Here is a 288,358-nt window from a genome sequence, read left to right as displayed (position 1 = left end):
CAAACTGAAACCCCCCGAGTGTCCATCCATTTTACAAACACAATGGGGCCATCTCGGATCCACCTGATTGTCCCCCTTGGATCCTTCTTGGAGAGGGCATTTTGCTGTGTGTTGGGGCATCCCTTTCTGTTTTCTCTATAGGTGCCACATGCTCCATTATTGATATTCAGCAAGTCTTTGAATAAACATGGGCTGGTATAAAAGTTGTCCATATATAAATGGTAGCCTCCTCCCTGGTAAATTGGATCTATCAGTGACATCACAGGGTCATATGACAGTCCACATCCCTTGGTGAATTTACACTTCCCTGTATAGATTTTGAAGTTGACTGTATAGCCATTACTGCTGCTAGCACAAATAGCTTGAATCCCCATTTCACAGGTTTTTCTTTCATGTACTGAGTCATTCCAGTGTGGGCTTTGGTGGCCACCATTTGCTCGTTGATGGAGAGGTTCTGCTTGGGATGGTATTGGGATTTCCACGCTGTCGTGAGAGTGTCCAAGAGGGGAGTGAGGTGAAAGAGCTTGTCGTGTTCTTTTCCACGTTTGCGATCATTTTCATTCAAATTTCAGAAACGTGTGTGATATCACTTCTTGTTGTGGTTCATCCTGGTGCCATATTTATGCCTTTACACTAACCATACAAATACAATTTCCGTTCCAATCTGCCGCTTACGGCCACACCACCCTGAAAACGCCCGATCTCGTCTGATCTCGGAAGCCTAGCAGAGTTGGGCCTGGTCAGTACTTGAATGGGGAATACCGCCTGGGAATACCAGGTGCTGTAAGCTTTTTGCACTTCCATTTCAGTGTGGGATATTTGGAGAAGAATTCCATTATGATGTCATAGTACTCTTTGATATGTCATTGTTTGATCTTTGTATTACCAATGTCAAGTGTCAGGAGCCACTTTTGTTTGTTGGGGAGAGTGTGGTAACCTTAAAAATGGGGGTATTGCCCTCTTGTGTTTGTGCTTATGTTTTAATTTCTTTATTTTCATTACCTTACACCTGTCACTGAGGATAATTCCCCTCCGATTATGGAGTGCGAAATGTGGAATAGTTATAATCCATGAGGAACTGACGAGCGGAACCAATAACGCATAATAACGTTGCATCCCCAGCTCCTTGAGGTGTGGGACTTTACCCCCCTCCCCTCAGGTAAAATTGGGAAGAGAAAAGCATGGTTCGTGTCTTTATTCCTCCGCACACTTCACTTGTGTTTTCCAGATTGAAGAGCGTGGACCAAGAATCTATTGCTACTGTGGTTCAGCCTGTTTGGGGGACCAGTCCGGGGGCTCGTCCGGGATCCCTCCTCTTCACTGTGATTGGGGAGCAGATCCAGTGACTCAAGAACCACGAGACCAAGGTGGTGAGAAGTGACTGCAGTCCAGTCTGTGGGTGTCCTTGAAGCAAGAACAGGAAGGACAAGGATCTGTGCTTCATGGAGGAGCCGCGCTGCGCCTGTTGACTGATAGTGCAACTACATCACCACATCAACTTCAAGCACCATGTCAAAAACCCGTAAAGAACTGGTATGGAGCATCAAGAAGAGCCTGTTTTGACTCTCCAATAATGACGTTTATGAGATTGCAAGGAGCATTGCAGCTTACAGAGAAGACACAGTTCAGTTAAGTCTGAGTGATGAAGAAGAGTGCATCGATTACATATTGTCTCACCTGCAGCCTCAGACTTTAGTAGATCTGGAAGATGAAGGTATGAGTGAGTTGTTGGTGTTAAATGATCTAATAAGTAAGGTTAGCAATACTTCTGCTTCTTTTATGTCAGATGTTCACGTATCAGGGGTTGAAAAGGCACATGTTTCTCCACATCCATCCACCACAGTTGTAAGCAACATCCCATCCCCACTCCAGCCTAATCCCAGTAACCCACCACATTCTAGCACTCACGCTAACACATTCACAGACTCAGTAGAGCAGTTGAGAAAAATGTATGAGGAGCTGGGAGAGAGACTGAGGCGGTGTGAAGCCATAACTATCCCACAACCCGCAACATACACCTCTCTAGGTGAGTCCCGGCCACACGTCACAGCAATGGCGCCAGAGAGAATGGTAGCCTTAAAAGACCTTTCATACCTCCCACGCAGAGAGTTTAAGGTACATGGGGGACAAATTGGAGACCAGAGTTCTGACATAAGTTACAACAGCATCTGTAAGCAAATCGATGAGGGAGTCAAAGAAGGGTTTGCTGAAGTGGAGATTGTCCGGGGCACTCTGAGGATTGTCAAACCAGGCACCTTTAAGGAGATGCTTATCAACAAAGATGAAATGACCATTCTCGAACTCAAGGGTTTCCTCCTGTCTCACCTTGGCGAGAAAGCAACAACTGAGGTGTTTCAGGAGCTCACAAGGCAGACAGAGCAAGAGTCACCACAGCAGTTCCTGTATCGTATGTTTGGTCTGAAACAAAAACTAATTTTTCAGTCCAAACAAACCAATACTGACATCTCTTATGACCCCCAAACCATCCAACAAGTGTTTCTCCACACAGTCTATCAGGGCCTTGGGACAAAACACACTGACCTTAGACAGCGACTTAGACCCCTTATTTCAGATAGCCAAGTCACTGATGAAGCAATTCTTGGTGAGGTAATGAAAATCATTAATGACGAAAATGAGCGCAAACGCAGGCTTGGGCAACCCTCACGTCTAAAAATGACACATGTACATAGCACCAAGGTAGAAACAGGGGACTTGCAGGGTAAGTCCCCTGTTTCTACAAAGACAAACCAAGAGATAAAGACAATGACAGCAAAAACCACCAGACTATACGACAGCTTAGTGCACAAATGGAAACACTGACGCAGATTGTTACTACTTTGATTGACCAACAGTCAGCTAACTCCAAGGTGACACTTGCTCAGCCGCCACCATCCCGAGCTCCACCCCTTACCCATTTGCCACCGGCAGCCTCTCCAACAATCCCTGGCCAATACTCTCAACCTTTCCTAAATCGACCCCCTGCCCATACAAGAGGAAGAACAGCTTGTTGTCTTAAGTGCACTGAACAAAACCTACAGGAGTGCCGCCACTGCTTTATTTGTGGAGAGGATGGACATCGAGCAGTGGGATGTCTAAAGCGGACCCAGTTCCAGGGAAACGGGCCCCGGTCTCTGCCAAGGGACAGTCAGAGACCGGTGCACAGTATCAGTCCCCACCAGTGAATGGCTCCCAAAATAAACTAACCACAAAACACTGGGTCGACAAACAATCACACACAGTCAGCTGCCAGAGTAGCACCAAATGTCAAATACCTTTAGTGGGAAAGAAGAGCTTGTTGAAGTGTCTAATCTGTGGTTTTCCGGCAACACTGCTGTTTGACACTGGGTCCCAGGTTAGCATTATTGACAAAGAATAGGCTGACACACACATTCCCAATTATGCAGTCAGACCTCTGCAAGAACTTCTAGAAGAAAATCTTGATATTTATGCTGTAAATGGTCAGGCCATCCCCTACCATGGGTGGGTTGAGCTTACTGTCAACCTCACAGGGAATGATGATCCCACGCTCACCATCCAAGCCCCATTCCTGGTTAGTCAGCTCTCACTACCTCAGCCACTGCTTGGAGCAAATGTGCTTGAAGAGATTATTAAGCGACAAGAACTCACTGGTGATGCAATAACAACAGTGGTCAGCCTCCTGCGCCGTGCGTTTGAAGTGGAGGAGGACCAAGTTACCGCCATGATCAATTTCATACAGAGTTCCCCAAGGGCACACAGTGATCCAGCTACAGTAAGAGTGGGCAGAGAAAATTTTGTCATCCCACCAGGGAAAGCAGTACATGTGTGGTGCAGGATACCCCCAAATTTTGATCCGTCTGATACCCTTGTCCTCTATGAACCTCTATGAGGAAAGTACTGTTCTAAGGGAGCTTAGTGTAGGGAATGTCCTCCTAGAAATAAATGGAGCCCGACAACCCCATGTGAAGGTACCCATCTCCAACCATTCACAACACGAGGTCATTTCACCAAGGAGAACACCGCTGGGTACTATTCAGCATGTGGACAAAGTCCTTGAGACAAACGTACCAGGACAATCACTCCCAGACCAACCACTGGCTATAACAAAAACTGCAGACACCAACAGTAAGTTGTCTCAAATCGAATCTCTTACTGAGCCTTGGCTACCTCCAGTGGACATCAGCCACTTGACTCCTGAACAGCAGCAAGCGGTGAAAGAAGTCCTTTATGAGGAATCAGGGGCATTCTCTCGTGGCAGTAGTGATATCGGCTGCATCCCCTCCTTGAAGATGGAGATTAGACTCAAAGATGATACCCCGGTATAGAGGGCTTATGCGTCAATCCCAAAACCCCTTTATAGGGAGGTGAAAGAGTACATTCAGGAGCTGCTCGTGAAAGGATGGATTGTTAAGTCCAAGTCACCCTATGCTGCCCCTGTCATCTGTGTGAGGAAAAGGGATGGTACATTTTGCCTCTGCATCGACTACCGTCTCCTTAATCAGAAAACTGTACCTGATAGACACCCACTACCCAGAATCCAGGACCTCACCGACTCACTGTGTGGATTCAGCTGGTTTTCAGTTCTTGATCAGGGTAAGGCCTACCAACAGGGCTTTATTGCTAAAGGATCAAGGTACCTGACCGTGTTCACAACCCCCTGGGGTCTGTACGAGTGGGTCAGGATACCGTTTGGGTTATCCAATGCGCCAACAGCCTTTCAAAGGAGCATGGAGGAGATGTTAGACACCCTCAGAGATGAATGCTGCATGTACAGGTACTACGCAGAGTCCTCCAGGCCCTGCAGCACGGCGTAAAACTGAAACCTGAAAAGTGCGAGCTGTTCCGCAAGGAGGTTCGTTATGTTGGTAGATTGGTATCAGCAGAAGGGGTAAAAGTTGATCCAAAAGACATTGAAGCAGTGCAGGCTTTGAAACAAAAAAAAAAACAACCCACAAACAGTTGGAGATGTCAGACAACTGCTGGGATTCCTTGGTTACTACCGATCCTATATACAGGATTTCTCGCACATAGCCAAGCCCCTGTATGACTTGCTTCAAGCAAATCCTAACTCGCAGCCGAAAGCAGCCCAGAGAAAAGGGAAAGGTCACCAACAGTCCTCCCGATCCCCAATAGACAGCATTTCTACTGGGCCTTCATGAAAAAAGAGATTGAGGAGTACATAACCAGAAAGTGTCCTTGCATTAAGTAGAAGAAGCCGGCAACCCACGAGAGAGCACCAATGGGCAACATAAAATCTAATTCGCCCCTGGAACTCGTGTGCATAGACTTCCTCCATTTAGAACCCTGCCGGGGTGGAAGTGAATACATTATGGTTGTGATAGACCATTTCACCAGGTTTGCGCAAGCCTACCCCACCAAGAATAAGGCTGGTAAGACAGCTGCTGACCGGCTTTTCAATGACTTTATCCCCCGGTTTGGGTACCCCACAAAACTCCACCATGATCAGGGTAGGGAATTCGAAAATGAGCTTTTCAAAACACTCAGACAACTATCTGGTGTGGGTCATTCCAGAACTTCCCCTTATCACCCTCAAGGAAACCCTGCATAGAGACTAAATCGTACCTTGCTGCAAATGCTTCGGACTCTAGGGGAGAAGGAGAAGGAAAACTGGAAAGACCACCTACCCCATGTCATTCACACTTATAATTGCACTAAACATGAGGCCACAGGATTCTCCCCCTATTATTTGCTGTATGGGCGTCACCCACGTCTCCCCATCGACCTACTTTTTGGCCTCATAACAGAAGAAGAGGAAGAAACCCCAAGGGGATACGCAGGAAAATGGGCAGGAAAATGGGCAGGAAAAATGATGGAAGCATATCAAATAGCAAATGAAAACAGTCAGCAGTCGAGTGCGAAGGGAAAGGGACACTATGAGAAGAGATGCAGGGGCGTGACCCTTCAGCCGGGAGACAGAATGCTGGTGCGTAACCTCAGCGAAAGGGAGGGTCCCGGTAAGCTCATATCATATTGGGAACAGATAATCTATGTGGTCAAAGAACAGGTTGGGGAAAACCCAGTATACAAAGTAACCCCAGAAGCTGGAGGTCGCCCAGATCGTATTCTGCACCGTAACCTTCTTCTGTAAGTGAATGACTTGCCAATAGAGAACCACCCCAGTCAAACCCCCCTAGTACCAGGCACAAAGAAGTTATCAAGTTCCCCTAATGCTCCTGGTGAAAAATGGAGACCCGATTCAAGCGATTCAGAAGATGAGGAAAGAGTAGGGACTTACTGGCTACGGCTACCAAAAGAAAGATCTGAAGCTAAGAATGCTGCCCCAAGTCAGACTATTTCTTGTGAGCCACAAAGTGAACCTAGACACAGTGGGATCCACCTGAGAGAGGGAACTCCAGTTGGAGTAAGAGGAGAGAGGGGGTATGTTATAGATGAAGAATGTGAGGCGCTAAATCAAAGTCAGCAGGGTATGGAGAGCATTCTCAGCCCGATGAAGATCATGAAGTGGATGAAGCAGTTTCTCTTGAAGCCACTGTCCCCGAACCTCTTCCCCCGCACAGAGTCTCCCTGAGGCAGTCATCCAGACAAAGACGGCCAGGCTATGTCTTCACATATCCCTCACTTGGTCAGCCTGCCTATCAGACACGAACCAGAAAAGCATGGTTCGTGTCTTCATTCCTCCGCACACTTCACTTGTGTTTTCCAGATTGAAGAGCGCGGACCAAGAATCTATTGCTACTGTGGTTCAGCCTGTTTGGGGGACCGGTAACAATGTCATAGTACTCTTTGATATGTCACTGTTTTATCTTTGTATGTAATAGTTGGAGCACAATTCAAATGTCATAAACGTGTCTGATGTCAATTCTTTTTGTGGTTCATCCTCGTGCCATATTTATGCCTTTACAGTAGCAATAAAAATACAATTTCCGTTCCAGTCTGATGCTTACGGCCACACCACCCTGAAAACGCCCGATCTTGTCTGATCTCGGAAGCTTAGCAGAGTTGGGCCTGGTCAGTACTTGAATGGGAGACCGCCTGGGAATACCAGGTGCTGTAAGCTTTTGCAATTCCACTTCAGTGTGGGATATTTGAAGAATAATTCCATTATGATTTCATAGTACTCTTTGATATGTCACTGTTTGATCTTTGTATGTAATATTTGGAGCACAATTCATATGTCATAAACATGTCTGATGTCGCTTCTTGTTGTGGTTCATCCTGGTGCCATCTTTATGCCTTTACAGTAGCAATAAAATTATGATTTCCGTTCCAGACTGACGCTTACAGCCATACCACCCTGAAAACGCCCGATCTCGTCTGATCTCGGAAGCAAGTCAGAGTTGGGCCTGGTCACACTGCGCGAAAACCCCCAGAATCCAGAGATATCTTTGCCTGGATACCCTCAGATATGGCTCAAGCATGGTGAAAACTGTCCTGGATACTCTCCGACCATGACAGTTTCAGATGTCATGTCAGGAGCATATCAACTCCCCGTATGGGACCACTTTGATACTAGCAGAATCTGTAGTCCAGATTTTCTCCGGATATGGGATATGGGTCAAGGCCCATATTCGGAGAGTATCCCTACACTAGAGATATCCGGACAGGATATTTCAAGATTCTAATAAAGTAAAATCTAGTGATTTCTGATGTTGATATATCCATCATATGTTCAGTCAGGATTCTGTATATGTAGCCTGTAGCCATATTTGCAGACCAAACACCAGTAATATCCATAGTCTGGATATCTCCAGGTTCTACTCAAGTCAATTCTGGTGATTTCTGATGCCAGGATACCAGTCACGTCAGAGGTCAGAATTCTGACATATTCCAAATCAACAATATTCAGGTAAAAATGACAGCAAACCATTTTACTCCAAACATTTTGATTAAAGAAAATGAATTCACAATAAATATTTCAAAATAAACACTATACTTCACCACCAAACAATATCAACAGAAGAATACAAAATACAGCAGAGAAAGGAAGTCTCCTAAGAGTCTTTATTACTTTCTTCCTCCACAGCATAGCCATAGCAGCTTTTTGCAGGACATGGACTGCAGTTTGTGAAGCCAGCACAGTATCTTGCAAGTTTTGACCTCGGTGCGATTCCCTTCCTCTTCTCATACAAGGCCTTTAGGCATCTGCTGATGACCGCAATGAGCTAGATAGAGTCCCACTTTGGTGAGGGTTCATTATAACATGGTGTTTCCTCCTTGCTTTCCTGAAGTTTTTTTTGCTCCTTTTAAATATGAGAGGTCATCTTCATCCGGATATCCTTGTCAATTTTCACCCGCTTCTTGAATAACTGTGGAAAAACAAGAAAAACAAATTAATTTCAGCTTTCTCCAAACTAAATCTATTTAAAAATAATCAAAAGACAAACGCTTTTAATTTTTTTTGTCAGTGGAAAAACTAAATATGAAGGTGAAATGTATAACTTTCAGTTATATTCATAGCCAAGACATCAGTTTAGATATCACAGATGAGAAGTGAGTACTGGGCTTTGTCAGAGGGTCTGTAGACATCAGGTATCTTCAAAACATGGGACAGACAGATGGAAAACAAGAATAAAGCTCTTTAAAGCACGCAGACACAGGTGAAATTTTTTTTTAGGTGCACCCACACACAAGCTACACAACAGTTTATCATTATATGGGTTCCTTGTTGACTGAGGATGAGGTATTCACACCAAGCTATGACAGACCATATACTCAAAGTATTAAGTTAGGTTAACGAATTCATTAACCACAGGCCATGTCTGGATATATTGTACATATTAACAGACTCAGTATAATGCACCTAAACTTTCCTAAAACTTTTGTATAACTAAACCTTTATATATATATATATATATATATATATATATATATATATATATATATATATATATATATATATATATATATATATATATATATTTATACATATATGTGTATACTTATATGTGTATGCATATCTATCTATATTTATATTATCTAGATATATCTAGATATAGATATGTTAGATATGTAGATATATATACATATACCAGACATTAACAATTCAGAGTTGCATCTTCACCAAGGTTTTTTTTAAAATTATTATTATGTGTGTGTGTGCAGTGAAACATCATGTGCTGAATGCTGTTTATAATATGGTATGTGATATGTATGATATATATATATATATATATATATATATATATATATATATATATATATATATATGTATATATATATATATATATATATATATATATATATATATATATATATATATGTATATATATATATATATGTACACACACACACACACACACACACACACACACATTATTAATAGCATTCAGGCACAAAAAAAAGTTGTCTGTAGCTACCATTTTATTTGGTACATGCCTTGTTCTATCTAGTAATTTTATAGGTATACATGGGAAACAAATGTCTCAACTGTAATTAATTGGTCATGAAATATATTCTATCTGTAAAACCCTCCTTTTCATGACGTCCGAGTCATCACATGTAATTTACATGTTCCTAGAATGCAAGCAGATTCACCGCAGGCGAATCTGCTTGCATTCAGTTATTGCCCTGCTTCTCTGTAAAACTGTTTGCTTTTTGTATTTCAGACGTTGGACGTTTTGTTTACAGCAAAAACAGAGGAGACAAGAGTCTGTCCTTTTTCAAACAACGACCCATGAAACAAAATCATGGGGAAAAAAAAAAGAGTTTTGTCTAAAAGTTGGAAAGAAGAAAACTTATTTACTCCCATTTTGCATCCAAATTACGAGCAATAACTTCATCAATACATACAACTAAAATTGTTTTACTGCAACTTTAGACTAAATTTATACTGATCAGATCTATATGGAGAACTGTTGTTTTGTTTTTTTCCCTCCATCTGATGAGACGACCACCAACTCGCGACATTGTGGAGTCATCAGAAGATGAACATGTAATTTAGCTTCTTTGTAAAAACATACTCTAGAGGAAAACATAAGTTCACTCTGTGAACTTCAGCAAAACATTTGCAATTCAGAATTTCTGACTTGGAAGATTTACAGAGATTAATCTGCCCTGGAAGACACCCAAAATGGCTGATTTGCATGTCATTGTCTGGCATTGTGGCCAAGCCCAGAGCAATTTGCCATTGAAGTGGTCGTTGTGAGGACAATCCCTGTTACAAAAGAGAGAGCCCAAGAAGGTGTAAACTTATCTACAATTTAACATGCCTCTTCTCATGGTTTCCCTTTGACTGCAGCCACAACACATTCACAATGTCTGATTTCCCCATGACACATTTGCTATGTTCAAATGCCTCTTTCATTCCACTGAAGACAGCTGCAATACGTCTAAAGTAGTCTTTTTTACAAGAAGGCAAGAAACTATGTTATATGTTTGTGATAGAACTATTAGCAAAATGTATTGAGTCATGTGCTTCACCCAGCAATAAATTATCCATTGACATATAACATCATATTGGTCAAATTTGTATCGTAAGACTAATATTTAAGTATTTTTTCTTTGCTGTCAAATGAACTTTTCTGCTCACTTGCGTGTGTTTGTAAAAAGAATATACAATAAATAACACAAAAATGTGTTTTTAGTCATTATTGCGACACTGGCCTTCTGTCTGGTATCCTGACACAATATCTGCACAAGTATCCTGAACCCGCATATCAAGAAAGAAAAATGTCAACATTTTGTGACTTTACTAGAAATGGCCCAGATTTTTATAAGGCACAGAGAAATATTCCCTACAGATAAATCAGAATTCCGATTCTTTTTAGTATCTTGACCACAGATACTTCCGGACATGACTGCAGATCATATTCGGAGCTCATATATGACAAATGTCAGACACACCTTGTATCTAGACACAGTATATTACCTCATGCAATATCTTATGTCCATATATCACCAGATATGGTACATGTTGGCCACTGAGGATATTTACCAGAAATGGTCCAGATTATTCTGAGACGTAGTAAAAATATCCCTGACAGATATGTCAGGATTCTGGCCCTTTTCACCCAGTGGAATGGAACTGTGTCATTTGAACCTTGGTAACATGTAATGTAATGGAACTGTGTCGTTTGAACCTTGGCAACATGTAATGTAATGGAACTGTGTCGTTTGAACCTTGGTAACATGTAATGGAATGGAACTGTGTCGTTTGAACCTTGGCAACATGTAATGTAATGGAACTGTGTCATTTGAACCTTGGCAACATGTAATGTAATGGAACTGTGTCGTTTGAACCTTGGCAACATGTAATGTAATGGAACTGTGTCGTTTGAACCTTGGCAACATGTAATGTAATGGAACTGTGTCGTTTGAACCTTGGCAACATGTAATGTAATGGAACTGTGTCGTTTGAACCTTGGCAACATGTAATGTAATGGAACTGTGTCGTTTGAACCTTGGCAACATGTAATGTAATGGAACTGTGTCATTTGAACCTTGGCAACATGTAATGTAATGGAACTGTGTCGTTTGAACCTTGGCAACATGTAATGTAATGGAACTGTGTCGTTTGAACCTTGGCAACATGTAATGTAATGGAACTGTGTCGTTTGAACCTTGGCAACATGTAATGTAATGGAACTGTGTCGTTTGAACCTTGGCAACATGTAATGTAATGGAACTGTGTCGTTTGAACCTTGGCAACATGTAATGTAATGGAACTGTGTCGTTTGAACCTTGGCAACATGTAATGTAATGGAACTGTGTCGTTTGAACCTTGGCAACATGTAATGTAATGGAACTGTGTCGTTTGAACCTTGGCAACATGTAATGTAATGGAACTGTGTCGTTTGAACCTTGGCAACATGTAATGTAATGGAACTGTGTCGTTTGAACCTTGGCAACATGTAATGTAATGGAACTGTGTCGTTTGAACCTTGGCAACATGTAATGTAATGGAACTGTGTCGTTTGAACCTTGGCAACATGTAATGTAATGGAACTGTGTCGTTTGAACCTTGGCAACATGTAATGTAATGGAACTGTGTCGTTTGAACCTTGGCAACATGTAATGTAATGGAACTGTGTCGTTTGAACCTTGGCAACATGTAATGTAATGGAACTGTGTCGTTTGAACCTTGGCAACATGTAATGTAATGGAACTGTGTCGTTTGAACCTTGGCAACATGTAATGTAATGGAACTGTGTCGTTTGAACCTTGGCAACATGTAATGTAATGGAACTGTGTCGTTTGAACCTTGGCAACATGTAATGTAATGGAACTGTGTCGTTTGAACCTTGGCAACATGTAATGTAATGGAACTGTGTCGTTTGAACCTTGGCAACATGTAATGTAATGGAACTGTGTCGTTTGAACCTTGGCAACATGTAATGTAATGGAACTGTGTCGTTTGAACCTTGGCAACATGTAATGTAATGGAACTGTGTCGTTTGAACCTTGGCAACATGTAATGTAATGGAACTGTGTCGTTTGAACCTTGGCAAAATGTAATGGAACTGTGTCGTTTGAACCTTGGCAAAATGTAATGGAACTGTGTCGTTTGAACCTTGGCAACATGTAATGTAATGGAACTGTGTCGTTTGAACCTTGGCAACATGTAATGTAATGGAACTGTGTCGTTTGAACCTTGGCAACATGTAATGTAATGGAACTGTGTCGTTTGAACCTTGGCAACATGTAATGTAATGGAACTGTGTCGTTTGAACCTTGGCAACATGTAATGTAATGGAACTGTGTCGTTTGAACCTTGGCAACATGTAATGTAATGGAACTGTGTCGTTTGAACCTTGGCAACATGTAATGTAATGGAACTGTGTCGTTTGAACCTTGGCAACATGTAATGTAATGGAACTGTGTCGTTTGAACCTTGGCAACATGTAATGTAATGGAACTGTGTCGTTTGAACCTTGGCAACATGTAATGTAATGGAACTGTGTCGTTTGAACCTTGGCAACATGTAATGTAATGGAACTGTGTCGTTTGAACCTTGGCAACATGTAATGTAATGGAACTGTGTCGTTTGAACCTTGGCAACATGTAATGTAATGGAACTGTGTCGTTTGAACCTTGGCAACATGTAATGTAATGGAACTGTGTCGTTTGAACCTTGGCAACATGTAATGTAATGGAACTGTGTCGTTTGAACCTTGGCAACATGTAATGTAATGGAACTGTGTCGTTTGAACCTTGGCAACATGTAATGTAATGGAACTGTGTCGTTTGAACCTTGGCAACATGTAATGTAATGGAACTGTGTCGTTTGAACCTTGGCAACATGTAATGTAATGGAACTGTGTCGTTTGAACCTTGGCAACATGTAATGTAATGGAACTGTGTCGTTTGAACCTTGGCAACATGTATTGTAATGGAACTGTGTCGTTTGAACCTTGGCAACATGTAATGTAATGGAACTGTGTCGTTTGAACCTTGGCAACATGTAATGTAATGGAACTGTGTCGTTTGAACCTTGGCAACATGTAATGTAATGGAACTGTGTCGTTTGAACCTTGGCAACATGTAATGTAATGGAACTGTGTCGTTTGAACCTTGGCAACATGTAATGTAATGGAACTGTGTCGTTTGAACCTTGGCAACATGTAATGTAATGGAACTGTGTCGTTTGAACCTTGGCAACATGTAATGTAATGGAACTGTGTCGTTTGAACCTTGGCAACATGTAATGTAATGGAACTGTGTCGTTTGAACCTTGGCAACATGTAATGTAATGGAACTGTGTCGTTTGAACCTTGGCAACATGTAATGTAATGGAACTGTGTCGTTTGAACCTTGGCAACATGTAATGTAATGGAACTGTGTCGTTTGAACCTTGGCAACATGTAATGTAATGGAACTGTGTCGTTTGAACCTTGGCAACATGTAATGTAATGGAACTGTGTCGTTTGAACCTTGGCAACATGTAATGTAATGGAACTGTGTCGTTTGAACCTTGGCAACATGTAATGTAATGGAACTGTGTCGTTTGAACCTTGGCAACATGTAATGTAATGGAACTGTGTCGTTTGAACCTTGGCAACATGTAATGTAATGGAACTGTGTCGTTTGAACCTTGGCAACATGTAATGTAATGGAACTGTGTCGTTTGAACCTTGGCAACATGTAATGTAATGGAACTGTGTCGTTTGAACCTTGGCAACATGTAATGTAATGGAACTGTGTCGTTTGAACCTTGGCAACATGTAATGTAATGGAACTGTGTCGTTTGAACCTTGGCAACATGTAATGTAATGGAACTGTGTCGTTTGAACCTTGGCAACATGTAATGTAATGGAACTGTGTCGTTTGAACCTTGGCAACATGTAATGTAATGGAACTGTGTCGTTTGAACCTTGGCAACATGTAATGTAATGGAACTGTGTCGTTTGAACCTTGGCAACATGTAATGTAATGGAACTGTGTCGTTTGAACCTTGGCAACATGTAATGTAATGGAACTGTGTCGTTTGAACCTTGGCAACATGTAATGTAATGGAACTGTGTCGTTTGAACCTTGGCAACATGTAATGTAATGGAACTGTGTCGTTTGAACCTTGGCAAATGTAATGGAACTGTGTCGTTTGAACCTTGGCAAAATGTAATGGAACTGTGTCGTTTGAACCTTGGCAACATGTAATGTAATGGAACTGTGTCGTTTGAACCTTGGCAACATGTAATGTAATGGAACTGTGTCGTTTGAACCTTGGCAACATGTAATGTAATGGAACTGTGTCGTTTGAACCTTGGCAACATGTAATGTAATGGAACTGTGTCGTTTGAACCTTGGCAACATGTAATGTAATGGAACTGTGTCGTTTGAACCTTGGCAACATGTAATGTAATGGAACTGTGTCGTTTGAACCTTGGCAACATGTAATGTAATGGAACTGTGTCGTTTGAACCTTGGCAACATGTAATGTAATGGAACTGTGTCGTTTGAACCTTGGCAACATGTAATGTAATGGAACTGTGTCGTTTGAACCTTGGCAACATGTAATGTAATGGAACTGTGTCGTTTGAACCTTGGCAACATGTAATGTAATGGAACTGTGTCGTTTTGAACCTTGGCAACATGTAATGTAATGGAACTGTGTCGTTTGAACCTTGGCAACATGTAATGTAATGGAACTGTGTCGTTTGAACCTTGGCAACATGTAATGTAATGGAACTGTGTCGTTTGAACCTTGGCAACATGTAATGTAATGGAACTGTGTCGTTTGAACCTTGGCAACATGTAATGTAATGGAACTGTGTCGTTTGAACCTTGGCAACATGTAATGTAATGGAACTGTGTCGTTTGAACCTTGGCAACATGTAATGTAATGGAACTGTGTCGTTTGAACCTTGGCAACATGTAATGTAATGGAACTGTGTCGTTTGAACCTTGGCAACATGTATTGTAATGGAACTGTGTCGTTTGAACCTTGGCAACATGTAATGTAATGGAACTGTGTCGTTTGAACCTTGGCAACATGTAATGTAATGGAACTGTGTCGTTTGAACCTTGGCAACATGTAATGTAATGGAACTGTGTCGTTTGAACCTTGGCAACATGTAATGTAATGGAACTGTGTCGTTTGAACCTTGGCAACATGTAATGTAATGGAACTGTGTCGTTTGAACCTTGGCAACATGTAATGTAATGGAACTGTGTCGTTTGAACCTTGGCAACATGTAATGTAATGGAACTGTGTCGTTTGAACCTTGGCAACATGTAATGTAATGGAACTGTGTCGTTTGAACCTTGGCAACATGTAATGTAATGGAACTGTGTCGTTTGAACCTTGGCAACATGTAATGTAATGGAACTGTGTCGTTTGAACCTTGGCAACATGTAATGTAATGGAACTGTGTCGTTTGAACCTTGGCAACATGTAATGTAATGGAACTGTGTCGTTTGAACCTTGGCAACATGTAATGTAATGGAACTGTGTCGTTTGAACCTTGGCAACATGTAATGTAATGGAACTGTGTCGTTTGAACCTTGGCAACATGTAATGTAATGGAACTGTGTCATTTGAACCTTGGCAACATGTAATGTAATGGAACTGTGTCATTTGAACCTTGGCAACATGTAATGTAATGGAACTGTGTCGTTTGAACCTTGGCAACATGTAATGTAATGGAACTGTGTCATTTGAACCTTTGCAACATGTAATGTAATGGAACTGTGTCATTTGAACCTTGGCAACATGTAATGTAATGGAACTGTGTCGTTTGAACCTTGGCAACATGTAATGTAATGGAACTGTGTCGTTTGAACCTTGGCAACATGTAATGTAATGGAACTGTGTCGTTTGAACCTTGGCAACATGTAATGTAATGGAACTGTGTCGTTTGAACCTTGGCAACATGTAATGTAATGGAACTGTGTCGTTTGAACCTTGGCAACATGTAATGTAATGGAACTGTGTCGTTTGAACCTTGGCAACATGTAATGTAATGGAACTGTGTCGTTTGAACCTTGGCAACATGTAATGTAATGGAACTGTGTCGTTTGAACCTTGGCAACATGTAATGGAACTGTGTCGTTTGAACCTTGGCAAAATGTAATGGAACTGTGTCGTTTGAACCTTGGCAACATGTAATGTAATGGAACTGTGTCGTTTGAACCTTGGCAACATGTAATGTAATGGAACTGTGTCGTTTGAACCTTGGCAACATGTAATGTAATGGAACTGTGTCGTTTGAACCTTGGCAACATGTAATGTAATGGAACTGTGTCGTTTGAACCTTGGCAACATGTAATGTAATGGAACTGTGTCGTTTGAACCTTGGCAACATGTAATGTAATGGAACTGTGTCGTTTGAACCTTGGCAACATGTAATGTAATGGAACTGTGTCGTTTGAACCTTGGCAACATGTAATGTAATGGAACTGTGTCGTTTGAACCTTGGCAACATGTAATGTAATGGAACTGTGTCGTTTGAACCTTGGCAACATGTAATGTAATGGAACTGTGTCGTTTGAACCTTGGCAACATGTAATGTAATGGAACTGTGTCGTTTGAACCTTGGCAACATGTAATGTAATGGAACTGTGTCGTTTGAACCTTGGCAACATGTAATGTAATGGAACTGTGTCGTTTGAACCTTGGCAACATGTAATGTAATGGAACTGTGTCGTTTGAACCTTGGCAACATGTAATGTAATGGAACTGTGTCGTTTGAACCTTGGCAACATGTAATGTAATGGAACTGTGTCGTTTGAACCTTGGCAAAATGTAATGTAATGGAACTGTGTCGTTTGAACCTTGGCAACATGTAATGTAATGGAACTGTGTCGTTTGAACCTTGGCAAAATGTAATGGAACTGTGTCGTTTGAACCTTGGCAAAATGTAATGGAACTGTGTCGTTTGAACCTTGGCAAAATGTAATGGAACTGTGTCGTTTGAACCTTGGCAACATGTAATGTAATGGAACTGTGTCGTTTGAACCTTGGCAACATGTAATGTAATGGAACTGTGTCGTTTGAACCTTGGCAACATGTAATGTAATGGAACTGTGTCGTTTGAACCTTGGCAACATGTAATGTAATGGAACTGTGTCATTTGAACCTTGGCAACATGTAATGTAATGGAACTGTGTCATTTGAACCTTGGCAACATGTAATGTAATGGAACTGTGTCGTTTGAACCTTGGCAACATGTAATGTAATGGAACTGTGTCGTTTGAACCTTGGCAACATGTAATGTAATGGAACTGTGTCGTTTGAACCTTGGCAACATGTAATGTAATGGAACTGTGTCATTTGAACCTTTGCAACATGTAATGTAATGGAACTGTGTCATTTGAACCTTGGCAACATGTAATGTAATGGAACTGTGTCGTTTGAACCTTGGCAACATGTAATGTAATGGAACTGTGTCGTTTGAACCTTGGCAACATGTAATGTAATGGAACTGTGTCGTTTGAACCTTGGCAACATGTAATGTAATGGAACTGTGTCGTTTGAACCTTGGCAACATGTAATGTAATGGAACTGTGTCGTTTGAACCTTGGCAACATGTAATGTAATGGAACTGTGTCGTTTGAACCTTGGCAACATGTAATGTAATGGAACTGTGTCGTTTGAACCTTGGCAACATGTAATGTAATGGAACTGTGTCGTTTGAACCTTGGCAACATGTAATGTAATGGAACTGTGTCGTTTGAACCTTGGCAAAATGTAATGGAACTGTGTCGTTTGAACCTTGGCAAAATGTAATGGAACTGTGTCGTTTGAACCTTGGCAACATGTAATGTAATGGAACTGTGTCGTTTGAACCTTGGCAACATGTAATGTAATGGAACTGTGTCGTTTGAACCTTGGCAACATGTAATGTAATGGAACTGTGTCGTTTGAACCTTGGCAACATGTAATGTAATGGAACTGTGTCGTTTGAACCTTGGCAACATGTAATGTAATGGAACTGTGTCGTTTGAACCTTGGCAACATGTAATGTAATGGAACTGTGTCGTTTGAACCTTGGCAACATGTAATGTAATGGAACTGTGTCATTTGAACCTTGGCAACATGTAATGTAATGGAACTGTGTCGTTTGAACCTTGGCAACATGTAATGTAATGGAACTGTGTCGTTTGAACCTTGGCAACATGTAATGTAATGGAACTGTGTCGTTTGAACCTTGGCAACATGTAATGTAATGGAACTGTGTCATTTGAACCTTTGCAACATGTAATGTAATGGAACTGTGTCATTTGAACCTTGGCAACATGTAATGTAATGGAACTGTGTCGTTTGAACCTTGGCAACATGTAATGTAATGGAACTGTGTCGTTTGAACCTTGGCAACATGTAATGTAATGGAACTGTGTCGTTTGAACCTTGGCAACATGTAATGTAATGGAACTGTGTCGTTTGAACCTTGGCAACATGTAATGTAATGGAACTGTGTCGTTTGAACCTTGGCAACATGTAATGTAATGGAACTGTGTCGTTTGAACCTTGGCAACATGTAATGTAATGGAACTGTGTCGTTTGAACCTTGGCAACATGTAATGTAATGGAACTGTGTCGTTTGAACCTTGGCAACATGTAATGTAATGGAACTGTGTCGTTTGAACCTTGGCAACATGTAATGTAATGGAACTGTGTCGTTTGAACCTTGGCAACATGTAATGTAATGGAACTGTGTCGTTTGAACCTTGGCAACATGTAATGTAATGGAACTGTGTCGTTTGAACCTTGGCAACATGTAATGTAATGGAACTGTGTCGTTTGAACCTTGGCAACATGTAATGTAATGGAACTGTGTCGTTTGAACCTTGGCAACATGTAATGTAATGGAACTGTGTCGTTTGAACCTTGGCAACATGTAATGTAATGGAACTGTGTCGTTTGAACCTTGGCAACATGTAATGTAATGGAACTGTGTCGTTTGAACCTTGGCAACATGTAATGTAATGGAACTGTGTCGTTTGAACCTTGGCAACATGTAATGTAATGGAACTGTGTCGTTTGAACCTTGGCAACATGTAATGTAATGGAACTGTGTCGTTTGAACCTTGGCAACATGTAATGTAATGGAACTGTGTCGTTTGAACCTTGGCAACATGTAATGTAATGGAACTGTGTCGTTTGAACCTTGGCAACATGTAATGTAATGGAACTGTGTCGTTTGAAGCATAAAAACATCAAACAGAATAGAACTGTGTTGATTGAACCATGGCAATATTAAACAGAATGGAACTGTATCATATTACACAAAAACGTCAAACACAATGGAACTGTGTCCAAATATCACACAAAAAGATCAAACACTGACATATCAAAGAGTACTATGACATCATTACGGAATTATTCTCCAAATATCCCACACTGAAATGGAAGTGCAAAAGCTTACAGCACCTGGTATTGAAACACTGGTATACAAACACACATGCACATCTTCGGAACCCTGCTGTTGAGAAAAGTGATACTTGAGTGAAAGGCTACTCCAATAATGGATTTATTTCCAGCACATGGGCTGAGACTCAGAGACAGGACACACAAACACACCCACAGGTTCTCCAGGGTTGTGATTTGAGAATATGGATAAAAAGCCTGCAGCCCATCCAGAAGATGAGAGGTTACGACTACTACAGCTTAAGTACTCCACTCCAAATTTAGCTTCCAAGCGCTATTAAACCAATATGCATCTGTGTATAGATCCTCTGGTTTACGATGAAAACACACCCACTCATTCACCCTGAATCCAGCTTTCATGCTCACAGTGCGTCCCGTCCATGCACTGGCTTAATTCTGCACAGATCCAAGTAAAAGCAAACATTACACATGAAATTTGGGATGCTACAGTAATAATTGGAAGTTTGTAAATGCAAATAAAACATGAGTCTGTCGCTTTTGGAGTTGGCTTTTGTGAGACGAAAGTGCACCGTAGTGAAGTAAAGGAGGATAGAGAGTGTTTTTGAAGTTCTGGAAACAGATGGGTGCACAGTATGTGATAGAAGACGAAACAAGGAGTGTGAAGACAGACGGAGACAAAGAGATGGAGTGAAGCAGGGAGGGTGCTGGACAGACAGCTGGTCGGCTGCAGCCAAATAACCGACAGCAGGACTACAATATAACGTCACAACGCCATACTGGATGTTTGTCCCTGCAGGCGACCTGCGCTCCTTAATCCAAACACAAGGTCCCCTCACAAGGTTTCACTGTTTTGTGATGATCAAGTGTGAGCTAAATGCAAAAAATTGGAAAAATTTATAAATAAATGAGATGAGAACAGATTTGAATAATAACAAGCTGAATTTAATAGAAGATTAGAGGGCAGTGTGTTGCTGCGTTAATAATTCATTGTGAGTTGGGTAGATTGACTCTTCATGCATTTATCTTCTATAAGAGATAATGATTTAATAAAAACAGCCTGTTGAAGAGAGAAGGCAGAGTCCTGCTGCAGATCCTGGGGTGTAGGGAGCTGCGCGGGGCTCTCCCTTTGCAAAGGCGAAATATACCGAAGGTACCGTCGGATTTTCTTTGTCCAGCATCCAGCGAGCCCTGAACCCTGGAGAAGGCTGAGGATTGATTTCAGCGCCTCAACATGGTCCAGATCACCATCAAAATTTAATCAGTTCTTCCTTTTCACATTTCCAACAACTCCTGAAACAGTCATGAATTTCTGTCCATAACTTTTTGAGATATGTTGAACATAAACAAACAGATAAACAAACAAACAAATAAAACAAATAAAAAATAAATGCTGGTAAAAGCACAACCACCTCGGCAGAGATAATTATTGCTGCTTAAATAAGAAATTAATAAAAAATTGTAAGATGTTTGTAAAATTCATTCATTCATTTTCCAAACCGCTTATTCCAATACACCCTGGACAGCTCGCCAGTCCATCGCAGGGCCACACAGAGAGATGAACAACCACTCACACTCATTCCTAGGGGCAATTTAGAGTAACCAATTAACCTATCATGCATGTCTTTGGATGGTGGGAGGAAGCCGGAGAACCCAGAGAGAACCCATGCATACACGGGGAGAACATGCAAACTCCACACAGAAAGGCCACTGACCAAACCAGCCAAGGATTGAACCAGTGACCTTCTTGCTGTGCAGCCCGTTTTTAAAATTCTTTTTTTTTTGTTTTTTTATTTTTAACCTGTCCTGTCCAGCATCTCAGCATACAGAACAACAATCTACCTGCCATATTTTTGCCAGACAGATTTGCTCTGTCATATCTCATGTAAATAGCTGCCCTTGGTAATCTGAATATTTTTATTATTATGATAATTATTTGATTTTATTTATTTATTTTTTTTCCTTTTATCATTTTGCAATCATCGTCAGTCTTGATATGGCCGAGCTGGACCTGGCAGGGAAAAAAAAAGAGGAAATGAAAGGAGGAAAAAGAGAGAGAGAAAAGAAAGGCGTGTCTAAGCTGCTAAAGTTACAGTATTTGCAAAGCAATATAAAATACTGAAAAAATACAACAAGACATAAGTAGGATAGTGACAATATTCAAAAACAGACAAAAATGAAAAATAAAAGTAAAAAAAGTAAATGAATGAATAAAATAACAATGACAATACCAACCGTTATTAAACATACCTACAGAGAGTCATCAGCAACATTTAGTAGGAAGCAGATGGGAAGATGAGCGCATGTGGGCGTGCACGTGTGACTGTTCAACCTGTGATCATGCAATCAAAGATCAGCTGAGTGCTTGTAGGGGAGCACGACCACGACCCGAGGTGTAGGGGAGGAAGCCAAGGCCCCCAGGGCCCGGCAAGCCCACCGCGCACAGAGCCCGGGCAGGCAAAGCAGAGAGAGCCTCCGTCCCCCGAGCCCAGAGCAGTGGAAGCCTCCAGGCAGGCGCCACCCGGCGCCACGAGGCAGGGGCACCGGGTAGCACAGGGCGACGGCACGCCGGCACAGAGAGCCGGCAGCCCACAGGCCCCAGGACCACCCGTCCCCCCGGCAGAGCCCCGGCCAAGACCCAGCTGGCCCCGCCCACCCAGAGCAAAACCATCGCGGGCCGGCGCCACCACGATACCAGGGGCGGGATCCCCAAGGACAAGGACACGTCCGTAGACCCTCCCCCCAACAACCCTCCCCACAACCCTCCCGCTGCTTCCTATCCCCCCTCTCCAGCACCCTCCCCATCCCTCTCCCTCCCAATCCCCCCCCCCCCCAGCAACAGTCGGAGCCGGAGGACTGCAGGCCCCAGACCTGAACTCTCCACATTCACACACACACACACTTATGCAGCCAACCAGAGACCCTGCCGCCCCCCCCCCCCCCCATGCGCCCCAGGCATCGCCCAGGACAGAGGGCCCCCCGCAGCGCCCCGCCCCCAACCCCCAGGCCAGCTCCAAGCCCGCCCCCCGCATCCCGAGTGCTCCCCATGAAGAGGGGACATAGGAAGACCCCTGCCCCCCCCCCCCCATCCGCCTGCATCTGTGGTGTGTGCATGGGTGGGTCGTCGTTGTAGTGCAAGTAAAAAAAAAGAGGTGGCCGTGGGGGGGTGGGACCAGCTGCTGCCAGACAGCCAGACCCCCCCTCCCCAGCATTCCCTTGTTTAAGTGTGTGTGTGTGTGTGTTAAGTGTGTGTGCTGCTTGTGTAAATGTAATAGTGTCTAAGTTGTGAGTAAAATCGGGGGGAGAAAGACCCCAATGGGAGGGGATGGGCAAGAGCCCCCGCTGTAGCTCCTGTCCCCCCCCCATGGCCAAGGCGCCTGTCCCCTCCAAACCCTAAATGTATATTGGTGTCTATGTTGCAATTAAAATTTAGTGGGGCAGGTGGTCGCCGGGGTCCATCGGGTTCCCGGGACCACCGACTTCACCCCCCCACCGTGCCCTATATGCTGTATGTATGATGTCGGAGGGGGGCATGGGGAGGGGCACAACCAGGGGAGAAGGACTCCTCCCCTGGGCGACCAACTCCTCAGCTGGCTGCAGTAGGTGCCCCCACCTCACCGGGACAGCCCCAGGGCAGAAGGGCAAGCTCCGGCCCGCCAGGTGCAGCAAGAGGCAGCACCCCGGTTGTCCCCCCATCCCCGGCAGCCCAGCGCCAACACTCCAGGGGCCGGAGAGTCCCCGGCCCCCACCCAGACATCCATCCAGGTCCGGGGCCCGGCGCCACCAGCAACGCCAAGACTGCCACCGACGGGAGGAGACATGGACCCTATTCCTACCCCCCCCCATTCCCAACCGCCCCCCCCCCCCCCCCCCCCCCTCCTATAAATCTGCTACTATTAATTCCATATTGTGATGATAGAGTGTCAAAAGATAAAATTCTTCTGTTATGGATAATATGCTCTAAATAATTAATTCCTTTATTAATCCATTGTTTAAAGTTGATCATATTTTTGTTTAGAAGAATGTCAGGGTTGTTCCAGATAGGTGTGAGTTTACATGGGATTATTGATGAATTGTTTTTGTTTTTGTTTTTTTTACAAACAAAAGATGTTTGTAAAATTCTACCTGTATGATACAGTTGATGATCCTGGTGAAGCTGGGATGTTGCATTAAATGTGAATAACAGCAGAAACTTGCTAAAGAAATTTTAACAGATATTTAGCTAAATGGACAAGATATCTGTTTATCTAAAAACTGATTAATTTTATTTAATTCTTTTGCTAATATTCACTCATTTTACATTGATGCCTGTAACACGTTCCACAAAAAGCAGATACAAGTGACAAAAGGCTGGGAAAGTAAAGAAACACCCAAAAAACACACCTGTGAACAGGTTTGTTGTAAAGAAGTGGATGCCATGATTTGCATATTTCATAAATTACACAATTAATTAAGATTGACTGAAATTCTCATTTAAATATAACATTCACACACAAATTAAATATAATATGGATAAAAATAAAATACACAACATGGAGCCTAACCGTCAAATTGTAAAGAAAAATACTCAAAACTGAATCAAAGTTTTTAATCAGAGATTTTTAAACAGACTGAGAGATAGCGTATTTCTCTGAAGGGGGTACCTTATCCCTTCTATGTGTAGTTTATCAATAATATTTCACTCTGCAGAGATGTCTAGTAAGGAAAACAGGTTAAAACTACAGCAAAAAGAACTGTGTGAGGCGGTTCATAAATATAAGATTCATAATAACACCTAATATTTATCTTCTTCAGCCATTTATATGAACATTGTTCTGAAAATGACCCTGCACACATGCAGTGATAAAGGATGGAATATACTGATTTTAACTGAACTCTGTAAGACACCGGATTACATTCATTTTTGTGTAAAAAGAGTTGGACTTTAGTAAAAATAAAAACCTGTGAATGAAGCTTGCTTTATACCTTCTTGTGTAACTCATTTATTTGGGAAAAAAGAACAATAAACTTAAAAAATGAACAAAATAAAAATGTAGAACACAAGTGTCCTGTTATTGCAAATTATTTTGAAAATAATTCTGAGTTGAAAATGTTGCCATCACCTAGTAACAGCATCGTTGCGATGGGGTGGGGCTAATAGAATGGAATTCCTCTGATAGCCTACGTCTCCTAGCAGCAGAGGGACCATCCTTTCAGTCCTTTGATCTCAGTGATGTCATAAAAACAGGTTATAAGAGTCACAACGTTCTGTCATTTTACAGATAGAAGCAGAAGAATCAGCGCATATGTTTGTTATAATTGAACCACGTATTGAAAACGCAACTTTTATTTAACACGTCTTTACGCAGTGAAAATGAACAACACCATGGATAGAACAAGCAGTTTACCAACCAAACACACGCCTAAGGCCGATTTAATGGATTTGATTCAACCGGTGGTTGAATCCTGTTTTGGTCTGCTGAACCGGACTCAATGCGTCAAACTGGTATCAGGAAACCCAGATGAGGAGAGCAACATTATTTTTAAAGGTCTGATGTTTGAAATCGTGACAATTGTCACAAATTTAGTCAAAGGGAAGATTCACGCACAATGTCAAATATCCAAGGAGGATGTTTTGGCCACAGTAGGTGACGCTGTTCCCAAGACTTTTGCAAAAGTTTTGAAAATCAAAGAAGACATCAAACTGGAGAAATCTGACTCTGACAAGTTTAATTGTGGAAGAGGTGACAGAGTGAATTCTGACAGTGAAAAGCCCAACTCTCCCATCAAAAATGTTGATGGAATGGTCTCAAACACATGCATAATGCTGAGAAAGTTGTTTCAAGCCATTGGCAAACTGAAAAGAAATCCAAACTCCCTGAACTGAAACGGTGGACGACATGGAGGCAAAGTCCACAGAAACCGAAGCTCACGTTAAAAGTTCAGACGTGGACAGATCATCTGAATCTGGACAGATTCAAGACCTTTCAGATGTCAATCTGGGAGAGACACGTGCTTCCCTCCCAAAATCTACACGAAAGCCAAAAAGAGATGTTAAAAAACAAGCTGAGGAGGGCTCATCACTCAGATCTGTGGAGTCCAGAGAAATCCCACAGAGTCCTCTAAAACAGGACTGTGTTCCAAAAGCCGATTTCATCCAGGAAGATCAGGCGCCACAAGAAACAGTCCCCAAAAAGGCTCATGTTTTAAAGATGAAGAATCTTCCTTGCCTGGAATATCCAAAACAATTCCCGATGTGGAGTCTCTACGTCTTCTGAAGAAGAAGCCTGAAGCTGTAACCAAGCGAGAACAGGCAATGCAGTACCCTTCTCCAGACTTAAGGCCATTTTTCAAGTTGTTAGCAGCTCCTGACAAATCTGAAGAGAGACATCAGGACCAACAACACAAAGAATGGGCCAAAATGTTGGTGAAAACACTCGTGGAAATTTTAATTTCTGTGCCTTTCTGAAGATGGCATGTTCCCAGTATGACTGCTTTCAAAGGGCGTCTCTGCAAGAAAATGTGGGTGGAAGTTAAGCGATTAAACGTCAACATTCCCCTTGTAAATCTTACAAAACTGGAAAGGGACATCTACAAGGACCTCTGTAAATATTTTTCCATTCCACAATTAATTGCTGAGAAATGTCTTCTGAACAGAGACTGATTTACAGATGAGGTTATTGTCAGCTCATTTAAAAAACACATCTTAAAGAGTAACTGGAAGACCAGGAAAGCAGCAAAAGTTTGCTTCATCTGTGTGGCGTTGCATCACAAAACTGTTTAGATGTCACAAGAAGGTTCATGTTGTTTGAAAACTAATCTAAAGTGAAATATACATAAGTATTAGAAGGAAATGCAATGTCAATAACAAGTCAATCATTAATACAACAACAACATATCAGCACATAAAACTTAAAAAATACACAAACAAAAAAGACACAATATAAAAACACAACAATTAAAAACCAAAAAACATGTTTCCCTTCTGGCGTGTCCCTCTGAAGGCATCGCCACAGAAAATAATCACAGCCGAATTAGCACAGTTTCCAAAACAAATCAATCATTAATACATGAACAACATACAACAACAAATAAACACATAAAATGTAAAAATCAACAAACAACATAAAAATGTGACAACAACCAAAATGCATGTTTCCCTTTTGGCGTGTCCCTCTGAAGGGGCCGCCACAGCAAATCATTGCAACCTAATTGGCACACGTTTCACACCAGATGCCCTTCCTGACTCAAACCTCTGCATTTAGCAGTACCGTAGGGAAGCCGGACTTAAACCACCGGCCGTCATGTCAAAAGACAAGCGGCTCTACCACCTGAACCACTGCCACAACTAGCAATCAAAATACACATAAACAAAAACAAAATAATAAAACAAAAGCAAAAAAAGTTTTAAAAAAAATATACAAACAAAAAAATATAAATACACAAAACAAACATTAAAATCAATAAACACAACATATACACATGAAACCCTAAAAATCAACAAACAAAATGTACAAATAAATTTAAAAAATCTAAAAACAAAATACACAAAGACACAAAAAACATGTAAATAAATAAAATATAAAAATACAAATGGTGAAGACTCAATTTAAAAAATGTATACAATTAAATAGAAAGTTTGCGATTAATCTCAAAAAACTAAATTTTAATTGTGACAAAATATGCCAAAAAAAAGCTTTTTTTTTTTCTTTTTAATTGCACAACTGAATCAAAACACAGACATTAATTATGAGTACAAATACTGATAGCATTGAGGCACACATTACCACTGTTTTGGGTTTACTCCGCTTTTGTTCTACTCTTTCTGTCACGAATTCCGATGTCTGACTACATCTTCGATTCCACCCCCACGACATATAAAAGTTATATCAACATACAAATAAGAACATTTTTACACTTAAAAACACATGCACGTTACCCACACACGCACATATCTCAACCCTTCCCCTGACCAGTTATGTGTAAATAAAAACTAATAACTTCAGGATTTTGTCATCTGTAAGTGGCTTGCGTCTTTATGGGGACTAGTGTAGTTTGACTTTTGCTGTACAAAAGTCTGACGCCGTTTGTGTACTTCATAAAGAAATGCAACTTTTCGTCCTATTGAAATAAATAAGACTCAGTTGACATGAGCCATAAACCAGCTCAGTCTTTCACCTTCAAAGTTTAAACGGATCACAAAATATTAAACTTTTACTTTATGAAAGAAAATTCTCATATTTTTTATGTCATCGACACAATCACAGATTACGTTTTCAGAAATTGGTCCAAAATCCTCTCCACTTCCTCTAAAGTCCTCTGAAACATATGTTAAGTTATATATCAAAACTTAGGAAATCAAGTGTGCTACAAAACTAGCCAACTTGAAAATCCGATTTGCTGCAGTGCTCCACATGGGAGACTCAGCATCCAGCCTAATTCATAGCTTAGTTCCCCAGGACTAGTCCAGGGACAGGCACACTCCAGACCAGGGTCCAGAACTCCAGGCCTGGGTGCTAGATCCCAGACTTGTTTCCAGACCTAGGCATATGTGCCGATGTCGATACACATGTCAAGACCTCCAGGACCGTGTCCAGACCTCCATTCATAGGTCCAGACCTCCAGGCCTGGGGACAGACCTCCAAGCAAAGATCCATACCACCTGGGTAATAATACCCAGACCCAGGTCCAACTGTCCAGACCTATGTGTAGACCTCTAGACCTGAAGGTGCTCCAGGTATCGATGCCTGGGGGCTCAGGCATGGATGCAAATCATCGCAACCTAATTGGCACATGTTTTACGCCAAATACCTAAAACATGTGCCAATTAGTTTGCGATGATTTGCTGTGGCGGCCCCTTCAGAGGGACACGCCAAAAGGGAAACATGTATTTTGGTTGTTAATTGTCGCATTTTTATGTTGTTTGTGTACAGTTTTCCAACAATGGATCCTGACCTCCATACCCATGTTCAGACCTTCAAGCCTGTGTCAAGACCCCCATGTCAAGGTCCAGATCTCTTGGCCTGGTTCAAGACTTCCATGACGAGATACAGACATTCAGGTCTAAAGTAGGACTGGGCGATATATCAAATATACTCGAAATATCGTGGTTAGTCATATAGAAAATGTCTATGTTTGTCATATTCGAGTTGCCCTGTTGTCACGTAGTTGATTTTTGCTGTGGGTGGGGTTTTTCCCACTCCTCCTTCACTGTCAGCACCGCTTTGCACAGAGAGTTAAAGCAAGCGCACCGAGTTATGTACATAACGTGAGCTATGTGCTACATCATGACAGGCAGCGTGGTGTAGCAGCTTTTCTAGCAGAGAACTCCAGTAGCAGTAGCAGCGCGAGTTACAGAAAATGGAGGGAGAATTTGTTCCAAAGAAAAATAGTACAGGATCCATCATTTGGCAATGGTTTGGATACCGGAGAGAGGATGTTGGCCAAACAACTGTTGTATGCAAAGTATGTCGCAAAAATGTCACCACAAATTTAAAATGACATGTTTGTGCCACTGCTTTAACTGTTAAATAAATACGGTTTTGATCAATTTGCTTGGTTACAATTTCATCCTTTTTGGCATGAATATTTAAAATCAGCATACCTTCATGCAGTATGAACAATTATGTTTTAATGTAGACACAAAATCATCTCACTGATGTGATTGTATGCACCAAAGCATGGCCGTAAGAAACAGATGTGGATGAAAAATGCCTTTTTGAGGTTGCTCCAAATGCATAAAGCTGTTGCCAACATGATATAGATCAAGCAGTGACATCACACATGTTTATGACATTTGAAATATGTTCCAAATATTACACTGAAAGATCAAAGAGTGACATCATAAATTAAATGTTCTCCAAATGTCCTACATTCACATAAGTGGAAAAGCTTAGAGCACCTGATATTCCCAGGCGGTTACTCCAGATTTTGTGCGTACGCCAGAGTCAGAGTGGCTGTGGAGGTAAGAACTTTTTACTGTCAAGTTGTGTTTTGCAAGATCAGAAGAGATCGGGCGTGTTAACGTTGGTATGGCTGTTAGCAGCATATATGACCGGAAATTGCTTCTTTTGTTGTTGCTCTAAATGCAAGAAGTTGGTGCCAACATGACACAGATCAAGCAGTGACATCCCACACGTTTATGACATTTGAAATGTGCTCCAAATCTTACACAGAAAGATCAGAGAGTGACATGTCAAAGATCAAAGAGTGACATCATAAATGGAATGTTCATCATGTGTTTTCATAAATCCAAAAAGTTGACTATAATTGGTTTGGGCTGGTTTTTTGCATGCGACAGTTTGCAAATGAGACCCAAGGTCCGACCCTTCTTAGCTTGCAAGATCAGAAGAAATGGGACGTGTTCAGATTAGTATAGCCGTAAGCAGCATATATGACCACAAACTGCCTATTTGTTGTTGCTCCAAATGCAAGAAGCTGGCGCCAAGATGACATAGATCAAGCTGTGACATCACACACATTTATGACATTTGAAATGTGCTCCAAATTTTACACAGAAAGATCAAGTCACTTATCTCTGATGTCGGAAGAGAAAGGGTTGATTTCTGTCCACTTCTAATACCTATACACTGGGGGCCAAGGAAGCGTTGTGGACAGTGGCTAAGTCCTCAGAAGGGTCAAATTTTCAAAGTTCTCCAAAATGGACCAAACTCATACAGGAAGACAGAGACCCATAGCAGAGTCCAAGTGCCAAGGTTAGGGCCTGTAGAACAAACAGGAACCAGATGGGAGTGAGGTAAGAGAAAGGGTTGATTTCTGTCCACTTCTATTCCCTATACACTGGGGGCCAAGGAAGCCTTGTGGACAGTGGCTATTTCTCTGTCATGGATTGTCCTAGGATGCTGATACTCACAGGACAGACTCAGTGGAGCTTTGTGGGGTTGCCCTGTGAATCCCAGCAACGTAGGACCTACCCTGACTGAGAAAAAGTCTCTGTCCACAAGGCATCCCCAGGCTCCAATGCTCAGGGATTGGAAGTGGATGGAAATGGACTATTACCCTTCCCCTTCTCCCACCGTGTCCCCCTTTGTTCTAGAAGGCTTAAACTTTCAATTTCAAACTATTTTAGGACCCAGGACACATTGGTAAAGTGTGGCAAAATTTGAAGAAAATTTCAATTTTAGGGGACATCCTCCACGTCCCATGCCCAGGAACAGTGCACCTTTCCTGGGAAAGTGTGAGGGGTTGGTCCTGGAGCCTTCCAGGACCTTCTGACAACATTTTTACCCAAAAATGAGGCCTCCAATGGGGGGGTTATGCATAGCTCCAGGGGGGTTTCAGACCTGTAGCTAGCCCATCTGAGAGCACTTTTCTTGGGGCATCTGACTTCCACAGATGGCCCTGGAGGTCCATAGTTTTTTTTAAAGAACTTTTTCTGATTTTGCCTAAACTTTAGCCATGTCATACCTGTCCCAAATGAAGCACCCTGTCCCATTTTAGGGCCTGAGGGACAAACAGGGACAAAAGTAAGGGTATGTGTCTAAAAGCGTCCACTAGCAATCCCTTACCATTATGGTCCAGGGACACTTTGTGGACAGTGGCCATTTCTCTGTCATACATTGTCCAAGCAGGCTGAAACTCACAGGGCAGACTCAGTGGAGCTCTAGAAACTGGCCCTGTGAATCCCAGCATCATATGACTAACTGTGACCCAGAAAGAGCCACTGTCCACAAGGCATCCCCGGGGCCCCATTCATAGGGATTGGAACTGGACACCAATGGACAATTACGCATACCATTGTCCCATTTTGTCTCCCTTGGTCCAGGAAGGCTGAAATTCACACAGGACACTCCATGTAGGATGCAGACAGTTTGGCCAAAGTTACAAGGAAATCAGAAAAACTTGAAAATTTGGCCAGAAGTTGACTACGTAGTCCTCAGAAGGGTCAACCCCACAAAGCTCCACTGAGTCTGCCCTGTGAGTTTCAGCATCCATGACTGAGAAATAATCACTGTCCACAAGGCTTCCTTGGCCCCCAGTGTATAGGGATTAGAAGTGGACAGAAATCAACCCTTTCTCTTACCTCACTCCCATCTGGTTCCTGTTTGTGCTACAGACCCTAAACTTGCCACTTGGACTCTGCTATGGGTCTCTGTCTTCCTGTATGAGTTTGGTCCATTTTGGAGAACTTTGAAAATGTGACCCTTCTGAGGATCACTAAGTCAACTTTTGGCCAAATTTTCAAGTTTGTCTGATTTCCTTGTAACTTTGGCCACACTGTCTGCATCCTACATGACGAGACCCAACTCTGCTTATCTTCTGACATCAGAGATCAGTGACATATCACTCTTTGATCTTTCTGTATAACAGTCCAATGCAAAAAAAACAAAAAACAAAACGGCCTACACCAATTATAGTCAGCTTTTTGGATTGATAAAAACACAACCTGACGGTAAAATGTTCCTGCCTCCACGCCAACTCTGACCCTGATGTACACACAAAATCTGGAAAAACCGCCTGGTAATACTAGGTTCTGTAATCTTTTCCACTTCCATATGTGTGTGGGATATTTGGACATTTCCTTTAAGATGTCACTCTTTGATCTTTGATATGTCACTCTTTCATCTTTCTGTGTAATATTTGGAGCCCATTTCCAATGTCATAAACATGTGTGGGATGTCACTGCTTGATCTGTGTCATCTTGGCACCAGCTTCTTGCATTTGGAGCAACAACAAAGAGGCAATTTGTGTTCATGTATGCTGCTTACGGCCATACCAACCTTAACACGCCCGATCTCTTCTGATCTCACAAGCTAAGAAGGGTCGGACCTTGGGTCTCATTTTCAAACTGTCACATGCAAAAAACCGTCCTGCACCAATTATAGTCAACTTTTTGGATTGATAAAAACACAACTTGACGGTAAAAAGTTCCTACCTCCACAACAACTCTGACTCTGGCGTACGCACACAATCTGGAGAAAACCGCCTGGGAATGCCAGGTGCTCTAAGCTTTTCCACTTATATTTGAATGTGTCCATTTATGATGTCACTCTTTGATCTTTGACATGTAACTCTTTCATCTTTTTTTTTTTTTTTTTGTCTTGTCCAGCATTTAGGCAAGCAGAATGATGGTCTGGATGCTGTGTTCTGCTGAGCAAATTTTCTCTGCCAAGGGAAGCTTTATAGATATAATGATCCCCTTGACTTTCTGAATTTTTATTTTATTTCTATGTTTATTTTGTATTGTTGTTTGAATTGTAGAGTTTGTACTGCTGGACCAGAGAGGACAGACAAAAGACAGAAAGAGAAAGGAGAAGAAACACCTCATAAGAAAAGGGAAAGAGATAAAGGGAGAGAAAAGGGAGAGAAAAAAAACAACAACTAAAAAATAACCCAAAAACAAAAAGAAAGAAAACAACCTACAGATGTATACATACACACATACAGGCACACACATACATATACACACACATACACACGCATACATACACATACATATACACACACGTATACACACATAATATATATATATACACAAATATATACATATGTACACATATACATATACACATACATACATTTACACACACACCTCTATGCACACACATACACACACATACATATGTACAAACATATATGCACTTGCCAGTATTAACACATATACATACACATACAAGCCAACTTTAGATCATAGTAACTAAACTATGAATGCAAGAAGTTAAATATAAATGAGAAACAAAGAGAAATGAGAAAACCAGCTGCTGTTAGTGAATAAACCTGCAGACGACTCGGTGACTGTGTCACATGCAGAACATGCAGAGTGGAACGTGTTCAGAGAAGATCATGCCAGTGTGACCCCTCCCACACAAAGGCAAGAGGCACGCCAGGAGGACCCCCGAGACCCGGGCCATCGGCAGCCATCCCCAGGCGCAGACCCCAACCGCCCCACCCCGGAGCCAGCCATGCACCGACCCAGGAGGAGGCAGAGGGGGGGGTCCCAGCCAGAGTCCCCCGCAGTCAGGGGGAACAGGCCCCAGCAGGCCCGGACCAGCGAGGACCGGCCCCGCCGGGCACCGGCCACCCAGGGCAGACAGAGCGCGGGCCCCACGGCCCCAAGAGCCCAGAAGCAACCCCCCCACCCCCGCAGGCAGAGGGCCCAGCCCACACCGACGGAGGGCCGGGATCCCCAGACCGCCACCGAGCGGCAGCCAGGCCGCACCGCAGTGCACCAGCAGCGCTCCCCGAGCACCAAGACCCTCCACGCACGCACCCACGCACACAAACACACACACACACACACACACACACACACACATACGCACACACGCACACACATGTGCACACACACACACACACACACATGCACCCACCCACCTACCCCCACCCACACCCACACGGATCCACACTTCCTCCTTAAACACACCCTATACACCCATTCTCTTACACACGCTCAAACTCACACTCTCCTACCCCCGTTCTTTATACACACACACCCCCTCACACACACATCCCTGCTCCCTCTATAAACACCCATTCTTCCATACACACACACCCCACTCTACACACACACACACACCTCCCTACACCCCTCTATCCACATTCACACTCCTCATTGTACACCCACCCCATCACTTCCCTGTACCACCAACATAACCCCACATACACACCCCCACCCATCTGCATACACCCCCCCTTCCTCCTATCCCAGCGGCCATCCACTTTCCTAAATTCTTTCACCCTGATCCCCCCCCCCCCTACCCTAACATTCAGTCACCACTTCATCCATTGGCTCATGCACGCCCTCACCTTTCTTTCCCAACGTGTCCCCTGTGAGATACCCCCGGGGGTGCAGGGGATAGGAGGGCCACGATCAGGGCCCCACAACTACCCCCCACCCCTGTCAACGCCCCCCCACCACTCCACACATGCAGCCGATCCAGCACCACCCAGGGCCAGCAGCAGTCCCACCCCCGCCAGGCCAGCCCAGACCCAGGCCCCCTGAACAGCACCACTCCCCCGCCCAAACCCCCCCGGCACAGCCCCAGAAAGAGGGGCGTGGCAGGACCCCATTGTCACCCCCTCCCTCCCAGCTTATGAATGATTGTGAAGTGTGTGTTGTTTGCAATTAAAATTGGGAAGAAGTAACCACATCATGTTGGGAGCGGGACCACCAAAGCAGCCCCGCCCACCGCACACTGCATGGCCCGCCCCCAAAACATGTCCATGTGTTGTCAGTGTGTGTTTTTTTGTGTTATGTTGACTAAGTGTAATTAAAACTGGGAGGTGAACCGATGCTGGGTGCAGCGATGGAGACCACCTTGATGGCCTCTCTCACCATCCAGATCAACGTGTCCACCTCCCAACGCCCTGCCTGTGTGGGGGAAGAAGGGAAGGAGGGGGGTCCGGGGATTTAGGTCCCGAGGGAAGCGCGCCTCCCTCAAGAAGATGAGCCACCTGCGGCACGAGGCACGTCCCCCATTCCCGGGGCCCCCGAAGGCCAGGACAGGCCAAGGGCAGCTGCCCCAACAACCAGGGCCCTCAGCAACCCCAATAAAGGAGCCGCCACCGGCCCCAGAAGGCACCAACGAACCACATGCAGAAGTGGGGGGGGGGGCAAAGAAGAGGAGGGGCGGGAGAAGGAGAGACAGACCAAGGGCCCACCGCCCCCACACCCCTAGGAGACGCCCCCACCCAGAGACACGTTGCATTCCCTCCTCCTTTACACACCAACACATTCACACCCCCTCACCATCAGCCTGGTGTACACACACATCTACACACACACACACCTACAGACCCACACATCTACACACACACACACACCTACAGACCCATACATCTACACACACACACACCTACACACACATCTACACACACACACACACCTACAGACCCACACATCTACACACACACACACACCTACAGACCCATACATCTACACACACACACACCTACAGACCCACACATCTACACACACACACACACACCTACAGACCCACACATCTACACACACACACACACCTACAGACCCACACATCTACACACACACACACACCTACAGACCCATACATCTACACACACACACACACTACAGACCCACACACACATCTACACACACACACACCTACAGACCTACACATCTACACACACACACACACACCTACAGACCTACACATCTACACACACACACACCCATTCTAACAGATACACGGCCAAAAGATTAGTCCACCTCCAAAACCCTACATCCCACTCCCCCCCCCGCCCATCACAAAACACCCCTTCCCATTCTACCTACCCTAGAACAAACCACCACAACTCCCCACTTCTCTCACTGAAGTCCTCCCCCCTTCATAATCATGCGACCTCGCCCCCCCGCCGCAAGGCAACTCCAACCATTGATCAACCCAAGGCCTCCCGCCAGGTCTGGAAACCTAGCCCCCCCAGTAATGAAGCAGCCAAGATCCCCGTCCAGGGGTCCACCCCAGACCCACAGCCACCTGAGCCACCCAGCCACTCCCCAGCCCCGAGCGGGATGAGGTCACCCCCCCCCCCCCCCTACACTAAGTGATGGAGCTGATCACAGGAGACCAGAGAGAGTGAAATCCAACTGACTGATCCTTTGAGGAGGCAGACATCATTTCCATGCTGATGTAATCTAATAACAGATTTCTAAACTGCTGGATACACAGATTCTGTTTGCTTTTCCAGTTCACAAGGATAGTTTTCTTTGCAATGCACAGGCTGCTGAGGATTGGTTTTGCTAAATTAAACCCTGTTATTTTCACCTAAGTGACTCAAGAGGCCCAGTTTGGGGTTTGCAGGGATATTACATTTAAACCAGTCTGACAGATCTTTACATACCTGGAGCCAGAATCTCTGGACAGGTGGACAAGACCATAAGGCATGGTAGTAGCTGTCAATCATGTTGTCAGTACAGTGTGAACAGATATGTGAGTGTAACAGACCCATCTTGAACATCCTGTGTCCCGTATAATGAGTTCTGTGTAGAATTTTGAATTGTATTAATTGCATGCTTAAATTCTTAGTCATTCTGAATGTGTTTAAGCAGATTTGTGACCATTCATTTTGATTGAAGTTACTGGATAAGTCTGCTTCCCATTTAGAAGTTGGGAGAGAGATGGAATCTTCTAGCTTCAATAGTAATCTGTATATTTTGGATAGTAGCTTCGGGGCCTTAAGATTCAGGAATTCTGCAACCCTTATAGGTAACTGTAAGTTTAGTTGATCAGTGGTGTATTTCTTACTTATGATAGATTTAAGTTGGTGGTATTCTAAGAATTTGGTGCTGCTGAATTCATACCGTGAAGAAATTGCATTAAACTGCAGAAAGTTTCCATTTTCTACTATATGTTCTAACTGCTTTACTCCTTTATTCTTCCACCGAGGGAAGTTTATCATCTTTCTGTTTTGCAGGAAGTCAGGATTGTTCCAGATGGGTGTGAGCTTACATGGAATAAGTGCAGACTTGGTTACTTTCAGGAATTCCCACCAAGCCGTTAAACTGGAGCTGATGTTAATGCTTTTAAAACACTTATATGACTGGACAGTTGAGCTGATGAATGGTAAATCAGAGATGACTAAATCCTCACACAATGCTTGCTCAACATCCAGCCATGGCTCATCCTAAGAACTTGGATTAAGCCACTTGGAGATGCATTGCAGCCTGTTACATAAGAAATATTGATTAAAATTTGGCAGGTCCAACCCACCTCTGTCTTTGGTCTGTTGTAAAGTTTTTAGACTAATGCGGGATGGCTTGTTTTTCCAGAGAAATCTGGATATGTGGGAGTCTAGTGATTTAAACCAAGTGGAGGATGGTCTGACATCTTTGACATGTCACTCTTTCATCTTTCTGTGTAATATTTGGAGCCAATTTCTTTTTTTTTTTTTTTTTTTTTTTTTTTTTTTTGTCTTGTCCAGCATTTAGGCAGCAGAATGATGGTCTGGATGTTCTGCTGAGCAAATTTTCTCTGCCAAGGGAAGCTTTATAGATATAATGATCCCCTTGACTTTCTGAAATTTATTTTATTTCTATATTTATTTTGTATTGTTGTTTGAATTGTAGAGTTTGTACTGCTGGACCAGAGAGGACAGACGGAAGACAGAAAGAGAAAGAAGAAAAAACACCTCATAAGAAAAGTGAAAGAGATAAAGGGAGAGAAAAAAAAACTAAAAAATAACCCAAAAACAAAAAGAAAGAAAACAACCTACAGATGTATACATATACACACATACATATACACATACATACACACACATACATATACACATATACACACACATACATATACACATACATACACACACACATACATATACACATATACACACACATACATATACACATACATACACACACATACATATGCACACATACACACACATACATATACACATATACACACACATACATATACACATATACACACACATACATATACACATATACACACACATACATATACACATATACACACACATACATATACACATATACACACACATACATATACTCACACGTATACACACATAATATATATATATATGTATATATATATATATATATATACACATATATACATATGTACACATATACATATACACATACATACATATACACACACACCTCTATGCACACACATACACACACACCTCTATGCACACACACACACACACATACATACGTACAAACATATACGCACTTGCCAGTATTAACACATATACATACAAGCCAACTTTAGATCATAGTAACTAAACTATGAATGTAAAAAGTTAAATATAAATGAGAAACAAAGAGAAATGAGAAAACCAGCTGCTGTTAGTGAATAAACCTGCAGACGACTCGGTGACTGTGTCACATGCAGAACATGCAGAGTGGAACGTGTTCCGGAAAAGGTGATCATGCCAGTCTGACCCCTCCCACACCCCTACACCCCCAGGTGTAGGGGTGGGGGAGCCCATTTCCAATGTCATAAACATGTGTGGGATGTCACTGCTTGATCTGTGTCATCTTGGCACCAGCTTCTTGCATTTGGAGCAACAACAAAGAGGCAATTTGCGTTCATGTATGCTGCTTACGGCCATACCAACATTAACACGCCCGATCTCTTCTGATCTTGCAAACTAAGCAGGGTCCGGACCTTGAGTCTCATTTTCAAACTGTCGCATGCAAAAAACCAGCCTAAACCAATTATAGTCAACTTTTTGGATTGATAAAAACACAATCTGACGGTAAAAAGTTCCTACCTCCACAACAACTCTGGCGCATGCACAAAATCTGGAGTAACCGCCTGGGAATACCATGTGCTCTAAGCTTTTCCACTTATATTTGAATGTAGGACATTTGGAGAACATTTCATTTATGATGTCACTCTTTGATCTTTGACATGTTACTCTCTGATCTTTCTGTGTAAGATTTGGAGCACATTTCAAATGTCATAAACGTGTGGGATGTCACTGCTTGATCTGTGTCATGTTGGCACCAACTTCTTGCATTTAGAGCAACAACAAAAGAAGCAATTTCCGGTCATATATGCTGCTAACAGCCATACCAACGTTAACACGCCCGATCTCTTCTGATCTTGCAAAACACAACTTGACAGTAAAAAGTTCCTACCTCCACAACAACTCTGGCGCATGCACAAAATCTTGAGTAACCGCCTGGGAATATCAGGTGCTCTAAGCTTTTCCACTTATGTGAATGTAGGACATTTGGAGAACATTTAATTTATGATGTCACTCTTTGATCTTTCAGTGTAATATTTGGAACACATTTCAAATGTCATAAACATGTGTGATGTCACTGCTTGATCTATGTCATGTTGGCACCAGCTTTATGCATTTGGAGCAACCTCAAAACGGCATTTTTCATCCATATCTGTTTCTTACGGCCATGCTTTGGTGCATACAATCACATCAGTGAGATGATTTTGTGTCTACATTAAAACATAATTGTTCATACTGCATGAAGGTATGCTGATTTTAAATATTCATGCCAAAAAGGATGAAATTGTAACCAAGCAAATTGATCAAAACCGTATTTATTTAACAGTTAAAGCAGTGGCACAAACATGTCATTTTAAATTTGTGGTTGACTTTTTGCGACATACTTTGCATACAACAGTTGTTTGGCCAACATCCTCTCTCCGGTATCCAAACCATTGCCAAATGATGGATCCTGTACTATTTTTCTTTGGAACAAATTCTCCCTCCATTTTCTGTAACTCGCGCTGCTACTGCTACTGGAGTTCTCTGCTAGAAAAGCTGCTACACCACGCTGCCTGTCATGATGTAGCACATAGCTCACGTTATGTACATAACTCGGTGCGCTTGCTTAAACTGTGCAAAGCAGTGCTGACAGTGAAGGAGGAGTGGGAAAACCCCACCCACAGCAAAAAACAACTACGTGACAACAGGGCAACTCGAATATGACAAATATAGACATTTTCTATATGACTAACCACGATATTTCGAGTATATTTGATATATCGCCCAGCCCTACTTTAGACCTGAATGTCTGTATCTCGGCATGGAAGTCTTGAACCAGGCCAAGAGATCTGGACCTTGACATGGAGGTCTTGACACAGGCTTGAAGGTCTGAACATGGGTAACAAAATACAACAAAATAACAAAATGACAAAATACAACATAATACAACAAAATAACTAAACAACAAAACAAAATAAAAAAAAAAGTATAACAAAATAAGAGACATAACAAAATAACAACATCCGACAACAAAACATAACACAACAAAACAACAAAACAAAATAAAAAAACATGAAAAAAACCACCCAACGATAAAATACAAAATAACAAAATAACAAAACACAAAAGAAAACAAAATAACGAAATACAACAAAACACAACACAACAAAGTAACAAAATACAACATAATAACAAAATAACAAAATACAACAAAATACAACAAATTAACAAAACACAACAAAAGAACAAAACAAAATAAAAAATAAAAAAATACAACAAAACATAACAAAATAACAAATAACAAAATACAACAAAACACAACAAAACACAAAATAACAAAATACTACAAATAAAACAAAATACAACAAATGACAAAATACAACAAAATACAAAATAACAAAATACAACAACATAACAAAACACAAGAAAATAAAACAAAATAACAAAATACAACAAAACACAACAAAATACAACAAAACAAAATACAACAAAATAACAAAATACAATACAACAAAATAACAAAATACAACAAAACACAAAATGTCAAAATACAACAAAATACAACATAATAACAAAATAACAAAATACAACAAATTAACGAAACACAACAAAAGAACAAAACAAAATAAAAAATAAAAAAATACAACAAAACATAACAAAATAACAAATAACAAAATACAACAAAATACAACAAAACACAACAAAACACAAAATAACAAAATACTACAAATAAAACAAAATACAACAAATGACAAAATACAACAAAATACAAAATAACAAAATACAACAACATAACAAAACACAAGAAAATAAAACAAAATAACAAAATACAACAAAACACAACAAAATACAACAAAACAACAAGGGACCAAGGGAAACAAAATGGGACAATGGTATGGGTAATTGTCCATTGGTGTCCAGTTCCAATCCCTATGAATGGGGCCCTGGGGATGCCTTGTGGACAGTGGCTATTTCTGGGTCACAAAAATATCAAACAGAATGGAACTGTGTCGATTGAACTGTGTTGTTTGACCCACGGCAACATTAAATGGAATGGAATTAAGTCATTTGACGCATAAAAATATTAAACAGAATGGAACTGTGTCGTTTGAAGCATAAGAACATTAAAGAGAATGGAACTGTGTCATTTGAACCATGACAACATTAAACAGAATGGAACTATGTCGTTTGAAGCATCAAAACTTCAAACAGATTGGAACTGTGTCGATTGAACCATGGCAACATTAAACAGAATGGAACTGTGTCGTTTGAAACACAAAAATATCAAACCGAATGGAACTATGTTGTTTGAAGCATGAAAATATCAAAAAGAAATGGAACTGTGTGGTTTGAAGCATGAAAACTTAAAAAATGAATGGAACTGTGTCATTTGAACCATTGCAACATCTAATGGAATGGAACTCTGTCGTTTGAAGCATAAAAACATCAAACAGATTGGAACTGTGTCGATTGAACCATGGCAACATTAAACAGAATGGAACTGTGTCGTTTGAAACACAAAAATATCAAACCGGATTCTCCCTAACCCTAAAAGCACAACCATCACCCATTTAACTGTGCCCATTTGACATCCAAGTCTGCCCTTGCTAATTTGGTGGTGAAAGTGCCAAATCCTAGCCACTAGAGCATCAGGGAGTAGCATCCCAAAGGCTCTGGCAGCAATCAACATTTTAAACCCTAGCCCTTTCTCCCAAACCGTAACGCTAAAAGCACACCCATCACCCATTTAACTGTGCCCATTTGACATCCAACCACGCCCATTTGACATCCAAGTCTGCCCTTGCTAATTTGGCGGTGAAAGTGCCAAATCCTGGCAACCAGACCATCAGGGAGTAGCATCCCAAAGGCTCTGGCAGCAATCAACATTTTAAGCCCTAACCCTTTCTCCCCAACCCTAAAAGCACACCCATGAAGCATTTAACTGTGCCCATTTGACATCCAACCACGCCCATTTGACATGCTAGTCTGCCCTTGCTAATTTGGCAGTGAAAGTGCCAAATCCTGGCCACTAGACCATCAGGGAGTAGCATCCCAAAGTCTCTTGCAGCAATCAACATTTTAAACCCTAACCCTTTCTCCCTAACCCTAATCCTAACCCCCCGTGTATAGGGAGTAGAAGTGGACAGAAATCAACCCTTTCTTTTACCTCGCTCCCATCTGGTTCCTGTTTGTTCTACAGACCCTAAGCTTGGCACTTGGACTCTGCTATGGGTCTCTGTCTTCCTGTATGAGTTTGGCCCATTTTGGAGAACTTTGAAAATTGGACCCTTCTGAGGACCACTTAGTCAACTTTTGGCCAAAGTTTCAAGTTTGTCTGATTTCCTTGTAACTTTGGTCCACACTGTCTGCATCCTACATGGAGTGTCCTGTGTGAATTTCAGCCTTCCTGGACCAAGGGAGACAAAATGGTACAATGGTATGGGTAATTGTCCATTAGTGTCCAGTTCCAATCCCTATGAATGGGGCCCTGGGTATGCCTTGTGGACAGTGGCTATTTCTGGGTCACAGTTAGTCATATGTTGCTGGGATTCACAGGGCCAGCTCCTAGGGCTCCACTGAGTCTGCCCTGTGAGTTTCAGCGTGCTTGGACAACGTATGACTGAGAAATGGCCACTGTCCACAAAGTGTCCCCGGAACATAATGGTAAGGGATTGCTAGTGGACGCTTTCAGACACATACCCTTACTTTTGTCCCTTTTTTCCCACAGGCCCTAAAATGGGACAGGGTGCTTCATTTGGGACAGGTATGACATGGCTAAAGTTTGGGTAAAATCAGACAAAGTAAAAAATATATATATATATGGACCTCCAATGAATGCCCCAAGAAAAGTGCTCTCAGATGGGCTAGCTACAGGTCCGAGACCTGTCCACAAGGCTTCCCTGGCCCCCAGTGTATAGGGATTAGAAGTGGACAGAAATCAACCCTTTCTCTTACCTCACTCCCATCTGGTTCCTGTTTGTGCTACAGACCCTAAACTTGGCACTGGTACTCTGCTATGGGTCTCTGTCTTCCTGTATGAGTTTGGTCCATTTTGGAGAACTTTGAAAATTTGACCCTTCTGAGGACCACTTAGTCAACTTTTGGCCAAATTTTCAAGTTTGTCTGATTTCTTTGTAACTTTGGCCACACTGTCTGCATCCTACATGACGAGACCCAACTCTGCTTATCTTCTGACATCAGAGATCATTGACATATCACTCTTTGATTTTTCTGTATAACAGTCCAATGCAAAAAAAAAACAAAAAACTGCCTACACCAATTATAGTCAGCTTTTTGGATTGATAAAAACACAACCTGACGGTAAAAAGTTCCTGTCTCCACGCCAACGTCTGACTCTGATCTGGAAAAACCGCCTGGTAATACTCGGTTCTGTAATCTTTTCCACTTCCATATGTGTGTAGAATATTTGGACATATCCTTTAAGATGTCACTCTTTGATCATTGACATATCACTCTTTCATCTTTCTGTGTAATATCTGGAGCCCATTTCCAATGTCATAAACATGTGTGGGATGTCACTGCTTGATCTGTGTCATGTTGGCACCAGCTTCTTGCATTTGGAGCAACAACAAAGAGGCAATTTGCGTTCATGTATGCTGCTTACGGCCATACCAACCTTAACACGCCCGATCTCTTCTGATCTCACAAGCTAAGGGTCGGACCTTGGGTCTCATTTTCAAACAGTCGTATACATAAAACTGCCCTATACCAATTATAGTCAACTTTTTGGATTGATAAAAACACAACTTGACGGTAAAAAGTTCCTACCTCCACAACAACTCTGGCGCATGCACAAAATCTGGAGTAACCACCTGGGAATACCATGTGCTCATTTGGAGAACATTTCATTTATGATGTCACTCTTTGATCTTTCAGTGTAATATTTGGAACACATTTCAAATGTCATAAACGTGTGTGTGATGTCACTGCTTGATCTATGTCATGTTGGCAACAGCTTTATGCATTTGGAGCAACCTCAAAATGGCATTTTTCATCCATATCTGTTTCTTACGGTCATGCTTTGGTGCATACAATCACATCAGTGAGATGATTTTGTGTCTACATTAAAACATAATTGTTCATACTGCATGAAAGTATGCTGATTTTAAACATTCATTCCCAAAAGGATGAAATTGTAACGAAGCAAATTGATCAAAACCGTATTTATTTAACAGTTAAAGCAGTGGCACAAACATGTCATTTTAAATTTGTGGTTGACTTTTTGCGACATACTTTGCATACAACAGTTGTTTGGCCAACATCCTCTCTCCGGTATCCAAACCATTGCCAAATGATGGATCCTGTACTATTTTTCTTTGGAACAAATTCTCCCTCCATTTTCTGTAACTCGCGCTGCTACTGCTACTGGAGTTCTCTGCTAGAAAAGCTGCTACACCACGCTGCCTGTCATGATGTAGCACATAGCTCACGTTATGTACATAACTCGGTGCGCTTGCTTAAACTGTGCAAAGCAGTGCTGACAGTGAAGGAAGAGTGTGAAAAACCCCACCCACAGCAAAAAACAACTACGTGACAACAGGGCAACTTGAATATGACAAATATAGACATTTTCTATATGACTAACCACGATATTTCGAGTATATTTGATATATCGCCCAGCCCTACTTTAGACCTGAATGTCTGTATCTCGGCATGGAAGTCTTGAACCAGGCCAAGAGGTCTGGACCTTGACATGGAGGTCTTGACACAGGCTTGAAGGTCTGAACATGGGTATGGAGGTCAGGATCCATTGTTGGAAAACTGTACACAAACAACATAAAAATGCGACAATTAACAAATACATGTTTCCCTGACAAAAATGACAAAATGCAACAAAATACAACAAAATAACAAAATGACAAAATACAACATAATACAACAAATTAACTAAACAACAAAACAAAATAAAAAAAAAAACATAACAAAATACAACAAGACATAACAAAATAACAAAATCCAACAACATAACAAAACACAGAAAAACAAAAAAAAAATGAAAAAAACATAACAAAATACAACAAAACACAAAAAAATAACAAAATATAACGCAACAAAATAACAAAATACAACAAACAACAACGAAATACAAAATAACAAAATAACTAAACACAACAAAACAACAAAACAAAATAACAAAATACAACAAAACACAACACAACAAAATAACAAAATACAACACAGCACAACAAAATACAAAAAAACCCAAAAGAAAATGTCAAATATAACAAAATACAACATAATAACAAAATAACAAAATACAACAAAATACAACAAATTAACGAAACACAACAAAACAAAAAAATAAAAATAAAAAAAAAATACAACAAAACACAACAAAACCCAAAATAACAAAATACAACAAATAACAAAATAACAAAATACAACAAAATACAAAAGAACAAAATACAACAAAATAACAAAACACAATAAAAAAAACAAATCAAAATAACAAAATACAACAAAACACAACAAAATACAACAAAACAACAAAATACAACAAAATAACAAAATACATTACAACAAAATAACAAAATACAACAAAATAACAAAACACAACAAAACAATAAAACAAAATAACAAAATACAACAAAACAACAAAATACAATCAATTACAAAATACAATACAACAAAATAAAATACAACAAATAACAAAATAACAAAATTCAACAAAACACAACAAAATAACAAAATACAACAAAACATAACAAAATAAATAACAAAAGACAAAACATAACAAAATAACAAATAACACAACAAAACACAACAAAATAACAAAATACAACAAAATATAAAATAAAATAAAACAATACACAACAAAATACAACAAGATACAACAAAGCACAACAAAATACAACAAAACACAAAATAACAAAATGTCAAAATAAAACACAACAAAATAACATAATACGACAACAAATAACAAAATAACAAAATACAACAAAATAACACACCACAACAAAACAAAATGACAAAATACAATAAAACATAAACTAACAAAATACAACAAAAAAAAAACATAACAAAAGAAAACAAGACATAACAAAATAAAATCCAGCAACATAAAACAACAAAACAAAATGAAAAACCATAACAAAATACAACAAAACACAACAAAATACAACAACAACAAAATAATAAAAACAAAACAAAACACAACAAAATAACAAAATACAACAAAATACAACAAAACATGACAAAATAAATAACAAAATACAATGAAACACAACAAGAAAAATCAAAACAAAACAAAATACAACAAAATAACAAGATACAACAACAAAAGAAATGCATGTTAGGTTAATACAACAACAAAATAACAAAATGACAAAATACAACACAACAAAAAAATACAACAACAAATAACAAAATGACAAGATACAACAAAACACAACAAAATAAGAAAATACAACAAAACACAACAAAATAAGAAAATACAACACACAACAAAATACAAAATAACAAAATACCAAAACAACAAAATAACAAAATACAACAAAACACAACAAAATACAACAAAACATGACAAAATAAAAAAATTACAAAATACAACAAAATAACAAAACACAACGAATAGTAAACTACAACAAAATTACAAAACAACAAACACAACAAAATAAAACAAAATAACAAAACACAACGAAACAAAATAAAATAACAAAATACAACAAAACACAACACAACAAAATAACAAAATATAACAACAAATAAGTTACACGAGACAACAAACTAACAAAATACATCAACACAAAATACAACAACAAAATAACAAAATACAACACAATAAAACAAAATAACAAAACAAAATAAAATAACAAAATACAACAAAACACAACACAACAAAATATAACAAAACACAACAAAATACAACAAAATAACAAAAAACAACACAACAAAATAACAAAATACAACACACAACAACAAAATAAAAAATAACAAAACACAATGGTTTCAATGGTTTTATTGGTTTTTAGTGGTTTCCAGTCGTTTTTAGTGGTTTTAGTGGTTTTTAGTGTTTTAGTGATATTAGTGGTTTCTAGTGGTTTTTAGTGGTTTTAGTGGATTAGTGGCTTTCAGTGGTTTTCAGTGGTTTTTAGTGGTTTTCAATAGTTTTTAGCATTGGTTTTTAGTGATTTTAGTGGTCTTACTGGATTTTAATGGTTTTTAGTGGTTTAATGCCGGGCGGACACTGTGCGATTTCAATACAAAATAACAAAATAACAAAACACAACAAAAATACAAAACAACATAAATTAACAAAAAAACAACAAAACACAAAATACAACAAAACAAAATACAACAAATAACAAAATACAACAAAATAACAAAATACAACACAGCAAAATAACAAAATACAACAACAAATAAGTTACACGAGACAACAAACTAACAAAATACATCAACACAAAACACAACAACAAAATAACGAAATACAACACAACGAAATAACAAAATACAACAAAATACAAAAAACAACAAAACAAAACACAACAAAATACAACAAAACACAACACAAAAACAAAATAACAAAATACAACACAACCCAACACAACAAAATAACAAAATACAACACAACAAAATACAACAAAACACAAGAAAATACCACAAACCCAAAATAACAAAATAACAACAAATAAACAAAATAACAAAATACAAAAAAACAAAACAAAATACAACAAAACATGACAAAAAACAAATAACAAAATACAACAAAATAACAAAACACAACAAATAAAAAACTACAACAAAACACAACAAAATACAACAAAACAACAAAATACAACAAAACACAACAAAATACAACAAAACACAACAAAATAACAAAGTACAACAAAATAACAAAATACAACAAAATAACAAAGTACAACAAAGTAAAACAAAAAAACAAAATACAACAAAATACAACAAAGCACAACAAAACACAACAAAATAACAAAATACAACAAACAACATAACAAAACACAACAAAACAACAAAACAAAATAGAAAACATAGCAAAACACAACAAATACAACAAAATAACAAAATACAACAAAACATAACAAAATAACAAATGACAAATACAACAAAACATAACAAAATAACAGATAACAAAACACAACACAACAACATACAACAAAACACAAGAAACAAAATCCAAAATAACAAAATAAAAAATATAAATAAATAACAAAATACAACAAAACACAACAAAATACAAGAAAACATTTTATTTTGTTTTATTTTGTTTTGTTGTGTTTTGTTATTTTGTTGTGTTGTATGTTGTTATTGTGTGTTGTATTTTGTTATTTTGTTGCGTTGTTTTTTTAAAAAATTATTTTATGTTTTTTTGTACCTTGATATGTTTTGTTGTATTTTGTTATTTTGTATTTGTTGTATTTTGTTATTTTGTTTTTCTGTTGTTTTGTTGTGTTTTGTTGTATTTTGTTGTAGTTCGTTGTGTATTGTTGTATTTTGTTATGTTGTTATTCTTTTTTTTTTGTTGTATTTTGTTTTTTTTTGTTGTATTTCTTTATGTTATTTTGTTATTCGTTGTATTTTGTGATTTTGTTGTGTTGTATTTTGTTTTGTTATTTTGTTGTTGTATTTAGTTATTTTGTAAGTTTTTTGTTGTATTCTGCTGTGTTTCGTTGTATTTTGTTGTATTTTGTTATTTGTTGTTGTATTTTGTTATTTTGGGTTTTGTTATAATTTGTTGTGTTTTGTTGTATTTTGTTATTATGTTGTTGTATTTTTTGTGTTTTTGTATTTTGTTTTTGTATTTTGTTGTGTTTTGTTGTATTTTGTTATTTTGTTGTATTTTGTGATTTTGTTATTTGTCGTCGTATTATGTTATTTTGTTGTGTTGTATTTTTTCATTTTGTTTTTTGTTGTATTTTGTTGTGTGTTGTATTTTGTTGTGTATTGTTGTATTTTATGTTATGTTGTCATTTTGTTGTTGGTTTTTGTTATTTTGTCATTTGTTTTATTTTGTTATTTTGGGTTTTATTTATTTGTTGTAATTTGTTGTGTTTTGTTGTACTTTGTTGTGTTTTGTTGTATTTTGTTATTTTGTTTTGTTGTTTTGTTGTGGTCTGTTATTTTGTCGTATTTTGTTATTTTGTAATTTGTTGTATTTTTGTCATTTTGTTATTTGTTTTATTTTGTTGTGTTGTATTTTGTTATTTTGGGTTGTGTTGTATTTTGTTGTGATTTGTTGTATTTTGTTATTTGTTATTTTGTTATGTTTTGTTGTATTTAGTTATTTTTTTCATTTTGTTTTGTTGTCATGTTGTGTTTCGTTAATTTGTTGTATTTTGTTGTATTTTGTTATTTTGTTATGTTGTATTTTGTTCTATTTTGACATTTTGTTTGTCTTGTATTTTGTTGTGCTTTGTTGTATTTTGTTTTTTTTTTTTTGTTGTGTTTTGTTAATTTGTTATTTTGTATTTTGTTGTTGTGTGTTGTATTTTGCTATTTTGTTGCATTGTACTTTGTTATTTTGTTGTGCTTTGTTGTATTTTGTTATGGTTTTTCATTTTGTTTTGTTTCGTTGTGTTTTGTTATGTTGTTGGATTTTATTTTATGTCTTGTTGTATTTTGTTATGTTTTTTTTATTATTTTGTTTTGTTTTTTTTGTGTTTTGTTAATTTGTTGTTATATGTTGTATTTTGTCATTTTGATATTTTGTTGTATTTTGTCATTTTGTTATTTTGGGTTTTGTTGTATTTCATTGTGTTTTGTTGTATTTTGTTATGTTTTGTTTTGTTTTGTTTTGTTATTTTGTTGTATTTGTTATTTTGTTGCTATTTTGTTTTGTTATTCTGTTGTATTTAGTTATTTTGTTATTTGTTGTCGTATTATGTGTTTTTGTTGTGTTGTATTTTGACATTTTGTTATTTTGTGTTTTGTGGTATTTTGTTGTGGTTTGTCATTTTGTTGTATTTTGTTGTATTTTGTTATTTTGTTGTATTTTGTTATTTTGTTATTTTTTGTCGTATTATGTTATTTATTTTTTTTTTTTTACATTTTGTTATTTTGTGTTTTGTGGTATTTTTTTGTCTTTTGTTGTATTTTGATGTGTATTGATGTATTTTGTTATTTTGTCGTGTTTTGTTGTGTTATTTGTTAGTTTCTTATGTTTTGTTGTATTTTGTTATTTTATGTTTTGTTTTATTTTGTTATGTTGTTGTATTTTGTTGTGTTTTGTTGTATTTTGTTGTGTATTGTTGTATTTTGTTATTTTGTTATTTGTTGTATTTTGTTATTTTGTTGTATTTCTTTTGTTATTTTGTTGTATTTTGTTGTATTTCATTGTGTTTTGTTGTATTTTGTTATATTGTTATTTTGTTATTTTGTTGTTGTATTTTGTTATTTTGTTATTGTATTTTGCTGTTTTGTTATTTTGTTATTTGTTGTATTTTGTTATTTTGTTGTGTTGTATTTTGTTTTTTTGTTTCGTTGTATTTTGTTGTGTTTTGTTGTATTTTGTTGTGTTTTGTTGTATTTTGTAATTTTATGTTTTGTTGTATTTTGTCATTTTGTTTTTGTTGTTTTGTTGTTATTTTGTTATCCGTTGTATTTTGTTATTTTGTTGTGTTGTATTTTGTTATTTTGGGTTTTGTTGTATTTTGGCATCTGTTATTTTGTTATGTTTTGTTGTATTTTGTTGTGTTTTTTTTATTTTATTGTATTTTGTTATTTTGTATTTTGTTCTGTTGTTATTTGTTGTATTTTGTTATTTTGGGTTTTGTTGTATTTTGTTATTTGTTATTTTGTTATATTTTGTTGTATTTTGTTATTCTTTAATTTGTTTTGTTCTTTTGTTGTGTTTCGTTTATTTGTTGTATTTTGTTGTATTTTGTTATTATGTTGTATTTTGTTTTATTTTGACATTTTGTTATTTTGGGTTTTGTTGTATTTTGTTGATATTCGTTTTATTTTATTTTGTTGTATTTTGTTGTGTTTTGTTGTATTTTGCTATTTTGATTTGTTGTTTTCTTGTGTTTTGTTATTCTGTTGTATTTTGTTATTTTGTATTTTGTTGTACTTTGTTATTTTGTTATTTGTTGTATTTTATTTTGTTATTTGCTGTATTTTGTTATTTTGTTATTTGTTGTATTTTGTTATTTTGTGTTTTATTGTGTTTTGTTGTATTTTGTTATTTGTTATTTTGTTATGTTTTGTTGTATTTTGTTATTTTTTTATTTTATTTTGTTCTTTTGTTGTGTTTCGTTAATTTGTTGTATTTTGTTGTAATTTGACATTTTGTTATTTTGGGTTTTGTTGTATTTTGTTGTGCTTTGTTGTATTTTATTATTTTGTTGTTGTATTTTCTTGTTTTGTTGTATTTTGTACTTTGTTGTATTTTTTTATTTTGTTGTGTTTTGTTGTATTTTGTATTTTGTTGTATTTTTTATTTTGTTGTGTTTTGTTGTATTTTGTTATTTTGTTTTGTTGTTTTGTTGTGTTTTGTTATCTTGTATTTTATTGTTGTGTTGTATTTTGTTATATTGTTGCATGATATTTTGTTATTTTGTTGTATTTTGTTGTTTATTTATTTTGTTTTGTTGTTTTTGTGTGTTTTGTTATGTCGTTGGATTTTGTTATTTTGGTATTATTTTGTATTTTGTTGTATTTTGACATTTTGTTATTTTGGGTTTTGTTGTATTTTGTTGTGCTTCGTTGTATTTCATTATTTTGTTGTTTTGTTGTATTTTATTGTATTTTGTTGTATTTTTTATTTTGTTGTGTTGTGTTTTGTTGTATTTTGTTATTTTGTTTTGTTGTTTCGTTGTATTTTGTTATTTTGTATTTTATTGTTGTGTGTTGTATTTTATTTTGTTGCATGATATTTTTTTGTATTTTGTTGCTTTTTTATTTTGTTTTGTTGTATTTTTGTGTTTTGTTATGTTGTTGGATTTTGTTATTTTGTTATGTCTTGTTGTATTTTGTTATGTTTTTTTTATTTATTTTGTTTTGTTGTTTAGTTAATTTGTTGTAATATGTTGTATTTTTTCATTTTGTTATTTCGTTTTATTTAGTTGTATTTTGTCATTTTTGTCAGGGAAAGATGTATTTTGGTTGTTAATTGTCGCATTTTTATGTTGTTTGTGTACAGTTTTCCAACAATGGATCCTGACCTCCATACCCATGTTCAGACCTTCAAGCCTGTGTCAAGACCTCCATGTCAAGGTCCAGATCTCTTGGCCTGATTCAAGACTTCCATGACGAGATACAGACATTCAGGTCTAAAGTAGGACTGGGCGATATATCAAATATACTCGAAATATCATGGTTAGTCATATAGAAAATGTCTATATTTGTCATATTCGAGTTGCCCTGTTGTCACGTAGTTGTTTTTTGCTGTGGGTGGGGTTTTCCCACTCCTCCTTCACTGTCAGCACCGCTTTGCACAGAGAGTTAAAGCAAGCGCACCGAGTTATGTACATAACGTGAGCTATGTGCTACATCATGACAGGCAGCGTGGTGTAGCAGCTTTTCTAGCAGAGAACTCCAGTAGCAGTAGCAGCGCGAGTTACAGAAAATGGAGGGAGAATTTGTTCCAAAGAAAAATAGTACAGGATCCATCATTTGGCAATGGTTTGGATACCGGAGAGAGGATGTTGGCCAAACAACTGTTGTATGCAAAGTATGTCGCAAAAAGTCAACCACAAATTTAAAATGACATGTTTGTGCCACTGCTTTAACTGTTAAATAAATACGGTTTTGATCAATTTGCTTGGTTACAATTTCATCCTTTTTGGCATGAATATTTAAAATCAGCATACCTTCATGCAGTATGAACAATTATGTTTTAATGTAGACACAAAATCATCTCACTGATGTGATTGTATGCACCAAAGCATGACCGTAAGAAACAGATATGGATGAAAAATGCCGTTTTGAGGTTGCTCCAAATGCATAAAGCTGGTGCCAACATGACATAGATCAAGCAGTGACATCACACATGTTTATGACATTTGAAATGTGTTCCAAATATTACACTGAAAGATCAAAGAGTGACATCATAAATTAAATGTTCTCCAAATGTCCTACATTCACATAAGTGGAAAAGCTTAGAGCACATGGTATTCCCAGGCGGTTACTCAAGATTTTGTGCGTACGCCAGAGTTGTTGTGGAGGTAGGAACTTTTTACTGTCAAGTTGTGTTTTGCAAGATCAGAAGAGATCGGGCGTGTTAACGTTGGTATGGCTGTTAGCAGCATATATGACCGGAAATTGCTTCTTTTGTTGTTGCTCTAAATGCAAGAAGTTGGTGCCAACATGACACAGATCAAGCAGTGACATCCCACACGTTTATGACATTTGAAATGTGCTCCAAATCTTACACAGAAAGATCAGAGAGTAACATGTCAAAGATCAAAGAGTGACATCATAAATGAAATGTTCTCCAAATGTCCTACATTCAAATATAAGTGGAAAAGCTTAGAGCACATGGTATTCCCAGGCGGTTACTCCAGATTTTGTGCATGCGCCAGAGTTGTTGTGGAGGTAGGAACTTTTTACCGTCAGATTGTGTTTTTATCAATCCAAAAAGTTGACTATAATTGGTTTAGGCTGGTTTTTTGCATGCGACAGTTTGAAAATGAGACTCAAGGTCCGGACCCTGCTTAGTTTGCAAGATCAGAAGAGATCGGGCGTGTTAATGTTGGTATGGCCGTAAGCAGCATACATGAACGCAAATTGCCTCTTTGTTGTTGCTCCAAATGCAAGAAGCTGGCGCCAAGATGACACAGATCAAGCAGTGACATCCCACACATGTTTATGACATTGGAAATGGGCTCCCCCACCCCTACACCTGGGGGTGTAGGGGTGTGGGAGGGGTCAGACTGGCATGATCACCTTTTCCGGAACACGTTCCACTCTGCATGTTCTGCATGTGACACAGTCACCGAGTCGTCTGCAGGTTTATTCACTAACAGCAGCTGGTTTTCTCATTTCTCTTTGTTTCTCATTTATATTTAACTTTTTAGATTCATAGTTTAGTTACTATGATCTAAAGTTGGCTTGTATGTATATGTGTTAATACTGGCAAGTGCGTATATGTTTGTACGTATGTATGTGTGTGTGTGTGTGTGCATAGAGGTGTGTGTGTATGTGTGTGCATAGAGGTGTGTGTGTATATGTATGTATGTGTATATGTATATGTGTACATATGTATATATGTGTATATATATATATATATATATATATATATATATATATATATATACATATATATATATTATGTGTGTATACGTGTGAGTATATGTATGTGTATGTATATGTGTATATGTATGTGTGTGTATATGTGTATATGTATGTGTGTGTATATGTGTATATGTATGTATGTGTATATGTATGTGTGTGTATATGTATGTGTGTGTATATGTGTATATGTATGTGTGTGTATGTGTGCATATGTATGTGTGTGTATGTATGTGTATATGTATGTGTGTGTATATGTGTATATGTATGTGTGTGTATATGTGTATATGTATGTGTGTGTATATGTGTATATGTATGTGTGTGTATGTGTGCATATGTATGTGTGTGTATGTATGTGTATATGTATGTGTGTGTATATGTGTATATGTATGTGTGTGTATGTATGTGTATATGTATGTGTGTGTATATGTGTATATGTATGTGTGTGTATGTATGTGTATATGTATGTGTGTATATGTATACATCTGTAGGTTGTTTTCTTTCTTTTTGTTTTTGGGTTATTTTTTAGTTTTTTTTTCTCTCCATTTATCTCTTTCACTTTTCTTATGAGGTGTTTTTTCTTCTTTCTCTTTCTGTCTTCCGTCTGTCCTCTCTGGTCCAGCAGTACAAACTCTACAATTCAAACAACAATACAAAATAAATATAGAAATAAAATAAATTTCAGAAAGTCAAGGGGATCATTATATCTATAAAGCTTCCCTTGGCAGAGAAAATTTGCTCAGCAGAACATCCAGACCATCATTCTGCTGCCTAAATGCTGGACAAGACAAAAAAAAAAAAAAAAAAAAAAAAAAAAAAAGAAATTGGCTCCAAATATTACACAGAAAGATGAAAGAGTGACATGTCAAAGATGTCAGACCATCCTCCACTTGGTTTAAATCACTAGACTCCCACATATCCAGATTTCTCTGGAAAAACAAGCCATCCCGCATTAGTCTAAAAACTTTACAACAGACCAAAGACAGAGGTGGGTTGGACCTGCCAAATTTTAATCAATATTTCTTATGTAACAGGCTGCAATGCATCTCCAAGTGGCTTAATCCAAGTTCTTAGGATGAGCCATGGCTGGATGTTGAGCAAGCATTGTGTGAGGATTTAGTCATCTCTGATTTACCATTCATCAGCTCAACTGTCAAGTCATATAAGTGTTTTAAAAGCATTAACATCAGCTCCAGTTTAACGGCTTGGTGGGAATTCCTGAAAGTAACCAAGTCTGCACTTATTCCATGTAAGCTCACACCCATCTGGAACAATCCTGACTTCCTGCAAAACAGAAAGATGATAAACTTCCCTCGGTGGAAGAATAAAGGAGTAAAGCAGTTAGAACATATAGTAGAAAATGGAAACTTTCTGCAGTTTAATGCAATTTCTTCACGGTATGAATTCAGCAGCACCAAATTCTTAGAATACCACCAACTTAAATCTATCATAAGTAAGAAATACACCACTGATCAACTAAACTTACAGTTACCTATAAGGGTTGCAGAATTCCTGAATCTTAAGGCCCCGAAGCTACTATCCAAAATATACAGATTACTATTGAAGCTAGAAGATTCCATCTCTCTCCCAACTTCTAAATGGGAAGCAGACTTATCCAGTAACTTCAATCAAAATGAATGGTCACAAATCTGCTTAAACACATTCAGAATGACTAAGAATTTAAGCATGCAATTAATACAATTCAAAATTCTACACAGAACTCATTATACGGGACACAGGATGTTCAAGATGGGTCTGTTACACTCACATATCTGTTCACACTGTACTGACAACATGATTGACAGCTACTACCATGCCTTATGGTCTTGTCCACCTGTCCAGAGATTCTGGCTCCAGGTATGTAAAGATCTGTCAGACTGGTTTAAATGTAATATCCCTGCAAACCCCAAACTGGGCCTCTTGAGTCACTTAGGTGAAAATAACAGGGTTTAATTTAGCAAAACCAATCCTCAGCAGCCTGTGCATTGCAAAGAAAACTATCCTTGTGAACTGGAAAAGCAAACAGAATCTGTGTATCCAGCAGTTTAGAAATCTGTTATTAGATTACATCAGCATGGAAATGATGTCTGCCTCCTCAAAGGATCAGTCAGTTGGATTTCACTCTCTCTGGTCTCCTGTGATCAGCTCCATCACTTAGTGTAGGGGGGGGGGGGTGTGACCTCATCCCGCTCGGGGCTGGGGAGTGGCTGGGTGGCTCAGGTGGCTGTGGGTCTGGGGTGGACCCCTGGACAGGGATCTTGGCTGCTTCATTACTGGGGGGGCTAGGTTTCCAGACCTGGCGGGAGGCCTTGGGTTGATCAATGGTTGGAGTTGCCTTGCGGCGGGGGGGCGAGGTCGCTGGCGGGGGCTGGATCGGCGGGTATTGGCTCCGTGACGGGTGGCCGTGCCGCTGCGGGGGGGGCGGGGTGCGGGTCCTGGGCTCCGGTGCCCGGGGCTGTCCCCTGCTTCTCGGGGATGGGGGGTCGGCCCTGCCGTGGGGGGGTTGGGCTGACCTGGACCTGCCTCTGCAGTGGGGGCGGGTCCGTGCCCTGGTGCCCGGCAGAGGGACCCGGGCCCAAGATAGTTGAGGATGGGGGGGTGCCTGTGTGTGTATGGGGTGTGTATGGAGGAGTGTAGCGGTACATGAATGTATGGGGGGTGAGGGGTGTGTGTATGTGGGAGTGTGTTGAGGCATGTATGTGTGGGGGTGTATGTATGAGGGAGTGTGGTGGTGTATATGTGGGGTGTGTATGGAGGAGTGTAGTGGTACATGAATGTATGGGGGGTGAGGGGTGTGTGTATGTGGGAGTGTGTTGAGGCATGTATGTGTGGGGGTGTATGTATGAGGGAGTGCGGGGGTGTATATGCGGGGTGTGTATGGAGGATTGTAGCGGTACATGAAGGTATAGGGGGTGAGGGGTGTGTGTATGCGGGAGTGTGTGAGGGGTGTTGGGGTGGAGGTTTAGGGGACTGTGATAGTACATGAGTGTGTGGGGTGTAGGAGGTGTGTGGTGGTTTATATGTGGGGGGTTTATGGGGAGTGTAGTGGAGCATGAGTTTGTGGGGGGGTAGGGTTGTGTGTAAGGGGGAGTGTGTTAGGGCATGTAGGTGTGGGGGTGTATGTATGAGGGAGTGTGGTGGTGTATATGTGGGGTGTGTATGGAGGAGTGTAGTGGTACATGAATGTATGGGGGGTGAGGGGTGTGTGTATGTGGGAGTGTGTTGAGGCATGTATGTGTGGGGGTGTATGTATGAGGGAGTGTGGTGGTGTATATGTGGGGTGTGTATAGAGGATTGTAGCGGTACATGAAGGTATAGGGGGTGAGGGGTGTGTGTATGCGGGAGTGTGGTGGTGTATATGTGGGGTGTGTATAGAGGAGTGTAGTGGTACATGAAGGTATAGGGGGTGAGGGGTGTGTGTATGTGGGAGTGTGTTGAGGCATGTATGTGTGGGGGTGTATGTATGAGGGAGTGCGGGGGTGTATATGCGGGGTGTGTATAGAGGATTGTAGCGGTACATGAAGGTATAGGGGGTGAGGGGTGTGTGTATGCGGGAGTGTGTGAGGGGTGTTGGGGTGGAGGTTTAGGGGACTGTGATAGTACATGAGTGTGTGGGGTGTAGGAGGTGTGTGGTGGTTTATATGTGGGGGGTTTATGGGGAGTGTAGTGGAGCATGAGTTTGTGGGGGGTAGGGTTGTGTGTAAGGGGGAGTGTGTTAGGGCATGTAGGTGTGGGGGTGGAGGTTTGGGGGAGTGTGATAGTACATGATTGTGTGGGGGGGTGGGGTTGTGAATGAGGGAGTGGGTGTGTGTGTGTGTGTGTGTGTGTGTGTGTGTGTGTGTGTGTGGGAGGGGGTAAGGGCTTGTGTGTGGATAACCTGGTGTTAAATGCATGGGAGATAGGGGTGTGTATATAGAGGAGTGTAGAGGTGCATGTGTATGGGGGGTAGTGGCCCGTGTGTAGGGGGGAGTGGGGGGGTGCATGTGTATGTAGGTGTATAGGGGGGTGGAGGGTCATGATTAGGAAGGGGGGAGGACTTCAGTGAGAGAAGTGGGGAGTTGTGGTGGTTTGTTCTAGGGTAGGTAGAATGGGAAGGGGTGTTTTGTGATGGGCGGGGGGGGGGTGGGGGGGGTGGGGGGGGAGTGGGATGTAGGGTTTTGGAGGTGGACTAATCTTTTGGCCGTGTATCTGTTAGAATGGGTGTGTGTGTGTGTAGATGTGTAGGTCTGTAGGTGTGTGTGTGTGTGTAGATGTGTGTGTGGGTCTGTAGTGTGTGTGTGTGTGTAGATGTATGGGTCTGTAGTGTGTGTGTGTGTGTAGATGTGTGGGTCTGTAGGTGTGTGTGTGTGTGTAGATGTGTGGGTCTGTAGGTGTGTGTGTGTGTAGATGTATGGGTCTGTAGGTGTGTGTGTGTAGATGTGTGGGTCTGTAGGTGTGTGTGTGTGTGTAGATGTGTGTGTGGGTCTGTAGTGTGTGTGTGTGTGTGTGTGTGTGTAGATGTGTGTGTGGGTCTGTAGGTGTGTGTGTGTGTGTAGATGTGTGTGTGGGTCTGTAGGTGTGTGTGTGTGTGTGTGTGTAGATGTGTGGGTCTGTAGGTGTGTGTGTGTGTGTAGATGTGTGTGTGGGTCTGTAGTGTGTGTGTGTGTGTAGATGTATGGGTCTGTAGTGTGTGTGTGTGTGTAGATGTGTGGGTCTGTAGGTGTGTGTGTGTGTGTAGATGTGTGGGTCTGTAGGTGTGTGTGTGTGTAGATGTATGGGTCTGTAGGTGTGTGTGTGTGTGTAGATGTGTGGGTCTGTAGGTGTGTGTGTGTGTGTAGATGTGTGTGTAGGTGTGTGTGTGTGTAGATGTATGGGTCTGTAGGTGTGTGTGTGTGTGTAGATGTGTGGGTCTGTAGGTGTGTGTGTGTGTAGATGTGTGTGTAGGTGTGTGTGTGTGTAGATGTGTGTGTAGGTGTGTGTGTGTGTGTAGATGTGTGTGTAGGTGTGTGTGTGTGTAGATGTGTGGGTCTGTAGGTGTGTGTGTGTGTAGATGTGTGTGTAGGTGTGTGTGTGTGTAGATGTGTGGGTCTGTAGGTGTGTGTGTGTGTAGATGTGTGGGTCTGTAGGTGTGTGTGTGTGTGTAGATGTGTGTGTAGGTGTGTGTGTGTGTAGATGTATGGGTCTGTAGGTGTGTGTGTGTGTGTAGATGTGTGGGTCTGTAGGTGTGTGTGTGTGTAGATGTGTGTGTACACCAGGCTGATGGTGAGGGGGTGTGAATGTGTTGGTGTGTAAAGGAGGAGGGAATGCAACGTGTCTCTGGGTGGGGGCGTCTCCTAGGGGTGTGGGGGCGGTGGGCCCTTGGTCTGTCTCTCCTTCTCCCGCCCCTCCTCTTCTTTGCCCCCCCCCCAACTTTTGCATGTGGTTCGTTGGTGCCTTCTGGGGCCGGTGGCGGCTCCTTTGTTGGGGTTGCTGAGGGCCCTGGTTGTTGGGGCAGCTGCCCTTGGCCTGTCCTGGCCTTCGGGGGCCCCGGGAATGGGGGACGTGCCTCGTGCCGCAGGTGGCTCATCTTCTTGAGGGAGGGGCGCTTCCCTCGGGACCTAAATCCCTGGACCCCCCTCCTTCCCTTCTTCCCCCACACAGGCAGGGCGTTGGGAGGTGGACACGTTGATCTGGATGGTGAGAGACGCCATCAAGGTGGTCTCCATCGCTGCACCCAGCATCGGTTCACCTCCCAGTTTTAATTACACTTAGTCAACATAACACAAAAAACACACACTGACAACACATGGACATGTTTTGGGGGCGGGCCATGCAGTGTGCGGTGGGCGGGGCTGCTTTGGTGGTCCCGCTCCCAACATGATGTGGTTACTTCTTCCCAATTTTAATTGCAAACAACACACACTTCACAATCATTCATAAGCTGGGAGGGAGGGGGTGTCAATGGGGTCCTGCCACGCCCCTCTTTCTGGGGCTGTGCCGGGGGGGTTTGGGCGGGGGAGTGGTGCTGTTCAGGGGGCCTGGGTCTGGGCTGGCCTGGCGGGGGTGGGACTGCTGCTGGCCCTGGGTGGTGCTGGATCGGCTGCATGTGTGGAGTGGTGGGGGGGCATTGACAGGGGTGGGGGGTAGTTGTGGGGCCCTGATCGGGGCCCTCCTATCCCCTGCTCCCCCGGGGGTATCTCACAGGGGACACGTTGGGAAAGAAAGGTGAGGGCGTGCATGAGCCAATGGATGAAGTGGTGACTGAATGTTAGGGTAGGGGGGGGGGGGGATCAGGGTGAAAGAATTTAGGAAAGTGGATGGCCGCTGGGATAGGAGGAAGGGGGGGTGTATGCAGATGGGTGGGGGTGCGTATGTGGGGTTATGTTGGTGGTACAGGGAAGTGATGGGGTGGGTGTACAATGAGGAGTGTGAATGTGGATAGAGGGGTGTAGGGAGGTGTGTGTGTGTGTGTGTAGAGTGGGGTGTGTGTGTATGGAAGAATGGGTGATTATAGAGGGAGCAGGGATGTGTGTGTGAGGGGGTGTGTGTGTATAAAGAACGGGGGTAGGAGAGTGTGAGTTTGAGCGTGTGTAAGAGAATGGGTGTATAGGGTGTGTTTAAGGAGGAAGTGTGGATGCGTGTGGGTGTGGGTGGGGGTAGGTGGGTGGGTGCATGTGTGTGTGTGTGTGTGTGTGCACATGTGTGTGCGTGTGTGCGTATGTGTGTGTGTGTGTGTGTGTGTGTGTGTTTGTGTGCGTGGGTGCGTGCGTGGAGGGTCTTGGTGCTCGGGGAGCGCTGCTGGTGCACTGGGGTGCGGCCTGGCTGCCGCTCGGTGGCGGTCTGGGGATCCCGGCCCTCCGTCGGTGTGGGCTGGGCCCTCTGCCTGCGGGGGTGGGGGGGTTGCTTCTGGGCTCTTGGGGCCGTGGGGCCCGCGCTCTGTCTGCCCTGGGGGGCCGGTGCCCAGCGGGGCCGGTCCTCGCTGGTCCGGGCCTGCTGGGGCCTGTTCCCCCTGACTGCGGGGGACTCTGGCTGGGACCCCCCTCTGCCTCCTCCTGGGTCGGTGCATGGCTGGCTCCGGGGGGGGGGGCGGTTGGGGTCTGCGCCTGGGGATGGCTGCCGATGGCCCGGGTCTCGGGGGTCCTCCTGGCGTGCCTCTTGCCTTTGTGTGGGAGGGGTCACACTGGCATGATCTTCTCTGAACACGTTCCACTCTGCATGTTCTGCATGTGACACAGTCACCGAGTCGTCTGCAGGTTTATTCACTAACAGCAGCTGGTTTTCTCATTTCTCTTTGTTTCTCATTTATATTTAACTTCTTGCATTCATAGTTTAGTTACTATGATCTAAAGTTGGCTTGTATGTGTATGTATATGTGTTAATACTGGCAAGTGCATATATGTTTGTACATATGTATGTGTGTGTATGTGTGTGCATAGAGGTGTGTGTGTAAATGTATGTATGTGTATATGTATATGTGTACATATGTATATATTTGTGTATATATATATATTATGTGTGTATACGTGTGTGTATATGTATGTGTATGTATGCGTGTGTATGTGTGTGTATATGTATGTGTGTGCCTGTATGTGTGTATGTATACATCTGTAGGTTGTTTTCTTTCTTTTTGTTTTTGGGTTATTTTTTAGTTGTTGTTTTTTTTCTCTCCCTTTTCTCTCCCTTTATCTCTTTCCCTTTTCTTATGAGGTGTTTCTTCTCCTTTCTCTTTCTGTCTTTTGTCTGTCCTCTCTGGTCCAGCAGTACAAACTCTACAATTCAAACAACAATACAAAATAAACATAGAAATAAAATAAAAATTCAGAAAGTCAAGGGGATCATTATATCTATAAAGCTTCCCTTGGCAGAGAAAATTTGCTCAGCAGAACACAGCATCCAGACCATCATTCTGCTTGCCTAAATGCTGGACAAGACAAAAAAAAAAAAAAAAGATGAAAGAGTTACATGTCAAAGATCAAAGAGTGACATCATAAATGGACACATTCAAATATAAGTGGAAAAGCTTAGAGCACCTGGCATTCCCAGGCGGTTTTCTCCAGATTGTGTGCGTACGCCAGAGTCAGAGTTGTTGTGGAGGTAGGAACTTTTTACCGTCAAGTTGTGTTTTTATCAATCCAAAAAGTTGACTATAATTGGTGCAGGACGGTTTTTTGCATGTGACAGTTTGAAAATGAGACCCAAGGTCCGACCCTTCTTAGCTTGTGAGATCAGAAGAGATCGGGCGTGTTAAGGTTGGTATGGCCGTAAGCAGCATACATGAACACAAATTGCCTCTTTGTTGTTGCTCCAAATGCAAGAAGCTGGTGCCAAGATGACACAGATCAAGCAGTGACATCCCACACATGTTTATGACATTGGAAATGGGCTCCAAATATTACACAGAAAGATGAAAGAGTGACATATCAAAGATCAAAGAGTGACATCTTAAAGGAAATGTCCAAATATCCCACACACATATGGAAGTGGAAAAGATTACAGAACCTAGTATTACCAGGCGGTTTTTCCAGATTTTGTGTGTACATCAGGGTCAGAGTTGGCGTGGAGGCAGGAACATTTTACCGTCAGGTTGTGTTTTTATCAATCCAAAAAGCTGACTATAATTGGTGTAGGCCGTTTTGTTTTTTGTTTTTTTTGCATTGGACTGTTATACAGAAAGATCAAAGAGTGATATGTCACTGATCTCTGATGTCGGAAGATAAGCAGAGTTGGGTCTCGTCATGTAGGATGCAGACAGTGTGGCCAAAGTTACAAGGAAATCAGACAAACTTGAAAATTTGGCCAAAAGTTGACTTAGTGATCCTCAGAAGGGTCACATTTTCAAAGTTCTCCAAAATGGACCAAACTCATACAGGAAGACAGAGACCCATAGCAGAGTCCAAGTGGCAAGTTTAGGGCTTGTAGAACAAACAGGAACCAGATGGGAGTGAGGTAAGAGAAAGGGTTGATTTCTGTCCACTTCTAATCCCTATACACTGGGGGCCAAGGAAGCCTTGTGGACAGTGATTATTTCTCAGTCATGGATGCTGAAATTCACAGGGCAGACTCAGTGGAGCTTTGTGGGGTTGACCCTTCTGAGGACTACGTAGTCAACTTCTGGCCAAATTTTCAAGTTTTTCTGATTTCCTTGTAACTTTGGCCAAACTGTCTGCATCCTACATGGAGTGTCCTGTGTGAATTTCAGCCTTCCTGGACCAAGGGAGACAAAATGGGACAATGGTATGCGTAATTGTCCATTGGTGTCCAGTTCCAATCCCTATGAATGGGGCCCCGGGGATGCCTTGTGGACAGTGGCTCTTTCTGGGTCACAGTTAGTCATATGATGCTGGGATTCACAGGGCCAGTTTCTAGAGCTCCACTGAGTCTGCCCTGTGAGTTTCAGCCTGCTTGGACAATGTATGACAGAGAAATGGCCACTGTCCACAAAGTGTCCCTGGACCATAATGGTAAGGGATTGCTAGTGGACGCTTTTAGACACATACCCTTACTTTTGTCCCTGTTTGTCCCTCAGGCCCTAAAATGGGACAGGGTGCTTCATTTGGGACAGGTATGACATGGCTAAAGTTTAGGCAAAATCAGAAAAAGTTCTTAAAAAAAAAACTATGGACCTCCAGGGCCATCTGTGGAAGTCAGATGCCCCAAGAAAAGTGCTCTCAGATGGGCTAGCTACAGGTCTGAAACCCCCCTGGAGCTATGCATAACCCCCCCATTGGAGGCCTCATTTTTGGGTAAAAATGTTGTCAGAAGGTCCTGGAAGGCTCCAGGACCAACCCCTCACACTTTCCCAGGAAAGGTGCACTGTTCCTGGGCATGGGACATGGAGGATGTCCCCTAAAATTGAAATTTTCTTCAAATTTTGCCACACTTTACCAATGTGTCCTGGGTCCTAAAATAGTTTGAAATTGAAAGTTTAAGCCTTCTAGAACAAAGGGGGACACGGTGGGAGAAGGGGAAGGGTAATAGTCCATTTCCATCCACTTCCAATCCCTGAGCATTGGAGCCTGGGGATGCCTTGTGGACAGAGACTTTTTCTCAGTCAGGGTAGGTCCTACGTTGCTGGGATTCACAGGGCAACCCCACAAAGCTCCACTGAGTCTGTCCTGTGAGTATCAGCATCCTAGGACAATCCATGACAGAGAAATAGCCACTGTCCACAAGGCTTCCTTGGCCCCCAGTGTATAGGGAATAGAAGTGGACAGAAATCAACCCTTTCTCTTACCTCACTCCCATCTGGTTCCTGTTTGTTCTACAGGCCCTAACCTTGGCACTTGGACTCTGCTATGGGTCTCTGTCTTCCTGTATGAGTTTGGTCCATTTTGGAGAACTTTGAAAATGTGACCCTTCTGAGGACTTAGCCACTGTCCACAACGCTTCCTTGGCCCCCAGTGTATAGGTATTAGAAGTGGACAGAAATCAACCCTTTCTCTTCCGACATCAGAGATAAGTGACTTGATCTTTCTGTGTAAAATTTGGAGCACATTTCAAATGTCATAAATGTGTGTGATGTCACAGCTTGATCTATGTCATCTTGGCGCCAGCTTCTTGCATTTGGAGCAACAACAAATAGGCAGTTTGTGGTCATATATGCTGCTTACGGCTATACTAATCTGAACACGTCCCATTTCTTCTGATCTTGCAAGCTAAGAAGGGTCGGACCTTGGGTCTCATTTGCAAACTGTCGCATGCAAAAAACCAGCCCAAACCAATTATAGTCAACTTTTTGGATTTATGAAAACACATGATGAACATTCCATTTATGATGTCACTCTTTGATCTTTGACATGTCACTCTCTGATCTTTCTGTGTAAGATTTGGAGCACATTTCAAATGTCATAAACGTGTGGGATGTCACTGCTTGATCTGTGTCATGTTGGCACCAACTTCTTGCATTTAGAGCAACAACAAAAGAAGCAATTTCCGGTCATATATGCTGCTAACAGCCATACCAACGTTAACACGCCCGATCTCTTCTGATCTTGCAAAACACAACTTGACAGTAAAAAGTTCTTACCTCCACAACAACTCTGGCGCATGCACAAAATCTTGAGTAACCGCCTGGGAATATCAGGTGCTCTAAGCTTTTCCACTTATGTGAATGTAGGACATTTGGAGAACATTTAATTTATGATGTCACTCTTTGATCTTTCAGTGTAATATTTGGAACATATTTCAAATGTCATAAACATGTGTGATGTCACTGCTTGATCTATGTCATGTTGGCACCAGCTTTATGCATTTGGAGCAACCTCAAAAAGGCATTTTTCATCCACATCTGTTTCTTACGGCCATGCTTTGGTGCATACAATCACATCAGTGAGATGATTTTGTGTCTACATTAAAACATAATTGTTCATACTGCATGAAGGTATGCTGATTTTAAATATTCATGCCAAAAAGGATGAAATTGTAACCAAGCAAATTGATCAAAACCGTATTTATTTAACAGTTAAAGCAGTGGCACAAACATGTCATTTTAAATTTGTGGTTGACTTTTTGCGACATACTTTGCATACAACAGTTGTTTGGCCAACATCCTCTCTCCGGTATCCAAACCATTGCCAAATGATGGATCCTGTACTATTTTTCTTTGGAACAAATTCTCCCTCCATTTTCTGTAACTCGCGCTGCTACTGCTACTGGAGTTCTCTGCTAGAAAAGCTGCTACACCACGCTGCCTGTCATGATGTAGCACATAGCTCACGTTATGTACATAACTCGGTGCGCTTGCTTTAACTCTCTGTGCAAAGCGGTGCTGACAGTGAAGGAGGAGTGGGAAAAACCCCACCCACAGCAAAAAACAACTACGTGACAACAGGGCAACTCGAATATGACAAACAGACATTTTCTATATGACTAACCACGATATTTCGAGTATATTTGATATATCGCCCAGCCCTACTTTAGACCTGAATGTCTGTATCTCGGCATGGAAGTCTTGAACCAGGCCAAGAGATCTGGACCTTGACATGGAGGTCTTGACACAGGCTTGAAGGTCTGAACATGGGTATGGAGGTCAGGATCCATTGTTGGAAAACTGTACACAAACAACATAAAAATGCGACAATTAACAACCAAAATACATGTTTCCCTTTTGGCGTGTCCCTCTGAAGGGACCGCCACAGCAAATCATCGCAAACTAATTGGCACATGTTTTAGGTATTTGGCGTAAAACATGTGCCAATTAGGTTGCGATGATTTGCATCCATGCCTGAGCCCCCAGGCATCGATACCTGGAGCACCTTCAGGTCTAGAGGTCTACACATAGGTCTGGACAGTTGGACCTGGGTCTGGGTATTATTACCCAGGTGGTATGGATCTTTGCTTGGAGGTCTGTCCCCAGGCCTGGAGGTCTGGACCTATGAATGGAGGTCTGGACACGGTCCTGGAGGTCTTGACATGTGTATCGACATCGGCACATATGCCTAGGTCTGGAAACAAGTCTGGGATCTAGCACCCAGGCCTGGAGTTCTGGACCCTGGTCTGGAGTGTGCCTGTCCCTGGACTAGTCCTGGGGAACTAAGCTATGAATTAGGCTGGATGCTGAGTCTCCCATGTGGAGCACTGCAGCAAATCGGATTTTCAAGTTGGCTAGTTTTGTAGCACACTTGATTTCCTAAGTTTTGATATATAACTTAACATATGTTTCAGAGGACTTTAGAGGAAGTGGAGAGGATTTTGGACCAATTTCTGAAAACGTAATCTGTGATTGTGTCGATGACATAAAAAATATGAGAATTTTCTTTCATAAAGTAAAAGTTTAATATTTTGTGATCCGTTTAAACTTTGAAGGTGAAAGACTGAGCTGGTTTATGGCTCATGTCAACTGAGTCTTATTTATTTCAATAGGACGAAAAGTTGCATTTCTTTATGAAGTACACAAACGGCGTCAGACTTTTGTACAGCAAAAGTCAAACTACACTAGTCCCCATAAAGACGCAAGCCACTTACAGATGACAAAATCCTGAAGTTATTAGTTTTTATTTACACATAACTGGTCAGGGGAAGGGTTGAGATATGTGCGTGTGTGGGTAACGTGCATGTGTTTTTAAGTGTAAAAATGTTCTTATTTGTATGTTGATATAACTTTTATATGTCGTGGGGGTGGAATCGAAGATGTAGTCAGACATCGGAATTCGTGACAGAAAGAGTAGAACAAAAGCGGAGTAAACCCAAAACAGTGGTAATGTGTGCCTCAGTGCTATCAGTATTTGTACTCATAATTAATGTCTGTGTTTTGATTCAGTTGTGCAATTAAAAAGAAAAAAAAAAAGCTTTTTTTTGGCATATTTTGTCACAATTGAAATTTAGTTTTGTTATTTTGTTATTTTTTTGTTTTGTTGTTTTTTTGTGTTTTGTTATTTTGCTATTTTGTATTTTGTTGATGTGGGTTGTATTTTTTAAATTTTGTTTTGTTGTTTTGTAGTATTTTGTTATTTTGTTTTTGTTGTATTTTGTTATTTTGTTGTATTTTGTTATTTTGTTGTTTTCTTGTTGTATTTTGTTATTTTGTTGTATTTTGTTATTTTGTTGTTTTCTTGCTGTATTTTGTTATTTTGTTGTGTTTTGTCATTTTGTTGTTGTATTTTGTTATTTTCTTATTTTGTTGTGTTTTGTTTTGTTATTTTGTATTTTGTTGTTGTGTGTTGTATTTTGTTATTTTGGTGTGTTTTATTTAGTTGTTTTTTGTGTTTTGCTGTGTTTTCTTTTTTTGTTGTGTTTTGTTGTATTTTGTTCTGTTTTGCTGTATTTTGTTACTTTGTTTTGTTGTGTTTTATTTTGTTGTGTTTTGTTGTATTTTGTGATTTGTGATTTTGTTTTGTTTTGTTGTATTTTGTTACTTTTTATTTTGTTTTGTGTTTTGTTATTTTGTTTTGTGTTTTGTTATTTTGTTGTATTTTGTTATTTTGTTGTATTGTGTTATTTTATTTGTTGTATTTTGTTGTTTTTTTGTGTTGTATTTTATTTTGTTGTATTTTGTTGTTTTGTGGTATTTTGTTGTATTTTGTTAATTTGTAGTGTTGTGTTTTGTTGTATTTTGTTATTTTATTTCGTTTTGTTGCTTTGTTTTGTTTTGTTATTTTGTATTTTGTTCTGGTGTGTTTATTTTGTTAATGTTTTATTTTGATGTGTTTTGTTGTATTTTGTTATTTGTTATTTTGTCATGTTTTGTTATTTTTTTGTGTTGTGTTTTGTGTTATGTAAATTTTATTTTGTTCAGTTGTTTTGTTGTGTTTTGTTATTTTGTTCAGTTGTATTTTGTTATTATGTTGTATTGTGTTATTTTGTTATTAGTTGTATTTTGTTGTTTTGTTGTGTTGTATTTTGTTATTTTGTTGTATTTTGTTTTTTTTTTGGTATTTTGTTGTATTTTGTTAATTTGTGGTGTTGTGTTTTGTTGTATTTTGTTATTTTATTCAGTTGTTTTGTTGTGTTTTGTTATTTTGTTCAGTTGTATTTTGTTATTATGTTGTGTTTTGTTGTGTTTTGTTGTATTTAGTTGTGTTTTGTTGTATTTTGTTATTTGTTGTTTTGTCATGGTTTGTTGTATTTTGTTATTTTTTTTTGTGTTGTGTTTTGTTTTTTGTTAATTTGTTATTTTGTTTTGTTGTGTTTTGTTATTTTGTTATTTTGTATTTTGTAGTTGCGTGTTGTATTTTATTTTCTCTTTTGTATTTTGTTGTTTTGTTGTGCTTTGTTGTATTTTGTTTCATTTTGTTATTTTTTAGTTTTTTGTTTTTTGTAGTTTGTCGTTGTATTTTTTGTTTTATTTTTTTGTGTTATTCATTGTTATTTTGTTGTGTGTTGTATTTTATTTGTGTTGTATTTTGTTGTTTTGTTGTATTTTGTTGCATTTTGTTGTGTTTTGTCATTTTGTTGTGTTTTGTAATTTGTCATTTGTCATTTTATGTTTTTAATTTTGCTTTTTTGTTTTGTTGTGTTTTATTATGTTGTTGGATTTTGTTATTTTGTTATTTGTTGTTGTATTTTGTTAATTTTGTTGTGTTGTATATTTTTTTTTTTTTACTTGGGGTTTCGTTGTAATCTGTTGTGTTTTGTTGTATTTTGTTATTTTATTTTGTGTGTTGTTGTGTTGTATTTTGTTATTTTGTTGTATTTTATTTTGTTGTGTTTTATTGTAGTTTGTTGTATTTTGTTATTTCATTGTATTTTGTTGTACTTATTTATTTTGTTGTATTTTGTCATTTTATTTGTCATTGTATTTTGTTATTTTTTTGTGTTGTATTTGTTGTGCTGTATTTTCTTATTTTGTATTTTGTTTTGTTGTATTCATTTTATTGTGTTGGTTCTTTTTTTTGTTTTATTTTCATGTATTTTGTTGTATTTATTCATTTTGTTGTATTTTGTTATTTTGTTGTATTTTGTTATTTTGTTGTATTCGGTTGTGCTTTGTTGTATTTTGTTGTGTTTTGTTATTTTGTTGTATTTTGTTGTACTTTGTCGTACTTTGTCATTTGTTATTTTGTTATGTCTTGTTGTATTTTGTTATGTTTTTTATTTTGTTTGTTTATTTTGTTGTGTTTTGTTATGTTGTTGTGTTGCATTCTGTTATTTTGTTATTTGGGGTTTTGTTGTAATTTGTTGTGTTTTCTTGTATTTTGTTATTTTGTTTGTTGTGTTGCATTTTGTTATTTTGTTGTATTTTGTTATTTTGTAGTGTTTTGTTATGTTTTGCTGTATTTTGTTGTTGTTGTACTTTATTTGGTTGTATTTTGATATTTTGTTATTTTATTCTTGTAGTATTTTGTATTTTGTTATCTTTTGTTGCATTTTTATTTTACGTTTTTTATTTTTTGTTGTTTTGTGTTTTGTTATGTTGTTGGATTGTGTTATTTTGTTATTTGTTGTATTTTGTTGTTTTGTTATGTTTTGTTGTATTTTGTTATGTTTAGTCATTTTGTTATTTTTTATATTTTCTTGTATTTTGTCATTTTGTTATTTTGTCATTTGTTGTACTTTATTTTGTTATATTGTATTTTGTTATTTTGTTATTATGATGTTTTTTTGTTGTTTTTTGTTATGTTTTTTTAATTTTGTTTTGTTGTATATTGTTATTTTGTTGTTGTATTTTATTTTGTTGTTTTGTTGTTTTCTTATTTAGTTGTGTTTTGTTGTGTTTTGTTATGTTGTTGGATGTTGTGATTTTGTTGTGTTGTGTTTTGTCATTTTGTTATTTTTGTTGTATTTTGTTGTGTTGTGTTGTATTTTGTCTTTTTTTTTTATTTTGTTTTATTTTGTTTTCTTATTATGTTGTGTTAGATATTGATATTTTGTGGTTGTGTATTGTTTTCTTGTTGTGTTGTATTTTGTTGTGTTTTGTTGTATTTTGTCACTTGCTATTTTGTTATATTTTGTTGTATTTTGTTGTGTGTTTTTATTTTGTTTTGTTGTTTTGTTGTGTGTTGTTATGTTGTTGGATTTTGTTATTTTGTTATGTCTTGTATTTTGTTATGTTTTTTTTTGTGTTTAGTTAAATTGTTGTATTTTGTCATTTTGTTATTTTGTTGTACTTTGTAATGTTATGTTTTGTTTTGTTTTGTTTTGTTATTTTGTTGTATTGTATATTGTCATTTTGTTATTTTGTCATTTGTTGTTGTATTTTGTTATTTTGTTGTTGTATTTTGTTATTTTGTGTTGTTGTGGTTTGTTATTTTGTTGTATTTTGTTGTATTTTGTCATTTTGTTTTCGGTTGTATTTTGTCATTTGTTATTTTGTGTTTTGTTGCATTTTTCTTTTTTGTTGTATTTTGTTGTGTTGTATTTTGTTGTACTTTGTTATTTTGTTGTATTTTGTTATTTTTTGTGTTTTGTTTTATTGTTCTGTTTTGTTGTGTGGTATTTTGCTATTTTGTTGTTTGTTGTTGTGTGTTTTATTTTGTCATTTTGTATTGTATTTTGTTGTGTTGTATTTTGTTATTTTGTATATTGTTGTGTTGTGTTGTATTTTGTTGTGTTGTATTTATTTTATTGTGTTGTATTTTGTTGTATGTATTTTATTTTTATTTTGTTTTGTTGTTTTGTTTTTTGTTGTTTTTTTATATTTTGTTGTATTTTGTTGTGCTGTATTTTTTGTTGTATTGTGTTTTGTTATTTTTTTTAATTTTGTTATTTTGTTAGTTTGAAAATTATTAGTTTGTTAGTTTAAAATACAAAACACAACAAAACACAAAATAACAAAATGACAAAATACAACACAAAAAATACAGCACAACAAAATACAACAAAACACACCAAAATACAACAAATCACAACAAAATAACAAAACACAACAAAACACAACAAAATAACAAAATACAACAAAGTAACAAAATACAACAAAACAGAACAAAATACAACAAAATAACAAAATACAACAACAAAATAACAAAATACAACAAAGTAACAAAATACAACAAAATACAAACAAAATGCAGAACAAAACAACAAAACACAAGAAAAAATACAACAACATAACAGAATACAACAAAATAACAAAATACTACAAAACATTACAAAACGCAACAAAATACAACAAAACAAGAAAATCACAAAATAACAAAATACAATAAAAAAAATTTACGAAATACAACAAAACACAACAAAACAACAAAATAGAACAAAAAACAAAATACAACAAAAAATACAACAAAACACAACAAAACAACAAAATAGAACAAAAAACAAAATACAACAAAAAATACAACAAAATACAACAAAAGACAACCCAACAAAATACAACAAAACACAACACAACAAAATACAACACAACACAACAAAATACAACAAAACACAACAACATGCAACAAACCACAACAAAATAACAAAACACAACAGCAAAATACAACAGAAAAACACAACAAAATACAAAAAAACCCAACATAAAAACAAAATAAAATACAACAAAACATAAAAGAACAAATTACAACAAAATAACAAAATACATCAACAAAATAAAAAAAACAACTAAATGCAACAAAATAACTAAACCTAACAACAAATGACAAAATACAACAAAACACAACAAAATAAAATACAACAAAGTAACAAAATACTACAAAACACAACTAAATACGACAAAAGACAACACAACAAAATACAACAAAATACAACAAAACACAACCAAGCACAACAACATACAACAAACCACAACAAATAACAAAATACAACAAAACACAACAAAATAACAAAACACAACAACAAAATACAACAACAGAATAACAAAATACAACAACAAAACACAACAACAAAATAACAAAACAATAAAACACGACAAAATAAAATACAAAAACAAAATAACAAAATAAAACAACAAAACACAACAAAATACAACAAAATAACTAAACACAACAAAAAATAAGAAAATACAACAAAATGCAACAACAAAATGAAATAACAAAATACAAAAAAAACAAAAACCAAAAAAAATAACAAAACACAACAAAGCAAAACAAAAATACAAATTACAACAAAACAACAAAATAAAAAAATCCAACAAAATAAGATCACAGAATAACAAAATACAACAAAACAGAACAAAACACAACAAAATACAACAAGAAAGTGAAACAACAAAACAAAATAAAATATAACAAAATTACAAAATTACAAAATAACAAAATACAACAAAACACAGCAAAATAACAAAATAAAACAAAATGACAAAACAACAAAATAACAAAATACAACAAAACAAAATAAAAAAAACAAAATAACAAAAATCACAAAATAAAATTGTTTGTTGTGTTGTAGTTTGTTATTTTGTGTTATATTTTGTTGTATTTTGTAATTTTTTTCGTGTTCTATTTTGTTATTTTTTTTTGTATTTTTTGTGTTTTGTTGTGTTTCTTTGTGTTTTGTTGTATTTTGTTGTGTTTTATTGTATTCTGTTATTTTATGTTTTGTTGCGTTTTGTCATTTTATTTTGTTTTGTTGTTTTGTTGCATTTTGTTATTTTGTTGTATTTTCTTTTTTGTCGTGTTTTGTTGTATTTTGTTATTTTATTGTTGTATTTTCTTATTTGTTGTGTTTTGTTGTGTTGTATTTTCTTATTTTGTTGTATTTTGTTATTTTGATGTGTTGTATTTTGTTGTATTTTGTCATTCTGTTATTTTATTGTGTCGTGTTATTTAGTTTTGTTGTGCTTTGATGTATTTTTTTATTTTGTTTTTGTGATTTTGTTGTATTTGGTTGTTTTGGTATTTTGTTTTAATTTTTTGTTGTTTTGTTATTTTGTTGTGTTTTGTTATTTTGTTATGTTGTTGTGTTTTGTTGTTTTTTATTTTGTTGTATTTTGTTATTTTGTTGTATTTTGTGTTTTATTGTGTTTTGTTATATTTTTATTTCATTATTTTGTGTTTGTATTTTGTTATTTTGTTTTTGTATTTATTTGTTTTGTCATGTTGTTGTTTTGTTTTGTTATTTTGTTATTTCATTGTTGTATTTTGTTATTTTGTTATTTTGTTGTTGTATTTTGTTATTTTGTTGTATGATTTTGTTATTTTTTTGTTGGATTTCCTTCTTTTCTTATTTTATTTTTTCGTTATTTTTTTGTGTTGTATTTTGTTGTTGTATTTTGTTATTTTGTTGTTTGTTGTAATTTGTCAATATGTTGTGTTGTATTTTGTTGATGTGTTTTGTTTTTTTGTTGTGTTTTGTTATTTTGTTGTTGTATTTTGTTGTGTTGTATTTTGTTTTTGTGATGTAATTGCTTATTCTGTTATTTTATTGTATTTTGTTGTATATTGTTTTTTTATTTTGTTATTGTATTTTATTTTTTTATTTTGTAATTTTGTTGTGTTTCGTTGTATTTTTTCATTTTTTCTTTCATTGTATTTTATTTTTTTATTTTGTTGTATTTTGTTGTCTTTTTTATTTTGTTATTTTGTTGTATTTTGTTATTTTGTTTTGTTGTATTTTGTTGTAATTTGTTATTTTATTTAATTGTGTTGTGTTATTTTGTTGTGTTGTATTTTGTTATTTTGTTGTGTTTTCTTGTATTTTGTTATTTTGTTATTTAGTTGTATTTTGTTGTTTTGGTATTTTGTTAATTTCTTTGTGTTTTTTTTGTTTTGTTATTTTGTTGTTGTGTTTTATTTATTTTGTTGTGTTTTGTTGTTTTTTATTTTGTTGTTCTATTTTGTTATTTTGTTATTTTGTTGTTCTGTTGTGTTTCATTGTGTTTTGTTATTTTTTTCATTTTGTTATTTTGTTGTTATATTTTGTTATTTTGTTTTTGTATTTTGTTGTTTTGTCATTTTGTTGTTGTGTTTTGTCTTGTTATTTCATTGTTGTATTTTGTTATTTTGATGTGTTGTATTTTGTTGTATTTTGTCATTCTGTTATTTTATTGTGTCGTGTTATTTAGTTTTGTTGTGCTTTGATGTATTTTTTTATTTTGTTTTTGTGATTTTGTTGTATTTGGTTGTTTTGGTATTTTGTTTTAATTTTTTGTTGTTTTGTTATTTTGTTGTGTTTTGTTATTTTGTTATGTTGTTGTGTTTTGTTGTTTTTTATTTTGTTGTATTTTGTTATTTTGTTGTATTTTGTGTTTTATTGTGTTTTGTTATATTTTTATTTCATTATTTTGTGTTTGTATTTTGTTATTTTGTTTTTGTATTTATTTGTTTTGTCATGTTGTTGTTTTGTTTTGTTATTTTGTTATTTCATTGTTGTATTTTGTTATTTTGTTATTTTGTTGTTGTATTTTGTTATTTTGTTGTATGATTTTGTTATTTTTTTGTTGGATTTCCTTATTTTCTTATTTTGTTTTTTCGTTATTTTTTTGTGTTGTATTTTGTTGTTGTATTTTGTTATTTTGTTGTTTGTTGTAATTTGTCAATATGTTGTGTTGTATTTTGTTGATGTGTTTTGTTTTTTTGTTGTGTTTTGTTATTTTGTTGTTGTATTTTGTTGTGTTGTATTTTGTTTTTGTGATGTAATTGCTTATTCTGTTATTTTATTGTATTTTGTTGTATATTGTTTTTTATTTTGTTATTGTATTTTATTTTTTTATTTTGTAATTTTGTTGTGTTTCGTTGTATTTTTTCATTTTTTCTTTCATTGTATTTTATTTTTTTATTTTGTTGTATTTTGTTGTTTTGTTGTCTTTTTTATTTTGTTATTTTGTTGTATTTTGTTATTTTGTTTTGTTGTATTTTGTTGTAATTTGTTATTTTGTTATTTAATTGTGTTGTGTTATTTTGTTGTGTTGTATGTTGTTATTTTGTTGTGTTTTCTTGTATTTTGTTATTTTGTTATTTAGTTGTATTTTGTTGTTTTGGTATTTTGTTAATTTCTTTGTGTTTTTTTTTGTTTTGTTATTTTGTTGTTGTGTTTTATTTATTTTGTTGTGTTTTGTTGTTTTTTATTTTGTTGTTCTATTTTGTTATTTTGTTATTTTGTTGTTCTGTTGTGTTTCATTGTGTTTTGTTATTTTTTTCATTTTGTTATTTTGTTGTTATATTTTGTTATTTTGTTTTTGTATTTTGTTGTTTTGTCATTTTGTTGTTGTGTTTTATCTTGTTATTTCATTGTTGTATTTTGTTATTTTGTTGTATTTTGTTATTTTGGTAGTGTGTTGTTGTATTTTGTTGGATTTTTTTTATTTTGTTATTTTGTCGTTGTATTTTGTTATTTTGTGTGATTTTTTTTTATTTTGTTATTTTGTTGTTGTATTTTGTTGTGTTTTGTTGTATTTTGTTATGTTGTTTTTTGTGTTGTATTTTGTTATTTTGCTGTGTTGTATTTTGTTGTGTTTGTTTTGTTTGTTGTTGTGTTTTGTTATTTTGTTGTTGTGTTTTGTTGTGTTGTTTTGTGTTGTGTTTTATGTTGTTGTGTTGGATATTGTTGTTGTGTTGTATTTTGTTATTTTTTATTTTGTTGTAAAAATAACAAAACACAACAAAACAACTAAATCACAAAATAACAAAATACAACAACAAAATAACAAAACAACAAAACACAACAAAATAACAAAATACAACAACAAAATAATAAAATAACAAAACACAACAAAATACAACAAAACACAACAAAATACAACAACAAAATAACTAAACAACAAAACACAACAAAATAACAAAAGACAAAAAAAACACAACAAAATACAACAAATCCCAAAAAAACACAACAAAATAACAAAATACAACAGAACACAACAAAATACAACAACAAAGAAAGACCTGGACCAAGACTAAAGGGAAAACCAGACCTATATAGACCTGGACCGTGACTAAAGGGAAAACCAGACTTTTAGTGTTAGTGGAAACAGGTAAAACATGTGAGATCCACCAAGGTCGGGTAAACACCAGAGTCGGGTAAACAAAGAGTTTCATCTGCAGACAGCGCTGTGTGTCATCTTCATACACTCACTTCGAAGTGGGTCGGGCTGACTTGGTGTTTTGCGCTGTCATTTACAGACCTCCTAAATACAACAAGGACTTTGTGAATAACTTTTCTGATTCTTTGGTTAGAATTATGCCTCATCATGACTGGATTCTTATTGTAGGTGATATCAGTATCCATGTATGTTGTCCCACTAAGCCTGTGAAGGAGTTCCTAGAAATAATTGATTCTTTTAATTCTGTGCAGTATGTGTCCGGAGTCACGCACGGACTCGGGCACACTCTTGACCTCATTCTCTCTTATGGGTTACCTGTATCTATTATTACCTAGACCCCCTTCCATCTGGCCTCATATTCCTTATACACACTACATCATACACACATCCATCTCATTGTGTCCCCCCAACTTGCCCCTTCCCATACCCCAGCCATCCTCATCCACGTCCCATTGCCCACCCACTTACCTGAATTATTTCCCCCTTACCCCCCCCACCCACCCAATAAGACACACATAACACTCTCACCTTATATTTACAACTTCACCCGTTCTCTCACAGTCACCCTCCTCTCTCCTTCCCAACATGCCCCGAGTGCGACGCCCCATGGGGACAGAGGGCAGACAGGCACCGACAAAGGCCCTCATTACCACCGCCCACCACCTCCAGTGCCCCCCCATCCCCCACAGATGCAGCCGACCAGTACCCTCTCAGGGCCAGCAGCCAAGCCAGCCGGGGGCCCAGGACTATTGGACAGCACCCCCTTCCCCCCCGCCCAAACCCCTCCGGCAAAGCCCCGGAAATGGGTCAGTGTTTTTGTGTTGTGGTGACTAAATGTGATTAAAAGTGGGAGGTGAGCAGATACTGGGTGCACTGATCAAGACCACCTTGATGGCCTTTCTCACCACCCAGCACAACATGCCCACCTCCTAACGCCCTACCTGTGTGTGATGGAGAGCGGGGAAGGAGAAGGGACCGGGGATTTTCGTCCAGAAGAAAGTGGGATCTTCCTCCAGAAGATGAGCCACCAGCGGCACTAGGGCCCCATCTCCGGGGCCCGGAAGGACCACGACAAGCCGAGGGCAGCCGCCCTAACAACCAGAGCTTCCAGCAACCCAAACCAGGGAGCCTCCACCAGCCCCAGAAGGCACTAACCAACCACACGCAAAGGGAGCGGGAAGGCAGGGAAGGGGAAGGGGAGACGGACGGAGACCCCAGACCAAAGGCCCACCCCCCCCATACCCGCAGGGACGCCACTACCCGAGGACCAGCACATCCATACATTCCCACCATCGCCATGACATGCACTCACACCAACACACACACACTCACAGGCACACACGTCCACATCCCAACCCATACAACCCCACCCTCCAAAATCATCCCCCAGATGTCCACATTCCACCCCTACACCGACCTACCCACCCACTCCGTCACTCAAAATACCCCCAAGCCCGGATCCCTGCCCCTCTCCTTCCTCCACTGCATCTCCCCTGAGACATCCCTCCGCGACACCCTCACCCATCCCAACCCCTCCTAACCACTTCACCTCCACCCGCCGATATACACCCACCACCACAACCACACAAGCACCCCCCCCACACACACACATCCATCTCCCACATGTCCACACACTTCCCTTATACTATTATTTGCCATACTTAAGCACCACCACACACACCAAAACATTCACACACAGACCTCCACGTACACACACCTACTCCCTTGATCCCAGGGCTACAACCAAGCACTAGGGCAGCCCCCCCCCCCCCCCCCCCCCCCCCACAACAGCAGCAAGTCCAGCCCAGCCCTCCTGGTGCAGGCCGACCCTCCCCCCATGGGAGACAGGGGACAGGCTCGGGCACCTCCTTCCCTTCTTCCACCACACACAGACACAGTTGGGAGGTGGACACGTTGATCTGGGTGATGATAGAGGACATCAAGGTGGTCTCAATCGCTGCACCCAGCATTGCTTCACCTCCCAATTTTAATTACACTCAAAAATTACACACCAATAACACACACTGACAACACATGGACATGTTTTGGGGGGTGGGCCATGCAGTATGCGGTGTGCGGGGCTGCTTCAGTAGTCCCTCTCCCAACATGATATGGTTACTTCCCCCCAATTTTAATCCCAAAAAACACACTTCACAACCCTATACACAAAAAAGCCAATAACAAAAAAGGTAAAGGTTGAAATAAACTGCTGTGATAAACATAAAAGATAGTTATAAATAGTGCAAAAGCACAGATATCAGAATGAGCTGGAGAGTTTAATATTGGTATGGGTGAAGTAATATGGGTGAAGTAGCACAATAGATTTGGAAGCTTAAAACCATTATTTTCTGAGTATCAGTGTAACAGCCACAACCTTTTCATGAAACCATTACAATACCAGAAGACAGCAGCACCCTTGCAGTAGTGTTTAATTTTTTTAATTTTTTTTTATTTTATTTTGCCATCGACCTGAAAAGCACAGAGTTTCTTTTCTTTTCTGGTCTTAGAGTGTCATCTACAGACATAAAGACCTGGATGACTCTGAATTTTCTCATTTTAAACCCAGATAAGACAGAGGTTGTTTTCTTCGGGCCTGAAAAAGTTAGGCAGACAAAATTATCCAGTTATGTAATTAATCTGGATGGCATTAATTTGTCCTCCAGTACCACGGTGAGAAATCTTGGAGTCAAAATTGACCAGGACTTGTCTTTTAACTCACATTTAAAACAGGTTTCGGGTTGCGGGGGCAGCAGCCTAAGCAGGGAAGCCCAGACTTCCCTCTCCCAAGACACATTTGTCCTTCTTCACCACGACAGACTGGTGCAGAGTCCGCATTACTGCAGACGCCGCACCAATCTGTCTGTCCATCTCACGCTCCATCCTTCCTTCACTCGTGAACAAGACCCCGAGATATTTAAACTCCTCCACTTGAGGCAGGACCTGACTCCCGACCCAGAGAGGCAATGTGGACCAAGCTCTGACACCTGTCATACAGGGACCGAACAGCTCGTACAAGGGGGTCCGGTACCCCATACTCCCGGAGTACCCCCTACAGGAGCCCCCGGGGGACACGGTCGAATGCCTTCTCCAGGTCCACAAAGCACATGTAGACTGGTTGGGCAAACTCCCATGCCCCCTCCAGGACTCCAAAGAGGGTATAGAGCTGGTCCACTGTTCCACAACCAGGACGAAAACCACACTGCTCCTCCTCAATCCGGGATTCGACTATCCGGCGGACCCTCCTCTCCAGGACCCCTGAATAGACCTTACCAGGGAGGCTGAGGAGTGTGATTCCCCTGTAATTGGAACACACCCTCCGGTCCCCCTTCTTAAAAAGGGGGACCACCACCCCAGTCTGCCAGTCCAGTGGTACTGTCCCCGATGTCCATGCGGTGCTGCAGAGACGTGTCAGCCTGGACAGCCCCACAGCATCCAGAGCCTTAAGGAACTCCGGGCGGATCTCATCCACCCCCGGGGCCTTGCCGCCAAGGAGCTTTTTGACCACCTCAGCGACTTCAGCCCCAGAGATAGGAGAGTCCACCCCTGAGTCCACCAGCTCTGCTTCCTCATCGGAAGATGTGTTGGTAGGATTGAGGAGGTCTTCGAAGTATTCCTTCCACCGACCCACAACGTCCCGAGTTGAGGTCAGCAGCTCCCCACCTCCACTGTACACAGTATTGATGGAGCACTGCTTCCCCCTCCCGAGCCGCCGGATGGTGGACCAGAATCTCCTCGAAGCCGTCCGGAAGTCTTTCTCCATGGCCTCACCGAACTCCTCCCATGCCTGATTTTTTGCCTCGGCGACAACCGAAGCCACATGCCGCTTTGCCCTTCAGTACCCATCAGCTGCCTCCAGAGTCCCACAGGCCAAGAAGGCCCGATAGGACTCCTTCTTCAGCTTGACCGCATCCCTCACTGCTGGTGTCCACCAACGAGTCCTGGGATTACCGCCACAACAGGCACCACGACCTTACAGCTACAGCTCCAGCTGGCCGCCTCAGCAATAGAGGCACGGAACACAGCCCATTTGGACTTAATGTCCCCCGCCTCCCCGGGACATGGTTGAAGCTCTGCTGAAGGTGGGAGTTGAAGCTCGCTCTGACGGGGGACTCAGCCAGACGTTCCCAGCAGACCCTCACAACACGTTTGGGCCTGCCAGATCTGACCGGCTTCCTCCCCCACCATCTGAGTCAACTCACCCCCAGGTGGTGATCAGTTGAAGCTCCGCCCCCCTCTTCACCCGAGTGTCCAAGGCATGTGGCCGCAGGTCTGACGATACGACTACAAAATCCATCATCGAACTGCGGCCCAGGGAGTCCTGATGCCAGGTGTACATATGGACACTCTTATGTTGGAACATGGTGTTCGTTATGGACAATCCATGACGAGCACAGAAGTCCAATAACAAAACACCATTTGGGTTCAGAGGGGGGGGGGACCATGCCTCCCAATCACTCCCCTCCAGGTCTCACTGTCATTGCCCACGTGAGCATTGAAGTCCCCCAGCAGAACAATGGAGTCCCCAGAAGGAGCACCCTCCAGCACTCCCTCCAAGGACTCCAGAAAGGGTGGGTACTCTGAACTGCTGTTTGGTGCATAAGCACAGACAACAGTCAGGACCCGTCCCCCCACCCGGAGGCGGAGGGAAACTACCCTTTCATCCACCGGGGTAAACCCCAATGTGCAGGCACCAAGCTGGGGGCTGATGAAAATGCCCACACCTGCTCGGCGCCTCTCACCATGAGCAACTCCAGAGTGGAAGAAGGTCCAGCCCCTCTCGAGGGTTCTGGTTCCAGAGCCCAAGCCATGCGTCGAGGTGAGTCCAACTATATCTAGTCGGAACCGCTCAACCTCGCGCACAAGCTCAGTCTCCTTCCCCACCAGAGAGGTGACGTTCCACGTCCCTAGAGCCAGCTTCTGCAGCCGGTCTCCTACCCCGCCTCCAGGCCTGGCTCCAGAGGGGGGGTCCCGGTAACCCGCGTCCGGGCAAGGGAACATTTCTGCCCAGGTCATCATAGGGGTTGATGAACCATGCTTAGTCTGGTCCCTCCCCTAGACACCTATTTGCCATGGGTGACCCTACCAGGGGCATAAAGCCCCAGACAACATAGCTGCTAGGATCTTCGGGACACACAAACCCCTCCACCACGATAAGGTGACGGCTCAGGGAGGGGTCTCTATATTAATAAATAATAAATGTAAAACAGAGTCAACCGCAGTCAAGAGAAAGTCAGCAAACCTATATTTTGTTCAGCTTATGGTTGCAATAACCAGCAAAATATTGAAAGCAGGTCGAATGGAATTACATTTCACAAGGTTGACTAATAATTTATTTGACCAGGTAAAATATGTAGAAGCTTCACAGTGGCATAGTGGTTAGCACTATGGACTCAGAGCAAGAAGTTTGCTGATTTGATCCTCAGCTGAGGCGACGTTTGGTCAGTGGCCTTTCTGTGTGGAGTTTGCGTTCTCCCCATGTATGCGTGGGTTCTCTCAGGGTACTCCGGCTTTCTCCCACCGTACAAAGACATGAATGTTAGGTTGACTGGTTACTCTTAATTGCCCATGGAAGTGAGTGTGAACGTGAGTGGTTGTTTGTCTCTGTGTGGCCCTGCGATGGACTGGCGAGCTGTCCAGGGTGTACCCTGCCTTTTGCCCGAAGACTGCTGGGATAGGCTCCAGCTTCCCCTCGACCCTTCAATGGACTAAGCTCATTTATTATCCCGGGGTTAGATAATAAATGAATGCATCAAATTCATTCATACATTTATTTATGTTGTAGCTTTGTTATGTATTTGTTGAATAGCATTGTAAAATATAATTGAGCTTAATAATAACAGATTCCATTCTAGATTGTGCCGTCTGATGGCAGCAAATTGTAGTAGCTCTGGCTTATTATCTAGATTTTTTAAAAGTACAAACTCTTCTCACATAGATATTACCTCAAATTAGGTTTTTTTTTTTCTGAGGATTTCATGCCGGTTCAGAGGGTGTGCTGCAAGGAGAATTTTTTTGCATATTTTTGCTCTTTCAAGGCTTGTTATGATGAGTCTCCATGGCAACGAAAGACTTTTTTACAATCAGGATCAACTCTCCCAAATCAGGATTATCGGTGAAATGACACATCAAATCCTGATGGAGTTGAAAAGAAAGAGAAGAGGATGCAGAGCGGGAGTCAGACAGAGGAGAAAGTGATGGAGATTTAAGCCATTTCTCCCGACCGTCGTCATGGGTAATGTGAGATCACTAGCTAACAAAACGGACGAGCTCGAGATGCTAACAAGGTGTCAGAAAGAATACAGAGAGTGCAGTATTATGTGCTTCACCGAGACATGGCTGCATGAACACATCCCTGACTGTAATGTGTCTGTACCGGGCTTTAAAACGGTCCGTGCAGACCGCAGTAGACAACACAGCGGAAAGCTAAAGGATGGTGGAATTGCAGTGCTGGTTAACCAGCGTTGGTGTCATCCTGGACATGTTACTGTCAAGGAGAAGATATGCACAAGGGACATGGAACTGTTAGCTGTGAGCTTCCGTCCATATTATTTACCCAGAGAGTTTACCTGTGTTATTCTGGTAGCGGTTTATATAATACCTGGTACCGCACCAGACACAGCCTGTGATGTCATCAGCTCCGTCGTTGCTCGGCTACAAACACAGCATCCAAACTCATTCATGGCGATCTCCGGAGACTTCAACAACGTCTCCCTCTCTGCAACTCTACCAACATTCCAGCAGTTTGTCAGCTGCTCCACCAGAGAAAATAAGATGTTGGACTTATTTTATGCAAATATGAATAATGGGTACAGTTGTTCTGCCCTGCCTCCTTTAGGAAGTTCTGACCATAATCTGGTTCTTCTCACCTCCATCTACAAGCCCATCGTTCAGCAGCAACCAGTCATCACAAAGACTATCAAAATCTGGTCTGCTGAAGCTGAAGATGCTCTTAGAGGAGGCTTTGAGGCTACAGACTGGAACGTCCTCTGTGAACCTCATGGAGACGACATCAACGCCATGACTGAGTGTGTGACAGATTACATAAACTTCTGTGTGGACAGCATCGTCCCAACAAGAACAGTGAGGTGCTTCCCCAATAACAAACCCTGGATCACCAGTGACCTGAAAAAGCTGCTGAACATCAAAAAGAAAGCCTTCAGGGATGGAGACAGGGAGTTATTGAGGGCAACACAAAAACAACTTACAACACAAACTAAGAAGTGCAAGGAGGACTACAGGAAGAAGTTAGAAAGTCAGCTCCAGCAGAATAACCTGAGGGATGTGTGGTCTGGAATGAAGAAGATCACCGGCTTCAAGTTAAAGGGGGACCAGCCTGATGGAGGTCTGGACAGAGCTAATGAGCTGAACATATTCTTCACCAGGTTCAGTTCACCCCCTACCTCCAGCCCAACAGACCACACACCCTCCATAAGCCCACTGCTTTCCTGTCACGCCTCCAATCTGTCACCCTGCAGCTCAGTCATGGACCAGAACACAGCTTCATCTCCCTCCACATCAGGACATCCTGAGATCTCCACCTTGTTTGTCTCCTGCAATCAGGTTATGAAGCAACTTGAGAAACTGAACCAGAACAAGGCTGCAGTCTGGAGACACGTTGTCCAGTCTGGGGGACACGTTGTCTAGTCTGGAGACACTTTGTCTAGTCTGGGGACACGTTGTCCAGTCTGGGGACACGTTGTCCAGTCTGGAGACATGGTGTCCAGTCTGGGGACACGTTGTCTAGTCTGGGGGACACATTGTCTAGTCTGGGGGACACATTGTCCAGTCTGGGGACACGTTGTCCAGTCTGGGGACACGTTGTCCAGTCTGGGGGACATGTTGTCCAGTCTGGGGGACACGTTGTCCAGTCTGGGGGACATGTTGTCCAGTCTGGGGGACACGTTGTCCAGTCTGGGGGACACGTTGTCCAGTCTGGGGGACACGTTGTCCAGTCTGGGGACACGTTGTCCAGTCTGGGGGACACGTTGTCCAGTCTGCATGTTATTACTGACCACATCTCTGTACCGTGTTGTGACAGATGGTAAAACTGATGTGAAAGCAGAGAAGGATCCGTCCACAACAGGAATAAATAATATCCACCATAAACAGGAGCAGAGGGACATGAATAATATGTCCGTGGCGCATCGTCAGGATGCTGAAGCTGCAGACCATGAGGAGGGACATGACTGGTTAGCAGGCTGCTAAGTGAGACACGGGGGGTGTAACAGTACAGCAACACACACCTGAGGTCAGGTCCTGGTCTGACCAGACCAGACTGCCCTGGGCCTGCAGGTCCTGGTCTGACCAGACCAGACTGCCCTGGGCCTGCAGGTCCTGGTCTGACCAGACCAGACTGCCCTGGGCCTGCAGGTCCTGGTCTGACCAGACCAGACTGCCCTGGGCCTGCAGGTCCTGGTCTGAATGTGACTAAACCTGCTGTTCAGTTCTTTCTGAAACATCATCTGAACTCTGCAGCTGATGTCCAAAACCTCAACACGTCCTGTACTTAACCTGGACAGGTCATGCCCCTTACCGACTCCTGGGGGCCAACCTCCAGTGCCGCCTCCTCAGGGCCACGCTCCGGTGCCGGCTCCCGGGGGCCACGCTCCGGTGCCGGCTCCCGGGGGCCACGCTGCGGTGCCGGCTCTGGGGGGCCACGCTGCGGTGCCGGCTCTCGGGGGCCACGCTCCGGTGCCGGCTCTCGGGGGCCACGCTCCGGTGCCGGCTCCCGGGGGCCACGCTGCGGTGCCGGCTCCCGGGGGCCACGCTCCGGTGCCGGCTCCCGGGGGCCACGCTCCGGTTCTTGCTCCCAGGGGCCACGCTCCGGTGCCGGTTCCCGGGGGCCACGCTCTGGTGCCGGCTCTCGGGGGCCACGCTGCGGTGCCGGCTCCCGGGGGCCACGCTCCGGTGCCGGCTCTCGGGGGCCACGCTGCGGTGCCGGTTCCCGGCGGCCACGCTGCGGTGCCGGCTCCCGGGGGCCACGCTGCAGTGCCGGCTCCCGGGGGCCACGCTGCAGTGCCGGCTCTCGGGGGCCACGCTCCGGTGCCGGCTCTCGGGGGCCACGCTCCGGTGCCGGCTCTCGGGGGCCACGCTGCGGTGCCGGCTCCCGGGGGCCACGCTGCGGTGCCGGCTCCCGGGGGCCACGCTGCGGTGCCGGCTCCCGGGGGCCACGCTGCAGTGCCGGCTCCCGGGGGCCACGCTCCGGTGCCGGCTCTCGGGGGCCACGCACGGCCACGCTGCAGTGCCGGCTCCCGGGGGCCACGCTGCGGTGCCGGCTCCCGGGGGCCACGCTGCAGTGCCGGTTCCCGGCGGCCACGCTCCGGTGCCGGCTCTCGGGGGCCACGCTCCGGTGCCGGCTCTCGGGGGCCACGCTCCGGTGCCGGTTCCCGGCGGCCACGCTGCGGTGCTGGCAAAGGCCCTCAGCCTCATCATCTCCCATGGCCTCGTGGCTTCTCCCTCGCTGGTCATCTAAAGATGCAGACTGTGGACATCATGTCTTCATCTAAATCCAACATGAATAAAGTGAAACTAAGAAGATTTTACACTTGCTGTAAAATCTCTTTATGGCACCGCAGTCTATTAAACCTGGTAGAGATATTTATTATTTATTACCATGTGGTATGTAGAAGTATTTATCATTTATTACCATGTGCTATGTAGAAGTATTTATCATTTATTACCATGTGCTATGTAGAAGTATTTATCATTTATTACCATGTGCTATGTAGAAGTATTTATCATTTATTACCATGTGCTATGTAGAAGTATTTATCATTTATTACCATGTGCTATGTAGAAGTATTTATCATTTATTACCATGTGCTATGTAGAAGTATTTATCATTTATTACCATGTGGTATGTAGAAGTATTTATCATTTATTACCATGTGGTATGTAGAAGTATTTATCATTTATTACCATGTGCTATGTAGAAGTATTTATCATTTATTACCATGTGCTATGTAGAAGTATTTATCATTTATTACCATGTGCTATGTAGAAGTATTTATCATTTATTACCATGTGCTATGTAGAAGTATTTATCATTTATTACCATGTGGTATGTAGAAGTATTTATCATTTATTACCATGTGGTATGTAGAAGTATTTATCATTTATTACCATGTGCTATGTAGAAGTATTTATCATTTATTACCATGTGCTATGTAGAAGTATTTATCATTTATTACCATGTGCTATGTAGAAGTATTTATCATTTATTACCATGTGCTATGTAGAAGTATTTATCATTTATTACCATGTGGTATGTAGAAGTATTTATCATTTATTACCATGTGGTATGTAGAAGTATTTATCATTTATTACCATGTGGTATGTAGAAGTATTTATCATTTATTACCATGTGGTATGTAGAAGTATTTATCATTTATTACCATGTGGTATGTAGAAGTATTTATCATTTATTACCATGTGCTATGTAGAAGTATTTATCATTTATTACCATGTGGTATGTAGAAGTATTTATCATTTATTACCATGTGGTATGTAGAAGTATTTATCATTTATTACCATGTGCTATGTAGAAGTGTTTATCATTTATTACCATGTGCTATGTAGAAGTATTTATCATTTATTACCATGTGCTATGTAGAAGTATTTATCATTTATTACCATGTGGTATGTAGAAGTATTTATCATTTATTACCATGTGGTATGTAGAAGTATTTATCATTTATTACCATGTGGTATGTAGAAGTATTTATCATTTATTACCATGTGCTATGTAGAAGTATTTATCATTTATTACCATGTGGTATGTAGAAGTATTTATCATTTATTACCATGTGGTATGTAGAAGTATTTATCATTTATTACCATGTGCTATGTAGAAGTATTTATCATTTATTACCATGTGGTATGTAGAAGTATTTATCATTTATTACCATGTGGTATGTAGAAGTATTTATCATTTATTACCATGTGGTATGTAGAAGTATTTATCATTTATTACCATGTGGTATGTAGAAGTATTTATCATTTATTACCATGTGCTATGTAGAAGTATTTATCATTTATTACCATGTGCTATGTAGAAGTATTTATCATTTATTACCATGTGCTATGTAGAAGTATTTATCATTTATTACCATGTGCTATGTAGAAGTATTTATCATTTATTACCATGTGCTATGTAGAAGTATTTATCATTTATTACCATGTGGTATGTAGAAGTATTTATCATTTATTACCATGTGGTATGTAGAAGTATTTATCATTTATTACCATGTGGTATGTAGAAGTATTTATCATTTATTACCATGTGGTATGTAGAAGTATTTATCATTTATTACCATGTGGTATGTAGAAGTATTTATCATTTATTACCATGTGGTATGTAGAAGTATTTATCATTTATTACCATGTGGTATGTAGAAGTATTTATCATTTATTACCATGTGGTATGTAGAAGTATTTATCATTTATTACCATGTGCTATGTAGAAGTATTTATCATTTATTACCATGTGCTATGTAGAAGTATTTATCATTTATTACCATGTGCTATGTAGAAGTATTTATCATTTATTACCATGTGCTATGTAGAAGTATTTATCATTTATTACCATGTGCTATGTAGAAGTATTTATCATTTATTACCATGTGGTATGTAGAAGTATTTATCATTTATTACCATGTGCTATGTAGAAGTATTTATCATTTATTACCATGTGCTATGTAGAAGTATTTATCATTTATTACCATGTGCTATGTAGAAGTTCTTATGGTGTCCATCAGGGACAGAAGACATGAAGCAGATTGTGTTCAACAGGATTGTGAGCCAACTTTTACTATAAAGTGATGTAAAATGTCTCAACAACTTTATTTACACATACACAGGGAGTATATATGACGCAGGGATTTTATGGGTAATATACACCACCAGTCAAAAGTTTGGACACATTTTCTCATTAATTCCATTGGGAACGTGAATATCTTTTAAATCTTAGGGCTTAGCGCGATCTCACTTAGCTGTTGTTTACATTTTTCTCGATACTAGCCGCCATGTTTCATTCATTGCACAACGCACATTTAACTCCATATACTATATATTACAATGCTATCGCTCTCATAAACATGTCACGATTTATTTATTTATTTTTAACTCATATCTGTTTTCTGCATAAAAGAAACACAACATGAACATAACGGGCATAATTGCATCTTCAGATCACTAAGCTAATGGAAGTTTACATACTTTGACAACTTTAAATAAAGGACAGAACATCTGTTTCGGACAGAGGACCCCGAGTTAAATGAACCAGCATATATAATAAAAAGCACAGCTGCTCACCTTCACTGGTAAAGTTTCGTCGCTCTTTTCCTTTTTTTTCTCGACCTTTGACGGAAAAACCCGAACAGCATCACCGAGGTTCCGAGAAGAGCTCCACGACTGGCTCCATCCATTATTAGCTCTCGAGGTTTCCGTTGATTGGAAGAAGGTCCAATGTCATAATGGACAGGGAGGCAACTGATTGGACGAGATCCATTATCATATTGGAACGGAGCAGACTCTCCTGACACAGGTAGGCCTCACAGCAAGAAGGTCGCTGGTTCGATCCTCAGCTGGGGAGGGGTTCAGTCAGTGGCCTTTCTGTGTGGAGTCTGCATGTTCTCCCCGCGTATGCGTGGGTTCTCTCCGGGTTCTCCGGCTTCCTCCCACCATCCAAAGACATGCATGTTGGTTACTCTAACTCGCCCATAGGAGTGAGTGTGAGTGGTTGTGTGTCTCTGTGTGTCCCGGTCTGTGTGGACCGGTGAGCTGTCCAGGGTGTACCCTGCCTTTTGCCCAGAGACTGCTGGATAGGCTCCAGCTTCCCCACCACCTTTCATCGGACTGAGCAGTTTGGATAATGATTGACTGGCTTTCCTTGATGAACTGTTTTAGTCCGTTGGCAGCAGATTACAAGTCTAAATTTATCTAAATGCTTTTTTAATCTGCTTTGCTCTTCTACGTACACGGCTTGGCAGCTTTCAGCATCATCAACTTTTTAACAGCAGCCTCAGCTGAAGCAAAGAGAAGCCAGCATCGTCTCGCAGCTCCCCGGGTACATCCAGCTGTAACGTATAGAGATTTAAAGGTCTGAAACTAAGATGTTGACACCTTTCTGTAGCATTGTGTGGCAACACACTCCTTTGTAGCCTGGGACATTCCCTGAATGGATCCTTTATATAATGCAGTTCTTCCAGCACGAGGGAAGCAAGAGCCAATAACAGAGATATTTCCTCTCAAAGGAACATCACAATGCAACGCAGGAAAAATCCCTTTTCTTCTTTGCAAATAGTTCAGAAGAAGGAAGCTCGGACTCTTGTAGAGGCCTGTCGGATGTGCACATCCGACAGGCCTCTTCTATGCCTGTTTTTAAATCACGTCTTAAAACCCACCTGTTTTCATTGGCTTTTAACACCACCTGAGATGTTGACATTATTAATCTGACTGTTTTTATCATGATTCTACCAGTTTTAGAAATTTTATATGTTTTTGCACTCTGTATTATGATCATTATCTCTGTTTTATTCTGTACAGCACTTTGGTCGACTGTGGTTGTGTTAAAAGTGCTATATAAATAAAGTTGCAGTAGACATTTATTTTCTTGGATTGTTCCACAATGATTTGCTATAACTTGTTAAGGATGGTAAATATTTCACACAAACAAATGCTGATCAGTTTTCATTGTGCATTATTTCAGGACAGTGCTAATACAGCCACCAAACTCCAAAGCCTAACAGATAAAGTACATCATTTCTTTAGGTTAGGTTTATTTAATCGATCTCATTACATCAACATTTTTCTAAGTGGCTTCATCATGAAGCCAATAGAAGGACACGGTCAACATGTTCTCACAAGGTCTTCCCATGATTGATCTGTTTGCGTTTGAGTCGGCTTTTCAGGGCTAGGAGGTCGATGTAGAGGTTCTGATTGAGTACAGCCGAGGCGCAGAGGAGTCCGCCGTGCAGCGCTCCGGCCATGCCGTTGCAGAACACGTCCTGACCTGCACACATGCAAACAGTCAGCCAGCAGTCAGTAAAAGAAATGGAAAACATGAACCAGACACGATGAACACAAAACCCATTACATCATTTTCCCAGTGTTCAGCATTTATTAGATAAGACAAAACATTTAGAAATTGAGGGTGGCGACTTTATCAAACGTAATTTATATTGATGTGAAACTTTGGGAACTAGACTGGCACTTTCTTTTAAAACAGGCCATGACTCGCTGCCAGAACATAGTCAGCTAATAGCTCCCTTCACCATGCAGACCCTACCACTTGATTGCAAACTTTCTATCTTTTTGCTGCAACTGCTAGTGTAACGGACAGAATAGTTTGATGAAATAAAGATGTTAAAGTGAAATTGTATTATCCATCCATCCATCCATCCATAATCCCTCCTAACCCTAACCCGTGTCCTGGGTCTTCCCCGGGGTCTCCTCCCAGAGGGACGTGCCTGGAACACCTCACCAGGGAGGTCCAGGAGGCATCCTGACCAGATGCCCGAGCCACCTCAACTGGTTCCTCTCGATGCGGAGGAGCAGCGGCTCTACTCTGATCTCCTCCCGGATGACCGAGCTCCTCACCCTATCTCTAAGGGAGAGCCCGGCCACCCTGCGGAGGAAACTCATTTCAGACTGGTTGGGCAACTCCCATGCCCCCTCCAGGACCCCAAAGTTGGAGCATTTTTCTGACAAACAGTGGGACAAAATACCTGTCAACAGGTGCAGAAGTCTGACTGGGAGGAACAGAAAACACCTGACTGGGCTGGAAACATCACAGGATTGTTCTACTAAATAGTAGTTTATGAATGATGGAACATTTATTTTATCATATTTGTTTGCTTTTTAAAAATTCTTTATTTTGAACCAGAATTAGAAAATAATGTCATGATTTTCATAAAACTTTTATTTATTATGACTTTAGTCAGTTTCATCTTATTTCCCAGGCAGCTGTTTTTCCCCTTCTTTGATGGGAGGGTATGAATACACATGAGGACGACTGTATCATATGTACTTTTTATGTATTAATACTGTATATTTCTTAGGTTTAATCATATTAGTTATTTTATTGTTTGTTTCTTTCTAATTTTATCTTTGTAACTTTTTAGCTACAGTGTTGGGGATCCTCCGTGTTCTGTGGTGTGGCCCGCCCCGGCCTGCACATTTCCTGTGGCTGAAACAGAAAGTCAAATTTAGTGTGTGGTTTTTGCAGAAGCATGTTGAGGGATGGCTGGAGAATGGTTGGTGTGTATTTGTGTTGGCAACATGAGAAGCCACAGAAACTGACAGCAAAGCAGAGAAAACTGTTAAGTTATTTAACTTGAACTGGTGACCTGTCCAGGTTCACCCTGCCTCTCACCTTGTAGCTACAGGGATAGACCCTCCTGGTACCTGGCAGCAGAATAAGGAAGTATGGATGGATGGACATATGTATGTTTGTATCACCTAGCATCAGTGTGACATGGATGGGATGCTACAGGTGAAACTGACAAAACAAGGAATCATCCTGGAAACTAATAAAAAAACATATTTGTCATGTCCTGCCCATATGACACCAACAGGTTAAGGATTAACAGCTAGCTAACTTTATTAAACTGAAATTTCTGGAGCGTAAGATCATCATGACAGAATAATGCATATGTTAATGTGAATGGTGAAGTTAGAAATGTCTGATTGTCACCTGTTAAGTAGAGGCCCTTGATTGGTGTTTGAGGTCGCGTCTTAGCAACTGTTTCGGGGTTGAAGCGCTCCAGGTTGTGTTCTGCACCATACATCTCACCTCTAGGTGCTCCCAAATAATGGACGTTTGTTAGAGGGGTGGCAGCTTCCACCATTACCACCTGAACAGGCACAGACAAACACATCATGTATTTGTAACAATAATTACATTAATAACTACATTTTATTATTATTCAGTCACTTAACCCTTTGGTGCATCATGTCCCTTACATGAGACACCTGTTTCAAGACTATTTTCTAGCTTAGTCATCAGTCAGGATGGCATATTTGCCATTTGGGCACTTCAGTGGACATTAGTCACCACACTGCCACCTATTGAGGAATGAAAACATTCAGTATAAAACATAACATACACACGGACATGTAGTGACCAACTTTACCTCAGTGACATATGGGACAAAAAATTATGAGTCAATTTTTTATAGAATATTTCCATTATACAATATATTATTTTATAAATATGTCTATAGAATAGAGTAAATAAATAAACTACATAAAAAAAGGAAAGTGAATCTGTAAAAGTCTGTAGAAGTGAAATATTGCATGAATAAATGGGGCTTTGTTTTTTAATGATGCGTCAGTGTTGAGAGTCTTGACGTCTTCTAAAGTCTCCAGAAAAAGATGAAAAATGAAAAAAATTAAAAGTTAGGAAAGAAGTATGAAACAAAAATGAGCTAAAAGAGACTAAAAAGTTGTTAAAGCCATCTGAGAAGTCTGAGAATTTTTAACCATTAGGCTAAGAACACATTTGTTTTGAAAAAGAGTTTTGAGTGCATCTCAGACTGGTATTTGCTTTAAAAAGTCTTTAAATTTATTAGTTGATTTTTATGATTAAAATGAAAAATTCCAGCACAGTGTAGTTTTGAGGAATCATGACCAAACATGACACACTTTACGAGGACGATGCAGAGAATGACTGTAGCAAGGTTGGCGCCACATGAGTCACCCGGTGAAGATAGACATGCTGAACTCCTTTACACATTCATGAAAATAGGTTTTTCATGTTTTAATTTGTAGATGGGGCATCATCCAAGGGTACTGGCAATGTATCATAATTGACTTTGCGACTTTCCATTTTTGAGTTTGATGAGTTGGTGATGGTGGAGGGGTGTGTGTGTCCTGAAAATTCTAGCAGATATGTTATTGGGGGCTTTATGCCCCTGGTTGGGTCACACATGGCAAATAGGTGTCTATGGGAGGGACCAGACTAAGTACGGCTCAAAGACCTCTATGATGATCACCGGGACCCCCTCTGGAGCCAGGCCTGGGGTGGGGCGAGCGTTTGGTGGCTGGGCCTTCACCCGTGTGGCCTGGTCAGGCTCAGGTCGAAAGGTTCACATGGGCCCCACCTTGGGTCGGGTGACAAGAACCCGCCCTCTGGAGCCAGGCCTGGAGGCGGGGTGCGAGACCGGCTGCAGAAACTGGCTCTAGAGATGTGGAATGTCACCTTTTTGGTGGGAAAGCCTGAAGTTGAGCGGTTCCAGCGAGGTATGGTTGTATTCACCTTGACGCATGGCTTGGGCTCTGGAACCAGAAATGGACCCTCTTCCACTCTTGAGTTGTACATGGTGAGAGTTTTGTTATTGGACTTCTGTGCTCGTCATGGATTGTCCATAACAAACACCATGTTCCAACATAAGAGTGTCCATATGTACACCTGACATCAGGACTCCCTGGGCCGCAGTTCGATGATGGATTTTGTAGTCGTATCGTCGGACCTGCGGCCACTTGCCTTGGACACTCGGGTGAAGAGGGGGACGGAGCTTCAACTGATCACCACCTGGTGGTGAGTTGGCTCAGATGGTGGGGGAGGAAGCCGGTCAGATCTGGCAGACCCAAACGTGTTGTGAGGGTCTGCTGGGAACGTCTGGCTGAGTCCCCCGTCAGAGCGAGCTTCAACTCCCACCTTCAGCAGAGCTTCAACCATGTCCGAGTGAGGCGGGGGACATTGAGTCTGAATGGGCTGTGTTCCGTGCCTCTATTGCTGAGGCGGCCAGCTGGAGCTGTGGCTGCAAGGTCGTTGGTGCCTGTCGTGGCGGTAATCCCAGGACTCGTTGGTGGTCGGTGGAGGAAATACTTCGAAGACCTCCTCAATCCTACCAACACGTTTTCCGACGAGGAAGCAGAGCTTGGGGACTCAGGGGTGGACTCTCCTATCTCTGGGGCTGAAGTCGCTGAGGTGGTCAAAAAGCTCCTTGGCGGCAAGGCCCCGGGGGTGGATGAGATCCGCCCGGAGTTCCTTAAGGCTCTGGATGCTGTGGGGCTGTCCTGGCTGACACGCCTCTGCAGCATCGCGTGGACATCGGTGACAGTACCGCTGTCCACGTGATGGGGACAGCGGTACAGGGGAATCACACTCCTCAGCCTCCCTGGTAAGGTCTATTCAGGGGTCCTGGAGAGAAGGGTCTGTCGGATCGTCGAATCCCGGATTGAGGAGGAGCAGTGTGGTTTTCGTCCTGGTCGCGGAACAGTGGACCAGCTCTATACCCTCTCTGGGGTCCTGGAGGGGGCATGGGAGTTTGCCCAACCAGTCTACATGTGCTTTGTGGACCTGGAGAAGGCGTTCCACCGTGTCCCCCGGGGGCTCCTGTGGGGGGTACTCCGGGAGTTTGGGGTACCGGACCCCCTTGTGCGAGCTGTCCGGTCCCTGTACGACAGGTGTCAGAGCTTGGTCCACATTGCCGGTAGTAAGTCGGATTCGTTTCCGGTGAGGGTTGGACTCCGCCAAGGCTGCCCTTTATCACCGATTCTGTTCATAACTTATATGGACAGAATTTCTAGGTGCAGCCGAGGTGTTGAGGGGATCCGGCTTGGTGGCCTCAGGATTGGGTCCCTGCTTTTTGCAGATGACATGGTCCTGTTGGCTTCATCTGGTCGTGATCTCCAGCTCTCACTTGAGCGATTCGCGGCCGAGTGTGAAGCGGCTGGGATGAGAATCAGCACCTCCAAATCTGAGACCATGGTCCTCAGCCGGAATAGGGTGGATTGCCCTCTCCGGGTCGGGAGTCAGGTCCTGCCTCAAGTGGAGGAGTTTAAATATCTTCATGAGTGAGGGAAGGATGGAGCGTGAGATGGACAGACGGATCGGTGCGGCGTCTGCAGTAATGCGGACTCTGCGCCGGTCTGTCGTGGTGAAGAAGGAGCTGAGCCAGAAGGCGAAGCTCTCGATTTATCAGTCGATCTACGTTCCTACCCTCACCTATGGTCATGAGCTGTGGGTCAACCAATCAGAATGTTGTCAGATTCACGATGACCAATGGGGATGTTGTTGACCTTCTGCTCCATTCCTCTTCTCTCATGAAGACTCTGAGTCACTTGAAGTCCCACACATGACATAGAAACAAAGAAACAGGAGCTCATCTCAACCCAGAGGAAGTATTCCCAATTTGCCTCATCATGCTCTCAGAATTTGAGCTGATTTCCATCCCAGCAACTTCGCATGAGACTGATCTTGTCCAGTAAAATTTGAAGGTCCCTGTCAAAGTTCCCAAAAAGCAAACATCTGATACTGAGATCACTAAATCTTCCCCCTCAACCCCCCTTACTCCATCTTATAATTATTTCCATAACTGTAATGAACCAAAAAGGTAACAAATGTGTATGAAGTCAGCATCAACACATAAGACATGGACAACAGGAATCATAGACCTTCTGTTGTGCAATCTAAACTTCACATCCTTTGCATATAGTTGTGTCTTTTGTTTGTGGATCATGGTCTTTGCTCTTTTTTTGTTGAGATCTCAAAATGATCCAAATAATAACCTCCTGTATTGCTTCCATGTTTTGTTTTGTTTACACTCTACAAAGTCAGCATCTATATCCAGTTTGAGTTTTCTGTATGTCCCCTGGTGGAATCTTTTGGTAGCAATCATAGATGGAGTTATCTCCCTACACTAATTCTAAGTTCAACTACAAGCAAGCTTTACTATCATGTTTTTGCATAAGAACAGGACAGTTCATGTAAAACTAATTTTAAGTGATCAATTTTCGGCCTGGTCTCTTCAGAAAAGCTCATTAAATACAAATAAAAAAATTCAACCCTTATAAGTTTTATATTCATTGGAGCTAACCCAGAAAAAAAAAAAAAACGAGCCAGCAGAGGGAGAATAGTGGACATTAACACATTGCTATCAGTACTCTGATACTGTTGCATTGTTACTGAATTAGTGCCCTTCACAAGCACCATGAAGTTGACACACACCTTATCCCGCAATTGAGGGAAGATGATGAACGCCCAATCCAGGAGCTCCTGGGCCATGCTGTTTTTCAGATCCAGATAGTCTTGGCCCCTCTTCCCAAGTTTTGTTCCCTCCCATTCCGCAAACCACTCGTAGCGAGCCATGGTTAACAGTGTCATACAGGACTTACCTATAAAAGATAAGAGGTATAACAAAGCAAGCTTAACAATATGAAATCATGTTTAATTAATGTAGAGTAACAAAGGATAGGGGAACCTAAGTCGAGATTCAAGGAGGGCACTGGACTCTAAAGACAATACACAGAAAATAAAGCTACTACACTTCTATGGCCATTTAATTGTGTTACCTGGGTGTCTGATACTGGAGGTGGGGTCTTTAGCAGATGGAAAGGTGATGAACATCATGGGGATGTTTCCCAATACCTCATCTCTACTCAGTGAAGAGTATCTCTCCATACTTCACACATATTCCAGTGTAGATAAACATAGACAGAAGACATTAGTTCAGTTCACAAATGGAGACAGGGCTGGTTTGAGTTAATATAGACTGGACTTTCAAACATGGAAACATGATCAAAATGACAATTAAATAAACTTTTTTCTGAAGAGAATAAAAACAGAGGGAAACCTACAGAGTATCCAAATCATTGTCTTTATACATCCAAAAATTGGTGGAAACAATGTTCAGCTCTTCTTTAGTTCCATCGAGACCCACAAAGACCAAGAAGGAACCCATCCCATGGCGGACCATACCCAGCAAGGACTGGACCTCTGCACACACAAACACACAAACAATGAATGAAAAATAGAAACAGCAGAAAAAAAATTTCTTCAAAATCAAAAGTAAATTAAAACCGCAAGCGGTGATATAGGCCCTCGCACCATGGCGCCGCTCGGCAGAATGCCACCGCCTCCCCTGGCAACATCCTTCCCATGCCTCTCTCAACCTAAAGTTCAGCCAGACTGCACTTCAGGCCATTTAGGCCTTATGAAGGGTCACTTCCTGTCACCAAGGGGCGGGGCTAATTTATATTCTAATTATTGACATACAGAAATGTGAAGGATATGCCTGGCATCATCTGTAGCAAATTTGGTGCAGGTTGGTTGTTTTTTGTGGGAGTTATGTCAGTTTTCCTTTTCATTGCATCACAGCTGCTTTGCTGCCCCGCCTCTCCTAAACGATATCCCCTATTAAAAGAAATAGCACAACTTTTAATAACACATGCCTCTTGAGCATCCTGACTCATTTGGGTTAAAGTTAGACAAAATTCTTTGGAGAAGTTCCTCAAAATGCATGGCAAAGAAAATGACAGAAATGACCCCAAAAATGGCACCCTTTTCAAAATGGCCGACTTCCTGTTTGATTTAGGCCATATGTCCAAGAGACGTTTTTCAAGGTACTGGGAGGGTCTACAAGTGTCCCGAATCATATCCATGTCAGTCAATGTAGTGGGCGGGGCTGATTGATTGAAATTTTGTAGGGGGCGCTATGTAGCCATTTACTATCTTTTCCATTATATGGTAATTTTATTTTATTAAGGACATAACTGTCATGACTCATGGCAAGTATGGTGAAGATCAACAATTTCATGGCTTTGTTACAGGTACTTCCTGGTTCATGATATCAGACACTTGTTGTTGCCAAGGGGTGGGGCTAATTCATAGTCATATTATTGCATTGTAGATTTTGTTCATCATGGAACCGGCATCAAATGTGTCGATTCCTGTGCTGATATGTTGTTTTATGTGGGAGTATTAGCAATAAGTCTTTGTTAATGAGACATAAAACTTTGAGGGCCCGCCCCTCCTAAACTAAATCTTCTATTAGAAGAAATAACACAACTTTACATCACACATGCCTCCTGAGCATCCTGTGCAAGTTGGGTGTCAGTTGGACAATGTCCCTAGGAGGAGTTGTTTAAAATGCATGGCAAAGAAATGACCCCAAAAATGGCACCTTTTTCAACATGGCCGACTTCCTGTTGAATTTAGCCAATATGTCCAAGAGACTTTTTTGAAGGTACTGGCAGGTTCTCCAACTGTGCTGAATTTGATCCATGTCGGTCCATGTAGTGGGCGGGGCTGATTGATTGAAATTTTGTAGGGGGCGCTATGGAGGCATGCTCCATTTGTTCCATAATGTTTCAATGGGGCTTAGTTCAGGGCCTTACTGTCATCAGTCATGGCAAGTATGGTGGCGGTCCAAGGTTCCATGGCTTGGTCACAGGTACTTCCTGTTTCATGGCGTTGGACCGCCATTCGCCATGTCCCGTTTAGCGTAACAACTTGAGGTTTTTATTGTGGCATCATGAATGGGTTTGACATGTTTTGGAGGAGGCTCAAGTGTTTTGGACCATTTGCTTAGAAGCATGACCCTCAAACGTGGAAAAAAACACTTCCTGTTGTAAGTGGGCGGGGCTTAGGTCTACACCAGCAATGGTCACATTAATCTGTTCAGGACTGATCCCTTATTAATCCCTATAAGTTTTAGGGTGCTCAGATCAAAATTGACAATTTTATAGTGATTTATGATGTCACGCCGCCGCATGGAACTTTGCCATGGTGTCACGGGCACGCCGTGCGGCGTAGAGCAACGTCCTTTACCAGATCTCTTCACCAACATGTTTTGTGATGCCTGAGTGAATTTGGGCCATGTGGTGTCCACCAAGCCAGAGTTATGGGTGTGTGAGCAAAAAACAACACTTTTGACCTCCAGGGGGCGTGGCTATTTCATAATCAAAATATTGACATATAGAACTCTGTAGGAGGGGACTGCCATCATATCTAGCAAATTTGGTGCAGAAATGTTGCTTTATGTGGGAGTTATATCCGTTTAATTTTTCATGGCGAGACATCAAACTTTGAGGCCCCGCCCCTCGTAAACTAAGTCTCCTATTAGAAGAAATAACACAACATTTAATCACACATGCCTCCTGAACATCCTGAGCAATTTGTGGCTCAGTGGGATAAAAGCTCTAGGACGAGTTCGTTAAAATGCGAGGTGCTAAAACGCCAAAATATTGACTTTGACCTTAAATGGCCGCCGCCTTCCTGTCGACATTTCACCATGACATTAAGAGGATTTTTTTGTTCGCCCTAGCATGTAGATCATGTGTATGAATTTTCATAAAGATTAATGACATGCAGTGGCGGGGCACCTAAAATAGGTGGCGCTCTCGTTCAGTTTCGCCCAAACATTCTGGAGCACCTCAAAATATAAAATTTTTCGTATTCCCTTGGGGGGGTACGCAAAATTTGGTGAGTTTTCGAGCACGTTCAGGCCTCCAAAAAAGCACGCGAAGTGTCCGAATAAAAATAATAATAATTAAAACCGCAAGCGGTGATATAGGCCCTCGCACCATGGCGCCGCTCGGCATAATGCCACCGCCTCCCCTGGCAACATCCTTCCCATGCCTCTCTCAACCTAAAGTGCAGCCAGACTGCACTTCAGGCCATTTAGGCCTTATGAAGGGTCACTTCCTGTCACCAAGGGGCGGGGCTAACTTATCATCTAATTATTGGAATACAGAAATGTGAAGGATATGACTGGCATCATCTGTAGCAAATTTGGTGCAGGTTGGTTGTTTTTTGTGGGAGTTATGTCAGTTTTCCTTTTCATTGCATCACATCTGCTTTGCTGCCCCGCCTCTCCTGAATGATATCCCCTATTAAAAGAAATTGCACAACTTTTAATCACACATGCCTCTTGAGCATCCTGACTCATTTGGGTTAAAGTTGGACAAAATTCTTAGCAGAAGTTCCTCAAAATGCATGGCAAAGAAAATGACAGAAATTACCCCAAAAATGGCACCCTTTTCAAAATGGCCGACTTCCTGTTGGATTTAGCCCATATGTCCAAGAGACTTTTTTGAAGGTACTGGGAGGGTCTACAAGTTTCCCGAATCATATCCATGTCAGTCAATGTAGTGGGCGGGGCTGATTAATTAAAATATTGTAGGGGGCGCTATGGAGCCATTTACTATCTTCTCCACTATATTTTAATTTTACTCTATTAAGGGCATAACTTTCATGACTCATGGCAAGTATGGTGAAGATCAACAATTTCATGGCTTTGTTACAGGTACTTCCTGGTTCATGATATCAGACACTTGTTGTTGCCAAGGGGTGGGGCTAATTCATAGTCATATTATTGCATTGTAGATTTTGTTCATCATGGGACTGGCATCAAATGTGTCGATTCCTGTGCTGATATGTTGTTTTATGTGGGAGTTTTAGCAATAAGTCTTTGTTAATGAGACATCAAACTTTGAGGGCTCGCCCCTCATAAACTAAATCTTCTATTAGAAGAAATAACACAACTTTACATCACACATGCCTCCTGAGCATCCTGTGCAAGTTGGGTGTCAGTTGGACAATATCCCTAGGAGGAGTTGTTTAAAATGCATGGCAAAGAAATGACCCCAAAAATGGCACATTTTTCAACATGGCCGACTTCCGGTTTAATTTAGCCCATATGTCCAAGAGACTTTTTTGAAGGTACTGGCAGGTTCTCCAACTGTGCTGAATTTTTTCCATGTCGGTCCATGTAGTGGGCGGGGCTGATTGATTGAAATTTTGTAGGGGGCGCTATGGTGACATGCTCCATTTATTCCATAATGTTTCAATGGGGCTTAGTTCAGGGCCTTACTGTCATCAGTCATGGCAAGTTTGGTGGCGGTCCAAGGTTCCATGGCTTGGTCACAGGTACTTCCTGTTTCATGGCGTTGGACCGCCATTCGCCATGTCCCGTTTAGCGTAGCGACTTGAGGTTTTGATTGTGGCATCATGAAAGGGTTTGACATGTTTTGGAGGAGTCTCAAGTGTTTGGGACCATTTGCTTAGAAGCATGACCCTCAAACGTGGAAAAAACCACTTCCTGTTGTAAGTGGGCGGGGCTTAGGTCTACACCAGCAATGGTCACATTAATCTGTTCAGGACTGATCCCTTATTAATCCCTATAAGTTTTAGGGTGATCAGATCAAAATTGACAATTTTATAGTGATTTATGATGTCACGCCGCCGCATGGAACTTCGCCATGGCGTCACGGGCACGCCGTGCAGCGTAGAGCAACGTCCTTCATTAGATCTCTTCACCAACATGTTTTGTGATGCCTGAGTGAATTTGGGCCATGTGGTGTCCACCAAGCCAGAGTTATGGGTGTGTGAGCAAAAAACAACACTTTTGACCTCCAGGGGGCGTGGCTATTTCATAATAAAAATTTTGACATATAGAACTCTGTAGGAGGGGACTGCCATCATATCTAGCAAATTTGTTGCAGAAATGTTGCTTTATGTGGGAGTTATATCCGTTTAATTTTTCATGGCGAGACATCAAACTTTGAGGCCCCGCCCCTCGTAAACTAAGTCTCCTATTAGAAGAAATAACACAACATTGAATCACACATGCCTCCTGAACATCCTCAGCAATTTGTGGATCAGTGGGTTAAAAGCTCTAGGACGAGTTCGTTAAAATGCGAGGTGCTAAAACGCCAAAATATTGACTTTGACCTTAAATGGCCGCCTTCCTGTCGCCATTTCACCATGACATTAAGAGGATTTTTTGTTTGTCCTGTCATGTAGATCACGTGTATGAATTTTCATAAAGATTAACGACATGCAGTGGCGGGGCACCTAAAATAGGTGGCGCTCTCATTCAGTTTCGCCCAAACATTCTGGAGCACCTCAAAATATAAAATTTTTCGTATTCCCTTGGGGGGGTACGCAAAATTTGGTGAGTTTTCGAGCACGTTCAGGCCTCCAAAAAAGCACGCGAAGTGTCCGAATAAAAATAATAATAATAATAATAATTAAAACCGCAAGCGGTGATATAGGCCCTCGCACCATGGCGCCGCTCGGCATAATGCCACCGCCTCCCCTGGCAACATCCTTCCCATGCCTCTCTCAACCTAAAGTGCAGCCAGACTGCACTTAAGGCCATTTAGGCCTTATGAACGGTCACTTCCTGTCACCAAGGGGCGGGGCTAATTTATAATCTAATTATTGACATACAGAAATGTGAAGGATATGACTGGCATCATCTGTAGCAAATTTGGTGCAGGTTGGTTGTTTTTTGTGGGAGTTATGTCAGTTTTCCTTTTCATTGCATCACAGCTGCTTTGCTGCCCCTCCTCTCCTAAATGATATCCCCTATTAAAAGAAATAGCACAACTTTTAATCACACATGCCTCTTGAGCATCCTGACTCATTTGGGTTAAAGTTGGACAAAATTCTTAGAAGGAACTTCTCAAAATGCATGACAAAGAAAATGACAGAAATGACCCCAAAAATGACACCTTTTTCAAAATGGCCGACTTCCTGTTTGATTTAGCCCATATGTCCAAGAGACTTTTTTGAAGGAACTGGAATGGTCTACATGTGTGCTGAATTTTATCCATATCAGTCAATGTAGTGGGCGGGGCTGATTGATTGAATTATTGTAGGGGGCGCTATGGAGCCATTTACTATCTTCTCCACTATGTTGTCATTTCATTCTATTAATTACATAACTGTCATGACTCATGGCAAGTATGGTGAAGATCAACAATTTCATGGCTTTGTTACAGGTACTTCCTGGTTCATGATATCAGACACTTGTTGTTGCCTAGGGGTGGGGCTAATTCATAGTCCCATTATTGCATTGTAGATTTTGTTCATCATGGGACTGGCATCAAATGGGTCGATTCCTGTGCTGATATGTTGTTTTATGTGGGAGTTTTAGCAATAAGTCTTTGTTAATGAGACATCAAACTTTGAGGGCCCGCCCCTCCTAAACTAAATCTTCTATTAGAAGAAATAACACAACTTTAAATCACACATGCCTCCTGAGCATCCTGTGCAAGTTGGGTGTCAGTTGGACAATATCCCTAGGAGGAGTTGTTTAAAATGCATGGCAAAGAAATGACCCCAAAAATGGCACCTTTTTCAAAATGGCCGACTTCCTGTTGAATTTAGCCCATATGTCCAAGAGACTTTTTTGAAGGTACTGGCAGGTTCTCCAACTGTGCTGAATTTTATTCATGTCGGTCCATGTAGTGGGCGGGGCTGATTGATTGAAATTTTGTAGGGGGCGCTATGGAGACATGCTCCATTTATTCCATAATGTTTCAATGGGGCTTAGTTCAGGGCCTTACTGTCATCAGTCATGGCAAGTATGGTGGCGGTCCAAGGTTCCATGGCTTGGTCACAGGTACTTCCTGTTTCATGGCGTTGGACCGCCATTCGCCATGTCCCGTTTAGCGTAGCGACTTGAGGTTTTTATTGTGGCATCATGAAAGGGTTTGACATGTTTTGGAGGAGTCTCAAGTGTTTGGGACCATTTGCTTAGAAGCATGACCCTCAAACGTGTGAAAAAACCACTTCCTGTTGTAAGTGGGCGGGGCTTAGGTCTACACCAGCAATGGTCACATTAATCTGTTCAGGACTGATCCCTTATTAATCCCTATAAGTTTTAGGGTGATCAGATCAAAATTGAGAATTTTATAGTGATTTATGATGTCACGCCGCCGCATGGAACTTCGCCATGGCGTCACGGGCACGCCGTGCAGCGTAGAGCAAGGTCCTTTACCAGATCTCTTCACCAACATGTTTTGTGATGCCTGAGTGAATTTGGGCCATGTGGTGTCCACCAAGCCAGAGTTATGGGTGTGTGAGCAAAAAACAACACTTTTGACCTCCAGGGGGCGTGGCTATTTCATAATCAAAATATTGACATATAGAACTCTGTAGGAGGGCACTGCCATCATATCTAGCAAATTTGGTGCAGAAATGTTGCTTTATGTGGGAGTTATATCTGTTTAATTTTTCCTAGCGAGACATCAAACTTTGAGGCCCCGCCCCTCGTAAACTAAGTCTCCTATTAGAAGAAATAACACAACATTTAATCACACATGCCTCCTGAACATCCTGAGCAATTTGTGGCTCAGTGGGATAAAAGCCCTAGGACGAGTTCGTTAAAATGCGAGGTGCTAAAACGCCAAAATATTGACTTTGACCTAAAATGGCCGCCTTCCTGTCGACATTTCACCATGACATTAAGAGGATTTTTTGTTCGGCCTAGCATGTAGATCATGTGTATGAATTTTCATAAAGATTAACGACATGCAGTGGCGGGGCACCTAAAATAGGTGGCGCTCTCATTCAGTTTTGCCCAAACATTCTGGAGCACCTCAAAATATCAAATTTTTCGCATTCCCTTGGGGGGGTACGCAAAATTTGGTGAGTTTTTGAGCATGTTCAGGCCTCCAAAAAAGCAATTCATTTATTAGGAGAATAATAATAATAATAATAATAATAATTAAAACCGCAAGCGGTGATATAGGCCCTCGCACCATGGCGCCACTCGGCATAATGCCACCGCCTCCCCTGGCAACATCCTTCCCATGCCTCTCTCAACCTAAAGTGCAGCCAGATGCACTTCAGGCCATTTAGGCCTTATGAAGGGTCACTTCCTGTCACCAAGGGGCGGGGCTAACTAATAATCTAATTATTGACATGCAGAAATGTGAAGGATATGACTGGCATCATCTGTAGCAAATTTGGTGCAGGTTGGTTGTTTTTTGTGGGAGTTATGTCAGTTTTCCTTTTCATTGCATCACATCTGCTTTGCTGCCCCGCCTCTCCTGAATGATATCCCCTATTAAAAGAAATTGCACATCTTTTAATCACACATGCCTCTTGAGCATCCTGACTCATTTGGGTTCAAGTTGGACAAAATTCTTAGCAGAAGTTCCTCAAAATGCATGGCAAAGAAAATGACAGAAATGACCCCAAAAATGGCACCCTTTTCAAAATGGCCGACTTCCTGTTGGATTTAGCCCATATGTCCAAGAGACTTTTTTGAAGGTACTGGGAGGGTCTACAAGTTTCCCGAATCATATCCATGTCAGTCAATGTAGTGGGCGGGGCTGATTAATTAAAATATTGTAGGGGGCGCTATGGAGCCATTTACTATCTTCTCCACTATATTTTAATTTTACTCTATTAAGGGCATAACTTTCATGACTCATGGCAAGTATGGTGAAGATCAACAATTTCATGGCTTTGTTACAGGTACTTCCTGGTTCATGATATCAGACACTTGTTGTTGCCAAGGGGTGGGGCTAATTCATAGTCATATTATTGCATTGTAGATTTTGTTCATCATGGGACTGGCATCAAATGTGTCGATTCCTGTGCTGATATGTTGTTTTATGTGGGAGTTTTAGCAATAAGTCTTTGTTAATGAGACATCAAACTTTGAGGGCCCGCCCCTCCTAAACTAAATCTTCTATTAGAAGAAATAACACAACTTTACATCACACATGCCTCCTGAGCATCCTGTGCAAGTTGGGTGTCAGTTGGACAATATCCCTAGGAGGAGTTGTTTAAAATGCATGGCAAAGAAATGACCCCAAAAATGGCACCTTTTTCAACATGGCCGACTTCCTGTTTAATTTAGCCCATATGTCCAAGAGACTTTTTTGAAGGTACTGGAAGGTTCTCCAACTGTGCTGAATTTTATCCATGTCGGTCCATGTAGTGGGCGGGGCTGATTGATTGAAATTTTGTAGGGGGCGCTATGGTGACATGCTCCATTTATTCCATAATGTTTCAATGGGGCTTAGTTCAGGGCCTTACTGTCATCAGTCATGGCAAGTATGGTGGCGGTCCAAGGTTCCATGGCTTGGTCACAGGTACTTCCTGTTTCATGGCGTTGGACCGCCATTCGCCATGTCCCGTTTAGCCTAGCGACTTGAGGTTTTTATTGTGGCATCATGAAAGGGTTTGACATGTTTTGGAGGAGGCTCAAGTGTTTGGGACCATTTGCTTAGAAGCATGACCCTCAAACGTGGAAAAAACCACTTCCTGTTGTAAGTGGGCGGAGCTTAGGTGTAGACCAGCAATGGTCACAATAATCTTTTCAGGACTGATCCCTTATTAATCCGTATAAGTTTTAGGGTGATCAGATCAAAATTGACAATTTTATAGTGATTTATGATGTCACGCCGCCGCATAGAACTTCGCCATGGCGTCACGGGCACGCCGTGCAGCGCAGAGCAACGTCCTTTATCAGATCTCTTCATCAACATGTTTTGTGATGCCTGAGTGAATTTGGGCCATGTGGTGTCCACCAAGCCAGAGTTATGGGTGTGTGAGCAAAAAACAACACTTTTGACCTCCAGGGGGCGTGGCTATTTCATAATCAAAATATTGACATATAGAACTCTGTAGGAGGGGACTGCCATCATATCTAGCAAATTTGTTGCAGAAATGTTGCTTTATGTGGGAGTTATATCCGTTTAATTTTTCATGGCGAGACATCAAACTTTGAGGCCCCGCCCCTCGTAAACTAAGTCTCCTATTAGAAGAAATAACACAACATTTAATCACACATACCTCCTGAACATCCTGAGCAATTTGTGGCTCAGTGGGATAAAAGCTCTAGGACGAGTTCGTTAAAATGCGAGGTGCTAAAACGCCAAAATATTGACTTTGACCTTAAATGGCCGCCTTCCTGTCGACATTTCACCATGACATTAAGAGGATTTTTTGTTCGCCCTAGCATGTAGATCATGCGTATGAATTTTCATAAAGATTAACGACATGCAGTGGCGGGGCACCTAAAATAGGTGGCGCTCTCGTTCAATTTCGCCCAAACATTCTGGAGCACCTCAAAATATCAAATTTTTCGTATTCCCTTGGGGGGGTACACAAAATTTGGTGAGTTTTCGAGCACGTTCAGGCCTCCAAAAAAGCACGCGAAGTGTCCGAATAAAAATAATAATAATAATAATAATAATAAACACTGCAATTACAATAGGCCTTCGCACCGCCAAGGTGCTCGGGCCTAATAATAATAATAATAAACGCTGCAATTACAATAGGCCTTCGCACCGCCAAGGTGCTCGGGCCTAATAATAATTAAAACCGCAGGCGGTGATATAGGCCCTCGCACCATGGCGCCGCTCGGCATCATGCCACCGCCTCCCCTGGCAACATCCTTCCCATGCCTCTCTCAACCTAAAGTGCAGCCAGACTGCACTTCAGACCATTTAGGTTTTATGAAGGGTCACTTCCTGTCACCAAGGGGCGGGGCTAACTTATCATCTAATTATTGACATGCACAAATGTGAAGGATATGACTGGCATCATCTGTAGCAAATTTGGTGCAGGTTGGTTGTTTTTTGGGGGATTTATGTCAGTTTTTCTTTTTGTTGCATCACATCTGCTTTGCTGCCCCGCCTCTCCTAAACGATATCCCCTATTAAAAGAAATAGCACAACTTCTAATCACACATGCCTCTTGAGCATCCTGACTCATTTGGGTTAAAGTTGGACAAAATTCTTAGGAGAAGTTCCTCAAAATGCATGGCAAAGAAAATGACAGAAATGACCCCAAAAATGGCACCTTTTTCAAAATGGCCGACTCCCTGTTTGATTTAGCCCATATGTCCAAGAGACTTTTTTGAAGGTACTGGGAGCGTCTACAAGTTTCCCGAATCATAACCATGTCAGTCAATGTAGTGGGCGGGGCTAATTAATTAAAATATTGTAGGGGGCGCTATGGAGCCATTTACTATCTTCTCCACTATATTGTAATTTTACTCTATTAAGGACTTTACTGTCATAAGTCATGGCAAGTATGGTGAAGATCAAAGGTTTCATGGCTTTGTTACAGGTACTTCCTGGTTCACGATATCAGACACTTCTTGTTGCCAAGGGGTGGGGCTAATTCATAGTCCCATTATTGCATTGTAGATTTTGTTCATCATGGGACTGGCATCAAATGTGGCGATTCCTGTGCTGATATGTTGTTTTATGTGGGAGGTTTAGCAATAAGTCTTTGTTAATAAGACATAAAACTTTGAGGGCCCGCCCCTCCTAAACTAAATCTTCTATTAGAAGAAATAACACAACTTTAAATCACACATGCCTCCTGAGCATCCTGTGCAAGTTGGGTGTCAGTTGGACAATATCCCTAGGAGGAGTTGTTTAAAATGCATGGCAAAGAAATGACCCCAAAAATGGCGCCTTTTTCAAAATGGCCGACTTCCTGTTGAATTTAGCCCATATGTCCAAGAGACTTTTTTGAAGGTACTGGAAGGTTCTCCAACTGTGCTGAATTTTATCCATGTCGGTCCATGTAGTGGGCGGGGCTGATTGATTGAAATTTTGTAGGGGGCGCTATAGAGACATGCTCCATGTATTCCATTATGTTTCAATGGGGCTTAGTTCAGGGCCTTACTGTCATCAGTCATGGCAAGTATGGTTGCGGTCCAAGGTTCCATGGCTTGGTCACAGGTACTTCCTGTTTCATGGCGTTGGACCGCCATTCGCCATGTCCCGTTTAGCGTAGCGACTTGAGGTTTTTATTGTGGCATCATGAAAGGGTTTGACATGTTTTGGAGGAGGCTCAAGTGTTTTGGACCATTTGCTTAGAAGCATGACCCTCAAACGTGCAAAAATACACTTCCTGTTGTAAGTGGGCGGGGCTTAGGTCAACACCAGCAATGGTCACATTAATCTGTTCAGGACTGATCCCTTATTAATCCCTATAAGTTTTAGGGTGATCAGATCAAAATTGAGAATTTTATAGTGATTTATGATGTCACGCCGCCGCATGGAACTTCGCCATGGCGTCACGGGTACGCCGTGCAGCGTAGAGCAACGTCCTTTATCAGATCTCTTCACCAACATGTTTTGTGATGCCTGAGTGAATTTGGGCCATGTGGTGTCCACCAAGCCCGAGTTATGGGTGTGTGAGCAAAAAACAACACTTTTGACCTCCAGGGGGCGTGGCTATTTCATAATCAAAATATTGACATATAGAACTCTGTAGGAGGGGACTGCCATCATATCTAGCAAATGTGGTGCAGAAATGTTGCTTTATGTGGGAGTTATATCTGTTTAATTTTTCATGGCGAGACATCAAACTTTGAGGCCCCGCCCCTCGTAACCTAAGTCTCCTATTAGAAGAAATAACACAACATTTAATCACACATGCCTCCTGAACATCCTGAGCAATTTGTGGCTCAGTGGGATAAAAGGTCTAGGACGAGTTCGTTAAAATGCGAGGTGCTAAAACGCCAAAATATTGACTTTGACCTAAAATGGCCGCCTTCCTGTCGACATTTCACCATGACATTAAGAGGATTTTTTGTTCGCCCTAGCATGTAGATCATGTGTATGAATTTTCATAAAGATTAACGACATGCAGTGGCGGGGAACCTAAAATAGGTGGCGCTCTCATTCAGTTTCGCCCAAACATTCTGGAGCACCTCAAAATATCAAATTTTTCGTATTCCCTTGGGGGGGTACGCAAAATTTGGTGAGTTTTCGAGCACGTTCAGGCCTCCAAAAAAGCACGCGAAGTGTCCGAATAAAAATAATAATAATTAAAACCGCAAGCGGTGATATAGGCCCTCGCACCATGGCGCCGCTCGGCATAATGCCACCGCCTCCCCTGGCAACATCCTTCCCATGCCTCTCTCAATCTAAAGTGCAGCCAGACTGCACTTCAGGCCATTTAGGCCTTATGAAGGGTCACTTCCTGTCACCAAGGGGCGGGGCTAATTTATAATCTAATTATTGACATGCAGAAATGTGAAGGATATGACTGGCATCATCTGTAGCAAATTTGGTGCAGGTTGGTTGTTTTTTGTGGGAGTTATGTCAGTTTTCCTTTTCATTGCATCACATCTGCTTTGCTGCCCTGCCTCTCCTAAATGATATCCCCTATTAAAAGAAATAGCACAACTTTTAATCACACATGCCTCTTGAGCATCCTGACTCATTTGGGTTAAAGTTAGATAAAATTCTTAGCAGGACTTCCTCAAAATGCATGGCAAAGAAAATGACAGAAATGACCCCAAAAATGGCAGCTTTTTTCAACATGGCCGACTTCCTGTTTGATTTAGCCCATATGTCCAAGAGACTTTTTTGAAGGTACTGGAATGGACTATAAGTGTGCTGAATTTTATCCATGTCAGTCAATGTAGTGGGCGGGGCTGATTGATTGAAATATTGTAGGGGGCGCTATGTAGCCATTTACTATCTTTTCCATTATATGGTAATTTTATTTTATTAAGGACATAACTGTCATGACTCATGGCAAGTATGGTGAAGATCAACAATTTCATGGCTTTGTTACAGGTACTTCCTGGTTCATGATATCAGACACTTGTTGTTGCCAAGGGGTGGGGCTAATTCGTAGTCATATTATTGCATTGTAGATTTTGTTCATCATGGAACCGGCATCAAATGTGTCGATTCCTGTGCTGATATGTTGTTTTATGTGGGAGTTTTAGCAGTAAGTCTTTGTTAATGAGACATCAAACTTTGAGGGCCCGCCCCTCCTAAACTAAATCTTCTATTAGAAGAAATAACACAACTTTACATCACACATGCCTCCTGAGCATCCTGTGCAAGTTGGGTGTCAGTTGGACAATATCCCTAGGAGGAGTTGTTTAAAATGCATGGCAAAGAAATGACCCCAAAAATGGCACCTTTTTCAAAATGCCCGACTTCCTGTTGGTTTTGGCCCATATGTCCAAGAGACTTTTTTGAAGGTACTGGCAGGTTCTCCAACTGTGCTGAATTTTATTCATGTCGGTCCATGTAGTGGGCGGGGCTGATTGATTGAAATTTTGTAGGGGGCGCTATGGAGACATGCTCCATTTATTCCATAATGTTTCAATGGGGCTTAGTTCAGGGCCTTACTGTCATCAGTCATGGCAAGTTTGGTGGCGGTCCAAGGTTCCATGGCTTGGTCACAGGTACTTCCTGTTTCATGGCGTTGGACCGCCATTCGCCATGTCCCGTTTAGCGTAGCGACTTGAGGTTTTTATTGTGGCATCATGAAAGGGTTTGACATGTTTTGGAGGAGGCTCAAGTGTTTTGGACCATTTGCTTAGAAGCATGACCCTCAAACGTGGAAAAAACCACTTCCTATTGTAAGTGGGCGGGGCTTAGGTCTACACCAGCAATGGTCACATTAATCTGTTCAGGACTGATCCCTTATTAATCCCTATAAGTTTTAGGGTGATCAGATCAAAATTGACAATTTTATAGTGATTTATGATGTCACGCCGCCGCATGGAACTTCGCCATGGCGTCACGGGCACGCCGTGCAGCGTAGAGCAATGTCCTTTACCAGATCTCTTCACCAACATGTTTTGTGATGCCTGAGTGAATTTGGGCCATGTGGTGTCTACCAAGCCAGAGTTATGGGTGTGTGAGCAAAAAACAACACTTTTGACCTCCAGGGGGCGTGGCTATTTCATAATCAAAATATTGACATATAGAACTCTGTAGGAGGGGACTGCCATCATATCTAGCAAATGTGGTGCAGAAATGTTGCTTTATGTGGGAGTTATATCCGTTAAATTTTTCCTGGCGAGACATCAAACTTTGAGGCCCCGCCCCTCGTAAACTAAGTCTCCTATTAGAAGAAATAACACAACATTTAATCACACATGCCTCCTGAACATCCTGAGCAATTTGTGGCTCAGTGGGATAAAAGCTCTAGGACGAGTTCGTTAAAATGCGAGGTGCTAAAACGCCAAAATATTGACTTTGACCTAAAATGGCCGCCTTCCTGTCGACATTTCACCATGACATTAAGAGGATTTTTTGTTCGCCCTTGCATGTAGATCATGTGTATGAATTTTCATAAAGATTAACGACATGCAGTGGCGGGGCACCTAAAATAGGTGGCGCTCTCATTCAGTTTCGCTCAAACATTCTGGAGCACCTCAAAATATCAAATTTTTCGCATTCCCTTGGGGGGGTACGCAAAATTTGGTGAGTTTTTGAGCATGTTCAGGCCTCCAAAAAAGCAATTCATTTATTAGGAGAATAATAATAATAATAATTAAAACCGCAGGCGGTGATATAGGCCCTCGCACCATGGCGCCGCTCGGCATAATGCCACCGCCTGCCCTGGCAACATCCTTCCCATGCCTCTCTCAACCTAAAGTGCAGCCAGACTGCACCTTAGGCCATTTAGGCCTTATGAAAGGTCACTTCCTGTCACCAAGGGGCGGGGCTAACTTATAATCTATTTATTGCCATGCACAAATGTGAAGGATATTACTGGCATCATCTGTAGCAAATTTGGTGCAGGTTGGTTGTTTTTTGTGGGAGTTATGTCAGTTTTCCTTTTCGTTGCATCACATCTGCTTTGCTGCCCCGCCTCTCCTAAATGATATCCCCTATTAAAAGCAATAACACAACCTTTAATCACACATGTCTCTTGAGCACCCTGACTCATTTGGGTTAAAGTTAGACAAAATTCTTAGGAGGAGTTGCTCAAAATGTAGGGCAAAGAAAATGACAAAATGACCCCAAATATGTTACCTTTTTCAAAATGGCCGACTTCCTGTTTGATTTAGCCCATATGTCCAAGAGACTTTTCTGAAGGTACTGGAAGGTTCTACAACTGTGCCGAATCATATCTATGTCAGTCAATGCAGTGGGCGGGGCTGATTGATTGAAATATTGTAGGGGGCGCTATGGAGCCATTTACTATCTTTTCCACTATGTTGTAATTTTATTCTATTAAGGACATAACTGTCATGACTCATGGCAAGTATGGTGAAGATCAACAATTTCATGGCTTTGTTACAGGTACTTCCTGGTTCATGATATCAGACACTTGTTGTTGCCAAGGGGTGGGGCTAATTCATAGTCATATTGTTGCATTGTAGATTTTGTTCATCATGGGACCGGCATTAAATGTGTCGATTCCTGTGCTGATATGTTGTTTTATGTGGGAGTATTAGCAATAAGTCTTTGTTAATGAGACATCAAACTTTGAGGGCCCGCCCCTCCTAAACTAAATCTTCTATTAGAAGAAATAACACAACTTTAAATCACACATGCCTCCTGAGCATCCTGTGCAAGTTGGGTGTCAGTTGGACAATATCCCTAGGAGGAGTTGTTTAAAATGCATGGCAAAGAAATGACCCCAAAAATGGCACCTTTTTCAAAATGGCCGACTTCCTGTTGGTTTTGGCCCATATGTCCAAGAGACTTTTTTGAAGGTACTGGAAGGTTCTCCAACTGTGCTGAATTTTATCCATGTCGGTCCATGTAGTGGGCGGGGCTGATTGATTGAAATTTTGTAGGGGGCGCTATGGAGACATGCTCCATTTATTCCATAATGTTTCAATGGGGCTTAGTTCAGGGCCTTACTGTCATCAGTCATGGCAAGTTTGGTGGCGGTCCAAGGTTCCATGGCTTGGTCACAGGTACTTCCTGTTTCATGGCGTTGGACCGGCATTCGCCATGTCCTGTTTAGCGTAGCAACTTGAGGTTTTTATTGTGGCATCATGAAAGGGTTTGACATGTTTTGGAGGAGTCTCAAGTGTTTTGGACCATTTGCTTAGAAGCATGACCCTCGAACGTGGAAAAAACCACTTCCTGTTGTAAGTGGGCGGAGCTTAGGTCTAGACCAGCAATGGTCACAGTAATCTGTTCAGGACTGATCCCTTATTAATCCCTATAAGTTTTAGGGTGATCAGATCAAAATTGAGAATTTTATAGTGATTTATGATGTCACGCCGACGCATGGAACTTCGCCATGGAGTCACGGGCACGCCGTGCAGCGTAGAGCAACGTCCTTTACCAGATCTCTTCACCAACATGTTTTGTGATGCCTGAGTGAATTTGGGCCATGTGGTGTCCACCAAGCCAGAGTTATGGGTGTGTGAGCAAAAAACAACACTTTTGACCTCCAGGGGGCGTGGCTATTTCATAATCAAAATATTGACATATAGAACTCTGTAGGAGGGGACTGCCATCATATCTAGCAAATTTGGTGCAGAAATGTTGCTTTATGTGGGAGTTATATCCGTTTAATTTTTCCTGGCGAGACATCAAACTTTGAGGCCCCACCCCTCGTAAACTAAGTCTCCTATTAGAAGAAATAACACAACATTTAATCACACATGCCTCCTGAACATCCTGAGCAATTTGTGGCTCAGTGGGATAAAAGCTCTAGGACGAGTTCGTTAAAATGCGAGGTGCTAAAACGCCAAAATATTGACTTTGACCTAAAATGGCCGCCTTCCTGTCGACATTTCACCATGACATTAAGAGGATTTTTTGTTCGCCCTAGCATGTAGATCATGTGTATGAATTTTCATAAAGATTAATGACATGCAGTGGCGGGGCACCAAAAATAGGTGGCGCTCTCATTCAGTTTCGCCCAAACATTCTGGAGCACCTCAAAATATCAAATTTTTCGCATTCCCTTGGGGGGGTACACAAAATTTGGTGAGTTTTTGAGCATGTTCAGGCCTCCAAAAAAGCAATTCATTTATTAGGAGAATAATAATAATAATAATAATAATAATAATAATAAACACTGCAATTACAATAGGCCTTCGCACCGCCAAGGTGCTCGGGCCTAATAATAATAATAATAAACGCTGCAATTACAATAGGCCTTCGCAACGCCAAGGTGCTCGGGCCTAATAATTAAAACCGCAGGCGGTGATATAGGCCCTCGCACCATGGCGCCGCTCAGCATCATGCCACCGCCTCCCCTGGCAACATCCTTCCCATGCCTCTCTCAACCTAAAGTGCAGCCAGACTGCACTTCAGACCATTTAGGTTTTATGAAGGGTCACTTCCTGTCACCAAGGGGCGGGGCTAACTTATCATCTAATTATTGACATGCACAAATGTGAAGGATATGACTGGCATCATCTGTAGCAAATTTGGTGCAGGTTGGTTGTTTTTTGGGGGATTTATGTCAGTTTTTCTTTTTGTTGCATCACATCTGCTTTGCTGCCCCGCCTCTCCTAAACGATATCCCCTATTAAAAGAAATAGCACAACTTCTAATCACACATGCCTCTTGAGCATCCTGACTCATTTGGGTTAAAGTTAGACAAAATTCTTAGGAGAAGTTCCTCAAAATGCATGGCAAAGAAAATGACAGAAATGATCCCGAAAATGGCACCTTTTTCAAAATGGCCGACTCCCTGTTTGATTTAGCCCATATGTCCAAGAGACTTTTTTGAAGGTACTGGGAGCGTCTACAAGTTTCCCGAATCATAACCATGTCAGTCAATGTAGTGGGCGGGGCTAATTAATTAAAATATTGTAGGGGGCGCTATGGAGCCATTTACTATCTTCTCCACTATATTGTAATTTTACTCTATTAAGTACATAACTGTCATGACTCATGGCAAGTATGGTGAAGATCAACAATTTCACGGCTTTGTTACAGGTACTTCCTGGTTCATGATATCAGACACTTGTTGTTGCCAAGGGGTGGGGCTAGTTCAGAGTCATATTATTGCATTGTAGATTTTGTTCATCATAGGACTGGCATCAAATGTGTCGATTCCTGTGCTGATATGTTGTTTTATGTGGGAGTTTTAGCAATAAGTCTTTGTTAATAAGACATAAAACTTTGAGGCCCGCCCCTCCTAAACTAAATCTTCTATTAGAAGAAATAACACAACTTTAAATCACACATGCCTCCTGAGCATCCTGTGCAAGTTGGGTGTCAGTTGGACAATATCCCTAGGAGGAGTTGTTTAAAATGCATGGCAAAGAAATGACCCCAAAAATGGCACCTTTTTCAAAATGGCCGACTTCCTGTTGAATTTAGCCCATATGTCCAAGAGACTTTTTTGAAGGTACTGGAAGGTTCTCCAACTGTGCTGAATTTTATTCATGTCGGTCCATGTAGTGGGCGGGGCTGATTGATTGAAATTTTGTAGGGGGCGCTATGGAGACATGCTCCATTTATTCCATAATGTTTCAATGTGGCTTAGTTCAGGGCCTTACTGTCATCAGTCATGGCAAGTATGGTGGCGGTCCAAGGTTCCATGGCTTGGTCACAGGTACTTCCTGTTTCATGGCGTTGGACTGCCATTCGCCATGTCCCGTTTAGCGTAGCGACTTGAGGTTTTTATTGTGGCATCATGAAAGGGTTTGACATGTTTTGGAGGAGTTTCAAGTGTTTGGGACCATTTGCTTAGAAGCATGACCCTCAAACGTGGAAAAAAACACTTCCTGTTGTAAGTGGGCGGAGCTTAGGTCTACACCAGCAATGGTCACATTAATCTGTTCAGGACTGATCCCTTATTAATCCCTATAAGTTTTAGGGTGATCAGATCAAAATTGACAATTTTATAGTGATTTATGATGTCACGCCGCCGCATGGAACTTCGCCATGGAGTCACGGGCACGCCGTGCAGTGTAGAGCAACGTCCTTTACCAGATCTCTTCACCAACATGTTTTGTGATGCCTGAGTGAATTTGGGCCATGTGGTGTCCACCAAGCCAGAGTTATGGGTGTGTGAGCAAAAAACAACACTTTTGACCTTCAGGGGGCGTGGCTATTTCATAATCAAAATATTGACATATAGAACTCTGTAGGAGGGGACTGCCATCATATCTAGCAAATTTGGTGCAGAAATGTTGCTTTATGTGGGAGTTATATCTGTTTAATTTTTCCTGGCGAGACATCAAACTTTGAGGCCCCGCCCCTCGTAAACTAAGTCTCCTATTAGAAGAAATAACACAACATTTAATCACACATGCCTCCTGAACATCCTGAGCAATTTGTGGCTCAGTGGGATAAAAGCTCTAGGACGAGTTCGTTAAAATGCGAGGTGCTAAAACGCCAAAATATTGACTTTGACCTAAAATGGCCGCCTTCCTGTCGACATTTCACCATGACATTAAGAGGATTTTTTGTTCGCCCTGTCATGTAGATCATGTGTATGAATTTTCATAAAGATTAATGACATGCAGTGGCGGGGCACCTAAAATAGGTGGCGCTCTCGTTCAGTTTCGCCCAAACATTCTGGAGCACCTCAAAATATCAAATTTTTCGTATTCCCTTGGGGGGGTACGCAAAGTTTGGTGAGTTTTCGAGCACGTTCAGGCCTCCAAAAAAGCACGCGAAGTGTCCGAATAAAAATAATAATAATAATTAAAACCGCAAGCGGTGATATAGGCCCTCGCACCATGGCGCCGCTCGGCATAATGCCACCGCCTCCCCTGGCAACATCCTTCCCATGCCTCTCTCAACCTGAAGTGCAGCCAGACTGCACCTCAGGCCATTTAGGCCTTATGAAGAGTCAATTCCTGTCACAAGGGGCGGGGCTAACTTATAATCTATTTATTGCCATGCACAAATGTGAAGGATATGACTGGCATCATCTGTAGCAAATTTGGTGCAGGTTGGTTGTTTTTTGTGGGAGTTATGTCAGTTTTCCTTTTCGTTGCATCACATCTGCTTTGCTGCCCCGCCTCTCCTAAATGATATCCCCTATTAAAAGAAATAGCACAACTTTTAATCACACATGTCTCTTGAGCATCCTGACTCATTTGGGTTAAAGTTGGATAAAATTCTTGGGAGGAGTTGCTCAAAATGCATGGCAAAGAAAATGACAGAAATGACCCCAAATATGTCACCTTTTTCAAAATGGCTGACTTCCTGTTTGATTTAGCCCATATGTCCAAGAGACTTTTTTGAAGGTACTGGAAGGTTCTAAAACTATGCCGAATCATATCCATGTCAGTCAATGTAGTGGGCGGGGCTGATTGATTGAAATATTGTAGGGGGCGCTATGGAGCCATTTACGATCTTCTCCACTATATTGTAATTTTACTCTATTAAGGACATAACTGTCATGACTCATGGCAAGTATGGTGAAGATCAACATTTTCACGGCTTTGTCACAGGTACTTCCTGGTTCACGATATCAGACACTTGTTGTTGCCAAGGGGTGGGGCTAGTTCAGAGTCATATTATTGCATTGTATATTTTGTTCATCATGGGACTGGCATCAAATGGGTCGATTCCTGTGCTGATATGTTGTTTTATGTGGGAGTTTTAGCAATAAGTCTTTGTTAATAAGACATAAAACTTTGAGGGCCCGCCCCTCCTAAACTAAATCTTCTATTAGAAGAAATAACACAACTTTAAATCACACATGCCTCCTGAGCATCCTGTGCAAGTTGGGTGTCAGTTGGACAATATCCCTAGGAGGAGTTGTTTAAAATGCATGGCAAAGAAATGACCCCAAAAATGGCACCTTTTTCAAAATGGCCGACTTCCTGTTGAATTTAGCCCATATGTCCAAGAGACTTTTTTGAAGGTACTGGAAGCTTCTACAACTGTGCTGAATTTTATTCATGTCGGTCCATGTAGTGGGCGGGGCTGATTGATTGAAATTTTGTAGGGGGCGCTATGGAGACATGCTCCATTTATTCCATAATGTTTCAATGGGGCTTAGTTCAGGGCCTTACTGTCATCAGTCATGGCAAGTATGGTGGCGGTCCAAGGTTCCATGGCTTGGTCACAGGTACTTCCTGTTTCATGGCGTTGGACCGCCATTCGCCATGTCCCGTTTAGCGTAGCGACTTGAGGTTTTTATTGTGGCATCATGAAAGGGTTTGACATGTTTTGGAGGAGTCTCAAGTGTTTGGGACCATTTGCTTAGAAGCATGACCCTCAAACGTGGAAAAAACCACTTCCTGTTGTAAGTGGGCGGAGCTTAGGTGTACACCAGCAATGGTCACATTAATCTGTTCAGGACTGATCCCTTATTAATCCCTATAAGTTTTAGGGTGATCAGATCAAAATTGACAATTTTATAGTGATTTATGATGTCACGCCGCCGCATGGAACTTCGCCATGGCATCACGGGCACGCCGTGCAGCGCAGAGCAACGTCCTTTATCAGATCTCTTCACCAACATGTTTTGTGATGCCTGAGTGAATTTGGGCCATGTGGTGTCCACCAAGCCAGAGTTATGGGTGTGTGAGCAAAAAACAACACTTTTGACCTCCAGGGGGCGTGGCTATTTCATAATCAAAATATTGGCATATAGAACTCTGTAGGAGGGGACTGCCATCATATCTAGCAAATTTGGTGCAGAAATGTTGCTTTATGTGGGAGTTATAGCTGTTAAATTTTTCCTGGCGAGACATCAAACTTTGAGGCCCCGCCCCTCGTAAACTAAGTCTCCTATTAGAAGAAATCACACAACATTTAATCACACATGTCTCCTGAACATCCTGAGCAATTTGTGGCTCAGTGGGATAAAAGCCCTAGGACGAGTTCGTTAAAATGCGAGGTGCTAAAACGCCAAAATATTGACTTTGACCTAAAATGGCCGCCTTCCTGTCGACATTTCACCATGACATTAAGAGGATTTTTTGTTCGCCCTGTCATGTAGATCATGTGTATGAATTTTCATAAAGATTAACGACATGCAGTGGCGGGGCACCTAAAATAGGTGGCGCTCTCATTCAGTTTCGCCCAAACATTCTGGAGCACCTCAAAATATCAAATTTTTTGTATTCCCTTGGGGGGGTACGCAAAATTTGGTGAGTTTTCGAGCACGTTCAGGCCTCCAAAAAAGCACGCGAAGTGTCCGAATAAAAATAATAATAATAAGAAACGCTGCAATTACAATAGGCCTTCGCACCGCCAAGGTGCTCGGGCCTAATAATAATAATAATAATAATAATAATAATAATAATAATAATAATAAACACTGCAATTACAATAGGCCTTCGCACCGCCAAGGTGCTCGGGCCTAATAATAAACGCTGCAATTACAATAGGCCTTCGCACCGCCAAGGTGCTCGGGCCTAATAATTAAAACCGCAAGCGGTGATATAGGCCCTCGCACCATGGCGCCGCTCGGCATAATGCCACCGCCTCCCCTGGCAACATCCTTCCCATGCCTCTCTCAATCTAAAGTACAGCCAGACTGCACTTCAGGCCATTTAGGCCTTATGAAGGATCACTTCCTGTCACCAAGGGGCGGGGCTAACTTATAATCTAATTATTGACATGCACAAATGTAAAGGATATGACTGGCATCATCTGTAGCAAATTTGGTGCAGGTTGGTTGTTTTTTGTGGGAGTTATGTCAGTTTTCCTTTTCATTGCATCACATCTGCTTTGCTGCCCCGCCTCTCCTAAACGATATCCCCTATTAAAAGAAATAGCACAACTTTTAATCACACATGTCTCTTGAGCATCCTGACTCATTTGGGTTAAAGTTGGATAAAATTCTTAGGAGGAACTTCTCAAAATGCATGACAAAGAAAATGACAGAAATGACCCCAAAAATGGCAGCTTTTTCAACATGGCCGACTTCCTGTTTGATTTAGCCCATATGTCCAAGAGACTTTTTTTGAAGGTACTGGAACGTTCTACAACTGTGCCGAATCATATCCATGTCAGTCAATGCAGTGGGCGGGGCTGATTGATTGAAATATTGTAGGGGGCGCTATGGAGCCATTTACTATCTTCTCCACTATATTGTAATTTTACTCTATTAAGGACTTTACTGTCATAAGTCATGGCAAGTATGGTGAAGATCAAAGGTTTCATGGCTTTGTTACAGGTACTTCCTGGTTCACGATATCAGACACTTGTTGTTGCCAAGGGGTGGGGCTAATTCATAGTCCCATTATTGCATTGCAGATTTTGTTCATCATGGGACTGGCATCAAATGTGGCGATTCCTGTGCTGATATGTTGTTTTATGTGGGAGGTTTTTTCAATAAGTCTTTGTTAATAAGACATCAAACTTTGAGGGCCCGCCCCTCCTAAACTAAATCTTCTATTAGAAGAAATAACACAACTTTAAATCACACATGCCTCCTGAGCATCCTGTGCAAGTTGGGTGTCAGTTGGACAATATCCCTAGGAGGAGTTGTTTAAAATGCATGGCAAAGAAATGACCCCAAAAATGGCGCCTTTTTCAAAATGGCCGACTTCCTGTTGAATTTAGCCCATATGTCCAAGAGACTTTTTTGAAGGTACTGGAAGCTTCTCCAACTGTGCTGAATTTTATCCATGTCGGTCCATGTAGTGGGCGGGGCTGATTGATTGAAATTTTGTAGGGGGCGCTATAGAGACATGCTCCATGTATTCCATTATGTTTCAATGGGGCTTAGTTCAGGGCCTTACTGTCATCAGTCATGGCAAGTTTGGTGGCGGTCCACGGTTCCATGGCTTGGTCACAGGTACTTCCTGTTTCATGGCGTTGGACCGCCATTCGCCATGTCCCGTTTAGCGTAGCGACTTGAGGTTTTTATTGTGGCATCATGAAAGGGTTTGACATGTTTTGGAGGAGTCTCAAGTGTTTGGGACCATTTGCTTAGAAGCATGACCCTCAAACGTGGAAAAAAACACTTCCTGTTGTAAGTGGGCGGGGCTTAGGTCTACACCAGCAATGGTCACATTAATCTGTTCAGGACTGATCCCTTATTATTCCCTATAAGTTTTAGGGTGATCAGATCAAAATTGACAATTTCATAGTGATTTATGATGTCACGCCACCGCATGGAACTTCGCCATGGCGTCACGGGCACGCCGTGCAGCGTAAAGAAACGTCCTTTACCAGATCTCTTCACCAACATGTTTTGTGATGCCTGAGTGAATTTGGGCCATGTGGTGTCCACCAAGCCAGAGTTATGGGTGTGTGAGCAAAAAACAACACTTTTGACCTCCAGGGGGCGTGGCTATTTCATAATCAAAATATTGACATATACAACTCTGTAGGAGGGGACTGCCATCATATCTAGCAAATTTGGTGCAGAAATGTTGCTTTATGTGGGAGTTATATCCGTTTAATTTTTCATGGCGAGACATCAAACTTTGAGGCCCCGCCCCTCGTAAACTAAGTCTCCTATTAGAAGAAATAACACAACATTTAATCACACATGCCTCCTGAACATCCTGAGCAATTTGTGGTTCAGTGGGATAAAAGCTCTAGGACGAGTTCGTTAAAATGCGAGGTGCTAAAACGCCAAAATATTGACTTTGACCTAAAATGGCCGCCTTCCTGTCGACATTTCACCATGACATTAAGAGGATTTTTTCTTCGCCCTAGCATGTAGATCATGTGTATAAATTTTCATAAAGATTAACGACATGCAGTGGCGGGGCACCTAAAATAGGTGGCGCTCTCGTTCAGTTTCGCCCAAACATTCTGGAGCACCTCAAAATATCAAATTTTTCGTATTCCCTTGGGGGGGTACGCAAAATTTGGTGAGTTTTCGAGCACGTTCAGGCCTCCAAAAAAGCACGCGAAGTGTCCGAATAAAAATAATAATAATAATAATAAACACTGCAATTACAACAGGCCTTCGCACCGCCAAGGTGCTCGGGCCTAATTAAAACCGCAAGCGGTGATATAGGCCCTCGCACCATGGCGCCTCTCGGCATAATGCCACCGCCTCCCCTGCCAACATCCTTCCCATGCCTCTCTCTATCTAAAGTGCAGCCAGACTGCACTTCAGGCCATTTAGGCCTTATGAACGGTCACTTCCTGTCACCAAAGGGCGGGGCTAACTTATGATCTAATTATTGACATGCACAAATGTGAAGGATATGACTGGCACGACCTGGAGCAAATTTGGTGCAGGTTGGTTGTTTTTTGTGGGAGTTATGTCAGTTTTCCTTTTCGTTGCATCACATCTGCTTTGCTGCCCCACCTCTCCTAAACGATATCCCCTATTAAAAGAAATAGCACAACGTTTAATCACACATGCCTCTTGAGCATCCTGAATCATTTGGGTTAAAGTTAGATAAAATTCTTAGCAGGACTTCCTCAAAATGCATGGCAAAGCAAATGACAGAAATGACCCCGAAAATGACACCTTTTTCAAAATGGCCGACTTCCTGTTTGATTTGGCCCATATGTCCAAGAGACTTTTTTGAAGGTACTGGAAGGTTCTACAACTGTGCCGAATCATATCCATGTCAGTCAATGTAGTGGGCGGGGCTGATTGATTGAAATATTGTAGGGGGCGCTATGGAGCCGTTTACTATCTTTTCCACTATATTGTAATTTTACTCTATTAAGGACATAACTGTCATGACTCATGGCAAGTATGGTGAAGATCAACAATTTCATGGCTTTGTTACAGGTACTTCCTGGTTCATGATATCAGACACTTGTTGTTGCCAAGGGGTGGGGCTAATTCATAGTCCTATTATTGCATTGTAGATTTTGTTAATCATGGGACTGGCATCAAATGTGTCGATTCCTGTGCTGATATGTTGTTTTATGTGGGAGTTTTAGCAATAAGTCTTTGTTAATGAGACATAAAACTTTGAGGGCCCGCCCCTCCTAAACTAAATCTTCTATTAGAAGAAATAACACAACTTTACATCACACATGCCTCCTGAGCATCCTGTGCAAGTTGGGTGTCAGTTGGACAATATCCCTAGGAGGAGTTGTTTAAAATGCATGGCAAAGAAATGACCCCAAAAATGGCACCTTTTTCAAAATGGCCGACTTCCTGTTGAATTTAGCCCATATGTCCAAGAGACTTTTTTGAAGGTACTGGCAGGTTCTCCAACTGTGCTGAATTTTATTCATGTCGGTCCATGTAGTGGGCGGGGCTGATTGATTGAAATTTTGTAGGGGGCGCTATGGAGACATGGTCCATTTATTCCATAATGTTTCAATGGGGCTTAGTTCAGGGCCTTACTGTCATCAGTCATGGCAAGTTTGGTGGCGGTCCAAGGTTCCATGGCTTGGTCACAGGTACTTCCTGTTTCATGGCGTTGGACCGCCATTCGCCATGTCCCGTTTAGCGTAGCGACTTGAGGTTTTTATTGTGGCATCATGAAAGGGTTTGACATGTTTTGGAGGAGGCTCAAGTGTTTTGGACCATTTGCTTAGAAGCATGACCCTCAAACGTGGAAAAAACCACTTCCTGTTGTAAGTGGGCGGGGCTTAGGTCTACACCAGCAATGCTGACATTAATCTGTTCAGGACTGATCCCTTATTAATCCCTATAAGTTTTAGGGTGATCAGATCAAAATTGACAATTTTATAGTGATTTATGATGCCACGCCGCCGCATGGAACTTTGCCATGGCGTCACGGGCACGCCGTGCAGCGTAGAGCAACGTCCTTTACCAGATCTCTTCACCAACATGTTTTGTGATGCCTGAGTGAATTTGGGCCATGTGGTGTCTACCAAGCCAGAGTTATGGGTGTGTGAGCAAAAAACAACACTTTTGACCTCCAGGGGGCGTGGCTATTTCATAATCAAAATATTGACATATAGAACTCTGTAGGAGGGGACTGCCATCATATCTAGCAAATTTGGTGCAGAAATGTTGCTTTATGTGGGAGTTATATCCGTTTAATTTTTCCTGGCGGGACATCAAACTTTGAGGCCCCGCCCCTCGTAAACTAAGTCTCCTATTAGAAGAAATAACACAACATTTAATCACACATGCCTCCTGAACATCCTCAGCAATTTGTGGCTCAGTGGGATAAAAGCTCTAGGACGAGTTCGTTAAAATGCGAGGTGCTAAAACGCCAAAATATTGACTTTGACCTAAAATGGCCGCCTTCCTGTCGACATTTCACCATGACATTAAGAGGATTTTTTGTTCGCCCTAGCATGTAGATCATGTGTATGAATTTTCATAAAGATTAACGACATGCACTGGCGGGGCACCTAAAATAGGTGGCGCTCTCATTCAGTTTCACCCAAACATTCTGGAGCACCTCAAAATATCAAATTTTTCACATTCCCTTGGGGGGGTACGCAAAATTTGGTGAGTTTTTGAGCATGTTCAGGCCTCCAAAAAAGCAATTCATTTATTAGGAGAATAATAATAATAATAATAATAATAATAATAATAATAATAATAAACGCTGCAATTACAATAGGCCTTCGCACCGCCAAGGTGCTCGGGCCTAATTAAAACCGCAAGCGGTGATATAGGCCCTCGCACCATGGCGCCGCTCGGCATAATGCCACCGCCTCCCCTGCCAACATCCTTCCCATGCCTCTCTCAACCGAAAGTGCAGCCAGACTGCACTTCAGGCCATTTGGGCCTTATGAAGGGTCACTTCCTGTCACCAAGGGGCGGGGCTAACTTATCATCTAATTATTGACATGCAGAAATGTAAAGGATATGACTGGCATCATCTGTAGCAAATTTGGTGCAGGTTGGTTGTTTTTTGTGGGAGTTATGTCAGTTTTCCTTTTAATTGCATCACAGCTGCTTTGCTGCCCCGCCTCTCCTAAACGATATCCCCTATTAAAAGAAATAGCACAACTTTTAATCACACATGCCTCTTGAGCATCCTGACTCATTTGGGTTAAAGTTGGACAAAATTCTGAGAAGGAACTTCTCAAAATGCATGACAAAGAAAATGACAGAAATTGCCCCAAAAATGACAACTTTTTTCAAAATGGCCGACTTCCTGTTTTATTTAGCCCATATGTCCAAGAGACTTTTTTCAAGGTACTGGAAGGTTCTACAACTGTGCCGAATCATATCAATGTCAGTCAATGCAGTGGGCGGGGCTGATTGATTGAAATATTGTAGGGGGCGCTATGGAGCCGTTTACGATTTTCTCCACTATATTGTAATTTTACTCTATTAAGGACATAACTGTCATGACTCATGACAAGTATGGTGAAGATCAACAATTTCATGGCTTTGTTACAGGTACTTCCTGGTTCATGATATCAGACACTTGTTGTTGCCAAGGGGTGGGGCTAGTTCAGAGTCATATTATTGCATTGTAGATTTTGTTCATCATGGGACTGGCATCAAATGTGTCGATTCCTGTGCTGATATGTTGTTTTATGTGGGAGGTTTAGCAATAAGTCTTTGTTAATAAGACATCAAACTTTGAGGGCCCGCCCCTCCTAAACTAAATCTTCTATTAGAAGAAATAACACAACTTTAAATCACACATGCCTCCTGAGCATCCTGTGCAAGTTGGGTGTCAGTTGGACAATATCCCTAGGAGGAGTTGTTTAAAATGCATGGCAAAGAAATGACCCCAAAAATGGCACCTTTTTCAAAATGGCCGACTTCCTGTTGAATTTAGCCCATATGTCCAAGAGACTTTTTTGAAGGTACTGGCAGGTTCTCCAACTGTGCTGAATTTTATCCATGTCGGTCCATGTAGTGGGCGGGGCTGATTGATTGAAATTTTGTAGGGGGCGCTATGGAGACATGCTCCATTTATTCCATAATGTTTCAATGGGGCTTAGTTCAGGGCCTTACTGTCATCAGTCATGGCAAGTTTGGTGGCGGTCCAAGGTTCCATGGCTTGGTCACAGGTACTTCCTGTTTCATGGCGTTGGACCGCCATTCGCCATGTCCCGTTTAGCGTAGCAACTTGAGGTTTTTATTGTGGCATCATGAAAGGGTTTGACATGTTTTGGAGGAGTCTCAAGTGTTTGGGATCATTTGCTTAGAAGCATGATCCTCAAACGTGGAAAAAACCACTTCCTGTTGTAAGTGGGCGGGGCTTAGGTCTACACCAGTAATGGTCACATTAATCTGTTCAGGACTGATCCCTTATTAATCCCTATAAGTTTTAGGGTGATCAGATCAAAATTGAGAATTTTATAGTGATTTATGATGTCACGCCGCCGCATGGAACTTCGCCATGGCGTCACGGGCACGCCGTGCAGCGTAGAGCAACGTCCTTTACCAGATCTCTTCAACAACATGTTTTGTGATGCCTGAGTGAATTTGGGCCATGTGGTGTCCACCAAGCCAGAGTTATGGGTGTGTGAGCAAAAAACAACACTTTTGACCTCCAGGGGGCGTGGCTATTTCATAATCAAAATATTGACATATAGAACTCTGTAGGAGGGGACTGCCATCATATCTAGCAAATTTGGTGCAGAAATGTTGCTTTATGTGGGAGTTATATCCGTTTAAGTTTTCATGGCGAGACATCAAACTTTGAGGCCCCGCCCCTCGTAAACTAAGTCTCCTATTAGAAGAAATAACACAACATTTAATCACACATGCCTCCTGAACATCCTGAGCAATTTGTGGCTCAGTGGGATAAAAGCCCTAGGACAAGTTCATTAAAATGCGAGGTGCTAAAACGCCAAAATATTGACTTTGACCTAAAATGGCCGCCTTCCTGTCGACATTTCACCATGACATTAAGAGGATTTTTTGTTCGCCCTTGCATGTAGATCATGTGTATGAATTTTCATAAAGCCTAACGACATGCAGTGGCGGGGCACCTAAAATAGGTGGCGCTCTCATTCAGTTTCGCCCAAACATTCTGGAGCACCTCAAAATATCAAATTTTTCGTATTCCCTTGGGGGGGTACGCAAAATTTGGTGAGTTTTCGAGCACGTTCAGGCCTCCAAAAAAGCACGCGAAGTGTCCGAATAAAAATAATAATAATAATAATAATAATAAACACTGCAATTACAATAGGCCTTCGCACCGCCAAGGTGCTCGGGCCTAATAATAATAAACACTGCAATTACAATAGGCCTTCGCACCGCCAAGGTGCTCGGGCCTAATAATTAAAACCGCAAGCGGTGATATAGGCCCTCGCACCATGGCGCCACTCGGCATAATGCCACCGCCTCCCCCGGCAACATCCTTCCCATGCCTCTCTCAACCTAAAGTGCAGCCAGACTGCACTTCAGGCCATTTGGGCCTTATGAACGGTCACTTCCTGTCACCAAGGGGCGGGGCTAACTTATTATCTAATTATTGACATACAGAAATGTGAAAGATATGCGTGGCATCATCTGTATTAAATTTGGTGCAGGTTGGTTCTTTTTTGTGGGAGTTATGTCAGTTTTCCTTTTCATCGCATCACATCTGCTTTGCTGCCCCGCCTCTCCTGAACGATATCCCCTATTAAAAGAAATAGCACAACTTTTAATCACACATGCCTCTTGAGCATCCTGACTCATTTGGGTTAAAGTTGGACAAAATTCTTAGAAGGAACTTCTCAAAATGCATGACAAAGAAAATGACAGAAATTGCCCCAAAAATGACACCTTTTTCAAAATGGCCGACTTCCTGTTGGATTTAGCCCATATGTCCAAGAGACCTTTTTGAAGGTGCTGGAATGGTCTACGAGTGTGCTGAATTTTATCCATGTCAGTCAATGTAGTGGGCGGGGCTGATTGATTGAAATATTGTAGGGGGCGCTATGGAGCCATTTACTATCTTTTCCACTATATTTTAATTTTACTCTATTAAGGGCATAACTTTCATGACTCATGGCAAGTATGGTGAAGATCAACAATTTCATGGCTTTGTTACAGGTACTTCCTGGTTCATGATATCAGACACTTCTTGTTGCCAAGGGGTGGGGCTAGTTCATAGTCATATTATTGCATTGTAGATTTTGTTCATCATGGAACCGGCATCAAATGTGTTGATTCCTGTGCTGATATGTTGTTTTATGTGGGAGTTTTAGCAATAAGTCTTTGTTAATGAGACATAAAACTTTGAGGGCCCGCCCCTCCTAAACTAAATCTTCTATTAGAAGAAATAACACAACTTTAAATCACACATGCCTCCTGAGCATCCTTTGCAAGTTGGGTGTCAGTTGGACAATATCCCTAGGAGGAGTTGTTTAAAAGGCATGGCAAAGAAATGACCCCAAAAATGGCACCTTTTTCAAAATGGCCGACTTCCTGTATGATTTAGCCCATATGTCCAAGAGACTTTTTTGAAGGTACTGGAAGCTTCTACAACTGTGCTGAATTTTATCCATGTCGGTCCATGTAGTGGGCGGGGCTGATTGATTGAAATTTTGTAGGGGGCGCTATGGAGGCATGCTCCATTTATTCCATTATGTTTCAATGGGGCTTAGTTCAGGGCCTTACTGTCATCAGTCATGGCAAGTTTGGTGGCGGTCCAAGGTTCCATGGCTTGGTCACAGGTACTTCCTGTTTCATGGCGTTGGACCGCCATTCGCCATGTCCCGTTTAGCGTAGCGACTTGAGGTTTTTATTGTCGCATCATGAAAGGGTTTGACATGTTTTGGAGGAGGCTCAAGTGTTTGGGACCATTTGCTTAGAAGCATGACTCTCAAATGTGGAAAAAAACCACTTCCTGTTGTAAGTGGGCGGGGCTTAGGTCTAGACCAGCAATGGTCACATTAATCTGTTCAGGACTGATCCCTTATTAATCCCTATAAGTTTTAGGGTGATCAGATCAAAATTGACAATTTTATAGTGATTTATGATATCACGCCACCGCATGGAACTTCCCCATGGCGTCACGGGCACGCCGTGCAGCGTAGAGCAACGTCCTTTACCAGATCTCTTCACCAACATGTTTTGTGATGCCTGAGTGAATTTGGGCCATGTGGTGTCCACCAAGCCAGAGTTATGGGTGTGTGAGCAAAAAACAACACTTTTGACCTCCAGGGGGCGTGGCTATTTCATAATCAAAATATTGACATATAGAACTCTGTAGGAGGGGACTGCCATCATATCTAGCAAATTTGGTGCAGAAATGTTGCTTTATGTGGGAGTTATATCTGTTTAATTTTTCATGGCGAGACATCAAACTTTGAGGCCCCGCCCCTCGTAAACTAAGTCTCCTATTAGAAGAAATAACACAACATTTAATCACACATGTCTCCTGAACATCCTGAGCAATTTGTGGCTCAGTGGGATAAAAGCCCTAGGACGAGTTCGTTAAATTGCGAGGTGCTAAAACGCCAAAATATTGACTTTGACCTAAAATGGCCGCCTTCCTGTCGACATTTCACCATGACATTAAGAGGATTTTTTGTTCGCCCTGTCATGTAGATCATGTGTATGAATTTTCATAAAGATTAACGACATGCAGTGGCGGGGCACCTAAAATAGGTGGCGCTCTCCTTCAGTTTCGCTCAAACATTCTGGAGCACCTCAAAATATCAAATTTTTCGTATTCCCTTGGGGGGGTACGCAAAATTTGGTGAGTTTTCGAGCACGTTCAGGCCTCCAAAAAAGCACGCGAAGTGTCCGAATAAAAATAATAATAATAATAATAATAATAATAATTAAAACCGCAAGCGGTGATATAGGCCCTCGCACCATGGCGCCACTCGGCATAATGCCACCACCTCCCCTGGCAACATCCTTCCCATGCCTCTCTCAACCTAAAGTTCAGCCAGACTGCACTTCAGGACATTTAGGCCTTATGAAGGGTCACTTCCTGTCACCAAGGGGCGGGGCTAATTTATATTCTAATTATTGACATACAGAAATGTGAAGGATATGACTGGCATCATCTGTAGCAAATTTGGTGCAGATTGGTTGTTTTTTGTGGGAGTTATGTCAGTTTTCCTTTTCATTGCATCACATCTGCTTTGCTGCCCCGCCTATCCTAAACGATATCCCCTATTAAAAGAAATAGCACAACTTTTAATAACACATGCCTCTTGAGCATCCTGACTCATTTGGGTTAAAGTTAGAAAAAATTCTTTGGAGAAGTTCCTCAAAATGCATGGCAAAGAAAATGACAGAAATGACCCTGAAAATGGCACCTTTTTCAACATGGCCGACTTCCTCTTTGATTTAGCCCATATGTCCAAGAGACTTTTTTGAAGGTACAGGAAGGGTCTACAAGTGTGCTGAATTTTATCCATGTCAGTCAATGTAGTGGGAGGGGCTAAATGATTAAAATATTGTAGGGGGCGCTATGGATCCATTTACTATCTTTTCCACTATGTTGTAATTTTACTCTATTAAGGACATAACTGTCATGACTCATGGCAAGTATGGTGAAGATCAAATGTTTCATGGCTTTGTTACAGGTACTTCCTGGTTCACGATATCAGACACTTGTTGTTGCCAAGGGGTGGGGCTAATTCATAGTCCCATTATTGCATTGTAGATTTTGTTCATCATGGGACTGGCATCAAATGTGGCGATTCCTGTGCTGACATGTTGTTTTATGTGGGAGGTTTAGCAATAAGTCTTTGTTAATAAGACATCAAACTTTGAGGGCCCGCCCCTCCTAAACTAAATCTTCTATTAGAAGAAATAACACAACTTTAAATCACACATGCCTCCTGAGGATCCTGTGCAAGTTGGGTGTCAGTTGGACAATATCCCTAGGAGGAGTTGTTTAAAATGCATGGCAAAGAAATGACCCCAAAAATGGCGCCTTTTTCAAAATGGCCGACTTCCTGTTGAATTTAGCCCATATGTCCAAGAGACTTTTTTGAAGGTACTGGAAGGTTCTCCAACTGTGCTGAATTTTATCCATGTCGGTCCATGTAGTGGGCGGGGCTGATTGATTGAAATTTTGTAGGGGGCGCTATGGAGACATGCTCCATTTATTCCATAATGTTTCAATGGGGCTTAGTTCAGGGCCTTACTGTCATCAGTCATGGCAAGTATGGTTGCGGTCCAAGGTTCCATGGCTTGGTCACAGGTACTTCCTGTTTCATGGCGTTGGACCGCCATTCGCCATGTCCCGTTTAGCGTAGCGACTTGAGGTTTTTATTGTGGCATCATGAAAGGGTTTGACATGTTTTGGAGGAGTCTCAAGTGTTTTGGACCATTTGCTTAGAAGCATGACCCTCAAACGTGCAAAAAAACACTTCCTGTTGTAAGTGGGCGGAGTTTAGGTCTACACCAGCAATGGTCACAGTAATCTGTTCAGGACTGATCCCTTATTAATCCCTATAAGTTTTAGGGTGATCAGATCAAAATTGACAATTTTATAGTGATTTATGATGTCACGCCGCCGCATGGAACTTCGCCATGGCGTCACGGGCACGCCGTGCAGCGTAGAGCAACGTCCTTTATAAGATCTCTTCACCAACATGTTTTGTGATGCCTGAGTCAATTTGGGCCATGTGGTGTCCACCAAGCCAGAGTTATGGGTGTGTGAGCAAAAAACAACACTTTTGACCTCCAGGGGGCGTGGCTATTTCATAATCAAAATATTGACATATAGAACTCTGTAGGAGGGGACTGCCATCATATCTAGCAAATTTGGTGCAGAAATGTTGCTTTATGTGGGAGTTATATCCGTTTAATTTTTCATGGCGAGACATCAAACTTTGAGGCCCCGCCCCTCGTAAACTAAGTCTCCTATTAGAAGAAATAACACAACATTTAATCACACATGCCTCCTGAACATCCTGAGCAATTTGTGGCTCAGTGGGATAAAAGCTCTAGGACGAGTTCGTTAAAATGCGAGGTGCTAAAACGCCAAAATATTGACTTTGACCTAAAATGGCCGCCTTCCTGTCGACATTTCACCATGACATTAAGAGGATTTTTTGTTTGTCCTGTCATGTAGATCATGTGCATGAATTTTCATAAAGATTAACGACATGCAGTGGCGGGGCACCTAAAATAGGTGGCGCTCTCATTCAGTTTCACCCAAACATTCTGGAGCACCTCAAAATATCAAATTTTTCGTATTCCCTTGGGGGGGTACGCAAAATTTGGTGAGTTTTCGAGCACGTTCAGGCCTCCAAAAAAGCACGCGAAGTGTCCGAATAAAAATAATAATAATAATTAAAACCGCAAGCGGTGATATAGGCCCTCGCACCATGGCGCCACTCGGCATAATGCCACCGCCTCCCCTGGCAACATCCTTCCCATGCCTCTCTCAACCTAAAATGCAGCCAGACTGCACTTCAGGCCATTTAGACCTTATGAACGGTCACTTCCTGTCACCAAGGGGCGGGGCTAATTTATAATCTAATTATTGAAATACAGAAATGTGAAGGATATGACTGGCATCATCTGTAGCAAATTTGGTGCAGGTTGGTTGTTTTTTGTGGGAGTTATGTCAGTTTTCCTTTTCATTGCATCACATCTGCTTTGCTGCCCCGCCTCTCCTAAATGATATCCCCTATTAAAAGAAATAGCACAACTTTTAATCACACATGCCTCTTGAGCATCCTGACTTATTTGGGTTAAAGTTGGACAAAATTCTTAGGACAAGTTCCTCCAAATGCATGGCAAAGAAAATGACAGAAATGACCCCAAAAATGTCACCCTTTTCAAAATGGCCGACTTCCTGTTGGATTTAGCCCATATGTCCAAGAGACTTTTTTGAAGGTACTGGGAGGGTCTACAAGTTTCCCGAATCATATCCATGTCAGTCAATGTAGTGGGCGGGGCTGATTAATTAAAATATTGTAGGGGGCGCTATGGAGCCATTTACTATCTTCTCCACTATATTTTAATTTTACTCTATTAAGGGCATAACTTTCATGACTCATGGCAAGTATGGTGAAGATCAAAGGTTTCATGGCTTTGTTACAGGTACTTCCTGGTTCATGATATCAGACACTTCTTGTTGCCAAGGGGTGGGGCTAATTCATAGTCCCATTATTGCATTGGAGATTTTGTTCATCATGGGACTGGCATCAAATGTGTCGATTCCTGTGCTGATATGTTGTTTTATGTGGGAGTTTTATCAATAAGTCTTTGTTAATGAGACATAAAACTTTGAGGGCCCGCCCCTCCTAAACTAAATCTTCTATTAGAAGAAATAACACAACTTTACATCACACATGCCTCCTGAGCATCCTGTGCAAGTTGGGTGTCAGTTGGACAATATCCCTAGGAGGAGTTTTTTAAAATGCATGGCAAAGAAATGACCCCAAAAATGGCACCTTTTTCAAAATGGCCGACTTCCTGTTGAATTTAGCCCATATGTCCAAGAGACTTTTTTGAAGGTACTGGCAGGTTCTCCAACTGTGCTGAATTTTATCCATGTTGATCAATGTAGTGGGCGGGGCTGATTGATTGAAATATTGTAGGGGGCGCTATGGAGACATGCTCCATTTATTCCATAATGTTTCAATGGGGCTTAGTTCAGGGCCTTACTGTCATCAGTCATGGCAAGTTTGATGGCGGTCCAAGGTTCCATGGCTTGGTCACAGGTACTTCCTGTTTCATGGCGTTGGACCGCCATTCGCCATGTCCCGTTTAGCGTAGCAACTTGAGGTTTTTATTGTGGCATCATGAAAGGGTTTGACATGTTTTGGAGGAGGCTCAAGTGTTTTGGACCATTTGCTTAGAAGCATGACCCTCAAACGTGGAAAAAACCACTTCCTGTTGTAAGTGGGCGGGGCTTAGGTCTAGACCAGCAATGGTCACATTAATCTTTTCAGGACTGATCCCTTATTAATCCCTATAAGTTTTAGGGTGATCAGATAAAAATTGAGAATTTTATAGTGATTTATGATGTCACGCCGCCGCATGGAACTTCGCCATGGCGTCACGGGCACGCCGTGCAGCGTAGAGCAACGTCCTTTATCAGATCTCTTCACCAACATGTTTTGTGATGCCTGAGTGAATTTGGGCCATGTGGTGTCCACCAAGCCAGAGTTATGGGTGTGTGAGCAAAAAACAACACTTTTGACCTTCAGGGGGCGTGGCTATTTCATAATCAAAATATTGACATATAGAACTCTGTAGGAGGGGACTGCCATCATATCTAGCAAATGTGGTGCAGAAATGTTGCTTTATGTGGGAGTTATATCCGTTTAATTTTTCATGGCGAGACATCAAACTTTGAGGCCCCGCCCCTCGTAAACTAAGTCTCCTATTAGAAGAAATAACACAACATTTAATCACACATGTCTCCTGAACATCCTGAGCAATTTGTGGCTCAGTGGGATAAAAGCTCTAGGACGAGTTCGTTAAAATGCGAGGTGCTAAAACGCCAAAATATTGACTTTGACCTAAAATGGCCGCCTTCCTGTCGACATTTCACCATGACATTAAGAGGATTTTTTGTTTGTACTGTCATGTAGATCATGTGTATGAATTTTCATAAAGATTAACGACATGCAGTGGCGGGGCACCTAAAATAGGTGGCGCTCTCGTTCAGTTTCGCCCAAACATTCTGGAGCACCTCAAAATATCAAATTTTTCGCATTCCCTTGGGGGGGTACGCAAAATTTGGTGAGTTTTCGAGCACGTTCAGGCCTCCAAAAAAGCACGCGAAGTGTCCGAATAAAAATAATAATAATAATAATAATAATAATTAAAACCGCAAGCGGTGATATAGGCCCTCGCACCATGGCGCCGCTCGGCATAATGCCACCGCCTCCCCTGGCAACATCCTTCCCATGCCTCTCTCAATCTAAAGTGCAGCCAGACTGCACTTCAGGCCATTTAGGCCTTATGAAGGGTCACTTCCTGTCACCAAGGGGCGGGGCTAATTTATAATCTAATTATTGACATGCAGAAATGTGAAGGATATGACTGGCATCATCTGTAGCAAATTTGGTGCAGGTTGGTTGTTTTTTGTGGGAGTTATGTCAGTTTTCCTTTTCATTGCATCACATCTGCTTTGCTGCCCTGCCTCTCCTAAATGATATCCCCTATTAAAAGAAATAGCACAACTTTTAATCACACATGCCTCTTGAGCATCCTGACTCATTTGGGTTAAAGTTAGATAAAATTCTTAGCAGGACTTCCTCAAAATGCATGGCAAAGAAAATGACAGAAATGACCCCAAAAATGGCAGCTTTTTTCAACATGGCCGACTTCCTGTTTGATTTAGCCCATATGTCCAAGAGACTTTTTTGAAGGTACTGGAATGGACTATAAGTGTGCTGAATTTTATCCATGTCAGTCAATGTAGTGGGCGGGGCTGATTGATTGAAATATTGTAGGGGGCGCTATGTAGCCATTTACTATCTTTTCCATTATATGGTAATTTTATTTTATTAAGGACATAACTGTCATGACTCATGGCAAGTATGGTGAAGATCAACAATTTCATGGCTTTGTTACAGGTACTTCCTGGTTCATGATATCAGACACTTGTTGTTGCCAAGGGGTGGGGCTAATTCGTAGTCATATTATTGCATTGTAGATTTTGTTCATCATGGAACCGGCATCAAATGTGTCGATTCCTGTGCTGATATGTTGTTTTATGTGGGAGTTTTAGCAGTAAGTCTTTGTTAATGAGACATCAAACTTTGAGGGCCCGCCCCTCCTAAACTAAATCTTCTATTAGAAGAAATAACACAACTTTACATCACACATGCCTCCTGAGCATCCTGTGCAAGTTGGGTGTCAGTTGGACAATATCCCTAGGAGGAGTTGTTTAAAATGCATGGCAAAGAAATGACCCCAAAAATGGCACCTTTTTCAAAATGCCCGACTTCCTGTTGGTTTTGGCCCATATGTCCAAGAGACTTTTTTGAAGGTACTGGCAGGTTCTCCAACTGTGCTGAATTTTATTCATGTCGGTCCATGTAGTGGGCGGGGCTGATTGATTGAAATTTTGTAGGGGGCGCTATGGAGACATGCTCCATTTATTCCATAATGTTTCAATGGGGCTTAGTTCAGGGCCTTACTGTCATCAGTCATGGCAAGTTTGGTGGCGGTCCAAGGTTCCATGGCTTGGTCACAGGTACTTCCTGTTTCATGGCGTTGGACCGCCATTCGCCATGTCCCGTTTAGCGTAGCGACTTGAGGTTTTTATTGTGGCATCATGAAAGGGTTTGACATGTTTTGGAGGAGGCTCAAGTGTTTTGGACCATTTGCTTAGAAGCATGACCCTCAAACGTGGAAAAAACCACTTCCTATTGTAAGTGGGCGGGGCTTAGGTCTACACCAGCAATGGTCACATTAATCTGTTCAGGACTGATCCCTTATTAATCCCTATAAGTTTTAGGGTGATCAGATCAAAATTGACAATTTTATAGTGATTTATGATGTCACGCCGCCGCATGGAACTTCGCCATGGCGTCACGGGCACGCCGTGCAGCGTAGAGCAATGTCCTTTACCAGATCTCTTCACCAACATGTTTTGTGATGCCTGAGTGAATTTGGGCCATGTGGTGTCTACCAAGCCAGAGTTATGGGTGTGTGAGCAAAAAACAACACTTTTGACCTCCAGGGGGCGTGGCTATTTCATAATCAAAATATTGACATATAGAACTCTGTAGGAGGGGACTGCCATCATATCTAGCAAATGTGGTGCAGAAATGTTGCTTTATGTGGGAGTTATATCCGTTAAATTTTTCCTGGCGAGACATCAAACTTTGAGGCCCCGCCCCTCGTAAACTAAGTCTCCTATTAGAAGAAATAACACAACATTTAATCACACATGCCTCCTGAACATCCTGAGCAATTTGTGGCTCAGTGGGATAAAAGCTCTAGGACGAGTTCGTTAAAATGCGAGGTGCTAAAACGCCAAAATATTGACTTTGACCTAAAATGGCCGCCTTCCTGTCGACATTTCACCATGACATTAAGAGGATTTTTTGTTCGCCCTTGCATGTAGATCATGTGTATGAATTTTCATAAAGATTAACGACATGCAGTGGCGGGGCACCTAAAATAGGTGGCGCTCTCATTCAGTTTCGCTCAAACATTCTGGAGCACCTCAAAATATCAAATTTTTCGCATTCCCTTGGGGGGGTACGCAAAATTTGGTGAGTTTTTGAGCATGTTCAGGCCTCCAAAAAAGCAATTCATTTATTAGGAGAATAATAATAATAATAATAATAATTAAAACCGCAAGCGGTGATATAGGCCCTCGCACCATGGCGCCGCTCGGCATAATGCCACCGCCTCCCCTGGCAACATCCTTCCCATGCCTCTCTCAACCTAAAGTGCAGCCAGACTGCACTTCAGGCCATTTAGGCCTTATGAAGGGTCACTTCCTGTCACCAAGGGGCGGGGCTAACTTATCATCTAATTATTGCCATGCAGAAATGTGAAGGATATGACTGGCATCATCTGTAGCAAATTTGGTGCATGTTGGTTGTTTTTTGTGGGAGTTATGTCAGTTTTCCTTTTCGTTGCATCACATCTGCTTTGCTGCCGCGCCTCTCCTGAATGATATCCCCTATTAAAAGAAATTGCACAACTTTTAATCACACATGCCTCTTGAGCATCCTGACTCATTTGGGTTAAAGTTGGACAAAATTCTTAGCAGAAGTTCCTCAAAATGCATGGCAAAGAAAATGACAGAAATGACCCCAAAAATGGCACCCTTTTCAAAATGGCCGACTTCCTGTTGGATTTAGCCCATATGTCCAAGGGACTTTTTTGAAGGTACTGGGAGGGTCTACAAGTTTCCCGAATCATATCCATGTCAGTCAATGTAGTGGGCGGGGCTGATTAATTAAAATATTGTAGGGGGCGCTATGGAGCCATTTACTATCTTCTCCACTATATTTTAATTTTACTCTATTAAGGGCATAACTTTCATGACTCATGGCAAGTATGGTGAAGATCAACAATTTCATGGCTTTGTTACAGGTATTTCCTGGTTCATGATATCAGACAGTTGTTGTTGCCAAGGGGTGGGGCTAATTCATAGTCATATTATTGCATTATATATTTTGTTCATCATGGGACTGGCATCAAATGTGTCGATTCCTGTGCTGATATGTTGTTTTATGTGGGAGTTTTAGCAATAAGTCTTTATTAATGAGACATCAAACTTTGAGGGCCCGCCCCTCCTAAACTAAATCTTCTATTAGAAGAAATAACACAACTTTACATCACGTATGCCTCCTGAGCATCCTGTGCAAGTTGGGTGTCAGTTGGACAATATCCCTAGGAGGAGTTGTTTAAAATGCATGGCAAAGAAATGACCCCAAAAATGGCACATTTTTCAACATGGCCGACTTCCTGTTTAATTTAGCCCATATGTCCAAGAGACTTTTTTGAAGGTACTGGAAGGTTCTCCAACTGTGCTGAATTTTATTCATGTCGGTCCATGTAGTGGGCGGGGCTGATTGATTGAAATTTTGTAGGGGGCGCTATGGAGACATGCTCCATTTATTCCATAATGTTTCAATGGGGCTTAGTTCAGGGCCTTACTGTCATCAGTCATGGCAAGTTTGATGGCGGTCCAAGGTTCCATGGCTTGGTCACAGGTACTTCCTGTTTCATGGCGTTGGACCGCCATTCGCCATGTCCCGTTTAGCGTAGCGACTTGAGGTTTTTATTGTGGCATCATGAATGGGTTTGACATGTTTTGGAGGAGGCTCAAGTGTTTTGGACCATTTGCTTAGAAGCATGACCCTCAAACGTGGAAAAAACCACTTCCTGTTGTAAGTGGGCGGGGCTTAGGTCTACACCAGCAATGGTCACATTAATCTGTTCAGGACTGATCCCTTATTAATCCCTATAAGTTTTAGGGTGATCAGATCAAAATTGACAATTTTATAGTGATTTATGATGTCACGCCGCCGCATGGAACTTCGCCATGGCGTCACGGGCACGCCGTGCAGCGCAGAGCAACGTCCTTTACCAGATCTCTTCACCAACATGTTTTGTGATGCCTGAGTGAATTTGGGCCATGTGGTGTCCACCAAGCCCGAGTTATGGGTGTGTGAGCAAAAAACAACACTTTTGACCTCCAGGGGGCGTGGCTATTTCATAATCAAAATATTGACATATAGAACTCTGTAGGAGGGGACTGCCATCATATCTAGCAAATTTGGTGCAGAAATGTTGCTTTATGTGGGAGTTATATCCGTTTAATTTTTCATGGCGAGACATCAAACTTTGAGGACCCACCCCTCGTAAACTAAGTCTCCTATTAGAAGAAATAACACAACATTTCATCACACATGTCTCCTGAACATCCTGAGCAATTTGTGGCTCAGTGGGATAAAAGCCCTAGGACGAGTTCGTTAAAATGCGAGGTGCTAAAACGCCAAAATATTGACTTTGACCTAAAATGGCCGCCTTCCTGTCAACATTTCACCATGACATTAAGAGGATTTTTTGTTCGCCCTGTCATGTAGATCATGTGTATGAATTTTCATAAAGATTAACGACATGCAGTGGCGGGGCACCTAAAATAGGTGGCGCTCTCCTTCAGTTTCGCTCAAACATTCTGGAGCACCTCAAAATATCAAATTTTTCGTATTCCCTTGGGGGGGTACGCAAAATTTGGTGAGTTTTCGAGCACGTTCAGGCCTCCAAAAAAGCACGCGAAGTGTCCGAATAAAAATAATAATAATAATAATAAACGCTGCAATTACAATAGGCCTTCGCACCGCCAAGGTGCTCGGGCCTAATAAACGCTGCAATTACAATAGGCCTTCGCACCGCCAAGGTGCTCGGGCCTAATTAAAACCGCAGGCGGTGATATAGGCCCTCGCACCATGGCGCCGCTCGGCATAATGCCACCGCCTGCCCTGGCAACATCCTTCCCATGCCTCTCTCAACCTAAAGTGCAGCCAGACTGCACCTTAGGCCATTTAGGCCTTATGAAAGGTCACTTCCTGTCACCAAGGGGCGGGGCTAACTTATAATCTATTTATTGCCATGCACAAATGTGAAGGATATTACTGGCATCATCTGTAGCAAATTTGGTGCAGGTTGGTTGTTTTTTGTGGGAGTTATGTCAGTTTTCCTTTTCGTTGCATCACATCTGCTTTGCTGCCCCGCCTCTCCTAAATGATATCCCCTATTAAAAGCAATAACACAACCTTTAATCACACATGTCTCTTGAGCACCCTGACTCATTTGGGTTAAAGTTAGACAAAATTCTTAGGAGGAGTTGCTCAAAATGTAGGGCAAAGAAAATGACAAAATGACCCCAAATATGTTACCTTTTTCAAAATGGCCGACTTCCTGTTTGATTTAGCCCATATGTCCAAGAGACTTTTCTGAAGGTACTGGAAGGTTCTACAACTGTGCCGAATCATATCTATGTCAGTCAATGCAGTGGGCGGGGCTGATTGATTGAAATATTGTAGGGGGCGCTATGGAGCCATTTACTATCTTTTCCACTATGTTGTAATTTTATTCTATTAAGGACATAACTGTCATGACTCATGGCAAGTATGGTGAAGATCAACAATTTCATGGCTTTGTTACAGGTACTTCCTGGTTCATGATATCAGACACTTGTTGTTGCCAAGGGGTGGGGCTAATTCATAGTCATATTGTTGCATTGTAGATTTTGTTCATCATGGGACCGGCATTAAATGTGTCGATTCCTGTGCTGATATGTTGTTTTATGTGGGAGTATTAGCAATAAGTCTTTGTTAATGAGACATCAAACTTTGAGGGCCCGCCCCTCCTAAACTAAATCTTCTATTAGAAGAAATAACACAACTTTAAATCACACATGCCTCCTGAGCATCCTGTGCAAGTTGGGTGTCAGTTGGACAATATCCCTAGGAGGAGTTGTTTAAAATGCATGGCAAAGAAATGACCCCAAAAATGGCACCTTTTTCAAAATGGCCGACTTCCTGTTGGTTTTGGCCCATATGTCCAAGAGACTTTTTTGAAGGTACTGGAAGGTTCTCCAACTGTGCTGAATTTTATCCATGTCGGTCCATGTAGTGGGCGGGGCTGATTGATTGAAATTTTGTAGGGGGCGCTATGGAGACATGCTCCATTTATTCCATAATGTTTCAATGGGGCTTAGTTCAGGGCCTTACTGTCATCAGTCATGGCAAGTTTGGTGGCGGTCCAAGGTTCCATGGCTTGGTCACAGGTACTTCCTGTTTCATGGCGTTGGACCGCCATTCGCCATGTCCCGTTTAGCGTAGCGACTTGAGGTTTTTATTGTGGCATCATGAAAGGGTTTGACATGTTTTGGAGGAGTCTCAAGTGTTTTGGACCATTTGCTTAGAAGCATGACCCTCAAACGTGGAAAAAACCACTTCCTGTTGTAAGTGGGCGGGGCTTAGGTCTAGACCAGCAATGGTCACAGTAATCTGTTCAGGACTGATCCCTTATTAATCCCTATAAGTTTTAGGGTGATCAGATCAAAATTGACAATTTTATAGTGATTTATGATGTCACGCCGCCGCATGGAACTTCGCCATAGCGTCACGGGCACGCCGTGCAGCGTAGAGTAACGTCCTTTACCAGATCTCTTCACCAACATGTTTTGTGATGCCTGAGTGAATTTGGGCCATGTGGTGTCCACCAAGCCAGAGTTATGGGTGTGTGAGCAAAAAACAACACTTTTGACCTCCAGGGGGCGTGGCTATTTCATAATCAAAATATTGACATATAGAACTCTGTAGGAGGGGACTGCCATCATATCTAGCAAATTTGGTGCAGAAATGTTGCTTTATGTGGGAGTTATATCCGTTTAATTTTTCATGGCGAGACATCAAACTTTGAGGCCCCGCCCCTCGTAAACTAAGTCTCCTATTAGAAGAAATAACACAACATTTAATCACACATGTCTCCTGAACATCCTGAGCAATTTGTGGCTCAGTGGGATAAAAGTTCTAGGACGAGTTCGTTAAAATGCGAGGTGCTAAAACGCCAAAATATTGACTTTGACCTTAAATGGCCGCCTTCCTGTCGACATTTCACCATGGCATTAAGAGGATTTTTTGTTCGCCCTGTCATGTAGATCATGTGTATGAATTTTCATAAAGATTAATGACATGCAGTGGCGGGGCACCTAAAATAGGTGGCGCTCTCGTTCAGTTTCGCCCAAACATTCTGGAGCACCTCAAAATATCAAATTTTTCGTATTCCCTTGGGGGGGTTCGCAAAATTTGGTGAGTTTTCGAGCACGTTCAGGCCTCCAAAAAAGCACGCGAAGTGTCCGAATAAAAATAATAATAATAATAATAAACACTGCAATTACAATAGGCCTTCGCACCGCCAAGGTGCTCGGGCCTAATTAAAACCGCAAGCGGTGATATAGGCCCTCGCACCATGGCGCCTCTCGGCATAATGCCACCGCCTCCCCTGCCAACATCCTTCCCATGCCTCTCTCTATCTAAAGTGCAGCCAGACTGCACTTCAGGCCATTTAGGCCTTATGAACGGTCACTTCCTGTCACCAAAGGGCGGGGCTAACTTATGATCTAATTATTGACATGCACAAATGTGAAGGATATGACTGGCACGACCTGGAGCAAATTTGGTGCAGGTTGGTTGTTTTTTGTGGGAGTTATGTCAGTTTTCCTTTTCGTTGCATCACATCTGCTTTGCTGCCCCACCTCTCCTAAACGATATCCCCTATTAAAAGAAATAGCACAACGTTTAATCACACATGCCTCTTGAGCATCCTGAATCATTTGGGTTAAAGTTAGATAAAATTCTTAGCAGGACTTCCTCAAAATGCATGGCAAAGCAAATGACAGAAATGACCCCGAAAATGACACCTTTTTCAAAATGGCCGACTTCCTGTTTGATTTGGCCCATATGTCCAAGAGACTTTTTTGAAGGTACTGGAAGGTTCTACAACTGTGCCGAATCATATCCATGTCAGTCAATGTAGTGGGCGGGGCTGATTGATTGAAATATTGTAGGGGGCGCTATGGAGCCGTTTACTATCTTTTCCACTATATTGTAATTTTACTCTATTAAGGACATAACTGTCATGACTCATGGCAAGTATGGTGAAGATCAACAATTTCATGGCTTTGTTACAGGTACTTCCTGGTTCATGATATCAGACACTTGTTGTTGCCAAGGGGTGGGGCTAATTCATAGTCCTATTATTGCATTGTAGATTTTGTTAATCATGGGACTGGCATCAAATGTGTCGATTCCTGTGCTGATATGTTGTTTTATGTGGGAGTTTTAGCAATAAGTCTTTGTTAATGAGACATAAAACTTTGAGGGCCCGCCCCTCCTAAACTAAATCTTCTATTAGAAGAAATAACACAACTTTACATCACACATGCCTCCTGAGCATCCTGTGCAAGTTGGGTGTCAGTTGGACAATATCCCTAGGAGGAGTTGTTTAAAATGCATGGCAAAGAAATGACCCCAAAAATGGCACCTTTTTCAAAATGGCCGACTTCCTGTTGAATTTAGCCCATATGTCCAAGAGACTTTTTTGAAGGTACTGGCAGGTTCTCCAACTGTGCTGAATTTTATTCATGTCGGTCCATGTAGTGGGCGGGGCTGATTGATTGAAATTTTGTAGGGGGCGCTATGGAGACATGGTCCATTTATTCCATAATGTTTCAATGGGGCTTAGTTCAGGGCCTTACTGTCATCAGTCATGGCAAGTTTGGTGGCGGTCCAAGGTTCCATGGCTTGGTCACAGGTACTTCCTGTTTCATGGCGTTGGACCGCCATTCGCCATGTCCCGTTTAGCGTAGCGACTTGAGGTTTTTATTGTGGCATCATGAAAGGGTTTGACATGTTTTGGAGGAGGCTCAAGTGTTTTGGACCATTTGCTTAGAAGCATGACCCTCAAACGTGGAAAAAACCACTTCCTGTTGTAAGTGGGCGGGGCTTAGGTCTACACCAGCAATGCTGACATTAATCTGTTCAGGACTGATCCCTTATTAATCCCTATAAGTTTTAGGGTGATCAGATCAAAATTGACAATTTTATAGTGATTTATGATGCCACGCCGCCGCATGGAACTTTGCCATGGCGTCACGGGCACGCCGTGCAGCGTAGAGCAACGTCCTTTACCAGATCTCTTCACCAACATGTTTTGTGATGCCTGAGTGAATTTGGGCCATGTGGTGTCTACCAAGCCAGAGTTATGGGTGTGTGAGCAAAAAACAACACTTTTGACCTCCAGGGGGCGTGGCTATTTCATAATCAAAATATTGACATATAGAACTCTGTAGGAGGGGACTGCCATCATATCTAGCAAATTTGGTGCAGAAATGTTGCTTTATGTGGGAGTTATATCCGTTTAATTTTTCCTGGCGGGACATCAAACTTTGAGGCCCCGCCCCTCGTAAACTAAGTCTCCTATTAGAAGAAATAACACAACATTTAATCACACATGCCTCCTGAACATCCTCAGCAATTTGTGGCTCAGTGGGATAAAAGCTCTAGGACGAGTTCGTTAAAATGCGAGGTGCTAAAACGCCAAAATATTGACTTTGACCTAAAATGGCCGCCTTCCTGTCGACATTTCACCATGACATTAAGAGGATTTTTTGTTCGCCCTAGCATGTAGATCATGTGTATGAATTTTCATAAAGATTAACGACATGCACTGGCGGGGCACCTAAAATAGGTGGCGCTCTCATTCAGTTTCACCCAAACATTCTGGAGCACCTCAAAATATCAAATTTTTCACATTCCCTTGGGGGGGTACGCAAAATTTGGTGAGTTTTTGAGCATGTTCAGGCCTCCAAAAAAGCAATTCATTTATTAGGAGAATAATAATAATAATAATAATAATAATAATAATAATAATAATAAACGCTGCAATTACAATAGGCCTTCGCACCGCCAAGGTGCTCGGGCCTAATAATAATAATTAAAACCGCAGGCGGTGATATAGGCCCTCGCACCATGGCGCCGCTCGGCATCATGCCACCGCCTCCCCTGGCAACATCCTTCCCATGCCTCTCTCAACCTAAAGTGCAGCCAGACTGCACTTCAGACCATTTAGGTTTTATGAAGGGTCACTTCCTGTCACCAAGGGGCGGGGCTAACTTATCATCTAATTATTGACATGCACAAATGTGAAGGATATGACTGGCATCATCTGTAGCAAATTTGGTGCAGGTTGGTTGTTTTTTGGGGGATTTATGTCAGTTTTTCTTTTTGTTGCATCACATCTGCTTTGCTGCCCCGCCTCTCCTAAACGATATCCCCTATTAAAAGAAATAGCACAACTTCTAATCACACATGCCTCTTGAGCATCCTGACTCATTTGGGTTAAAGTTGGACAAAATTCTTAGGAGAAGTTCCTCAAAATGCATGGCAAAGAAAATGACAGAAATGACCCCAAAAATGGCACCTTTTTCAAAATGGCTGACTCCCTGTTTGATTTAGCCCATATGTCCAAGAGACTTTTTTGAAGGTACTGGGAGCGTCTACAAGTTTCCCGAATCATATCCATGTCAGTCAATGTAGTGGGCGGGGCTAATTAATTAAAATATTGTAGGGGGCGCTATGGAGCCATTTACTATCTTCTCCACTATATTGTAATTTTACTCTATTAAGGACTTTACTGTCATAAGTCATGGCAAGTATGGTGAAGATCAAAGGTTTCATGGCTTTGTTACAGGTACTTCCTGGTTCACGATATCAGACACTTGTTGTTGCCAAGGGGTGGGGCTAATTCATAGTCCCATTATTGCATTGTAGATTTTGTTCATCATGGGACTGGCATCAAATGTGGCGATTCCTGTGCTGATATGTTGTTTTATGTGGGAGGTTTAGCAATAAGTCTTTGTTAATGAGACATCAAACTTTGAGGGCCCGCCCCTCCTAAACTAAATCTTCTATTAGAAGAAATAACACAACTTTAAATCACACATGCCTCCTGAGCATCCTGTGCAAGTTGGGTGTCAGTTGGACAATATCCCTAGGAGGAGTTGTTTAAAATGCATGGCAAAGAAATGACCCCAAAAATGGCACCTTTTTCAAAATGGCCGACTTCCTGTTGAATTTAGCCCATATGTCCAAGAGACTTTTTTGAAGGTACTGGCAGGTTCTCCAACTGTGCTGAATTTTATCCATGTCGGTCCATGTAGTGGGCGGGGCTGATTGATTGAAATTTTGTAGGGGGCGCTATGGAGACATGCTCCATGTATTCCATTATGTTTCAATGGGGCTTAGTTCAGGGCCTTACTGTCATCAGTCATGGCAAGTATGGTTGCGGTCCAAGGTTCCATGGCTTGGTCACAGGTACTTCCTGTTTCATGGCGTTGGACCGCCATTCGCCATGTCCCGTTTAGCGTAGCGACTTGAGGTTTTTATTGTGGCATCATGAAAGGGTTTGACATGTTTTGGAGGAGGCTCAAGTGTTTTGGACCATTTGCTTAGAAGCATGACCCTCAAACGTGGAAAAAACCACTTCCTGTTGTAAGTGGGCGGAGTTTAGGTCTACACCAGCAATGGTCACAGTAATCTGTTCAGGACTGATCCCTTATTAATCCCTATAAGTTTTAGGGTGATCAGATCAAAATTGACAATTTTATAGTGATTTATGATGTCACGCCGCCGCATGGAACTTCGCCATGGCGTCACGGGCACGCCGTGCAGCGTAGAGCAACGTCCTTTATAAGATCTCTTCACCAACATGTTTTGTGATGCCTGAGTGAATTTGGGCCATGTGGTGTCCACCAAGCCAGAGTTATGGGTGTGTGAGCAAAAAACAACACTTTTGACCTCCAGGGGGCGTGGCTATTTCATAATCAAAATATTGACATATAAAACTCTGTAGGAGGGGACTGCCATCATATCTAGCAAATTTGGTGCAGAAATGTTGCTTTATGTGGGAGTTATATCCGTTTCATTTTTCATGGCGAGACATCAAACTTTGAGGCCCCGCCCCTCGTAAACTAAGTCTCCTATTAGAAGAAATAACACAACATTTAATCACACATGCCTCCTGAACATCCTGAGCAATTTGTGGCTCAGTGGGATAAAAGCTCTAGGACGAGTTCGTTAAAATGCGAGGTGCTAAAACGCCAAAATACTGACTTTGACCTAAGATGGCCGCCTTCCTGTCGACATTTCACCATGACATTAACAGGATTTTTTGTTCGCCCTAGCATGTAGATCATGTGTATGAATTTTCATAAAGATTAACGACATGCAGTGGCGGGGCACCTAAAATAGGTGGCGCTCTCATTCAGTTTCGCCCAAACATTCTGGAGCACCTCAAAATATCAAATTTTTCGTATTCCATTGGGGGGGTACACAAAATTTGGTGAGTTTTCGAGCACGTTCAGGCCTCCAAAAAAGCACGCGAAGTGTCCGAATAAAAATAATAATAATAATAATAATTAAAACCGCAAGCGGTGATATAGGCCCTCGCACCATGGCGCCGCTCGGCATAATGCCACCGCCTCCCCTGGCAACATCCTTCCCATGCCTCTCTCAATCTAAAGTGCAGCCAAACTGCACTTCAGGCCGTTTAGGCCTTATGAACGGTCAGTTCCTGTCACCAAGGGGCGGGGCTAATTTATAATCAAATTATTGACATACAGAAATGTGAAGGATATGCCTGGCATCATCTGTAGCAAATTTGGTGCAGGTTGGTTGTTTATTGTGGGAGTTATGTCAGTTTTCCTTTTCATTGCATCACATCTGCTTTGCTGCCCCGCCTCTCCTAAACGATATCCCCTATTAAAAGAAATAGCACAATTTTTAATCACACATGCCTCTTGAGCATCCTGACTCATTTGGGTTAAAGTTAGATAAAAATCTTAGCAGGACTTCCTCAAAATGCATGGCAAAGAAAATGACAGAAATGACCCCAAAAATGGCACCTTTTTCAAAATGGCCGACTTCCTGTTTGATTTAGCCCATATGTCCAAGAGACTTATTTGAAGGTACTGGAAGCATCTACAAGTGTTCTGAATTTTATCCATGTCAGTCAATGTAGTGGGAGGGGCTAAATGATTGAAATATTGTAGGGGGCGCTATGGATCCATTTACCGTCTTTTCCACTATATTTTAATTTTACTCTATTAAGGACATAACTGTCATGAGTCATGGCAAGTATGGTGAAGATCAACAATTTCATGGCTTTGTTACAGGTACTTCCTGGTTCATGATATCAGACACTTGTTGTTGCCAAGGGGTGGGGCTAATTCATAGTCATATTATTGCATTGTACATTTTGTTCGTCATGGGACTGGCATCAAATGTGGCGATTCCTGTGTTGATATGTTGTTTTATGTGGGAGTTTTAGCAATAAGTCTTTGTTAATGAGACATCAAACTTTGAGGGCCCGCCCCTCCTAAACTAAATCTTCTATTAGAAGAAATAACACAACTTTAAATCACACATGCCTCCTGAGCATCCTGTGCAAGTTGGGTGTCAGTTGGACAATATCCCTAGGAGGAGTTGTTTAAAATGCATGGCAAAGAAATGACCCCAAAAATGGCACCTTTTTCAAAATGGCCGACTTCCTGTTGGTTTTGGCCCATATGTCCAAGAGACTTTTTTGAAGGTACTGGCAGGTTCTCCAACTGTGCTGAATTTTATCCATGTCGGTCCATGTAGTGGGCGGGGCTGATTGATTGAAATTTTGTAGGGGGCGCTATGGAGACATGCTCCATTTATTCCATAATGTTTCAATGGGGCTTAGTTCAGGGCCTTACTGTCATCAGTCATGGCAAGTATGGTGGCGGTCCAAGGTTCCATGGCTTGGTCACAGGTACTTCCTGTTTCATGGCGTTGGACCGCCATTCGCCATGTCCCGTTTAGCGTAGCGACTAGAGGTTTTTATTGTGGCATCATGAAAGGGTTTGACATGTTTTGGAGGAGTCTCAAGTGTTTGGGACCATTTGCTTAGAAGCATGACCCTCAAACGTGGAAAAAAACACTTCCTGTTGTAAGTGGGCGGGGCTTAGGTCTACACCAGCAATGGTCACATTAATCTGTTCAGGACTGATCCCTTATTAATCCCTATAAGTTTTAGGGTGATCAGATCAAAATTGACAATTTTATAGTGATTTATGATGTCACGCCGCCGCATGGAACTTCGCCATGGCGTCACGGGCACGCCGTGCAGCGTAGAGCAACGTCCTTTACCAGATCTCTTCACCAACATGTTTTGTGATGCCTGAGTGAATTTGGGCCATGTGGTGTCCACCAAGCCAGAGTTATGGGTGTGTGAGCAAAAAACAACACTTTTGACCTCCAGGGGGCGTGGCTATTTCATAATCAAAATATTGACATATAGAACTCTGTAGGAGGGGACTGCCATCATATCTAGCAAATTTGGTGCAGAAATGTTGCTTTATGTGGGAGTTATATCTGTTTAATTTTTCATGGCGAGACATCAAACTTTGAGGCCCCGCCCCTCGTAAACTAAGTCTCCTATTAGAAGAAATAACACAACATTTAATCACACATGCCTCCTGAACATCCTCAGCAATTTGTGGCTCAGTGGGATAAAAGCTCTAGGACGAGTTCGTTAAAATGCGAGGTGCTAAAACGCCAAAATATTGACTTTGACCTAAAATGGCCGCCTTCCTGTCGACATTTCACCATGACATTAAGAGGATTTTTTGTTCACCCTAGGATGTAGATAATGTGTATGAATTTTCATAAAGATTAACGACATGCAGTGGCGGGGCACCTAAAATAGGTGGCGCTCTCGTTCAGTTTCGCCCAAACATTCTGGAGCACCTCAAAATATCAAATTTTTCGTATTCCCTTGGGGGGGTACGCAAAATTTGGTGAGTTTTCGAGCACGTTCAGGCCTCCAAAAAAGCACGCGAAGTGTCCGAATAAAAATAATAATAATAATAATAATAATAATAAACACTGCAATTACAATAGGCCTTCGCACCGCCAAGGTGCTCGGGCCTAATTAAAACCGCAAGCGGTGATATAGGCCCTCGCACCATGGCGCCGCTCGGCATAATGCCACCGCCTCCCCTGGCAACATCCTTCCCATGCCTCTCTCAACCTAAAGTGCAGCCAGACTGCACTTCAGGCAATTTAGGCATTGTGAACGGTCACTTCCTGTCACCAAGGGGCGGGGCTAACTTATCATCTAATTATTGGCATACAGAAATGTGAAGGATATGACTGGCATCATCTGTAGCAAATTTGGTGCAGGTTGGTTGTTTTTTGTGGGAGTTATGTCAGTTTTCCTTTTCATTGCATCACATCTGCTTTGCTGCCCCGCCTCTCCTAAATGATATCCCCTATTAAAAGAAATTGCACAACTTTTAATCACACATGACTCTTGAGCATCCTGACTCATTTGGGTTAAAGTTGGACAAAATTCTTAGGAGACGTTCCTCAAAATGCATGGCAAAGCAAATGACAGAAATGACCCCGAAAATGGCACCCTTTTCAAAATGGCCGACTTCCTGTTTTATTTAGCCCATATGTCCAAGAGACTTTTTTGAAGGTGCTAGAAGGTTCTCCAACTGTGCTGAATTTTATCCATGTCGGTCCATGCAGTGGGCGGGGCTGGTTGATTAAAATATTGTAGGGGGCGCTATGGAGCCATTTACTATCTTCTCCACTATATTTTAATTTTACTCTATTAAGGGCATAACTTTCATGACTCATGGCAAGTATGGTGAAGATCAAAGGTTTCATGGCTTTGTTACAGTTACTTCCTGGTTCATGATATCAGACACTTGTTGTTGCCATGGGCTGGGGCTAGTTCAGAGTCATATTATTGCATTGTATATTTTGTTCATCATGGGACTGGCATCAAATGTGTCGATTCCTGTGCTGATATGTTGTTTTATGTGGGAGTATTAGCAATAAGTCTTTGTTAATGAGACATAAAACTTTGAGGGCCCGCCCCTCCTAAACTAAATGTTCTATTAGAAGAAATAACACAACTTTAAATCACACATGCCTCCTGAGCATCCTGTGCAAGTTGGGTGTCAGTTGGACAATATCCCTAGGAGGAGTTGTTTAAAATGCATGGCAAAGAAATGACCCCAAAAATGGCACCTTTTTCAAAATGGCCGACTTCCTGTTGAATTTAGCCCATATGTCCAAGAGACTTTTTTGAAGGTACTGGAAGGTTCTCCAACTGTGCTGAATTTTATCCATGTCGGTCAATGTAGTGGGCGGGGCTGATTGATTGAAATTTTGTAGGGGGCGCTATGGAGACATTCTGCAGTTATTCCATTATGTTTCAATGGGGCTTAGTTCAGGACCTGACTGTCATCAGTCATGGCAAGTTTGGTGGTGGTCCAAGGTTCCATGGCTTGGTCACAGGTACTTCCTGTTTCATGGCGTTGGACCGCCATTCGCCATGTTCCGTTTAGCGTAGCGACTTGAGGTTTTTATTGTGGCATCATGAAAGGGTTTGACATGTTTTGGAGGAGGCTCAAGTGTTTGGGACCATTTGCTTAGAAGCATGACCCTCAAACGTGGAAAAAACCACTTCCTGTTGTAAGTGGGCGGGGCTTAGGTCTACACCAGCAATGGTCACATTAATCTGTTCAGGACTGATCCCTTATTAATCCCTATATGTTTTAGGGTGATCAGATCAAAATTGACAATTTTATAGTGATTTATGATGTCACGCCGCCGCATGGAACTTCGCCATGGCGTCACGGGCACGCCGTGCAGCGTAGAGCAACGTCCTTTACCAGATCTCTTCACCAACATGTTTTGTGATGCCTGAGTGAATTTGGGCCATGTGGTGTCCACCAAGCCAGAGTTATGGGTGTGTGAGCAAAAAACAACACTTTCGACCTCCAGGGGGCGTGGCTATTTCATAATCAAAATATTGACATATAGAACTCTGTAGGAGGGGACTGCCATCATATCTAGCAAATTTGGTGCAGAAATGTTGCTTTATGTGGGAGTTATATCCGTTTAAGTTTTCATGGCAAGACATCAAACTTTGAGGCCCCGCCCCTCGTAAACTAAGTCTCCTATTAGAAGAAATAACACAACATTTAATCACACATGCCTCCTGAACATCCTGAGCAATTTGTGGCTCAGTGGGATAAAAGCCCTAGGACGAGTTCGTTAAAATGCGAGGTGCTAAAACGCCAAAATATTGACTTTGACCTAAAATGGCCGCCTTCCTGTCGACATTTCACCATGACATTAAGAGGATTTTTTGTTTGCCCTAGCATGTAGATCATGTGTATGAATTTTCATAAAGATTAACGACATGCAGTGGCGGGGCACCTAAAATAGGTGGCGCTCTCGTTCAGTTTCGCCCAAACATTCTGGAGCACCTCAAAATATCAAATTTTTCGTATTCCCTTGGGGGGGTACGCAAAATTTGGTGAGTTTTCGAGCACGTTCAGGCCTCCAAAAAAGCACGCGAAGTGTCCGAATAAAAATAATAATAATAATAATAATAATAATATTAATAATAATAATAATAAACACTGCAATTACAATAGGCCTTCGCACCGCCAAGGTGCTCGGGCCTAATAAACACTGCAATTACAATAGGCCTTCGCACCGCCAAGGTGCTCGGGCCTAATTAAAACCGCAGGCGGTGATATAGGCCCTCGCACCATGGCGCCGCTCGGCATCATGCCACCGCCTCCCCTGGCAACATCCTTCCCATGCCTCTCTCAACCTAAAGTGCAGCCAGACTGCACTTCAGACCATTTAGGTTTTATGAAGGGTCACTTCCTGTCACCAAGGGGCGGGGCTAACTTATCATCTAATTATTGACATGCACAAATGTGAAGGATATGACTGGCATCATCTGTAGCAAATTTGGTGCAGGTTGGTTGTTTTTTGGGGGATTTATGTCAGTTTTTCTTTTTGTTGCATCACATCTGCTTTGCTGCCCCGCCTCTCCTAAACGATATCCCCTATTAAAAGAAATAGCACAACTTCTAATCACACATGCCTCTTGAGCATCCTGACTCATTTGGGTTAAAGTTGGACAAAATTCTTAGGAGAAGTTCCTCAAAATGCATGGCAAAGAAAATGACAGAAATGACCCCAAAAATGGCACCTTTTTCAAAATGGCCGACTCCCTGTTTGATTTAGCCCATATGTCCAAGAGACTTTTTTGAAGGTACTGGGAGCGTCTACAAGTTTCCCGAATCATAACCATGTCAGTCAATGTAGTGGGCGGGGCTAATTAATTAAAATATTGTAGGGGGCGCTATGGAGCCATTTACTATCTTCTCCACTATATTGTAATTTTATTCTATTAAGGACTTTACTGTCATAAGTCATGGCAAGTATGGTGAAGATCAAAGGTTTCATGGCTTTGTTACAGGTACTTCCTGGTTCACGATATCAGACACTTGTTGTTGCCAAGGGGTGGGGCTAATTCATAGTCCCATTATTGCATTGTAGATTTTGTTCATCATGGGACTGGCATCAAATGTGGCGATTCCTGTGCTGACATGTTGTTTTATGTGGGAGGTTTAGCAATAAGTCTTTGTTAATAAGACATCAAACTTTGAGGGCCCGCCCCTCCTAAACTAAATCTTCTATTAGAAGAAATAACACAACTTTAAATCACACATGCCTCCTGAGGATCCTGTGCAAGTTGGGTGTCAGTTGGACAATATCCCTAGGAGGAGTTGTTTAAAATGCATGGCAAAGAAATGACCCCAAAAATGGCGCCTTTTTCAAAATGGCCGACTTCCTGTTGAATTTAGCCCATATGTCCAAGAGACTTTTTTGAAGGTACTGGAAGGTTCTCCAACTGTGCTGAATTTTATCCATGTCGGTCCATGTAGTGGGCGGGGCTGATTGATTGAAATTTTGTAGGGGGCGCTATAGAGACATGCTCCATGTATTCCATTATGTTTCAATGGGGCTTAGTTCAGGGCCTTACTGTCATCAGTCATGGCAAGTATGGTTGCGGTCCAAGGTTCCATGGCTTGGTCACAGGTACTTCCTGTTTCATGGCGTTGGACCGCCATTCGCCATGTCCCGTTTAGCGTAGCGACTTGAGGTTTTTATTGTGGCATCATGAAAGGGTTTGACATGTTTTGGAGGAGTCTCAAGTGTTTTGGACCATTTGCTTAGAAGCATGACCCTCAAACGTGCAAAAAAACACTTCCTGTTGTAAGTGGGCGGAGTTTAGGTCTACACCAGCAATGGTCACAGTAATCTGTTCAGGACTGATCCCTTATTAATCCCTATAAGTTTTAGGGTGATCAGATCAAAATTGACAATTTTATAGTGATTTATGATGTCACGCCGCCGCATGGAACTTCGCCATGGCGTCACGGGCACGCCGTGCAGCGTAGAGCAACGTCCTTTATAAGATCTCTTCACCAACATGTTTTGTGATGCCTGAGTGAATTTGGGCCATGTGGTGTCCACCAAGCCAGAGTTATGGGTGTGTGAGCAAAAAACAACACTTTTGACCTCCAGGGGGCGTGGCTATTTCATAATCAAAATATTGACATATAGAACTCTGTAGGAGGGGACTGCCATCATATCTAGCAAATTTGGTGCAGAAATGTTGCTTTATGTGGGAGTTATATCCATTTAATTTTTCCTGGCGAGACATCAAACTTTGAGGCCCCACCCCTCGTAAACTAAGTCTCCTATTAGAAGAAATAACACAACATTTAATCACACATGTCTCCTGAACATCCTGAGCAATTTGTGGCTCAGTGGGATAAAAGCTCTAGGACGAGTTCGTTAAAATGCGAGGTGCTAAAACGCCAAAATATTGACTTTGACCTAAAATGGCCGCCTTCCTGTTGACATTTCACCATGACATTAAGAGGATTTTTTGTTCGCCCTAGCATGTAGATCATGTGTATGAATTTTCATAAAGATTAATGACATGCAGTGGCGGGGCACCTAAAATAGGTGGCGCTCTCATTCAGTTTCGCCCAAACATTCTGGAGCACCTCAAAATATCAAATTTTTCGCATTCCCTTGGGGGGGTACGCAAAATTTGGTGAGTTTTTGAGCATGTTCAGGCCTCCAAAAAAGCAATTCATTTATTAGGAGAATAATAATAATAATAATAATTAAAACCGCAAGCGGTGATATAGGCCCTCGCACCATGGCGCCGCTCGGCATAATGCCACCGCCTCCCCTGGCAACATCCTTCCCATGCCTCTCTCAACCTAAAGTGCAGCCAGACTGCACTTCAGGCCATTTAGGTCTTATGAACGGTCACTTCCTGTCACCAAGGGGCGGGGCTAATTTATATTCTAATTATTGACATACAGAAATGTGAAGGATATGACTGGCATCATCTGTAGCAAATTTGGTGCAGGTTGGTTGTTTTTTGTGGGAGTTATGTCAGTTTTTCTTTTCATTGCATCACATCTGCTTTGCTACCCATCCTCTCCTAAACGATATCCCCTATTAAAAGAAATAGCACAACTTTTAATAACACATGCCTCTTGAGCATCCTGACTCATTTGGGTTAAAGTTAGACAAAATTCTTTGGAGAAGTTCCTCAAAATGCATGGCAAAGAAAATGACAGAAATGACCCCAAAAATGGCACCTTTTTCAACATGGCCGACTTCCTGTTTGATTTAGCCCATATGTCCAAGAGACTTTTTTGAAGGTACTGGAAGCATCTACAAGTGTGCTGAATTTTATCCATGTCAGTCAATGTAGTGGGAGGGGCTAAATGATTAAAATATTGTTGGGGGCGCTATGGATCCATTTACTATCTTTTCCACTATGTTGTAATTTTACTCTATTAAGGACATAACTGTCATGAGTCATGGCAAGTATGGTGAAGATCAAAGGTTTCATGGCTTTGTTACAGGTACTTCCTGGTTCATGATATCAGACACTTGTTGTTGCCAAGGGGGTGGGGCTAATTCATAGTCGTATTATTGCATTGAATATTTTGTTCATCATGGGACTGGCATCAAATGTGTCGATTCCTGTGCTGATATGTTGTTTTATGTGGGAGTTTTATCATTAAGTCTTTGTTAATGAGACATTAAACTTTGAAGGCCCGCCGCTCCTAAACTAAATCTTCTATTAGAAGAAATAACACAACTTTAAATCACACATGCCTCCTGAGCATCCTGTGCAAGTTGGGTGTCAGTTGGACAATATCCCTAGGAGGAGTTGTTTAAAATGTATGGCAAAGAAATGACCCCAAAAATGGCACCTTTTTCAAAATGGCCGACTTCCTGTTGAATTTAGCCCATATGTCCAAGAGACTTTTTTGAAGGTACTGGCAGGTTCTCCAACTGTGCTGAATTTTATCCATGTCGGTCCATGTAGTGGGCGGGGCTGATTGATTGAAATATTGTAGGGGGCGCTATGGAGGCATGCTCCATTTATTCCATAATGTTTCAATGGGGCTTAGTTCAGGGCCTTACTGTCATCAGTCATGGCAAGTATGGTGGCGGTCCAAGGTTCCATGGCTTGGTCACAGGTACTTCCTGTTTCATGGTGTTGGACCGCCATTCGCCATGTCCCGTTTAGCGTAGCGACTTGAGGTTTTTATTGTGGCATCATGAAAGGGTTTGACATGTTTTGGAGGAGTCTCAAGTGTTTGGTACCATTTCCTTAGAAGCATGACCCTCAAACGTGGAAAAAACCACTTCCTGTTATAGGTGGGCGGGGCTTAGGTCTACACCAGCAATGGTCACATTAATCTGTTCAGGACTGATCCCTTATTAATCCCTATAAGTTTTAGGGTGATCAGATCAAAATTGACAATTTTATAGTGATTTATGATGTCACGCCGCCGCATGGAACTTCGCCATGGCGTCACGGGCACGCCTTGCAGCGTACAGCAACGTCCTTTACCAGATCTCTTCACCAACATGTTTTGTGATGCCTGAGTGAATATGGGCCTTGTGGTGTCCACCAAGCCAGAGTTATGGGTGTGTGAGCAAAAAACAACACTTTTGACCTCCAGGGGGCGTGGCTATTTCATAATCAAAATATTGACATATAGAACTCTGTAGGAGGGGACTGCCATCATATCTAGCAAATTTGGTGCAGAAATGTTGCTTTATGTGGGAGTTATATCCGTTTAAGTTTTCATGGCCAGACATCAAACTTTGAGGCCCCACCCTTCGTAAACTAAGTCTCCTATTAGAAGAAATAACACAACATTTAATCACACATGCCACCTGAACATCCTGAGCAATTTGTGGCTCAGTGGGATAAAAGCTCTAGGACGAGTTCGTTAAAATGCGAGGTGCTAAAACGCCAAAATATTGACTTTGACCTAAAATGGCCGCCTTCCTGTCGACATTTCACCATGACATTAAGAGGATTTTTTGTTCGCCCTAGCATGTAGATCATGTGTATGAATTTTCATAAAGATTAACGACATGCAGTGGCGGGGCACCTAAAATAGGTGGCGCTCTCATTCAGTTTCGCCCAAACATTCTGGAGCACCTCAAAATATCAAATTTTTCGTATTCCCTTGGGGGGGTACGCAAAATTTGGTGAGTTTTCGAGCACGTTCAGGCCTCCAAAAAAGCACGCGAAGTGTCCGAATAAAAATAATAATAATAATAATAAACACTGCAATTACAATAGGCCTTCGCACCGCCAAGGTGCTCGGGCCTAATAATAATAATTAAAACCGCAAGCGGTGATATAGGCCCTCGCACCATGGCGCCGTTCGGCATAATGCCACCGCCTCCCCTGGCAACATCCTTCCCATGCCTCTCTCAATCTAAAGTGCAGCCAGACTGCACTTCAGGCCATTTAGGCCTTATGAAGGGTCACATCCTGTCACCAAGGAGCGGGGCTAATTTATAATCTAATTATTGACATGCAGAAATATGAAGGATATGACTGGCATCATCTGTAGCAAATTTGTTGCAGGTTGGTTGTTTTTTGTGGGAGTTATGTCAGTTTTCCTTTTCATTGCATCACATCTGCTTTGCTGCCCCGCCTCTCCTAAACGATATCCCCTATTAAAAGAAATAGCACAACTTTTAATCACACATGCCTCTTGAGCATCCTGACTCATTTGGGTTAAAGTTAGATAAAATTCTTAGCAGGACTTCCTCAAAATGCATGGCAAAGAAAATGACAGAAATGACCCCGAAAATGGCACCTTTTTTCAACATGGCCGACTTCCTGTTTGATTTAGCCCATATGTCCAAGAGACTTTTTTGAAGGTACTGGAAGGTTCTACAACTGTGCCGAATCATATCCATGTCAGTCAATGTAGTGGGCGGGGCTGATTGATTGAAATATTGTAGGGGGCGCTATAGAGCCATTTACTATCTTTTCCACTATATTGTAATTTTACTCTATTAAGGACATAACTGTCATGACTCATGGCAAGTATGGTGAAGATGAAAGGTTTCACGGCTTTGTCACAGGTACTTCCTGGTTCATGATATCAGACACATGTTGTTGCCAAGGGGTGGGGCTAATTCATAGTCCCATTATTGCATTGTAGATTTTGTTCATCATGGGACTGGCATCAAATGTGGCGATTCCTGTGCTGATATGTTGTTTTATGTGGGAGTTTTAGCAATAAGTCTTTGTTTATCAGACATCAAACTTTGAGGGCCCGCCCCTCCTAAACTAAATCTTCTATTAGAAGAAATAACACAACTTTAAATCACACATGCCTCCTGAGCATCCTGTGCAAGTTGGGTGTCAGTTGGACAATATCCCTAGGAGGAGTTGTTTAAAATGCATGGAAAGGAAATGACCCCAAAAATGGCACCTTTTTCAAAATGGCCGACTTCCTGTTGAATTTAGCCCATATGTCCAAGAGACTTTTTTGAAGGTACTGGCAGGTTCTCCAACTGTGCTGAATTTTATCCATGTCGGTCCATGTAGTGGGCGGGGCTGATTGATTGAAATTTTGTAGGGGGCGCTATGGAGACATGCTCCATTTATTCCATTATGTTTCAATGGGGCTTAGTTCACGGCCTTACTGTCATCAGTCATGGCAAGTTTGGTGGCGGTCCAAGGTTCCATGGCTTGGTCACAGGTACTTCCTGTTTCATGGCGTTGGACCGCCATTCGCCATGTCCCGTTTAGCGTAGCAACTTGAGGTTTTTATTGTGGCATCATGAAAGGGTTTGACATGTTTTGGAGGAGGCTCAAGTGTTTTGGACCATTTGCTTAGAAGCATGACCCTCAAACGTGGAAAAAACCACTTCCTGTTGTAAGTGGGCGGGGCTTAGGTCTACACCAGCAATGGTCACATTAATCTGTTCAGGACTGATCCCTTATTAATCCCTATAAGTTTTAGGGTGATCAGATCAAAATTGACAATTTTATAGTGATTTATGATGTCACGCCGCCGCATGGAACTTCGCCATGGCGTCACGGGCACGCCGTGCAGCGTAGAGCAATGTCCTTTACCAGATCTCTTCACCAACATGTTTTGTGATGCCTGAGTGAATTTGGGCCATGTGGTGTCTACCAAGCCAGAGTTATGGGTGTGTGAGCAAAAAACAACACTTTTGACCTCCAGGGGGCGTGGCTATTTCATAATCAAAATATTGACATATAGAACTCTGTAGGAGGGGACTGCCATCATATCTAGCAAATTTGGTGCAGAAATGTTGCTTTATGTGGGAGTTATATCCGTTTAATTTTTCATGGCGAGACATCAAACTTTGAGGCCCCGCCCCTCGTAAACTAAGTCTCCTATTAGAAGAAATAACACAACATTTAATCACACATGCCTCCTGAACATCCTGAGCAATTTGTGGCTCAGTGGGATAAAAGCTCTAGGACGAGTTCGTTAAAATGCGAGGTGCTAAAACGCCAAATATTGACTTTGACCTAAAATGGCTGCCTTCCTGTCAACATTTCACCATGACATTAGAGGATTTTTTGTTCGCCCTAGCATGTAGATCATGTGTATGAATTTTCATAAAGATTAACGACATGCAGTGGCGGGGCACCTAAAATAGGTGGCGCTCTCATTCAGTTTCGCCCAAACATTCTGGAGCACCTCAAAATATCAAATTTTTCGTATTCCCTTGGGGGGGTACGCAAAATTTGGTGAGTTTTCGAGCACGTTCAGGCCTCCAAAAAAGCACGCGAAGTGTCCGAATAAAAATAATAATAAACACTGCAAATACAATAGGCCTTCGCACCGCCAAGGTGCTCGGGCCTAATAATAATAATAATAATAATAATAATAATAAACGCTGCAATTACAATAGGCCTTCGCACCGCCAAGGTGCTCGGGCCTAATTAAAACCGCAAGCGGTGATATAGGCCCTCGCACCATGGCGCCACTCGGCATAATGCCACCGCCTCCCCTGGCAACATCCTTCCCATGCCTCTCTCAACCTAAAATGCAGCCAGACTGCACTTCAGGCCATTTAGACCTTATGAACGGTCACTTCCTGTCACCAAGGGGCGGGGCTAATTTATAATCTAATTATTGACATACAGAAATGTGAAGGATATGACTGGCATCATCTGTAGCAAATTTGGTGCAGGTTGGTTGTTTTTTGTGGGAGTTATGTCAGTTTTCCTTTTCATTGCATCACATCTGCTTTGCTGCCCCGCCTCTCCTAAATGATATCCCCTATTAAAAGAAATAGCACAACTTTTAATCACACATGCCTCTTGAGCATCCTGACTTATTTGGGTTAAAGTTGGACAAAATTCTTAGGACAAGTTCCTCCAAATGCATGGCAAAGAAAATGACAGAAATGACCCCAAAAATGTCACCCTTTTCAAAATGGCCGACTTCCTGTTGGATTTAGCCCATATGTCCAAGAGACTTTTTTGAAGGTACTGGGAGGGTCTACAAGTTTCCCGAATCATATCCATGTCAGTCAATGTAGTGGGCGGGGCTGATTAATTAAAATATTGTAGGGGGCGCTATGGAGCCATTTACTATCTTCTCCACTATATTTTAATTTTACTCTATTAAGGGCATAACTTTCATGACTCATGGCAAGTATGGTGAAGATCAAAGGTTTCATGGCTTTGTTACAGGTACTTCCTGGTTCATGATATCAGACACTTCTTGTTGCCAAGGGGTGGGGCTAATTCATAGTCCCATTATTGCATTGGAGATTTTGTTCATCATGGGACTGGCATCAAATGTGTCGATTCCTGTGCTGATATGTTGTTTTATGTGGGAGTTTTAGCAATAAGTCATTGTTAATGAGACATAAAACTTTGAGGGCCCGCCCCTCCTAAACTAAATCTTCTATTAGAAGAAATAACACAACTTTACATCACACATGCCTCCTGAGCATCCTGTGCAAGTTGGGTGTCAGTTGGACAATATCCCTAGGAGGAGTTTTTTAAAATGCATGGCAAAGAAATGACCCCAAAAATGGCACCTTTTTCAAAATGGCCGACTTCCTGTTGAATTTAGCCCATATGTCCAAGAGACTTTTTTGAAGGTACTGGCAGGTTCTCCAACTGTGCTGAATTTTATCCATGTTGATCAATGTAGTGGGCGGGGCTGATTGATTGAAATATTGTAGGGGGCGCTATGGAGACATGCTCCATTTATTCCATAATGTTTCAATGGGGCTTAGTTCAGGGCCTTACTGTCATCAGTCATGGCAAGTTTGATGGCGGTCCAAGGTTCCATGGCTTGGTCACAGGTACTTCCTGTTTCATGGCGTTGGACCGCCATTCGCCATGTCCCGTTTAGCGTAGCGACTTGAGGTTTTTATTGTGGCATCATGAAAGGGTTTGACATGTTTTGGAGGAGGCTCAAGTGTTTTGGACCATTTGCTTAGAAGCATGACCCTCAAACGTGGAAAAAAACACTTCCTGTTGTAAGTGGGCGGGGCTTAGGTCTAGACCAGCAATGGTCACATTAATCTTTTCAGGACTGATCCCTTATTAATCCCTATAAGTTTTAGGGTGATCAGATAAAAATTGAGAATTTTATAGTGATTTATGATGTCACGCCGCCGCATGGAACTTCGCCATGGCGTCACGGGCACGCCGTGCAGCGTAGAGCAACGTCCTTTATCAGATCTCTTCACCAACATGTTTTGTGATGCCTGAGTGAATTTGGGCCATGTGGTGTCCACCAAGCCAGAGTTATTGGTGTGTGAGCAAAAAACAACACTTTTGACCTCCAGGGGGCGTGGCTATTTCATAATCAAAATATTGACATATAGAACTCTGTAGGAGGGGACTGCCATCATATCTAGCAAATGTGGTGCAGAAATGTTGCTTTATGTGGGAGTTATATCCGTTTAATTTTTCATGGCGAGACATCAAACTTTGAGGCCCCGCCCCTCGTAAACTAAGTCTCCTATTAGAAGAAATAACACAACATTTAATCACACATGCCTCCTGAACATCCTGAGCAATTTGTGGCTCAGTGGGATAAAAGCTCTAGGACGAGTTCGTTAAAATGCGAGGTGCTAAAACGCCAAAATATTGACTTTGACCTAAAATGGCCGCCTTCCTGTCGACATTTCACCATGACATTAAGAGGATTTTTTGTTTGTACTGTCATGTAGATCATGTGTATGAATTTTCATAAAGATTAACGACATGCAGTGGCGGGGCACCTAAAATAGGTGGCGCTCTCGTTCAGTTTCGCCCAAACATTCTGGAGCACCTCAAAATATCAAATTTTTCGCATTCCCTTGGGGGGGTACGCAAAATTTGGTGAGTTTTCGAGCACGTTCAGGCCTCCAAAAAAGCACGCGAAGTGTCCGAATAAAAATAATAATAATAATAATAATAATTAAAACCGCAAGCGGTGATATAGGCCCTCGCACCATGGCGCCGCTCGGCATAATGCCACCGCCTCCCCTGGCAACATCCTTCCCATGCCTCTCTCAACCTAAAGTGCAGCCAGACTGCACTTCAGGCCGTTTAGGCCTTATGAAGGGTCACTTCCTGTCACCAAGGGGCGGGGCTAACTTATCATCTAATTATTGACATGCACAAATGTGAAGGATATGACTGGCATCATCTGTAGCAAATTTGGTGCAGGTTGGTTGTTTTTTTGGGGGATTTATGTCGGTTTTCCTTTTCGTTGCATCACATCTGCTTTGCTGCCCCGCCTCTCCTAAATGATATCCCCTATTAAAAGAAATAGCACAACTTTTAATCACACATGTCTCTTGAGCATCCTGACTCATTTGGGTTAAAGTTGGATAAAATTCTTGGGAGGAGTTGCTCAAAATGCATGGCAAAGAAAATGACAGAAATTACCCCAAATATGTCAGCTTTTTCAAAATGGCCGACTTCCTGTTTGATTTAGGCCATATGTCCAAGAGACTGTTTTGAAGGTACTGGAAGGTTCTAAAACTGTGCCGAATCATATCCATGTCAGTCAATGTAGTGGGCGGGGCTGATTGATTGAAATATTGTAGGGGGCGCTATGGAGCCATTTACGATCTTCTCCACTATGTTGTAATTTTACTCTATTAAGGACATAACTGTCATGACTCATGGCAAGTATGGTGAAGATCGACAATTTCACGGCTTTGTTACAGGTACTTCCGGGTTCATGATATCAGACACTTGTTGTTGCCAAGGGGTGGGGCTAGTTCAGAGTCATATTATTGCATTGTATATTTTGTTCATCATGGGACTGGCATCAAATGGGTCGATTCCTGTGCTGATATGTTGTTTTATGTGGGAGTTTTAGCAATAAGTCTTTGTTAATAAGACATCAAACTTTGAGGGCCCGCCCCTCCTAAACTAAATCTTCTATTAGAAGAAATAACACAACTTTAAATCACACATGCCTCCTGAGCATCCTGTGCAAGTTGGGTGTCAGTTGGACAATATCCCTAGGAGGAGTTGTTTAAAATGCATGGCAAAGAAATGACCCCAAAAATGGCACCTTTTTCTAAATGCCCGACTTCCTGTTGAATTTAGCCCATATGTCCAAGAGACTTTTTTGAAGGTACTGGCAGGTTCTCCAACTGTGCTGAATTTTATCCATGTCGGTCCATGTAGTGGGCGGGGCTGATTGATTGAAATTTTGTAGGGGGCGCTATGGAGACATGCTCCATTTATTCCATAATGTTTCAATGGGGCTTAGTTCAGGGCCTTACTGTCATCAGTCATGGCAAGTTTGGTGGCTGTCCAAGGTTCCATGGCTTGGTTACAGGTACTTCCTGTTTCATGGCGTTGGACCGCCATTCGCCATGTCCCGTTTAGCGTAGCGACTTGAGGTTTTTATTGTGGCATCATGAAAGGGTTTGACATGTTTTGGAGGAGTCTCAAGTGTTTGGGACCATTTGCTTAGAAGCATGACCCTTAAACGTGGAAAAAACCACTTCCTGTTGTAAGTGGGCGGGGCTTAGGTCTACACCAGCAATGGTCACATTAATCTGTTCAGGACTGATCCCTTATTAATCCCTATAAGTTTTAGGGTGATCAGATCAAAATTGACAATTTTATAGTGATTTATGATGTCACGCCGCCACATGGAACTTCGCCATGGCGTCACGGGCACGCCGTGCAGTGTAGAGCAACGTCCTTTACCAGATCTCTTCACCAACATGTTTTGTGATGCCTGAGTGAATTTGGGCCATGTGGTGTCCACCAAGCCAGAGTTATGGGTGTGTGAGCAAAAAACAACACTTTTGACCTCCAGGGGGCGTGGCTATTTCATAATCAAAATATTGGCATATAGAACTCTGTAGGAGGGGACTGCCATCATATCTAGCAAATTTGGTGCAGAAATGTTGCTTTATGTGGGAGTTATATCCGTTTAATTTTTCCTGGCGAGACATCAAACTTTGAGGTCCCGCCCCTCGTAAACTAAGTCTCCTATTAGAAGAAATAACACAACATTTAATTACACATGCCTCCTGAACATCCTGAGCAATTTGTGGCTCAGTGGGATAAAAGCTCTAGGACGAGTTCGTTAAAATGCGAGGTACTAAAACGCCAAAATATTGACTTTGACCTAAAATGGCCGCCTTCCTTTCGAGATTTCACCATGACATTAAGAGGATTTTTTGTTCGCCCTAGCATGTAGATCATGTGTATGAATTTTCATAAAGATTAACGACATGCAGTGGCGGGGCACCTAAAATAGGTGGCGCTCTCGTTCAGTTTCGCCCAAACATTCTGGAGCACCTCAAAATATCAAATTTTTCGTATTCCCTTGGGGGGGTACGCAAAATTTGGTGAGTTTTCGAGCACGTTCAGGCCTCCAAAAAAGCACGCGAAGTGTCCGAATAAAAATAATAATAATAATAATAATAATAATAATAATAATAATAATAATAAACACTGCAATTACAATAGGCCTTCGCACCGCCAAGGTGCTCGGGCCTAATAATAAACGCTGCAATTACAATAGGCCTTCGCACTGCCAAGGTGCTCGGGCCTAATAATAAACACTGCAATTACAATAGGCCTTCGCACCGCCAAGGTGCTCGGGCCTAATAATAATAATAATAATAATAATTAAAACCGCAAGCGGTGATATAGGCCCTCGCACCATGGCGCCGCTCGGCATCATGCCACCGCCTCCCCTGGCAACATCCTTCCCATGCCTCTCTCAACCTAAAGTGCAGCCAGACTGCACTTCAGACCATTTAGGTTTTATGAAGGGTCACTTCCTGTCACCAAGGGGCGGGGCTAACTTATCATCTAATTATTGACATGCACAAATGTGAAGGATATGACTGGCATCATCTGTAGCAAATTTGGTGCAGGTTGGTTGTTTTTTGGGGGATTTATGTCAGTTTTTCTTTTTGTTGCATCACATCTGCTTTGCTGCCCCGCCTCTCCTAAACGATATCCCCTATTAAAAGAAATAGCACAACTTCTAATCACACATGCCTCTTGAGCATCCTGACTCATTTGGGTTAAAGTTGGACAAAATTCTTAGGAGAAGTTCCTCAAAATGCATGGCAAAGAAAATGACAGAAATGACCCCAAAAATGGCACCTTTTTCAAAATGGCCGACTCCCTGTTTGATTTAGCCCATATGTCCAAGAGACTTTTTTGAAGGTACTGGGAGCGTCTACAAGTTTCCCGAATCATAACCATGTCAGTCAATGTAGTGGGCGGGGCTAATTAATTAAAATATTGTAGGGGGCGCTATGGAGCCATTTACTATCTTCTCCACTATATTGTAATTTTACTCTATTAAGGACTTTACTGTCATAAGTCATGGCAAGTATGGTGAAGATCAAAGGTTTCATGGCTTTGTTACAGGTACTTCCTGGTTCACGATATCAGACACTTGTTGTTGCCAAGGGGTGGGGCTAATTCATAGTCCCATTATTGCATTGTAGATTTTGTTCATCATGGGACTGGCATCAAATGTGGCGATTCCTGTGCTGATATGTTGTTTTATGTGGGAGGTTTAGCAATAAGTCTTTGTTAATAAGACATAAAACTTTGAGGGCCCGCCCCTCCTAAACTAAATCTTCTATTAGAAGAAATAACACAACTTTAAATCACACATGCCTCCTGAGCATCCTGTGCAAGTTGGGTGTCAGTTGGACAATATCCCTAGGAGGAGTTGTTTAAAATGCATGGCAAAGAAATGACCCCAAAAATGGCGCCTTTTTCAAAATGGCCGACTTCCTGTTGAATTTAGCCCATATGTCCAAGAGACTTTTTTGAAGGTACTGGAAGGTTCTCCAACTGTGCTGAATTTTATCCATGTCGGTCCATGTAGTGGGCGGGGCTGATTGATTGAAATTTTGTAGGGGGCGCTATAGAGACATGCTCCATGTATTCCATTATGTTTCAATGGGGCTTAGTTCAGGGCCTTACTGTCATCAGTCATGGCAAGTATGGTTGCGGTCCAAGGTTCCATGGCTTGGTCACAGGTACTTCCTGTTTCATGGCGTTGGACCGCCATTCGCCATGTCCCGTTTAGCGTAGCGACTTGAGGTTTTTATTGTGGCATCATGAAAGGGTTTGACATGTTTTGGAGGAGGCTCAAGTGTTTTGGACCATTTGCTTAGAAGCATGACCCTCAAACGTGCAAAAAAACACTTCCTGTTGTAAGTGGGCGGGGCTTAGGTCAACACCAGCAATGGTCACATTAATCTGTTCAGGACTGATCCCTTATTAATCCCTATAAGTTTTAGGGTGATCAGATCAAAATTGAGAATTTTATAGTGATTTATGATGTCACGCCGCAGCATGGAACTTCGCCATGGCGTCACGGGTACGCCGTGCAGCGTAGAGCAACGTCCTTTATCAGATCTCTTCACCAACATGTTTTGTGATGCCTGAGTGAATTTGGGCCATGTGGTGTCCACCAAGCCCGAGTTATGGGTGTGTGAGCAAAAAACAACACTTTTGACCTCCAGGGGGCGTGGCTATTTCATAATCAAAATATTGACATATAGAACTCTGTAGGAGGGGACTGCCATCATATCTAGCAAATGTGGTGCAGAAATGTTGCTTTATGTGGGAGTTATATCTGTTTAATTTTTCATGGCGAGACATCAAACTTTGAGGCCCCACCCCTCGTAACCTAAGTCTCCTATTAGAAGAAATAACACAACATTTAATCACACATGCCTCCTGAACATCCTGAGCAATTTGTGGCTCAGTGGGATAAAAGGTCTAGGACGAGTTCGTTAAAATGCGAGGTGCTAAAACGCCAAAATATTGACTTTGACCTAAAATGGCCGCCTTCCTGTCGACATTTCACCATGACATTAAGAGGATTTTTTGTTCGCCCTAGCATGTAGATCATGTGTATGAATTTTCATAAAGATTAACGACATGCAGTGGCGGGGAACCTAAAATAGGTGGCGCTCTCATTCAGTTTCGCCCAAACATTCTGGAGCACCTCAAAATATCAAATTTTTCGTATTCCCTTGGGGGGGTACGCAAAATTTGGTGAGTTTTCGAGCACGTTCAGGCCTCCAAAAAAGCACGCGAAGTGTCCGAATAAAAATAATAATAATAATTAAAACCGCAGGCGGTGATATAGGCCCTCGCACCATGGCGCCGCTCGGCATAATGCCACCGCCTCCCCTGGCAACATCCTTCCCATGCCTCTCTCAACCTAAAGTGCAGCCAGACTGCACTTTAGGCCATTTAGGCCATATGAAGGGTAACTTCCTGTCACCAAGGGGCGGGGCTAAGTTATAATCTAATTATTGCCATGCTTAAATGTGAAGGATATGACTGGCATCATCTGTAGCAAATTTGGTGCAGGTTGGTTGTTTTTTGTGGGAGTTATGTCAGTTTTCCTTTTCATTGCATCACATCTGCTTTGCTGCCACGCCTCTCCTAAACGATATCCCCTATTAAAAGAAATAGCACAACTTTTAATCACACATGTCTCTTGAGCATCCTGAATCATTTGGGTTAAAGTTGGATAAAATTCTTGGGAGGAGTTGCTCAAAATGCATGGCAAAGAAAATGACAGAAATGACCCCAAATATGTCACCTTTTTCAAAATGGCTGACTTCCTGTTTGATTTAGCCCATATGTCCAAGAGACTTTTTTGAAAGTACTGGAAGGTTCTAAAACTGTGCCGAATCATATCCATGGCAGTCAATGTAGTGGGCGGGGCTGATTGATTGAAATATTGTAGGGGGCGCTATGGAGCCATTTACGATCTTCTCCACTATATTTTAATTTTACTCTATTAAGGGCATAACTTTCATGACTCATGGCAAGTATGGTGAAGATCAACAATTTCATGGCTTTGTTACAAGTACTTCCTGGTTCATGATATCAGACACTTGTTGTTGCCAAGGGGTGGGGCTAATTCATAGTCCCATTATTGCATTGTAGATTTTGTTCATCATGGGACTGGCATCAAATGTGTCGATTCCTGTGCTGATATGTTGTTTTATGTGGGAGTTTTAGCAATAAGTCATTGTTAATGAGACATAAAACTTTGAGGGCCCGCCCCTCCTAAACTAAATCTTCTATTAGAAGAAATAACACAACTTTAAATCACACATGCCTCCTGAGCATCCTGTGCAAGTTGGGTGTCAGTTGGACAATATCCCTAGGAGGAGTTGTTTCAAATGCATGGCAAAGAAATGACCCCAAAAATGGCACCTTTTTCAAAATGCCCGACTTCCTGTTGAATTTAGCCCATATGTCCAAGAGACTTTTTTGAAGGTACTTGCAGGTTCTCCAACTGTGCTGAATTTTATTCATGTCGATCAATGTAGTGGGCGGGGCTGATTGATTGAAATTTTGTAGGGGGCGCTATGGAGACATGCTCCATTTATTCCATAATGTTTCAATGGGGCTTAGTTCAGGGCCTTACTGTCATCAGTCATGGCAAGTATGGTGGCGGTCCAAGGTTCCATGGCTTGGTCACAGGTACTTCCTGTTTCATGGCGTTGGACCGCCATTCGCCATGTCCCGTTTAGCGTAGCGACTTGAGGCTTTTATTGTGGCATCATGAATGGGTTTGACATGTTTTGGAGGAGGCTCAAGTGTTTTGGACCATTTGCTTAGAAGCATGACCCTCAAACGTGGAAAAAACCACTTCCTGTTGTAAGTGGGCGGGGCTTAGGTCTACACCAGCAATGGTCACATGAATCTGTTCAGGACTGATCCCTTATTAATCCCTATAAGTTTTAGGGTGATCAGATCAAAATTGACAATTTTATAGTGATTTATGATGTAACGCCGCCGCATGGAACTTCGCCATGGCGTCACGGGCACGCCGTGCAGCGTAGAGCAACGTCCTTTACCAGATCTCTTCACCGACATGTTTTGTGATGCCTGAGTGAATTTGGGCCATGTGGTGTCCACCAAGCCAGAGTTATGGGTGTGTGAGCAAAAAACAACACTTTTGACCTCCAGGGGGCGTGGCTATTTCATAATCAAAATATTGGCATATAGAACTCTGTAGGAGGGGACTGCCATCATATCTAGCAAATTTGGTGCAGAAATGTTGCTTTATGTGGGAGTTATATCCGTTTAATTTTTCATGGCGAGACATCAAACTTTGAGGCCCCGCCCCTCGTAAACTAAGTCTCCTATTAGAAGAAATAACACAACATTTAATCACACATGTCTCCTGAACATCCTGAGCAATTTGTGGCTCAGTGGGATAAAAGCTCTAGGACGAGTTCGTTAAAATGCGAGGTGCTAAAACGCCAAAATATTGACTTTGACCTAAAATGGCCGCCTTCCTGTCGACATTTCACCATGACATTAAGAGGATTTTTTGTTCGCCCTAGCATGTAGATCATGTGTATGAATTTTCATAAAGATTAACGACATGCAGTGGCGGGGCACCTAAAATAGGTGGCGCTCTCCTTCAGTTTCGCTCAAACATTCTGGAGTACCTCAAAATATCAAATTTTTCGTATTCCCTTGGGGGGGTACGCAAAATTTGGTGAGTTTTCGAGCACGTTCAGGCCTCCAAAAAAGCACGCGAAGTGTCCGAATAAAAATAATAATAATAATAATAATAATTAAAACCGCAAGCGGTGATATAGGCCCTCGCACCATGGCGCCGCTCGGGAGAATGCCACCACCTCCACTGGCAACATCCTTCCGATGCCTCTCTCAACCTAAAGTGCAGCCAGACTGCACTTCAGGCCATTTAGGCCTTATGAACGGTCACTTCCTGTCACCAAGGGGCGGGGCTAACTTATCATCTAATTATTGACATGCACAAATGTGAAGGATATGCCTGGCATCATCTGTAGCAAATTTGGTGCAGGTTGGTTGTTTTTTGTGGGAGTTATGTCTGTCTTCCTTTTCATTGCATCACATCTGCTTTGCTGCCCCGCCTCTCCTAAACGATATCCCCTATTAAAAGAAATAACACAACTTTTAATCACACATGCTTCTTGAGCATCCTGACTCATTTGGGTTAAAGTTGGACAAAATTCTTAGGACAAGTTCCTCAAAATGCATGGCAAAGAAAATGACAGAAATGACCTCAAAAATGGCACCCTTTTCAAAATGGCCGACTTCCTGTTGGATTTAGCCCATATATCCAAGAGACTTTTTTGAAGGTACTAGGAGGGTCTATAAGTGTGCTGAATTTTATCCATGTCAGTCAATGTAGTGGGCGGGGCTGATTGATTGAAATATTGTAGGGGGCGCTATGGAGCCATTTACTATCTTTTCCACTATGTTGTAATTTTATTCTATTAAGGACATAACTGTCATGACTCATGGCAAGTATGGTGAAGATCAACAATTTCATGGCTTTGTTACAGGTACTTCCTGGTTCATGATATCAGACACTTGTTGTTGCCAAGGGGCGGGGCTAGTTCATAGTCATGTTATTGCATTGTAGATTTTGTTCATCATGGAACTGGCATCAAATGGGTCGATTCCTGTGCTGATATGTTGTTTTATGTGGGAGTTTTAGCAATAAGTCTTTGTTAATGAGACATCAAATTTTGAGGGCCCGCTCCTCCTAAACTAAATCTTCTATTAGAAGAAATAACACAACTTTAAATCACACATGCCTCCTGAGGATCCTGTGCAAGTTGGGTGTCAGTTGGACAATATCCCTAGGAGGAGTTGTTTAAAATGCATGGCAAAGAAATGACCCCAAAAATGGCACCTTTTTCAAAATGGCCGACTTCCTGTTGAATTTAGCCCATATGTCCAAGAGACTTTTTTTAAGGTACTGGCAGGTTCTCCAACTGTGCTGAATTTTATTCATGTCGGTCCATGTAGTGGGCGGGGCTGATTGATTGAAATTTTGTAGGGGGCGCTATGGAGACATGCTCCATTTATTCCATAATGTTTCAATGGGGCTTAGTTCAGGGCCTTACTGTCATCAGTCATGACAAGTATGGTGGCGGTCCAAGGTTCCATGGCTTGGTCACAGGTACTTCCTGTTTCATGGCGTTGGACCGCCATTCGCCATGTCCCGTTTAGCGTAGCGACTTGAGGTTTTTATTGTGGCATCATGAAAGGGTTTGACATGTTTTGGAGGAGGCTCAAGTGTTTTGGACCATTTGCTTAGAAGCATGACCCTCAAACGTGCAAAAAAACACTTCCTGTTGTAAGTGGGCGGGGCTTAGGTCTACACCAGCAATGGTCACATTAATCTGTTCAGGACTGATCCCTTATTAATCCCTATAAGTTTTAGGGTGATCAGATCAAAATTGACAATTTTATAGTGATTTATGATGTCACGCCGCCGCATGGAACTTCGCCATGGCGTCACGGGCACGCCGTGCAGCGTAGAGCAATGTCCTTTACCAGATCTCTTCACCAACATGTTTTGTGATGCCTGAGTGAATTTGGGCCATGTGGTGTCTACCAAGCCAGAGTTATGGGTGTGTGAGCAAAAAACAACACTTTTGACCTCCAGGGGGCGTGGCTATTTCATAATCAAAATATTGACATATAGAACTCTGTAGGAGGGGACTGCCATCATATCTAGCAAATGTGGTGCAGAAATGTTGCTTTATGTGGGAGTTATATCCGTTTAATTTTTCCTGGCGAGACATCAAACTTTGAGGCCCCGCCCCTCGTAAACTAAGTCTCCTATTAGAAGAAATAACACAACATTTAATCACACATGCCTCCTGAACATCCTGAGCAATTTGTGGCTCAGTGGGATAAAAGCTCTAGGACGAGTTCGTTAAAATGCGAGGTGCTAAAACGCCAAAATATAGACTTTGACCTAAAATGGCCGCCTTCCTGTCGACATTTCACCATGACATTAAGAGGATTTTTTGTTCGCCCTGTCATGTAGATCATGTGTATGAATTTTCATAAAGATTAACGACATGCAGTGGCGGGGCACCTAAAATAGGTGGCGCTCTCATTCAGTTTCGCCCAAACATTCTGGAGCACCTCAAAATATCAAATTTTTTGCATTCCCTTGGGGGGGTACGCAAAATTTGGTGAGTTTTTGAGCATGTTCAGGCCTCCAAAAAAGCAATTCATTTATTAGGAGAATAATAATAATAATAATAATTAAAACCGCAGGCGGTGATATAGGCCCTCGCACCATGGCGCCACTCGGCATAATGCCACCGCCTCCCCTGGCAACATCCTTCCCATGCCCCTCTCAACCTAAAGTGCAGCCAGACTGCACTTCAGGCCATTTAGGCCTTATGAACGGTCACTTCCTGTCAACAAGGGGCGGGGCTAATTTATGATCTAATTATTGACATGCACAAATGTGAAGGATATGACTGGCATCATCTGTAGCAAATTTGAAGCAGGTTGGTTGTTTTTTGGGGGAGTTATGTCAGTTTTCCTTTTCATTGCATCACATCTGCTTTGCTGCCCCGCCTCTCCTAAATGATATCCCCTATTAAAAGAAATAGCACAACTTTTAATCACACATGCCTCTTGAGCATCCTGACTCATTTGGGTTAAAGTTAGATAAAATTCTTAGAAGGAACTTCTCAAAATGCATGACAAAGAAAATGACAGAAATGACCCCAAAAATGGCACCTTTTTCAAAATGGCCCACTTCCTGTTAAATTTAGCCCATATGTCCAAGAGACTTTTTTGAAGGCAATGGGAGAGTCTACAAGTGTCCCGAATCATATCCATGTCAGTCGATGTAGTGGGCGGGGCTGATTGATTGAAATATTGTAGGGGGCGCTATGGAGCCATTTACTATCTTTTCTACTATATTGTAATTTTACTCTATTAAGTACATAACTGTCATGACTCATGGCAAGTATGGTGAAGATCAACAATTTCATGGCTTTGTTACAGGTACTTCCTGGTTCATGATATCAGACACTTGTTGTTGCCAAGGGGTGGGGCTAGTTCATAGTCATATCATTGCATTTTAGATTTTGTTCATCATGGGACTGGCATCAAATGTGTCGATTCCTGTGCTGATATGTTGTTTTCTGTGGGAGTTTTAGCAATAAGTCTTTGTTAATGAGACATAAAACTTTGAGGGCCCGCCCCTCCTAAACTAAATCTTCTATTAGAAGAAATAACACAACTTTAAATCACACATGCCTCCTGAGCATCCTGTGCAAGTTGGGTGTCAGTTGGACAATATCCCTAGGAGGAGTTGTTTAAAATGTATGGCAAAGAAATGACCCCAAAAATGGCGCCTTTTTCAAAATGGCCGACTTCCTGTTGAATTTAGCCCATATGTCCAACAGACTTTTTTGAAGGTACTGGAAGGTTCTCCAACTGTGCTGAATTTTATCCATGTCGGTCCACGTAGTGGGCGGGGCTGATTGATTGAAATTTTGTAGGGGGCGCTATGGAGACATGCTCCATTTATTCCATAATGTTTCAATGGGGCTTAGTTCAGGGCCTTACTGTCATCAGTCATGGCAAGTTTGGTGGCGGTCCAAGGTTCCATGGCTTGGTCACAGGTACTTCCTGTTTCATGGCGTTGGACCGCCATTCGCCATGTACCGTTTAGCGTAGCAACTTGAGGTTTTTATTGTGGCATCATGAAAGGGTTTGACATGTTTTGGAGGAGTCTCAAGTGTTTGGGACCATTTGCTTAGAAGCATGACCCTCAAACGTGGAAAAAACCACTTCCTGTTGTAAGTGGGCGGGGCTTAGGTCTAGACCAGCAATGGTCACATTAATCTGTTCAGGACTGATCCCTTATTAATCCCTATAAGTTTTAGGGTGATCAGATCAAAATTGAGAATTTTATAGTGATTTATGATGTCACGCCGCCGCATGGAACTTCGCCATGGCGTCACGGGCACGCCGTGCGGTGTAGAGCAACGTCCTTTATCAGATCTCTTCACCAACATGTTTTGTGATGCCTGAGTGAATTTGGGCCATGTGGTGTCCACCAAGCCAGAGTTATGGGTGTGTGAGCAAAAAACAACACTTTTGACCTCCAGGGGGCGTGGCTATTTCATAATCAAAATATTGACATATAGAACTCTGTAGGAGGGGACTGCCATCATATCTAGCAAATGTGGTGCAGAAATGTTGCTTTATGGGGGAGTTATATCCGTTTAAGTTTTCATGGCGAGACATCAAACTTTGAGGCCCCACCCCTCGTAAACTAAGTCTCCTATTAGAAGAAATAACACAACATTTAATCACACATGCCTCCTGAACATCCTGAGCAATTTGTGGCTCAGTGGGATAAAAGCTCTAGGACGAGTTTGTTAAAATGCGAGGTGCTAAAACGCCAAAATATTGATTTTGACCTAAAATGGCCGCCTTCCTGTCGACATTTCACCATGACATTAAGAGGATTTTTTTTTCGCCCTTGCATGTAGATCATGTGTATGAATTTTCATAAAGATTAACGACATGCAGTGGCGGGGCACCTAAAATAGGTGGCGCTCTCGTTCAGTTTCGCCCAAACATTCTGGAGCACCTCAAAATATCAAATTTTTCGTATTCCCTTGGGGGGGTACGCAAAATTTGGTGAGTTTTCGAGCACGTTCAGGCCTCCAAAAAAGCACGCGAAGTGTCCGAATAAAAATAATAATAATAATAATAATAATAAACACTGCAATTACAATAGGCCTTCGCACCGCCAAGGTGCTCGGGCCTAATAATAATAATAATAATAATAATAAACGCTGCAATTACAATAGGCCTTCGCACCGCCAAGGTGCTCGGGCCTAATTAAAACCGCAAGCGGTGATATAGGCCCTCGCACCATGGCGCCACTCGGCATAATGCCACCGCCTCCCCTGGCAACATCCTTCCCATGCCTCTCTCAACCTAAAGTGCAGCCAGACTGCACTTCAGGCCATTTAGACCTTATGAACGGTCACTTCCTGTCACCAAGGGGCGGGGCTAATTTATAATCTAATTATTGACATACAGAAATGTGAAGGATATGACTGGCATCATCTGTAGCAAATTTGGTGCAGGTTGGTTGTTTTTTGTGGGAGTTATGTCAGTTTTCCTTTTCATTGCATCACATCTGCTTTGCTGCCCCGCCTCTCCTAAACGATATCCCCTATTAAAAGAAATAGCACAACTTTTAATCACACATGCCTCTTGAGCATCCTGACTCATTTGGGTTAAAGTTGGACAAAATTCTTAGGACAAGTTCCTCCAAATGCATGGCAAAGAAAATGACAGAAATGACCCCAAAAATGGCACCCTTTTCAAAATGGCCGACTTCCTGTTGGATTTAGCCCATATGTCCAAGAGACTTTTTTGAAGGTACTGGGAGGGTCTACAAGTTTCCCGAATCATATCCATGTCAGTCAATGTAGTGGTCGGGGCTGATTAATTAAAATATTGTAGGGGGCGCTATGGAGCCATTTACTATCTTCTCCACTATATTTTAATTTTACTCTATTAAGGGCATAACGTTCATGACTCATGGCAAGTATGGTGAAGATCAAAGGTTTCATGGCTTTGTTACAGGTACTTCCTGGTTCATGATATCAGACACTTCTTGTTGCCAAGGGGTGGGGCTAATTCATAGTCCCATTATTGCATTGCAGATTTTGTTCATCATGGGACTGGCATCAAATGTGTCGATTCCTGTGCTGATATGTTGTTTTATGTGGGAGTTTTAGCAATAAGTCATTGTTAATGAGACATAAAACTTTGAGGGCCCGCCCCTCCTAAACTAAATCTTCTATTAGAAGAAATAACACAACTTTAAATCACACATGCCTCCTGAGCATCCTGTGCAAGTTGGGTGTCAGTTGGACAATATCCCTAGGAGGAGTTGTTTAAAATGCATGGCAAAGAAATGACCCCAAAAATGGCACCTTTTTCAAAATGGCCGACTTCCTGTTGGATGTGGCCCATATGTCCAAGAGACTTTTTTGAAGGTACTGGAAGGTTCTCCAACTGTGCTGAATTTTATTCATGTCGGTCCATGTAGTGGGCGGGGCTGATTGATTGAAATTTTGTAGGGGGCGCTATGGAGACATGCTCCATTTATTCCATAATGTTTCAATGGGGCTTAGTTCAGGGCCTTACTGTCATCAGTCATGGCAAGTTTGATGGCGGTCCAAGGTTCCATGGCTTGGTCACAGGTACTTCCTGTTTCATGGCGTTGGACCGCCATTCGCCATGTCCTGTTTAGCGTAGCAACTTGAGGTTTTTATTGTGGCATCATGAAAGGGTTTGACATGTTTTGGAGGAGGCTCAAGTGTTTTGGACCATTTGCTTAGAAGCATGACCCTCAAACGTGGAAAAAACCACTTCCTGTTGTAAGTGGGCGGAGCTTAGGTCTACACCAGCAATGGTCACATTAATCTGTTCAGGACTGATCCCTTATTAATGCCTATAAGTTTTAGGGTGATCAGATCAAAATTGACAATTTTATAGTGATTTATGATGCCACGCCGCCGCACGGAACTTTGCCATGGCGTCACGGGCACGCCGTGCAGCGTAGAGCAACGTCCTTTACCAGATCTCTTCACCAACATGTTTTGTGATGCCTGAGTGAATTTGGGCCATGTGGTGTCTACCAAGCCAGAGTTATGGGTGTGTGAGCAAAAAACAACACTTTTGACCTCCAGGGGGCGTGGCTATTTCATAATCAAAATATTGACATATAGAACTCTGTAGGAGGGGACTGCCATCATATCTAGCAAATTTGGTGCAGAAATGTTGCTTTATGTGGGAGTTATATCCGTTTAATTTTTCCTGGCGAGACATCAAACTTTGAGGCCCCGCCCCTCGTAAACTAAGTCTCCTATTAGAAGAAATAACACAACATTTAATCACACATGCCTCCTGAACATCCTGAGCAATTTGTGGCTCAGTGGGATAAAAGCTCTAGGACGAGTTCGTTAAAATGCGAGGTGCTAAAACGCCAAAATATTGACTTTGACCTAAAATGGCCGCCTTCCTGTCGACATTTCACCATGACATTAAGAGGATTTTTTGTTCGCCCTAGCATGTAGATCATGTGTATGAATTTTCATAAAGATTAACGACATGCAGTGGCGGGGCACCTAAAATAGGTGGCGCTCTCATTCAGTTTCGCCCAAACATTCTGGAGCACCTCAAAATATCAAATTTTTCGTATTCCCTTGGGGGGGTACGCAAAATTTGGTGAGTTTTCGAGCACGTTCAGGCCTCCAAAAAAGCACGCGAAGTGTCCGAATAAAAATAATAATAATAATAATAATAATAATTAAAACCGCAAGCGGTGATATAGGCCCTCGCACCATGGCGCCACTCGGCATAATGCCACCGCCTCCCCTGGCAACATCCTTCCCATGCCTCTCTCAACCTAAAGTGCAGCCAGACTGCACTTCAGGCCATTTAGACCTTATGAACGGTCACTTCCTGTCACCAAGGGGCGGGGCTAATTTATAATCTAATTATTGACATACAGAAATGTGAAGGATATGACTGGCATCATCTGTAGCAAATTTGGTGCAGGTTGGTTGTTTTTTGTGGGAGTTATGTCAGTTTTCCTTTTCATTGCATCACATCTGCTTTGCTGCCCCGCCTCTCCTAAACGATATCCCCTATTAAAAGAAATAGCACAACTTTTAATCACACATGCCTCTTGAGCATCCTGACTCATTTGGGTTAAAGTTGGACAAAATTCTTAGGACAAGTTCCTCCAAATGCATGGCAAAGAAAATGACAGAAATGACCCCAAAAATGGCACCCTTTTCAAAATGGCCGACTTCCTGTTGGATTTAGCCCATATGTCCAAGAGACTTTTTTGAAGGTACTGGGAGGGTCTACAAGTTTCCCGAATCATATCCATGTCAGTCAATGTAGTGGGCGGGGCTGATTAATTAAAATATTGTAGGGGGCGCTATGGAGCCATTTACTATCTTCTCCACTATATTTTAATTTTACTCTATTAAGGGCATAACTTTCATGACTCATGGCAAGTATGGTGAAGATCAAAGGTTTCATGGCTTTGTTACAGGTACTTCCTGGTTCATGATATCAGACACTTGTTGTTGCCAAGGGGTGGGGCTAATTCATAGTCCCATTATTGCATTGCAGATTTTGTTCATCATGGGACTGGCATCAAATGTGTCGATTCCTGTGCTGATATGTTGTTTTATGTGGGAGTTTTAGCAATAAGTCATTGTTAATGAGACATAAAACTTTGAGGGCCCGCCCCTCCTAAACTAAATCTTCTATTAGAAGAAATAACACAACTTTAAATCACACATGCCTCCTGAGCATCCTGTGCAAGTTGGGTGTCAGTTGGACAATATCCCTAGGAGGAGTTGTTTAAAATGCATGGCAAAGAAATGACCCCAAAAATGGCACCTTTTTCAAAATGGCCGACTTCCTGTTGGATGTGGCCCATATGTCCAAGAGACTTTTTTGAAGGTACTGGAAGGTTCTCCAACTGTGCTGAATTTTATTCATGTCGGTCCATGTAGTGGGCGGGGCTGAGTGATTGAAATTTTGTAGGGGGCGCTATGGAGACATGCTCCATTTATTCCATAATGTTTCAATGGGGCTTAGTTCAGGGCCTTACTGTCATCAGTCATGGCAAGTTTGGTGGCGGTCCAAGGTTCCATGGCTTGGTCACAGGTACTTCCTGTTTCATGGCGTTGGACCGCCATTCGCCATGTCCTGTTTAGCGTAGCAACTTGAGGTTTTTATTGTGGCATCATGAAAGGGTTTGACATGTTTTGGAGGAGGCTCAAGTGTTTTGGACCATTTGCTTAGAAGCATGACCCTCAAACGTGGAAAAAACCACTTCCTGTTGTAAGTGGGCGGAGCTTAGGTCTACACCAGCAATGGTCACATTAATCTGTTCAGGACTGATCCCTTATTAATGCCTATAAGTTTTAGGGTGATCAGATCAAAATTGACAATTTTATAGTGATTTATGATGGCACGCCGCCGCACGGAACTTTGCCATGGCGTCACGGGCACGCCGTGCAGCGTAGAGCAACGTCCTTTACCAGATCTCTTCACCAACATGTTTTGTGATGCCTGAGTGAATTTGGGCCATGTGGTGTCTACCAAGCCAGAGTTATGGGTGTGTGAGCAAAAAACAACACTTTTGACCTCCAGGGGGCGTGGCTATTTCATAATCAAAATATTGACATATAGAACTCTGTAGGAGGGGACTGCCATCATATCTAGCAAATTTGGTGCAGAAATGTTGCTTTATGTGGGAGTTATATCCGTTTAATTTTTCCTGGCGAGACATCAAACTTTGAGGCCCCGCCCCTCGTAAACTAAGTCTCCTATTAGAAGAAATAACACAACATTTAATCACACATGCCTCCTGAACATCCTGAGCAATTTGTGGCTCAGTGGGATAAAAGCTCTAGGACGAGTTCGTTAAAATGCGAGGTGCTAAAACGCCAAAATATTGACTTTGACCTAAAATGGCCGCCTTCCTGTCGACATTTCACCATGACATTAAGAGGATTTTTTGTTCGCCCTAGCATGTAGATCATGTGTATGAATTTTCATAAAGATTAACGACATGCAGTGGCGGGGCACCTAAAATAGGTGGCGCTCTCATTCAGTTTCGCCCAAACATTCTGGAGCACCTCAAAATATCAAATTTTTCGCATTCCCTTGGGGGGGTACGCAAAATTTGGTGAGTTTTTGAGCATGTTCAGGCCTCCAAAAAAGCAATTCATTTATTAGGAGAATAATAATAATAATAATAATAATAATAATAATAATAATAAACGCTGCAATTACAATAGGCCTTCGCACCGCCAAGGTGCTCGGGCCTAATAATAATAAACACTGCAATTACAATAGGCCTTCGCACCGCCAAGGTGCTCGGGCCTAATAATAATAATAAACGCTGCAATTACAATAGGCCTTCGCAACGCCAAGGTGCTCGGGCCTAATAATTAAAACCGCAGGCGGTGATATAGGCCCTCGCACCATGGCGCCGCTCAGCATCATGCCACCGCCTCCCCTGGCAACATCCTTCCCATGCCTCTCTCAACCTAAAGTGCAGCCAGACTGCACTTCAGACCATTTAGGTTTTATGAAGGGTCACTTCCTGTCACCAAGGGGCGGGGCTAACTTATCATCTAATTATTGACATGCACAAATGTGAAGGATATGACTGGCATCATCTGTAGCAAATTTGGTGCAGGTTGGTTGTTTTTTGGGGGATTTATGTCAGTTTTTCTTTTTGTTGCATCACATCTGCTTTGCTGCCCCGCCTCTCCTAAACGATATCCCCTATTAAAAGAAATAGCACAACTTCTAATCACACATGCCTCTTGAGCATCCTGACTCATTTGGGTTAAAGTTAGACAAAATTCTTAGGAGAAGTTCCTCAAAATGCATGGCAAAGAAAATGACAGAAATGATCCCGAAAATGGCACCTTTTTCAAAATGGCCGACTCCCTGTTTGATTTAGCCCATATGTCCAAGAGACTTTTTTGAAGGTACTGGGAGCGTCTACAAGTTTCCCGAATCATAACCATGTCAGTCAATGTAGTGGGCGGGGCTAATTAATTAAAATATTGTAGGGGGCGCTATGGAGCCATTTACTATCTTCTCCACTATATTGTAATTTTACTCTATTAAGTACATAACTGTCATGACTCATGGCAAGTATGGTGAAGATCAACAATTTCACGGCTTTGTTACAGGTACTTCCTGGTTCATGATATCAGACACTTGTTGTTGCCAAGGGGTGGGGCTAGTTCAGAGTCATATTATTGCATTGTAGATTTTGTTCATCATGGGACTGGCATCAAATGTGGCGATTCCTGTGCTGATATGTTGTTTTATGTGGGAGGTTTAGCAATAAGTCTTTGTTAATAAGACATCAAACTTTGAGGGCCCGCCCCTCCTAAACTAAATCTTCTATTAGAAGAAATAACACAACTTTAAATCACACATGCCTCCTGAGCATCCTGTGCAAGTTGGGTGTCAGTTGGACAATATCCCTAGGAGGAGTTGTTTAAAATGCATGGCAAAGAAATGACCCCAAAAATGGCACCTTTTTCAAAATGGCCGACTTCCTGTTGAATTTAGCCCATATGTCCAAGAGACTTTTTTGAAGGTACTGGAAGGTTCTCCAACTGTGCTGAATTTTATCCATGTCGGTCCATGTAGTGGGCGGGGCTGATTGATTGAAATTTTGTAGGGGGCGCTATGGAGACATGCTCCATGTATTCCATTATGTTTCAATGGGGCTTAGTTCAGGGCCTTACTGTCATCAGTCATGGCAAGTATGGTTGCGGTCCAAGGTTCCATGGCTTGGTCACAGGTACTTCCTGTTTCATGGCGTTGGACCGCCATTCGCCATGTCCCGTTTAGCGTAGCGACTTGAGGTTTTTATTGTGGCATCATGAAAGGGTTTGACATGTTTTGGAGGAGGCTCAAGTGTTTTGGACCATTTGCTTAGAAGCATGACCCTCAAACGTGGAAAAAACCACTTCCTGTTGTAAGTGGGCGGAGTTTAGGTCTACACCAGCAATGGTCACAGTAATCTGTTCAGGACTGATCCCTTATTAATCCCTATAAGTTTTAGGGTGATCAGATCAAAATTGACAATTTTATAGTGATTTATGATGTCACGCCGCCGCATGGAACTTCGCCATGGCGTCACGGGCACGCCGTGCAGCGTAGAGCAACGTCCTTTATAAGATCTCTTCACCAACATGTTTTGTGATGCCTGAGTGAATTTGGGCCATGTGGTGTCCACCAAGCCAGAGTTATGGGTGTGTGAGCAAAAAACAACACTTTTGACCTCCAGGGGGCGTGGCTATTTCATAATCAAAATATTGACATATAAAACTCTGTAGGAGGGGACTGCCATCATATCTAGCAAATTTGGTGCAGAAATGTTGCTTTATGTGGGAGTTATATCCGTTTCATTTTTCATGGCGAGACATCAAACTTTGAGGCCCCGCCCCTCGTAAACTAAGTCTCCTATTAGAAGAAATAACACAACATTTAATCACACATGCCTCCTGAACATCCTGAGCAATTTGTGGCTCAGTGGGATAAAAGGTCTAGGACGAGTTCGTTAAAATGCGAGGTGCTAAAACGCCAAAATACTGACTTTGACCTAAAATGGCCGCCTTCCTGTCGACATTTCACCATGACATTAACAGGATTTTTTGTTCGCCCTAGCATGTAGATCATGTGTATGAATTTTCATAAAGATTAACGACATGCAGTGGCGGGGCACCTAAAATAGGTGGCGCTCTCATTCAGTTTCGCCCAAACATTCTGGAGCACCTCAAAATATCAAATTTTTCGTATTCCATTGGGGGGGTACACAAAATTTGGTGAGTTTTCGAGCACGTTCAGGCCTCCAAAAAAGCACGCGAAGTGTCCGAATAAAAATAATAATAATAATTAAAACCGCAAGCGGTGATATAGGCCCTCGCACCATGGCGCCACTCGGCATAATGCCACCGCCTCCCCTGGCAACATCCTTCCCATGCCTCTCTCAACCTAAAGTGCAGCCAGACTGCACTTCAGGCCATTTAGGCCTTATGAAGGGTCACTTCCTGTCACCAAGGGGCGGGGCTAATTTATAATCTAATTATTGACATGCACAAATGTGAAGGATATGACTGGCATCATCTGTAGCAAATTTGGTGCAGGTTGGTTGTTTTTTGTGGGAGTTATGTCAGTTTTCCTTTTCGTTGCATCACAGCTGCTTTGCTGCCCCGCCTCTCCTAAATGATATCCCCTATTAAAAGAAATAGCACAACTTTTAATCACACATGCCTCTTGAGCATCTTGACTCATTTGGGTTAAAGTTAGATAAAATTCTTAGAAGGAACTTCTAGAAATGCATGACAAAGAAAATGACAGAAATTGCCCCAAAAATGACACCTTTTTCAAAATGGCCGACTTCCTGTTTGATTTAGCCCATATGTCCAAGAGACTTTTTTGAAGGTACTGGGAGGGTCTACAAGTTTCCCGAATCATATCCATGTCAGTCAATGTAGTGGGCGGGGCTGATTGATTGAAATTTTGTAGGGGGCGCTATGGAGACATGCTCCATTTATTCCATAATGTTTCAATGGGGCTTAGTTCAGGGCCTTACTGTCATCAGTCATGGCAAGTATGGTTGCGGTCCAAGGTTCCATGGCTTGGTCACAGGTACTTCCTGTTTCATGGCGTTGGACCGCTATTCGCCATGTCCCGTTTAGCGTAGCGACTTGAGGTTTTTATTGTGGCATCATGAAAGGGTTTGACATGTTTTGGAGGAGGCTCAAGTGTTTTGGACCATTTGCTTAGAAGCATGACCCTCAAACGTGGAAAAAACCACTTCCTGTTGTAAGTGGGCGGGGCTTAGGTCTAGACCAGCAATGGTCACATTAATCTGTTCAGGACTGATCCCTTATTAATCCCTATAAGTTTTAGGGTGATCAGATCAAAATTGACAATTTTATAGTGATTTATGATGTCACGCCGCCGCATGGAACTTCGCCATGGCGTCACGGGCACGCCGTGCAGCGTAGAGCAACGTCCTTTACCAGATCTCTTCACCAACATGTTTTGTGATGCCTGAGTGAATTTGGGCCACTGCATCTTATAATTATTTCCATAAGTGTAATGAACAAAAAAGTTTACAAATGTGTATGAAGTCAGCAGCGAGGGTGCAACACATAAAACATGAACAGGAATTATTGACCTTCTATTGTGGAATCTAAACTTCACATCTTTTGTATATAGTTGTGTCTTCTGTTTGTGGATCATAGACTTTTCTCTGTGGGATTTGTGCTGTGTTTATACACTGTTAGATCTGTATTTATTACAGTCATAAATTGTAATAAACTTTTATCTTGTTCCTGTATGATCACATCCTACTGCAGTTATTTAGATGACTTGAATGTATTGAATAAATGGGGAAAAGCATTTAAATTTCTTTATTTTAAAAACGCTTCAAAGTGTACAAAGTAGCTCAAATTACTTAATTAGTAACACAAAGTTATAAGTAAGAAACAATACAATCAACGAACATGTAAACAATAGATTCCACAGAAATGCTATTAAATTGTGGTTTACTAGAAAAAAAAAAAAGAATCAAACACCAAAAATAAAACCAAAGTTTTGTCTGTGCAGATCAGGAAACTGCTCTTCAGTAGCCACACAGCAACTGGGAATCAAGCCTTGTTTCCTTCTGAGGAGCTGGGATGTGAGTCTTCTTAGGTCCTTCACATTTATGTCATCAAGACGTCTCTGCAAAATTATACAAAAGATTGGTTAGATAAATAGAGCCACATTTTACTAACTGATGGAAAACAAAGTGAAAAGTGAAAGATCAGATTTTTTAGTGAAGGTCTGTGTCTACCAACTTTGTTCAGAGACTAAGTTAATATATTACTGTAATATCTAAAACTAATGTCTGGATGCCAAAGCAACAAGTAACATATGGAAGACAGAGCAGTAGGTAACAAGCTCAAATATAAAATTACATTTATGTTACAACAACAAATAATACATAAAACAGTTACCATTGACGAGGCTGAAGTTAGCTTCCGATCCGCAGCTTATGGCTGCAATATGTGTAAAGGGCAATTACACTGAATTTTTTGGAAACACCACCACATTAGACCAGGTACTGACAAAAAACTGGTATAGTATGTGGAATATTTTAGCCCACATTTGAAGAGTCTAAGTGTTTTAGTTTTTTGTCAGGACCTGATGTAATGTGGTCCAGATGCCAAAAAAGTCATGAAATGACCCTTATTTGCATTTTCACAAATAGAATAAAGATTTCACAAATCAGACACTATGTTTTATTGAATCTGCATAGTATGTGGAATATTTTAACCCAGGTTTTAAGAGTCCAAGTGTTGTAGTTTTTTGTCAGGACCTGGTCTAATGTGGTGTTTCCGAAAAATTCAGTGGAATTGCCCTTTACACATATTGCGAATCGGAAGCTAACTTCAGCCTCGTTTACCATTGTTGGTTATTGGAATACTGTGGAATTCCTGTAATAAATGTTTTTTATCAGTAATATCTTGAGACAAAACAGTGAACATGAAACTGCATTTTACCTGTACTACAGCTAGCCAGTCACATCTCTGGAAGCTGCAGGTCGTCTTCCTCAGACTGACCCGCTTGTCCTCGGACCGTCCACCAGCCCTGCCTCGGCCTTCCTGGCAACCTTAACATGTCATATTCATCACTGAAAACAAGTGTGTACACGGATCATCGCTGTAACAACATTCAAACATGTAAATTCTGCATTATGTCAGTGTCTGACTGCCTGTGTTAGGCTGATTCAGTCTAACATCAGCTGAATATATGCAGAAATATTAATAAAGTTAGAATTAGCCTAACAACTATAGCTAGCTTAGCACGTAGCTTAGCCTCTTCTTAGTACCACCGTTTATTCCATACGCGATATTGTCATTTTTACGTACTACTTTGCAAAAAAAACACCATAAGAGAGTATCATTTTCAGCATGACGAAGAGCCTGTTGTGTTAACAGTTACTTACCGGTTCATGTGTAGCTGAAATACTGGATGGAAATAAACTTTGAGTCTTGTGGACGGTGACGGTTCCGCTGTATTTAGAGGATGGGAGGGGTGAGGAGCAAGTTTAGCTCACTACTTCCGCCCTGTGGTGGTTTGTAGAGGTAGCAGTTGTGTGGTTTTGCTCACTACATGGCGTTTGCCACCTAGTGTTGGAAAGAATCGCTTTGAAATCTTACATACTCTGGCTTCAATACATTGAAAAAAATAATCTAAAAGTGGATCAAATATGCCACAGTGTTTAATGAAATTGAAAAAAAAAAATCCCACCAGTTTTCCATAAATGGATGTTACATTATTTTTACTTTATTCAAAACAAGAATTAGCTGCTCATTCTCAGAACCAAAGCCTCAGATTTTTTCTTTTTCATGTAATCCCCCACAGTACAGACAAAGAGCAACAGGGAGGAATAATACATAAATGCTTCAAGTTTAGTTTTAATTCATTATGCTTATTAACATGCCTGTGACATTTGTTAAAAACTGTTAACATCATTTACATAAATATAGTTTTCAGTAACTTATTGTTGTAAGTATTAGCCGCACTGGATGTTTTAATCAATCCATCAACAGAGCTGATCCAATACCACTCTATCCAAGAATCTGAACAAATGTCTATAAATCAAAGAGCAATCAGTCTGCTTCTAAACAATAAAACACATATGAAACTGATTCACATAATTAATAATTCCTTCAGATGGACCTGCATGTTCATCTGTACATACATGTCTATAAATATGGTTGGTTGTTTTTTGTGGGAGTTATGTCAGTTTTCCTTTTCATTGCATCACATCTGCTTCGCTGCCCCGCCTCTCCTAAACGATATCCCCTATTAAAAGAAATAACACAACTTTTAATCAGATATGCAGCTTGAGCATCCTGACTCATTTGGGTTACAGTTGGAGAAAATTCTTTGGAGGACCTTCTCAAAATGCATGGCAAAGAAAATGACAGAAATGACCCCAAAAATGGCACCTTTTTCAACATGGCCGACTTCCTGTTTAATTTAGCCCATATGTCCAAGAGACTTTTTTGAAGGTGCTGGAAGGGTCTACAAGTGTGCTGAATTTGATCCATGTCGATCAATGTAGTGGGCGGGGCTGATTGATTGAAATATTGGAGGGGGCGCTATGGAGCCATTTACTATCTTTTCCACTATATTGTAATTTTACTCTATTAAGGACATAACTGTCATGACTCATGGCAAGTATGGTGAAGATCAAAGGTTTCATGGCTTTGTTACAGGTACTTCCTGGTTCACGGTATCAGACACTTGTTGTTGCCAAGGGGTGGAGCTAGTTCAGAGTCATATCATTGCATTGTAGATTTTGTTTATCATGGGACTGGCATCAAATGTGTCGATTCCTGTGCTGATATGTTGTTTTATATGGGAGTTTTGGCAATAAGTCTTTGTTAATGAGACATAAAACTTTGAGGGCCCGCCCCTCCTAAACTAAATCTTCTATTAGAAGAAATAACACAACTTTAAATCACACATGCCTCCTGAGGATCCTGTGCAAGTTGGGTGTCAGTTGGACAATATCCCTAGGAGGAGTTGTTTAAAATGCATGGCAAAGAAATGACCCCAAAAATGGCACCTTTTTCAAAATGGCCGACTTCCTGTTGGATTTAGCCCATATGTCCAAGAGACTTTTTTGAAGGTACTGGCAGGTTCTCCAACTGTGCTGAATTTTATCCATGTCGGTCCATGTAGTGGGCGGGGCTGATTGATTGAAATTTTGTAGGGGGCGCTATGGAGACATGCTCCATTTATTCCATAATGTTTCAATGGGGCTTAGTTCAGGGCCTTACTGTCATCAGTCATGGCAAGTTTGGTGGCGGTCCAAGGTTCCATGGCTTGGTCACAGGTACTTCCTGTTTCATGGCGTTGGACCGCCATTCGCCATGTCCCGTTTAGCGTAGCGACTTGAGGTTTTTATTGTGGCATCATGAAAGGGTTTGACATGTTTTGGAGGAGTCTCAAGTGTTTTGGACCATTTGCTTAGAAGCATGACCCTCAAACGTGGAAAAAACCACTTCCTGTTGTAAGTGGGCGGGGCTTAGGTCTAGACCAGCAATGGTCACATTAATCTGTTCAGGACTGATCCCTTATTAATCCCTATAAGTTTTAGGGTGATCAGATCAAAATTGACAATTTTATAGTGATTTATGATGTCACGCCGCCGCATGGAACTTCGCCATGGCGTCACGGGCACGCCGTGCAGCGTAGAGCAACGTCCTTTACCAGATCTCTTCACCAACATGTTTTGTAATGCCTGAGTGAATTTGGGCCATGTGGTGTCCACCAAGCCAGAGTTATGGGTGTGTGAGCAAAAAACAACACTTTTGACCTCCAGGGGGCATGGCTATTTCATAATCAAAATATTGACATATAGAACTCTGTAGGAGGGGACTGCCATCATATCTAGCAAATTTGGTGCAGAAATGTTGCTTTATGTGGGAGTTATATCCGTTTAATTTTTCATGGCGAGACATCAAACTTTGAGGCCCCACCCCTCGTAAACTAAGTCTCCTATTAGAAGAAATAACACAACATTTAATCACACATGCCTCCTGAACATCCTGAGCAATTTGTGGCTCAGTGGGATAAAAGCTCTAGGACGAGTTCGTTAAAATGCGAGGTGCTAAAACGCCAAAATATTGACTTTGACCTAAAATGGCCGCCTTCCTGTCGACATTTCACCATGACATTAAGAGGATTTTTTGTTTGTACTGTCATGTAGATCATGTGTATGAATTTTCATAAAGATTAACGACATGCAGTGGCGGGGCACCTAAAATAGGTGGCGCTCTCGTTCAGTTTCGCCCAAACATTCTGGAGCACCTCAAAATATCAAATTTTTCGCATTCCCTTGGGGGGGTACGCAAAATTTGGTGAGTTTTCGAGCACGTTCAGGCCTCCAAAAAAGCACGCGAAGTGTCCGAATAAAAATAATAATAATAATAATAATAATAAACATTGCAATTACAATAGGCCTTCGCACTGCCAAGGTGCTCGGGCCTAATAATAATTAAAACCGCAGGCGGTGATATAGGCCCTCGCACCATGGCGCCGCTCGGCATCATGCCACCGCCTCCCCTGGCAACATCCTTCCCATGCCTCTCTCAACCTAAAGTGCAGCCAGACTGCACTTCAGACCATTTAGGTTTTATGAAGGGTCACTTCCTGTCACCAAGGGGCGGGGCTAACTTATCATCTAATTATTGACATGCACAAATGTGAAGGATATGACTGGCATCATCTGTAGCAAATTTGGTGCAGGTTGGTTGTTTTTTGGGGGATTTATGTCAGTTTTTCTTTTTGTTGCATCACATCTGCTTTGCTGCCCCGCCTCTCCTAAACGATATCCCCTATTAAAAGAAATAGCACAACTTCTAATCACACATGCCTCTTGAGCATCCTGACTCATTTGGGTTAAAGTTGGACAAAATTCTTAGGAGAAGTTCCTCAAAATGCATGGCAAAGAAAATGACAGAAATGACCCCAAAAATGGCACCTTTTTCAAAATGGCCGACTCCCTGTTTGATTTAGCCCATATGTCCAAGAGACTTTTTTGAAGGTACTGGGAGCGTCTACAAGTTTCCCGAATCATAACCATGTCAGTCAATGTAGTGGGCGGGGCTAATTAATTAAAATATTGTAGGGGGCGCTATGGAGCCATTTACTATCTTCTCCACTATATTGTAATTTTACTCTATTAAGGACTTTACTGTCATGACTCATGGCAAGTATGGTGAAGATCAACAATTTCATGGCTTTGTTACAGGTACTTCCTGGTTCACGATATCAGACACTTGTTGTTGCCAAGGTGTGGGGCTAATTCATAGTCCCATTATTGCATTGTAGATTTTGTTCATCATGGGACTGGCATCAAATGTGGCGATTCCTGTGCTGATATGTTGTTTTATGTGGGAGGTTTAGCAATAAGTCTTTGTTAATAAGACATCAAACTTTGAGGGCCCGCCCCTCCTAAACTAAATCTTCTATTAGAAGAAATAACACAACTTTAAATCACACATGCCTCCTGAGCATCCTGTGCAAGTTGGGTGTCAGTTGGACAATATCCCTAGGAGGAGTTGTTTAAAATGCATGGCAAAGAAATGACCCCAAAAATGGCACCTTTTTCAAAATGGCCGACTTCCTGTTGAATTTAGCCCATATGTCCAAGAGACTTTTTTGAAGGTACTGGAAGGTTCTCCAACTGTGCTGAATTTTATCCATGTCGGTCCATGTAGTGGGCGGGGCTGATTGATTGAAATTTTGTAGGGGGCGCTATAGAGACATGCTCCATGTATTCCATTATGTTTCAATGGGGCTTTGTTCAGGGCCTTACTGTCATCAGTCATGGCAAGTTTGGTGGCGGTCCAAGGTTCCATGGCTTGGTCACAGGTACTTCCTGTTTCATGGCGTTGGACCGCCATTCGCCATGTACCGTTTAGCGTAGCAACTTGAGGTTTTTATTGTGGCATCATGAAAGGGTTTGACATGTTTTGGAGGAGTCTCAAGTGTTTTGGACCATTTGCTTAGAAGCATGACCCTCAAACGTGGAAAAAACCACTTCCTGTTGTAAGTGGGCGGGGCTTAGGTCTAGACCAGCAATGGTCACATTAATCTGTTCAGGACTGATCCCTTATTAATCCCTATAAGTTTTAGGGTGATCAGATCAAAATTGAGAATTTTATAGTGATTTATGATGTCACGCCGCCGCATGGAACTTCGCCATGGCGTCACGGGCACGCCGTGCGGTGTAGAGCAACGTCCTTTATCAGATCTCTTCACCAACATGTTTTGTGATGCCTGAGTGAATTTGGGCCATGTGGTGTCCACCAAGCCAGAGTTATGGGTGTGTGAGCAAAAAACAACACTTTCAACCTCCAGGGGGCGTGGCTATTTCATAATCAAAATATTGACATATAGAACTCTGTAGGAGGGGACTGCCATCATATCTAGCAAATGTGGTGCAGAAATGTTGCTTTATGGGGGAGTTATATCCGTTTAAGTTTTCATGGCGAGACATCAAACTTTGAGGCCCCACCCCTCGTAAACTAAGTCTCCTATTAGAAGAAATAACACAACATTTAATCACACATGCCTCCTGAACATCCTGAGCAATTTGTGGCTCAGTGGGATAAAAGCTCTAGGACGAGTTCGTTAAAATGCGAGGTGCTAAAACGCCAAAATATTGACTTTGACCTAAAATGGCCGCCTTCCTGTCGACATTTCACCATGACATTAAGAGGATTTTTTGTTCGCCCTTGCATGTAGATCATGTGTATGAATTTTCATAAAGATTAACGACATGCAGTGGCGGGGCACCTAAAATAGGTGGCGCTCTCATTCAGTTTCGCCCAAACATTCTGGAGCACCTCAAAATATAAAATTTTTCGTATTCCCTTGGGGGGGTACGCAAAATTTGGTGAGTTTTCGAGCACGTTCAGGCCTCCAAAAAAGCACGCGAAGTGTCCGAATAAAAATAATAATAATAATAATAATAATAAACACTGCAATTACAATAGGCCTTCGCACCGCCAAGGTGCTCGGGCCTAATGATTAAAACCGCAAGCGGTGATATAGGCCCTCGCACCATGGCGCCGCTCGGCATAATGCCACCGCCTCCCCTGGCAACATCCTTCCCATGCCTCTCTCAACCTAAAGTGCAGCCAGACTGCACTTCAGGCCATTTAGGCCTTATGAACGGTCACTTCCTGTCACCAAGGGGCGGGGCTAACTAATAATCTAATTATTGACATGCACAAATGTGAAGGATATGACTGGCATCATCTGTAGCAAATTTGGTGCAGGTTGGTTGTTTTTTGTGGGAGTTATGTCAGTTTCCTTTTCATTGCATCACATCTGCTTTGCTGCCCCGCCTCTCCTAAATGATATCCCCTATTAAAAGAAATAGCACAATTTTTAATCACACATGCCTCTTGAGAATCCTGACTCATTTGGGTTAAAGTTGGACAAAATTCTTAGGAGAAGTTCCTCAAAATGCATGGCAAAGATAATGACAGAAATTACCCCAAAAATGGCACCTTTTTCAACATGGCCGACTTCCTGTTTGATTTAGCCCATATGTCCAAGAGACTTTTTTGAAGGTACTGGGAGGGTCTACAAGTTTTCCGAATCATATCCATGTCAGTCAATGTAGTGGGCGGGGCTGATTGATTGAAATATTGTAGGGGGCGCTATGGAGCCATTTACTATCTTTTCCACTATATTTTAATTTTACTCTATTGAGGGCATAACTGTCATGACTCATGGCAAGTATGGTGAAGATGAACAATTTCATGGCTTTGTTACAGGTACTTCCTGGTTCATGATATCAGACACTTGTTGCCAAGGGGTGGGGCTAATTCATAGTCATATTATTGCATTGTATATTTTGTTCATCATGGGACTGGCATCAAATGTGTCGATTCCTGTGCTGATATGTTGTTTTATGTGGGAGTTTTAGCAATAAGTCTTTGTTAATGAGACATAAAACTTTGAGGGCCCGCCCCTCCTAAACTAAATCTTCTATTAGAAGAAAAAGCACAACTTTAAATCACACATGCCTCCTGAGCATCCTGTGCAAGTTGGGTGTCAGTTGGACAATATCCCTAGGAGGAGTTGTTTAAAATGCATGGCAAAGAAATGACCCCAAAAATGGCACATTTTTCAACATGGCCGACTTCCGGTTTAATTTAGCCCATATGTCCAAGAGACTTTTTTGAAGGTACTGGCAGGTTCTCCAACTGTGCTCAATTTTATCCATGTCGGTCCATGTAGTGGGCGGGGCTGATTGATTGAAATTTTGTAGGGGGCGCTATCGAGGCATGCTGCATTTATTCCATAATGTTTCAATGGGGCTTAGTTCAGGGCCTTACTGTCATCAGTCATGGCAAGTTTGGTGGCCGTCCAAGGTTCCATGGCTTGGTCACAGGTACTTCCTGTTTCATGGCGTTGGACCGCCATTCGCCATGTCCCGTTTAGCGTAGCGACTTGAGGTTTTTATTGTGGCATCATGAAAGGGTTTGACATGTTTTGGAGGAGGCTCAAGTGTTTTGGACCATTTGCTTAGAAGCATGACCCTCAAACGTGGAAAAAACCACTTCCTGTTGTAAGTGGGTGGAGCTTAGGTCTACACCAGCAATGGTCACATTAATCTGTTCAGGCCTGATCCCTTATTAATCCCTATAAGTTTTAGGGTGATCAGATCAAAATTGACAATTTTATAGTGATTTATGATGTCACGCCGCCGCATGGAACTTCGCCATGGCGTCACGGGCACGCCGTGCAGCGTAGAGCAACGTCCTTTATCAGATCTCTTCACCAACATGTTTTGTGATGCCTGAGTGAATTTGGGCCATGTGGTGTCCACCAAGCCAGAGTTATGGGTGTGTGAGCAAAAAACAACACTTTTGACCTCCAGGGGGCGTGGCTATTTCATAATCAAAATATTGGCATATAGAACTCTGTAGGAGGGGACTGCCATCATATCTAGCAAATGTGGTGCAGAAATGTTGCTTTATGGGGGAGTTATATCCGTTTAATTTTTCATGGCGAGACATCAAACTTTGAGGCCCCGCCCCTCGTAAACAAAGTCTCCTATTAGAAGAAATAACACAACATTTAATCACACATGCCTCCTGAACATCCTGAGCACTTTGTGGCTCAGTGGGATAAAAGCTCTAGGACGAGTTCGTTAAAATGCGAGGTGCTAAAACGCCAAAATATTGACTTTGACCTAAAATGGCCGCCTTCCTGTCGACATTTCACCATGACATTAAGAGGATTTTTTGTTTGTCCTGTCATGTAGATCATGTGTATGAATTTTCATAAAGATTAACGACATGCAGTGGCGGGGCACCTAAAATAGGTGGCGCTCTCATTCAGTTTCGCCCAAACATTCTGGAGCACCTCAAAATATCAAATTTTTCGTATTCCCTTGGGGGGGTACGCAAAATTTGGTGAGTTTTCGAGCACGTTCAGGCCTCCAAAAAAGCACACGAAGTGTCCGAATAAAAATAATAAACACTGCAATTACAATAGGCCTTCGCACCGCCAAGGTGCTCGGGCCTAATTAAAACCGCAGGCGGTGATATAGGCCCTCGCACCATGGCGCCGCTCGGCATCATGCCACCGCCTCCCCTGGCAACATCCTTCCCATGCCTCTCTCAACCTAAAGTGCAGCCAGACTGCACTTCAGACCATTTAGGTTTTATGAAGGGTCACTTCCTGTCACCAAGGGGCGGGGCTAACTTATCATCTAATTATTGACATGCACAAATGTGAAGGATATGACTGGCATCATCTGTAGCAAATTTGGTGCAGGTTGGTTGTTTTTTGGGGGATTTATGTCAGTTTTTCTTTTTGTTGCATCACATCTGCTTTGCTGCCCCGCCTCTCCTAAACGATATCCCCTATTAAAAGAAATAGCACAACTTCTAATCACACATGCCTCTTGAGCATCCTGACTCATTTGGGTTAAAGTTGGACAAAATTCTTAGGAGAAGTTCCTCAAAATGCATGGCAAAGAAAATGACAGAAATGACCCCAAAAATGGCACCTTTTTCAAAATGGCCGACTCCCTGTTTGATTTAGCCCATATGTCCAAGAGACTTTTTTGAAGGTACTGGGAGCGTCTACAAGTTTCCCGAATCATAACCATGTCAGTCAATGTAGTGGGCGGGGCTAATTAATTAAAATATTGTAGGGGGCGCTATGGAGCCATTTACTATCTTCTCCACTATATTGTAATTTTACTCTATTAAGGACTTTACTGTCATAAGTCATGGCAAGTATGGTGAAGATCAAAGGTTTCATGGCTTTGTTACAGGTACTTCCTGGTTCACGATATCAGACACTTCTTGTTGCCAAGGGGTGGGGCTAATTCATAGTCCCATTATTGCATTGTAGATTTTGTTCATCATGGGACTGGCATCAAATGTGTCGATTCCTGTGCTGATATGTTGTTTTATGTGGGAGGTTTAGCAATAAGTCTTTGTTAATAAGACATAAAACTTTGAGGGCCCGCCCCTCCTAAACTAAATCTTCTATTAGAAGAAATAACACAACTTTAAATCACACATGCCTCCTGAGCATCCTGTGCAAGTTGGGTGTCAGTTGGACAATATCCCTAGGAGGAGTTGTTTAAAATGCATGGCAAAGAAATGACCCCAAAAATGGCGCCTTTTTCAAAATGGCCGACTTCCTGTTGAATTTAGCCCATATGTCCAAGAGACTTTTTTGAAGGTACTGGAAGGTTCTCCAACTGTGCTGAATTTTATCCATGTCGGTCCATGTAGTGGGCGGGGCTGATTGATTGAAATTTTGTAGGGGGCGCTATAGAGACATGCTCCATGTATTCCATTATGTTTCAATGGGGCTTAGTTCAGGGCCTTACTGTCATCAGTCATGGCAAGTATGGTTGCGGTCCAAGGTTCCATGGCTTGGTCACAGGTACTTCCTGTTTCATGGCGTTGGACCGCCATTCGCCATGTCCCGTTTAGCGTAGCGACTTGAGGTTTTTATTGTGGCATCATGAAAGGGTTTGACATGTTTTGGAGGAGGCTCAAGTGTTTTGGACCATTTGCTTAGAAGCATGACCCTCAAACGTGCAAAAAAACACTTCCTGTTGTAAGTGGGCGGGGCTTAGGTCAACACCAGCAATGGTCACATTAATCTGTTCAGGACTGATCCCTTATTAATCCCTATAAGTTTTAGGGTGATCAGATCAAAATTGAGAATTTTATAGTGATTTATGATGTCACGCCGCAGCATGGAACTTCGCCATGGCGTCACGGGTACGCCGTGCAGCGTAGAGCAACGTCCTTTATCAGATCTCTTCACCAACATGTTTTGTGATGCCTGAGTGAATTTGGGCCATGTGGTGTCCACCAAGCCCGAGTTATGGGTGTGTGAGCAAAAAACAACACTTTTGACCTCCAGGGGGCGTGGCTATTTCATAATCAAAATATTGACATATAGAACTCTGTAGGAGGGGACTGCCATCATATCTAGCAAATGTGGTGCAGAAATGTTGCTTTATGTGGGAGTTATATCTGTTTAATTTTTCATGGCGAGACATCAAACTTTGAGGCCCCACCCCTCGTAACCTAAGTCTCCTATTAGAAGAAATAACACAACATTTAATCACACATGCCTCCTGAACATCCTGAGCAATTTGTGGCTCAGTGGGATAAAAGCTCTAGGACGAGTTCGTTAAAATGCGAGGTGCTAAAATGCCAAAATATTGACTTTGACCTAAAATGGCCGCCTTCCTGTCGACATTTCACCATGACATTAAGAGGATTTTTTGTTCGCCCTAGCATGTAGATCATGTGTATGAATTTTCATAAAGATTAACGACATGCAGTGGCGGGGAACCTAAAATAGGTGGCGCTCTCATTCAGTTTCGCCCAAACATTCTGGAGCACCTCAAAATATCAAATTTTTCGTATTCCCTTGGGGGGGTACGCAAAATTTGGTGAGTTTTCGAGCACGTTCAGGCCTCCAAAAAAGCACGCGAAGTGTCCGAATAAAAATAATAATAATAATTAAAACCGCAAGCGGTGATATAGGCCCTCGCACCATGGCGCCGCTCGGCATAATGCCACCGCCTCCCCTGGCAACATCCTTCCCATGCCTCTCTCAACCTGAAGTGCAGCCAGACTGCACCTCAGGCCATTTAGGCCTTATGAAGAGTCAATTCCTGTCACCAAGGGGCGGGGCTAACTTATAATCTATTTATTGCCATGCACAAATGTGAAGGATATGACTGGCATCATCTGTAGCAAATTTGGTGCAGGTTGGTTGTTTTTTGTGGGAGTTATGTCAGTTTTCCTTTTCGTTGCATCACATCTGCTTTGCTGCCCCGCCTCTCCTAAATGATATCCCCTATTAAAAGAAATAGCACAACTTTTAATCACACATGTCTCTTGAGCATCCTGACTCATTTGGGTTAAAGTTGGATAAAATTCTTGGGAGGAGTTGCTCAAAATGCATGGCAAAGAAAATGACAGAAATGACCCCAAATATGTCACCTTTTTCAAAATGGCTGACTTCCTGTTTGATTTAGCCCATATGTCCAAGAGACTTTTTTGAAGGTACTGGAAGGTTCTAAAACTATGCCGAATCATATCCATGTCAGTCAATGTAGTGGGCGGGGCTGATTGATTGAAATATTGTAGGGGGCGCTATGGAGCCATTTACGATCTTCTCCACTATATTGTAATTTTACTCTATTAAGGACATAACTGTCATGACTCATGGCAAGTATGGTGAAGATCAACATTTTCACGGCTTTGTCACAGGTACTTCCTGGTTCACGATATCAGACACTTGTTGTTGCCAAGGGGTGGGGCTAGTTCAGAGTCATATTATTGCATTGTATATTTTGTTCATCATGGGACTGGCATCAAATGGGTCGATTCCTGTGCTGATATGTTGTTTTATGTGGGAGTTTTAGCAATAAGTCTTTGTTAATAAGACATAAAACTTTGAGGGCCCGCCCCTCCTAAACTAAATCTTCTATTAGAAGAAATAACACAACTTTAAATCACACATGCCTCCTGAGCATCCTGTGCAAGTTGGGTGTCAGTTGGACAATATCCCTAGGAGGAGTTGTTTAAAATGCATGGCAAAGAAATGACCCCAAAAATGGCACCTTTTTCAAAATGGCCGACTTCCTGTTGAATTTAGCCCATATGTCCAAGAGACTTTTTTGAAGGTACTGGAAGCTTCTACAACTGTGCTGAATTTTATTCATGTCGGTCCATGTAGTGGGCGGGGCTGATTGATTGAAATTTTGTAGGGGGCGCTATGGAGACATGCTCCATTTATTCCATAATGTTTCAATGGGGCTTAGTTCAGGGCCTTACTGTCATCAGTCATGGCAAGTATGGTGGCGGTCCAAGGTTCCATGGCTTGGTCACAGGTACTTCCTGTTTCATGGCGTTGGACCGCCATTCGCCATGTCCCGTTTAGCGTAGCGACTTGAGGTTTTTATTGTGGCATCATGAAAGGGTTTGACATGTTTTGGAGGAGTCTCAAGTGTTTGGGACCATTTGCTTAGAAGCATGACCCTCAAACGTGGAAAAAACCACTTCCTGTTGTAAGTGGGCGGAGCTTAGGTCTACACCAGCAATGGTCACATTAATCTGTTCAGGACTGATCCCTTATTAATCCCTATAAGTTTTAGGGTGATCAGATCAAAATTGACAATTTTATAGTGATTTATGATGTCACGCCGCCGCATGGAACTTCGCCATGGCATCACGGGCACGCCGTGCAGCGCAGAGCAACGTCCTTTATCAGATCTCTTCACCAACATGTTTTGTGATGCCTGAGTGAATTTGGGCCATGTGGTGTCCACCAAGCCAGAGTTATGGGTGTGTGAGCAAAAAACAACACTTTTGACCTCCAGGGGGCGTGGCTATTTCATAATCAAAATATTGGCATATAGAACTCTGTAGGAGGGGACTGCCATCATATCTAGCAAATTTGGTGCAGAAATGTTGCTTTATGTGGGAGTTATAGCTGTTTAATTTTTCCTGGCGAGACATCAAACTTTGAGGCCCCGCCCCTCGTAAACTAAGTCTCCTATTAGAAGAAATCACACAACATTTAATCACACATGTCTCCTGAACATCCTGAGCAATTTGTGGCTCAGTGGGATAAAAGCCCTAGGACGAGTTCGTTAAAATGCGAGGTGCTAAAACGCCAAAATATTGACTTTGACCTAAAATGGCCGCCTTCCTGTCGACATTTCACCATGACATTAAGAGGATTTTTTGTTCGCCCTGTCATGTAGATCATGTGTATGAATTTTCATAAAGATTAACGACATGCAGTGGCGGGGCACCTAAAATAGGTGGCGCTCTCATTCAGTTTCGCCCAAACATTCTGGAGCACCTCAAAATATCAAATTTTTTGTATTCCCTTGGGGGGGTACGCAAAATTTGGTGAGTTTTCGAGCACGTTCAGGCCTCCAAAAAAGCACGCGAAGTGTCCGAATAAAAATAATAATAATAAGAAACGCTGCAATTACAATAGGCCTTCGCACCGCCAAGGTGCTCGGGCCTAATTAAAACCGCAAGCGGTGATATAGGCCCTCGCACCATGGCGCCGCTCGGCATAATGCCACCGCCTCCCCTGGCAACATCCTTCCCATGCCTCTCTCAATCTAAAGTGCAGCCAAACTGCACTTCAGGCCGTTTAGGCCTTATGAACGGTCAGTTCCTGTCACCAAGGGGCGGGGCTAATTCATAATCTAATTATTGACATACAGAAATGTGAAGGATATGACTGGCATCATCTGTAGCAAATTTGGTGCAGGTTGGTTGTTTTTTGTGGGAGTTATGTCAGTTTTCCTTTTCATTGCATCACATCTGCTTTGCTGCCCCGCCTCTCCTAAACGATATCCCCTATTAAAAGAAATAACACAACTTTTAATCACACACGCCTCTTGAGCATCCTGACTCATTTGGGTTAAAGTTGAATAAAATTCTTAGGAGGAGTTGCTCAAAATGCATGGCAAAGAAAATGACAAAATGACCCCAAATATGTTACCTTTTTCAAAATGGCCGACTTCCTGTTTGATTTAGCCCATATGTCCAAGAGACTTTTTTGAAGGTACTGGGAGCGTCTACAAGTTTCCCGAATCATATCCATGTCAGTCAATGCAGTGGGAGGGGCTAAATGATTAAAATATTGTAGGGGGCGCTATGGATCCATTTACCATCTTTTCCACTATATTTTAATTTTACTCTATTAAGGACATAACTGTCATGAGTCATGGCAAGTATGGTGAAGATCAACAATTTCATGGCTTTGTTACAGGTACTTCCTGGTTCATGATATCAGACACTTGTTGTTGCCAAGGGGTGGGGCTAATTCATAGTCATATTATTGCATTGTACATTTTGTTCGTCATGGGACTGGCATCAAATGTGGCGATTCCTGTGTTGATATGTTGTTTTATGTGGGAGTTTTAGCAATAAGTCTTTGTTAATGAGACATCAAACTTTGAGGGCCCGCCCCTCCTAAACTAAATCTTCTATTAGAAGAAATAACACAACTTTAAATCACACATGCCTCCTGAGCATCCTGTGCAAGTTGGGTGTCAGTTGGACAATATCCCTAGGAGGAGTTGTTTAAAATGCATGGCAAAGAAATGACCCCAAAAATGGCACCTTTTTCAAAATGGCCGACTTCCTGTTGGTTTTGGCCCATATGTCCAAGAGACTTTTTTGAAGGTACTGGCAGGTTTTCCAACTGTGCTGAATTTTAACGTCCTTTACCAGATCTCTTCACCAACATGTTTTGTGATGCCTGAGTGAATTTGGGCCACTGCATCTTATAATTATTTCCATAAGTGTAATGAACAAAAAAGTTTACAAATGTGTATGAAGTCAGCAGCGAGGGTGCAACACATAAAACATGAACAGGAATTATTGACCTTCTATTGTGGAATCTAAACTTCACATCTTTTGTATATAGTTGTGTCTTCTGTTTGTGGATCATAGACTTTTCTCTGTGGGATTTGTGCTGTGTTTATACACTGTTAGATCTGTATTTATTACAGTCATAAATTGTAATAAACTTTTATCTTGTTCCTGTATGATCACATCCTACTGCAGTTATTTAGATGACTTGAATGTATTGAATAAATGGGGAAAAGCATTTAAATTTCTTTATTTTAAAAACGCTTCAAAGTGTACAAAGTAGCTCAAATTACTTAATTAGTAACACAAAGTTATAAGTAAGAAACAATACAATCAACGAACATGTAAACAATAGATTCCACAGAAATGCTATTAAATTGTGGTTTACTAGAAAAAAAAAAAAAAGAATCAAACACCAAAAACAAAAGCAATGTTGTGTCTGTGCAGATCAGGAAACTGCTCTTCAGTAGCCACACAGCAACTGGGAATCAAGCCTTGTTTCCTTCTGAGGAGCTGGGATGTGAGTCTTCTTAGGTCCTTCACATTTATGTCATCAAGACGTCTCTGCAAAATTATACAAAAGATTGGTTAGATAAATAGAGCCACATTTTACTAACTGATGGAAAACAAAGTGAAAAGTGAAAGATCAGATTTTTTAGTGAAGGTCTGTGTCTACCAACTTTGTTCAGAGACTAAGTTAATATATTACTGTAATATCTAAAACTAATGTCTGGATGCCAAAGCAACAAGTAACATATGGAAGACAGAGCAGTAGGTAACAAGCTCAAATATAAAATTACATTTATGTTACAACAACAAATAATACATAAAACAGTTACCATTGACGAGGCTGAAGCTAGCTTCCGATCCGCAGCTTATGGCTGCAATATGTGTAAAGGGCAATTACACTGAATTTTTTGGAAACACCACCACATTAGACCAGGTACTGACAAAAAACTGGTATAGTATGTGGAATATTTTAGCCCACATTTGAAGAGTCTAAGTGTTTTAGTTTTTTGTCAGGACCTGATGTAATGTGGTCCAGATGCCAAAAAAGTCATGAAATGACCCTTATTTGCATTTTCACAAATAGAATAAAGATTTCACAAATCAGACACTATGTTTTATTGAATCTGCATAGTATGTGGAATATTTTAACCCAGGTTTTAAGAGTCCAAGTGTTGTAGTTTTTTGTCAGGACCTGGTCTAATGTGGTGTTTCCGAAAAATTCAGTGGAACTGCCCTTTACACATATTGCGAATCGGAAGCTAACTTCAGCCTCGTTTACCATTGTTGGTTATTGGAATACTGTGGAATTCCTGTAATAAATGTTTTTTATCAGTAATATCTTGAGACAAAACAGTGAACATGAAACTGCATTTTACCTGTACTACAGCTAGCCAGTCACATCTCTGGAAGCTGCAGCTCGTCTTCCTCAGACTGACCCGCTTGTCCTCGGACCGTCCACCAGCCCTGCCTCGGCCTTCCTGGCAACCTTAACATGTCATATTCATCACTGAAAACAAGTGTGTACACGGATCATCGCTGTAACAACATTCAAACATGTAAATTCTGCATTATGTCAGTGTCTGACTGCCTGTGTTAGGCTGATTCAGTCTAACATCAGCTGAATATATGCAGAAATATTAATAAAGTTAGAATTAGCCTAACAACTATAGCTAGCTTAGCACGTAGCTTAGCCTCTTCTTAGTACCACCGTTTATTCCATACGCGATATTGTCATTTTTACGTACTACTTTGCAAAAAAAACACCATAAGAGAGTATCATTTTCAGCATGACGAAGAGCCTGTTGTGTTAACAGTTACTTACCGGTTCATGTCGAGCTGAAATACTGGATGTCATCACACAGTTTGTAAATAAACTTTGAGTCTTGTGGACGGTGACGGTTCCGCTGTATTTAGAGGATGGGAGGGGTGAGGAGCAAGTTTAGCTCACTACTTCCGCCCTGTGGTGGTTTGTAGAGGTAGCAGTTGTGTGGTTTTGCTCACTACATGGTGTTTGCCACCTAGTGTTGGAAAGAATCGCTTTGAAATCTTACATACTCTGGCTTCAATAAATTGAAAAAAATAATCTAAAAGTGGATCAAATATGCCACAGTGTTTAATGAAATTGAAAAAAAAATCCCACCAGTTTTCCATAAATGGATGTTACATTATTTTTACTTTATTCAAAACAAGAATTAGCTGCTCATTCTCAGAACCAAAGCCTCAGATTTTTTCTTTTTCATGTAATCCCCCACAGTACAGACAAAGAGCAACAGGGAGGAATAATACATAAATGCTTCAAGTTTAGTTTTAATTCATTATGCTTATTAACATGCCTGTGACATTTGTTAAAAACTGTTAACATCATTTACATAAATATAGTTTTCAGTAACTTATTGTTGTAAGTATTAGCCGCACTGGATGTTTTAATCAATCCATCAACAGAGCTGATCCAATACCACTCTATCCAAGAATCCGAACAAATGTCTATAAATCAAAGAGCAATCAGTCTGCTTCTAAACAAGAAAACACATATGAAACTGATTCACATAATTAATAATTCCTTCAGATGGACCTGCATGTTCATCTGTACATACACGTCTATAAATATGGTTGGTTGTTTTTTGTGGGAGTTATGTCAGTTTTCCTTTTCATTGCATCACATCTGCTTTGCTGCCCCGCCTCTCCTAAATGATATCCCCTATTAAAAGAAATAACACAACTTTTAATCAGATATGCAGCTTGAGCATCCTGACTCATTTGGGTTAAAGTTGGACAAAATTCTTAGGAGAAGTTCCTCAAAATGCATGGCAAAGAAAATGACAGAAATGACCCCAAAAATGGCACTCTTTTCAAAATGGCCGACTTCCTGTTGGATTTAGCCCATATGTCCAAGAGACTTTTTTGAAGGTACTGGGAGGGTCTACAAGTTTTCCGAATCATATCCATGTCAGTCAATGTAGTGGGCGGGGCTAATTAATTAAAATATTGTAGGGGGCGCTATGGAGCCATTTACTATCTTCTCCACTATATTTTAATTTTACTCTATTAAGGGCATAACTTTCATGACTCATGGCAAGTATGGTGAAGATCAAAGGTTTCATGGCTTTGTTACAGGTACTTCCTGGTTCATGATATCAGACACATGTTGTTGCCAAGGGGTGGGGCTAATTCATAGTCCCATTATTGCATTGCAGATTTTGTTCATCATGGGACTGGCATCAAATGTGGCGATTCCTGTGCTGATATGTTGTTTTATGTGGGAGTTTTAGCAATAAGTCTTTGTTAATAAGACATCAAACTTTGAGGGCCTGCCCCTCCTAAACTAAATCTTCTATTAGAAGAAATAACACAACTTTAAATCACACATGCCTCCTGAGCATCCTGTGCAAGTTGGGTGTCAGTTGGACAATATCCCTAGGAGGAGTTGTTTAAAATGCATAGCAAAGAAATGACCCCAAAAATGGCACCTTTTTCAAAATGGCCGACTTCCTGTTGAATTTAGCCCATATGTCCAAGAGACTTTTTTGAAGGTACTGGAAGGTTCTCCAACTGTGCTGAATTTTATCCATGTCGGTCCATGTAGTGGGCGGGGCTGATTGATTGAAATTTTGTAGGGGGCGCTATGGAGACATGCTCCGTGTATTCCATAATGTTTCAATGGGGCTTAGTTCAGGGCCTTACTGTCATCAGTCATGGCAAGTATGGTTGCGGTCCACGGTTCCATGGCTTGGTCACAGGTACTTCCTGTTTCATGGCGTTGGACCGCCATTCGCCATGTCCCGTTTAGCGTAGCGACTTGAGGTTTTTATTGTGGCATCATGAAAGGGTTTGACATGTTTTGGAGGAGTCTCAAGTGTTTGGGACCATTTGCTTAGAAGCATGACCCTCAAACGTGGAAAAAACCACTTCCTGTTGTAAGTGGGCGGGGCTTAGGTCTAGACCAGCAATGGTCACATTAATCTGTTCAGGACTGATCCCTTATTAATCCCTATAAGTTTTAGGGTGATCAGATCAAAATTGACAATTTTATAGTGATTTATGATGTCACGCCGCCGCATGGAACTTCGCCATGGCGTCACGGGCACGCCGTGCAGCGTAGAGCAACGTCCTTTACCAGATCTCTTCACCAACATGTTTTGTGATGCCTGAGTGAATTTGGGCCATGTGGTGTCTACCAAGCCAGAGTTATGGGTGTGTGAGCAAAAAACAACACTTTTGACCTCCAGGGGGCGTGGCTATTTCATAATCAAAATATTGACATATAGAACTCTGTAGGAGGGGACTGCCATCATATCTAGCAAATTTGGTGCAGAAATGTTGCTTTATGTGGGAGTTATATCCGTTTAATTTTTCATGGCGAGACATCAAACTTTGAGGCCCCGCCCCTCGTAAACTAAGTCTCCTATTAGAAGAAATAACACAACATTGAATCACACATGCCTCCTGAACATCCTGAGCAATTTGTGGCTCAGTGGGATAAAAGCTCTAGGACGAGTTCGTTAAAATGCGAGGTGCTAAAACGCCAAAATATTGACTTTGACCTTAAATGGCCGCCTTCCTGTCGACATTTCACCATGACATTAAGAGGATTTTTTGTTCGCCCTAGCATGTAGATCATGTGTATGAATTTTCATAAAGATTAACGACATGCAGTGGCGGGGCACCTAAAATAGGTGGCGCTCTCATTCAGTTTCGCCCAAACATTCTGGAGCACCTCAAAATATCAAATTTTTCGTATTCCCTTGGGGGGGTACGCAAAATTTGGTGAGTTTTCGAGCACGTTCAGGCCTCCAAAAAAGCACGCGAAGTGTCCGAATAAAAATAATAATAATAATAATAATAATAATAATAATAATAATAAACACTGCAATTACAATAGGCCTTCGCACTGCCAAGGTGCTCGGGCCTAATAATAATAATAAACGCTGCAATTACAATAGGCCTTCGCAACGCCAAGGTGCTCGGGCCTAATAATTAAAACCGCAGGCGGTGATATAGGCCCTCGCACCATGGCGCCGCTCAGCATCATGCCACCGCCTCCCCTGGCAACATCCTTCCCATGCCTCTCTCAACCTAAAGTGCAGCCAGACTGCACTTCAGACCATTTAGGTTTTATGAAGGGTCACTTCCTGTCACCAAGGGGCGGGGCTAACTTATCATCTAATTATTGACATGCACAAATGTGAAGGATATGACTGGCATCATCTGTAGCAAATTTGGTGCAGGTTGGTTGTTTTTTGGGGGATTTATGTCAGTTTTTCTTTTTGTTGCATCACATCTGCTTTGCTGCCCCGCCTCTCCTAAACGATATCCCCTATTAAAAGAAATAGCACAACTTCTAATCACACATGCCTCTTGAGCATCCTGACTCATTTGGGTTAAAGTTAGACAAAATTCTTAGGAGAAGTTCCTCAAAATGCATGGCAAAGAAAATGACAGAAATGATCCCGAAAATGGCACCTTTTTCAAAATGGCCGACTCCCTGTTTGATTTAGCCCATATGTCCAAGAGACTTTTTTCAAGGTACTGGGAGCGTCTACAAGTTTCCCGAATCATAACCATGTCAGTCAATGTAGTGGGCGGGGCTAATTAATTAAAATATTGTAGGGGGCGCTATGGAGCCATTTACTATCTTCTCCACTATATTGTAATTTTACTCTATTAAGTACATAACTGTCATGACTCATGGCAAGTATGGTGAAGATCAACAATTTCACGGCTTTGTTACAGGTACTTCCTGGTTCATGATATCAGACACTTGTTGTTGCCAAGGGGTGGGGCTAGTTCAGAGTCATATTATTGCATTGTAGATTTTGTTCATCATAGGACTGGCATCAAATGTGTCGATTCCTGTGCTGATATGTTGTTTTATGTGGGAGTTTTAGCAATAAGTCTTTGTTAATAAGACATAAAACTTTGAGGGCCCGCCCCTCCTAAACTAAATCTTCTATTAGAAGAAATAACACAACTTTAAATCACACATGCCTCCTGAGCATCCTGTGCAAGTTGGGTGTCAGTTGGACAATATCCCTAGGAGGAGTTGTTTAAAATGCATGGCAAAGAAATGACCCCAAAAATGGCACCTTTTTCAAAATGGCCGACTTCCTGTTGAATTTAGCCCATATGTCCAAGAGACTTTTTTGAAGGTACTGGAAGGTTCTCCAACTGTGCTGAATTTTATTCATGTCGGTCCATGTAGTGGGCGGGGCTGATTGATTGAAATTTTGTAGGGGGCGCTATGGAGACATGCTCCATTTATTCCATAATGTTTCAATGTGGCTTAGTTCAGGGCCTTACTGTCATCAGTCATGGCAAGTATGGTGGCGGTCCAAGGTTCCATGGCTTGGTCACAGGTACTTCCTGTTTCATGGCGTTGGACTGCCATTCGCCATGTCCCGTTTAGCGTAGCGACTTGAGGTTTTTATTGTGGCATCATGAAAGGGTTTGACATGTTTTGGAGGAGTTTCAAGTGTTTGGGACCATTTGCTTAGAAGCATGACCCTCAAACGTGGAAAAAAACACTTCCTGTTGTAAGTGGGCGGAGCTTAGGTCTACACCAGCAATGGTCACATTAATCTGTTCAGGACTGATCCCTTATTAATCCCTATAAGTTTTAGGGTGATCAGATCAAAATTGACAATTTTATAGTGATTTATGATGTCACGCCGCCGCATGGAACTTCGCCATGGAGTCACGGGCACGCCGTGCAGTGTAGAGCAACGTCCTTTACCAGATCTCTTCACCAACATGTTTTGTGATGCCTGAGTGAATTTGGGCCATGTGGTGTCCACCAAGCCAGAGTTATGGGTGTGTGAGCAAAAAACAACACTTTTGACCTTCAGGGGGCGTGGCTATTTCATAATCAAAATATTGACATATAGAACTCTGTAGGAGGGGACTGCCATCATATCTAGCAAATTTGGTGCAGAAATGTTGCTTTATGTGGGAGTTATATCTGTTTAATTTTTCCTGGCGAGACATCAAACTTTGAGGCCCCGCCCCTCGTAAACTAAGTCTCCTATTAGAAGAAATAACACAACATTTAATCACACATGCCTCCTGAACATCCTGAGCAATTTGTGGCTCAGTGGGATAAAAGCTCTAGGACGAGTTCGTTAAAATGCGAGGTGCTAAAACGCCAAAATATTGACTTTGACCTAAAATGGCCGCCTTCCTGTCGACATTTCACCATGACATTAAGAGGATTTTTTGTTCGCCCTGTCATGTAGATCATGTGTATGAATTTTCATAAAGATTAATGACATGCAGTGGCGGGGCACCTAAAATAGGTGGCGCTCTCGTTCAGTTTCGTCCAAACATTCTGGAGCACCTCAAAATATCAAATTTTTCGTATTCCCTTGGGGGGGTACGCAAAGTTTGGTGAGTTTTCGAGCACGTTCAGGCCTCCAAAAAAGCACGCGAAGTGTCCGAATAAAAATAATAATAATAATAATAATTAAAACCGCAAGCGGTGATATAGGCCCTCGCACCATGGCGCCGCTCGGCATAATGCCACCGCCTCCCCTGGCAACATCCTTCCCATGCCTCTCTCAACCTGAAGTGCAGCCAGACTGCACCTCAGGCCATTTAGGCCTTATGAAGAGTCAATTCCTGTCACCAAGGGGCGGGGCTAACTTATAATCTATTTATTGCCATGCACAAATGTGAAGGATATGACTGGCATCATCTGTAGCAAATTTGGTGCAGGTTGGTTGTTTTTTGTGGGAGTTATGTCAGTTTTCCTTTTCGTTGCATCACATCTGCTTTGCTGCCCCGCCTCTCCTAAATGATATCCCCTATTAAAAGAAATAGCACAACTTTTAATCACACATGTCTCTTGAGCATCCTGACTCATTTGGGTTAAAGTTGGATAAAATTCTTGGGAGGAGTTGCTCAAAATGCATGGCAAAGAAAATGACAGAAATGACCCCAAATATGTCACCTTTTTCAAAATGGCTGACTTCCTGTTTGATTTAGCCCATATGTCCAAGAGACTTTTTTGAAGGTACTGGAAGGTTCTAAAACTATGCCGAATCATATCCATGTCAGTCAATGTAGTGGGCGGGGCTGATTGATTGAAATATTGTAGGGGGCGCTATGGAGCCATTTACGATCTTCTCCACTATATTGTAATTTTACTCTATTAAGGACATAACTGTCATGACTCATGGCAAGTATGGTGAAGATCAACATTTTCACGGCTTTGTCACAGGTACTTCCTGGTTCATGATATCAGACACTTGTTGTTGCCAAGGGGTGGGGCTAGTTCAGAGTCATATTATTGCATTGTATATTTTGTTCATCATGGGACTGGCATCAAATGGGTCGATTCCTGTGCTGATATGTTGTTTTATGTGGGAGTTTTAGCAATAAGTCTTTGTTAATAAGACATAAAACTTTGAGGGCCCGCCCCTCCTAAACTAAATCTTCTATTAGAAGAAATAACACAACTTTAAATCACACATGCCTCCTGAGCATCCTGTGCAAGTTGGGTGTCAGTTGGACAATATCCCTAGGAGGAGTTGTTTAAAATGCATGGCAAAGAAATGACCCCAAAAATGGCACCTTTTTCTAAATGCCCGACTTCCTGTTGAATTTAGCCCATATGTCCAAGAGACTTTTTTGAAGGTACTGGAAGCTTCTACAACTGTGCTGAATTTTATTCATGTCGGTCCATGTAGTGGGCGGGGCTGATTGATTGAAATTTTGTAGGGGGCGCTATGGAGACATGCTCCATTTATTCCATAATGTTTCAATGGGGCTTAGTTCAGGGCCTTACTGTCATCAGTCATGGCAAGTATGGTGGCGGTCCAAGGTTCCATGGCTTGGTCACAGGTACTTCCTGTTTCATGGCGTTGGACCGCCATTCGCCATGTCCCGTTTAGCGTAGCGACTTGAGGTTTTTATTGTGGCATCATGAAAGGGTTTGACATGTTTTGGAGGAGTCTCAAGTGTTTGGGACCATTTGCTTAGAAGCATGACCCTCAAACGTGGAAAAAACCACTTCCTGTTGTAAGTGGGCGGAGCTTAGGTCTACACCAGCAATGGTCACATTAATCTGTTCAGGACTGATCCCTTATTAATCCCTATAAGTTTTAGGGTGATCAGATCAAAATTGACAATTTTATAGTGATTTATGATGTCACGCCGCCGCATGGAACTTCGCCATGGCATCACGGGCACGCCGTGCAGCGTAGAGCAACGTCCTTTATCAGATCTCTTCACCAACATGTTTTGTGATGCCTGAGTGAATTTGGGCCATGTGGTGTCCACCAAGCCAGAGTTATGGGTGTGTGAGCAAAAAACAACACTTTTGACCTCCAGGGGGCGTGGCTATTTCATAATCAAAATATTGACATATAGAACTCTGTAGGAGGGGACTGCCATCATATCTAGCAAATTTGGTGCAGAAATGTTGCTTTATGTGGGAGTTATAGCTGTTTAATTTTTCCTGGCGAGACATCAAACTTTGAGGCCCCGCCCCTCGTAAACTAAGTCTCCTATTAGAAGAAATAACACAACATTTAATCACACATGTCTCCTGAACATCCTGAGCAATTTGTGGCTCAGTGGGATAAAAGCCCTAGGACGAGTTCGTTAAAATGCGAGGTGCTAAAACGCCAAAATATTGACTTTGACCTAAAATGGCCGCCTTCCTGTCGACATTTCACCATGACATTAAGAGGATTTTTTGTTCGCCCTGTCATGTAGATCATGTGTATGAATTTTCATAAAGATTAACGACATGCAGTGGCGGGGCACCTAAAATAGGTGGCGCTCTCATTCAGTTTCGCCCAAACATTCTGGAGCACCTCAAAATATCAAATTTTTTGTATTCCCTTGGGGGGGTACGCAAAATTTGGTGAGTTTTCGAGCACGTTCAGGCCTCCAAAAAAGCACGCGAAGTGTCCGAATAAAAATAATAATAATAAGAAACGCTGCAATTACAATAGGCCTTCGCACCGCCAAGGTGCTCGGGCCTAATAAACACTGCAATTACAATAGGCCTTCGCACCGCCAAGGTGCTCGGGCCTAATAATTAAAACCGCAAGCGGTGATATAGGCCCTCGCACCATGGCGCCACTCGGCATAATGCCACCGCCTCCCCCGGCAACATCCTTCCCATGCCTCTCTCAACCTAAAGTGCAGCCAGACTGCACTTCAGGCCATTTGGGCCTTATGAACGGTCACTTCCTGTCACCAAGGGGCGGGGCTAACTTATTATCTAATTATTGACATACAGAAATGTGAAAGATATGCGTGGCATCATCTGTATTAAATTTGGTGCAGGTTGGTTCTTTTTTGTGGGAGTTATGTCAGTTTTCCTTTTCATCGCATCACATCTGCTTTGCTGCCCCGCCTCTCCTGAACGATATCCCCTATTAAAAGAAATAGCACAACTTTTAATCACACATGCCTCTTGAGCATCCTGACTCATTTGGGTTAAAGTTGGACAAAATTCTTAGAAGGAACTTCTCAAAATGCATGACAAAGAAAATGACAGAAATTGCCCCAAAAATGACACCTTTTTCAAAATGGCCGACTTCCTGTTGGATTTAGCCCATATGTCCAAGAGACCTTTTTGAAGGTGCTGGAATGGTCTACAAGTGTGCTGAATTTTATCCATGTCAGTCAATGTAGTGGGCGGGGCTGATTGATTGAAATATTGTAGGGGGCGCTATGGAGCCATTTACTATCTTTTCCACTATATTTTAATTTTACTCTATTAAGGGCATAACTTTCATGACTCATGGCAAGTATGGTGAAGATCAACAATTTCATGGCTTTGTTACAGGTACTTCCTGGTTCATGATATCAGACACTTCTTGTTGCCAAGGGGTGGGGCTAGTTCATAGTCATATTATTGCATTGTAGATTTTGTTCATCATGGAACCGGCATCAAATGTGTTGATTCCTGTGCTGATATGTTGTTTTATGTGGGAGTTTTAGCAATAAGTCTTTGTTAATGAGACATAAAACTTTGAGGGCCCGCCCCTCCTAAACTAAATCTTCTATTAGAAGAAATAACACAACTTTAAATCACACATGCCTCCTGAGCATCCTTTGCAAGTTGGGTGTCAGTTGGACAATATCCCTAGGAGGAGTTGTTTAAAAGGCATGGCAAAGAAATGACCCCAAAAATGGCACCTTTTTCAAAATGGCCGACTTCCTGTATGATTTAGCCCATATGTCCAAGAGACTTTTTTGAAGGTACTGGAAGCTTCTCCAACTGTGCTGAATTTTATCCATGTCGGTCCATGTAGTGGGCGGGGCTGATTGATTGAAATTTTGTAGGGGGCGCTATGGAGGCATGCTCCATTTATTCCATTATGTTTCAATGGGGCTTAGTTCAGGGCCTTACTGTCATCAGTCATGGCAAGTTTGGTGGCGGTCCAAGGTTCCATGGCTTGGTCACAGGTACTTCCTGTTTCATGGCGTTGGACCGCCATTCGCCATGTCCCGTTTAGCGTAGCGACTTGAGGTTTTTATTGTCGCATCATGAAAGGGTTTGACATGTTTTGGAGGAGGCTCAAGTGTTTGGGACCATTTGCTTAGAAGCATGACTCTCAAATGTGGAAAAAACCACTTCCTGTTGTAAGTGGGCGGGGCTTAGGTCTAGACCAGCAATGGTCACATTAATCTGTTCAGGACTGATCCCTTATTAATCCCTATAAGTTTTAGGGTGATCAGATCAAAATTGACAATTTTATAGTGATTTATGATATCACGCCACCGCATGGAACTTCCCCATGGCGTCACGGGCACGCCGTGCAGCGTAGAGCAACGTCCTTTACCAGATCTCTTCACCAACATGTTTTGTGATGCCTGAGTGAATTTGGGCCATGTGGTGTCCACCAAGCCAGAGTTATGGGTGTGTGAGCAAAAAACAACACTTTTGACCTCCAGGGGGCGTGGCTATTTCATAATCAAAATATTGACATATAGAACTCTGTAGGAGGGGACTGCCATCATATCTAGCAAATTTGGTGCAGAAATGTTGCTTTATGTGGGAGTTATATCTGTTTAATTTTTCATGGCGAGACATCAAACTTTGAGGCCCCGCCCCTCGTAAACTAAGTCTCCTATTAGAAGAAATAACACAACATTTAATCACACATGTCTCCTGAACATCCTGAGCAATTTGTGGCTCAGTGGGATAAAAGCCCTAGGACGAGTTCGTTAAATTGCGAGGTGCTAAAACGCCAAAATATTGACTTTGACCTAAAATGGCCGCCTTCCTGTCGACATTTCACCATGACATTAAGAGGATTTTTTGTTCGCCCTGTCATGTAGATCATGTGTATGAATTTTCATAAAGATTAACGACATGCAGTGGCGGGGCACCTAAAATAGGTGGCGCTCACGTTCAGTTTCGCCCAAACATTCTGGAGCACCTCAAAATATCAAATTTTTCGTATTCCCTTGGGGGGGTACGCAAAATTTGGTGAGTTTTCGAGCACGTTCAGGCCTCCAAAAAAGCACGCGAAGTGTCCGAATAAAAATAATAATAATAATTAAAACCGCAGGCGGTGATATAGGCCCTCGCACCATGGCGCCGCTCGGCATCATGCCACCGCCTCCCCTGGCAACATCCTTCCCATGCCTCTCTCAACCTAAAGTACAGCCAGACTGCACTTCAGACCATTTAGGTTTTATGAAGGGTCACTTCCTGTCACCAAGGGGCGGGGCTAACTTATCATCTAATTATTGACATGCACAAATGTGAAGGATATGACTGGCATCATCTGTAGCAAATTTGGTGCAGGTTGGTTGTTTTTTGGGGGATTTATGTCAGTTTTTCTTTTTGTTGCATCACATCTGCTTTGCTGCCCCGCCTCTCCTAAACGATATCCCCTATTAAAAGAAATAGCACAACTTCTAATCACACATGCCTCTTGAGCATCCTGACTCATTTGGGTTAAAGTTAGATAAAAATCTTAGCAGGACTTCCTCAAAATGCATGGCAAAGAAAATGACAGAAATGACCCCAAAAATGGCACCTTTTTCAAAATGGCCGACTTCCTGTTTGATTTAGCCCATATGTCCAAGAGACTTATTTGAAGGTACTGGAAGCATCTACAAGTGTGCTGAATTTTATCCATGTCAGTCAATGTAGTGGGAGGGGCTAAATGATTAAAATATTGTAGGGGGCGCTATGGATCCATTTACCATCTTTTCCACTATATTTTAATTTTACTCTATTAAGGACATAACTGTCATGAGTCATGGCAAGTATGGTGAAGATCAACAATTTCATGGCTTTGTTACAGGTACTTCCTGGTTCATGATATCAGACACTTGTTGTTGCCAAGGGGTGGGGCTAATTCATAGTCATATTATTGCATTGTACATTTTGTTCGTCATGGGACTGGCATCAAATGTGGCGATTCCTGTGTTGATATGTTGTTTTATGTGGGAGTTTTAGCAATAAGTCTTTGTTAATGAGACATCAAACTTTGAGGTCCCGCCCCTCCTAAACTAAATCTTCTATTAGAAGAAATAACACAACTTTAAATCACACATGCCTCCTGAGCATCCTGTGCAAGTTGGGTGTCAGTTGGACAATATCCCTAGGAGGAGTTGTTTAAAATGCATGGCAAAGAAATGACCCCAAAAATGGCAGCTTTTTCAAAATGGCCGACTTCCTGTTGGTTTTGGCCCATATGTCCAAGAGACTTTTTTGAAGGTACTGGCAGGTTCTCCAACTGTGCTGAATTTTATCCATGTCGGTCCATGTAGTGGGCGGGGCTGATTGATTGAAATTTTGTAGGGGGCGCTATGGAGACATGCTCCATTTATTCCATAATGTTTCAATGGGGCTTAGTTCAGGGCCTTACTGTCATCAGTCATGGCAAGTATGGTGGCGGTCCAAGGTTCCATGGCTTGGTCACAGGTACTTCCTGTTTCATGGCGTTGGACCGCCATTCGCCATGTCCCGTTTAGCGTAGCGACTTGAGGTTTTTATTGTGGCATCATGAAAGGGTTTGACATGTTTTGGAGGAGTCTCAAGTCTTTGGGACCATTTTCTTAGAAGCATGACCCTCAAACGTGGAAAAAACCACTTCCTGTTGTAAGTGGGCGGGGCTTAGGTCTACACCAGCAATGGTCACATTAATCTGTTCAGGACTGATCCCTTATTAATCCCTATAAGTTTTAGGGTGATCAGATCAAAATTGACAATTTTATAGTGATTTATGATGTCACGCCACCGCATGGAACTTCGCCATGGCGTCACGGGCACGCCGTGCAGCGTAGAGCAACGTCCTTTACCAGATCTCTTCACCAACATGTTTTGTGATGCCTGAGTGAATTTGGGCCATGTGGTGTCCACCAAGCCAGAGTTATGGGTGTGTGAGCAAAAAACAACACTTTTGACCTCCAGGGGGCGTGGCTATTTCATAATCAAAATATTGACATATAGAACTCTGTAGGAGGGGACTGCCATCATATCTAGCAAATTTGGTGCAGAAATGTTGCTTTATGTGGGAGTTATATCTGTTTAATTTTTCATGGCGAGACATCAAACTTTGAGGCCCCGCCCCTCGTAAACTAAGTCTCCTATTAGAAGAAATAACACAACATTTAATCACACATGCCTCCTGAACATCCTGAGCAATTTGTGGCTCAGTGGGATAAAAGCCCTAGGACGAGTTCGTTAAAATGCGAGGTGCTAAAACGCCAAAATATTGACTTTGACCTAAAATGGCCGCCTTCCTGTCGACATTTCACCATGACATTAAGAGGATTTTTTGTTCGCCCTAGGATGTAGATCATGTGTATGAATTTTCATAAAGATTACCGACATGCAGTGGCGGGGCACCTAAAATAGGTGGCGCTCTCGTTCAGTTTCGCCCAAACATTCTGGAGCACCTCAAAATATCAAATTTTTCGTATTCCCTTGGGGGGGTACGCAAAATTTGGTGAGTTTTCGAGCACGTTCAGGCCTCCAAAAAAGCACGCGAAGTGTCCGAATAAAAATAATAATAATAATAAACGCTGCAATTACAATAGGCCTTCGCACTGCCAAGGTGCTCGGGCCTAATTAAAACCGCAGGCGGTGATATAGGCCCTCGCACCATGGCGCCACTCGGCATAATGCCACCGCCTCCCCTGGCAACATCCTTCCCATGCCCCTCTCAACCTAAAGTGCAGCCAGACTGCACTTCAGGCCATTTAGGCCTTATGAACGGTCACTTCCTGTCAACAAGGGGCGGGGCTAATTTATGATCTAATTATTGACATGCACAAATGTGAAGGATATGACTGGCATCATCTGTAGCAAATTTGATGCAGGTTGGTTGTTTTTTGGGGGAGTTATGTCAGTTTTCCTTTTCATTGCATCACATCTGCTTTGCTGCCCCGCCTCTCCTAAATGATATCCCCTATTAAAAGAAATAGCACAACTTTTAATCACACATGCCTCTTGAGCATCCTGACTCATTTGGGTTAAAGTTAGATAAAATTCTTAGAAGGAACTTCTCAAAATGCATGACAAAGAAAATGACAGAAATGACCCCAAAAATGGCACCTTTTTCAAAATGGCCGACTTCCTGTTGGATTTAGCCCATATATCCAAGAGACTTTTTTGAAGGTACTGGGAGGGTCTATAAGTGTGCTGAATTTTATCCATGTCAGTCAATGTAGTGGGCGGGGCTGATTGATTGAAATATTGTAGGGGGCGCTATGGAGCCATTTACTATCTTTTCCACTATGTTGTAATTTTATTCTATTAAGTACATAACTGTCATGACTCATGGCAAGTATGGTGAAGATCAACAATTTCATGGCTTTGTTACAGGTACTTCCTGGTTCATGATATCAGACACTTGTTGTTGCCAAGGGGCGGGGCTAATTCATAGTCATATTATTGCATTGTAGATTTTGTTCATCATGGGACTGGCATCAAATGGGTCGATTCCTGTGCTGATATGTTGTTTTATGTGGGAGTTTTAGCAATAAGTCTTTGTTAATGAGACATCAAACTTTGAGGGCCCGCTCCTCCTAAACTAAATCTTCTATTAGAAGAAATAACACAACTTTAAATCACACATGCCTCCTGAGCATCCTGTGCAAGTTGGGTGTCAGTTGGACAATATCCCTAGGAGGAGTTGTTTAAAATGCATGGCAAAGAAATGACCCCAAAAATGGCACCTTTTTCAAAATGGCCGACTTCCTGTTGAATTTAGCCCATATGTCCAAGAGACTTTTTTGAAGGTACTGGAAGGTTCTCCAACTGTGCTGAATTTTATTCATGTCGGTCCATGTAGTGGGCGGGGCTGATTGATTGAAATTTTGTAGGGGGCGCTATGGAGACATGCTCCATTTATTCCATAATGTTTCAATGGGGCTTAGTTCAGGGCCTTACTGTCATCAGTCATGGCAAGTATGGTGGCGGTCCAAGGTTCCATGGCTTGGTCACAGGTACTTCCTGTTTCATGGCGTTGGACCGCCATTCGCCATGTCCCGTTTAGCGTAGCGACTTGAGGTTTTTATTGTGGCATCATGAAAGGGTTTGACATGTTTTGGAGGAGTCTCAAGTGTTTTGGACCATTTGGTTAGAAGCATGACCCTCAAACGTGCAAAAAACCACTTCCTATTGTAAGTGGGCGGGGCTTAGGTCGACACCAGCAATGGTCACATTAATCTGTTCAGGACTGATCCCTTATTAATCCCTATAAGTTTTAGGGTGATCAGATCAAAATTGACAATTTTATAGTGATTTATGATGTCACGCCGCCGCATGGAACTTCGCCATGGCGTCACGGGCACGCCGTGCAGCGTAGAGCAACGTCCTTTACCAGATCTCTTCACCAACATGTTTTGTGATGCCTGAGTGAATTTGGGCCATGTGGTGTCCACCAAGCCAGAGTTATGGGTGTGTGAGCAAAAAACAACACTTTTGACCTCCAGGGGGCGTGGCTATTTCATAATCAAAATATTGACATATAGAACTCTGTAGGAGCGGACTGCCATCATATCTAGCAAATTTGGTGCAGAAATGTTGCTTTATGTGGGAGTTATATCCGTTTAATTTTTCATGGCGAGACATCAAACTTTGAGGCCCCGCCCCTCGTAAACTAAGTCTCCTATTAGAAGAAATAACACAACATTTAATCACACATGCCTCCTGAACATCCTCAGCAATTTGTGGCTCAGTGGGATAAAAGCTCTAGGACGAGTTCGTTAAAATGCGAGGTGCTAAAACGCCAAAATATTGACTTTGACCTAAAATGGCCGCCTTCCTGTCGACATTTCACCATGACATTAAGAGGATTTTTTGTTCGCCCTAGCATGTAGATCATGTGTATGAATTTTCATAAAGATTAACGACATGCAGTGGCGGGGCACCTAAAATAGGTGGCGCTCTCGTTCAGTTTCGCCCAAACATTCTGGAGCACCTCAAAATATCAAATTTTTTGTATTCCCTTGGGGGGGTACGCAAAATTTGGTGAGTTTTCGAGCACGTTCAGGCTTCCAAAAAAGCACGCGAAGTGTCCGAATAAAAATAATAATAATAATAATAATAATAATAAACATTGCAATTACAATAGGCCTTCGCACTGCCAAGGTGCTCGGGCCTAATAATAATAATAATAATTAAAACCGCAAGCGGTGATATAGGCCCTCGCACCATGGCGCCGCTCGGCATAATGCCACCGCCTCCCCTGGCAACATCCTTCCCATGCCTCTCTCAACCTAAAGTGCAGCCAGACTGCACTTCAGGCCATTTAGGCCTTATGAAGGGTCACTTCCTGTCACCAAGGGGCGGGGCTAACTTATCATCTAATTATTGATATGCAGAAATGTAAAGGATATGACTGGCATCATCTGTAGCAAATTTGGTGCAGGTTGGTTGTTTTTTGTGGGAGTTATGTCAGTTTTCCTTTTCATTGCATCACAGCTGCTTTGCTGCCCCGCCTCTCCTAAACGATATCCCCTATTAAAAGAAATAGCACAACTTTTAATCACACATGCCTCTTGAGCATCCTGACTCATTTGGGTTAAAGTTGGACAAAATTCTTAGAAGGAACTTCTCAAAATGCATGACAAAGAAAATGACAGAAATTGCCCCAAAAATGACACCTTTTTTCAAAATGGCCGACTTCCTGTTGGATTTAGCCCATATGTCCAAGAGACTTTTTTCAAGGTACTGGAAGGTTCTACAACTGTGCCGAATCATATCAATGTCAGTCAATGCAGTGGGCGGGGCTGATTGATTGAAATATTGTAGGGGGCGCTATGGAGCCGTTTACGATTTTCTCCACTATATTGTAATTTTACTCTATTAAGGACATAACTGTCATGACTCATGACAAGTATGGTGACGATCAACAATTTCATGGCTTTGTTACAGGTACTTCCTGGTTCATGATATCAGACACTTGTTGTTGCCAAGGGGTGGGGCTAGTTCAGAGTCATATTATTGCATTGTAGATTTTGTTCATCATGGGACTGGCATCAAATGTGTCGATTCCTGTGCTGATATGTTGTTTTATGTGGGAGTTTTAGCAATAAGTCATTGTTAATGAGACATCAAACTTTGAGGGCCCGCCCCTCCTAAACTAAATCTTCTATTAGAAGAAATAACACAACTTTAAATCACACATGCCTCCTGAGCATCCTGTGCAAGTTGGGTGTCAGTTGGACAATATCCCTAGGAGGAGTTGTTTAAAATGCATGGCAAAGAAATGACCCCAAAAATGGCACCTTTTTCAAAATGGCCGACTTCCTGTTGAATTTAGCCCATATGTCCAAGAGACTTTTTTGAAGGTACTGGCAGGTTCTCCAACTGTGCTGAATTTTATCCATGTCGGTCCATGTAGTGGGCGGGGCTGATTGATTGAAATTTTGTAGGGGGCGCTATGGAGGCATGCTGCATTTATTCCATTATGTTTCAATGGGGCTTAGTTCAGGGCCTTACTGTCATCAGTCATGGCAAGTTTGGTGGCGGTCCAAGGTTCCATGGCTTGGTCACAGGTACTTCCTGTTTCATGGCGTTGGACCGCCATTCGCCATGTCCCGTTTAGCGTAGCAACTTGAGGTTTTTATTGTGGCATCATGAAAGGGTTTGACATGTTTTGGAGGAGGCTCAAGTGTTTGGGATCATTTGCTTAGAAGCATGATCCTCAAACGTGGAAAAAACCACTTCCTGTTGTAAGTGGGCGGGGCTTAGGTCTACACCAGCAATGGTCACATTAATCTGTTCAGGACTGATCCCTTATTAATCCCTATAAGTTTTAGGGTGATCAGATCAAAATTGACAATTTTATAGTGATTTATGATGTCACGCCGCCGCATGGAACTTCGCCATGGCGTCACGGGCACGCCGTGCAGCGTAGAGCAACGTCCTTTACCAGATCTCTTCACCGACATGTTTTGTGATGCCTGAGTGAATTTGGGCCATGTGGTGTCTACCAAGCCAGAGTTATGGGTGTGTGAGCAAAAAACAACACTTTTGACCTCCAGGGGGCGTGGCTATTTCATAATCAAAATATTGACATATAGAACTCTGTAGGAGGGGACTGCCATCATATCTAGCAAATTTGGTGCAGAAATGTTGCTTTATGTCGGAGTTTTATCCGTTTAATTTTTCATGGCGAGACATCAAACTTTGAGGCCCCGCCCCTCGTAAACTAAGTCTCCTATTAGAAGAAATAACACAACATTGAATCACACATGCCTCCTGAACATCCTCAGCAATTTGTGGCTCAGTGGGATAAAAGCCCTAGGACGAGTTCGTTAAAATGCGAGGTGCTAAAACGCCAAAATATTGACTTTGACCTAAAATGGCCGCCTTCCTGTTGACATTTCACCATGACATTAAGAGGATTTTTTGTTCGCCCTAGCACGTAGATCATGTGTATGAATTTTCATAAAGATTAACGACATGCAGTGGCGGGGCACCTTAAATAGGTGGCGCTCTCATTCAGTTTCGCCCAAACATTCTGGAGCACCTCAAAATATCAAATTTTTCGTATTCCCTTGGGGGGGTACGCAAAATTTGGTGAGTTTTCGAGCACGTTCAGGCCTCCAAAAAAGCACGCGAAGTGTCCGAATAAAAATAATAATAATAATTAAAACCGCAAGCGGTGATATAGGCCCTCGCACCATGGCGCCGCTCGGCATAATGCCACCGCCTCCCCTGCCAACATCCTTCCCATGCCTCTCTCAACCTAAAGTGCAGCCAGACTGCACTTCAGGCCATTTAGGCCTTATGAAGGGTCACTTCCTGTCACCAAGGGGCGGGGCTAATTTATAATCTAATTATTGACATGCACAAATGTGAAGAATATGACTGGCATCATCTGTAGTGAATTTGGTGCAGGTTGGTTGTTTTTTGTGGGAGTTATGTCAGTTTTCCTTGTCGTTGCATCACATCTGCTTTGCTGCCCCGCCTCTCCTAAATGATATCCCCTATTAAAAGAAATAGCACAACTTTTAATCACACATGCCTCTTGAGCATCCTAACTCATTTGGGTTAAAGTTGGACAAAATTCTTAGAAGGAACTTCTCAAAATGCATGGCAAAGAAAATGACAGAAATTACCCCAAATATGTCACCTTTTTCAAAATGGCTGACTTCCTGTTTAATTTAGCCCATATGTCCAAGAGACTTTTTTGAAGGTACTGGAAGGTTCTAAAACTGTGCCGAATCATATCCATGTCAGTCAATGTAGTGGGCGGGGCTGATTGATTGAAATATTGTAGGGGGCGCTATGGAGCCATTTACTATCTTCTCCACTATATTTTAATTTTACTCTATTAAGGGCATAACTTTCATGACTCATGGCAAGTATGGTGAAGATCAAAGGTTTCATGGCTTTGTTACAGGTACTTCCTGGTTCATGATATCAGACACTTCTTGTTGCCAAGGGGTGGGGCTAATTCATAGTCCCATTATTGCATTGTAGATTTTGTTCATCATGGGACTGGCATCAAATGTGTCGATTCCTGTGCTGATATGTTGTTTTATGTGGGAGTTTTAGCAATAAGTCATTGTTAATGAGACATAAAACTTTGAGGGCCCGCCCCTCCTAAACTAAATCTTCTATTAGAAGAAATAACACAACTTTACATCACACATGCCTCCTGAGCATCCTGTGCAAGTTGGGTGTCAGTTGGACAATATCCCTAGGAGGAGTTGTTTAAAATGCATGGCAAAGAAATGACCCCAAAAATGGCACCTTTTTCAAAATGGCCGACTTCCTGTTGAATTTAGCCGATATGTCCAAGAGACTTTTTTGAAGGTACTGGCAGGTTCTCCAACTGTGCTGAATTTTATCCATGTCGGTCCATGTAGTGGGCGGGGCTGATTGACTGAAATTTTGTAGGGGGCGCTATAGAGACATGCTCCATGTATTCCATTATGTTTCAATGGGGCTTAGTTCAGGGCCTTACTGTCATCAGTCATGGCAAGTATGGTTGCGGTCCAAGGTTCCATGGCTTGGTCACAGGTACTTCCTGTTTCATGGCGTTGGACCGCCATTCGCCATGTCCCGTTTAGCGTAGCGACTTGAGGTTTTTATTGTGGCATCATGAAAGGGTTTGACATGTTTTGGAGGAGGCTCAAGTGTTTTGGACCATTTGCTTAGAAGCATGACCCTCAAACGTGGAAAAAAACACTTCCTGTTGTAAGTGGGCGGAGTTTAGGTCTACACCAGCAATGGTCACAGTAATCTGTTCAGGACTGATACCTTATTAATCCCTATAAGTTTTAGGGTGATCAGATCAAAATTGACAATTTTATAGTGATTTATGATGTCACGCCGCCGCATGGAACTTCGCCATGGCGTCACGGGCACGCCGTGCAGCGTAGAGCAACGTCCTTTACCAGATCTCTTCACCAACATGTTTTGTGATGCCTGAGTGAATTTGGGCCATGTGGTGTCCACCAAGCCAGAGTTATGGGTGTGTGAGCAAAAAACAACACTTTTGACCTCCAGGGGACGTGGCTATTTCATAATCAAAATATTGACATATAGAACTCTGTAGGAGGGGACTGCCATCATATCTAGCAAATTTGGTGCAGAAATGTTGCTTTATGTGGGAGTTATATCCGTTTAATTTTTCCTGGCGAGACATCAAACTTTGAGGCCCCGCCCCTCGTAAACTAAGTCTCCTATTAGAAGAAATAACACAACATTTAATCACACATGCCTCCTGAACATCCTGAGCAATTTGTGGCTCAGTGGGATAAAAGCCCTAGGACGAGTTCGTTAAAATGCGAGGTGCTAAAACGCCAAAATATTGACTTTGACCTAAAATGGCCGCCTTCCTGTCGACATTTCACCATGACATTAAGAGGATTTTTTGTTCGCCCTTGCATGTAGATCATGTGTATGAATTTTCATAAAGATTAATGACATGCAGTGGCGGGGCACCTAAAATAGGTGGCGCTCTCATTCAGTTTCGCCCAAACATTCTGGAGCACCTCAAAATATCAAATTTTTCGCATTCCCTTGGGGGGGTACGCAAAATTTGGTGAGTTTTTGAGCATGTTCAGGCCTCCAAAAAAGCAATTCATTTATTAGGAGAATAATAATAATAATAATAATAATAATAATAATAATAATTAAAACCGCAAGCGGTGATATAGGCCCTCGCACCATGGCGCCGCTCGGCAGAATGCCACCGCCTCCCCTGGCAACATCCTTCCCATGCCTCTCTCAACCTAAAGTGCAGCCAGACTGCACTTCAGGCCATTTAGGCCTTATGAACGGTCACTTCCTGTCACCAAGGGGCGGGGCTAACTTATCATCTAATTATTGACATGCACAAATGTGAAGGATATGCCTGGCATCATCTGTAGCAAATTTGGTGCAGGTTGGTTGTTTTTTGTGGGAGTTATGTCTGTTTTCCTTTTCATTGCATCACATCTGCTTTGCTGCCCCGCCTCTCCTAAACGATATCCCCTATTAAAAGAAATAGCACAACTTTTAATCACACATGCTTCTTGAGCATCCTGACTCATTTGGGTTAAAGTTGGACAAAATTCTTAGGACAAGTTCCTCAAAATGCATGGCAAAGAAAATGACAGAAATGACCCCAAAAATGGCACCCTTTTCAAAATGGCCGACTTCCTGTTGGATTTAGCCCATATATCCAAGAGACTTTTTTGAAGGTACTGGGAGGGTCTATAAGTGTGCTGAATTTTATCCATGTCAGTCAATGTAGTGGGCGGGGCTGATTGATTGAAATATTGTAGGGGGCGCTATGGAGCCATTTACTATCTTTTCCACTATGTTGTAATTTTATTCTATTAAGTACATAACTGTCATGACTCATGGCAAGTATGGTGAAGATCAACAATTTCATGGCTTTGTTACAGGTACTTCCTGGTTCATGATATCAGACACTTGTTGTTGCCAAGGGGCGGGGCTAGTTCATAGTCATATTATTGCATTGTAGATTTTGTTCATCATGGGACTGGCATCAAATGGGTCGATTCCTGTGCTGATATGTTGTTTTATGTGGGAGTTTTAGCAATAAGTCTTTGTTAATGAGACATCAAACTTTGAGGGCCCGCTCCTCCTAAACTAAATCTTCTATTAGAAGAAATAACACAACTTTACATCACACATGCCTCCTGAGCATCCTGTGCAAGTTGGGTGTCAGTTGGACAATATCCCTAGGAGGAGTTGTTTAAAATGCATGGCAAAGAAATGACCCCAAAAATGGCACCTTTTTCAAAATGGCCGACTTCCTGTTGAATTTAGCCCATATGTCCAAGAGACTTTTTTGAAGGTACTGGCAGGTTCTCCAACTGTGCTGAATTTTATTCATGTCGGTCCATGTAGTGGGCGGGGCTGATTGATTGAAATTTTGTAGGGGGCGCTATGGAGACATGCTCCATTTAGTCCATAATGTTTCAATGGGGCTTAGTTCAGGACCTTACTGTCATCAGTCATGACAAGTATGGTGGCGGTCCAAGGTTCCATGGCTTGGTCACAGGTACTTCCTGTTTCATGGCGTTGGACCGCCATTCGCCATGTCCCGTTTAGCGTAGCGACTTGAGGTTTTTATTGTGGCATCATGAAAGGGTTTGACATGTTTTGGAGGAGGCTCAAGTGTTTTGGACCATTTGCTTAGAAGCATGACCCTCAAACGTGGAAAAAACCACTTCCTATTGTAAGTGGGCGGGGCTTAGGTCGACACCAGCAATGGTCACATTAATCTGTTCAGGACTGATCCCTTATTAATCCCTATAAGGTTTAGGGTGATCAGATCAAAATTGACAATTTTATAGTGATTTATGATGTCACGCCGCCGCATGGAACTTCGCCATGGCGTCACGGGCACGCCGTGCAGCGTAGAGCAATGTCCTTTATCAGATCTCTTCACCAACATGTTTTGTGATGCCTGAGTGAATTTGGGCCATGTGGTGTCTACCAAGCCAGAGTTATGGGTGTGTGAGCAAAAAACAACACTTTTGACCTCCAGGGGGCGTGGCTATTTCATAATCAAAATATTGACATATAGAACTCTGTAGGAGCGGACTGCCATCATATCTAGCAAATTTGGTGCAGAAATGTTGCTTTATGTGGGAGTTATATCCGTTTAATTTTTCCTGGCGAGACATCAAACTTTGAGGCCCCGCCCCTCGTAAACTAAGTCTCCTATTAGAAGAAATAACACAACATTTAATCACACATGCCTCCTGAACATCCTCAGCAATTTGTGGCTCAGTGGGATAAAAGCTCTAGGACGAGTTTGTTAAAATGCGAGGTGCTAAAACGCCAAAATATTGACTTTGACCTAAAATGGCCGCCTTCCTGTCGACATTTCACCATGACATTAAGAGGATTTTTTGCTCGCCCTAGCATGTAGATCATGTGTATGAATTTTCATAAAGATTAATGACATGCAGTGGCGGGGCACCTAAAATAGGTGGCGCTCTCATTCAGTTTCGCCCAAACATTCTGGAGCACCTCAAAATATCAAATTTTTCGCATTCCCTTGGGGGGGTACGCAAAATTTGGTGAGTTTTTGAGCATGTTCAGGCCTCCAAAAAAGCAATTCATTTATTAGGAGAATAATAATAATAATAATAATAATAATAATAATAAACGCTGCAATTACAATAGGCCTTCGCACCGCCAAGGTGCTCGGGCCTAATAATAATAATAAACGCTGCAATTACAATAGGCCTTCGCACCGCCAAGGTGCTCGGGCCTAATTAAAACCGCAAGCGGTGATATAGGCCCTCGCACCATGGCGCCGCTCGGCATAATGCCACCGCCTCCCCTGGCAACATCCTTCCCATGCCTCTCTCAACCTAAAGTGCAGCCAGACTGCACTTCAGGCCATTTAGGCCTTATGAAGGGTCACTTCCTGTCACCAAGGGGCGGGGCTAACTTATCATCTAATTATTGACATGCAGAAATGTAAAGGATATGACTGGCATCATCTGTAGCAAATTTGGTGCAGGTTGGTTGTTTTTTGTGGGAGTTATGTCAGTTTTCCTTTTCATTGCATCACAGCTGCTTTGCTGCCCCGCCTCTCCAAAATGATATCCCCTATTAAAAGAAATAGCACAACTTTTAATCACATATGCCTCTTGAGCATCCTGACTCATTTGGGTTAAAGTTGGACAAAATTCTTAGAAGGAACTTCTCAAAATGCATGACAAAGAAAATGACAGAAATTGCCCCAAAAATGACACCTTTTTTCAAAATGGCCGACTTCCTGTTTTATTTAGCCCATATGTCCAAGAGACTTTTTTCAAGGTACTGGAAGGTTCTACAACTGTGCCGAATAGTATCAATGTCAGTCAATGCAGTGGGCGGGGCTGATTGATTGAAATATTGTAGGGGGCGCTATGGAGCCGTTTACGATTTTCTCCACTATATTGTAATTTTACTCTATTAAGGACATAACTGTCATGACTCATGACAAGTATGGTGAAGATCAACAATTTCATGGCTTTGTTACAGGTACTTCCTGGTTCATGATATCAGACACTTGTTGTTGCCAAGGGGTGGGGCTAATTCATAGTCCCATTATTGCATTGTATATTTTGTTCATCATGGGACTGGCATCAAATGTGGCGATTCCTGTGCTGATATGTTGTTTTATGTGGGAGTTTTAGCAATAAGTCTTTGTTAATGAGACATCAAACTTTGAGGGCCCGCCCCTCCTAAACTAAATCTTCTATTTGAAGAAATAACACAACTTTAAATCACACATGCCTCCTGAGCATCCTGTGCAAGTTGGGTGTCAGTTGGACAATATCCCTAGGAGGAGTTGTTTAAAATGCATGGCAAAGAAATGACCCCCAAAATGGCACCTTTTTCAAAATGGCCGACTTCCTGTTGAATTTAGCCCATATGTCCAAGAGACTTTTTTGAAGGTACTGGCAGGTTCTCCAACTGTGCTGAATTTTATCCATGTCGGTCCATGTAGTGGGCGGGGCTGATTGATTGAAATTTTGTAGGGGGCGCTATGGAGACATGCTCCATTTATTTCATAATGTTTCAATGGGGCTTAGTTCAGGGCCTTACTGTCATCAGTCATGGCAAGTTTGGTGGCGGTCCAAGGTTCCATGGCTTGGTCACAGGTACTTCCTGTTTCATGGCGTTGGACCGCCATTCGCCATGTCCCGTTTAGCGTAGCGACTTGAGGTTTTTATTGTGGCATCATGAAAGGGTTTGACATGTTTTGGAGGAGTCTCAAGTGTTTGGGATCATTTGCTTAGAAGCATGATCCTCAAACGTGGAAAAAACCACTTCCTGTTGTAAGTGGGCGGGGCTTAGGTCTACACCAGCAATGGTCACATTAATCTGTTCAGGACTGATCCCTTATTAATCCCTATAAGTTTTAGGGTGATCAGATCAAAATTGAGAATTTTATAGTGATTTATGATGTCACGCCGCCGCATGGAACTTCGCCATGGCGTCACGGGCACGCCGTGCAGCGTAGAGCAGCGTCCTTTACCAGATCTCTTCACCGACATGTTTTGTGATGCCTGAGTGAATTTGGGCCATGTGGTATCCACCAAGCCAGAGTTATGGGTGTGTGAGCAAAAAACAACACTTTTGACCTCCAGGGGGCGTGGCTATTTCATAATCAAAATATTGACATATAGAACTCTGTAGGAGGGGACTGCCATCATATCTAGCAAATTTGGTGCAGAAATGTTGCTTTATGTGGGAGTTATATCCGTTTAATTTTTCATGGCGAGACATCAAACTTTGAGGCCCCGCCCCTCGTAAACTAAGTCTCCTATTAGAAGAAATAACACAACATTTAATCACACATGCCTCCTGAACATCCTGAGCAATTTGTGGCTCAGTGGGTTAAAAGCTCTAGGACGAGTTCGTTAAAATGCGAGGTGCTAAAACGCCAAAATATTGACTTTGACCTAAAATGGCCGCCTTCCTGTCGACATTTCACCATGACATTAAGAGGATTTTTTGTTCGCCCTTGCATGTAGATCATGTGTATGAATTTTCATAAAGATTAACGACATGCAATGGCGGGGCACCTAAAATAGGTGGCGCTCTCATTCAGTTTCGCCCAAACATTCTGGAGCACCTCAAAATATCAAATTTTTCGTATTCCCTTGGGGGGGTACGCAAAATTTGGTGAGTTTTCGAGCACGTTCAGGCCTCCAAAAAAGCACGCGAAGTGTCCGAATAAAAATAATAATAATAATAATAATAATAATAAACACTGCAATTACAATAGGCCTTCGCACTGCCAAGGTGCTCGGGCCTAATAATAATAATAAACACTGCAATTACAATAGGCCTTCGCACCGCCAAGGTGCTCGGGCCTAATTAAAACCGCAAGCGGTGATATAGGCCCTCGCACCATGGCGCCACTCGGCATAATGCCACCACCTCCCCTGGCAACATCCTTCCCATGCCTCTCTCAACCTAAAGTTCAGCCAGACTGCACTTCAGGACATTTAGGCCTTATGAAGGGTCACTTCCTGTCACCAAGGGGCGGGGCTAATTTATATTCTAATTATTGACATACAGAAATGTGAAGGATATGACTGGCATCATCTGTAGCAAATTTGGTGCAGATTGGTTGTTTTTTGTGGGAGTTATGTCAGTTTTCCTTTTCATTGCATCACATCTGCTTTGCTGCCCCGCCTATCCTAAACGATATCCCCTATTAAAAGAAATAGCACAACTTTTAATAACACATGCCTCTTGAGCATCCTGACTCATTTGGGTTAAAGTTAGAAAAAATTCTTTGGAGAAGTTCCTCAAAATGCATGGCAAAGAAAATGACAGAAATGACCCTGAAAATGGCACCTTTTTCAACATGGCCGACTTCCTCTTTGATTTAGCCCATATGTCCAAGAGACTTTTTTGAAGGTACAGGAAGGGTCTACAAGTGTGCTGAATTTTATCCATGTCAGTCAATGTAGTGGGAGGGGCTAAATGATTAAAATATTGTAGGGGGCGCTATGGATCCATTTACTATCTTTTCCACTATGTTGTAATTTTACTCTATTAAGGACATAACTGTCATGACTCATGGCAAGTATGGTGAAGATCAAATGTTTCATGGCTTTGTTACAGGTACTTCCTGGTTCATGATATCAGACACTTGTTGTTGCCAAGGGGGTGGGGCTAATTCATAGTCGTATTATTGCATTGTATATTTTGTTCATCATGGGACTGGCATCAAATGGGTCGATTCCTGTGCTGATATGTTGTTTTATGTGGGAGTTTTATCATTAAGTCTTTGTTAATGAGACATTAAACTTTGAAGGCCCGCCGCTCCTAAACTAAATCTTCTATTAGAAGAAATAACACAACTTTAAATCACACATGCCTCCTGAGCATCCTGTGCAAGTTGGGTGTCAGTTGGACAATATCCCTAGGAGGAGTTGTTTAAAATGCATGGCAAAGAAATGACCCCAAAAATGGCACCTTTTTCAAAATGGCAGACTTCCTGTTGGATTTAGCCAATATGTCCAAGAGACTTTTTTGAAGGTACTGGCAGGTTCTCCAACTGTGCTGAATTTTATCCATGTCGGTCCATGTAGTGGGCGGGGCTGATTGATTGAAATTTTGTAGGGGGCGCTATGGAGGCATGCTCCATTTATTCCATAATGTTTCAATGGGGCTTAGTTCAGGGCCTTACTGTCATCAGTCATGGCAAGTATGGTGGCGGTCCAAGGTTCCATGGCTTGGTCACAGGTACTTCCTGTTTCATGGCGTTGGACCGCCATTCGCCATGTCCCGTTTAGCGTAGCAACTTGAGGTTTTTATTGTGGCATCATGAAAGGGTTTGACATGTTTTGGAGGAGTCTCAAGTGTTTGGGACCATTTGCTTAGAAGCATAACCCTCAAACGTGGAAAAAACCACTTCCTGTAGTAAGTGGGCGGAGCTTAGGTCTACACCAGCAATGGTCACATTAATCTGTTCAGGACTGATCCCTTATTAATCCCTATAAGTTTTCGGGTGATCAGATCAAAACTGACAATTTTATAGTGATTTATGATGTCACGCCGCCGCATGGAACTTCGCCATGGTGTCACGGGCACGCCGTGCAGCGTAGAGCAACGTCCTTTACCAGATCTCTTCACCAACATGTTTTGTGATGCCTGAGTGAATTTGGGCCATGTGGTGTCCACCAAGCCAGAGTTATGGGTGTGTGAGCAAAAAACAACACTTTTGACCTCCAGGGGGCGTGGCTATTTCATAATCAAAATATTGACATATAGAACTCTGTAGGAGGGGACTGCCATCATATCTAGCAAATTTGGTGCAGAAATGTTGCTTTATGTGGGAGTTATATCCGTTTAATTTTTCATGGCGAGACATCAAACTTTGAGGCCCCGCCCCTCGTAAACTAAGTCTCCTATTAGAAGAAATAACACAACATTTAATCACACATGCCTCCTGAACATCCTCAGCAATTTGTGGCTCAGTGGGATAAAAGCTCTAGGACGAGTTCGTTAAAATGCGAGGTGCTAAAACGCCAAAATATTGACTTTGACCTAAAATGGCCGCCTTCCTGTCGACATTTCACCATGACATTAAGAGGATTTTTTGTTCGCCCTTGCATGTAGATCATGTGTATGAATTTTCATAAAGATTAACGACATGCAGTGGCGGGGCACCTAAAATAGGTGGCGCTCTCCTTCAGTTTCGCCCAAACATTCTGGAGCACCTCAAAATATCAAATTTTTCATATTCCCTTGGGGGGGTACGCAAAATTTGGTGAGTTTTCGAGCACGTTCAGGCCTCCAAAAAAGCACGCGAAGTGTCCGAATAAAAATAATAATAATAATAATAATAATAAACACTGCAATTACAATAAAACACTGCAATTACAATAGGCCTTCGCACTGCCAAGGTGCTCGGGCCTAATAATAAACACTGCAATTACAATAGGCCTTCGCACCGCCAAGGTGCTCGGGCCTAATAATAATTAAAACCGCAAGCGGTGATATAGGCCCTCGCACCATGGCGCCGCTCGGCATAATGCCACCGCCTCCCCTGGCAACATCCTTCCCATGCCTCTCTCAATCTAAAGTGCAGCCAAACTGCACTTCAGGCCGTTTAGGCCTTATGAAGGGTCAGTTCCTGTCACCAAGGGGCGGGGCTAATTTATAATCAAATTATTGACATACAGAAATGTGAAGGATATGCCTGGCATCATCTGTAGCAAATTTGGTGCAGGTTGGTTGTTTTTTGTGGGAGTTATGTCAGTTTTCCTTTTTATTGCATCACATCTGCTTTGCTGCCCCGCCTCTCCTAAACGATATCCCCTATTAAAAGAAATAGCACAATTTTTAGTCACACATGCCTCTTGAGCATCCTGACTCATTTGGGTTAAAGTTAGATAAAAATCTTAGCAGGACTTCCTCAAAATGCATGGCAAAGAAAATGACAGAAATGACCCCAAAAATGGCACCTTTTTCAAAATGGCCGACTTCCTGTTTGATTTAGCCCATATGTCCAAGAGACTTTTTTGAAGGTACTGGAAGCATCTACAAGTGTGCTGAATTTTATCCATGTCAGTCAATGTAGTGGGAGGGGCTAAATGATTAAAATATTGTAGGGGGCGCTATGGATCCATTTACCATCTTTTCCACTATATTTTAATTTTACTCTATTAAGGACATAACTGTCATGAGTCATGGCAAGTATGGTGAAGATCAACAATTTCATGGCTTTGTTACAGGTACTTCCTGGTTCATGATATCAGACACTTCTTGTTGCCAAGGGGCGGGGCTAGTTCATAGTCATGTTATTGCATTGTAGATTTTGTTCATCATGGAACTGGCATCAAATGGGTCGATTCCTGTGCTGATATGTTGTTTTATGTGGGAGTTTTAGCAATAAGTCATTGTTAATGAGACATAAAACTTTGAGGGCCCGCCCCTCCTAAACTAAATCTTCTATTAGAAGAAATAACACAACTTTAAATCACACATGCCTCCTGAGCATCCTGTGCAAGTTGGGTGTCAGTTGGACAATATCCCTAGGAGGAGTTGTTTAAAATGCATGGCAAAGAAATGACCCCAAAAATGGCACCTTTTTCAAAATGGCCGACTTCCTGTTGGTTTTGGCCCATATGTCCAAGAGACTTTTTTGAAGGTACTGGCAGGTTCTCCAACTGTGCTGAATTTTATCCATGTCGGTCCATGTAGTGGGCGGGGCTGATTGATTGAAATTTTGTAGGGGGCGCTATGGAGACATGCTCCATTTATTCCATAATGTTTCAATGGGGCTTAGTTCCGGGCCTTACTGTCATCAGTCATGGCAAGTATGGTGGCGGTCCAAGGTTCCATGGCTTGGTCACAGGTACTTCCTGTTTCATGGCGTTGGACCGCCATTCGCCATGTCCCGTTTAGCGTAGCGACTTGAGGTTTTTATTGTGGCATCATGAATGGGTTTGACATGTTTTGGAGGAGGCTCAAGTGTTTTGGACCATTTGCTTAGAAGCATGACCCTCAAACGTGGAAAAAACCACTTCCTGTTGTAAGTGGGCGGAGTTAAGGTCTACACCAGCAATGGTCACAGTAATCTGTTCAGGACTGATCCCTTATTAATCCCTATAAGTTTTAGGGTGATCAGATCAAAATTGACAATTTTATAGTGATTTATGATGTCACGCCGCCGCATGGAACTTCGCCATGGCGTCACGGGCACGCCGTGCAGCGTAGAGCAACGTCCTTTATAAGATCTCTTCACCAACATGTTTTGTGATGCCTGAGTGAATTTGGGCCATGTGGTGTCCACCAAGCCAGAGTTATGGGTGTGTGAGCAAAAAACAACACTTTTGACCTCCAGGGGGCGTGGCTATTTCATAATCAAAATATTGACATATAGAACTCTGTAGGAGGGGACTGCCATCATATCTAGCAAATTTGGTGCAGAAATGTTGCTTTATGTGGGAGTTATATCTGTTTAATTTTTCCTGGCGAGACATCAAACTTTGAGGCCCCGCCCCTCGTAAACTAAGTCTCCTATTAGAAGAAATAACACAACATTTAATCACACATGCCTCCTGAACATCCTGAGCAATTTGTGGCTCAGTGGGATAAAAGCTCTAGGACGAGTTCGTTAAAATGCGAGGTGCTAAAACGCCAAAATATTGACTTTGACCTAAAATGGCCGCCTTCCTGTCGACATTTCACCATGACATTAAGAGGATTTTTTGTTCGCCCTGTCATGTAGATCATGTGTATGAATTTTCATAAAGATTAATGACATGCAGTGGCGGGGCACCTAAAATAGGTGGCGCTCTCGTTCAGTTTCGCCCAAACATTCTGGAGCACCTCAAAATATCAAATTTTTCGTATTCCCTTGGGGGGGTACGCAAAGTTTGGTGAGTTTTCGAGCACGTTCAGGCCTCCAAAAAAGCACGCGAAGTGTCCGAATAAAAATAATAATAATAATTAAAACCGCAAGCGGTGATATAGGCCCTCGCACCATGGCGCCGCTCGGCATCATGCTACCGCCTCCCCTGGCAACATCCTTCCCATGCCTCTCTCAACCTAAAGTGCAGCCAGACTGCACTTCAGGCCATTTAGGCCTTATGAAGGGTCACTTCCTGTCACCAAGGGGCGGGGCTAACTTATCATCTAATTATTGACATGCAGAAATGTAAAGGATATGACTGGCATCATCTGTAGCAAATTTGGTGCAGGTTGGTTGTTTTTTGTGGGAGTTATGTCAGTTTTCCTTTTAATTGCATCACAGCTGCTTTGCTGCCCCGCCTCTCCTAAATGATATCCCCTATTAAAAGAAATAGCACAACTTTTAATCACACATGCCTCTTGAGCATCCTGACTCATTTGGGTTAAAGTTGGACAAAATTCTTAGAAGGAACTTCTCAAAATGCATGACAAAGAAAATGACAGAAATTGCCCCAAAAATGACACCTTTTTTCAAAATGGCCGACTTCCTGTTTGATTTAGCCCATATGTCCAAGAGACTTTTTTCAAGGTACTGGAAGGTTCTACAACTGTGCCGAATCATATCAATGTCAGTCAATGCAGTGGGCTGGGCTGATTGATTGAAATATTGTAGGGGGCGCTATGGAGCCGTTTACGATTTTCTCCACTATATTGTAATTTTACTCTATTAAGGACATAACTGTCATGACTCATGACAAGTATGGTGAAGATCAACAATTTCATGGCTTTGTTACAGGTACTTCCTGGTTCATGATATCAGACACTTGTTGTTGCCAAGGGGTGGGGCTAATTCATAGTCCCATTATTGCATTGTAGATTTTGTTCATCATGGGACTGGCATCAAATGTGTCGATTCCTGTGCTGATATGTTGTTTTATGTGGGAGTTTTAGCAATAAGTCTTTGTTAATGAGACATAAATTTTGAGGGCCCGCCCCTCCTAAACTAAATCTTCTATTAGAAGAAATAACACAACTTTAAATCACACATGCCTCCTGAGGATCCTGTGCAAGTTGGGTGTCAGTTGGACAATATCCCTAGGAGGAGTTGTTTAAAATGCATGGCAAAGAAATGACCCCAAAAATGGCACCTTTTTCAAAATGGCCGACTTCCTGTTGAATTTAGCCCATATGTCCAAGAGACTTTTTTGAAGGTACTGGCAGGTTCTCCAACTGTGCTGAATTTTATCCATGTCGGTCCATGTAGTGGGCGGGGCTGATTGATTGAAATTTTGTAGGGGGCGCTATGGAGACATGCTCCATTTATTTCATAATGTTTCAATGGGGCTTAGTTCAGGGCCTTACTGTCATCAGTCATGGCAAGTTTGGTGGCGGTCCAAGGTTCCATGGCTTGGTCACAGGTACTTCCTGTTTCATGGCGTTGGACCGCCATTCGCCATGTCCCGTTTAGCGTAGCGACTTGAGGTTTTTATTGTGGCATCATGAAAGGGTTTGACATGTTTTGGAGGAGTCTCAAGTGTTTGGGATCATTTGCTTAGAAGCATGATCCTCAAACGTGGAAAAAACCACTTCCTGTTGTAAGTGGGCGGGGCTTAGGTCTACACCAGCAATGGTCACATTAATCTGTTCAGGACTGATCCCTTATTAATCCCTATAAGTTTTAGGGTGATCAGATCAAAATTGACAATTTTATAGTGATTTATGATGTCACGCCGCCGCATGGAACTTCGCCATGGCGTCACGGGCACGCCGTGCAGCGTAGAGCAGCGTCCTTTACCAGATCTCTTCACCGACATGTTTTGTGATGCCTGAGTGAATTTGGGCCATGTGGTATCCACCAAGCCAGAGTTATGGGTGTGTGAGCAAAAAACAACACTTTTGACCTCCAGGGGGCGTGGCTATTTCATAATCAAAATATTGACATATAGAACTCTGTAGGAGGGGACTGCCATCATATCTAGCAAATTTGGTGCAGAAATGTTGCTTTATGTGGGAGTTATATCCGTTTAATTTTTCATGGCGAGACATCAAACTTTGAGGCCCCGCCCCTCGTAAACTAAGTCTCCTATTAGAAGAAATAACACAACATTTAATCACACATGCCTCCTGAACATCCTGAGCAATTTGTGGCTCAGTGGGTTAAAAGCTCTAGGACGAGTTCGTTAAAATGCGAGGTGCTAAAACGCCAAAATATTGACTTTGACCTAAAATGGCCGCCTTCCTGTCGACATTTCACCATGACATTAAGAGGATTTTTTGTTCGCCCTTGCATGTAGATCATGTGTATGAATTTTCATAAAGATTAACGACATGCAATGGCGGGGCACCTAAAATAGGTGGCGCTCTCATTCAGTTTCGCCCAAACATTCTGGAGCACCTCAAAATATCAAATTTTTCGTATTCCCTTGGGGGGGTACGCAAAATTTGGTGAGTTTTCGAGCACGTTCAGGCCTCCAAAAAAGCACGCGAAGTGTCCGAATAAAAATAATAATAATAATAAACGCTGCAATTACAATAGGCCTTCGCACCGCCAAGGTGCTCGGGCCTAATTAAAACCGCAGGCGGTGATATAGGCCCTCGCACCATGGCGCCGCTCGGCATAATGCCACCGCCTCCCCTGCCAACATCCTTCCCATGCCTCTCTCAACCTAAAGTGCAGCCAGACTGCACTTCAGGCTGTTAAGGCCTTATGAACGGTCACTTCCTGTCACCAAGGGGCGGGGCTAACTAATAATCTAATTATTGACATGCAGAAATGTGAAGGATATGACTGACATCATCTGTAGCAAATTTGGTGCATGTTGGTTGTTTTTTGTGGGAGTTATGTCAGTTTTCCTTTTCATTGCATCACAGCTGCTTTTCTGCCCCGCCTCTCCTAAACGATATCCCCTATTAAAGAAAATAGCACAACTTTTAATCACACATGCCTCTTGAGCATCCTGACTCATTTGGGTTAAAGTTAGATAAAATTCTTAGCAGGACTTCCTCAAAATGCATGGCAAAGCAAATGACAGAAATGACCCCGAAAATGACAACTTTTTCAAAATGGCTGACTTCCTGTTGGATTTAGGCCATATGTCCAAGAGACGTTTTTCAAGGTACTGGGAGGGTCTACAAGTTTCCCGAATCATATCCATGTCAGTCAATACAGTGGGCGGGGCTGATTGATTGAAATATTGTAGGGGGCGCTATGGAGCCATTTACGATCTTCTCCACTATATTGTAATTTTACTCTATTAAGGACATAACTGTCATGACTCATGGCAAGTATGGTGAAGATCAACAATTTCACGGCTTTGTCACAGGTACTTCCTGGTTCATGATATCAGACACTTGTTGTTGCCAAGGGGTGGGGCTAATTCAGAGTCATATTATTGCATTGTAGATTTTGTTCATCATAGGACTGGCATCAAATGTGTCGATTCCTGTGCTGATATGTTGTTTTATGTGGGAGTTTTAGCAATAAGTCTTTGTTAATAAGACATAAAACTTTGAGGGCCCGCCCCTCCTAAACTAAATCTTCTATTAGAAGAAATAACACAACTTTAAATCACACATGCCTCCTGAGCATCCTGTGCTCTGTGGGTGTCAGTTGGACAATATCCCTAGGAGGAGTTGTTTAAAATGCATGGCAAAGAAATGACCCCAAAAATGGCACCTTTTTCAAAATGGCCGACTTCCTGTTGGATGTGGCCCATATGTCCAAGAGACTTTTTTGAAGGTACTGGAAGCTTCTCCAACTGTGCTGAATTTTATTCATGTCGGTCCATGTAGTGGGCGGGGCTGATTGATTGAAATTTTGTAGGGGGCGCTATGGAGACATGCTCCATTTATTCCATAATGTTTCAATGGGGCTTAGTTCAGGGCCTTACTGTCATCAGTCATGGCAAGTTTGGTGGCGGTCCAAGGTTCCATGGCTTGGTCACAGGTACTTCCTGTTTCATGGCGTTGGACCGCCATTCGCCATGTCCTGTTTAGCGTAGCAACTTGAGGTTTTTATTGTGGCATCATGAAAGGGTTTGACATGTTTTGGAGGAGGCTCAAGTGTTTTGGACCATTTGCTTAGAAGCATGACCCTCAAACGTGGAAAAAACCACTTCCTGTTGTAAGTGGGCGGAGCTTAGGTCTACACCAGCAATGGTCACATTAATCTGTTCAGGACTGATCCCTTATTAATGCCTATAAGTTTTAGGGTGATCAGATCAAAATTGACAATTTTATAGTGATTTATGATGCCACGCCGTCGCACGGAACTTTGCCATGGCGTCACGGGCACGCCGTGCAGTGTAGAGCAACGTCCTTTACCAGATCTCTTCACCAACATGTTTTGTGATGCCTGAGTGAATTTGGGCCATGTGGTGTCTACCAAGCCAGAGTTATGGGTGTGTGAGCAAAAAACAACACTTTTGACCTCCAGGGGGCGTGGCTATTTCATAATCAAAATATTGACATATAGAACTCTGTAGGAGGGGACTGCCATCATATCTAGCAAATTTGGTGCAGAAATGTTGCTTTATGTGGGAGTTATATCCGTTTAATTTTTCCTGGCGAGACATCAAACTTTGAGGCCCCGCCCCTCGTAAACTAAGTCTCCTATTAGAAGAAATAACACAACATTTAATCACACATGCCTCCTGAACATCCTCAGCAATTTGTGGCTCAGTGGGATAAAAGCTCTAGGACGAGTTCGTTAAAATGCGAGGTGCTAAAACGCCAAAATATTGACTTTGACCTAAAATGGCCGCCTTCCTGTCGACATTTCACCATGACATTAAGAGGATTTTTTGTTCGCCCTAGCATGTAGATCATGTGTATGAATTTTCATAAAGATTAACGACATGCACTGGCGGGGCACCTAAAATAGGTGGCGCTCTCATTCAGTTTCACCCAAACATTCTGGAGCACCTCAAAATATCAAATTTTTCACATTCCCTTGGGGGGGTACGCAAAATTTGGTGAGTTTTTGAGCATGTTCAGGCCTCCAAAAAAGCAATTCATTTATTAGGAGAATAATAATAATAATAATAATAATTAAAACCGCAAGCGGTGATATAGGCCCTCGCACCATGGCGCCGCTCGGCATAATGCCACCGCCTCCCCTGCCAACATCCTTCCCATGTCTCTCTCAATCTAAAGTGCAGCCAGACTGCACTTCAGGCCATTTAGGCCTTATGAAGGGTCACTTCCTGTCACCAAGGGGCGGGGCTAATTTATAATCTAATTATTGACATGCAGGAATGTAAAGGATATGACTGGCATCATCTGTAGTGAATTTGGTGCAGGTTGGTTGTTTTTTGTGGGAGTTATGTCAGTTTTCCTTTTCGTTGCATCACATCTGCTTTGCTGCCCCGCCTCTCCTAAATGATATCCCCTATTAAAAGAAATAGCACAACTTTTAATCACACATGCCTCTTGAGCATCCTAACTCATTTGGGTTAAAGTTGGACAAAATTCTTAGAAGGAACTTCTCAAAATGCATGACAAAGAAAATGACAGAAATGACGCCAAAAATGACACCTTTTTCAAAATGGCCGACTCCCTGTTTGATTTAGCCCATGTGTCCAAGAGACTTTTTTGAAGGTGCTGGAATGGTCTATCAGTGTGCTGAATTTTATCCATGTCAGTCAATGTAGTGGGCGGGGCTGATTGATTGAAATATTGTAGGGGGCGCTATGGAGCCATTTACTTTCTTTTCCACTATATTATAATTTTACTCTATTAAGGACATAACTGTCATGACTCATGGCAAGTATGGTGAAGATCAAAGGTTTCATGGCTTTGTTACAGGTACTTCCTGGTTCACGATATCAGACACTTGTTGTTGCCAAGGGGTGGTGCTAGTTCATAGTCATATTATTGCATTGTATATTTTGTTCATCATGGGACTGGCATCAAATGTGGTGATTCCTGTGCTGATATGTTGTTTTATGTGGGAGTTTTAGCAATAAGTCTTTGTTAATGAGACATAAAACTTTGAAGGGCCGCCCCTCCTAAACTAAATCTTCTATTAGAAGAAATAACACAACTTTAAATCACACATGCCTCCTGAGCATCCTGTGCAAGTTGGGTGTCAGTTGGACAATATCCCTAGGAGGAGTTGTTTAAAATGCATGGCAAAGAAATGACCCCAAAAATGGCACCTTTTTCAAAATGGCCGACTTCCTGTTGAATTTAGCCCATATGTCCAAGAGACTTTTTTGAAGGTACTGGCAGGTTCTCCAACTGTGCTGAATTTTATCCATGTCGGGCAATGTAGTGGGCGGGGCTGATTGATTGAAATTTTGTAGGGGGCGCTATGGAGACATGCTCCCTTTATTCCATTATGTTTCAATGGGGCTTAGTTCAGGACCTGACTGTCATCAGTCATGGCAAGTTTGGTGGCGGTCCAAGGTTCCATGGCTTGGTCACAGGTACTTCCTGTTTCATGGCGTTGGACCGCCATTCGCCATGTCCCGTTTAGCGTAGCGACTTGAGATTTTTATTGTGGCATCATGAAAGGGTTTGACATGTTTTGGAGGAGGCTCAACTGTTTTGGACCATATGCTTAGAAGCATGACCCTCAAACGTGGAAAAAACCACTTCCTGTTGTAAGTGGGCGGGGCTTAAGTCTAGACCAGCAGTGGTCACATTAATCTGTTCAGGACTGATCCCTTATTAATCCCTATAAGTTTTAGGGTGATCAGATCAAAATTGACAATTTTATAGTGATTTATGATGTCACGCCGCCGCATGGAACTTCGCCATGGCGTCACGGGCACGCCGTGCAGCGTAGAGCAACGTCCTTTACCAGATCTCTTCACCAACATGTTTTGTGATGCCTGAGTGAATTTGGGCCATGTGGTGTCTACCAAGCCAGAGTTCTGGGTGTGTGAGCAAAAAACAACACTTTTGACCTCCAGGGGGCGTGGCTATTTCATAATCAAAATATTGACATATAGAACTCTGTAGGAGGGGACTGCCATCATATCTAGCAAATTTGGTGCAGAAATGTTGCTTTATGGGGGAGTTATATCCGTTTAATTTTTCATGGCGAGACATCAGACTTTGAGGCCCCGCCCCTCGTAAACTAAGTCTCCTATTAGAAGAAATAACACAACATTTAATCACACATGCCTCCTGAACATCCTGAGCAATTTGTGGCTCAGTGGGATAAAAGCTCTAGGACGAGTTCGTTAAAATGCGAGGTGCTAAAACGCCAAAATATTGACTTTGACCTAAAATGGCCGCCTTCCTGTCGACATTTCACCATGACATTAAGAGGATTTTTTGTTCGCCCTAGCATGTAGATCATGTGTATGAATTTTCATAAAGATTAATGACATGCAGTGGCGGGGCACCTAAAATAGGTGGCGCTCTCATTCAGTTTCGCCCAAACATTCTGGAGCAACTCAAAATATCAAATTTTTCGCATTCCCTTGGGGGGGTACGCAAAATTTGGTGAGTTTTTGAGCATGTTCAGGCCTCCAAAAAAGCAATTCATTTATTAGGAGAATAATAATAATAATAATAATAATAATAATAATAATAAACGCTGCAATTACAATAGGCCTTCGCACCGCCAAGGTGCTCGGGCCTAATAATAATAAACACTGCAATTACAATAGGCCTTCGCACCGCCAAGGTGCTCGGGCCTAATAATAATAATAATAAACACTGCAATTACAATAGGCCTTCGCACCGCCAAGGTGCTCGGGCCTAATAATAATAATAATAATAATAATAAACGCTGCAATTACAATAGGCCTTCGCACTGCCAAGGTGCTCGGGCCTAATAATAATAATAAACACTGCAATTACAATAGGCCTTCGCACTGCCAAGGCGCTCGGGCCTAATTAAAACCGCAAGCGGTGATATAGGCCCTCGCACCATGGCGCCGCTCGGCATAATGCCACCGCCTCCCCTGGCAACATCCTTCCCATGCCTCTCTCAACCTAAAGTGCAGCCAGACTGCACTTCAGGCCATTTAGGCCTTATGAAGGGTCACTTCCTGTCACCAAGGGGCGGGGCTAACTTATAATCTAATTATTGACATACAGAAATGTAAAGGATATGACTGGCATCATCTGTAGCAAATTTGGTGCAGGTTGGTTGTTTTTTGGGGGATTTATGTCAGTTTTTCTTTTTGTTGCATCACATCTGCTTTGCTGCCCCGCCTCTCCTAAACGATATCCCCTATTAAAAGAAATAGCACAACTTCTAATCACACATGCCTCTTGAGCATCCTGACTCATTTGGGTTAAAGTTGGACAAAATTCTTAGGAGAAGTTCCTCAAAATGCATGGCAAAGAAAATGACAGAAATGACCCCAAAAATGGCACCTTTTTCAAAATGGCCGACTCCCTGTTTGATTTAGCCCATATGTCCAAGAGACTTTTTTGAAGGTACTGGGAGCGTCTACAAGTTTCCCGAATCATAACCATGTCAGTCAATGTAGTGGGCGGGGCTAATTAATTAAAATATTGTAGGGGGCGCTATGGAGCCATTTACTATCTTCTCCACTATATTGTAATTTTACTCTATTAAGGACTTTACTGTCATAAGTCATGGCAAGTATGGTGAAGATCAAAGGTTTCATGGCTTTGTTACAGGTACTTCCTGGTTCACGATATCAGACACTTGTTGTTGCCAAGGGGTGGGGCTAATTCATAGTCCCATTATTGCATTGTAGATTTTGTTCATCATGGGACTGGCATCAAATGTGGCGATTCCTGTGCTGATATGTTGTTTTATGTGGGAGGTTTAGCAATAAGTCTTTGTTAATAAGACATCAAACTTTGAGGGCCCGCCCCTCCTAAACTAAATCTTCTATTAGAAGAAATAACACAACTTTAAATCACACATGCCTCCTGAGCATCCTGTGCAAGTTGGGTGTCAGTTGGACAATATCCCTAGGAGGAGTTGTTTAAAATGCATGGCAAAGAAATGACCCCAAAAATGGTGCCTTTTTCAAAATGGCCGACTTCCTGTTGAATTTAGCCCATATGTCCAAGAGACTTTTTTGAAGGTACTGGCAGGTTCTCCAACTGTGCTGAATTTTATCCATGTCGGTCCATGTAGTGGGCGGGGCTGATTGATTGAAATATTGTAGGGGGCGCTATAGAGACATGCTCCATGTATTCCATTATGTTTCAATGGGGCTTAGTTCAGGGCCTTACTGTCATCAGTCATGGCAAGTTTGGTGGCGGTCCAAGGTTCCATGGCTTGGTCACAGGTACTTCCTGTTTCATGGCGTTGGACCGCCATTCGCCATGTCCCGTTTAGCGTAGCAACTTGAGGTTTTTATTGTGGCATCATGAAAGGGTTTGACATGTTTTGGAGGAGGCTCAAGTGTTTTGGACCATTTGCTTAGAAGCATGACCCTCAAACGTGCAAAAAAACACTTCCTGTTGTAAGTGGGCGGAGCTTAGGTCTACACCAGCAATGGTCACAGTAATCTGTTCAGGACTGATCCCTTATTAATCCCTATAAGTTTTAGGGTGATCAGATCAAAATTGACAATTTTATAGTGATTTATGATGTCACGCCGCCGCATGGAACTTCGCCATGGCGTCACGGGCACGCCGTGCAGCGTAGAGCAACGTCCTTTATCAGATCTCTTCACCAACATGTTTTGTGATGCCTGAGTGAATTTGGGCCATGTGGTGTCCACCAAGCCAGAGTTATGGGTGTGTGAGCAAAAAACAACACTTTTGACCTCCAGGGGGCGTGGCTATTTCATAATCAAAATATTGACATATAGAACTCTGTAGGAGGGGACTGCCATCATATCTAGCAAATTTGGTGCAGAAATGTTGCTTTATGTGGGAGTTATATCCGTTTAATTTTTCCTGGCGAGACATCAAACTTTGAGGCCCCGCCCCTCGTAAACTAAGTCTCCTATTAGAAGAAATAACACAACATTTAATCACACATGCCTCCTGAACATCCTGAGCAATTTGTGGCTCAGTGGGATAAAAGCTCTAGGACGAGTTCGTTAAAATGCGAGGTGCTAAAACGCCAAAATATTGACTTTGACCTAAAATGGCCGCCTTCCTGTCGACATTTCACCATGACATTAAGAGGATTTTTTGTTCGCCCTAGCATGTAGATCATGTGTATGAATTTTCATAAAGATTAACGACATGCAGTGGCGGGGCACCTAAAATAGGTGGCGCTCTCGTTCAGTTTCGCCCAAACATTCTGGAGCACCTCAAAATATCAAATTTTTCGTATTCCCTTGGGGGGGTACGCAAAATTTGGTGAGTTTTCGAGCACGTTCAGGCCTCCAAAAAAGCACGCGAAGTGTCCGAATAAAAATAATAATAATTAAAACCGCAGGCGGTGATATAGGCCCTCGCACCATGGCGCCGCTCGGCATAATGCCACCGCCTCCCCTGCAAACATCCTTCCCATGCCTCTCTCAACCTAAAGTGCAGCCAGACTGCACTTCAGGATGTTAAGGCCTTATGAACGGTCACTTCCTGTCACCAAGGGGTGGGGCTAACTAATAATGTAATTATTGACATGCAGAAATGTGAAGGATATGACTGGCATCATCTGTAGCAAATTTGGTGCATGTTGGTTGTTTTTTGTGGGAGTTATGTCAGTTTTCCTTTTCATTGCATCACATCTGCTTTGCTGCCCCGCCTCTCCTAAACGATATCCCCTATTAAAAGAAACAACACAACTTTTAATCACACTTGAGCATCCTGACTCATTTGGGTTAAAGTTAGATAAAATTCTTAGCAGGACTTCCTCAAAATGCATGGCAAAGCAAATGACAGAAATGACCCCGAAAATGACAACTTTTTCAAAATGGCTGACTTCCTGTTGGATTTAGGCCATATGTCCAAGAGACGTTTTTCAAGGTACTGGGAGGGTCTACAAGTTTCCCGAATCATATCCATGTCAGTCAATGCAGTGGGCGGGGCTGATTGAAATATTGTAGGGGGCGCTATGGAGCCATTTACGATCTTCTCCACTATATTGTAATTTTACTCTATTAAGGACATAACTGTCATGACTCATGGCAAGTATGGTGAAGATCAACAATTTCACGGCTTTGTCACAGGTACTTCCTGGTTCATGATATCAGACACTTGTTGTTGCCAAGGGGTGGGGCTAGTTCAGAGTCATATTATTGCATTGTAGATTTTGTTCATCATAGGACTGGCATCAAATGTGTCGATTCCTGTGCTGATATGTTGTTTTATGTGGGAGTTTTAGCAATAAGTCTTTGTTAATAAGACATCAAACTTTGAGGGCCCGCCCCTCCTAAACTAAATCTTCTATTAGAAGAAATAACACAACTTTAAATCACACATGCCTCCTGAGCATCCTGTGCTCTGTGGGTGTCAGTTGGACAATATCCCTAGGAGGAGTTGTTTAAAATGCATGGCAAAGAAATGACCCCAAAAATGGCACCTTTTTCAAAATGGCCGACTTCCTGTTGGATGTGGCCCATATGTCCAAGAGACTTTTTTGAAGGTACTGGAAGGTTCTACAACTGTGCTGAATTTTATTCATGTCGGTCCATGTAGTGGGCGGGGCTGATTGATTGAAATTTTGTAGGGGGCGCTATGGAGACATGCTCCATTTATTCCATAATGTTTCAATGGGGCTTAGTTCAGGGCCTTACTGTCATCAGTCATGGCAAGTTTGGTGGCGGTCCAAGGTTCCATGGCTTGGTCACAGGTACTTCCTGTTTCATGGCGTTGGACCGCCATTCGCCATGTCCTGTTTAGCGTAGCAACTTGAGGTTTTTATTGTGGCATCATGAAAGGGTTTGACATGTTTTGGAGGAGGCTCAAGTGTTTTGGACCATTTGCTTAGAAGCATGACCCTCAAACGTGGAAAAAACCACTTCCTGTTGTAAGTGGGCGGAGCTTAGGTCTACACCAGCAATGGTCACATTAATCTGTTCAGGACTGATCCCTTATTAATGCCTATAAGTTTTAGGGTGATCAGATCAAAATTGAGAGTTTTATAGTGATTTATGATGCCACGCCGCCGCACGGAACTTTGCCATGGCGTCACGGGCACGCCGTGCAGCGTAGAGCAACGTCCTTTACCAGATCTCTTCACCAACATGTTTTGTGATGCCTGAGTGAATTTGGGCCATGTGGTGTCTATCAAGCCAGAGTTATGGGTGTGTGAGCAAAAAACAACACTTTTGACCTCCAGGGGGCGTGGCTATTTCATAATCAAAATATTGACATATAGAACTCTGTAGGAGGGGACTGCCATCATATCTAGCAAATTTGGTGCAGAAATGTTGCTGTATGTGGGAGTTATATCCGTTTAATTTTTCATGGCGAGACATCAAACTTTGAGGCCCCGCCCCTCGTAAACTAAGTCTCCTATTAGAAGAAATAACACAACATTTAATCGCACATGCCTCCTGAACATCCTCAGCAATTTGTGGCTCAGTGGGATAAAAGCTCTAGGACGAGTTCGTTAAAATGCGAGGTGCTAAAACGCCAAAATATTGACTTTGACCTAAAATGGCCGCCTTCCTGTCGACATTTCACCATGACATTAAGAGGATTTTTTGTTCGCCCTAGCATGTAGATCATGTGTATGAATTTTCATAAAGATTAACGACATGCAGTGGCGGGGCACCTAAAATAGGTGGCGCTCTCATTCAGTTTCACCCAAACATTCTGGAGCACCTCAAAATATCAAATTTTTCACATTCCCTTGGGGGGGTACGCAAAATTTGGTGAGTTTTTGAGCATGTTCAGGCCTCCAAAAAAGCAATTCATTTATTAGGAGAATAATAATAATAATAATAATTAAAACCGCAAGCGGTGATATAGGCCCTCGCACCATGGCGCCACTCGGCATAATGCCACCGCCTCCCCTGGCAACATCCTTCCCATGCCTCTCTCAACCTAAAGTGCAGCCAGACTGCACTTCAGGCAGTTTAGGCCTTATGAAGGGTCACTTCCTGTCACCAAGGGGCGGGGCTAATTTATAATCTAATTATTGACAAACAGAAATGTGAAGGATATGACTGGCATCATCTGTAGCAAATTTGGTGCAGGTTGGTTGTTTTTTGTGGGAGTTATGTCAGTTTTCCTTTTTATTGCATCACATCTGCTTTGCTGCCCCGCCTCTCCTAAATGATATCCCCTATTAAAAGAAATAGCACAACTTTTAATCACACATGCCTCTTGAGCATCCTGACTCATTTGGGTTAAAGTTGGACAAAATTCTTAGGAGAAGTTCCTCAAAATGCATGGCAGAGAAAATGACAGAAATGACCCCAAAAATTGCACCTTTTTCAAAATGGCCGACTTCCTGTTTGATTTAGCCCATATGTCCAAGAGACTTTTTTGAAGGTGCTGGAATGGTCTAAAAGTGTGCTGAATCATATCCATGTCAGTCAATGTAGTGGGCGGGGCTGATTGATTGAAATATTGTAGGGGGCGCTATGGAGCCATTTACTATCTTTTCCACTATATTGTAATTTTATTCTATTAAGGACATAACTGTCATGACTCATGGCAAGTATGGTGAAGATCAACAATTTCATGGCTTTGTTACAGGTACTTCCTGGTTCATGATATCAGACACTCGTTGTTGCCAAGGGGTGGGGCTAGTTCATAGTCGTATTATTGCATTGTATATTTTGTTCATCATGGGACTGGCATCAAATGTGTCGATTCCTGTGCTGATATGTTGTTTTATGTGGGAGTTTTAGCAATAAGTCTTTGTTAATGAGACATAAAACTTTGAGGGCCCGCCCCTCCTAAACTAAATCTTCTATTAGAAGAAATAACACAAATTTAAATCACACATGCCTCCTGAGCATCCTGTGCAAGTTGGGTGTCAGTTGGACAATATCCCTAGGAGGAGTTGTTTAAAATGCATGGCAAAGAAATGACCCCAAAAATGGCACCTTTTTCAAAATGGCCGACTTCCTGTTGGATGTGGCCCATATGTCCAAGAGACTTTTTTGAAGGTACTGGAAGGTTCTCCAACTGTGCTGAATTTTATCCATGTCGGTCCATGTAGTGGGCGGGGCTGATTGATTGAAATTTTGTAGGGGGCGCTATGGAGACATGCTCCATTTATTCCATTATGTTTCAATGGGGCTTAGTTCAGGGCCTTACTGTCATCAGTCATGGCAAGTTTGGTGGCGGTCCAAGGTTCCATGGCTTGGTCACAGGTACTTCCTGTTTCATGGCGTTGGACCGCCATTCGCCATGTCCTGTTTAGCGTAGCAACTTGAGGTTTTTATTGTGGCATCATGAATGGGTTTGACATGTTTTGGAGGAGGCTCAAGTGTTTTGGACCATTTGCTTAGAAGCATGACCCTCAAACGTGGAAAAAACCACTTCCTGTTGTAAGTGGGCGGGGCTTAGGTCTACACCAGCAATGGTCACATTAATCTGTTCAGGACTGATCCCTTATTAATCCCTATAAGTTTTAGGGTGATCAGATCAAAATTGACAATTTTATAGTGATTTATGATGTCACGCCGCCGCACGGAACTTTGCCATGGCGTCACGGGCACGCCGTGCAGCGTAGAGCAACGTCCTTTACCAGATCTCTTCACCAACATGTTTTGTGATGCCTGAGTGAATTTGGGCCATGTGGTGTCTACCAAGCCAGAGTTATGGGTGTGTGAGCAAAAAACAACACTTTTGACCTCCAGGGGGCGTGGCTATTTCATAATCAAAATATTGACATATAGAACTCTGTAGGAGGGGACTGCCATCATATCTAGCAAATTTGGTGCAGAAATGTTGCTTTATGTGGGAGTTATATCCGTTTAATTTTTCCTGGCGAGACATCAAACTTTGAGGCCCCGCCCCTCGTAAACTAAGTCTCCTATTAGAAGAAATAACACAACATTTAATCACACATGCCTCCTGAACATCCTGAGCAATTTGTGGCTCAGTGGGATAAAAGCTCTAGGACGAGTTCGTTAAAATGCGAGGTGCTAAAACGCCAAAATATTGACTTTGACCTAAAATGGCCGCCTTCCTGTCGACATTTCACCATGACATTAAGAGGATTTTTTTTTTCGCCCTAGCATGTAGATCATGTGTATGAATTTTCATAAAGATTAACGACATGCAGTGGCGGGGCACCTAAAATAGGTGGCGCTCTCGTTCAGTTTCGCCCAAACATTCTGGAGCACCTCAAAATATCAAATTTTTCATATTCCCTTGGGGGGGTACGCAAAATTTGGTGAGTTTTCGAGCACGTTCAGGCCTCCAAAAAAGCACGCGAAGTGTCCGAATAAAAATAATAAACACTGCAAATACAATAGGCCTTCGCACCGCCAAGGTGCTCGGGCCTAATAATAATAATAATAATAAACGCTGCAATTACAATAGGCCTTCGCACCGCCAAGGTGCTCGGGCCTAATAATAAACACTGCAATTACAATAGGCCTTCGCACCGCCAAGGTGCTCGGGCCTAATAAACGCTGCAATTACAATAGGCCTTCGCACCGCCAAGGTGCTCGGGCCTAATAATAAACACTGCAATTACAATAGGCCTTCGCACCGCCAAGGTGCTCGGGCCTAATAATAAACACTGCAATTACAATAGGCCTTCGCACCGCCAAGGTGCTCGGGCCTAATTATAAACCAAGATTAAAACTGCTGTAAGATTTCATCTAAAAACAGATGGGGTATAAACATTAATGTATCCAAACTGGGAGCTGGTTCCACTGTGATGAAATCTGAAAACTCAGCTTCATCTTTTAGCCTTAAACTCTGGTCACTTTGGTAGGAGTTTTGACACAAAGGCCTTTTAGATGAGAGGACCATTGACTATTAAGGCTGTTTTATATAATAAAAAACATCGAGTCTGATTCTAAATTTCACAGGGAGCCAGTGTAGAGACACTAAGACAGAGGACATGTTTTCTCCTCTGGTAGTACTACATTGGCAGTCAGGTCAAGGGGTTTTTTTTTGGGCTTCCTGTTAAGACAGTTTTGCAGCTGTCCAGTCTGGATGTGCAGAGCAATTTTGCAGCATGACTCCAGGGAAGGATGCTCCTTTTTGTACTTAATATATCATTACAGTTGTCAAGACAAGATGAACACACCAGCTACTTCTTAGAAATTTCAGAGAGGAATGATCTTATCTCTGATTGGATTCAAATATTATGACAACAGTTTGGTTTTAACTTAAGGAAATTTTGTGCTGTCCAGGATTTAACAGCCTTCAGTGTCACACTGAGGCGGTGGTGTAGATCCAAATGCAAAATGAAGATGAATTTTAATGTCCAAAATGCTCAAACACAAACACATGAAGCCAACAAAAGCACAATGAACCAGCAATGAGAAACAGAAACCAAGGAGTATAAATCCATAGGAACAAAACAACACACAGGTGAAATGAATGAACTAAACGAGGCCAGTTGAACCAATGAACAGGAAACAGACATGATGGACCTAAACAAGGAAAACTAGAAACTAAAACAGGAAACCAGAATTAAGATAAACACATGAAACATCACATCATGACAGCAGGGGTGGCCACCGGATGGCCTAAAGAAAGACTCCAAAGACAGTTGGATGGAGGGTTAGGGACCAGGGGAAACACAAAGTCCAGGGATGCTGGGCTCAGGGGGAAGTCCAGAAGGCCCAGCTTAGGGGGATGGCCTGGAGGCAGAGACCACCGGGGTAGGCTTGGTATCTGGAAGACGGCCCGGATGCAGAGACGAATGGGGGAGGCTTGGTTCTTGGGGACGGCTGGGAGGCCACTCGGACACCAGGCTTGGTTCTGGGGGACGGCTGGGAGGCCACTCGGACACCAGGCTTGGTTCTGGGGGACGGCTGGGAGGCCACTCGGACACCAGGCTTGGTTCTGGGGGACGGCTGGGAGGCCACTCGGACACCAGGCTTGGTTCTGGGGGACGGCTGGGAGGCCATTCGGACACCAGGCTTGGTTCTGGGGGACGGCTGGGAGGCCACTCGGACACCAGGCTTGGTTCTGGGGGACGGCTGGGAGGCCACTCGGACACCAGGCTTGGTTCTGGGGGACGGCTGGGAGGCCACTCCGACACCAGGCTTGGTTCTGGGGGACGGCTGGGAGGCCATTCGGACACCAGGCTTGGTTCTGGGGGACGGCTGGGAGGCCATTCGGACACCAGGCTTGGTTCTGGGGGACGGCTGGGAGGCCATTCGGACACCAGGCTTGGTTCTGGGGGACGGCTGGGAGGCCACTCGGACACCAGGCTTGGTTCTGGGGGACGGCTGGGAGGCCATTCGGACACCAGGCTTGGTTCTGGGGGACGGCTGGGAGGCCATTCGGACACCAGGCTTGGTTCTGGGGGACGGCTGGGAGGCCATTCGGACACCAGGCTTGGTTCTGGGGGACGGCTGGGAGGCCATTCGGACACCAGGCTTGGTTCTGGGGGACGGCTGGGAGGCCATTCGGACACCAGGCTTGGTTCTTGGGGACGGCTGGGAGGCCATTCGGACACCAGGCTTGGTTCTGGGGGACGGCTGGGAGGCCACTCGGACACCAGGCTTGGTTCTGGGGGACGGCTGGGAGGCCATTCGGACACCAGGCTTGGTTCTGGGGGACGGCTGGGAGGCCATTCGGACACCAGGCTTGGTTCTTGGGGACGGCTGGGAGGCCATTCGGACACCAGGCTTGGTTCTGGGGGACGGCTGGGAGGCCACTCGGACACCAGGCTTGGTTCTGGGAGATTGCCTGGGGGGATGGCTGGGAGGCCATTCGGACACCAGGCTTGGTTCTTGGGGACGGCTGGGAGGCCACTCGGACACCAGGCTTGGTTCTGGAAGATTGCCTGGGGGGACGGCTGGGAGGCCATTCGGACACCAGGCTTGGTTCTGGGGGACGGCTGGGAGGCCACTCGGACACCAGGCTTGGTTCTTGGGGATGGCTGGGAGGCCATTCGGACACCAGGCTTGGTTCTGGGGGACGGCTGGGAGGCCACTCGGACACCAGGCTTGGTTCTGGGGGACGGCTGGGAGGCCACTCGGACACCAGGCTTGGTTCTGGGGGACGGCTGGGAGGCCACTCGGACACCAGGCTTGGTTCTTGGGGACGGCTGGGAGGCCATTCGGACACCAGGCTTGGTTCTGGGGGACGGCTGGGAGGCCACTCGGACACCAGGCTTGGTTCTGGGGGACGGCTGGGAGGCCATTCGGACACCAGGCTTGGTTCTGGGGGACGGCTGGGAGGCCATTCGGACACCAGGCTTGGTTCTTGGGGACGGCTGGGAGGCCATTCGGACACCAGGCTTGGTTCTGGGGGACGGCTGGGAGGCCACTCGGACACCAGGCTTGGTTCTGGGAGATTGCCTGGGGGGATGGCTGGGAGGCCATTCGGACACCAGGCTTGGTTCTTGGGGACGGCTGGGAGGCCACTCGGACACCAGGCTTGGTTCTGGAAGATTGCCTGGGGGGACGGCTGGGAGGCCATTCGGACACCAGGCTTGGTTCTGGGGGACGGCTGGGAGGCCACTCGGACACCAGGCTTGGTTCTTGGGGATGGCTGGGAGGCCATTCGGACACCAGGCTTGGTTCTGGGGGACGGCTGGGAGGCCACTCGGACACCAGGCTTGGTTCTGGGGGACGGCTGGGAGGCCACTCGGACACCAGGCTTGGTTCTGGGGGACGGCTGGGAGGCCACTCGGACACCAGGCTTGGTTCTGGGGGACGGCTGGGAGGCCATTCGGACACCAGGCTTGGTTCTGGGGGACGGCTGGGAGGCCATTCGGACACCAGGCTTGGTTCTGGGGGACGGCTGGGAGGCCACTCGGACACCAGGCTTAGTTCTTGGGGATGGCTGGGAGGCCATTCGGACACCAGGCTTGGTTCTGGGGGACGGCTGGGAGGCCATTCGGACACCAGGCTTGGTTCTGGGGGACGGCTGGGAGGCCACTCGGACACCAGGCTTGGTTCTGGGAGATTGCCTGGGGGGATGGCTGGGAGGCCATTCGGACACCAGGCTTGGTTCTTGGGGACGGCTGGGAGGCCACTCGGACACCAGGCTTGGTTCTGGGGGACGGCTGGGAGGCCATTCGGACACCAGGCTTGGTTCTTGGGGACGGCTGGGAGGCCACTCGGACACCAGGCTTGGTTCTTGGGGACGGCTGGGAGGCCACTCGGACACCAGGCTTGGTTCTTGGGGACGGCTGGGAGGCCACTCGGACACCAGGCTTGGTTCTGGGAGATTGCCTGGGGGGATGGCTGGGTGGCCAGAATGGTGATGACCAGCGAGGCAGATTCTCCCTGATGGGCAAATGAAGATGGACCCCCAAGGCGGGGCGTCCACGAAATCAGAGAAGAGAAAGCAGGAGCAGTGAAGACAGGGGACCGACCTCTTTGGGGACTGGAGGTAGAGAAGGAGTGATCTCCTCAGGTAATGGAGCAGCAGGGGCCGTTGGAGGCGGCGCAACCTCCTCGGGCACAGGAACTCTGGGACCTCCTCGAGAACAGGAATCAGCGGAGCGTCCATTTCTTGGACCCCTTCGGAGACAGGGATCAGAGGAGGAGTGTCCCCGCCAGAGACTGGAAGTTAGACTTGCTGCAAGGTCAACTTATGCACTTGGTAAAAATTGGTGTCTGTTGCCATAACAACTATCAACACCAAAGGCAACAGATGTCTAACTTTGGACAGTGTATAACTAGCAACCTGTGTTAGATGACACACAATATTCCATATAAAGAAAGCCAAACTGCAGAGGGTGATGGGTGTCCACTGAGCGGGGCCTTCCTTTGTTCCCCATGCTAAAGTTATGTTAGTCTGTGTAATAAAGTAGGGACGTGGGCGGCGTGGACCAGGGCTGGGACGTGGGCGGCGTGGACCAGGGCTGGGACGCGGGCGGCGTGGACCAGGGCTGGGACGCGGGCGGCGTGGACCAGGGCTGGGACGCGGGCGGCGTGGACCAGGGCTGGGACGTGGGCGGCAACACCGGAGACGTGGGCTGCGGAGCCATGACGCGCAGCCATGGAACGTGGAGCAGGCGACACACCAGAACGGTGACCTCTGTTCTCTAGTTCTGGTCCGTTGTCCAGTCCGAGCAACATGCCCACCAGGTCGCTAGATGATCTTTTAACTATGGGTTGCTGCTTACTGCGCTTTGCGACATCTGTCTCCTGGATGTGATTGTGAATAGCTGGAAGGCATAGGATCAGGACCTTCATAAGTAGGGAGATTCTTTGCTGCCTCTCTGCTCCAGAACTCCAGAGTCATTCCTGCTGGTTCATTCTGTCATGCGGAGGTGGTGGTGTCGACCCAAATGCAGGACGGGAGCCGGCGATGCAGAATGACGATGAATTGTAATGTCCAAAATACTCAAACACTTGAAGCCAACAAAAGCACAATGAACCAGCAATGAGGAACAGAAACCAAGGAGTATAAATCCACAGGAAGAAACGACACACAGGTGAAGTAAATGAGAGCAGATGAACGGATGAACAGGAAACCAGAACTAATTATAAACACATTAAACTTCTCATCATGACATTCACAGTCTGAAATGTAGCTTTGGAGTGGTACTTACATTTAGAGCAGGAGATGAAGATGAAGACGTGTATAAAACAGGCTGTAAGATGTGGAATATTGGGAGCAATACCAAGAGGATACATTTATTACAAGAAAAGAAATAAAACTTGATGTCATCAGCACAACCATGGAATTGTGTTGTTTTCTGATAGTACTTTAAAAAGGGCAGTGGCCACCCAGGTCAGACAGAGCCCCAGGGCCCCAAGAGCCCGAAGGCACCCCCCCACCACCACTGGCAGAGCGCCACATAGCGGCCGAAGACGCCAGAAATCAGCGAAAAGTTCTGTAACAAATCTAAGCATCTACATACGTTACCTGTTTTGTCCTGGACGTGCTGAGGCAGAAATTTCTGAAAGGTGTTGAAGATACCGGCATTGGAAATGACAAAAGGGGCATGGACCTCAATCTCTTCTTGTCCTTTCAGAACTGTCACACCTAGAACACACAAAAACATGTGGTTTTATTCTGAAAGAAATGTTCAGTGTGACCCTGAACATCACCTTCTGCTCCTTCACAGTTAACACAATGAAATACAGAAATAAAACAACAACAGAAATAAAACAACAAAAAGTTAAACAAAAACAATCATAAAAATAAAAAAGACAGTAAAATAGGAACAACAGACTAGTGGAGCTCAGTGAATTTATCTTACAAGGAGTTCACTTCCAGCATGAAGACAGAATACAAGGATGTGAAGCGAATGCGAACAAACAGAGGAACAATTAGCAAGGTCATGTTCAGCTTTCCCATGAAAAATGACCAAAGTTTTGACTGATAAGACGGTCTCCCACAGACGCTGCCCACTCCCACAGATTAGAAGCTCGCGTGGAAAATGAAGGAGTCCACAGATTTGCTGGAGCCAGATGGTCCAGAGGCCCCGGATGATACAGTCGATCATAACATTCTGTTACAAAGACTAGAACAGGTGGTTGGAATTACAGGTACAGCGTTAAGCTGGTTTAAATCATATTTATCTGATAGACTTCAGTTTGTTCATGTAAATGACAAGTCCTCCTCCCAAACTACAGTAAGTCATGGAGTTCCTCAAGGTTCTGTACTTGGACCTATACTCTTCACGCTATATATGCTCCCTTTAGGCAAAATTATTAGACAGCATGGAATAAACTTTCATTGTTATGCAGATGATACTCAACTATACTTATCCTTTAAACCAGATGAAACAAATCAGCCCAATAGGCTACAAAATTGTCTCATAGACATAAAGACTTGGATGTCTAGAAATTTTCTCCTCTTAAACTCAGATAAGACTGAAGTAATTCTCGTTGGATCTGAAAAACTCAGAGCTAAATTTTCCGGTTTTGTAATGAACCTGGATGGCATTACTTTAGCTTCCAGTGCTACAGTGAGAAACCTTGGAGTAATATTTGACCCTGACCTGTCCTTTGGCCCACATATTAAGCAGGTTACTAAAACAGCCTTCTTTCATTTACGTAATATAGCCAAAATTAGGGACATTCTGTCTCAGAGTGAAGCAGAAAAACTGGTTCACGCTTTTGTTACTTCGAGACTAGATTACTGTAACTCTCTATTACTGGGCTGTCCTAAATATGCCCTGAAAAGCCTTCAGCTGATCCAGAATTCTGCAGCCAGAGTCCTGACCAGAACCAGCAGGAGAGATCATATTTCTCCAGTTTTAGCCTCTCTTCATTGGCTGCCTGTTGAATCTAGAATAGAATTTAAAATCCTTCTCCTTACATATAAAGCCCTCCACAACCAGGCACCACTATATATCAAAGACCTCATAGTTCCTTATATACCAAGCAGAGTACTTCGTTCGCAGACTGCAGGCTTACTTGTGGTTCCTAGGGTCTCAAAGAGCCGAGCAGGAGGCAGAGCCTTTGGTTATCAGGCCCCTCTCTTATGGAATAAGCTCCCAGTTAGTGTTAGGGAAGCAGACACCCTCCCCACCTTTAAGACTAGGCTGAAGACTTATCTTTTTGATAAGTCCTATAGCTAGGGATGGTTAGCATCCCTTAGTTATGCTGCTATAGGTTTAGACTGCTGAGGGACATTTCCTGATACACTGAGCTTCTTTCTTTTTCTCTCTCTCTTTTATTGGGAACATACTGGTGTTCCTGTGTGTCCCAGCTGGGTTGCAGCGCTGCAGATGTGGTTGGAGGGGGGGGCAGTGGTTCCACCTTGTGTCCTAGCTGCGGTGTCCTCGCAGAGGAACCAATAATCACCATGAAGGAGGAGGTGCAGGAGATGGAAAGAAATAAACACCACCCTGACAGAAACCACACTAAAGATAAACTTGTGAATAAATGAGAATTCTCCACCTCTGATGTGTTGCATCACTTCTAGACGTTTGGTAGCAGTTTGGTTCCAACGTGAGAGGATGATTGACAACACAATCATTCAGATTGGATGATTGATCAGGTGAACGCAGGTGAAGCGCTGACGCCATTTAGTAGCATGTTATGTAGCGTCTCCACTATCTGCACACATCTGCAGCTGTACAACAGGTTTCCTCCTGGGCATGGAGGCACCTCCACCTGCCTCCATCTGCCCGATGGCCGCTACACCACGTCTGGCTGTGGAGAACATCGTTCTGTTCCTCTGCTCTGGGTTGGGAAAAGGAGCGGACCCGACCTGTCAGTCCCTTCCCTTTGGAAGGTGCCGGACTGGAGTCCAGAGTCTCCATGTTCCATGTCCACCAGCAGGGACAGATAAGCCACATTGGGGAGCATTTTATATCCAACCATCACTTCATGTTCTGTATCTGCAGGTGGAGGAAACACCTGAGAAGCCTGATGATGGGCTGTTGTCATGGCGACCGCCTCCTTTTACCTGCAGGTCTTCATGTAGAGCTTTATTAGTACGGCAGCTTCTGTACGACTTATTAACTGTGTGATGTGGCTTTTCTAACATGTAGAACTGCTTGGTTTCAGAACATTTTACTGCTGGACGTTTTACGTGCTGGAGGAACTTTTTCTCTTCTTCTGCAGATGCTGTTAATGTCCAACATTCTGGGGGAAAGTTTACATTTGATTTAATTGAGGCTCCTTTGTCAGAGGTTTCCTGGTACGCCGATGATGCTGATGCACACACTACTTCCACTACTAGCTTCGCAGCATCGGTTCTGTACTCATGTTTCAGACCTTTCAGTGAGTTTTTTTTAAGAAGCATCAACAAGTCTAGCGTCTGTTTCTGGTGAGTAACAACCTGCCATTATGTTTATTGAATAAACCAACTGATTTGCGCCACAAAGTTAGTGATATTGATGGATTGTAGGACTGAAAGAGATGGCTGCATGTGGTTCACAGGTCTGTGTATCTTGTAACCCTTTTGTGAACTTTTTCTGGAGTGCAGCCTCATGCTGTCTTGCTTGGTTTGGTAAATTTGGCCCTTTGTCTGCACCTTCCTTCACTTACCATAGGCTTGCCCCTGGTTGTTGACAAGAATACGCTGCACAGGAGCCCGGACCAACACTTCACCGCCTGCCTGTTGAATGACTGGGATGATGTGGAAGGCAAACTCACTGGCACCGCCTACAGGGTAGTATGCACCACGTTTATAGTGGTGAAGAAGAAGAAGATTGATGAGGAAACTGGAATCTTTGGGAGGGACACCTGTGAAGGAAAATAAAGAAAATGGTGAGGTTAGACTCAGAAAGTAAGTGATCTGTACTGTATCTTGTGTGAGTGAGCAGCACCGTAGAACAGGTAAGCAGAGAGAGCTTGCAAGTCCTTGTTCTGTGTGAGCTGAGACATCATTTCTGAATGGCTTGCTGTTGCGAGGCGAAACACAGAAGACAGGCGATCTAAAAGGCCGGTCAGGATCAGGAAGTTAACCAGCCAATATGGTATCATCTTCAAAACGGCAATAAGTGGAGTTCTTCGAGAGGCAAGCTGAAAGATAATTATTCTGAATTATCTACATGATTTATTTATACCTGTGTTGCACCTGTTGCAACTGATGCTGCACAAGCTGGTAATAGAGAGGCAAGCTAGTCAAACCACTGATGGTGCTTGATGACTTGGTCACAGACAGCACCTTAAGCAGAAATTATACAATGTTTTTCATGTGGTAGAAGCCAGTAAAAGAGACCAAAGCTACAAAAACAACAGCTAAACAGAGTTTAATGTCATCTGCATATCAGAGAAATCCAACAAAACCGACAAATGACCACTAATGGAGGCAAACATGGATGGAAAATATCTTGGGTCTTGCAGTCCTTCTCATGTTGAAGGATAATTATCTTAATACTCAATACATGTTTTTGTAACAATAATGAGTTATTTATTATGATTGATTACTATATCCTCTACCTTCATCAGTCTCATGAACTCATCAATGGCGCCCTCATCTCCAGGGAACTGCTTCCGCAGGCTAGCGGCCATCTCCACCTTTCCTGCATGGATATGGTACACCCTGATGGTGACATGATGGGAGAAATTAGGCAGTGGTTATGGTGGGAAATATTTTTTCATGTTTTATTTTAAAATATCTGATAAAAAGAACAACATCTAGTAAGGACTTCAGGAGCTAGTCAGGTACTTATGAGGTCACAAAGGTATACACACTGAAAAATGGTAACTAGCAAGTGTTTTGTGGTATGTTAAGTTAGTAGTACTGAACAAAGAAAACTTACATATGAATATATATTCGTAAAATATATGAATATACTTAAACCATTGTGCTTTAAAATGGTAATTACATGGCGCATGATCCCCTGGATGCTGGAAATGTGTAGAGGGAATTTGGTCAGCAGAGGGCGCTGTGGGTATTTGGTACTGTGAGCCGAGACAACGTCACTAGTAGAGTGAGGCTTGTGTTTAATTCATCAGGACCAGAAGCTGATGTTAAGTTCTGTTTCCAACAGGAATTAAGTTTCATATGCTGCACTTCGGATCGGCTTCCTTTCAGCTGTAACAGGGCTGTCAACTGGTAACAGATGCTAACACATTGACCCAAACTCCTTTTAACGGCGTGACTTTTCATTATTAGTCCTAGTTTTGTGCGAGATTCTCTTCCAAGAATAGCAGGTGAGTCTGTCTGTATGATCTGGAATTTTAGCCCACACTCTTTATCTTGGAAAGCAGCTTTCCGAGCTCTGCCTTGTCCTCTGTTGCTATTCTGTGGCAAGAGTGAGTCACTTGTTTACAGCCTGACTTACTTAGCATCCTGTCCTTGTTCGTAACTTTCAATAAGTCTCTCACTGACAGCATGTTGCACTCTGCTCCTGTATCAAGCTTCACAGTTAGCACACATTTATTTTGGGGCCATTTCCTACCATCATTGTCCATCGTTGAGACTGAATCCAGCCTACAGCTTGCACCTGTTAGCGCACCTGATCTTCACTAAAATATTCGCCTGTTTACAATGTAGAATCCTGAACAGATAAAGAAAGAAAATATACCTGCACTAGCATTTTGCCTGCAAAATTTTAAATTAATAAATTTACTATAACAAAGTTTCAACTACACACACACACACACACACACACACACACACACACACACACGCACACACACACACATCTATCTATGTATGTATGTACATACATACATAGATAGATACATTTACTGCTCAAAAACTAAAAGGAACACTAAAGTAACACGTTGTAGATCTGAATGAATGAAATATTTATTAAATACTTTGTTCTTTCCATAGTTGAATGTTCTGACAACAAAATCACACAAAATTATCAATGAAAATCAAACATATCAACCCATGGAGGTCTGGATTTGGAGTTCTACTCCAAATGAAAGTGGAAAAACACACTACAGGCTGATCCAACTTTGATGTAATGTCCTTTAAACAAGTCAGAATGAGGCTCAGTAGTGTGTGTGGCCTCCGCGTGCCTGTATGACCTCCCTACAACACCTGGGCATGCTCCTGATGAGGCGGTGGATGTTCTCCTGAGGGATCTCCTCCCAGACCTGGACTAAAGCATCCGCCAACTCCTGGACAGTCTGTGGTGCAACTTGGCGTTGGTGGATGAAGCGAGACATGATGTCCCAGATGTGCTCAGCTGGATCCAGGTCTGGGGAACGGGCAGGCCGGTCCATAACATCAATGCCTTGGTGTTGCAGGAACTGCTGACACACTCCAGCCACATGAGGTCTAGCATTGTCTTGCATTAGGAGGAACCCAGGGCCAACCGCACCAGCATATGGTCCCACAAGGGGTCTGAGGATCTCATCTCGGTACCTAATGGCAGTCAGGCTACCTCTGGCGAGCACATGGAGGGCTGTGCGGCCCTCCAAAGAAATGCCCCCCCACACCATTACTGACCCACTGCCAAACCGGTCCTGCTGGAGGATGTTGCAGGCAGCAGAACGTTCTCCACGGCGTCTCCAGACTCTGTCACGTCTGCCACATGTGCTCAGTGTGAACCTGCCTCCATCTGTGAAGAGCTCAGGGCGTCAGTGGAGAATTTACCAATCTTGGTGTTCTCTGGCAAACGCCAAACGTCCTGCACGGTGTTGGGCTGTAAACACAACCCCCACCTGTGGACGTCGGGCCCTCATACCTCCCTCATGGAGTCTGTTTCTGACTGTTGGAGCAGACACATGCACATCTGTGTCCTGCTGGAGCTCATTCTGCAGGGCTCTGGCAGTGCTCCTCCTGTTCCTCCTTGCACAAAGAAGGAGGTAGCGGTCCTGCTGCTGGGTTGTTGTCCTCCCACGGCCTCCTCCACGTCTCCTGATGTACTGGCCTGTCTCCTGGTAGCACCTCCATGCTCTGGACACGACGCTGACAGACACAGCAAACCTTCTTGCCACAGCTGGCATTGATGTGCCATCCTGGATGAGCTGCACTACCTGAGCCACTTGTGTGGGTTGTAGACTCCGTCTCATGCTACCACTAGAGTGAAAGCACCGCCAGCATTCAGACCAGAACATCAGGCAGAAAGCATCGGAACTGAGAAGTGGTCTGTGGTCAATCAGTGTTGCTTCCTAACTGGACAGTTCCATTTCACAGAAGTCTGGTTGACTTGGAGTTACATTGTGTTGTTTAAGTGTTCCCTTTATTATTTTTTAGCAGTATATATATATATATATATATATATATATATATATATATATATATATATATATATATATAGTCATCAGCAGATGTTTTATCCAAAGCGACTTATATATAGGAGTGAGAACACCACAAGCAGGAAATCAAACTGATGGAACATTGTAGGTGCTGGTGGACTGCTGGAGTCCAGTTGGACGCTGGTGTTGCCATGTTGTGCTACAGACTGTGTGTTTTTTCTTCCCCAGCCCACAATGTTTGGATTTCCATGTGATCAAAATACTTTCATTTAGGCTCAGCCATTTTGTAGGGCTAATTAACATGAGTATTTTTTAAATGTGATGGTAAAATGAATTGGATTAAGCATATTAAAAGAAGCTTGGACCGTGTAATCGTGAAAATGATTTTTTCATGTTCATTCAGACGTATGCAGTGCTGATGAAGAGTCCTGTGCATTACACTATAAACAACGCTGACAAAGCGCGGGACATGTCCTACCTGCGTTGGTCGGGCTGACCCAGGAACAGCGTGTCGTAGTGCTGCGCCAGCTTGGTGAACTGCAGCTGTCCCTGTGTGATCTGATCCAGAGCAATCCTCAGCATGCTGTTCTCATGAAGCTGGCCCAGATAATGGATACCTGATGGCAGCAGTCAATATCTGTCAGCAGCCTAACATCACACCACAAAAATAATTCCATTATTTTTCATTTCATCTAAGTTTCCTTCCAAAGCCCTTCATTCACCATCCCCTCAGCTCCGCTTGAGGATTCAGTAAATATTAAATCATCACATGATCATACCAGTTGTTCCCCTTTTGCTTTATTGTGTGTAAAAGGCATCAGCTCCAGGAGACTTTATTAGGTGTATGTTTACTGTAACAACGTACCCACATCAAACTCAAACCCCTTATTGTGAAAAGTGTGTGTGCAGCCTCCGGCCTGGTCATGTTGCTCCAGGACCACCACTCTCTTCCCAGCTCTGGACAAAAACGCAGCAGCTGCCAGGCCTCCAATGCCGCTGCCAATCACCACCGCATCCAGAGAGGGTGGGACGCGGTCTGCACCAAACCCTGTGGGCAAATTTCTCAGGTCAGTACCGTGAACAAAGACATGCTGTTAGTAAAAGCTTTGCAGTTCTCACTCATCCGAGTGTGCTGACTGCATGCACATATGTTAGGTATAAACAACGAGGAGCTGTGCATTACACTGTTTCCATGCACAACGCGGAGTCTAGAACGCCATGACACGCAGCAGGGTGCATTAAAACCATGTAAAGGTTAATCCATTAAAATTTCTATTTGCAATTAATAGTTTAATGTCCTGAGTTAACTGGTGTCTGTCTCCAAATGTTCCATTACAGCATATTTATCACTTTTTATCTGTCCTGTTTGCTCTGGTGTACTTGAAGTTATAGATACTTTAGTGAATTTTACTTTACTTTTTTTAACTGACAGCAAATGACTTCACGCATGCATACATGCATGTGCACGCTGGCACATAAAAGCCTTTCGCAGACACTGTCTGGTGTAGCGTTTCTGACAACATCACCTTTGTTCAGAAACAAACATCTAAACAGGATTAAATAATAACATTAAATAATATTAAATATCCTGCAGGGCTCCAGCAGCAAAACTGACACTGTTGCTCAATACAAAAAACAGAAAGGAGTTTTACTGCCTCATTTCTACTGAAGCTGATTTGGTTCCTCCTCGCCAAAAAGCAGTAATTTACAAGTGCATACTTAAGAAATACTGGAAATCTTCTATTATTACACTCTAATATGAGACACAGTAATATACCGTACTGTAAAACAGTAACTTAAAGTAACAGTAAGATAGTGATGGTGTAAATGAACTGTTTAGGTTTTACAGTGCATCCAGCTCTGACATCTTCCTATGTCTTACCTTTCTTCAGCCTGGCATCTCTCTGCTTGCTGTCAGTGACCAGGGGTCCCGGCGACTTCAGGTACTTCTCACTGAACACCTTGTAACGTTGTCCAGTAGCCAGGAAAAAGGCGATGAGCCCCACAACCAGCACAACGGCCAAAGTGCTGAGAAGCCACCACCACATAGCAGACAATGTTGTTCCTGCTCTGATAAGAAAAAGATCACAGTTAAGTAAGCAGGAAAGAGTAAATACAATGGTAGCAGGGTTTAGGAGGAAAAATCAGAGCTGGAAGCTGAAGAACAAGCCGAGAAGTGAATCAAAGACAGAGGAGGGGAATGCGAGGCTGAAGGGGAAAGAGGGGATGGATGGTTATTAAGAAGAAGACCAATAACATGATAGATAATGTGATAATATGTAGACGACATCTCAAAGAGAACACAAGTGGGGTAATGCATTCTCCACACCAAGCACATGAGACTGGCCGAGAAGAGAGAGCTGCTTGTTTAGCACTTGAGCAGCTTCTGTTTGAGCAGCGAGCACATCCAAAAACAATTTTAGTGCTCGTTTCAGAAAGTCCCTGAGGATGGATGTTTGGTCGTCTTTTACAAAAATCTCACTGTGCAGCTGAACTCCGTATAATTCCACGAGACACACAACGATGCTCTCAGGACGAACAAGTAGAGAAAGAAAGTTTGGTTGTCAAAAAGCCTTTGTTAAAAAACACAATGCACAAAACCAAGAACAAAAAAAAAGAAAAAACTGAAAATCACAAAACAAAAAAACCAAACTATTACAACCAGAAAGGCTGATTAAACACATCCAGCAGTAATATTCCTATAAACAGGCAGAAAACTACACCCCTCAGAAATGTAAATGCAAACAGTCCTCCCTTACTGAACACAGTACACCTCGCATCCCCCAGATTCCCACAAATGCTGCAAGACAGTCAGTGAGTCTGTAAAACTGAAACTCCAGTCCAGAGCTGCATCATCACCACATCCACCGTCCACCCACCCCTCACTAGGTTCTGCCTGGTTGTCCAGATAACCAGCTTTGTCTGTCCTGAAAGGAGATTAAGGAGCGTAGGAACATTTTTATTCTTTACAGAATAACTTGGACCATAAACAAATAAGCAAAAGGAAAATGGAACACCCAGCCCCTGACACCAAGTTCCCAACAGCTGAAAGAGCCCTGCCAGTCTACCACACAGAGTAAGCAAATGATGGACCATCTCAGGTTGTGAACAGAAAGGACAAGTCTCATCTGTGTCAGGAGGTGCACCAGATGCCCATTTGTAGCTATGGCCCCAATCCACCACTAAATGTCCCAGTCCGTTTATCAAGGAAGGCCTTGTACAGAGTCCGCCAACAGCCCTCCGAGGACATACCCCCACCAAAAACCTCACCTAGACACCATCCCCCCCACCAGAAGTCAGAGATTGGACATCTTCACACTGAAAAGTCCTTTCCAAGAGTCTGCAGGACAGACCTGTAGAATTACGTAAAACCAGACAAATCCACAGATCCAGGTTGAAATAGAAAAGAGTGTTGCCCTCTGCCTTGAGTCCAAAGCAGGTCTCAGGCTGGCAGCTCCAAACAGCCGAATTGGGGAGTCAATTTCCACCGATCCTAGTAGACATCTTCTCCATGTTGGAATCAATTCTGTGTTCCAGCTCTGGGACCGATGAAAGATGACCACTGTGGGCTAAACTGGTATCCTGCTTACGGTCGAGTCCGGTCAAGGTAAGAGTCCGTGCACTGCTAGCTCGGCACATACGTTACAGAATTCTGGCAGCCTGCCAGTTGTTGCCACAATCTCATAAGTCTTCAGCTAGATCAGGACTCCGCCAGCGCCAATCAGCAGAATCCCCATCACCGATAATCCAAAGATGTAAACATCCTCCACATCTTCAGAGGACAGAACCGTCAGACACATCGGTCTCCACCTGGCCCATGAGTCCTGAACGTATCCAGCCGGAAGCATCCACTCAGGACATGTGGGCTCCCTTCTGCCCGATCTCCAGGATGAATACTCCATGTGTGACACAACCATGCAGTGGAGGTCAGATTTTAGGTGTCATAAAAGGACTGCTGTGTTTTAAATTTGTAAGTTCAAGTTAACTGTTTAGGTTACTTTTTAGATGTTTTCTAAAAGCGAGACTGGAGTCCAGGATGATACCAAGATACTTAAAATGGATGAATAATTGCAAATTCTCTGCCTCCAAAATGATCAATGATGTACTTGGTTTAATTCAGTGTTCTCAATTCCCCCTCTCTGAGCCGTCACCTTATCGTGGTGGAGGGGTTTGTGTCCTGAAGATCCGAGCAGCTATGTTGTGTGGGGCTTTGTGCCCCTGGTAGGGTCACCCATAGCAAACAGGTGTCTAGGGGAGGGACCAGACTAAGCACGGCTCATTAACCCCTATGATGACGACAAATCTGGGCAGAAATGTTCCCTTGCCCGGACGCGGGTTACCGGGACCCCCGTCTGGAGCCAGGCCTGGGGGTGAGGTATGAGAATGAGCGTCTGGTGGCCGGGCCTTCGCCCATGGGGCCCGGTCGGGCTCAGCCCGAAAGGGTTACATGGGCCCCACCTCCCGTGGGCTCACCATCTGCGGGAGGAGCCGTAGGGGTCGGGTGCAATGTGAGTTGGGCGGCAGCAAGGGGCGGGGACCCTGGCGGTCCGATCCCCGGCTGCAGAAGCTGGCTCTAGGGACGTGGAACGTCACCTCTCTGGTGGGGAAGGAGCCTGAGCTTGTGCGCGAGGTTGAGCGGTTCCGGCTAAATATAGTTGGACTCACCTCGGCGCATGGCTTGGGCTCTGGAACCAGAACCCTCGAGAGGGGCTGGACCTTCTTCCACTCTGGAGTTGCTCATGGTGAGAGACGCCGAGCAGGTGTGGGCATTCTCATCAGCCCCCAGCTTGGTGCCTGCACGTTGGGGTTTACCCCGGTGGATGAAAGGGTAGTTTCCCTCCGCCTCCGGGTGGGGGGACGGGTCCTGACTGTTGTCTGTGCTTATGCACCGAACAGCAGTTCAGAGGACCCACCCTTTCTGGAGTCCTTGGAGGGAGTGCTGGAGGGTGCTCCTTCTGGGGACTCCATTGTTCTGCTGGGGGACTTCAATGCTCACGTGGGCAATGACAGTGAGACCTGGAGGGGAGTGATTGGGAGGCATGGTTCCCCCCCTCTGAACCCAAATGGTGTTTTGTTATTGGACTTCTGTGCTCGTCATGGATTGTCCATTACGAACACCATGTTCCAACATAAGAGTGTCCATATGTACACCTGGCATCAGGACTCCCTGGGCCGCAGTTCGATGATGGATTTTATAGTCGTATCGTCGGACCTGCGGCCACATGCCTTGGACACTTGGGTGAAGAGGGGGGCAGAGCTTCAACTGATCACCACCTGGTGGTGAGTTGGCTCAGATGGTGGGGGAGGAAGCCGGTCAGATCTGGCAGGCCCAAACGTGTTGTGAGGGTCTGCTGGGAACGTCTGGCTGAGTCCCCCGTCAGAGCGAGCTTCAACTCCCACCTTCAGCAGAGCTTCAACCATGTCCCGAGTGAGGCGGTGGACATTGAGTCTGAATGGGCTGTGTTCCGTGCCTCTATTGTTGAGGCGGCCAGCCGGAGCTGTGGCTGTAAGGTCGTTGGAGCCTGTCGTGGCGGTAATCCCAGGACTCGTTGGTGGACACCAGCAGTGAGGGATGCCGTCAAGCTGAAGAAGGAGTCCTATCGGGCCTTCTTGGCCTGTGGGACTCTGGAGGCAGCTGATGGGTACCGACAGGCTAAGCGGCATGCGGCTTCAACTGTCGCCAAGGCAAAACCTTGGGGATGGAAGAAGTTTGGCGAGGCCATGGGGAAAGACTTCCGGACGGCTTCGAGGAGATTCTGGTCCACCATCCGGCGGCTCAGGAGGGGGAAGCAGTGCTGCATCAACACTGTGTACAGTGGAGGTGGGGAGCTGCTGACCTCAACTCGGGACGTTGTGGGTCGGGGGAGGGAATACTTCGAAGACCTCCTCAATCCTACCAACACGTCTTCCGATGAGGAAGCAGAGCTGGTGGACTGGAGTCAGGGGTCCTGGAGAGGAGGATCCGCCGGATAGTCGAATCTCGGATTGAGCAGTGTGGTTTCCGCCCTGGTTGCAGAACAGTGGACCAGCTCTATACCCTCTTTGGGGTCCTGGAGGGGGCATGGGAGTTTGCCCAACCAGTCTACATGTGCTTTGTGGACCTGGAGAAGGCATTTGACCGTGTCCCCCGGGGACTCCTGTGGGGGGTACTCCAGGAGTATGGGGTGCCGGCCCCCCTTGTACGAGCTGTCTGGTCCCTGTACGAATGGTGTCAGAGCTTGGTCCGCATTGCCAGTAGTAAGTCGGGTTCGTTTCCGGTTGGACTCCACCAAGGCCCTTTATCACCGATTCTGTTCATAACTTATATGGACAGAATTTCTAGGTGCAGCCGAGGTGTTGAGGGGATCCAGCTTGGTGGCCTCAGGATTGGGTCCCTGCTCTTTGCAGATGACGTGGTCCTGTTGGCTTCATCTGGTCGTGATCTCCAGCTCTCGCTTGAGCGATTCGCTGCCGAGTGTGAAGCGGCTGGGATGAGAATCAGCCCCTCCAAATCTGAGACCATGGTCCTCAGCCGGAATAGGGTGGATTGCCCTCTCCGGGTCGGGAGTCAGGTCCTTCCTCAAGTGGAGGAGTTTAAATATCTCGGGGTCTTGTTCACGAGTGAGGGAAGGATGGAGCGTGAGATGGACAGATGGATCGGTGTGGCGTCTGCAGTAATGCGGACTCTGCACCGGTCTGTCGTGGTGAAGAAGGAGCTGAGCCAGAAGGCGAAGCTCTCGATTTACCAGTCGATCTACGTTCCTACCCCTCACCTATGGTCATGAGCTGTGGGTCGTGACCGAAAGAAGGAGATCTGGTATACAGGTGGCTGAAATGAGTTTCCTTCGCAGGGTGGCCAGGCTCTCCCTTATAGATAGGGTGAGGAGCTCAGTCATCCGGGAGGAGATCAGAGTAGAGCCGCTGCTCCTCCGCATCGAGAGGAACCAGTTGAGGTGGCTCGGGCATCTGGTCAGGATGCCTCCTGGACCTCCCTGGTGAGGTGTTCCAGGCACGTCCCTCTGGGAGGAGACCCCGGGGAAGACCCAGGACACGCTGGAGGGATTATATCTCTCAGCTGGCCTGGGAACGCCTCGGGATCCCCCCGCAGAGTTGGCAAATGTGTCTGGGGAGAGGGAAGTCTGGGCTTCCCTGCTTAGGCTGCTGCCCCCGCGACACGACCGCAGATAAGTGGCAGAAGATGAAGATGAAGTTTCTCAATTCTGGTCCTCAGGCCCCCCTCCCTGTATGTTTTATAGGTAACCCTACTTTAACACACCTGAATGAAATAAGGGATCGTTAACAGGCTGCAAAGAACTTGAAGTTCAGTAATCTGACTCAAATGCAGGGCGGGGGGGCTGAGCACTGAAATTGAGAAACACTGTTTTAATTGATTACTTATTGGTGTTCCTCTGGATATTTTTATGTAAACAACATGCAAACATTCATTCATTCATTCATTTTCCGAACCGCTTATTCCAATTCAGGGTCGCGGGGAAGCTGGAGCCCATCCCAGCCGGCCCTGGGCGACAGGCAGGGTACACCCCGGACAGCTCGCCAGTCCATCGCAGAACATGCAAACAGTTCTTGCTTTATAGATTTATAAATTATTTATTATATTGAAGAGTGCAGTATCATCCACATACATCACCAAATGAAGTTCAGGGTAAACAACAGGGAGGTTGTTAATATAAAGAAGCGTAGTAAAGGTCCCAGGACAGAGTCCTGTGGGACACCATCATTACAGTTGTGATAAGAGGATTTGACACCATCTATACTGGCACATCGTGTTGTCCATGTGACCTAAACTAGGACGAGGCACACAAAGAAATTGAAATGCATTAGCTTAGTCATGGTTCACTGTGTCAAATGACATGTAAAAACACAGCTCCAACATAAGGGTTCCTATCCAGCAAACATGTAACCTTCTCAATAAAAACCAGGAAGCTGCTTCTGTGGAGCGGTTCCATGTATTCTTTCCCAACCAGTATCATGTAAGTAAAGGTTTATTTATACAGCACCTTTCAAGATAACAATCACAAAGTGCTTTACAATAAAACACAAAAACTTTAAACAAAACATGAAGAAAAACAAATTAAAGTAAAAGTAAGAATAAAAAGATGTGTTTTAAATGCTTTAGAGATCAGAGATTTTTGTTTCCTGTTTTGTGGGTGATCACCTCTGTGCAACACCTCTGTCATGAAGCAAGGTGATTTGGGTGATTAAGCTGCCAGCCATGTGTTTTTCAGCTCGCTGTGAAGAAAGGCCATTTCCAGCTTTGTGGAGGCCCTGGGCAAGATGCTGTTTGGGGGCCTGTAGTTTGTCAAACTGTGATGAAGAGATTAATAATCCTCTAGATGGTCTACTAAGATGCCACCATCTATTACACTTCATAAGCAAAAGAGGTTGCAGTTCAAATGAAACATGTTAAGTTGAGCCACTCAGCAAGTTAAACTGTTTAAGAAAACACTATCATACAAGGAAAAGAGCTGTCTATATGTCAATAAATAGAAAATATTAAGTATCTTTAGTTTTTTTTTTTTTACTTTAAGTAAGAAAATCCAACAGACAAACAATTAATACTAGATAAGTATTAAGTATTAATACTAATACTTAATTACCTTAGTCTTACACTTATTGGCATAACACCCAACAAGAACACACATTATTCCCAGGAACAGTCACAGGGCATTGTCCTCAAAATGTTGCTTCCTGGCTGTTTTATTTATAAAGTCATCAATAAGTCCTCATATGACGGCTGTTTGACCGGTTCATGGTTGAAGTTGAGGACTGCCAGACCACCGAGGCGATGCTGTTGCATGGATGACCTTAGGTAGTTCTTGATGAGCTTCAGCTTTGAGAAGCGCCTCTCTGCTGAGGCCACAGTTACAGACAGAGTTCAGAATCAATGTCTGGTGCTCCAAATATGTTGCTCCTGTAAAGACAAAGCTCATTAGATCATCAAGCAAAATACATCATGAGTGCATATTCCTACTTTAATATAACAGTTGTGTTGCTGTAACACAGGAATATTAAATTTGTTTTTATTTTAAACATTGTGATTGCAGTGTCACATTAAAGATTTTACCCAATTACAAAATGTTCACTTTTAAGAGTTTTTGTATTAGTTTACACACTGTACCAGTTAAATTAATAAAATGAAGAAAATAAATGATCCACTGCCACAATAGCCTATCATAGTCAACACCATAAACAGCACAGGAACACATGGTTGGACAGTCCAACATGACAGGACAGGAGAACACGGTTGGAAAGGACAACATGGCAGAAAAGACTAACATGAAAGGGCAAACCAATATGGTAAGACAGGACAGGAAAACATAACAGGAACAAGGTTAGGAGGACTGTTACCAGGCTGGACTGTTCAGGCTTGGTGTTCTGAGAACCAGGTCTGTGAGTTATTAAATTAAACTGCGTAAAGAATAACTGCCAGCAAGCCTGGTGGGAGTTAAGTCTGTTGGCATTCTGAATATAAGTCAAGTTCTTGTGATCAGTCCAAACCAGAAACTGATGCTCAGCACCCTCCAGGCAGTGCCTCCATGTTTCCAGGACTAATTTGACTGCGAGCAGCTCCCTGTTGCCCACATCATGTTTTTCCAGTAATGTGGTTAAAGCCCCGATAGTCAATGCAGGGCCGTAATGACTTATCTTTCTTCTCCACAAAGAAGAAGCCTGCACCGAGAGGGGAGGATGATGGCCAGATTATCCCCGACGCAAGCGATTCACCTATGTACTGTTCCATGGATTCTCTCTCAAGTCGAGGCAAGCTGTATAGACTGGAAGAAGGGAGCTGAGCCCCAGGAAGGGGATCAATGGAGCAGTCATAAGGGCGGTGGGGTGGCAAAGATAGCGCCTTAGACTTACTAAAAACCTCTGCCAGATCACGATACTGAGAAGGTACAGCCAGAAGGTCAGGAGACTCCAGAGCTAGAGTGGTGCTTGCCTGAGTGGAGAAGGGTGCAGAACGGAGACAAAAAGCATGGCAGTCAGCACTCCAACTCAGAACTCTCTCCGACCGCCAATCAATGTGCGGGTTATGACAACGAAGCCAAGGAAAAGGGAGCTGATGGGGAAGTAATTGTAAAAAACCCACAACCGCTCACGGTGGTTGCCGGAAGTGATTACCTCAACTGGAAGTGTTTGGTGAGTCACCCGAGCCAGGAGCCGGCTGTAGAGTGCGATCACTTGGACGGGTACTTCTAGAGGCGAGGAAGAAAGCTGCCACTTACTACAGAGTTCAGCATCAATAAAATTACCGTCTGCACCGGAGTCCACAAGGGCTGAAACTGAAACAGAAGAAGAATTAACATTCATGGTGCAATGAAGCAAAAACCGGGATTTGCTAACATGGCTGGGCTCACCAATAACCTTGGCTCTATGGGTGAGCTCCCCCTTTGACAGCTTTGAACAGGTCGGGATTCGGTGACCAAGTTCCCCACAATACAAGCATCTACCCTCCCTAACCCTGCGCTCTCTTTCCTCTGGAGAGAGGTGAGTCCTGCCCAGCTGCATCGGCTCTGAGGAATCCAAGGGGGAGCCACTGTTAGTGGAAGGGGGTGGAAACCCCTGGAAGGCTGGTTGAGTAACCGCAGGTGAAGACAACGGCGACAGGCCGAGCTGGTCGACTTTGTCTCTCAAGGCGGCGTTCCTGCAGTCGGTTGTCCAGTCGGATGGTAAGAGTGATGAGGGCGTTGAGATCAGGAGGCTCATCCCGGGAAGCGAGCTCATCCTTGAGTTGATCACTGAGTCCCGGAAGGTAGATGCTTCGTAGAGCACCCTCGTCCCAACCAGTCTCCGCAGCCAGGGTCCGGAACTGGATGGAGTAGTCTGCCACGGAGTTCGTGCCTAGGGAAAGCCAGAGAAGACGTTGAGGGACATTTCCGGCATAGTCTGGAAGATCAAAAACAGCTCAGAAGTCCTCCAAAAAACTCCCAAGAGAACGGGAAGCCAAAGGCTGGCTGGACTCCTCTGCCCATGCCAGTGCACGGCCCAGAAGGAGACCCACGATGAAGAAAATCTTTGCCCTGTCTGTGTGGTAGGACTGAGGCTGCAAAGCAAAAATGTGGGAGCACAGCAAGAGTAAACCCCAGCATTTCCCCAGAGTTCCATCATATGGCTCGGAGGTGGCCACGCGGGGCTCCAATTGGGGTTGTGGCAGAGGTGAGGCTGCAGGAACAGAACGAGAGGCGAGGTCAGACACATGCAAACAGAGTTCACTAACTTGTTGCCGTCAACGTGGATTCTCAGCTTGGAGGGTGTTCAGGGTCTGCTCATGTTGTCCCAGTAGTGTGCTCTGACGGGAGGTCCTGGGTGTGAGTCTGCTGGATCCATCAATGGCAAGCTCTTCTGTTATGGCTGATCGCCGGATACAGGAACGGATCCAAACGCAAGACTCACATTAACTGATTTTATTCTTTGACAAGGAGAACCAAAAAAGGCTGTGGCAGAAAGCCGCAGAAGATTGTAAGAAAAAAACAAGACACTAGCTAATAATTTTCGAGGATCTGCAGCCGCAGGTAGAGTCCAGAGCTGAGTGGGGAGAGGAGAAGCTGAGGAGCTTGCACCAGCAGTGAGCAGGTAGGAGGTTTAAAAGCAGGTGGTCAACGAGGGAATGAGTTGCATGTGAGGCATTTTACACAGGTGATAATCAGCTCTGGAGTCAGCCAGCAGCTGCAGAGGCCAGAGTGTGCCTGAAAGAAAAGAAATAAATAATGAAACACAGAACTCATGTAAAGAAAGGGCCAGTTCATAACAGTTTCTATATTTTGATGCCTTCAAATAATCTAAATAACTACAGTGGGATGTGACTGCAAAGGAACAAGACAAGTTTATTCCAATTTATAACAGTAAAAAAATATGCAGATCAGTTCTTTATACAGTCCAGTCTAATTCTACGTACATAGTGAAAACTGCTACCTGGCCTGTTCATAAAGTGCAAAAATAATTAAATAATAAAGACCTGTAACAGTACAGGTATTCTGTTACCTGAAACAGTGCAGGTATTATCGAATCAAATTAAATCAAAGTTTATTTGTACAGCACCTTTCATACAAGAAGCAGCTCAAAGTGCTTTACATATATTAAAACAAAAGTAAACCAAATAGACACATCATCGTTCAAACACACACTTACACACCCCCAAACTCATGTTGCCTGATAAAGCTTCTAAAATAGTCTTCTGTCTCTTTAACTGACAGTAATAATAATAATAATAATAGTAAAAGAATAAACATAAACGAGATAACATCTGGCTTGGCAAACTGTAAGGAAACGATATCCTGGACCGAAACGGCCAGGACTTGGGGTTGGCTCTGATCTGTACTACAGCCAAATAGTTGTAATACAGCGGCCAACCTGTCAGAGGCCATCCCCATGGCAACGACCCGGCAAACTGAGTAGGCAAGGCCCCCAGCGTGGTGGATCCCCATGAGGAAAACATTGGACTAACAGAACTTAAGATCAGACAAGACTAAGACCTACAGGGAAGCAGCTAAGAACACAAAATAAACAAATAAATAAAAACATATTAAAAGTAAGCATAAGAATAAAAAAATTTATAAATAAAGCAATAAAATTAGATCAAATTAAACAGGTAAAATAGAACAATAATAAAAACAACAATAATAAATACACAATCCTTACATAGACTAAAAACCAGATAAGATCTAAAAGCTGAACTAAAAGGTCTTGAGCCTCTTTTTTAAAAACATCAACAGTCTCTGCAGCCATAAGGCTCTCCGGCAGGCTGTTCAACAGACGGGGACCATCGTGATGAAAAGAGGTCTCACCGTAACTTTTGGTTCTTACTTTAGGAACATGTAAAAGGCCGGTATCAGAGGACCTCAGGGTCCGCCAGGGCTCATTTCTTAAAAGGATGTCAGATAAATAAGAATCCCATTTAAGACATTTAAAAATCACTGAAAGGATCTTAAAATCAATCCTGAAATGCGCAGGGAGCAGCGATTCTAAAATAGGTGTAATGTTTTCTCTGGTCCTCGTCAGAACTCGTCCCGCCGAGTTCTGGAGAAATTGTAGGCTGGAAATGGACTTTTTAGGAAGCCCAGAGAGCAAGACATTACAATAATCTAATCTACAAGAAATAAAAGCATCAGCATCTCTGTGCTGGCAGGAGAGAGAAACTATCGACTCTGGCGATGTTCTTTAGATGATAAAATCTTTGTGACGTTTCGGATGTGTGGAATAAAATCCAGCTCAGAGTCAAATAAAACACCCAGATTTCTCACACTGTTAGAAGCTTTATGTGAAATGATCTCTCTTGTCTTCAGGACCAATAATTAAAACCTCAGTCTTGTCCTGGTTGAGCTGTAAGAAGTTCTCTGCCATCCATGACTTCCTATCTAAAATACAGTTTAAAAGGGTGTTAACTGGCTCATCAGGAGACACAGCGATGTAAAGCTGCGTATCATCTGCATAGCTGTGAAAAGCAATGCCGTGTCTCCTGATGACGTCCCCAAGGGGCAACATGTACAGACTAAAAAGTATCGGGCCTAAAATTGATCCTTGGGGAACTCCACATGTAATTCCATGGGTCCTTGAGGACCAAGTATCCATATTTACAAAGAACTGTCGGCCTGTGAGATAGGAGTGAAACTATTTCAAGACAGTTCCTGAGACGCCCACCAGCCATTTCAGTCTGTTTAATAACATATGGTTTACTGTGTCTAAGGCGGCACTGAGATCCAGGAGAACCATGAAGGAAAGCTTCTGTGAATCTAAATTACATCTAAGATCATTAACGATTTGTAAAAGGGCCGTCTCGGTTCTGTGGTTCATCCTAAAGCCAGACTGATATTTTTCCAAGATATTGTTTTTATTCAGGAACTCCTGTAATTGAATAGAAACGTTTTCTGTCAATTGACTTAGAAATGGTAAACTGGATACAGGTCTATAATTGTCAAGAGTGTTTGGATCCAAGTGATTCTTTTTCAGAAGGGCCTCACCACCGCTGTTTTAAAAGCTGATGGAAAGACACCTGTCTGAAGAGAGTACTTCATTATGTTTAAACGCTCCGGCTCACAGAAACCATAAAACATTTTTAACAGCGATGTGGGAATGGGGTCTAAAAGCAGGGTGTTGGGTTTAACTGGGAGAAAACTCCTCTAAGAATCTTTGCATCAACCAGAACAACACTCTCCAGTTTTTACCAGCGTTTCCGGTAAAAACGATGCTTCAGATCTGGTAAAATCAACATTGCGTTGAGATAAAAGATTCGATTTAAAAGCATTGATCTTACTTCTGAAGTGGTCTACGAAGTCCTTGCTTGCAGCGTCCGATGGCGGCACGCAGGACTTGTTACTGTGTTCATTAAAAGGTTGATTGTCTTAAAAAGGAATTTGGAATATTCTGATTGACTGTAATGAGATTTGAAAAATAAATGCTTCTTGCCTGATTAACTGTCTTATTTTAAATTTTGAGCTGTTCCTTAAAAATGTCCAAGTGTACAATTAATTTAGTTTTCCTCCATTTTCTCTCTGCTCTTCTGCAGCATCTTTTAGGATCTCTGATTTCCTCATTTATACAGGGTGGTGTTGGTCTGGATCTTATCGTTTTAGTTCTAAGTGGAGCTATAAAGCTGATCGCTGATTTAATTTAGGTGTTAAAATTATTGACAGTAGAGTCACAGGATGCAGGTAAAATCAGGAGTTTGGTTGAAAATATCTATATGTAATGGTGGTACGATCAGAATAGAATAAATGATCTGGTGGAGCACACTATTGCCAAGGAGGATTACAGCAAGCCAGTTTTAAAATAATTTATTTTAAAACAAAAGTTTTTAAAAAATGCCCAGTAAAATAAAACTTAAGTTCTGTAAAAATTAAACTGGCTAAAACCAGTTAAAGAATAAAACAAATGGTGTCGTCCAGGCCCAGAGTAGGGAGAGTCCTGCAGGCTGTTGGCTAGGCCACCATTAAAAGCGGGGATCTCGCATGACGGCACGCACCAGGCTACCTGAAAGGACAAAACATATGCCAGCACAGAGGGTACTCTGGCGGGAGCCTTAAGCTGCTTAGGCAGGGTGTGGCTACGATACTTACACGGCAGGCAGAGTTCTCCTCTGCCCTTGCGTGTATTCAACGTCGCCACACACTCACTCGTCCGACCCCTCCGGCTGGTCCAGATCCCGATCCTGACACACTGGGAAATACAGCTGGCACATATCGGCTGCCTCGAATGCCTCTCCTCCCAGTGTGTCTGCGATGCCTGGTGCATGCAGCTTCTTCAAAACGAGGTGCTGTCTTTTCTGCTCCATGACTGTCCCTTCTTATACCCGCAGGTGAACTGCAGCAGGTGTGCTGATTCAATCAGCAGTCAGTGATTATAGCAACAAGGGGGGTTATGTTTACTTGCATAAAAACACAGCAAACCAACACACAAATAAAAATGTATATATAAAAATTAATAATGTGTATATAAATGTGTCCTCTGTTGAGTAGGCTGCGTGACATGCTGTTTAAATGCTCTAAAGATTTAAAAAGTTACATAAAGTTCTGAGCTCCTATCAACATGTAAGTTAAAATCACCAGCAATTAAAATATCAATGTATTCAATGAGTATGGTAGTGAAAAGATCAGAGAGTTCTTGAATAAAAGAGAAGGGAGGCTGAGGCGGTCCGTATACAGTCATGCATAAAACTGGTGGGTTGCTAAAAACAAATGCATAATGCTCAAATTTAGTATAGTTATTTAAAGTAATTCTTTTAGTTAAAATTGAGTTATGAGCAATTCTTCTTCTTCTGCCATCCCTGACTGAAAATGAGGAATTAAAATTTGGTGGTGAGGTGTCGGTGAGAGTAATAGGAGTGTCAGTGCCAAGCCAGGTTTCAGTTAAAACGAGACAGTCGATATTATTTTCTCAAATTAAATAATTGATTATAAACATTTTATTTGAAAGAGCCCTAACATTTAAAAGAGCCATTTTAAGAAGTCTTGTTGCAGTCTTAACAGATGATGGTGTATTGGTATTAATGGTATAAAGATTATTTGGATGATAGAATTTTGTGGAATAGTGAATACATTTCCGACTAGTGAGGATGACCGGAACGGGGTGAGTATGGGAAAAACTAGGGCTGGACTGAAGTGGTTATATTTGGGACAAAATCTGGGGTAAAAGATAGAGACCACAAGGGGGAGCTGATGGGAACTGAATGAGAATGTCCAGCTGAGGAAAACAGGTCAGAAGAAGAGTCCGGGCCAGCAGGTAAATGGGTCGTGTGGTTCAGTCAGTCAGCCTGAAAACAATGGATGAAGTAAAATATATCGTCTTTTAAAACCCGACTGCCCAACCTGTATGGGTGCAGACCATCCATCCTAAGGAGGGATGGTTGGTTCAGGAACAGATTAAAATGGTCAATAAAAACAGCGCTAAACGTTGGTTATGCTTACTGGAGCTCAGGCTGTTTAACATCACCAGGCTACTGTTGAGGCTCAGTGTGCGGCTAAAGCGACTGTTGCCTCTTCTGAATGGAGCAATCGGTCTGGATATAAAAACATTTTTGCCACTGTTTATTAGAAAATTTAAAAGCATAATAAAATCGTGCTTTAAGATCTCCGATGTTTGGTCGTGGATGTTGTTTTACCCGACATTGATGACCACATTCTGGACACAGGGGAACTCTTCCAGCAGGTCAGGAATTAAAGCCAGGATGTCCGACACCTTCGCGCCTGGAAAACACTGGGTCACAGCGTACTTGCTACTGATGTTGCTCACCATGGAGTCTCCAATGATCAGGGTGGATGGAGATGGCTCGGCCGGTGCAACGAAAACACTGACTGACAACTTTTGGAGCCAGTGTGAAACTTACCTTAGCCTTCCAGGAGCAACCAACGGGTGAAGGGGTTGCCAGACAGGAATTTGTGACCAGAGATGGAAAATCTTGGAGATCAAGGATGGCAAATCTGTTTTCCAGCGGGAGGGGACAGGTTGAACGCAATTGTTTATGTCCCCAGCTCTTGTTGTGAGCCCCAACCTCTGTCCATTGATTGGATGGCAGCAGAGTTTGGCTTGCCAGGGCTTTGGGTTTAGCCCCAAGTTGATGCCAGGGGTCCTCACTGGGCTCCTATGAAATCCCAGCAGTAGGGTTTGTGAATGGAGCGGAACCAGAAGGCGCGCGTCCCGCAGCAGCTACAAGTGGAGCAGTAGCCGGTCATCCAGTGAGCCATCGGGGGAGGAAACACCGGGGTGCATCGGCTGGGAAGGAGTGCAGGCCCCGGGTGCAGGAGCATCCGTTCAGTACGGCAGAGTGTCAGCTCGTTTGGCGCTTGTAGCTGAAGTCTGAGTTCTACCTAGGATGACAGTCAAGATGTCACTCAGCCTCCTGGATCTTGTACAGATTGGATACCCTCTGTTCAAGCTCAGTGATCTTTTTACTGAAGATATTACAGCTCTCACAACTGGATGGTAAGGTAAGTGGATCCATCAGATACAACTTTCAAGAAAAATGTGTAAAAAGGTCTGTAAAAAGGTCTGATTTGACAAATTCCACAGAGCTTCTCACTAGTAAAGAATGTCAGAAAGAACATCAACCGCCAAAATGCTACGCATGCATTGTACGTCAGTAGGACTTCAAGTTGCTCAGGTATTATCTTACCTAACAGTACAGAGATTATCTTACCTAACAGTACTGGTATTATGTTACCTAACAGTACAGGTATTATGTTACCTAACAGTACAGGTATTATCATACCTGAAAGTACAGGTATTATCTTACCTAACATTACAGGTATTATCTTACCTGACAGTACAGGTATTATCTTACCTGACAGTACAGGTATTATGTTACCTAACATTACAGGTATTATCTTACCTGACAGTACAGGTATTATGTTACCTAACATTACAGGTATTATCTTACCTGACAGTACAGGTATTATCTTACCTAACATTACAGGTATTATGTTACCTAACATTACAGGTATTATCTTACCTGACAGTACAGGTATTATCTTACCTAACAGTACAGGTATTATGTTACCTAACAGCACAGGTATTATCTTACCTGACAGTACAGGTATTATCTTACCTAACAGTACAGGTATTATGTTACCTAACAGTACAGGTATTATCATACCTGACAGTACAGGTATTATCTTACCTAACAGTACAGGTGCGATGTTACCTGTAACAGTACAGGTATTATCTTACCTGACAGTACAGGTATTATGTTACCTAACATTACAGGTATTATCTTACCTGACAGTACAGGTATTATCTTACCTAACAGTACAGGTATTATGTTACCTAACATTACAGGTATTATCTTACCTGACAGTACAGGTATTATGTTACCTAACATTACAGGTATTATCTTACCTGACAGTACAGGTATTATCTTACCTGACAGTACAGGTATTATCTTACCTAACAGTACAGGTATTATGTTACCTAACATTACAGGTATTATCTTACCTGACAGTACAGGTATTATGTTACCTAACATTACAGGTATTATCTTACCTGACAGTACAGGTATTATCTTACCTGACAGTACAGGTATTATCTTACCTAACAGTACAGGTATTATGTTACCTAACATTACAGGTATTATCTTACCTGACAGTACAGGTATTATGTTACCTAACATTACAGGTATTATCTTACCTGACAGTACAGGTATTATCTTACCTAACATTACAGGTATTATGTTACCTAACATTACAGGTATTATCTTACCTGACAGTACAGGTATTATCTTACCTAACAGTACAGGTATTATGTTACCTAACAGCACAGGTATTATGTTACCTAACATTACAGGTATTATGTTACCTAACAGTACAGGTATTATGTTACCTAACAGTACAGGTATTATGTTACCTGACAGTACAGGTATTATGTTACCTAACAGTACAGGTATTATGTTACCTGTAACAGTATAGGTGTGGTTGTGGAAACAACCCTTTGTTGTGCCAGGCAGATGTAAACAGGGAACAGAATGACCTGACACACACTGATATTAAGCAGATGTGAACTTGGGAGGAAAAGCATGTTGGAATGAAGGGGGTATATTTATACACCCAATTCAAGGCAAAAGCTCAGACTCTGCGCGGCTCCCTCTTAACACAATGCATGCTTGTATCTTTACCATTTTGTAATAAATCTATGTTAAATATCCGACCCGGGTCAGTCATCTCTTCTTGGGGTGACATGACGATTGTAGTCAGCTCTAATGCTTTTTTGGGTTGTAAGATGGTCGGCTCAGCTCTCAACATCCACCTAGGTATTGTATCCTTCTGAGTGGGAATTTAATCTAATTAGATTCTCCTCATTTTTGGTGACCCCTGACGTATTATAAAAATTGAACTGACGGTGCGATTGAGTGATGGAGAGACAGTCAAGCGATACACAAGTGAGAGCGGGTTGGCACCCCAGTAGACACGGTGAGCACTACAACTTATCTAAAAAGTGATACAGAGGGAGCCTGAGAGACATAACCATTTAGAGAAGCAGCACTAGTATGCAACTTAATTTATCACAGTAATGCATCAGGATTCAAACTCACAAATATCTGAACAAGAGCCCATTTCTTTAACCACTACACCAGCACAGCTGTCCTCTGTGCTTTAGCAGAATTGTCTAAATATTTTATCATTGGAATGGGAATTTTTTTATTTTACAATTCCTTCAGTGTGTAATCGGCAAAAGAGCTTAAGATTTAAATGTGTAAAGTAGCACACAAGATCTATCAGACATAGATCAGCATAAGGACAATAAGTACAACCATCTGATATGATTTATGAAAATCCAGCACCTGGATTTGAACTCACAACCTTTTGAATGAAGAGGCTATTCATTTCACCACTATGCCACCACAGATGGATTTCCATACATTGAGAAAAACTTGAATAACTTAAAAAGTTTAAATGTCACAAAGACCAAAAGTCGTAGAACATATCTCCTGAATGGCCTGAAGAGTTTGATACTTGAATGGTTGAAGTGAGACAAATGGTGCAGGAGGAGTAGGGTTTCAAAGATTTTGCAAAAAAGACAATGGAGACCGGGACCGAGACAAACCGGACACTGCAAACCAGTGCAGAGCTCCGAGCCCCCATTGAAGCTGTTTTCAGTTCAATATGCAAAAACTGACCAATCGCCGTCCGGAATTTTTTCAACGTACAATCTGGATTGGGTTTGAAGGACTTTTTATCCAACCACAAGGCTGAATTTATTTTTACAAAATGCTAAATATCTAAAAAACTACACAGATTTGAAACGACAAAAGTCCTAGCACACTTCTCCTGAAGGAGCTGCAGGGTTTAAGATCTAAATGGTTGCAGTGACTTGAACAGCGTAGGAGGAGTAACATGACAAAATTTGGCAGAATAATAAAAATGGCTTAATAGGATCTCTATAATGTGAATGCCCGGCATTCACATTAATAAGATGTAAAGAACAGGAACTCAATTAATGTGGATGCACCATGGGCATTCACATTAATAACAAAAGGACAGTAATTCAAAGGGACAATAACACCCTCAATTAAAGTAACAGCTGTGATCAAAGTTAACAAAATACTTGCCATAACCGGGGTATACTTATGCCATACGATACAAAATTATATAATACTGCATATATATATATATATATTTATATATATATATATATATATATATATATATATATATATATATATATATATATATATATATATTATAGAGAGCAGACCCAGGAGGAGAGGCTGGAGAGAGAAGAGAACAAGCCAACCTAATAAAAAAGGGACGACGGACGACCCATGCTAGAGGGAAGTACCCGGATCATATTCATTTAATTGAGACCTGGAGAAGGTTAACCCAAGAGCCAAGAAGCCTTGTGTTCTATGTTATTTCCTCCCTCCCTGGACCAGGCCTCAAGACAGACTGCTTACCCAGCCAAAAACAGGAACAATAAAATTTTTGCTTGTCAGTTCTGGCTTGACTTGTGACTTCTTACACGGATCGGTCCTCCCTCAGACACCACCAGGATCTTGCAAACCTTACAGTGGTGGAGAATACGGGCAGTGTCTTTTCTGAGGGGGGCTACCTGTGGTAGAAGGTGGAAGCTGGAAGCCTCGACGAGTTGATCCTTGGTTTTGCATCCCTGTCGACCTGAGAACGCGAAGCATCCATGGACCGATTGTTACAGGCCCTGGTGGACTCCCAGAAAGCGCAACAGGAGATTAATGCAGCGTTGCTACAACAACAAGCTAAAGCCAATTCCCTCAAAGAGCAGGAGTTAAAACAGCGGGCGGACCAGAGGCCGAAAGCAGGAGACCACATTCCCAAACTTGGAGTCTCCGATGATGTGGGAGCATATCTGCATGCTTTTGAAGTGACGGCCATAAGAGAAAAGTGGCCTCCAGAAGATTGGGTGGGACTGTTGGCACCCTTTTTGTCAGGGGAAGCACTTAAAGCTTTTCAAGATTTAGAACCCCGTGCAGCCCAAGACTATGAGGTATTAAAGAGTGAGATACTAAGCCGGCATGGTCTCAAAAAGTTTAGTCTGGCTCAACGGTTTCATTACTGGACATTCCAGAAGGGCTTGACGCCTCGAGCGCAGATGCATGAACTGATTAGAGTGACCAAACAGTGGCTCCAACCAGAAAAATCCTCTCCAGCCGCAATAGTTGAAACGCTTGTTATGGACCAATATCTGAGAGCCCTGCCAGTAGAGGCCAAAAAGATAATAGCCCACCAAAGGTTAACCACAGCCCAGGAGTTAGTTGAGGCCGTCGAACAGTATCAAGCCGCAACTGACATGCTCCAACCCAGTCGACAAGAGCCAGCAGGTAATGTCTCCCTTTCGCAACGGGGAAGCTGCCCCAGAGAGTCCCACCCTATGCACCGGGTGCAGAGTCCACCTAAAGGAGCGGGCAGCCCCCCATCTCCCGAGGCCCAAGGGTCAGGTCCGGAGTCTCGTCAATGCTACCGCTGTGGACAGAGAGGCCACATATCCTGGCATATGGAAAAATGGATGAGTCTATGCGAACAGCAGAGTCAGCCAGTAGTGCCCGTGGCCATTTTGCAGCACTGGTGACGGGGGTAGAGGATTTTAGATCTATGTGCCCCGTTACTGTGAATAATCAAGATTAAGAGGCCTTACTGGATTCTGGTAGTGCGCAAACCCTAGTGCAGGAGTCTATCCTAGCCACAGTCCCCCAAAAACAGAAGGAAAGGATGGCTGTGTTATGTGTCCATGGGGAAACTCGTGACTACCCCACAACAGTTGTGGACCTGACAACCACAAAGGGTTCATTTTCCTTAAGAGTGGGCATTGTGAACACTCTACCGGTACCAGTGCTGATCGGTCGGGACTGCCCGGCATTCCCTCTCCTTTGGGGGGAAGCAGGAAGAAGGATGCTGCAGAGCCCCCGGACACATAAGTGAAGAGTGAGAAACGGGGCTGAAACTAACATGAAGAGAAACCCGGTCAAACTATGCTCTCCTTCCCTAGTGGCTTCACAAGCGGGGGCAATAGAGTCAAGTGGCCCAGAGACTGCACCGGAGGAGGCACATGAGTCTGACTGCTTACTGGCCAACCTGGGGGACGACAGCGATGGGGACCCTGGGGAACTGCCACGCCTGAAAGGTCAGTATGGAACTGCACAACTACAGGAGCCCACTTTTGTGAATGCTTTACAAAACATCCAGGTTCTGGAGGGGACAATGGTCGGACTGCGTGGACAGCTGTCCTACCCCCACTTTGCCGTGAAAAATGGCCTCCTGTATCGGGTAGTAAAAAGGCCCAATCACATAGTGGAGCAACTTCTTGTACCCCAGGCCCACTGGCGAACAGTGCTGCAGTTGGCACATACCCACCTGTTAGGGGCGCACTTAGGGGTTGATAAAACGAAGGAGCGGATTCTGCAGAGGTTCTACTGGCCAGGAGTGCACAAAGATGTAGAGAACTACTGAAGCTGCCCGGCATGTCAGACTACAGCCCCGAAACCCACTTATAGGAACCCCCTGATCCCATTGCCCATTATAGAAACCCCCTTTGAACGACTTGGCATGGATATTGTGGGGCCCCTCCCCAAGAGCGCTTGGGGTACCAGTACATCCTAGTGTAGACTATGCTACCCGGTACCCAGAAGCAGTTCCCTTAAGAAAAGCTAATGCTAAACAGATAGCAAAAGAACTCTTCCTCCTCAGTAGCCGAGTCGGCATACCAAGAGAGATCCTTACAGACCAAGGCACCCCATTTATGTCCACATTTATGAAACAACTATGTGCCCTGTTACACATAAAGCACAAAAGAACCTCAGTGTACCATCCGCAGACAGATGGGCTAGTAGAGTGGTTTAATAAAACCCTAAAATCCATGCTGAGAATGTGAGATCGCTAGCTAACAAAACGGACGAGCTGGAGATGCTAACAAGGTGTCAGAAAGAATACAGAGAGTGCAGTGCTTCACCGAGACATGGCTGCATGAACACATACCTGACTGTAATGTGTCTGTACCAGGCTTTAAAACGGTCCGTGCAGACCGCAGTAGACAACACAGCGGAAAGCTAAAGGGTGGTGGAATTGCAGTGCTGGTTAACCAGCGTTGGTGTCATCCTGGACATGTTACTGTCAAGGAGAAGATATGCACAAGGGACATGGAACTGTTAGCTGTGAGCTTCCGTCCATATTATTTACCCAGAGAGTTTACCTGTGTTATTCTGGTAGCGGTTTATATAATACCTGGTACCGCACCAGACACAGCCTGTGATGTCATCAGCTCCGTCGTTGCTCGGCTACAAACACAGCATCCAAACTCATTCATGGCGATCTCCGGAGACTTCAACAACGTCTCCCTCTCTGCAACTCTACCAACATTCCAGCAGTTTGTCAGCTGCTCCACCAGAGAAAATAAGATGTTGGACTTATTTTATGCAAATCCAAATCCAAAACACAATCCATCTAGCAGACACCCTCGGACAGGTTGAGATATGCATTTCATGTTGCTTAAATACACAGTGATTAACATTATATGCTGTTGTTATTAACGACTCTGACTCAAAGTAAGAACTTGTGTGGAAATGATTTCTTGACCCACCAGGTCCGTGGAAAGTGAAAATCATTGATGAAATGACTCGATGAAATGTCTTGTACCTGTTAACAAACCTTTTCTCCGTTTGACAGCAGCAAAACTGTTTTAAGGTTCAGGTTTATAAAGATCATTCATACTTCTGCTCATCTATAAATGGATTTTATAGACATGTTTTGAGGTTGGAAAAATGTTAAGTTTAATTCCCCAAGAACTTAGTATTTTGACCAAACCTTCAGACCCCATGTCTTGACCCATGCGCTCTGATTGGATAGTCTAAAGTCCGCCCCAGAGCGCCGGCAAATTTAACTGTCTTCCTGGAACTCGCTTGGTCTTCTCTTTTTTTCTTTTCTCTTGTCTCTTCTATTGTTTTTTTTCTTTGCTTGTTTACTTTTCCTCTTGTTTTCGTTTAATGTTTGCTTTAGTTGTGTTTTTGTCCGTCTGGCGTCATGTTCGTTTTTTATTACAGTAAGCTCGCTCGACTGCTTAACACCAGAAAACTCATCCAATTCTGGCTGAACAATTTTTGTTTCTGACATCATCAAGTCACACTCCGGCCTCCCCAAGACTGTGACCAGTAACGTACGGACGACCCGAACGTTACTGATCCAGCTGATCCCAGGACTTTGCCGGCACCCGTGACCCGTGGATTCTAATCGGAGTTGGGTCCAGCTTCAGACGTTGAACCAGGTGGTTCCAGGCGAGCTCCTGACTACTGTGGAGGTCCCCTTTGGACAAGTATCAGGACGACCACTGAATCCTTGCCCACTGGACCCAAGGTTCGGGTTCTCGACCACCAAGACGCTGAAGTAAGGCCGGCCCATTCTTCCACTGTCTCCTGAAGTAAGGCCGACCCATTATACCACTGTCTCCTGAAGTAAGGCCGACCCATTATTCCACTGTCTCCTGAAGTAAAGCCGACCCATTATTCCACTGTCTCCTGAAGTAAAGCCGGCCCATTCTTCCACTGTCTCCTGAAGTAAAGCCGGCCCATTCTTCCACTGTCTCCTGAAGTAAGGCCGACCCATTATTCCACTGTCTCCTGAAGTAAGGCCGACCCATTATTCCACTGTCTCCTGAAGTAAAGCCGACCCATTATTCCACTGTCTCCTGAAGTAAAGCCGGCCCATTATTCCACTGTCTCCTGAAGTAAAGCCGGCCCATTCTTCCACTGTCTCCTGAAGTAAGGCCGACCCATTATACCACTGTCTCCTGAAGTAAGGCCGACCCATTATACCACTGTCTCCTGAAGTAAGGCCGACCCATTATTCCACTGTCTCCTGAAGTAAAGCCGACCCATTATTCCACTGTCTCCTGAAGTAAAGCCGACCCATTATTCCACTGTCTCCTGAAGTAAAGCCGGCCCATTCTTCCACTGTCTCCTGAAGTAAGGCCGACCCATTATACCACTGTCTCCTGAAGTAAGGCCGACCCATTATACCACTGTCTCCTGAAGTAAGGCCGACCCATTATTCCACTGTCTCCTGAAGTAAGGCCGACCCATTATTCCACTGTCTCCTGAAGTAAGGCCGACCCATTATTCCACTGTCTCCTGAAGTAAAGCCGACCCATTATTCCACTGTCTCCTGAAGTAAGGCCGACCCATTATTCCACTGTCTCCTGAAGTAAGGCCGACCCATTATTCCACTGTCTCCTGAAGTAAAGCCGGCCCATTATTCCACTGTCTCCTGAAGTAAAGCCGACCCATTATTCCACTGTCTCCTGAAGTAAGACCGACCCATTATTCCACTGTCTCCTGAAGTAAGGCCGACCCATTATACCACTGTCTCCGATCCAGCTGGTGTCTTAGTAAGCAGAAGCTGCCCTTTTTAAATCCATTCCCCCGGTACCCGCCTGATAGTCTACCCTGACATAGTTAGTTAACTTCATTAGACTTGCCATCTTTCCAACCTTCCTAGTTGTGTAAGTTATGCAAGCTGCTTACATTTAATAATTTTATTTTACATTTTTGCTGTTGGCTCGGCTCTCTCTCTCTCTCTCTCTCTCATCTTAGCTAATTCAGTATTTGACGCTATATTTGGTTTACATTATTAATCTCATTTATGCCTGATGATTTTAACCGGTGTGGTTTTTAATAAAGTGTGTTATATTTTAAGAAGTCGTGGTAGGGTGATCGATCTTTGAGAAGTGATTTGTTCCCTCTGACGAGAACTTACAGTAAGCGTATTCTGAGACTGATGGTTATCTGTTATTCACTTCTCAACTGACTTACCTGGTGAAATAAAGCTTATGTTGCACTGGGAATAAAACATGGTTTTATGATATTGTAATTTTCTAAATTTTGTCAGCATATACATTTTATTCAGTGTTTTAGCTGCGGTGGCTACCTGTCCTAGGTGTTTTACAGTTGTGTAAGTGTGTATACAACTGTGTTGTAAAAAAGAACAACACTGGATTGATAGACTGAGTTAACAAATGAGGAGAAATAAAATGTGAGGTTTGGTTGCCGCTGACCTACCCCGGTCAGACCAAGTTTCCCAGATAAT

At 42.6% G+C, this 288,358-nt stretch overlaps 1 protein-coding gene across 1 annotated transcript; it reads right to left on the bottom strand.

Moving 5' to 3' along the window:
• Positions 1 to 90,766: 90,766 nt before the first annotated feature.
• On the bottom strand, positions 90,767 to 263,878 carry LOC306765234 (all-trans-retinol 13,14-reductase-like; the record flags this gene model as incomplete). Its single annotated transcript, XM_079252636.1, has 12 exons — positions 90,767 to 90,918; positions 92,602 to 92,761; positions 96,862 to 97,028; positions 97,206 to 97,315; positions 97,491 to 97,629; positions 255,133 to 255,252; positions 258,213 to 258,410; positions 258,494 to 258,689; positions 259,110 to 259,212; positions 262,309 to 262,447; positions 262,696 to 262,878; positions 263,713 to 263,878. 12 exons carry the CDS (start codon positions 263,876 to 263,878, stop codon positions 90,767 to 90,769), a joined length of 1,833 nt encoding a protein of 610 aa, XP_079108762.1.
• Positions 263,879 to 288,358: the final 24,480 nt, after the last annotated feature.

This window comes from Telmatherina bonti (assembly GCF_933228915.1).
Source record: "Telmatherina bonti genome assembly, chromosome: 14".
NCBI lineage: Eukaryota > Metazoa > Chordata > Actinopteri > Atheriniformes > Telmatherinidae > Telmatherina > Telmatherina bonti.
Note: the sequence above shows the minus strand (reverse complement) of the source record. Positions and strands in the feature narration are given on the sequence as shown.